We start from the raw sequence: 250,736 nt of genomic DNA on the forward strand, positions 1-250,736 counted from the left end.
ACCTGTATTTTTAAAAATATTTTTCGTATCTTAATTTTCGGGGTAACTTACTTAGAGTAATTACGGTACTTAGTTTCTTATGAAAATTACTGTGCAAGTTTTGCCATCATAAGTACTTAAGTTCTTGTAAAATTACCGTTACATGTTTTTACAATGTAAGTTACTTAAATTCTTGTAAAATAACTGTTCAATTCTTAAAATGATAGTCACTTAGATTCTAGTAAAACGTCTCTGAAAATTTTGTAACAATAGTTACTTAAATTATCGTAAAATTACTATCAAATTTTTTAATGATAATTAGATTCTTGTAAATTTACTGTCCAATTCTTGCCATTATTATTGTTAAGCTTCTTGTAAAATTACTGTCAAATTCTTGCAATCAACGTCACTTAAATTATTGTAAAATAATGTCAATTCTTTCAATAATTGTTACTTACAATGTACGTTCTGGTAAGATTCTTGCAATTTTAATTCTGGTAAATTTACAGTCAAAGTCTTGAAAACTTACCTCAGCCTCACATTCTTGACACAAACGTTAAAACTAGGTGTTTGAAAGCATACTTTATTGACGATGCTGGAACAGCATCGTCCAAGGTTTGATAACCACCTAAAAAAATTCATAATGGCGACCTATGTAATAGACCGAGCCAGTCCGATTGAGATAACTCGATTTTTGAGGTTACTTCCCTTTTGCATGCGCCATTGCGAAGGAGATAGCTCGTCATTGATAACATTCTCCTAGCAGAGTTGTCGTTCGTGTTTCAATATTCAACAATGGCCGCCCCCATGAGAGTCTCGATTCAAAACTTTCTTACTGCATAAATTGGCTTGTTTCGCTATTTAGAAGCTGTCATTTAGGATATATGAATTATTTATTCACTAAATCTCCGCTTATGACAACAATAGTTGGAATTCGAAGGATATATACTCGATGTGAATGAAGGACTTTCTGGATCGTAACAGCTTGACACGGCAAAACTGGCATACTGGTATTTTTAGTTATCAATATAAGTCAAATTGTGCTTTATAAATTGTATTCGAGCATTTTGCGACTTATTGAATGACTATGATACCCGATATCAACATTTCATCGGGGATTTGAAGATCACCAAGTTATCCTGAAATTCAACATTGATTTCAAACTCTTTACTGGTTTGTATACTCTTTCTTAGTGTTACTACTTTTTATCATTTTAAAGTTAAATGAACTGTGTCACAGTAAAAGAGACATTAAGGCGATTGTGGCCAGTTTGGATCTAGATCAGCCTGCAGTCCCTTGAAGTTGTTTGCTTAAAAGCGTTTTTCTGACAATAACAAATAATTTAATTGGATACTGATTTGACTGCGCTTTTCCTGTGACCTGGCTCAAATAATAGAATTGTCATTAATCAAATTATTTATTTCGAACATTAATCAATTGTATTTCTTGTCCCTCGGGATCAATGACTCCAGCACTTTCCTGTTGAGAATTGAATACTGCTTAAGGCGATGCTAGGGGGGCGTGAGAGATGTTGCACCTTCCAGTATCGCTCGATTGTTCATTGTCAGCTCGGGTACTACGTACATGTACCCCGGGTACTCTTAAGTATACTTACATGTATCCCGGGTACGGTAAATATACTAAAATGTACCCGGGAAATTTAACCCTAAATCAGTCGTTGTCGACTATTTTTGTGTAATAATTATATATACACATCAGGGCTTAACACTAATTTTTTTACAACTAGCCCGTTCGGGCTAGTAAATGCAGAACCTACTAGCCCTTACCAATCTTTCATGTGCCCTGACCCAAGTATTATAAAAACCTTTATATTTATCATTCAACTTGTATTTTCTTGTGCTTGGAGATGCGCAATTATGATTAAATCAATCGTATTAGCTTGCCTTACTAATGCTATTGAATTCAATATTCATCTATTTAAGACAACTATTTGTAATCTTCACGCCATTTCTGGAGAAATGTTTTTTTTTTTTATTTCCTCATACTTTCTCTTACTTTCCTCCTTCCCTTTTCTTTTCGTATCCGAGGAACCTCCATGCCCACCCGTAAAGCCAAACTTAAACGACATGAACGTTAAAACCTTTTTTACATAGATTTCCGGGTTACCGTCTTACAAGAAATGGTAAGTGAATCTAAGCAAAATAACGTGTTACGGTAGTTGTAACAATTGTACAGGGTTAACTCTCTACTAAAAGCCGGGATCGACCATTAATATTAGTTTTGCTAATTGAATTGCGTAAAAAATATTGTCAAAACACTTCTAATCTTAATAAAGTCTCTATCTTCCTCTAAATGGATTTATTAATCGTCTAAAGGATGGAATAACTTTTCCATAATGACAACAAATTACAATTATTTAAAATTGATAAATAACTATTAATTTTATAGTTACTTTGTGTTAATGTCGAGTTTTATACCTTCATCATTCCGGACGATCCTGGGCTATCCCGGCTTTTAGTTTCCAACGTATTTTCATTGAGAAAACACGTCACTTCGAGGAAACCAATCAAAAACCGTGTCTAGCGGCATTCCGTTTAAAAATAGGTACTGACGTGTTTTACCAGGAAAACCGCCGGGGATTTTCTGAATTGTCGGCCTCTTTTTGATTGCAATCAGGGGGTTCCGAATCTATTTCGAGATACGACCCGTTTGTTGTCTCCGAACTCACTCTGGGATTTAATTGTCATCTGATTGTACTGTATTAAGATTTTTGCATCTTTGAAAAGCTTATTTAAAACGCAGTTTATTGATATAGAACATATAATCCCGCCCAAAATACACACGACCGGTCGGGCATGTTCCTGAGACATTGGCTAGCCCGGACCAAGGTACAGGCAGTGAATGTCGTTCGGACGTGCCTTTGTGTTAAGCCCTGCACATTTATGTCAATTTTCTGTAGAATGGCCTCTATATTATCGGAACACATACTCAAAAAGCATGTTGATGCAGTGTTTTTTTGAAGAGAAGTGTGTTTAAGAAAATCAGTTGCGCGTTTTATGACATCGGATTTTGGGCGCGAATACAACTCGGGTACAGTCTAATATGGACAGAATACAATTACGTTTATTTACCGTACCTGGGGTACATGAAAGTATACTTTGACACTTTGATTTTGACATGGCCTAGATTTAAATATGTGACTGGACTTTACCAGCACTCTTGTAACAGAGCTAAAGTTTAAATGTACCATTGAATATCACCTAAATCTAGATTTGCTATTATAGACGTGTGGAAAGTTTTAAGGGTGTGACAAGTAAGCAAAAATTGGTCATTACTTAGAGGCCACAACTGATCTATGACTGTATTAAAACAAGAAAAATCAGTGCCTGATATAGATTTCCTTAGATAGTTCAATAAAAAACTAATGTCAGTAAGCCTATTAAAGCTGGTGTACCCCAGGGTTCTGTCCTTGGTCCTCTTTTATTCTTAATCTATATTAATGATATATCTGAAAATCTGGATAGTCTTACTAGACTGTTTGCTGACGACACTTCTCTTGCGTATGCTTCTAAAGATATTTCCGAAATAACCGCAATTATTAACTCTGACCTTGACAAGCTTGACTGTTGGTCCAGGAAATGGCTTGTGTCTTTTAATCCAAATAAAACTGAATTCATTTTTGTGTCAAACACATTATCCGGAGAAGCGTTAAAACTGCAATTTCATAATACCGTGTTATCATCATCAAACACCCATAAACATCTTGGGGTTACATTAAGTTCAAATGCCAAATGGTCTGACCATGTAAATAATGTTTTTGATTCCTGTTCAAAGAAAATAAATGTTCTTCGAAAACTTAAGTATATATTATCGAAAAGTAACATTCTTAAACTCTATCTAACCTTTATTTTTCCAATCTTAGAGTATGATAGTGAAGTTTGGTACGGTTGTACTGAATATGAAAGCAATAGGCTGGAACATTTACAATTGGAAGTTGCTAGAATTGCATGTGGGTTACCCCTCTTTTGTAGTAAAGAGAACTTATATAAAGAATCTGGTCTTGAACCCTTAGCCTCGAGGAGACAAAGAAAAAAACTAGTAACATTTTATAAAATTCACTCTCATTTAACACCCTCTTATTTATCAAATCTACTTCCACAACATGTCGGTAGTATATCACATTACAATCTAAGAAATCAAGGAAATTACTCTTTGCCCCAATCGCGATTAGCTTCATACAGTATATCGTATTTTCCATCTACAATAAAATTGTGGAATGACCTTAATATAGACACAAGAAAAAAACCTACAATATCTTCTTTCAGATCAGCGATAACCCCACAGCCATTTGTGTGCCCAAATACTATAACAAAGGCAAAAGAAAAGTAAATATTGCTCACACAATACTTAGAAATATGTGTAGTAGTTTAAACTACGATATTTATAGATCAAATCTAATCGCTGATCACACTCTGGATCAGCAGACGATTTATTTCATAAATCAATCTCTGGGTTAATAGTCGCCATCTTTCGAACTACTTTCAAAAGTACAACAACAACAATAACAGTAGAAGACAATTTTAATTGCGAAAAGTTGAAAAATTGAGTACATGTGTCACGGTTGTTGAGTGGAATAGTGTTATTTTCAACTGTGTACGAAGCATAACTGGTAGTGGAATAACCGAATTGTTGTTGGAAATGGAATTTAGAAATATATCTAATAATTCATCATTTTTCATGTCATGATCGTGTAGAATTATCATCAGCATCATTTCTGTGGAACATTGCAATATTCAAAATACAAGTGTTTCATAGCTATGGTGCTTTTGACATAGTTCACTAACCATCAAGACTGAAATGATTCATGCACACAGGTAAAGTAAATAATTGAATTTGTGCAGAATGTTTATTTTTTACAAATTATTATTTAATTTAACCAATTTATTTTAGATAGATTGCACTGAAACTCAAAGTCTAAAGCTTAGTAAGACACTTAAGCCAGTTTTCTGAGAAGAAACAATACTTGTTCAGAGTATAGCAGGCTCATGCGGCCTCTGGTTTATTTATTTTGCCTCGGCCTTTAACCTGGGTCGCTTTGATTTCAGGTGTTTAGCCCCCATATCAACAAGGCTTTCTCGACCCTATATGTACTTGTTCATATTGTTTAAAGATTTTGAGAACCCTCGCTCAGTGCCAGTGGGGATAAAACCGGGACCTTCTTATAGCTAGATGAATGCATCAAATATGCCAGCAACACTTTATAATCAATAACTTTATAATTGATGATTCTGTTCTTTTAACTACATTACTTATTTACCAAAACAATGTGAAACACATTTTTATGCTCCCAAAGGAGGGCATATAGTGATCGCACTGTCCGTCTGTCTATCCGTCACACTTTGCATTTAGGTTTCAAAAAAATGCTCATAACTTCTATGTCGCTTCTAAATAAGTATCAACTATTTGCTTCAGGATCTTTATTTCCATCGACAATGATCAAGATCTGAAATTAACAATGATGATAATTATATCTATAAAATGATAATTAGAGAAATGATGCTATACTATCCTGTATCTCCCCCCAAGTCTTTGGGTATGAAATGTTCATATGAAATAATATTACACTTTAACTGAAGTTGAAACAAAGACTGATAACAAAAAGTACTGGGAACATTGGAGCCCACCAGGTCTACTCCCTTATAAAGTAAGAGAAAAAAAAGAAGAACTTTTTAACAACAAGAAAAGGCAAATGTCTTTGATGTGGTCAACTATATGAGTCTTTGTCAACAATCACATGACATAGTCTTTCTGCCACTCTGGGGCAGTTCTAGTTCTTCCTGATCGTCTGACTGGAAGGCACAACAGGTCCGTTGGCGGGGTTGTGCAGTTTGGTGTCTCACGACTTGGTCCTGTGTCCACGGAAACGTCTACTGGTCGACTGTCAGGACTCGGAGGCTCAGTATAGGCTAGCTGACGACGACTCTGCTGCAGGTTACCTCGGCTGGGTGTCTCACTGCTGCTTGGCGTTACCTTACTGGGTGACGCAGTAGGGTGAGGAGCAGAGTGAGTTGGGATCCCGGTGTTGGATGCAGCCGGCGTAGATCTGGTTGCATGTGTTGGGGTCACTGCTGGTGTGATGGAGTGTCCTGTGGGATTTTCAGTTGTTGCTGCAGGTAGCCTGAGTGCTAGGTCACTATCAATGGACAGCCGTCGTGGTTGTAGTTGAACGGGGACATACTTTCGTAGGAACTTCCTATTGCGAAGGGTTACCCGTCTTGAGCCATCAAGTCGTACCACATACTGGTCAAATTGGCGAACTTCAATTACCACGCCAGTCTTGTCCCACTTGCGAGGATAGAGTCCAATCTGGTTTTGCAGGCGAACATTGTCTCCCACAGCTAGAGGTGGTAATCTCTGAGTGTGCTCTGACAGTTTTTCTGCACACCGCATGTGCCTGTTTCGCAAGGCTTCTTCACGGGCCAGTGATGTGCTTAACCAAGTTTCATGAGGTTTATACTTTCCAGGTGGAATTGGTATGAAGTCTCGAATGGGGCGGCCAAATATGCACATGGCTGGAGAGAGTTTGGTATCCCTGTCTGGTGTGTTTCTGTACTGAAGCATGGCACGCTGGAAGGCATCTGTGTTTATGTCACCAGTGGAAGTTGTGTTATCCATAAGGAGACGCTTCACTGTCTTTACACCAATTTCGGCCCTACAGTTGCTGTGTGGGAAGGCTACGGAGGATAGGCGATGGTGTACACCCCAATCACTCAGGAATTGACGTGTGGCTACAGCAGTGAATTCAGGGCCACCATCAGAGGCAAGTTCATCAGGTATTCCATATGTCACAAAGATACGTCTAAGACATGTGATCAGTCCTTGGGCTCCGTTAGCTGACTGCTCTACAATTGGCCAGTTGGAATAACGGTCCACTACAACAAGGAAATGATGCCCTTGGTAGCTGAAATAGTCAGCACATAAGCACTGGAATGGATACTCTGGACTTAATGGAGGTACTGGTGGTGCGCTAGGATTTGATGGTGCACTACGGTTGCATTGTTGGCAACTGGTACGAAGAGCCGTAATGGCAGGTGTGATTCCTGGCCAAAATACTGATGTCTCTGCCCTAGCAACCATGGAGGTGACACCTTGGTGAGCTGCGTGCAAAGCCTCAAGTACTTCGTCTCTCAGTGATGGTGGTATGACAATACGGTCTTTGTATAGGATGACGCCATCGACTGTAGATAGACCTTCACGGTACTGAAAGTAGTCTCTGAGCGATTCTGGCAGCTGGTGACGGTGTTCCGGGATACCAGATTCGATGATGTCGGTCAATGCTAGCATGTCTGTATCGCTAGCTGTGGCTGTGCGAACTCTGTCCCAGGTGACTGATCGAAGGTTGAGAGCATTGAGGGATGACACAACACCTGCAATGACGCATTCATCTATGGAGTCTTCCTGATCTTCCTGCATTCTCAAACCAGTCATGAGAGTACTGCGGCTAGCTGGACACACAGAGGTTGAATTGATATGTGTCTCATCATCTGGCAACATCAGCTTTTCTGCATCACTGATTGGATGACGTGATAGACAGTCAGTGGCGCGATGTTTGACACCTGGGATGTGGACCATACGGAACTTGTAGCGTAGCGTTTTCTCTTTCAAGTTTCTTAGACGAGTATTAGAGATGTCCTCAAGCGATCGGTCTGTGAATATCTTGAGAAGAGGCTTATGGTCAACAGCAATGATGAGGTCTGCGCAGCCTAGGACAAAGTACCTGGCCTTGTCAAGGGAATCTGCGACGGCAAGAGCTTCACCCTCAACCGGCGCATAGCGAGACTCTGCTGGATGAGTGAATCTGCTGCCAACAAGTGTGATCTTCCATCCAGATGGGCAACAGAAGGGTTCCTTCTTTGAGCATGTGCAGTGCTTTTGAAGGAGCCAGAATCCAATACCCACTTTTGACCAGTCGGTCGCCAGACATGTGGGTCTTTTGGGGTCAAAGATACGAACACCTTCTTCTATTTCGCTGGCGATCAGTAGTTTTGACTCATCGAAGACGTTCTGGAGATGTTCATTCCAGTTGAATGGAGTGCCAGGTTTCAAAAGTTCCCTAAAGGGTAGCATTCTTTCGGCCATGCTGAAAGCATATGATACCTGGTTTACTAGACCAAACCAGGAACGCACATCTGTAATGTCTTTTGGCGTGGGGAAGTTAAGGATGGCTTGTAAGTATCTCTGGCAGGGTCTTACATCGTTGCGTGTAATTTCAAATCCTGCAAATTCCACAACATCAGCTCCAAACACAAACTTTTCTGGATTCAGTGTTATGCCATTTCGACCGCAAATGTCTAGCCAGTGTACCGCTTGAAAGAAACTGTCCTCGAGATCATCAGCCCATAGCAATGCATCGTCAATACATTTGGTTTTGTGAGGGATGTCTGCAACAATCTCATCATAGCGTCGGGTGTATCCATCACCTGAAGCAATGTAGCCCTGAGGTGCAGTTTTGTAGCGATATCTTCCCCAGGGAGTGATGAATGTGGTAAGATGGCGGTCTTCCTCACACAGGGGTACACTGTGATAGCCGTTCCATGCATCGAAGACTGTTTTCTTCTTCCCATGGGGGACTGATCGTGCTTGATGAAAAGGTGATGGTGTGTGATGTGTTTCACGTGTGGCATGAGCATTAAGGGCCTGCAGATCAACAGTGCGTCTTGGCTGTCCACTTTTCTTTGCACACACAACCATTCGATGGCACCAAGTGACAGGCTCACCAATAGGGACAGGCTCAATGACGCCAAGTCGTACGTCTTGGTCAAGACCTGCCTTGACTGCATCTCGCCAGTGGATTGGAACTGGTACCGGTGTGTGGTAAGCAACTGGTTTAGCGTTGGGATCTACCAGAAGTTTCATTGGCGGACTCTCCATCAGACGAAGTGTTTGATGTTCACATGTGTTAAAGGTGCTGGCTTTGTAGAACTCAAGGAGGTACTGTTGAAGTTTGACACGATTCTCTTCTGTCGGTGAGCATGGTAATGTACTAGGTGGAGCTGGCGGAAGTTGACGGGCAGGGCATCCACATGGAGCTTTGTCCTCACCATTCAATGCTGCTGCACTGTATTGTTGTGAGGCATGGATTTCCGGAAAGTTGTCTGTGATGATACCAAGATTGATACAGGCTTCTCGACTCAGAAAAAGTTTGTCCGATGAGTCAGTAACATATGTCATCTGCCTGGTTTCAACTACTTGACCACTAGAGTCCTTGCTCGACATCCGCAGTAATAATGCACCGAGAATTTTAATGCCATCGTTGTTCGCTGTGTGCATGCGCATTGTCACAGGGATTAGGTCAGATTCACGTAACCCAAGGTGATGGACAACTTTGAGACCGGCAAGGCAGCTCTGGCATCCGGTATCAGCCATAGCCGGTATCACTGTAGCTAGAGACGGTTTAGGAAGATTGATGCCAAGTGCCAAGTAGTCCTCTGGAAGAGCCTGTATAGACACTCTTACGAATGGTTGAGGCTTAGAGCTTCTGCGAATCCAAGTGTCAGACAGGTTGTCATAGACATGATGATCAAGCGGGATGCTGTGTTTATTATTGTTCACAATGTTCACATCCTGATGGTGTATTTGAGAGGAATCTACAGTACATAATGCGTCAAACAGAACACTTTCCTTGTCAAAGTTTTTGGGCTGAGTGTGTGAAGGGCGCCTTGGATTGTCCAAACTACGGCACACACTCTCAAAGTGGTGTTCACGTCTGCATTGTGCACACCTGTGGCCATAATCTGGGCACTGAGTCTTAAGTTCCTGTGCAGTTCTTTTCGTTCCGTGGCCACGTTTGCCACAGTAGGAGCAAGCTTCTTGGGTGTCTCTGCTGGACTGTTGCTGCTTCTTGTAACTGGTGGCTGCTCCAACAGCATGGGAGTCTAAAAGTCTCGAAGCTGACCATTTTCCTGCTTCCTTGGCTTCCACGAATTGGAACACTTCCTCTAGCGACATGTTCTGGTTTTTATCACCAAGTAGGTCAAGCTGAATGTCAGGGTCTGCAACACCTCTTGTGAGAACATCACGCATGATTGCTTCAGTGTAATTAACTTTGGCGGCACAATTGTTGCAGTCAATCACAAATTTGCAAATGTCAGCCTGTCCTCTCAGACGTGCACCAAAGTTGCGGACAGATTCATCGCGATCTTGTCTCATGTTGTGGAGTGTCACTCTTGCCACCATTGTGTTTTCTTCACGCACTGCTAGCTTACGAATTGCTGCCAATACATTGTCCACCGATTTGTCAGTTAGATTGCCACCTGTTGTTCTCGTTAGGTCTCTCCGAAGAGGTTCATCACAACATTCCAACAACTGGATCACTTTGTCTCGACCATCCAGTTTGGTGGCAGCAACATAATCATTCCAGCGTGAGAGAAAGTAGGCCCAGTCCTCGCTGGATCCAGCGGCGGTAACTGTAGGACGCTTGACTTTCTCTACTCTGGCTGTTTTGGCAGGTGCCAATGTGTGTACGGCGCTGTGGGCAGTTATGAGTGCCGCAACGATGGCCGGATCTAGATCGGCTGTTGTGTAGGCACAGTCAGGGAACGGACACTTTACTGCAGGCATGGTGTCGTCTTCACAGTCTTGATCATAAATAAGTATCAACTATTTGCTTCAGGATCTTTATTTCCATCGACAATGATCAAGATCTGAAATTAACAATGATGATAATTATATCTATAAAATGGTAATTAGAGAAATGATGCTATACTATCCTGTAGCTTCAGATGTAACATTCATATTTGGTATGCATGTGTATATGGACAAGGCCTTCCCATACACACACAAATTTTGACCCATTTGACCTTGAACTTAGGGTCGGCGTTTAGGTTTTGAAAAATGCTCATAACTTCTATTAAAGCGTTTATCGGGGGCGTATGTCATCCTACGGAGACAGCTCTTGTTTTTGCTACTGTCCTCTGCACAAACCATGATATATCTGCATATATGCATCCAACCAAATCAGTAAAACTATTTGTCACTTAATTACATTAAACTTATTGCATGTTAACTTTTCAACAATATATATATATATATATATATATATATATATATATATATATATATATATATATATTTATAATTATATATAACAGATTTTGAAAAAAACACATATCAAACTTCAAATTGTTTTAGTAAATTATAGGCTTTAATTGGTATTGTGACATTGACAACACTCATGCATGCGACTATACAATTATACAACTATGGAAAACATTAGTTATGAGAAATTCCAATACATCAACATAACGTCTCAGATTTAAGGCAAATAATCTAGTGCTTTTTTGCTGCCATTTTTACTATTACACATTTTTTCATTTAATGTTATGATGCATTGATCTTGTTTCTAAATTAACCAAGCAATCATGTTAAATTTTTGAAGAAATATGTTGTCTGATAAATATTGAAAATATAATCACTACAACGTGAACAAAATTCAGTTGAATACTGTGACCAACGAAAATTTGCCAAAGAGCAATTCAGATCATGATTTAAATTAAATACAAGTAATATGAAAGTCTGCAAATTGGATCCCAGTTATGACTTATTTGTCAAATCTGCACATTAATTTGCCCTTGGCCATGTAGAATTGGGGACTAAATACCATCAAGTCATGTAAAAAGGAGCAGGGTATAGCACGCTGCTATTGATCTCTTGAGCTTTCACATGAATTTTACGGGTAATTTTCATACAACAAATGATATTACATAGTGTAATGATAAAGCATTATGAGCATAAATTATATCTCTTACTAGTGGTGCAAAAATCAATTAAGTGTCACATTTCAAAAGAAAATTTATATAAAAAGGTATTATTAATTGTTAAAACGTTATAAAAGGTTATTTCAATTCACTAAAGCATTTAATTACAAGAACAAGTGCATTTTATGTCCATTTCAATACATGTAACAGTATTGGCATTGTATTTATCTGCATTTGATGTGCATTTAATACACTTAAAAATGCAGACCAGACACACTGACTTCTAACAGAAACAAATGTATTTTTTTCTGCATTTTTTCCAGCATTAATACTCTTCAAGTGTATTTTTTATCATCCCAAATACACTTTACCAGGAAAAAGGTATGTTAAAATGCATTTTTAGTTTGTTTTAAGTATATTTTCAAATGCATTAAGACACTCTTTTGCAAAAAATGTTGAACAAAAACTTGAAAATATTCAATATACTAAAGTGAAGTAATAATTAAAGTGTTGTATGAGCATCAAAAACAGTGTCAAATTCATACCAGTGCCTATTTAGTAGCAGTAGGCCTTATATGGTCTACTTGTGGTAGAAATAATGCATTTTGTATAATACAACATACATAAATTAAAAAATATAGCTGCCCATACAGTTCAATACAATGTTCAATTAACTACACTATGCAAAGTTGAAATATGACATCAAGCTTGGAATAATCTTTTCAATAATGTGTAATATGCTGTTTTAATTTATAAGTGAAATAGACACTTGCATATAAAAACTGATTTTACATCAAAACTAAATGTTTAATTTGATTTTTAGCTCCACTGGCCAAAGGTCCTGTGTCCATCGTGCGTCCGTGCATTAACTTTTCCTTAAAACATCTTCTCCTAAACTACTGATCCAATTCTGATGAAATTTCTTAGGAATGTTCCTGGGGTGAACCTCTTTCAAATTTGTTCAAATTATGCCCCTGGGGTCAAATTTGACTCTGCCCCGGGGGTCACAAAATTGAAAATTTTCTTATATAAGGCCTATTTTGTAAAAACTTTCAAAATCTCCCGTCCATAACCATTGGGCCTAGGGCTATCAAATTTGGTATGTAGAGACATCTAATAGTCCTCTACCAAATTTGTTCAAATTATGCCCCTGGGGTCAAATTTGATCCTGTCCCGGGGGTCACAAAATTGAACATATGCTTATATAGGGTATATTTTGTGAAAACTTTACAAATCTTCTCGTACATAACCATTGGGCCTAGGGCTACCAAATTTGGTATGTAGGGGCATCTTATAGTCCTCTACCAAGTTTTTTCAAATTATGCCCCTGGGATCAAGTTTGACCCTGCCCCGAGGGTCACAAAATTGAACATATGCTTATATAAGGCCTATTTTGTGAAAACTTGAAAAATCTTCTTGTCCATAACCATCCGGCCTAGGGCTATCAAATTTGGTATATAGTGACATCTAATAGTCCTCTACCAAATGTGTTCAAATTTAATCCCTAGGGTCAAATTTGACCCTGCCCAGGGGGTCACAAAATTGAACATATGCTTATATAATGCCTATTTTGTGAAAACTTTAAAACAATTCTTGTCCATAACCATTAGGCCTAGGGCTACACAATTTGGTATGTAGTGACATTGTATAGTCCTCTACTTAGTTTGTTCAAATTATGCCCCAGGTGTCAAATTTGACCCTGCCCCGGGGGCCACAAAATCAATTATATGCTTATATAGTGCCTATTTTGTGAAAATTTTAAAACTCTTCTTGTCCTTAACCATAAGGCATAGGGCTACCAAATTTGGTATGTAGTGACATGTAATAGTTCTTTACCAAGTTTGTTCAAATTATGCCCCTTGGGTCAAACTTGACCCTGCCCGGTCAACTGAACATACGCTTAAATGGGGCCTTTTTTGTGAAAACTTTTAAAATCTTGTTGTCCATAACCATTGGGCCTAAGGCTACTAAATTTGGTATGTAGTGACATCTAATAAACCTCTACCAAATTTGTTCAAATAATGCCTCTTGGGTCAATTTTGACCCTGCCCCAGGAGGTCACCAAACTGAATAAATGCTTATAAAGCGCCTATTTTGTGAAATCTTTAAAAATCTTCTTGTCGAAAACCATTCGGACTATGGCTACCAAATTTGGTATGCAATAACATCGTATAGTCCTCTACCAAGTTTGTTCAAATTATGCCCTTTGGGTCAAATTTGATCCTGACCCGCAGGTCACAAAATTGAACATTATATACGCTTATATCTTGCTTATTTTGTGAAAACTTTAAAAATATTCTTGTCCTTAACTCTAGGACCTAGGGCTACCACATTTTGTATGAAGTGAGATATAGTAGTCCTCTACAAAGTTTGCTCAAATTATGCCTCTGGGGTTAAATTTGACCCAGCCCAGAAGGTCACAAAAGTGTACATGTGCTTAAATAGGGCCCATATTTAAGTATTTGCACATGCAGAGAAATTTGTTTCAGCCTTTTTTTCAGCAGTGGAGCGATACAGGGCTATCATGGCCCTCTTGTTTAAATACTCAAAAAATGAAACCGTGTTCATGCTTGCATGAACACAGTTTATAAATGCTGTCAGAATAATAAAATATGCAATTACTATAAATACAAATGCCAGGGAAAAGTGCTTTTTGTACTAAAAAATTCGAATGAATATTACAATAAAACATTCTGAATACTTTGGTATGTAATTAACAGTTTTGTCTGAGAAAATCACTAAATTTTATATATTTATTCAAATTCACATAAATCATATTTCAAAAACACATAATTACTTCAAATCCTTTCACACAATACTGAAAAAAATGCACAGTTTCTGATTGTTATTGATGCTCGATTGGTCATTGTCGGCTCGGGTACTACTTACATGTACCCTGGGTACTCTTAGGTATACTTACATGTACCCCGGGTGCGGTAAATATACTTAATCGTACCCGGGAAATTTAACGCTAAATCGGTCGTTGTCGGCTATTTTTTGGAATTAATTATATTTACATATATGTCAATTTTCTGTAAAATGGCATCTATATTATCGAAACTCATACTCAAAAAGCATGTTAATGCAGATTTTTTAAAAAGAGAAGCTTTTTTAAGATAATCGGTAGCGCGTTTTACGACATCGGATTTTGGGCGGAAATACTTGGGTACAGTCTAATATCGACCGGGTACGATTAAGTATATTTACCGTACCCGGGGTACATGTAAGTAGTACCCGAGCCGACAATGACCAATCGAGTGTTATTGATTCTTTATTAATTTATACATATACCATTTTTTAATCTTGATGCATCCTCAATTGTATTATGCACATCTTAATCTGTTTTAACAGTTATAATATAAAGATTAAGGCTGACTCAGTAAAATAATAATCCATGATTTCTGCAGTACTTGCAGACAAACTAGGAATACTGCTGTGATATTATCTATCTATCTAATGGGATATTAATTTGGCTTCAATAGATATATATTACATATATATATATTAGTTAAACTTAAATTGATTGACCATCGATAAAAAGATATAATAATATATGTGTATATATATATATATATATATATATATATATATATATATATATATATATACTTGTAAAACTAAAAACTAAATATGTATGTTTCTATTACATCATTTAGGACTTTTATTTTCAGACAAAGTAGAGTGAAGCTTAAAACAGTATCCAATTGTAACAGTCAATTTTGGGGAAATCAACCTTATAATTATTTTCTGTGTTGGTCAATGTCATAATTGTCAGCCATAATTGTCACAATCAAGTGGTCTTTTTACACTGTAGTTTTCTCACTGACTATGGGTTTGTTCTGAGAATGAACCACACAAAGTATTGTTGGGGAGATGAGTTGTCAATTTTATGTTGATCAGTCTTTCTTAATCCAGTATACCTGTAAAAAGTGAATTTGTAACTAATAATCACACAATATACACAATTAAAATTGTATGCATTTAGATTTATTTAGTACTGCATATTAATCATTTTCCAAAAAAATGTGGCAACATTATATTATATAATGCTGCAATACTAAAGTAATTTACTTATTAAAGGTCGCTGATGTGTAATGGATGTGGTGTCCACCTAATGATCTGGAGGTCACTGGTTTGATCCCCAGTGTGGGAGCATTCTTAAGAAATCTCCAAGAGATACCCAAGTACTGGTTCTAGGCCCAGGAAACGAACTCAAGAGCATTTCACATACATGTATGTAGTTAGTACTTTAAATTTAATCGAACTAAAAATTGGATAAAAATTAAAAACTGAAACCCTTATTAATACATTTTATTTTGAATCAAGCAAATGTGGAAATTCATTAAAAATAATGAAAAAAAAATAATAATTCTACTTTAAAGTAATCATGATAATTTAGATTATTTTCAGAATATTTATTGATGATAATGATGCAATTATATATTACCTAAATGATTAAAATAAAACATGTAATGTTAATTTATGAAAAAAAACGTTTTAATTTTATCAATATCATGGTAATTACAACTAGATACAGGCAATTAGATCAGAAACGTGCATTAATTATATTAATTATCAACCCAGACATTTGTAGTGATTTATGGTCACTATTTCGGTTTGGTTGGTTTTGTAAACACCGTAATTTCATCTTAAAAATTGGATGATAGGGTGATAAAATAATAATGGAAAAGTAAATCACTTGGATAATAGGTCAAAATGCAACACAAATGAACGTTAATAGTGCTCTTAATATCAAAGTTTCGGTAAAAAGTTTGGCGCTAGTTCAACGCGCATCGTATACAGCCTCATAACAATAGACTGACAACCTTTTGGGTAGTAAAGTAGTAATACAAGGCAATATGGCGACCGTTAGCCACGAGGCCTATCTTACGGAGGAATCCGAGATAGCCGATGTATCACGATTGCGCTGATCAATCTTGTTCTTGCGGAGCTCCTTGTGAAAATGCGCGGCATTACTTTTTTGAATGTTTAAACTTCGTACACATAAGATGACTAACTATAAGCAGATTGAACCATAACTTTAATGTTAAATTGTTGCTATGTGGTGAACCCAAAATGTCTTTGGATTTTAATGAAATGGTGTTCAGAACAGTACAGACATTCATAGCAGGCTCAAAAAGGTTTAAATTTTGTATAAAATTGTCAATGACATGCATACAATGGGAGATAACTATTCTCAACAACTTTACAATTGTTAACCTACTTTCATGTCTATTTATCTGTGTATAATCTGTGTTAAACTAAGTGATTATATTGTTGAACTATTAATAATGTATTTTAGTAAATTATGTTATATAATTATCTGGGAGAGGATCCAGATAATGTTGCAAAAACTTGTAATCCAATCCCATGCATATTTGATGCAATAAATACGTTTAAACTAACTAAAAAACTAATTTCATAAGCCTGGTAACAGTTTAACGGTTATGCTACCAATGTGTCACACCAGGGCCTTGAATTTGAAATCTAGGACATGCATGGTCCTTTCTTTATGAAATCAGGACACAAAATTGTATTTTAAGTCCTTATTTGACCTGGCTATAGTTCTCAGATTATTATAAGCTCAATCAGTATATTTATATCATTATTTATGCTTTGTGTTTTGTAAACATATACACAATCATGCAGTTACATGATAGCAAAAAGGTCATTGACAAAGCCTATGGTCAAAATGTGAACACATTGAGTGTAATCGCCCTCTCGTGCCAGCAAAAACAACACGTTGACAGGTTGTCATTTTTGACAGTTCTACTTTCACTTTCATTTTGTGATATCAAGCTATTAACAATTATGTGGATGAGAAAAATATCGCCATTGCTTTTTATGCCCCCGGTAGGGTGGCCTATATCAGTTGAACTGTCAGTCAGTCAGTGTGTCAGTCTGTCCGTCCGTCCGAAAACTTTAATGGCCATAACTTTTTTAATATTGAACATAACAACTTGATATTTGGCATACACGTGCATCTCATGGAGCTGCACATTTTCAGTTGTGAAAGGTGAAGATGAAGGTCATCATTCAAGGTCAAATGTCAAATACAAAGCGTCTGTCTGTCTGTCCGAAAACTTTAACATTGGCCATAACTTTTTCAATATTGGCGTGCATGCGTATCTCATAGAGCTGCACATATTGATTAGTGAAAGGTCAAGGTCATCCGTCAAGGTCAAAGGTCAAATTTTGCAATATTGAAGATAGCAACTTCATATTCGGCATGCATGTGTATGTCATGGAACTGCACATTTTGAGTGGTGAAAGGTCAAGGTCATCCTTCAAGGTCAAAGGTAAAATATATGGCTTCAAAGCTGCGCAGCAGGGGGCATTGTGTTTCACAAACACAGCTCTTGTTTAATATATTTTCTGCACATTTCTTCAAAAAACTTACATCAATACACGATTTTCTTCGTTAATTCAATCATTCCTGACAGATTTGTGTACACATTTCGCTACATTTTGACGTGCGTAGGTAGGACCGCATTACCGCTTCCGAAATGTGTTTTCATACTATTGCCTTCGAGGAACTTATCTGATGTTTGACGGAAAGGGCCGAAAATGTGCGAGTGTGGGTCAAGTTCCCCACAGGAACTACTTTCCCGTTCCCCCAATTTTTTTTCCGTACCTAAAATCGTACCTAATTTTTTTTTCGTACCCAATTTTTTTTCACCCCCAATTTTTTTTTTGGTCCAAATTTTTTTTTTCCCAAATATTTTTTCGTATCCAAATTTGTTTTCATACCCATATTTTTTTCGCAAAATTTTTGTACCCAATTTTTTTTTCGTACCAACATACACAATTGTGGTGATTGTGGTGATGTAGATAAACCTAACTTGATGCTTTTATATCCATCCTCTCAAAAGCATCGTCACACCAGTACTGTCAGTACTTTGATTTTTAATATGTCATTCATTATAAATAACTACGTTCCTTTACCATTCACGTGTATAAGTAAATCAGCTTCTTTACCAGTGTGTGTCCATTGAGGTTTTTCACTATAAAATATACCGGTAAGCAATATTTTTAACAAACTTTACACCACAGATGTACCTTTTGCGCAAATAAAGGTTTACAGCGAGATTATACGATTTTCTATATGTGTTAAATTGTAATATATTGATACAATATGTTACTATAACACAAAATAGGCAAGAAAAATTATACATTGAAGACGAATTTCATAAAATGCAGCAAAGACAAATTAGCGCCCCGAGCCGATTGTGACGAAGATATTTCGTACGTATTTTCCTACAATAACCGAAGCATTAACCTTTTCAGTTAGTGCAATAAGTGCATACAGCATACACACAAACTTTACCGTGAGATTTGTCTAATGCATATCAGTAAATCTTAAACAACACTAATTTTTTAATTTATAACGATAAATGACGATTGCTCTTGCTCGAAATCAGAAGTGATAATGGTGAAAAGTTCCTTCTAGCTCAATTGTTTATTAACTTCGTCCTTAGGGTCGCAAAGCCATGAGAATAAGCGTTAGTGCCAATTTCATAGAAACACAGCATACTATCTTATAACACATTTTCCCATATATTTTTCTCAGTCAAACATAAAATATCTTGCATCTAGATTGCGCAAGATCGTGCCTACGCTTCGGGTTTGCGTTCTCGCCCTCGTAAGCAAACAGTCGATTGTACGAAATCGAGACGCGGGGTCATACGATAACGATGCGAAAATGCGATTACACGATGCGAGATGTATCAAAAAAGCGGTGCAATATTGCGATATTAAAATCGCGAGATATAATCGTGTTTGCGTTATTTCGCATTTTATTTATACAAAGGACGAGAGCGGAAAAAAATCGATGCGTGAACACATTATTGAAATGCGAGATCGTATTGTGTTTTCGTCCTCGGAACGGTCGACAATAAGAAACAACAAATAGCTTTAACTGAACATCCTTTACATGCATCCGAGTTCCGTATCTAGGATAACCGGAAGAAGAAAAGCGATATCGGCACACCTTTGTGCCTTCCCAACATTTTCAAATCCAATTTGCAGAAAACAATATACACGTATTAGCTGTCGAAATTCCACTTTAATTGGAAACTGACTTAATTCTACTCGACAAGCGGTCTTGTCACATAAAATCAGAACTCGTTATCTGGGTGACACCTCAGAGATTCGCACTAGCGGTAGTTAAACGACACTAGTGGATTATTTAGTGGACACAGGTAATAGATAAGGTTCAGTAACTTGTACTTAGTCTTGATATTTTGACAGTATGTGAGTGCAGTGGAATAGTGAATAAAATACAACACCGGTGTAAATTGTAATGTTAAAACGACACTCGAGCTCGGTGTTTGTTATGGGTCTAATGAAGTAATTCATGCACATGGACATTGATTAATTAAACAGTGTATTAAACATCGACGATTTGGGCAACAATAAAAGTCCACATTTTGTTTTAACGAGAAGTAAAGTTGTAAGGATTTCTCAACGTGTGCTTATGTTCAAAGTAACAATTGGTTTAATAATTTTATACGTTTTAAAATACCTCAAAAACTGTAACTGAGACCATGACAAACTGAAACTGAGACCATGACAAGACAGAGATGGGGAAGGCGAATCGAATTCTTTTTGACAACGATTGGATTTTCTGTCGGCGTCGGAGATTTATGGCGTTTTCCGTTTTTGGTGATGAAAAATGGCGGAGGTGAGCTTACTTTTTTCTAGTTCGTCGTTAATCAGTGGATTCGCGTTCTGGGGAAACTGGGCATAATGTATGTGCGTAAAGTGTCGTCCCAGATTAGGCTGTGCAGCCCGCACAGGCTAATCAGGGACGACACTTTCCGCTTTTATGACATTTTTCGTTTAAATAAGTCTCTTCTTAGCAAAAATCCAATTTAGGCGGAAAGTGTCGTCCCCGATTAGCATGTGCGAACTGCACAGGCTAATCTGGGACGACACTTTACGCACATACATTACACCCAGTTTTCTCAGAACGCGACTCAATGAATTGAACAGTTTCGCAATTCAAGTTTATCTTATTAAACGTAATAAATAGGAAGGGAAGATGATGTTATTATATGTTGTTGTTTTTGTCAATGCATCAAAAAATGAATCTGTAAGGAAATACATTAAAACTTTAATGACCTTTAAACAGATCGAAACATTCTGGATTCTGTTAAAGAGATATGCTTGAATTATTATTGAAGACTATTGTACTCCAAATATACCTCAGATAAACATACCATATTCTATGCGTGTGAATTCTGTAGTTCATGAACGCATTTAATGTCGTTTAAGCATGTTTAATGTATGCACTGTCACAACATGAATATTTAATTCAATTACAAAGTCACATAGGATAAGTTAATTATCATCAACGGCTCTTTATGATAATCTATAATTTCATATAAACGATCGTTGAAATCCGTGCAAACGAGATGCTCATTTTGTCATATGCCATTATAATTATTATCAATACACAAGCTTAAAAAAATCATAAAATGTGTATTCCTTAGTATCATTCCTAAAGAAAAGTCCCCTTTGTGGAAAATGGAGAGTAAATTGCAATGAGACCTGTATTGCGCATACGGCGAAAGAACTGTTTGAATTTTAAAATGGTTGTTACACAAGTAGGAAAGTTTTATACTATTATTATGTTTTGGCCTTATATTGGACACTTCCATTATAAAACTTTAAAATGTTGAAAAACAAAACAAAAAGCATCACGGGAGAGGTTTTGAGAAATTGACAATTACAAATGGCCATCACAAGCTTGACAATCAGCTTGACGGTTAGCTTGAATATCATCTTTATCTCCACCATTACTATCATCACCATAAACAACAACAACAACATCATCACCATCGTCGTCATCATGATCATAAACGGGCTTGGTATTATACGTGCTTCCACTAATTTCTATATCATTATAAACAGGTGCGTTCCTCATCCCGATCGTTATATTCAATGTACTGGGTGCAATGCCTATCGTATATCTAGAGATGTTAATGGGACAGTACTCGCAGAGTGGAGCCGTGTCCGTGTGGAGAGTCTGTCCTATCTTTAAAGGTATAAAACACTTAATTGTTTAGGCGTATTGTCCTGTATACCCTGTTGCTTTTAAGTTACACACATTTATAGCTAGTAATATACATTAAACCAATGTAACGATTAAAGAACGCATGCCTGCCAAATGTTTGGATATAGTTCATGGCCATTTTGAACGATGCCAACTGCACAATACCATTTATAGTGTCAACTGTTTCATCGCGTGTTTTATTTGTATGTTATGTTGCTTAATGAAGCGCTTTAACAATCGTTACTTTAGTGTTATTAAAGACCTTCTTTCGTTCCCACACTCCAGGCGTCGGATACGGTACCGTGATAGCCACGTTCCTTTTCTCCATCTACTACGCTGTCATTATTGGCTGGATGCTGTTGTACTTCGTCTATTCCCTCTTCCCGAAACTCCCCTGGGCGTCCTGTGACAACGAGTGGAACATCCGGGAGACGTGCATCGTTGACCGCGTGGCGGCTGCGACGAGTAACGTCACCGCTACGACGTCGCCCGCGAACGTTACGTCAGTGCTTACGACGTTAGCGCCGACATTATCCACCGTGTTGAATAATGCGACGTTCAGTTATGATGTGGGAAAGAGCGAAACAGCGGCTGAACAGTTCTTTAAGTAAGTTGTTGAAACAAATTGTAATTGTAATCTAACATAACGTGGTTGAAATTTGAACGAACGCAATAGAATACATGTACTTCGTTATCTCATTAGCGTGTTTAAATGAAGCGCTGTCTACATCACGTGATTAAATAATACCGTACCTCACAAAATGTTATTATATACACCATATTTAACCGAATATGAGTAAATACTATTGAATGTCACCGAATTTAGGTTAAGTGTCCTCGATTCTGGCAGATACATTGATTTTATGCTCACGTTTCTAACAGAGAAAGTGATTGCATGCTAACATTCAACACAAAATATGATTGAATGTTAGTACAAAGCACATAACGTGACTTAATTCTAAACATATATTACAGAAAAAGTGCTTGAAGGTCACCGAATACCAGAAAACATGATTTCATGTAACTGTATTTCAAAGAAGAGGTGATTGAATGTTATAATTGCTTACAGAACGGGATTGAATGTTATAATTCCTTACAGCTCGGGATTGAATGTTACCCACGCAATGGACCATGCATTGTTCGTCCAATTGATACGAACTATAATGTACCGACAACTGTAAGTTTGAAGTACCATAATCAAATGCCTTCGCTTCAACCAACTGTTGCTTCCTTTATACACACTGACATGTTTTAAGGACAGGCAATCATGCAATTTTATTAACAGACATGCGTGGACTTCAACACGGTTAAGATCATTAGACAATTAGCGTACAAGTTCACGTTCGTGATCTGTTTGAAGACAAAAGCGAAATGTAATCTTCGGTATGAGGCCTATCAACGATCTTCATTTTATACAAAATATGAGCACGTGTTAGTTATTTGGTATGTATTTGAGAACTAAATTATGCGTACAAATCGTAAAATGCTTATTTCGCCGACTTGTCCAATACATTCCCAGATCCTACACGTGCACGTTATTTACTTTTCATAATTATTTTGTTGTTTTTATTCTATACACATGTTATTATACACTTAAATAAAGGATGTACAGAGACAAATAGTTTCCACAACTGTTTCTCTATGTGGATGGGTGAGCGGAAACAAACACCTTCTTAAAAAATATTGTTCAGTCATACACTCTCAAACAATCTAATTTATTTCGTCAACAATGATTCAACGGAGCTGGATCTTAATGGAGCCTTTCCACAAATTTGTGCATGTATTGAAGTTTGTTATTAAATGCTTTATATTGATATATGTAAACAGTGGATCTAAAAAGCTCCAGGAAAAATACAATAATAAAATAAAAGAAAGAAAAACAAGAAAGCGATATACTTTTACTCCATGAGTCGGTGGTTCGAGCCCAGTAGAGACTGGCTCGAACCACTGACCCCTGAAGTAAAAGTCTATCGCTCAGATCACTCGGCCACCCGGCTCATGCAATGAGTTATGTTTTTTATACATTATATAAGCGGTCTTCGTATTATCGCAAAATATAACGACAACAACAGAACTCTCCAAATTATTCAATAGTTTCGCGTTGCAACGCTTTATAATTTTCAGGATTTTAAATCGTCAGCAAATCAATATAATGGATACTTTAGAGCATGGTAAATGTTCAGTAAAACTGTTTCCTTACAAAAATCATAACGACAACGAAAATGTTCAAATCTGAAACCATTTTTTTTAAATATTGTCAATTTACCAAAACGTGAAAAAGCCCATTTAATGGACAGTGTGGTAATAAGTAAAAATATAAATGAATTCATTTTTGGTTACTGATCCGCTTGTAGATCAACTGGGAGTTTTTATCTATGTCAATATGGTTTGAGACTGGCATACGCTAACTGAACTTACCCGTTAACAAAGCAAATTAAACAACATATTTACCCTGATGCTGGTTTCTAAAAGTGTTATGTTGTTATTTAAGGTACAAGGCTTTGAGGTTGTCCGAGGGTCTCGAAGTGTTGGGTGGAGTCAACTGGCCTATGTTTGGTTGTCTCGTCGCCATAGAAGCACTGTGCTTTTTATGTATTTTCAAGGGCGTCAAATTGTCCGGCAAGGTGTGTTCATGTTTGAATATGTGGTATGCGTGCACCTATCAATGTTTCCCTGTGATAAAGGTATAGTCGTCATGCAATTTGAGCAAATATAATTTGTTTTTTGTCTACATCAGAGTTAATGGTTATTTGTTTTAATCCTCATTGTAGGAGATGCTATCAATGTATCAAGTGGTTAGATTCATACCTTTCAGTCACCACTTCCCGATTTTTGCTGCCGATTATAGGTCGAAAGTCTCTCAAATCATATACCATGTATATCCCAAAAAGTTGAGAGATGATTCGAGGCGCGAATTTCAATCAATCATCAATAACTAATTATACCGACAGCGTCATGAAATCTTCCCGTCAGTATTTCGGCAAAGCCTTTTTTGTTTTTATCTACGGATATTACCATGTAAATGTATCATCATGAAATAGTCTGTTAAGATCCTACACCATGATAAAGCAATGTGTTGCTGATGTTTTGTAGAAAAAAAACCCGTCTGACAGAATTGTTTTCAATGCATGGTCTTTTAATCTAAATTAAATGATCATGTTATGTGTTTTTTAGGTTGTGTACTTTACGGTACTCGGACCTTTCGTGATGCTGTTTATATTTCTGGTCCGGGGCGCGATTCTCCCAGGAGCGGTGGACGGCATGAAATACTACATAACGCCCGACCTAAGCAAACTCAAAGATACAAAAGTAAGGTTCCCACATACATAATACGATGAATTCGAATTTAAAAAGTCAGATAAATTAGAAGGAGACAACTCTGATGAGGAAGAGGAGGAGGAGGCTTAGCAGGTGGAGCAGGTGGAGCAGGAGGAGGAAGACAATGAAGAGGATATGAAGGGAGATGACTCAGTGTTAATGTAAAATGTGAATGAACTAGGCATATAATGTGTGTTTAACCCATTTAAGCCTAGTAGATTCTCCAATCCTTCTAAATTCGATCAATATATTTCCAAAAATTACGGATGTCTAGTATATTAATTTCTATATTTAAGGAAACAGGCAGACCCTGATGAGACGCCGCATCATGCGGCGTCTCATCTGGGTCTACGCTGTTTGCCAAGGTCTTTTTTCTAGACGCAAGGCATAAATGTGTTGCCGTTTGGGCGTTTAGGGTTCTTTCGTCGAACAACACGTTTGGGTTTCTAAATATATTATATTTATGATTTAATATCATAAACATACAGGTTGACAGCATGAATGATATGCAAAGAAATCATCTCTTATAATAAGTATACATTACAATTATATATAAAAAGATAGGTTCCGACGGTAATATACCAACAGAATTAATACACAAATACAACTATTAAAACAAAATAAATACAATAATACAACCGACAGACATGAATATAAAAGATGTATAAAATGCATATTTACCTAAATATATTATATTTATGATTTAATATCATAAACATACAGGTTGACAGCATGAATGATATGCAAAGAATGACATTCGAAATAGTCATTCATGCACAAGGATGTGGTTAAGTGAATAAACTCATGCTTGACAAGCCAATTAACGTATTAAAATGTTAGTAAAAACAGTTCACCTTTCTACCCAGTCTCTACATACTGAAAACTAATCAACTACTACAAAAGAAAGCTACTAATCCTATTTACAGTTAAAATCTACTCTGTCCAACCATTGAACAATCAGAGCAATGTTCCTTTAAAAATATTTTACTTCAATATCATTCAGAATAAATATACTTATGAACTAAATATATTTACAACAACGACAATTTAAAGGGATCTTTTCACGCTTTGGTAAATTGACAAAATTGAAAAAAGTTGTTTCAGATTCGCACATTTTCGTTTTAGTTATGATATTTGTGAGGAAACAGTAATACTGAACATTTACCATGGTCTAATATAGCCATTATATGCATCTTTTGACGATTTTAAAACCTAAAAATGATAAAGCGTTGCAACGCGAAACGATTGAATAATTTGGAGAGTTCTGTTTTTGTCGTTAAATTTTGTGAAACTACGAAGATTGCTTATATAATGTATAAAATACGTCATGTATGTGTACTCGGCGGAATAGCTCAGTAGGCTAAAGCGCTTTTACTTCAGGACTCTGGCAGGACTCCAGGGGTCACTGGTTCGAAACCTGCTTCGGGCAATGTTCTTTTCCTTTTTTCTATTTTATTCTTGACTTTTTACTGGAGCTTTTACGATCCAATGTTTACATTTATCAATATAAAGCATTTAATGAAGAAGTTTAAAAAATGCCAAAATCTGTGAAAAGGCCCCTTTAAATACGTATAACAAAGTGGTACCTTTAAAAGCTTGAAATTCCATCACCGGTCGATATGATTTTTGTATGTTCGTTGCCCGTTTTGGTCAAAGTAACAAGTAACAACCATGTTGTTTGCGCTTAAACAAAACTAATATCTCTCAAGAGCGTTGTTCTGACGTCTTACAGTCGCAGTTGCTGTGTGATACAGTTTTTTTTTATTCACAAATTGCAAAAGTGAGAATTCTATGTTTTGAAATTGTGTAGACATGTATGTGAATGGCTAAAAGATTTCTATTTCTTAGAACTTTGTCAAAATGGTTCCAGATATAGTCAATGATTCCGAAAACCAGACCGCAGAAGAACAAAATATGCGGTTAACTAATGAAGCAAATGTGTGATATTTTGTTATATTTTTCAGATCTGGGCGGAGGCATGTATGCAAGTGTTCGTGTCGATAGGGCCTGGATTCGGAGGGATGATCACGTTTGCAAGCTATAACAAATTAAACAACAACTGTGTCAGGTATGATTTCAAATACTTTTTAATCACATGTTTGCGAACACGATTTTTGTGTGTTGTTAATTCAAATTAAAACGGTCGAAACACAAAACGTTCCTTCAATCAAATTGGCTTCCATTTAATCAGATCTTCCATAATTCGGTTGAATCAATGACAGTCAAGCAAATCAATTACATGTAGCTAGAACAGCCAAACCAAATCGGTTCCATTTTTAAACCGATCTTAAACCTTCCGGTTAGACTTCAAAACAGTAATCTTTAATAAAGCACAACAGTCCAAAGATAAAAAAATGAAAAAAAAAAAATAACCAAGTACGATTGTTTTAATTTCAAATTTGACCTTAAACATATTGGGTACAAAAGAAACAGTCCTTAATTTATCGGTGTGCACTCATGCATTAAGCAGTTTACAACAAACAAGTTTTGCTTTAAATTGGAACTCAGCTGTTCGTTTTAAACGCTCCAAAATATACCCTTATCAGAATTTTAAAATAAGAAAACGACGCAAAACCAAACAGTATTTGAATAGGTCCATTTTGTTTTGATCATCCCATTGAAATCGGGCTGCTAAGTGAGGAATTATTAATATGCCATTAAAAGGTCGCAATGGGAAAAAATGTAATGCTTTGCTGTGAAAAACAGTATGTTCTCAGTTGTTTTCTGTAAAAAAGATAATAACTTGTGTGACGGGTATATGTGGAATTTATAACGGAATTAAATATTTCTTCCTTAAGATCATCCTTTCGACGTCCAAGTGCACACACAAATCCTATTTGCTTTTAACCACACAAATGAGCGATAAAAACAGCGAATTTATTGTACAACTCGATTACGGAACAGCTTTAGGTTTATACACCTGTCACATCGGATTGTATTCTGGTTCCCGTCGCACTATAATATTTAAATACAAAGTGACAAGGGCAGGTAATCCAGACTAATCCGATTGGCGTTATCTCTACGACCAAAGCGGTCAGGGTTTTTTTTATAGGCGCCGATAATCGATAGTAGTAAGAACAACAATCTTCTCCTCAAAGACATCCAAAAACACTCACATCGAGCGTCAAGTTCTCTGTTTTCTATGCATGTACGCGGCGCTCCAACCATACTCCTAGTGATTTCACCGCGTTCATAGGACAATCCATCTGCGTTCAAGCGGCGACCACCGGCGATGTAACGGCGTCCGAATTTCGTTATTGACATGTCTTATGCGACTTTACTGCGACCATGGCGTTTTCCCCGCGACTGCATAATAAACGTACAGCGACTGCGTAACGTGCATGATAAAGATGGTTTTTTTATTAAGGTTTACGCTTTTAATGCGAAGACGTTACCGACTCGGCGTTATGCCCAAGTTTAAGGGTAGTGGGCGAGGAAGTCAAGAAACCGACGCCTTCTCCTAGGAGAGACTCAGAGTCGTACTCGCAGTCTGAAAAGCTAACCTCCTAAACTGAAAAGGAAAGTAAAGATATTATCTGGGCCAAGAAGGCTGTCGCTTTACTATGGGTTTGGTAATAGTCGACCTTCACATTTTGCATCTGCATGTTTCTATTCCACAGGAACGTGTGCTCACGGGAGACTGTTTGAAATTCACTGGGATGAATTGCTTGTGCCCACGAGTCTGTTTTTAAAATGGACTCGGTGTTTGTGCTTACTAGACTAGTTTCTATTCCACAGGGACGCGGTACTGGTGTGTCTGATGGACTTGCTCACGGGCTTTACGGGAGGTTTCGTTATCTTCTCTGTTCTCGGCCATGTGGCTTATAGGTCGGGGCTGAAAATATCGGACTTCCAACAATCAGGTATAGAAGCGCTCTGGCGCTATATATTCGTCATATAGCTAAAGCAGAATGACGGAGGGTTCTCTTTCAATTTTTCTACCACAAATTTCAACAAGTGTTCCGCGGTCGGAGACATATGCACCCCAAACGTGGCATTGACCGTGACCGTGACCTTTGACCTAGTGACCTGAAAATCAATAGGGGTCATCTGCCAGTCATGATCAATGTACCTATGAAGTTTCATGATCATAGGCCTAAGCGTTCTTGAGTTATCATCCGGAAACCGTTTGGTGGACGGACCGACCGACCGACGGACAGACCGACATGTGCAAAACAATATTCTCCCTCTTCTTCGAAGGGGGGCATAAATATATGAACCTCTTTCATTGTATGCGCCATCCTTTAAATATATGTCCGACTCCTTTTCATGTGTGAATGTTCTCGTAAATACAGTCACACTCGACGTATTTTTTTGCTATTGACTATTTTATACAACAACAAACAGTATACACTTATTTCATGGATGCGCGGTGAACAGTCAAAACTGTTTCAGGCCGAGGGCAACAGTTCCAAATGTCAGCCCTGATACCGAGGGACAACAGTTTAGACTGTTCACCAAGCATCCATGAAATAAGTGTTTTATTACCTGATCAAATTTCCAACATAGAAATAACAGCAAACTTAATTTTTATTAACACACAACAGTAATCGATAAAATAAATATTTTTGACTGTTTAACTGTAAAATGACGTCATTTTTCGACGAAATGACGTCATTATTTCAGCGGGCAACAGTTCAAACTGTTGACCGGTCAACAGTTCGATATTCACCGGTAACAGTTTAAAACATTGCAAATTTCTTTTTCGATGAGGAAATAGCAAAAAATAATTAATTATCATTTATATAAGACATCAGGTTATCATATGACTTGATATTTTCATTCCGTTTAGGGGAACATCTACAATGCCCAACAGTATATTTTTTCACAATTGTATAACCACGGTTAATAAATGGGATCTTTGTACAAATATGAAATCTTAATCAATTTCATTAATGGTTTGGTTTTTTCACGAACAAGTGTCACTGAAAAAAATGGGCGAAACTAATCGCAAGATGGGCTTGCACAGTAAGCTCAACACTCCATGTTTCTTTCTTGGTATCTATAACGATTAAATGAGTCGTGTTCTGAGAAAACTGGGCATTATGCATTTGCGTAAAGTGTCGTCCCAGATTAGCCTGTGCAGTTCGCACAGGCTAATCAGGGACGACACTTTCCGCTTTTATGGTATTTTTAGTTTCAAGGAAGTCCACCTACCGAAAATCAAGTTTAGGCGGAAATTGTCGTCCCTGAATAGCCTGTGCGGACTGCACAGGCTAATCTGGGACGACACTTTACGCACATGCATTAAACCAAGTTTTCTCAGAACAAGGCTCAAATAATCTGCAAAACAAAGAGGCTGTCTTTTTATCGCAGTGGTTGGTACACTCGCTTCTCACCTCGTTTACCCGGGCCCAATCCCGCTCCAGCGCATGTGAGTTTGGTTGATGGTCTCCATACTGAACAGTTGGGTTGCCTCCTGGCTCTCTGGCCACCCACCACTATAAACACAGCACAGGGTCGTATCAAAATTGTTTATCATACAGTAAATACTTAATACGTGAAATTACAGATATTATTCGAAATTCATCTAAAAATTACTGTCTTTAGTTAGTTAAATAGTTAGGAACTTTGGGACACACTCTGAGTTTCCACATAATGCTGCACCAGCCTCGCGCACCTTCGTAAACTTCGAAATAAACGCACATGCAAAAAAGGAAACTATCTTTTAAAAGCATGGTAAACAATATGTTAAATTGATAAAATATTTCAGTAATGTATGTCAATAAACACGTCCTCAATAACTAACATAGTTCGGTTGCGTATGTTTTAAGGAGTGCTTGCTATGCGCATAGTGCGGTAAGGCAAGTACGTTGGTCACGAGGTTGAGAAGAAGGGACATAAAGGCTGGGACGTCGGTTTTTGGCGTTTGGGAGATTAATGAATCTATCTCCTTATCGTTATTCTCGGTTGTTGTACAATAAGATAATGCTGAAATGCCAGTTAGTAACATTGTTAGTGGCAACGCGACTATTTATTATCATCTGCACTGATCATGCGTTAGTTTAAGACTTTAATTTGCACGCAAATGGGGACACTAGATCCGGTTCAAACCACTTCTACTTGAAATAGGTCACGATTTATTGTCAACTATTATTTGCACAAAATATCCTAGTTATTTGAACAACCGAACTTGGGTTAAGTCCTTATAAATAAATCGGAATGAGTAATCACATTGTGAAGGCAATAACTTTAAAGAAGATTGTTCTCATTTTGGCAAAAAGACGGTTAAAAAAATCAACAAATAAATTTACATAATTTACAAAAAAAAAGAAATACAACACATGATATCGTTTTATTAGAAATTGTGTTTCTTCGTGTAAATATTGTTTTTGCCCCAGATAGTTTCAGAACTATATAAAGGGTGTAATTCATCTGATGCGACAGATTCTATGTCGCTGCAGGGTTTAGCGTGGGATTCGTTGTCCTCGCCAAAGCGTCATTTTTTGGCTGCCCTCACAACTTTGTTAGCCGAGTTCTTTGATGTATATATGTATAAAACAATTGACTTTGTGGATTTCTGCAAGGTTTGGTCTGTGTTCACTTGCCTCTAATGTGTCGGTCAACTATCTGACGCCCGACAGCTAGATGTTAAGCCCAGGTCTTTAAACCACGATTAGTTTCATGACTTTTCTCCAAGGTTTGGTCTCGGATTCCATCGCCTACCGCGAGTCTGCCGATTTTCTTTCCTAGCCTCAATATTGTTATGGCAAGTTCATTAATGTACATGTATACAACCATTACATTTCACGATTTCTCTCCAGGATTTCGTCTGGGGTTCATCTCCTAACCCGAGAATGAAAGCATTGGGTTTATACCTCAACTCTGATGCGCCAAGTTATTTTAATGTAAATGTATACACAGCCACTTTTTTCTGACTCCACTTCAGGGCTTGGTGTACAATTCATCGCTTATCCAGAGGCTGCAAACTATCCTCCTCCACTCCTTCACTCTGATTCGTCCATTATTAAATGTATATGCGCCCCTGTCTGGAAAACTGGGTCTAATGCATGTGCGTAAAGTGTCGTCCTAGATTAGCATGTGTAGTTCGCACAGGCTAATCAGGGGCGAAACTTTCCGCCTAAATTAGATTTTCGGTTAGACGAGACTTCCTTTAAACGAACAATACCATAAATTCGGAAAATGTCGTACCTTGTTATCCTGTGCGGACTCCACATGCTAATCTGGGACGACACTTAACGCACATATAGAGAATACTAGGTTAGCGTTGAATACAGAGAAGTTTATGTTGCGAAGCTTAGAACGCCGGGAGCGCGAGCCTTGGCGAGCGCTTTCGGTGTTCGAGCCGAGCAACATAAACTTCTCTGTATTCAACGCTAATCCTAGTATTCTGTTTATCCCATTTGATTTTTTTCAACTCGACATTTAACATAAATAGATCTTATAACCGTAACAATAATTTTAATTCAGTCTTAAAAGCGCTTTAAATCTAACGAATGTAACTATGCGTAGTGATATAAATGTATTTGTTCTGGTTCGCAAAATAGTCTTAAAAAAATTAACACACAAACTGTAAAACAAGTAAAAATATCACCATATGCCTCGATTCAATTTTACGCAGTATGCAAATTATAACACATTACGACCGCGAAAAGAAGATTTTACTTTACTATAATTCATTTTGTTTTCAAAAGAAAATGATCAAAATCCAATATGGCGGCGATTGCTCCTGACAAAATGATATCGATGTCAACATACATACACACCATCGACGACCTTGGCAATTTCGACGAGTAAACAGACAATTGCAGCGACTGACACTTTATTTGACTTAATATATAGGGTAGGCAATACGTTTTCCGATTTCGGACGACGAATTTGAGGACGCACAGAACGTGTTTTTTAATATAATGTTATGGGTATCCCGTGTGTGATCCGATGCATCAATGGCGCCCATGTTAAAATCATTTCCCCGAGAACAGGGAACGACAAAAGTACAAACAAAAACCAAAACGCGTTGAACTAGTATCTTACCTTTAATTATCCTTTAAAATCCATCTAATAATCCATTTAACTCAATAATTGACGATTTTGCATCTAGGGTCTTTAATAATTATTTTAGCATAGTTAAATAAAGACCCTTATGCCATCCTATCACTATATTCAAATGAGTTAACGAACTCAATAAACTTTCTTCTTCGTCACACGCTACGTCATGTACTCTACATTACTGCTGTTAAAATGAACCGGAGCAGTTTATCAAATAATAGACGTTGGTAAACTCGGTTGCATTTGCAGATTTCTGCATACATACATACTTATGTTTAAACTTGCACAATGTTTTATTTATTTATGGTAAATGCCCTTATTGTACAAGAAAAATAATTATATAAATGCACAAAGAATGGAAAACATTCCATTACACAACCGATAAATGAGTGGATGATACCCGTGTACAAAATGGGACGTTCCGAATTCCAGTGTGGTGCTATTTTTACCATCTTATACTTTACACATCTCTATGCCTAACGTGAATTAAATCGGAAAGCAAATATTGCAGATTATTTATGAATTGTGCGATATTTGTATGGCTTTTGTACATTCTTAAATGTCAAAAGTATATGCATGGATTATAAACAATGCACATTACACGAAAAAAGGAAAATGTGATAAATTGACAATTCAAATATATCGATATACAGTACATGTACATGTCGCGTTTATAATAAATCGTAAAAAAAAATGGGGAAAATGACGCAATAAGTATGTCATTTTATGACGCCATCAATCAGCTGATTCATTATACGGATGGCGAAAAAATTATGTCATATGACTAGATTTAAAGGTTGAAGGTCGTATAATTTTGAAGCTAAAATGTTCTATCCTTTATTTCTTATGAAAAATCATTCAGTGGTAAAGTAAAAAAAGTAGTCCGTGCACGCGACAGGTATATCCCACAAGGTTGAATACAGGCTAGTATATTCCATAAGGTGTTATACCGTCAATGTCGCGTTGAAAATGGGATAAATATTAATCCCAGTTTTCCAAGAACGATGCTCATATACATATATAAACTTACGCTTATTTCTTGTCTCCTCTGCAGGTTACGGTCTAGGGTTCATCGCCTATCCCGAGGCTGCCAATTATCTACCTCCACCTCAACTGTGGTGCGCACTGTTTTTCTTCATGTCTATCTTCCTCGGAATCGATTCGCAGGTGAGATCGGCAAATACAAAGAAAAAATAGCATATGCAAATTAAGTTAAATTTTCTTCGCATTGACCATTAACTAAATTTTCTTGTTTAATCAGTCTACCCTTATATGTTTGCTCATATGTGTAACCTAAGGGAAATAATTTTCAATGCTGACCAATCACTTCATAAGTTCTGTTGTTTTTCCTAAAAACCGATTAACATATCAGTACATTGACACCAAACGCGAGGGCCAGACTTTGCTACGTTTCAAAAGCCATATTCTGTCGCTATACTAGTATTATGATAAGTACTGGTATATCCTTTCTCATTCATAAAGTACAAAGAAAACTATTCAAATGATATAGAACACATTTAAGAAAAGAGGTTCATCTCAATAATTCACCATAATACAAAAGTTTAATCTATTTCGACAGCCCTGTTCAATCATCTATGTCAAATATGTAAAACGTTATCATAAAAGCAAGTTAATACTTAACACAATAAACTTTTCAGTTTCCCAACTACGAGATTGTAGTCACGGCACTGAAGGACGAGTTCCCAAGGCTATTTCAGGGCAAGTCTACCGTTATGACACTAGGCGTGATCATGGTCGCGTTCCTCCTAGCTATACCTATGGTTACAGAGGTAGGCGAGGTCTGACACTTGTATTGCACGTGTCATTGTTCTGTTCTAAACACACGATCTGTAACATCCATATAACATTGGAACTCATTTTAATCCGATGATTCGAGATTTGCATTTTGGTACCATTTCTACTGTCAATACAAAGTATGCTTACATTTACATTTACATTTACAGAGATGGGACATGGTTCAGCGTCAAATGTGTACTTTATGCCTTCGGTCATAGAAGAAACCTATGTTTTGCTAGCATGATGATTATGCGACTAAGATGCAATAATGTATTTACATAATTGGAGAATGTTTTATCCTTTCTGCTTTCCTAACCTTTGATTACCGAGGAGGCTATGCTTTGCTATCCTTTCTGTTTTGACATTCGCTCATCGAGTTTGCTATGATTTTGGTACCATCACTATTTTTTAACCTCCGCTCACCAAGTTGGCTTTGTTTTGGTATCATTTCTGCTTATTCAACCTTTGTTCACCAAATTTGCTTTGCCTTTGGTATTTGCTTTCATGATATTTGTTCGTCGTGTTGGAAATTTGGTATCATTTTGTGCTTTTTCAACCTGATCTCAACCAAATTGTTTTGTTTTGGTATCATTACTGATTTCTGTACCTGCGCTCAACGAATTGGCTATGCTTTTTCTATCATTTCTGCTCTGATTTTAAACCTTCGCTCCCAAGTTTGCTTTGACTTCGGTATCGTTTCTACTAACTGTCATCTTCGCTCACCGTTGTCGCACTATTTTACTGTCATTCCCTCCTTGTTAACCTTCAATCAGCGAGTTTGCTTTATTTTGAAATCAGTTTTCTTAACTTTTGCTTCACGAGTTTGCTACGATTTTTGAATAATTTCTGCTTGTTCAAACTTCGATAACTGAGATGGCTATGTTTCGCTATAGTTTCTGCTTTCTTAACATTGCCTCACCGAGTTAGCTATGATTATTGTATTACGTGTATTTCTTCTATCTAAACCTTCGCTTACCGAATTGGAATTGTTTTATGTATCAGCTCTGCTTTTTTTAACAATAGCTCACCGAATTTGGTACGATTTATGTATCGTACCTGCTTTCTTAACTTCTTAACATTAGCTTAGTGGTTTGGTTTTACATGTTTTTTTAGCTATTACATGTATTTCTGCTTTCTTAACCCTCGCTCACCTAGTTGGTTATGTTTTGGTATCACTTGTGATTTCAAAACACTTGCTCACCAAGTTTGCTACGTTTTGGTATCATTCCTGCTTTATAAACCTTTGTAATTCGGGTTTGCTATGTTTGGTGCAATTTCTGATCTCTTTTCCTGCTCTCCTCTCTTATACCTTGACTATGTTTCTTCATTTTACAACAACACATGCTTTGTTATATAAGGGTATTTTTTCATATTATCGTCTTGCAGAGTGAAATGTACCGGCTAACCAGCCACTTTATTTGTGCCGCTAATTATGATTTTTATACGCTAATGGTGATTTTTTTTCAGGGTGGATTTTACCTACTGACGCTAGTAGACTGGTACGCGGCCACTTTCTCCGTGACGATATTCGCGCTTATTGAGCTGCTTGTCATGACCTATATATACGGTAAACGACTGTAAACATTGAGACAAGAATGTGTTATGTTATATACTAGTTGGCCGATAGCTTCAAAATATAAATGATTTACTAATATTATTTGCGTTTTGTTTCGTGAAAATAACAATGGTTTGAGGATCTTTATCTCTAAGAATCGGTTTTACTCTGGAAACAGAATTGAAAATGTCATACTTTGTTCAAGGTACTTGCTGTTAATTGTATTTATTGTTTATATATGATAACACATTGTGTTTTATATGTGTTTTATATTTCTGAAATTTTTAATTTCATTACTTGTTTCAAAATTATAACAAATTTTGTTTTATTTTATTCTTACATTTCAACGCAGGTGTACGAAACATTGATCAAAATGTGTTCGAGATGACCGGGCAACGCGTACCGATTATTTTCAAGTTCTGCTGGTACTGCCTCACACCACTTCTTCTCCTGGTCAATACTCATTTTAACTTTTCTTATTGAAAACGCTTAAAGGGGCCGTCCAACAGATTTTGGCATGTATTGAAGCTTGTCATTAAATGCTTTAAATGCTTTATATTGATAAATTTAAACATTTGAACTAAAAATCTCTTGTAAAAACAAGAATACAATTTTTTTTAAAGGAAAAAAAAGTAAACCTCAACAGGGCTCGAACCACTGACCCCTGGATTCCTGGAGTAAAAAGCCTGCCGCCTGGAACACTCGACCATCCACGCTATTTTATAGCTATATAAGCAATCTTCGTAGTTTCCCAAAATATCGTTTCGCGTCGATACGACGCTTTATCTGTTGGACGGCCCCTTAAATGTAAATGATATGTTTCGGTTATTGATAGACGCGTACGCCTATGTTTTTCTCTTCACCTTACAAAAACTGATTACGGGTCGAATAAGTCCGTCGTCATTTCGAGCATTAAGCAACCACGACCCATTGACTTTCGTGTCTAAACCATTTACAACCTAATGGTCTCGACGGGTTTCAAACCAGGGACCCCACGATAAAAATTGTCCGCGTCCGCTGGAAAACATTTTCGGGTATTTATGTCATACGCCTGCTTTTTATGTGTTGTCTTTTGTAAATAAAGGTAAATCAATAAATCCGAGTAATATCTTGAAGTTTCGAACGTAACAGTGCTTAGACTTTCCAGGATAACCATTTTACTGGTCATGAAAAAACAACGTAAAAACACAACCTATCCGACAAGAACGTGTGTTAATCCGTTCTGACACGTTAATTTTGAGTATAAAAATTAAAAAGAAACATTTTAAAAAGATAATGGGATATATTTTGAATAGCATGAATGCAACGCAATTAACGAACTGCCTAGTGATTTTGTTATTTGTTTATCAAAATATAAATCAACAAACATGAGTTTTACCGTAGTTCACTGAGCAGTGGCTCTGAGACAACAAAACTAGTCAAGCGCCGTGAGTATCAATAGTAGATGTGGCATAAACAATACAAGATCATTCAGTGCATAAGGTATACTGTCAGTGTGTCTGTAAATATTTGGGCATCGTAAGTGGACTTCATATAAATGTCCATTCACGTCTGATACTCTTACCTCAATACAGGTGACCCTGGGATTTACAGTGTACACATACGCCCCACCGGCTTACAAAGGTTACGTCTACAAGCCCTGGGCGGTCGGGTTGGGCTGGGTCATAGCGGCCACCTCGCTGGTTCCAATACCAGTGTACGCAATATACGCGTTGTACAGAACTCCCGGGACACTACTGGAGGTACGCTATTACAGTATGAAAGAGCTGCTTAAATGAAGGGGTATATCGACGGATAGATAATACGGGATATCATTTTCAAAAAAAAACACAAGATCATCTATTGAAAATCTACAATAAATTGTTGGATAACATATCTCTCTTTTTTAACCGCGTTTAAAAAGATATAAAAGGTTGTCCATGGGGACACTTGGCGGTTGCGGGAAAATCAGTAGTTGTAAAGTTGTAGCTGTAAATTCGATATGCGCGAAATGCACACCCGGCATCGAAAAAAGTCAAAACATAGTATGTGAATGATTACAAATACGCCGTTCAAATTGTTTAATACGTTTTCAGAGGCTAAAAGTAAACCTACGACCAAACGAACTGTGGGGACCTCCGGCCGACGTGCGCGAGACGGAATCAAAGCATGCGCAGGATCGACTTCCGGCGAATGAAAAATCAACAATAACAACGTCTGGAACGCAATACATAGAAGCCACAAACGGAGTCTTAATGTCGAAATCTGACTACGAAAATCACTTTCATGATAACCCTGCGTTCAATACTCGTTTGTAAATACTATTGACCAGTAGCTATTACCTTATATTAGGCTAAGGTGAAATGTTCTGGGGAGAGTCAATCTACACCAAACGGTTCACACTAAAAATGTTTCAGATTTGCTGTTGCTCATTGAATATGAACAATTTAATCGGAAGGAATGTCACTTTTTAGTTACCTCAGATAACTTCAGGTCAGTCATCTCTTGTTGACAGATTTTAAACACTCGTGCATTTATTTTTACATTCCTTGTTGTAAATCATATATTCAGCGCTGGATATTACAGTTACATCTCGATATATGCTAGATATTGCCAGTGTAGTAATAGAAGTGTAGTCTATGTTGATGTAATTCTTACTCTATTCGAAGCTTAACAGGCTCGTTAATTTTGTCCGAGAGCCTCACAAGATGTACGGAGTTTCTAGACAACTCGCCTCAGATACGAACCTTCGTTTTCTATTTTGCAAGCAATATAAAAACTTGGCTATAAGTGTTTGTACACAACCAAAAATCGCAAAATGTTGATTAACAGTTCATCGATCTGTAAAGAAATCAAATGAGAGAGTAAGGGACAAATGCCAGTGAAATATCCTTATACAGCTAAGGTTAATCCCAAGGGCCGCTTGCGGGTCCGATTTCCGTACCTAACGGAACGCATTGATAAAACATTAACCAAACACTTAATGTTTTATATGATCATTCACATAAACAGGCTGTATCACTTTTACGCAACATCTTTCAACGAAATCGGCCGTAAACATGATGTCTAAATCACATTCATGTTGTAGAAGGGATCTCAAATTATGGAACTCATCTAAACCCAGTTATGCCGAGTGGACTCTTCCATCCTTCTAAATTGGATCAATTTATTTCCAAAATTAGGGCTGTCTAGTCTACTTTTTTCTATATTTAGAATATTTCTTACAGAAATTCCTTTAAGCAAACAGCGCAGACCCTGATGAGACGCCGCTGTTTGCAAAGGCATTTTTTCTAGACGCTAGGCATAAATGGGTTAACATTTTTTACACCATTTGTAAAAGATTTACATTACCTCTTGATAGTTCTTTGCTGAAAATAGCCATTCAATGTTAATCCATTGTTTATTTTTAAGGACATTTCAAAATGGGAACATTCGTATTGTTCTGTACAAACATTTGAGTTGTTGAGTTTCGAATACGGCTGTATTGTAGCGAAAGGTTTCAGATCGGGATAAAACTACATGCAACTTTTAACGCAAAATTGATATGCACATTGTTAGTGCCAGTTTTAATAACAAAGGAAGCCACACAATATCGTTAATAAACATCAGGAACAAGAGGTTCGCTCCGTTGTTTTATGTGCATTCAAAGTGCAGTGTAAACGGACATGTACATTAAGGTAAATACTCGTAAACTAAACCTTATCGGGTTTTTTTACCATTTCTTAGCCTTAATTAAAATCCATAAATCACATATCATCTGAAACGACCTAATTATGCGATCGTATCTGTAATATATGTGCGTTTTAATAAGAAGGCCAAGCAGTTTTTAAACAATTTACTATAATTTACATGTGCAAGTCGTAAAATAGACACGGGCACATGAAATTCTTACAGAATTATCATAATTGATCGACCTTGTCCTATTCGAAACGACCGTTTATTAGAATATTGTTCTTAAAATGAATGTCATTACCTAGAAGTAGAACAAACAGTTTCGGTCAATGTCAACTTTGCGATATGGAAGTTGTAAATTATACATGGCTCAATCAAAGTCCTGCAGCGAGTTCAAAGACAGTAAATACTTACACATTTTGGTCTGGTTAAACTATTGCAGTAAGCTTCATCCAGTACAGAGTACAGAACATGAAACTCGCATTGTGTATAAGTTTGGACATAATAAACAATGTGAAATACTAATCTTGTACTGCCTTTGTTTTTATTAAAAATCATAAACAACAGAACAACATCTCAACTTAGGATAAAAGAACACACAAATTATATCACTAAACCACTTAAACTATTGCGACAATCATCTATCAATGAACATATTTCATAAAAGATAAAGTGCGCAAAAATAAAAAATAGTTTGTGTCAGTGACTTAATAAGACCAGCGATGTGTTTGTGAAACACTATATCCCAAAATGTTTGACCTTAAACCTTGAAGGATGACCTTGACCTTTCACCACTCAAAATGTGCAGCTCCATGCATGCCAAATATGAAGTTGCTATCTTCAATATTGCAAAAGTTATGGCAAATGTTAAAGTTTGCACAAACAAACAAAGCAACAAACTAACAGACAGGGAAAAAACAATATTTCCCCCACTATAGTTGTGTGGGACATAAAAATAAGATTTTCAATTTGAGCTATGTTTGAATAAATTGGTCATCAATAGTCAGAGACATTGCAGTTTCAGTAACTTTGTAAAATTCCAGTTTTCCATACTGATCTAAACGTCTCGTTTATCTAAACGATAAATATCGTATACCAACTTTGTCATGCCAATCATTTGTGAAAGTTTGAGAAAAATCTGACCAGAAGAGGGGTAAAGTACACAAACTTTTATTTACTATATTTTCTATATTCTTTGGTGAGCAAACCGACATAAAGCCATAATTCTGCCAAGTAATAATTCCTGGTGCAGGAAAAATTATTTCCCTTATTATCATCTACACAACACTCACATTGGAAAATACATTCGGATTGACAAGGGTAATGCAGGGATGCCTCATTCTTTTTAGGGGCATATAACTCCATATAAAATTATCTGTTCTTCCAATTTCATAATCAAATTCCGTTAAGATCTATATTTATTGGCATGACAAAGTCGTGCATCGCATGCTTCCAAGTCCACAGGCGTGCAATTCGATCGAATTCCTCCTTGTTGTTCCTGTACGATCGTCCAATCACTGGCTCCATGCACACGTCGCAATATGGATCGGTGAGCAGTGACTGAATGCTTATCAACACCTTAGAGATTGTCAACGCCAGACTCCAGTTGTAGTGGATGGAGTCGAGACCCACGTATCCATGACGACTGGTGTTTGGGTGAAATATCTTTGTGATGAATTGCACTCTTGGTGGTCGCATTGGGTAGCTGAATGAAAGAAAATACCAAAATACCAAGAAGTTTAACGAGCTTCTCAGCCCATGTGACCCAGTCTTCCGAGATATCATCCAGACAAATGTTCACAACAAGTCTCAGGAAGTTTGGGCAATAAATGTGGCCTCTATAGTGTTCATAAAATGTTAATTCAATTTAACCATTGACCTAGTTTTTGACCCTACATCATCAAGTTTCGAAATTCCATCAAGATATAATTGGTATAAATAATCTGACCAAGTTTCATGAAGATTGGACAATAAACATTGCCTCTTGGAGTGATCAAAATCTTTTTCTTTTATTTGACCTAGTGTTTAATATAAAGAAGTGAAACTCCAGCTGCTGGAGCAGTATTGAATTTTCATTAAAAACAATTAGTTGGTCCTTTATTTAAGGCAAGTGACCGATTGCCCAAACAGTACAAAACAGCACAATACAGCACAATACAAACCAACATAAACACAAAATATGAATAAAGCTGGGGTCACCGCCTTGGAACGGTCAATGCAAAGCATTGGGGGTTTAAACCTGGTTATAGAGCGCTCAACCTCACACTTGGCCCAGCAATATTCATAATACATTCAAGTGTAAATAAAATTTAACGTCATAGCATTGTAACTCAAATTAGACAATAATAAAAGGGAATTAAAACGCATTCAATTTAATTACTATTTAATTACTCAATTGCATTGAAGATACAAGAGTAACAGAATTACAACTTTTTGACGAACGATCAAATAAAACTATTAACAATTGTCAACTACATTCCTTCTTTATAGAAAAGATTTGAGAATGTAGAATCATAGAGTTAATATCTCAGATAATCATCGCGCAAATACAGGAAGAAGCAGCAATAATGGGTGTAAAAATTCCATATTACATAGCTTGGTTGTTTATGTGACTGCTAAACAAATTAAAAATAATTAAATCAAACAAGAAACGCCTATCAGAGAGAAAATATAAATAAAATGGAACGTTATAAACCCAATGACCTATGCATGTAGATTACAACTGGGAAAGTCGGTCGTATGACGTCACAAAAATCCATAATGACATAATGACGTGAACAAATTCCAAGGGCAGTACTAAATAAAAATATTAATCGGGCTGTGCTTCTAATAAAACAAGTTTACGTGATTTAATATTAAGAAGCAAATGAATACAAATGGTAATTCCATTAAAGCGACATTATTGGAATCAAACAGTATATAGGTGTTTTGACAACTGAAGACAGAAATGATTTGATGTACGATTTGAGTCCAAATGTAGTTTACATGCAGATTTGTTCATACGACACAATGACACAATTTTATTCAACAGTGAAAAATGCCTATAATGTAGTATTCATGCAGATTTGTCCATACGACACAATGACACAATTTTATTCAACAGTGAAAAATGCCTATAATATCACTAATGATTCCAAATTTTAAGGGAAGAAAGATATAGTGAATCGAAAACCATCAAACACGTGTTTTTAAGTACATAAGCATTGTATCCTTTTGATAAAAACAAGTTAATTAAATTGAAAAGTTTAATATGAACATTTGGTTTAACATATTTTAATTTGCGGACACGCTTCAAAACATCTCCGTAAAAAAAATGCCATAAAACCCAGTTTTAAACACAGCTGAGATAGCATTGGGGCAAATGTTCTGACAAAGTTTTATGAACATTGGTAATAAATGATGACAAGGGAAAACAGACAAAAGTAAAACACAAAAGCTAACCATGAACATGTTTTTGCTAAGCACAGCTAAAAACAGCAATTAAAAAGAGAGAAACAAGAGCTGTTCCAAAACAGCGTGCTTGATTATTCTTCTGCTTTGATAATATAATGTACATTATATGTCAGTCATCTGATATAATGACCAAAGAGATGTGTTTGTCAGAAACACAATGCTCCCTACTGCACCGCTTTGAAGCCATATGTTTGACCTTTGACCTTGAAGGATGACCTTGACCTTTAACCACTCAAAATGTGCAGCTCCATGAGATACACATGCATGCCAAATATCAAAGTTGCTATTTTCAAAATTGCAAAAGTTATGACCAATGTTAAAGTTTTTGGGACAGAATGACAGAGTGACAGAATGACAGACAGACAGGCCAAAAACAATATACCCCGGATTATTCGATCAGGGGCATACAAAGACATTATAAACATTGAATAAACAATATATGTTGTAGTTATATAGTGCATATAAAATTTAAGCTGAAAATAAAAATTAAAACAAGAATCATATCAAGAAAATCAATTTAGTTGATTCAAATTAACAATAAAATCAAGGACTGCATATAAGCTATCTACAGAGAAAAATATACAGCACAACACCTCCATCTAAACTCAATTTGAATTGAAACCATTTTTCTATTTTTAGTAAAAATGACATTGACCAGACTGTCTTGAAATGCAAATCCTCCCTAAATGAGCCTATAATTTACCTAAGAACCAAAATTACAGCTCAATACCTCCATCAAACTTAAGAAAGGGAGTGCAAACTATTTTACCAATAAAGAACCTTGACCTTAACCCAACTTGCCAAAAATTAAAGCTTAAACTAGGTCTGCATGTCAGCTACAGACAGAAGTTATTGTAAGTAAGCGTTTACCTGAATTACCTATGTACCGAAAGTACAATATGCGGCATAATTCTGCTAAATTGTAGGTTAGAGTTATGGAACTTGACCAAAGACCTCGCACAATGACCCATAACATGAGTAAAGTTTTAAATGAACACCTGTCGTAGAAACAGTAACACGGAGTTGTTGCACATATACATTAACCACAGCATTATGCAGACAGTTACACCAACATTTGGTGTTTCCCTGAATAGTTGAGCTAAAACAGATATTAAACTCCATGAATTTGTATCAAAGGAACAGAACTGTGTCTTTTTTAATTGATGGCTTTTTTCAACTTTATGTAATGAAACAATTATTGGCATTTATTGATATTAAACCTCAATAATCAATTAGCTGCACTTAAAAAAGCATGCCCACTGTCATGTAAGCAGACAAATACCAGGGTTGAAAAGACCGACCTGTCTTGAATCTGCAGATACAGTATGAACAGGCCCCCCCCCCGCTCAAATGGGCTGCCCCTGGGCCCTGTTATTGATGCCTGCCAATGACAGCAGTGTCTGTCTAGGGGCTCGGCGCGAATCCCCTCAGGTGGGTCGGAGCGTAACGTCTTCAGCTCGCTTCGAAGTCGCCTGTGTCGCCAGGAGTTCTCCTCTATTGGAGGGGTACTCTGCAGATAAAGTAAAACAAATAAATGTATAGAAATAACAAATATTTGCTATATCCAAGACAAAAAACTATTAAATAATGGTATGTTCAATTCTCTTATACGCGTCGCTCTGGAGAGCGGCGACTAGTATGTAATGCATTTTTTTCGCTTATGGGAGGAGAAGTTATTTTACGGATCAATGTATATATTTTTGTTTTAAGAAAATCTTGCATAGTGGTGATTTTTTCGTGTAAATTAGTGTAAATAAGTACTGCATTTGTGCCTATTACATTTATTACAACATGTATTGCCAATAATGCAAAGCTAATTGTTTTAATTAATAACTGATCCACAACTGATCACAGGGGAAAGATCACAGGGATTGGGCAAATACGCAAAACTTTCTGGTTTTGTATAAAAACAAAACATAATCAAAATATATTTATTTTGTGGTTTTTCTAAATTGCTTATTTAGTGGTGAATCAATGTAGTACGATATTTGACGACCTATCGCGCAAGCAAGTTTATTGGAAAACGTACAATGTATTAGTTTATTAATAGACATATAATAACGATCGCTATACACGACTTCACCAAATAGCAGTACATATATGATGTCAGCCGGAATAGCTCAGTTGGGAGAGCGTTAGACTGAAGTTGTTTACGCAACAATCATCTAAAGGCCCCCGGTTCAATCCCGGGTTCCGGCACGAACGGAACTGTTCGGCGGCTGACAATTTTGTTCAGTCAGGTTAATAAATATAATAAAGCTTTATTTTATGTAGACATTTTAAAATCCATTTTACTACAATTGGACATTTTTATTAAAATTAATGGATTCCGCGTGGTAACAACGTTAATTAAAATTTCTAATGTCACTTTTTCTTACATCACTTAAATATCTTATAAAAAATACACGTGTTTTTATATTAACAAATAAATGCAAACAACACATCTATTATCCATGTATTTTTATGGTTGTCTATCATAGGCCCTAAGTACTATCTCTACCACATAAAGAGCACGAAGCGCGACACGTATTATTGATTGTAACAAAGAGTTGCGATAAAGGAAGCAGCCGCTTATCAAGGAGGAGATGTGTCCCAGCAACCCGTTTCCCTAGAGTCAAGCACTCCTCGGAGTTTTTTTGAAGAACCACATATAGAGCGCGAAGCGCGACACGTATTACTATCCAGGTGGTATGGGCCCTTTAGCATTATCCGACCATTTCGTCCATAGTTATCTTCCTTAGAAGTTGAGAAATTTTGAAATCGTTGTTCGAAGTCCAAAATTTTCATCCGATTGTTCCCAAACTTGCTAAGGATTTTTTATCAATGAGGACCCAACCCAAACTCTATATGAGCAATATCGGACCATAAGTCCAGAATTATGTCTCTTTGAATTTAAAAATAAAAGTGAAAAACTGCTTGGTTAGGTGATTATGTCAACATTTTCAACAGATTCTTTCCAAACCTACAGTGTCTTCATATCAATGAGCATTTTTACCTCATTTAAAATGAGAAACATCGGGACAATAAGTCCAGAATTTTTTCTATTAAATTTGACAAAATAAACAATTTCCACTTGTTTAAAAGATTTCACAACTTTCGTCTGAATCTTTCCAAACTTGTTAAGTGTTTTTATATCAGTATTACTCGAACCCTATTTAAAATGATGAATATCGGAATAATAAATCTATTATGATCTTTTACTGAATTTCAAAGTATTGTAAAATGCAGCTTCTTTATGCCATTTACAGTTTTCATTCAATTTTTTATAAACTTTTACAGTGTTTTCATATCAATGAGTACTCAACCACTATCGTAAATGAGGAACGTAACGATAAGTTCAGAATCATCTCCCCTTGAAGTTGAAAAAAATATGAAATTACGCTTACAAGATGAAACAGATTTTTTAAAACCTACACAGTTATGTTCCATTAATGAAAACTGCACACGGATGCCAGTAAAAAAAGGGATCCCTGATTGCTATGTCGTCACCATAGTCTCAATGGTAAAGCTCATTCATGTGCAGAAGATATGGGAGTGGCCTTACATTATGAAGTGATGCTGTATGGCCAGACAGACAATATTATTCTTGAGGAAAGTTCACCACGAAGCAAACCGAGCAACTATCCAGCATTGTGAAGTACGTTAATGGCCCATTAACTTATATGTAATCTGTGAAGCAGAGTGTGGCTTCATGCCAGCTTACAAAAGGTTTTTTATAGGAAATTGTATCCAATATCAACTGTATTTTTGTCATCACGGCTGTCAATAACCTTCTCACACTTTTCCAGGGTAAACTGGTTTACCAGTAGTCACAGCACACTCTTATACCAGTAACCGACAACTACCCGACTTAAATCAGAGGTAAGGGAAGAATGGCCATAGAAAGGATATCTTGAACAATACCCGGTAGGCTGATAATCAAACCCGCAAACCTCCGATTTGTAGTAAATCACGCTACCAACTGAGCAAGACCGGACTGCAAATGCCCTGTTACCTGTAGTCTCATATTTTCCAGACAGTATCGACATGGTGAGCTCTCCAGTCTGTAATGAGCAAACATAATGGCTTTCAGCATGGTTATATATCAAAAACTAATTCCAGCATATACATGTATATATTGCATTTGTGAAATCCATATATTTTAAACAAAATACGTTTATGATAAATTCCTAGATTAAGAAAGGGGTACAGGTAAATATTACCAATACATGTAATACTTTCTTTGCAATTAAGTATACAGTCATGATTGCAATTATACAGTCATGACATATATCAATGCACAAACCTGTGCAAGAACAGTGAGTAATAAAGTTATCATAAATTAAGTACAGAAACACAAATAAAAGAACATGAACAACTTTTAACACAAAATCTGCATAATTTATTTTGAACAGTTAATAAAATGACACTTTTCTGGAAAAACAGGATTTGCTGCATGTGTTGTCAAAAATGAGTGTGGGCAGTGTGCACAGGCTAATCAAGAACGACACTTTCCACCCTGAGAGGATATTCGTTTAAGAAGAGACTAACTTTAAACAAAAAATTCCATATAAGCAAAAAGTGTGGTCCCTGAATAGCCTGTGCGGACTGCAAAGTCTAATCTAAGATGCAACTTTACACTCATGCATTAAGCCCTGTTTTCCCAGAGTGAGGCTCAAATGCATCATTGAAACAATCTAAGAAATCTCAACAACTATCTGCTCACAGTTTTGAGTAGATCATTTTCCACTTCTTCACTTTGTACTTGGGGTTGAAGAGCGGCCATCTCAGCATGACAAACTCGTGCCAGCGCGTCTCCCCGCACAGCAGGTGCTGCCAGCGCTGACACACCATGCCCGCCGTCCACAGCGAGATGTCGTCAACGTAACTGAACACCAGTAGAAACACCGCAGGGTAGACAATTGGAGACTTTTAAGGTCAAGGAAAAAATAAATAATAACTGATCACCAGTAGCAACACTGCATCAAGGACTTTTAAACATAATTAAATGTATTTCTTATAAACAAAATAATTTTCAGTGAAATAAATACTATTTGCTTTAATTAAAAAAAGTGCTGGACGGGGCCTTTAGCTTGAACGCATAACTAATTGCTAAGAGACATACTAGTAAAACCACAATGGTATAACAGGGCATTACAAGTTTCTCCATTTGACCATTCTAATATGCAATTTTGCGCGTCTGAAGTCCCTAAATCTAATTGTGTTTTAAACATCTCTTACTAGATTCAGTTTTTAAGGATTCTAGTCCAACCCTAATGTACTGATGAGAAGTAAACCGCATAAAACCTGAACAGACTGCGGGTTGCTTATAGCCTCGTTCAATTTGTTTTAATAAAATAATTGATAATTTAACAACATAATTGCTGACATTACACACTTCCAGTTCAGTATGCCTTATTATGAGAATAAATAGAATCATTTTCTAGACCTTAATAAATGCATAAGCAAAGTGTTTGATTGATATTTTCACTGTCTTTAATATTAATATTTAATATTTATTTATTCGTTTGTATCTGTGAATATATAGTGGATATCTACCCAGTTCGCCGTACACTGCAGCAGAACACGCATTACTTCTTACTCTAAGTAATCTTTTACAAAATTTAAGATTGATTCTTTCTAGTTCTTTTGAGTTCGTGTATCCCCAAACTTCGCAAGAATAGTTAAGTATTGGTGTAACAAATGCATCGAATAGTTGACACAAAGTTTTTGGCGAGAAATCAAAGTCGCGGCATTTGCAGAAAAGAACATTTAAAGCTTTTAAGGCCTTTCCATTTAGATATTCAATGTTTTTACAAAAGCTTCCTCAGTAATTAAAACCCGTCCCTAGATAGTTAAAATCATCAACAACTTCGATTGGTTGGCTATTATATGTCCAATTTTCGTTTGCTAATAAACTCCGCGTTTTCTGAAAACAATTATTTTAGTATTTGTGATATTTACAGTTAGACCCCATGTGCAACAATATGAAAACAAAAGATCTAAATGCCTCTGAGTTTCTTCGATGTTTATCCTATAATAGCCATATCATCAGCGAACAATAACAAAATCACAATAATATCATCAATACTTAAGCCTGCGTCAATGTCACACTGCAAATAAAGCTCTAAATCTTCAACAAAAAATGAAAACAAAAGAGGTGACATCACCTCCTCTTGTCGTTAACCAACAGCGTAGTTGAAATATTCAGAATAAAGTGAACAAACCTTCACACAAGATTTTACTTTTTGGTACATGTCTTTAACAATTCTAAGTAGTTTACCATCAATACCTGTTTTATATTTTTAAGCCAAACTGCATTTCTATAAATATAATACAAAAGTTTCATCACTTCAACGTAACTTACATAAGCCCTCATATTTTCATTTCGGTATTTTTTAATAAGAGAATGTAAAATAAAAACTGGGTCTAATGTTGAACGCCCTTTGCGAAATCCGAATTGAGCATCCGAACCACTATTATTGTCCGTACAAAAATTGTAAATTCGTTGATTAAGTAAAGTAGTAAATAGCTTGGACAAACAACTTACAAGCGTAATACCACGATAATTATTAAGGTAGAGCCACTGTAATGATTTCCTGCGATTTCTCTGAAGATTGAAGAGCCTTTGTGAAGTTGTCGTAGCCGAGTGGTTAAGGCCATAGACTAGAAATCTTTTGGGATCTTCCCGCGCAGGTTCGAATCCTGCCGACAACGCATACTTTTTGCGATGCGTTTTATTTCTTTTCTAACGTATTTTGATCAAATATAGTATATAAGCTATGTTTTTGTTAAATAGAAGTCCGGTTTTCCAGCATTAACACAAAAATTGCAATAAATACCTGTATAAACCATACTTTGGGTGATTTCGGCTGAAAAAACGAATCATGCATGTTGCATTTTTATTTTTATTTCAAAAAGTAAACGGTAAATCTGTCTATTTCTTGGTATTTTGAGGTATATAGTGTATCTATAAAAACTATGTATAAATTATTACTTAAATGATACTATTTTGAATTTTATAACACTTTGTTTTTAACCAACCCAATTTCTACTTGTTTGAAAACACTTACATTTCATGGCGCTCTTCCATATATAACAAGTTATAAAAAATAAATGTCTGTAAAAGAATTCTTATTTCATCTTGTTTAAACTTTAAACACCTTTACTGCATCCATACACACTAACTGCATGCCTATATTTGGAAATCTGGATGAATTATGGAACTTTCATATACCCCAGGGGTGAAAATAAACTGGAAAAAAGCCGAGCGTGGGAGTGGTTTTGAAAAAATCAGTATATTTTTTTTTAAAGCACGGAAAGCCTACCTAAAAATGAGCATGTAGTTCAGTGAAATGATGCTGATTAAGAAAATAATACATTAGATGATATTGGGAAAGGTGGCCATTACAGTATTAGATATATATATATATTATAACCCTGTGTTTGCTATAGTTACTTTAATTAATTAATACATTCCGCTTCCGCATGTCTTCATAAATAAATTGGACGAAACCGTGTAAAGTTGTAAACATCCTGAACATCAATCTAATTCAAGGTCCAACAACATCCGCATTCGGAAAAAAAATTACATTTCATTGTAAATGCCACACTTGTCACTCACCTAAGGATTACTACGAAATACCGTTATGGTCATCGTGGTTACACATGAAAATCCAGAGGGCGTCAATGCGATAGTGCTGTAGTACGATGACGACAATGCGATAGAACGTTGGCGACATTGCGAGAGTACGATGGCAATAACGCGATAGTACGATGGCGACAATGCGATAGTACGATGGCGACAATGCGACAACGCGATAGTACGATGGCGACAATGCGATAGTCATATCGTACTGTCGCCATCGAATCATCACATTGTCGCCAACGTACTATCGCATTGTCGCCATCGTACTATCGCGTTGTCGTACTGTCATCATCATATCATCGCATTGTCGCCATCTTACTATCGCACTGTCGCCAGCGTATTGTCGTACTGTCGTTATCGTATTATCGCACTATCGCATTGCCGCCATCGAACGATCGCATTGTCGCCATCGTATTGTCGCACTGTCGTCATCGTATTATCGCATTGTCGCCATCGTACTATCGCACTGTCGCCATCGTATTGTCGCACTGTCGCCATCGCACTATCGCACTATCGCATTGTCGCCATCGCACTATCGCGTTGTCGCAATCGTAATATCGCGTTGTCGCCATCGTACTATCGCATTGTCGCCATCTTACTATCGCACTATCGCATTGTCGCCCTCTGGATTTAAATGTGTAACCACGTTGGCACTAACGGTATTCCGTAAATAACTGGTCTTTGCTGCCTGGAGCTTTATTGACGTTGCCTGGAGCTTTATTATACGCTTGAGCGATTTAACTGCACTGTGAATTTCCCTGACACAGAAGTAAAGTTGTTTGGAAGTTCTCTACGTGTGCTTATGCTCAGAGTAACAAATGGTACATTTTGTTTAATCATTTTATAAATTTTTTAAATACCTTAAAAACTGAAACTGAGGCCATGGCAAGGCAGAGGTGGGGGAGACGAATAGAATTCTTTTTGACAACGATTGGATTTTCTGTCGGTGTCGGAGATTTATGGCGTTTTCCATTTTTGGTGATGAAAAATGGTGGAGGTGAGCTTAATTATTTGCTTGTTTAGCGTTTACTAGTATCAGTGAATGGATCAGTTTCGCAATACAAGTTCATCTCAGTAATCGTACAAAATAGCGTTATTTATGAGCACATGTATCTTTTGTTGACGTATTTGCAATTAAACGTAGTCTAAAAAGGTCGATAATCCTGACATCTGACGATAGCGCCACTAAAGAATTTACAAAATACATTTAAAGGCAAAGATTGAGGGGGAAGATGTAATTATATGTGGTTGTAATGCGTCGAAAAATGACTCTGTAAGGAAATCTATTAATACTCTTTTTTTCTTTGCGGTTCTGTTAAAGATAAATTATTGAATGATTATTTAAGATTGTTATAGTACAAATATAGCTCAGATAAACATGCCAAATTTCTTTGATGCATGTGAATTCTGTAGTTTCATAAACTCATTTAATGTCGTTTAAGCATGTTTAATTTAATTATCATCACCGGTTCTTAATGATAATCTATCATTTCATATAAACGATCGTTGACATCGATGCAAACGAGATGCTAATTTTGTCATCTGCCATTATATCAATACACAAGTTTAAAAAATAATAAAATGTGTATTCCTTAGTATCATTCCTATAGCAAATTTCCATTTGTAGAATATGGAGAGTAAATTGCAATGAGATCTGTATTGCGCATACGGGGAAAGAACTGTGTGAAATTTTAAAATGATTGTTACACCAGCTGGAAAGTTTTATACAATTATTTTTTGTTGGCTTTTTACTGTACACTTCCATTATTAGACTCTAAAATGGTGAAAAAACAAAACAAACGCATCATGGGATAGAGGTTTTAAGAAAATGACAATTACAAATGACCATCGCAAACTTGAAAATCAGCTTGACGGTTAGCTTGAATATCATCTCTCCACCATTACTATAATCACCATAGACAACAACAACAACATCATCATCATCATCATCATAATCGGGCTTGGTATTATACGTGCTTCCACTAATTTTCTATTTAATTATCAACAGGTGCGTTCCTCATCCCAATCGTTATATTCAATATACTGGGTGCAATGCCTGTCGTATATCTAGAGATGATAATGGGGCAGTACTCGCAGAGTGGAGCCGTGTCCGTGTGGAGAGTCTGTCCTATATTTAAAGGTATAAAACACTTAATTGTTTCGGCGTATTACACTGTTGCTTTTAAGTTACACACATTCATAGCTAGTTTTACATTAAACCAATGTAACAATTAAAGAACGCATGCCTGCCAAATGTTTGGATATAGTTCATGGCCATTTTGAACGATGCCAACTGCACAAAACCATCGATAGTGTCCACTGTTCCATCGCGTCTTTTATTTGTATGCCATGTTGCTTAATGAAGCGCTTTAAAAATCGTTACTGAGTGTTATTAAAGGCCTTCTTTCGATCCCACACTCTAGACGTCGGATACGGTACCGTGATAGCAACGTTCCTTTTCTCCATCTACTACGCCGTTATCATTGGGTGGATGCTGTTGTACTTCGTCTATTCCCTCTTCCCGAAGCTCCCCTGGGCGTCCTGCGACAACGAGTGGAACATCCGGGAGACGTGCATCGTTGATCGCGTGGCTGCTGCGACAAGTAACGTCACCGCCAATACGTCGCCCGCGAATGTTACGTCAGTGCTAACGACGTTAGCGCCGACATTTTCCACCGTGTTGAATAATGCGACATTCAGTTATGATGTGACATTGGGAAAGAGCGAAACAGCGGCTGAACAGTTCTTTAAGTAAGTTGTTGAAACAAATACTAGTAGTAATTGTAATCTAACATAACGTGATTGAAATGCGAATGAACGCAATAGAATACTTCGCTATTTCATTAACCATTGTTATTAAATGTAGCGCTGTCTACATCCCGTGATTAAATTTCCCGTATCTCAAAAAAGTTATCATATACACCATACCTAACCGAATATGAGTAAATACCATTGTAAGTCACCGAATGTAGGTTAAGTGACCTCGATTGTCGCAGACACATTGACTTTATGTTCACGTTTCTAACAGAAAACGGGATTGAATGCTAACATATATCACGCAATGTGATTGAATGTAAGTAGAAAGCACGTGATTTAATTGTAGCCATATCTTACAGAAAAAGTGATTGAAGGTAACCGAATAACAGAAAAAATTATTTCGTGTAACCGTATTTCACATAAGAGGTGATTGAGTGTTATAGCTTTTTACAGAACGGGATTGAATGTTACCCACGCAATGAACCAAGCATTGTTCGTCCGACTGATACAAACTATAATGTACCGGTAACAGTAAGTTTAAAGTATCATAATCAAATGCCTTCGCTTCAACCAACTGTTGCTTCCTTTATACACACTGACATGGTTTCAAGACAAACAATCATGCAATTTTATTCACAGACAGGCGTCGACTTGAACACGTTTAAGATCATTATACTACTAGCTTACAAGTTCACGTACGTGATCTGTTTGAAAACAAAAGCGAAATATTATCGTCGGTACGGGAACTATCAACGATCAACGATCTTCATTGTGTACAAAATATGCGCACGTGTTACTTATTTGTTATGTATTTGATAACAAAAGCGTAAAATATGCTGATTTCCTCGACTTTTTCTATACATACCCAGATTCTACACGTAAATGTTATTTACTTTCCTGATTTTTGTTGTTATTATATACACAAGTCATTATACACTTAAATAAAGGATGTACAGAGACAAATAGTTTCCACAACTGTTTCTTTATATGGATGGGTGGGCGGAAACAAACACCTTTCTAAGACTTATTGCTCAGTCATACAGTCTCAAACAATCTTATTTACTTCGTATAATCTGATTCAACGCAGTTGGACATGCACATTAATAGACAGTGTGGTTTTAAGTAAATAAATAAATGAATACATCTTAGTTACTAATCCGCTTGGAGATCAACTGGGAGTTTTAATATATGTGAATACGGCTTGAGACTAGCATACACTTACTGAACTTACGTGTTAACAAAGCAAAAAAATACATTTACCCTGCTGCTGGTTTTTAATAGTGTTATGTGGTTATTAAAAGGTACAAGGCTCTGATGTTGTCTGAGGGTCTCGAAGTGTTGGGTGGAGTCAACTGGCCTATGTTTGGTTGTCTCGTCGCCATAGAAGCACTGTGCTTCTTCTGTATTTTCAAGGGCGTCAAATTGTCCGGCAAGGTGTGTTCATGTCTGAATATGAAGTATAATGTAGTATACGTGCACATATCAATGTTTTCCTGTGATAAAGGTATACTCGTCATGCAATTTGAGCAAATATAATTTGTTAGGGTCTATATCAGAGTCAATGATTGTTTGTTTTAATCCCCATTGTATGAGATGCTATAATTGTATCCAGTGATTAGTTTCATACCTTTCAGTCACCACTTCCCGATTTTTGCTGCCGTTTTAGAATCGAAAGCCTCCCAAATGAAATATATGCCCGAAAGTTGAGAGATGATTAGTGGCTCGAATTTGAATTAATCATCAACATCTAACTATACCGACAGCGTCATGAAATCGTCCCGTCAGTAATTCGGCAATGCCTTTTCTTTACGGATATTACCATTTACATTTATCATCATGAAATGGTTCGTTAAGATCCTACACCGTGATACATCAATGTGTTTCTGAGGTTTTGTTAAAAAAATATAAGCGTCTGACAGTATTTTTTTCAGTAAAGTGACTTTTAATCTTAATAAAATGATCATGTTATATGTTTTTAGGTTGTGTACTTTACGGTACTCGGACCTTTCGTGATGCTGTTTATATTTTTGGTCCGTGGCTCGATCCTACCAGGAGCGGTAGACGGCATAAAATACTACATAACGCCCGACCTGAGAAAACTCAAAGATACAAAAGTAAGGTTCCCACATACATAATACGATGATTTCGAATTAAAAAAGTTAGATAAATTAGAAGGAAAAAACTCCGAGGAAGAGGAGGAGGAGGCTTAGCAGGTGGAGCGAGAGGAGGAAGACAATGAAGAGGATATGAAGGGAGATAACTCAGTGTTAATGTGAAATGTTAATGTACAAAGCATAGAATTGCTGTGTGATACAGTTTTTTTCGATTCACAAATTGCAAAATGGAGAATTCCATTTTTTGAAGTTGTGAAGACCTGTATGTGAATGGCTTAAATATTTATATTTCTTAGAACTACGTCCAAATGGTTCCAGATATATTCAATCATTCCGAAAATCAGACAAAAGAAGAACAAAATCTTTCGGTTTACAAATGAAACAAATGTTTGAAAAATTGTTGTATTTTTCAGATCTGGGCGGAGGCATGTATGCAAGTATTCAGGTCGATAGGGCCTGGATTTGGAGCGATGATCACGTTTGCAAGCTATAACAAATTAAACAACAACTGTGCCAGGTATGATTTCAAATACTTTTAAATTACAAGTATGCGAATACGATTTTTGTGTGTTGTTGATTAAAATTAAACCGGTCGAAATACCAAACGTTCCTTAAATCAAATCGGCTTCCATTAAATCAGACCTTCCATAATTCGGTTGAATCCAAGACAGTGAAGCAAATCAATTACATGTAGTTAGAACAGCCAAACCAAATCGGTTTCATGTTAAAACCGATCTTAAACCTTCTGGTTACACTTCAAAACAGTAATCTTTAATAAAGCACAACAGTCCAAAGATAAAAAAATGAAAATAAATAACCAAGTACGATTGTTTTAATTTTAAATTTGACCTAAAACATATTCGGTACAAAAGAAACAGCACTTTTACTAATCGATGTGCACTCATGCATTCAGCAGGTTACAACAAACAAGTTTTGCTTTAAATTGGAACTCAGCTGTTCGTTTAAACGCTCCGAAACATACTCTTATCAGAATTTTAAAATAAGAAAACGACGCAAAACCAAACAGTATTTGAATCGGTCCATTATGTTTTGATCATCCCATTAAAATCTGGTTGCTAAACGAGCAATTATTAATATGCCATTAAAAGGTCGCAATGGGAAAAAAACGTAATGCTGTGCTGTGAAAAACAGTATATCCTCAGTTGTTTTTTGTAAAAAAGATAATAACTTGTGTGACGGGTATATGTGGAATTTATAACGGAATTAAATATTTCTTCGTTAAGATCACCCTTTTTACTTACATACAAATCCTATTTGGTTTTAACCACACAAATGACCGATAAAAACAGCGAATTAATTGTACAAATCGATTACGGAACAGCATTAAGTTTATACACCTGTCACATCGGATTGGCGTTATCTCTACGACCGAAGCGGTCAGGGTTTTTTAAGGGCCGATAGTCGATAGTAGTAAGAACAACAATTTTCTTCTCAAATAAATCCAAAAACAATCACGTCGGGGGTCCTGTTCTCTGTTTTCTATGCATGTACGCGGCGCTCCCACTATGCTCCCAGTGTTTTCACCGCGTTCATACGAATATCCATCTGCGTTCAAGCGGCGACCACCGGCGATGTAACGGCGTCCGAATTACGTTATGTAATGTCTTATGCGACTTTACTGCCACCATGGCGTTTTCCCCGCGACTGCATAATAAACGTACAGCGACTGCGTTACGTGCATGAAAAAGATGTTTTGGTTATTAAGGTTTTCGCTTACAAATGCGAAAACGTCATCGACTCAGCGTTATGTCCATGTTTAAGGGTAGTGGGCGAGGAAGTCAAGAAACCGACGCCTTCTCCTAGGACAGACTCTGAGTCTAAAGAGACTCACAGTCTAAAAAGCTATCCTCCTAAACTGAGAAGGAAAATAAAGATACCATCTGGGCCAAAAAGACTGTCGCTTAACTACCTGTTTGGTAATTGTCGACCTTCACAATTTGCATCTGCATCTGTTTCTATTCCACAGGACGTGTGCTCACGAGAGACAGTTTAAAATTCACTGGGATGAATTGCTTGTGCCCACGAGTCTGTTTTTAATTTCTCGGTGCTCGTGCTTACTAGACTGGTTTCTATTCCACAGGGACGCGGTACTGGTGTGTCTGATGGACTTGCTCACGGGCTTTACGGGAGGTTTCGTTATCTTCTCTGTTCTCGGTCACGTGGCTTATAGGTCGGGGCTGAAAATATCGGACTTTCAACAATCAGGTATAAAAGCGCTCTGACGCTATATATTCGCCATATAGCTATAGCAGAATGACAGAGGGCCCTCCTTCATATCTTCTACCACATCCATTTCAAATATGTGAACCTCTTCCATTGTATGCGCCATCCTTTAAAAAAAAGTCCGACTCCTTTTCATGTGTCAATGTTCTCGTAAATACAGACAAACTCGACGTGTTTCTATTTGCTATTGACTGTTTTATACAACAACATACAGTATGACTTGACATCAAAATATTTGTAATAAATAACACACCTCATACTCGACCGATGCATGAATTCAAGTAGATTGTGGAAACATCACAATTAAGTCATTTACAATGGACAACATTTATCACCTGACGAATTTTCATAAAAGACACCCGCCTGTTCTTTTTCAGGCCTCTGACATTTTTTATTTTGACTGAATCCAGATAGGTGCAGTAAAGGTTGCAAATATATTATGGAAATGGTGGCCTAATTTAATAACGTTAAATTAAACTTGATAACACATTATTGCTCAGTATTATCAACATAAATTCCAATATTCCGAGCGGTCAGTGTTTTTGCCTCATGTTCGTGCCGTTTATTGGAACATTCACAAAGCAAAAAAGCATTTTTTTCACAATATTATAACCAACGCTATTAAATGGGAGCATAGTAAAAATATGAAATCTTAATCAATTTCATTAACGGTGTAATTGTTGCACGAAAAAATGTCACAGAAAAAACTGGGCGATACTATTCGCACGATGGGCTTGCACATTAAGCTCAACACACCAGTTTATTTACTGATATCTAGAGCGATTGAATAATCTGCAAAACAAAGAGGTTGTCTTGTCATCGCAGTGGTTGGTACACTCGCTTCTCACCTCGTTGATCCGGGTACAATCCCGCTCCCGCGCATGTGAGTTTGGTTGATGGCCTCCATACTGAACAGTTGGGTTGCCTCCAGTATCTCTGGTCCCCACCACTATACACACAGCACAAGACCGTCTCAAACAAAAATTATCATTCAGTGCATACATGTAATTAAATATATATTTGAAAGTCGTCTAAATATTTATTACTTCTGTTAGTTAAATACTTAAGAACTTTGAGACACACTCTGAGTTCCCCCATAATGCAGCCTCAGTCTCACGCACTTCGTAAACTTCGGAATACACGCACATGCAAAAAGGGAAACTCTCTTTTAAAAGCATGGTAAACAATATTTTAAATAGATAAAATAGTTCAGTAATGTGTGGTAATAAACTCTTCCTCCACAGGCTAATCTGGGACGACACTTAACGCACGTCCATTAATCTCAGTTTTCCAAGAACGCGGCTCATATATATATATACTTACATATATATACTCATATATATGTATACTTACGCTTTTTTCTTGTCTCCTCTGCAGGGTTCAGTCTAGGGTTCATCGCCTATCCCGAGGCTGCCAATTATCTGCCTCCCCCTCAACTGTGGTCCGCACTGTTCTTCTTCATGTCTGTCTTCCTCGGAATTGATTCGCAGGTGTGACCGGGAAGATACAAAGAAAACTAGTAAATAGCACATGAAAATTAAGTAACATTTTCTTCAATTTGACCTTTTACTAAATGTTCTTGTTTAACCAGTCTACCCTTAATTTTTTGCTCATATGTGTAACCTAAGGAAAATACTTTTCACGCCTGACCAATCACTTAATCAGTTCTGTTGATTTTCCTAAAAAAAACTATTAACATATCAGTACATTGATACTATACGAGTCAGCCAGACTGCGATACGTTTGAAATGTAATATTCTGTCGCTATACTAGTATTATGATAGGTATATCCTTTCTCATTAATAAATTACAAAGAAAACTGTTCAAATGATATAGGACACATACTAAATAATTCACCATAATACAGATTGTTTATGATTTCGACAGCCCTGTTCAAACATTTATGTAAAATATTAAAAACATTATCATAACAGCAAGTAAATACTAAGCACAATAAACTTTTCAGTTTCCCAACTACGAGATTGTGGTAACAGCACTGAAGGACGAGTTCCCAAGGCTTTTCCAGGGCAAGTCCACCGTGATGACACTAGGTGTGATCATGTGCGCGTTCCTCCTCGCTATACCTATGGTAACAGAGGTAGGTGAGGTCTTGCAACGGTATATCACGTGTCAGTGGTCATTTCTAGACACACGATCTCTAACATCCACATAACATTAGAACTCAGTTAACTCCGATGGTTCGAGATTTGCATTTTGGTACCATTTCTGCTATCAATACTGCCCGCGACAGACTTTAGCAATATCATATGAACGTGACACTAGTCCAGTCGTACCTACCACTTCTACCAAAGTATGCTTACATTCACAGCGATGGAACATGGTTCGGCGTCAAATGTGTACTATATGACTTCGGTCATAGAAGAAACCGCTGTTTTGCTAGAATGATGATAATGCGACTAAGATTAATAATTCATTTACATAATTCTTCTTTCCTAACCTTCGCTCGCCGAGTGGGCTATGTTTTGTTATCATTTCTGTGTTTTAACCTCCGCTCACCAAGTTGGCTTTGTTTTGGTATAAAATTCTTCTTTTTCAACCTTCGTTCACCAAATTGGCTATGACTTTTTTTTTTGCTTTCATGATATTCGCTCGTCGTGTCGGTTATGATTTTGGTATCATTTGTGCTTTTTCAACCTGATCTCAGCCAAATTGTTTTGTTTTGGTATCATAACTGATTTCTTAATCTGCGCTCAACGAGTTTGGTATGATTCTATCATTTCTGCTTTTAAACCTTCGCTACCAGAGTTGGCTTTGACTTCGGTATCGTTTTAACTTACTTAATCTCGCTCACCGATTTGGCACTGTTTTACTGTCATTTCTGCTTTCTTAACCTTCGCCCAGCCAGTTTGCTTTATTTTGATATCAGTTTTTTCTTAACCTTTGCTTCGCGAGTTTGCAACGATTTCAGAATAAGGTCTGCTTGATAAACCTCGCTAACCGAGTTTGCTATGTTTTGCTATAGTTTCTGCTTTCTTAACATTGCCTCACCGAGTTAACGATGATTATTGTATTATATGTACAGTATTTCTTCTTTCTAAACCTTCGCTTACCGAATTGGTTTTGATTTATGTATCATTTCTGCTTTATTAAACAAAAGCTCACCGAGTTTGCTACGATTTTTGTATCGTATCTGCTTTCTTAACTTATAAACATAAGCTTAGTGGTTCGGCTTTACATGTTTAGGTATTATTTCTGCTTTCTTAAGCCTCGCTCACCGAGTTGGTTATATTTTGGTATCATTTCTGCTCTCAAAACATTTGCTCATCAAGTTTGCTACGTTTTTGGTATCATTCCTGCTTTCTAAGCATTTGATATTCGGATTTGCTATGTTTGGTGCCATTTCTGGTCTCTTTTCCTGCTCTTTTCTTTTTTGCCTTGTCTATATTTCTTAATTTTATAACAGCACATGCGTTGTTATATAAGGTAATTTTTCATATTTTCGTCTCGCAGAGTGAAATGTACCGGCTAACTAGCCCCTTTATTTGTGCCGCTAATTATGATTTTTTTAATACACTTTCGGCGATTTGATTTTTTTTCCTTTTACAGGGTGGATTTTACCTACTGACGCTAGTAGACTGGTACGCGGCCACTTTCTCCGTGACGATATTCGCTCTCATTGAAGTGCTTGTCATGTCCTTTATATACGGTAAACGACTGTAAACATTGGGACAAAAATGTGCTATGTTATATACTAGTATGCCTATAGCTTCAAAATCTACATGATTTACTGATATAAATCGCGTTTGGTCTGGAGAAAACAAACCTGGTTTGAGGATCATTATCTCTAAGAACCGGTTTTACACTCGAAACAGACTTGAAAATGCCATATTTGTTCAAGGCATTCGCTGTCAATTTCATTACTTATTTCTAAATGATAACACATTGCTTTTAAAATGTATAACATTTTTTATTGTATTACTTGTTTCTAAATTATAACCAATTGTGTTTCATATGTCTTACATTTCAACGCAGGTGTTCGCAACATTGATCAAAATGTGTTTGAGATGACCGGGCAACGCGTACCGATTATTTTCAAGTTCTGCTGGTATTGCCTGACACCTCTCCTTCTTCTGGTCAGTACTCGTTCTCAAGTTTCTTTGAACAAATGTAAATGTGAATGATATGTGTCGGATATGATAGACACCTACGTCTATATTTTTCTCTTCACCTTGCATATACCGATTACGGGTCATACGTCCGTAATCACTTATTTTTATTATGCAACCACGACCCATTGACTTTCGTTTCTAAACCATTAACAACCTTATGGTCTGGACGGGTTTCAAACCAGGCATCCCACGATAAAAAAAATGTCCGCGTCCGCTGGAAAACAGCTTCGGAAAGTTATGTTATACACCTTCCTCTCATTTGTTGTATTTTCTCTTTAAGTTTCGAACGTAACAGGGCTTTGACTTTCCAGGACAACCAATTTACTGGTCAAGACATAAAACCGTAACAAGAGGGCCTGAAAGGCCCAAAGACGCTCACCTGAGATAAAAAGAAATGACATGTTCTTTGCGCAGGTTAATGTAAGATAGCTTTGTTCCCAATAGTTAAAGTACACATAGAAACTGATCCCGATTGAAACTGTTCCAACAATTACTAAGTTCAGTAGTAAGTTGAGAATCATCAAACTTATAAAAAATGGAATCATCTTCATCTATGTTCTTTAATAAACTATCTCAGATGTTGGTAAATTTCCCAAATGTCCATTTCTAGAAACTATCTTGATTAATTACCAGTGACGCAGATTCTTTAAGCAGTAAAAATTTAGTTCTAGGGATGCTGATAAGCCCTGTGCAGCATGTTTTATACACCCTCGGGCAAGAAGGGCATTGGCCAATAGTCAACATCCAATAATATACTTCAATACATCTTTTCTGGGCTTATCTCAATTTTAATTGGCTTTTGCATAGTCTTAGAGGAGTGTTGAGATTTTGATTGACAGATAAGGATCTAAGACAAGGCATTTCAGCCCCTCCCTCTGTGACTCATGAGCTTAGAAAAAGGAAACATGACAATTAACTAAAATTCATTCATGAACTTAAGAGTCAAAATAATACAAAACAACAAAATAGCATATTCATGTTCCTCTAACAAAATGCTTCATTTTGAGTATAAACATGACATTTATTGGTTATCAGATGACAGACTTGTGTCATTAATTAGTTACTGGCTGTTGAGACATTAAACATCATCTAAACACTGCTCAGAAAGAAATGAATTGCAGTATGTACACAATCAAAGTATATACACATGTAAATGCAAAATAATGACACCCTATAGTGAAAAAGATGCATGAAAATGATCAGCATTTTGTCTCCTTTATTGATGGTCATTATCTACTGCACTAAATATGTACAGGTAAGCCAGTGCATTTTACTGGAGTCAAGGTTGCCATGGAAACAGTTTCATCGCACAGTAGTCTGCTGAGATAATTGATTTTCCCAATCCAATTGACCTTAGAAGATGTTCAATCAATACACCAAAACACAGTAGGTTAACTTGGCTTATCAGTAAAGATCAAAGATAAGGCTCTACAGTGCATTAGTACATGTACAGTTATTTTATGACATAGAAACAATAGGTTTATTAAATTGAATGCAAACTACTGTCTTTATGTACACCACATTTTAAGAAATAAGTCCCAGTTTTATACAAGGGAGTTTACTATTAGAAAGTATGTACAGGTTATCTTTCTTTAACAGTATAGCTTATAAGAACTAGAGTGTTCACATGTTTTCACTATATACATACAAATGTATAGAGAAAACTGCCCCACCCCCTGGCGGCCATGTTTTTCCACCAATCATGACCATTTTCGAACTCGTCCGAGATATCTATAAAATTGATGTTTAGAAAAAAAAATGATGATTAGGCAAAAAATGTGACTTCAAGAGTGTTTACAAGCTTTTTTTTACTATATAACTATAAGGAAAATGAACCCCGCCCCTGGCGGCCATGCTTTTTTACCGATCCGAACCATTTTCGAACTCAACCGTCATATCCAGAAAACACATGTTCTGACCAAATTTCATGAAGATTGGGCCAAAAATGTGACTTCTAGAGTGTTCACATGTTTACACTAAATACATATAGAGAAAACTGCCCCGCCCCCTGGCGGCCATGTTTTTTCACCGATCTGGACCATTTTCGAACTCGTCCGAGATATCAATGAAACCAATGTTTTGACCAAGTTTCATGATGATTGGGCAAAATTGTGACTTCTAGAGTGTGTACAAGGTTTCTCTATAGCATTATAAGGAATGCTGCCCCGCCCCCTGGCGGCCATGTTTTTCAAGGGACCGGAACCATTTTTGAACTCAACCAACATATCATTTAGACAAACATTTTGACAAAGTTACATGAGCTTGGGCATCAAATGTGACTTCTACAGTGTTCACAAGGTTTTTCTTTTTTTGACCTAGTTACCTAGTTTTTGACCCAGCATGACCCAGTTTCGAACTCAGTCGAGTTATCAATGGGACAAATGTTCTAACCAAGTTTCGTGAAGATCAGACAATAAATGTGGCCTCTGTAGTGTTCACAAGGCAAATGTTGACGGCGCACGACGCACGACGGACGACGGACAAAAAGCGATCACAAAAGCTCACCATGAGCATGTTGTGCTCAGGTGAGCTAAAAACACAACTTATCCGACAAGAAAGTTAATTAATCCGTTCTTACCGGTTCATTTTGAGTATAAAAATATAAACATTAAAAAAAAAGATCACGGGCTATCTTTTAAATAGCCTGACTGCAACGAAATGTACTAAATGCCTAGTGATTTTGTTTTTTGTTTATCAAAATAACAAAGATGAGTTTTACCGTAGTTCACTAAGAAGTGGCTCTGAAACAAGAAAACTCATCAAGCGCCGTAAGTACCAATAGTAGATGTGGCATAAACAATTCATTGCCATAGGTACACTGTCAGCGCGTCTCCAAATATTTGGTCATCGTGTTTTGGCATATTTTCAAATATGTTCGGACACGAAATCCAAAAAAAAAATCAGAGTCCGAAAACTTAGAGTTATTACGGTGAAATTGTAACTGTGTAACGTCTGTACTGAATGATGTGATTGCCAGCTCAAGACTACTTACAGGTACAGTGAAACATTTCTGAGTGGACAAGTGGACTTGTATGTAAATGTTCATTCACGTCTGATACTCTTACATAAATACAGGTGACCCTGGGATTTACAGTGTACACATACACCCCTCCGGCTTACAAAGGTTATGTCTACAAGCCCTGGGCGGTCGGGTTGGGATGGGTCATAGCGGCCACCTCGCTGGTTCCAATACCAGTGTGCGCAATATACGCGTTGTACACGACACCCGGGACACTACTGGAGGTACGCCTTTACCTTATGAGATGCTTTAAATAAAGGGGTATATCGACGGATAGATAATACGGGATATCATTTTCAAAAATAAGATCATCTATTAACAATATACAATTAATTGTTGCTTAATACCTATAAAGTTTGCTTTTTTTAAAGACGTGTATCGAAAAATAGCTGGCATTGATATAATATTTAATACTTTTATACAAGATAAATTTGTTTCTAAGTATCTGCTTAAAAAGGGGAACGTTTAATTGTGTAGTACATACCTATATCATCATATACAGGGGAAACTACTACTATCGGTATGCCCCTTTAACGGCAATAATTAAATGGTAAAATCGGTAATCAATGTTGGAATTGATTAATTCTTCGTCAAAATTACGTTTTTATGGATGTATTACAAGGAAGGCAATCAGTAGCTGGATTGGTATCACGGTGCTAAACGGAACGGTCTCCTTTACGTGCGGACTACGAAAGACTATCACTTAATTCCTACCACACCAACGGATGCCAGGGATATAAACCACTTGTACAATATGTTGTTTTGGTATGGACACGAAAAAAATCAAAACTTAGTATGCGAAAGATTTTAAATACGCCGTACCCATTGTTTAATACGTTTTCAGAAGCTACAAGTAAACCTACGACCAAACGAACTGTGGGGACCTCCAGCTGACGTGCGCGAGGCGGAATCCAAGCATGCGCAGGATCGACTTCCGGCGAATGAAAAATCAACAATAACAACGCCTGCATTCAATACTCGTTTATAAATACTATTGACCAGTATCTATTACCTTATATTAGGCTACGGTGAAATGTTCTGGGAAGAGTCAATCTACATCAAACGGTTCACACGTTTTATATTTGCTGTTGCTCATAAGAAATGAATAATTTAATTGGAAGATATGTAACTTTTTAGTCACCTCTGATAACTTCAGGTCAGTCATCTCTTGTTGATAGATTGTAAGCAGTCGTGATTTTATTTTTACATTCCTCGTTGTAAATCATATATTCAGCGCCGGGTAATACAGTTACATCTCGATATATGCTAGATAGTGCCAGTGTAGTGATAGTAGTGTAGTTTATGTCGACGTTGTTCTTACTCTGTTCAAGGCTTAACCACCTCGTTAATTTTGTGCAAGAGCCTCACACAATTTACGGAGTCTCCAAACAACTCTGCGCGCCTTAGATACGAACATTCGTTGTTATTTTGCAAAGCATTATAACAACTTGGTTATTAGTGCTTGTACACAACTGAAAATCGAAAAATGTTGATGAACAGTCCATAGAGAAATCAAACGAGAGAGTAAGGGACAAATGACAGTGTAATATCCTAATTAACTCTTTCAGTGCTGGAACCGAATTTTGAAGGCTTTTGCAAACAGTTTGGATCCAGATGAGACGCCTTTTTTTAAAGACATCCAAAAACATGCATATTGTTAGAGCTTGTTTTTAATAACAAGGGGAGCCACACAATATCGTTAATAAACATCAGGAACAAGAGGTTCGCCCCGTTGATTTACGTGCTTTCCAGGAGCAGAGTAAAGAGACAGGTACATTAAGGCAAATACTCGTGAAGAAAACTAAACCTCACCGTATTTTCAATTTATTAGCCTTAATTAAAATTAATAAATCATATATCATCTGAAACTACTTAATTATGCGATAGAACCTGTAATATATGCGATTGTTTATAATATGTTCAAGCAGTTTTTGGACAATGTACTGTACTTGACATATGTTAGTCGTAAAAAAGACATGGACACATTAAATTCTTCAGATTTATCAAAATTGATCAACCCTGTCCTTTTCGAAACGACCGTTTATTAAAATATCGTTCCTATAATGAATGTCATTACCTAGAAGTAGTACAAACAGTGCTGGCCAATGTACTTTGCGGTATTTTAGTTGTAAATTATACATGGCCAAATAAACGTCCTGCAGCGAGTTCACAGACGGTAAATACTTACAAATTGTTTTATGGCTAAACTTTTGCAGTGAGCTTCATCGAGGACAGAGTACAGTACTGGGATCTCAACATTATATTATAGTAATCCTGTTTGCTTTTATTTTAATTAAAAATCATTAACAACAGAACAAAATACCAACTGGTGATAAGAGAACACAAAAATTATATCACTAAACCACTTAAACTATTGCGCCAATCATCTATCAATCAACATTTTAATTGATTGATCTTTGGATGCACAAAAAGGAAAAAATGTTTGTGTCAGTGACAATACAAAATTTAGATTTTCCATTTGAGCTATTTTTTAATAAAGTGGTCAACAATATCCACCCATTGTAGTGCCGCTTACTTTGTACAATACCAAATTGCCATACTGATCTAAACGTCTCGCAAACAGAGCACATCTTGAAACAATATTAACTTCTAAAGTATGCTTCAATTTTAGTCTATCATCATTTGCATAATACTTTCATATGTAACACCATGGCAGTTTAACAATAAAATATGATGAAATCATTTGTATATATATATATTAACTTCTTGTTTTAAAAAATACAAAATGGCCTTATTCCACAAAATAACCATAAATGTGTCTATGATTCCTTCCTATACAATAAGCTTTACATTCAGGTAATAAACCTGGGAGAGCCCAAACCGACAAGAATATAAAGAGGAGTTCACTGCAAAACAATTCTGAGACTAAATAAATCAAAGTGGAAAAACAACAAATGCTATAATTCTGCTAAAATGTTTTATCATTCATCATTACATTTTGCTCATTCAACTGTGAAATTTTGAGTGAAATCGGCCAAGCAGTTAAAAACAAGAGGGCCTAAAAGGCCCAAAGTTGCTCACCTGAGATTCAAAGGAAATGACCTGTTCTTTGAAGCCCTAGATGTCATTAGAACAAATGTTCTTACCAACTTTCATGACTAGTGAACACCCTGGCAGCCACGTTTTTCAAAAGACCAGAACCATTTTCATACACATCCAAGATATCATTTAAACAAATATTCTAACAAAGTTTCATGAAGATTCAAGGAAAAATGCCCCGCACCCTTGGCGGCCATGTTTTTCCTTCAACTGAAACCTATTTTCGAACTCATCCAAGATATCATTGGATTGAATCTTCTTAAGTTTCATGAAGATCGGACAATAAATGTGGCCTCTAGAGTGTTAACAAGATTTTACTATAGCCATATAAGGAAAAATGCCCCGCCCCTTGGCAGCCATGTTTTTCAAGCAGATCATCCAAGATATCATTGAGACCAATCTTCTGACCAAATTTCATGAAGATTGGACAATAAATGTGGCCTCTAGAGTGTTTACAAGGTTTTATTAAAGCCTTATATAGCCATATAAGGAAAAATGCCCCACCCCCTGGTGGCAATGTTTTTAAAGCAACCGAAACCATTTTTAAACTCATCCAAGATATCATTCATTGTGCTCAGGTGAGCTAAAAATAGTTGAGAGCACACAATTATGGGGACTACATATGTTATAATGAGAACAAAGTCAAAGTGCCATAATTCTGCCACAATGTGTTTCAGCCTAAATTTCTTAATAAACGATTACCTATTTAGTCATGCCAATCATCTGTAAAAGTTTGAGAAAAATCTCACCATCAATTAAAGAGGAGTAAAGTACGCAAACTTTTATTGACTATATTCTTTAGTGGGCAAACTGACATAAAGCCATAATTCTGCCAAAACTGGTGCAGCGAAAATTCCTTCCCTTATTATCATCTACAAAATACCGTCAATCGGTGGTGAAGGTTTGAGCTAAATCCACCCAGAAGTTTATGAGGAGCTGAGTACACTCACATTGGAAAATACATTCAGATTGACAAGTGTAATGCAGGGATGCCTGAATCTTTTTGGGGACATATAACTCCATATAAAATAAGATGATAGATGATCTTCTGATTTCATAATCAAATTCCGTTAAGATCTATATTTATTGGCATGACAAAGTCATGCATCGCATGCTTCCAAGTCCACAGGCGTGCAATTCGATCGAATTCCTCCTTGTTGTTCCTGTACAATCGTCCAATCACTGGCTCCATGCACACGTCGCAATACGGATCAGTGAGCAGCGACTGAATGCTGATCAACACTTTAGAGATTGTCAACGCCAGACTCCAGTTGTAGTGAATGGAGTCAAGACCCACGTCTCCGTGACGACTGATGTTTGGGTGAAATATCTTTGTGATAAATTGCACTCTTGGTGGTCGCATTGGGTAGCTGAATGTAAGAAAATATCAAATTTCTGAATCAAACATTTATGTGATAAATTGCACTCTTGGTGGTCGCATTGGGTAGCTGTATGTATGAAAATAAAGTAGATATCAAATTACCCGTACTTAAGTCTGAAGTAATAGCAATTAAAACATTTATTCACACAAACAAAGTTTTGGTAGAAATTTTTCAAACATTAAACATTTTACGTAGAAAGATCAGATTTTAGTAAACAGTCCTAGCAATTTTCAATATTGTATGTTGAAAAGTGAAGAATGTTTGTGAACAAATGTGTGTCTTAGAGCAGACAGACTGACAGACAGACAAATGAGCGTGACATATACCATTCCTACAAAGAAACACCCATGGGTTCAAGGTTTTCATGAAACAAGAGGGCAAAGATGGCCCTAGTTTGCTCACCGGAGAGGAGTCGGTTCATTTAATCTTTACCAAACGTAAAACTTGACCTAGATATTGTCCACACAAACATCCTGGTCAAGTTTCATCATTATTGAACCAAAACTCTGGCCTATGGAGTGTTTTTGTTTTTGTAAGATTTTACCTGGTGACCTTTATTTTGAGTTGACCCCCCTTACCAAACATCAAACTTTGCTTACAAAAATAAATATTTTGACCAAGATTCATAAAATCTGAATAAAATTGTGACCTCATGAGTGTTTACAAGGATTTTGTATAATATAATGAAAATCTGGAAAATCTAAGGGCAATAATTATGGCATTAATTATGTGATTTTGCTCATTATCAAACTTGACTGAGATCTTTCAGCAACTTTCATAAAGAATGCTTGAGAAGTGTGAATGCCAGAGTGTTTACAAACCAAATGTGGACAAACGGACGGCGGACAAAGACCAATTCTAAAACCTCACCTGAGCAATCAGGTGAGCTAAAAAGTGTGTTTCACCGATCTGAGCCATTTTCCAACTTGTCCGAGAAATCAATAAAACCAATGTATTGACTAAGTTTCATGATGATTAGGCAAAAAATGAGACTTCTATAGTGTTTGATCACAAGGTTTCTCTCTCGTCACATAAGGAAAACTGCCCCCCCCCCTGGCGGCCATGTTTTTTTACCGATCGGGACCTTTTGCGAACTCATCTGAGATATATATAAAACCAATCATTTCACCAAGTTTCATGATCATTGGGCAAAAAATGTGCGTTCACAAGCCTTTGTTACTATATAAATATAAGAAAACTGCCCCCCCTCCTCCCCCCCCCCCCCGGCAGCCATGTTATTCAACTTACCGGAACCATTTTTTAACTCAACTCTCGTATCAAGGAAACAAATGTTCTGACCAAATTTCATGAAAATTGGGCCAAAAATGTGACTTCTAGAGTGTTCACATGTTTTCACTATATACATATAGAGAAAAATGCCCCGCCCTCTGGCGGCCATGTTTTTCACCGATCTGGACCATTTTCGAACTCGTCTGAGATATCAATAAAACCAATGTTTTGTCCAACTTTCATGATGATTGGGTAAAAATGACTTCTAGTGTGTTTACAAGGTTTCTCTATAGCAAATTAAGGAAAACTGCCCCGCCCACTGGCGGCCATGTTTTTCAACGGACCAGAACCACTTTTGAACTCAACCAACATATCATTAAGACAAACATTTTGACAAAGTTTCATGAAGCTTGGGCATGAAATGTGACTTCTACAGTGTTTACAAGGTTTTTCTTTTTTTTGACATAGTGACCTAGTTTTTGACCCGGCATGACCCAGTTTCGAACTCAACAGTGATATCATTGGGACAAAGCTTCTAACCAAGTTTCATGAAGATCGTAAAAGAAATGTGCCCTCTAGAAAATACACTGTATTATTATGAAAACATTAATAGTCAAAGGGGAGTAACTACTGTAAACTTAAATGCAATATTTAGAAGAGTTGTCTCGCATGTTACATGACCTTAATTCATGATTGTTTACAAGCCTTTTTACTATATAAATATAAGAAAAACTGCCCGTCCCCCTGGCAACCATGTTTTTCCACGGATCAGAACCATTTTCGAACTCAACTCTCATATCAAGGAAACAAATGTTCTGACCAAATTTCATGAAAATTGGGCCAAAAATGTGACTTCTATAGTGTTCATATGTTTTCACTATATACATATAGAGAAAAATGCCCCACACACTGGCAGCCATGTTTTTTCACCGATCTGGACCATTTTCGAACTCGTCCGAGAAATCAATAAAACCAATGTTTTGACCAACTTTCATGATGATTGGGCAAAAACTGTGACTTCTAGAGTGTTTACAAGGTTTCTCTATAGCCAAATAAGGAAAACTGCCCCGCCCACTGGCGGCCATGTTTTTCAACGGACTGGAACCAACATATCATTAAGACAAACATTTTGACAAAGTTACATGAAGATTGGGCATGAAATGTGACTTCTACAGTGTTTACAAGTTTTTTCCATTTTTTGACCTAGTGACCTAGTTTTTGACCCGGAACGACCCAGTTTTGAAATCGACCGAGATTTCATTTTGATGAAGCTTCTGACCAAGTTTCATGAAGATCGGACAATAAATGTGGCTTCTAGAGTGTTTTCGAACAAATGTGGAAGGACGGACAGACACAGACCGGTCACAAAAGCTCACCTGAGCAATCAGGTGAGCTAAAAAATTATTGCCAGACAGGCAAAGCTTGTTCAAGCAGTTTATTTCATTTAAAGGAGGAAAGAAGCTGAAAGAAACAAGAGAGCCAAACGCCCAAAAGCGCTTACCTTAGACCCAATAGAACTAACCTGTTCTGAGCAGGTAGTGTTCACAAGGTTTAGCAAAAGACTTGTATGAAAAAATTGTCCAAACAAATTGGAAGCCGTGTTTTAAGAAAATCACAATCTTTTCAGACATAGCCATGGTGATATTTTTTATGTTCTAAGCAATTTTCAGTCTGTCAAAAATGTGACTTCCAGAGTGTTCAATTGGCTTTACTATAAATACATAAAGCAAACAGCCCCGTCAAATGGGCTTTACTATAACTACATAAAGCAAACAGCACCATCCAATGGCAGCCGTGTTTTTCAATTGACTGGAACAGTGCCTCATTTGTCAAAGAAATCAATAAAATTATCTGACCAAGTTTCATGAAAATTGGGAAATAAATGTTGCCTCTTTGAGTGTTCACTACCTTAATCTCTTTTTTGACCTAGTGACCGAAATTTTGATCCCACATGACCCTTCAGCTGCACCCATTAAACCATGCCCACTATCATGTAGGCATAAAATACCGACCTGTCTGGAATCTGCAGGTAAAGCAGGAACAGTCCCCCCTCAAAGGGGCTGCCCCTGGGCCCTGTTATTGATGCCTGCCAGTGACAGCAGTGTCTGTCTAGGGGCTCGGCGCGAATCCCTTCCGGCGGGTCGGAGCGTAAGGTCTTCAGCTCGCTGCGTAATCGCCTGTGTCGCCAGGAGTTCTCCTCTATTGGGGGAGTACTCTGCAGGGGAAGTGAAATAAATATAGAATTTACAAATATTTGCTAAATCTAAGACTTAGAACTATCAAATAATTGTATGTTCAATTCTCTTACTATACTCATTTTATTGATGTTTTGTGTTGCACCTTTATCAAAATTACAGAAATTAACTAATTAGAAATCAATTTGATATTGATTACCATGCAGAAGGCCTTATCATAAATTGCAATTCACCCATGCTACTAACATGTATATTGTAAAATATTTCAAGTCTTTAATACTTGATTTCTTAACTAATCCCACAAACGCTGCAATTTGGAATGAATATAACTTTATGTAAAACCTTGACAACAGACTTTGAATAGCACCTCAATGAGGAAAATTCTCATTTGTTGAAATCAATTTTTTTGTTTTTCTTGATTTCATTGAAAAAAGCCTAAAGGGGTTTTAGACGGGTATGAAAATATTTCTGTAATGTTTTAAATGCTCCTTGGGTCGTATTCCAGAAGCATCTTGAGTTAAATTTTATTCTTATCCTTAGATTGGGAAATTTTCTTAAGTGTTTCATTTCATATTGCAATTGATTGGCATCAATATATACATTTAAATAACATCATTATGCCAATGTTATTTTAGTAATACCAAAAAAACATGTGTTTCCTTATTTAGTAAAGAAATACAAAACATTGTTATTTTGAACTGAAGTGAAATTATTTAAGAAATGACTTAAGATGTTTCTGGAATACCACCCCAGGAATACAGATCAAAAGGTATCCCCGATTGCTATGTGGCTACCATAGTCTCAATGGCAAAGCTCATTCATGTGCAGAAGGTATTAGAGTGGCCTTACATTACTAAGTGATGCTGTATGGGAAGACAATATTATTCTGGAGGAAAATTGACAACAAAGCATACAGAGCAACTATCCAGCATTGTGAAGTACGTTCATGGCCCATTATTTATAGGTGATCGGTGAAGCAGAGTGTGGCTTCATGCCAGCTTACAAAAGGTTTTTTATAGGAATTTTTCACCGACTTCAACTCTATTTTTGTCATCTGGGCTGTCAATAACCTTCTTCCACTTTTCCAGCATAAGCTTGTTTACCAGTACTCACATTACATTCTTATGCCTGTAACTGACAACTTCTCTACTTGAATTAAAGGTAGGGGAAGAACAGCCATAGAAATGAGTGGCGTTCTGAGAAAACTGGGCATAATGCATGTGCGTAAAGTGTCGTCCCCAGATTAGCCTGTGCAGTCTGCATAAGATAATCAGGGACGACACTTTCCGCCTAAACAAGATTTTCCGTAAGAAGGGACTTCCTTTAAACCAAACATACCATAAAAGTGGAAAGTGTTGTCCCTGATTAGCCTGTGCATACTGCACAGGCTAATCTGGGATGACATTTTACGCACATGCATTATGCCCAGTTTTCTCAGAATACAACTCATTTAATGAACAATCCCCAGACAGGTTATCAGGCTGGGCCAATAATCAAACCCGCAAACCTCCGATTTGTAGTACATCATTCTACAAACTGAGCAAGACGAGACTGTATAGCAACAATTACCTGTAGTCTCATACTTTCCAGACAGTATCGACATGGTGAGCTCTCCAATCTGAAATGACCAAACAAGTTGTTTTCAGCATGATTATTGATCAAAACCTAATTCCAGTACAATGTATATACATGTGAAATCCATATATTTTAAACAAGTTAAAGTTTATGATGAAATCCTAGATTAAGAAAGGGGAACATGTAAATATACCAATGCGTGTAATACTTTCTTTGCAATTAAACAGTCATGACATGAATCAATGCACAAACTTGTGCAAGAACTGTAAATAATATACTTATCATAAATTTAGGACCGAAACACAAATATATGAACATGAACAACTTTTAACACAAAATCCACATATTTTTTTGTACAGTTTATAAAATGAGTCTCGCTCTCTCAAAACATGGTTTGCTGCGTGTGCGTAAACTGTTGTCAAAGGTTAGCCTGTGTAGTCCGCACAGGCTAATCAGGAACTACACTTTCCACCTTGAGAGGATTTTCTTTTAAGAAGAGACTTAGTTTAAACAAGAAATTCAATAAAAGCAAAAAGTGTGGTCCCTGAATAGCCTGTGCGGACTGCAAAGTCTAATCTAAGATGCAACTTTACCCTCATGCATTAAGCCCCATTTTCCCAGAATGAGGTTCAAATGCATTATTGACTAAGAAATCTCAACAACTATCTGCTCACAGTTTTGAGTAGATCATTTTCCACTTCTTCACTTTGTACTTTGGGTTGAAGAGCGGCCATCGCAGCATGACAAACTCGTGCCAGCGAGTCTCCCCGCACAGCAGGTGCTGCCAGCGCTGACACACCATGCCCGCCGTCCACAGCGAGATGTCATCAAGGTAACTGAACACCAGTAGCAGTACTGCCGGGTAGACAAACATAGACTGAAGGTCAAGTCCAACTAGGCATATGCGTTCTTGAGTTATCATCCAAAAACCATTTTACTATTTCGGGTCACCGTGACCTTGACCTTTGACCTAGTGACCTCAAAATCAATAGGGGTCATCTGCGAGTCATGATTGATCTACCTATGAAGTTTCATGATCCTAGGCATATGCATTCTTGAGTTATCATCCGCAAACTATTTTACTATTTTGGGTCACCGTGACCTTGACCTTTGACCTAGTGACCTCAAAATCAATAGGGGTCATCTGCGAGTCATGATCAATCTACCCATGAAGTTTCATGATCCTAGGCGTATGCGTTCTTGAGTTATCATTCAAAAACCATTTTACTATTTCGGGTCACCGTGACCTTGACCTTTGACCTAGTGACCTCAAAATCAATAGGGGTCATCTGCGAGTCATGATCAATGTACCTATAAAGTTTCATGATCCTAGGCCCAAGCGTTCTTGAGTTATCGTCTGACAACCACCTGGTGGACGGACCGACAGACCGACCGACATGAGCAAAGCAATATACCCCCTCTTCTTCGAAGGGGGGCATAAAAATGTATTATAACTGAACACCAGTAGCAGCACTGCAGGGTAGACAATTGTAGACAATTGACGGCATTCAAACATAATTAAATGTATTTCTTATAAATAAAATGGTTTCCAGTGCAAAATATTACTATTTGCTTTTATAAAAAAAAACAAGAGATGTGTTTGTCAGAGACATAATGCCCCCTACTGCGCCGCTTTGATACATTTTTTTTTACCTTTGACCTTGAAGGATGACCTTGACCTTTCACCACTCAAAATGTTCAGCTCCATGAGATACACATGAATGCCAAATATCAAGTTGCTATGTGAAGGGACATAGAAGTTATGAGCATTTTTCGAAACCTAAATGTGAAACCTAAATGCAAAGTGTGACCACAGGATAGACGGACGGACAGTCCGATCACTATATGCGCTCCTTCAGGGGCATAAATATGTGTTGGACAGGGTCTTTAACGTGAACTGATCACTAATTGCTAAGACTAAGAGACATACTAGTGAAACCACAATGGTATAACAGGGCATTACAAGTTTCTCCATTTGACCATTCTAATATGCAATTTGGTGCGACTGAAGTCCCTAAATCTAATTGTATTTTAGACATCTCTTACTAGATTCAGTTTTTAAGGATTCATGTCCAACCTTAATTTACTGATGAGCAGTGTACAGCATAAAACCTGAACAGACTGCGGGTCGCATATAGCCTCGTTCACTTTGCTTCTGAGTGGGAAAGGGTTGACCATATATGCCCTATGTTGAACATCTTTTTTTAACCCTTTCCCACGTCAAAGTGAAGTGAAAATAGCTATGTGCAAACAGCATAAAACCTGAACAGCCTGTGAGTTACTTGCAGGCTGTTCAGGTTTTATGCTGTTTGCTGCTCATCAGGATCTACTGGATGGGAAAGAAGCCTTTTTAACTTAAATCTAGTAAAAAACATCTTAAATACAATTTAACTTTCTAAGACTTAATAATCGTAAAAATACGTATCTAAGTGGTAAAGGGTTAAGCATAATTAACAATTTACTTGTCTATGAACAAGTTCATCACTGAAATAATCATGTTTGCAAGCAACTGTGGACAGTCCCAATACAAATGTTCTTTACTTGCATTCCTTCCTGATTACTGGTAATGTTCTAGTTTTTTCTAAAAATAATAAATTAAAACAAATTTATTATTCAACTATTAATAAACAATAAAATCTAACTTTATTTTACTATTCAACTGGTAAACATAAAACTAAACTAAAAGTAAAACAGCGATTTAAATATTCCCAAAGTAAAGAAAAACAAGAGCTGTCACCATAGGATGACTTATGCTCCCTATAAATGCCTGATAGAAGTTAAGAGCTTTTTTAAAAACCTAAACGCAGATTTCAAAACCTAAACGCGGACCCTAAGTTCAAGGCCAATGTCACAGGGGGCAAAATGTGTGCATATGGAAAGGCCTTGTCCATATACACATGCATGCCAAATATGAAATTGCTGAAGGGACATAGAAGTTATGAGCATTTTTCGAAACCTAAACGCAAAGTGTGACGGACAGACAGTCCGATCACTATATGCCCTCCTGCAGGGGCATAAAAATGAGTTTGTATGTTTGAGAGCCAGAGAGACTTCATTGATGCATTTTCTTATTTGTATACCAGTATAGTATCTTGACTCTCACATGTTTATACAGAGTAGTCTTTTTTTATATATAAAGGGTTATAATTTGAGTAAAAGGAAAACCCTACTGAGTACAACATGAGCTATGTTATGAAATACAATAGTAATGGAAACTAACTTTTTATAATTAGTTGCTCGCTGAAACTGTTTTTAGTATTTTGGTTGCCCAGATAAACAAAACCAAGCTAAAAACCATGTACATGTCATGTGCATCTAATACTTTCCTTTTAATAAAATACTTGATAATTAAACAACACAAATGCTAACATTACACAATTTTAAGGTAAGTATGCCTTGTTATCAGAATAAAATTAATCATTTCCTAGACCTAAATAAATGCACATTATTTCATTGATAATTGATCCACAGTGCTCATTATTATTTTTAGTTTAATTGCACTGAATTTGTTTACGCATTAAAAAAAAAAGTTGCCAAGTCAGACTACCAACATTCGACCAGGCAAAAACCTTATCGCCCCAGGCTTACAGGCAACCACTAATATTATATCCATTCCTGCATTCCTGACAACTTTTGGAGTCCCTCAGCAACTGCTCACCTTCGGGGGGCAAGGAGTCCACCAGCCCCTCTGGGATGTTGTCCCAGTCCCTGGGGACAGTCAGCATGCCGATCCGCTCAGCCAGGCGGTCCATCTTGTGAGAAACCGGGGCCACGCGGGGCACCTGCAGGGTCGGGGCCGCTACCCGGGGCTGGGCGCAGAAATCCTGGGCCATGTCAGGCTCCTCTGTACCGCTATCGCCCGAGTCTGCTTTCTGTATGCAGGAGATGGAACATCATAAAATAATTACATGATAAATGTACTTTATGAAACTTACTCTGGAAAAACAAAGCTTAAACACTTGTGTGTAAAGTGTCCTCCCAGATTAGCCTGTGGCTCATCAAGGACGACATTGTCCGCCTAAACTGTATTTTCATTTAGAAGAGACCCCCTTTAAACTAAAAATTCCACAAAATTTGAAAGTGTCTTTTTTACTGTGCTTTTTAAAGACAGCAGCAGCATCAACATAGATTGTAAAAATCTTTTTCAGAAATAAATGTCAATCAAAATGAAAACTGGAATAAAAATCTGATGTGAGACATTATTGTGAGTACATGGCCAGTTTTTGCAACATGCCTCAAATATTTTCAGACATGACTTGAAACTCTAAGTTATCTCCTCAAGCCTCACCTCTGGAAAGACCTCCTCCTCCCCCTCCTCCTTGTTGATGTCTGCGGAGAAGAGGAACATGTGACACGTGCCACACACGGGCTCCCCGAAACTGTTGCCATAGAAACCATTGCAGTACATGCAGCTGTTGTACTGGGAAGAAAAAATATAAAATATACTACATGTACATGTACAAAGTTTTAATATTATCTCAAGAATTTTGCAAACAACAAACGTTTTAAAGATCCTGAGACATAATTTCCCGGTTCACATTCGTCCCCTTTCTTAAAGATGCAAGTTACATAAATGATAAATTTATTTCCACTAGCTGGGAAGTGAACGAGTAGAAATTGAGTTCTGAAATAGTTCACTGAGGGGTTTATAAAGTTCCTCTGCACATTTTTTCAAGAAACAAACGATGTGTTTGTTGAACACTATGTCCCCATATGTATGACCTTTGACCTTGAAGGATGACCTTGACCTTTCACCACTCAAAATGTGCAGCTCCATGAGATACACGTGCATGTCAAATATCAAGTTGCTAGCTTCAATATTGCAAAAGTGACATTAAATGAGCGATTTTGATCCATATATTTGACCTTTGACCTTGAAGGATGACCTTGACTTTTCACCACTCAAAATGTGCAGCTCCATGAGATACACATGCATGCCAAATATCAAGTTGCTATCTTTAATATTGCAAAAGTTATGGCAAATGTTAAAGTTGGGGCAAACAAACAAACCAACAAACAAACCAACAGACAGGGCAAAAACAATATGTCCCCCACTATAGTGGTGGGGGACATTAAAAGGGTTGCAGTCATCAGGACCACAGGCTTTCTAAGTTTTTAAGGCTCTCAAATGTTTAAGGACAGAATCCTGAGAAATTATATTGTCTGACAAGAAATTTGGCAAGTCCAATTTTCCTGGAAAGGACGGCGATTCAGATTATCTTCATGTGTAAACACAGACGCCAAAATGTCATAATACTTGCCTTATTCCTGGTTCTATTATTCCCGTCTGTATCCCTTAAATTGCAAATCCCACTCTTGCTTTGTGTTTTCCCTTTCAAGAAATACTACCGGTACTTTATCATTGAAAATCAAATGGCTTGGGTTGAACTATTTCTAAGCTTACAGTAGTTTTGATAGTCACCAGCACTACGGCTGAAGGCCCTGTACGTAAACCGTTTTCAGGCTTTATACTTTTCCTTTACCTTTTAAACACAATCAAAATCCATCCGCTTAGGTTTTTTAATAACCTTCTTTTTGCCAAATTTACATATGAAGTTTTCCACACAATATTTAACATGCTGTTGAAAAAACGTTCATGGATCCTCGACATTTATCTCGACCATTTCACTCCAATCAACACCGCTCAAATAACTTTATTTAAAAATAGTCCCCTTTGAAGTATTTGCACTGCTTATTTGATTTTTTTTCTCAATGAAAGGAATCTAAAAAAAATATTGAAACATGGTCACTGGCACCTTATTTGCTATTTAAAGATACATTTTCAATCTCTATTTGATTGTCAGATAGTAATACAAAATCCAAGCAGTTAGGGTCTTGACCCTGTCTATATCTTGTAAAGTCACTTATATGTTGGCTTAGATAATTGTCTCTTACATATTCAAAGAATTAAAATGATGGATGTGTTATTTTTATTTACTGTACATGTTTTCCAATTTTTATGATCGAAATCCATATGAAAAGCTTGTGATACATGTGTATTAAACTGTTCAAATTCTTGTGATTCTATAGATTGATAGGAGATTTGTATATTCCACCCAATAATATGTTTGCATTCTCAATTCTCAGTGTGCACCAAACAGATTCACAAAATTCAGTGTCATTTAATTCTTCACTATAATCAGCTTAAATAGTGTCTTTAACATCTGTACTAGTCTATGCTCCAGAAGTCCAATCTTGAGATAAAACACTAGAACCCTTTCAATGCTTATTCCTTAGCTGTTGGGGTGAACATTTTAAGTCTTGATTCTTACAAAACACTTTGGTTACAATCCCAATGTCTATATCCTTCAATAACATCACAATTTCTAGTTCATCAATCTTGTTTGATAAATCATCAGCATTTGTGTACTGTTTAATATAAAATGTCTGCTTATTTACTACATCAGGCTTCAACAGAAAAGCATTTTCAGAAAAAACGTCTGTATTACTTGTAAAAAAAAACAGACAGACGGACGGACGGTCCGATCACTATATGCCCTCCTTCGGGGGCATAAAAATAGACGGCGCATTGCAACTCTCAGTCATCCTTTGGCTTATAAAGCTGAGGATTGAATTATTGCAACTAAGCTTTATGGGGATTGATAGATGATGGTGAGGATTACATACCACCAGGATTAAGCACATTGGAGATTTGTAAAGATCGTTTTCAGCCATTCAAAACCTACGAAAATTTCTGATATCTTAACTTTCAACTAACTATCATGTTAATCCAAATTTCAAGTATGTGAATAAAATGTTGGCAACTGTCGAACTGACACTAGTACTGTCACTGATAAATCTGTCACTGAAGTGAGTTGCAACCCGGATGGTCAATAGCTCGGAGTTGCAACTGATAATCGCTTTTTTCTGTATGTGTTTACTCAAAAAAGCTCAGAGCATTCAACATTAAAGAAGAACCTATCACTTATGACTTAGTCATTTTAGTGTCAGATATCCATGATGAAAACGGTCGCATTATACGTCCTTATGTTAAAAAGATCACCTTCCTCTACGTCTGCTGCATTAAATTCTATGAATATACAACTGATTTAAAACTGTCTTTAGAAATAATGAGGTTTTACCCGTTGACTCAAAAATTCCTTCAAAATGTTGTCACTTGCAGTCGCCATGTTTGTTATTAATTGATTCAGAAGTTACCTCCCTTACTTTCATATCTCCACTACTACGGTTACAAACAACTATAAACCATTATCAAAATTGTTATAGGAGATGAATACTATTGGTATTATGGTTACAATACACTAAATGAACGCTTCATGTAGGGCCGTACTCTCTAAAAAAATATCATCTGGATCTGGATCTGGATCTGGATATGTACGTCGCAGGACCTTTCGGTGTAGGCGCGACGGAAGAGAGGGTGGTTTAGTCCCACTGTAGGACAGTTGACCTGAATATGTCAACTGTGTCCGCGCGAACAACACTTTCTTCAAGATTGTTCCACTCTATTAATGTCTTAGGGAAAAATGAGTTTTTGTATAATTGGGTCTTGCACTGGATTGGTGTGAAACACTTAGAGTTATTAACTGAATATTGTTCAACGATATTGTTTACTTTGAAGTCTTTGAAATGTTTAGGGGTAATTCTACGCTTTGATTGCCGGACTGGGGTAAGGAAGTCTTGGCTAGGCATTGCTGGCACCAGCCCCTCAACCACCTTGAAGAAGAAGATAAGTCTATTGGCCTTCCTTCTTTCCTGGAGAGGTGGGATCTTCATACTCTTCAGCATGTTTGTCACGCAGCCTGGTGTTTTGGTGTAGTAGTCGCCGGTTATGAACCTCGCCGATTGTTTTTGGATCTTTTCAATTTTATCGATGTCTTTTTGAAGGAGTGGGTCCCAGACAATGGAGCTATATTCTAGAGTAGTTCTAATTAAGGCGAAGTATGCTGTTTTACGGCAGGATTCGGGGCAGTGTTTCAGGTTGCGTCTTAGGAAGCCGAGTGTAGAGTTTGCTTTTTTGGTGATTTTATTTATGTGTGAGCTCCAAGTTAGGTCTTCTGATATTGTCACTCCGAGGTAAGGGTTTTCTGGGACTTGTTGAAGGATGTGGTTTTCGAGTTGGTAAAATTTTGAGGTTTTCTGGTTTATGGTTAGGATGTAGCATTTTTTGGCGTTGAATCGCATGCCCCATGTGTTAGCCCAGGTTTCTAGTTTGTTCAGGTCTTGTTGTAAAATTTCATGGTCATGGCGACTTCTGATGGGTCGATAAAGTAGGCAGTCGTCTGCAAATAGGCGGACCGATGACTTAACTGAATCGGGTAGGTCATTAATGTGGCAGAGGAAAAGCAGAGGGCCAAGGACTGTGCCCTGTGGAACACCGGAGTCGACAGTTACCGGGTTTGATTTCTCTCCCTCCACAACAACATTCATGCTCCTGTCTGTAAGGAAGTCCTCGAGCCAGTGATTTATGCTACCAGTGACGCCATACTGCTTCAGTTTATGCAGGAGCTTTTTATGTGGAACCGTATCGAAGGCCTTGCTGAAATCCAGGATAGCCATATCTATCTGCGTGCCAGAGTCATAGTTGGAGAGAAGGTCATGGACAGTGGTCAGTAGTTGTGTTTCACAGGAAAATCCGGTTCGGAAGCCATGGTTAAGGTTAGTTAAGATGTTGTTATTTTCCAGATGGTTTAGGATATGTTTGCATATGATATGTTCTAGAAGCTTGCATGTAACACAGGTTAGGGAGACGGGTCTATAATTTTCAGCTAGGTGGACGTCGCCTTTCTTGAAAACGGGTGAGACAAAAGCATCTTTCCAATCTCGAGGGAGTTTACCGGAGTCTATAGATATTTGGAATATTGTTGATAAAGCAGGTGCTAACTGGCTGGCGCAGGTCTTCAATACTAAGTTCGGTATCATGTCTGGCCCTTGAGCTTTGGCAGGGTTGATGTTACGGAGGAGCTTCTCAACGCCTATTGTGGTGATACTGAGTGGGGGTATTTGTGTACGACATCTCTTTGTGGTGTCTGGAAGATGTGTATCTCCTGTATCCTTGGTGAAAGCAGATTTGAACTGGTCGATAAGCAGCTGGGCTTTCTCCTTACTGTCGCTCACAAGTCCACCCATCTTTTTCAGGGGAGCAACGCCGGAGCCATCTTGTCTGCGTGATTTTACGTAACTCCAGAAGGGTTTGGTGTTCTTTTCATCGAGGCCTTTTTGTATTGTGTTGTTGATGTGATTGATTTCGGCTTTCTTAAATGCCTTTTTACATTCTTTTTGGAAGGATTTGAAGGTGTTCCATTGTTTACTTTTTTTAGCGTGTTTGTAGAGTCTTGATTTACGTCTGATCATTCTTTTCAGGTTTTTGTTAAGCCATGGTAGGGACTTGAGCTTCTTGCTCATTTTAGATGGTACGTGTTTATTAATTGACTTTTCAATGCCTGCTTTTAGAGTGTCCCATAGTGACTGAATGGTTGAATCTTTGCTTTCTGCTTCAGTAACGACTGTGGCTGAGAGATGCTGCATGTCCTCGTTGATGCTATCCCAGTTTGCTTTGGAGAAAATGAAAATCTTTCGAGGCTTTTGTTTAATCTTCTGGGGGATGATATCTATGTCAGTAACCACCATGGCATGGTCGCTTATACCAGGGACTGATGATGAAGTTTTAACTAGAGAAGGGTTGTTAGTGAATACGAGATCGAGAATGTTGTTGTTTCTAGTAGGTTGGTCGTGGACTTGGGTTAGGCGATGTTCTATGGATAGGTCTACCAAGGCTTGTTGGACATCTCTATCAGTGGCTCCTTTTTTCACAATCAGGTTGGGCCAGTCAATATCTGGGCAGTTAAAGTCGCCGGCTAAGATGATGTACTTTTCTTTAGCAGTTGATGTTAGATGGCGGATAGATTCGTCTAGTTTATGGATGATGTTGATGTTGCGTTGAGGCATATAGAAGGAACATAAGTATAAGTCCTTTCCCTTCCAGGTTTGTACTTTGGACCAGACTATTTCACAATCAGTGGTGAGATGTGGTTGGGCGTCCATCATGATGTTGGCACTCGCAGCAGTAAATACTCCTCCACCCACGGTTGATGTTCTGTCGTTCCGGTGTACAGTCAGGTTTGGCGGGAACACTTCGCTCGACAGGATGGCATTTTTATCCGGATCAGCACCTGGTTTTATTCCGCGCAGCCAGGACTCTGTGCCACATATTAGGTCTGGTCATAGTTGACAGGAAGGCATGTTTTACACTTTTTACCATTATTCAGGTGTTATCTTGCGGAGATAATGGTAGGGCATGAATAGGTGTTCACTACTGAATCCCTGAAATATGATACACTTGAAGACTATAGTAAACCATTGCACTAGAAAAGGTTACATTCCACTAAGAAACGGCCGAAAAAAAAAGTTGCAAAAACAGTCGATTTTGATTTGTGTCAAGTTCTTTCTTGCATTGTACATGACATATCTTTTTTATTGCATAAATCGATTCCGCTTAGAATGGCCTTTAAGAAAAGGTATGGTTATGGGGGTCTCTATGTGCAAAATGTTGCATTTATTTTCGCTCAAAGTTGTCGCTTTTACATTGAATTATATAGGGAAACTATTTGGTGTATTATGACCTTATTTGTTTCGAAATTGTTAGCAGCATGCATTAACCCGTAAACCCGTCAAAACTATCATAATCTGAAGTAGCAACAGCAGTTATAGAATCACTACCGCAACACTTTCACTAACTGAAATTATATATACCGGTATATATATATATCTTTTCACAAAACAATTATATATATATATGTTTGAAGATGACAACATGTGGGTGATTTTCAATCAAGAAAAAACACGAACGTAATATCTTTTCATGTATTGTCACATAACAATAAATATATAACTACATGTACCTAAACAAACATACACACAATTTGAATCAAGTTCATATTGCACCATGCATATCATACGTTATAAGTATTTGGCAACAAATAAATTGATAAGATGAAAGTTGGATGTGCCACAACAAGTTTCGTAAAACGAAATTAATATTAAATTAACTGCGCAATCATGGTCAATTTTGCTCCCTATCAGATTTTTTGTTCAAGCACAGCTGTTGTTTTTCACATTCATGTTGGTTAAGCCAACATACTTAACAATATATAATGCTTATTTTTTTTAACGAGTTAAAAGTACAAAGTGATAGTATGTAATAAGGTGAAACGAGTTTGAAAGAGATGTTTATCAATTATGTAAAAAATAACTGGTATTATTATTTCTCTCAACCCTGATTATAAAAAAATATTTTCCTAGATCAGTCTGGCTCGCACTAGATTCTGAGTACACATTTAGTCAAACAACTGATCAGTTAGGTGTGGCCTTATATAAACCAACATAAAGTAAGACATGTAACAGTGGTACAAAAAAAAACCTGATGTCTCTTGCAGCATTATGTAGCAATAAAAAATTGGCCCTTGTGCTTGGCAATTTTTTACAACAGGGGCATTTTTTGACAAAAATTGCAGAGAACCAGAAGAAAATACCAAATATGAAATATTTGGCTTTTGCGATATTAGAGTAATCTGAAGTTATGTTGCTATATTATTTAAGACTATAAAAACAAGTTGACCACATGAATGTGGCAAGTCATGAACCCAGGGTCACTAGATGTCAGTATACAATGTAACAAACCATATATAACACATGTGGATGTTTTTGTTTCAAAGATGTATGATAATTGATATATTGTGGCTCATTAAGTCTATAGTAAAACTAATATAGTAAGAGAAATTCTTGATTGAGAAAAAATGCATTTCTTTATAATTATTAATGCAGGTCAATGCAAATTGAGCAGGCACAACTTCATATCATAAGAAACAATGTCTATAAATTTGAAAATTGTAAAATGAAAACTCTATGAGAAATTCTGCAAACAAGTTTGTGTTGATTCTTAGTTGAAAGAGGCATAACTTTTTGTAATTTTCAACCCATGATGGTAAAAATTTCACATGTTCAAATTCATGCAATAAGGAACAATGTCTGCACGTTTGAAAGTTGATAATTTTAAAAGTGTAGTAGAATGTCTGCAGCTAAATTTGTAATAACCAACAGACAGACGTACAGACGTCCATCCATTGTGATCCCTTTACTTTGTAACAGGGAGTATACCGGTAATAAGGTCAAGGTATATAATTAATACAGCTATATTAAGTTCAAAACAAATAAATGGAAGCATTTCATTATTGACAATCGTGATGGCCCACGTATTTTGCACACATTTAATATTTAAATTCGGTGAAGCAAATTAAGTGCACATTTCCCACCATAACAAGGTATGGGCAATTACCATGTTAACTTAGCATGTCCTTTTCCATTTGTTCTATCCTATATCTGCTATTTCCGCATGTTTTCATGCCTCATAAATATAAGTGAATAAAGGCTTACTTCACATGGAAACAAAATGATATAAATCCCACTGTCAAAACACAGCTACAGTAACTATGAAAACAGAAACACATATTTGGAAATAACAATGATTTAAAGCATTTAAACCATACACAAGCCAAGTAAACTACAGTGTATCTAAAAGCAGTTAACAATAATTTATTATGACAATTCTGAGATTTAATTAATAGGGCCAAACATAAAAATATGTTTGTTTCTATGTTAGACCAAGGTCTAATAGTGCTTGGTAGGAAGGTATGGAAATTGATTTTGTTAACTATTAACATATATTTTGTACTTGTAGATTAAAATGGACGAGATTGTAAAATATATAACTAGACAAATCTCACAATTATTGAGTTTTCATAAAATAATTCAAAAATAATAAATCACATACTGTTGAAATGAATATATATTTGTTTTTTAACAAAAACAAGTAAGTAAACCAACTGTTTACTTTTGACAAAATGTTCTCTAGTCTTAAAAGCACTTGGTGTTATCTTCCATGATGGTTACAGTGTTTTTTGCGCTGTTGATTTACTGTGTTGTAAACACGAGCAGATCGAGAACCACAGTAAGGTAGATAAGTAAACATTGCATTTTTACATAATTTCTCAATATAATCAGTAGAAATATTTTACCACAAATTAAAAAAGAACATCTGGTCGTTGCAATTCCAGTGTGTTGGTTGGGATGGGGAAACAAACATATTTCTATTTTTGGCCAATTCAAAGATCAAGTGTTTGAACATAGGAATAATAATCAATTTTTTTATGCAAAAATGCTGAGAAATATTACACAAGAGATGTGTTTGTCAGAAACACAAAGCCCCTTTCTGTCCCGCTTTGAAGCCATATATTTGACCTTTGACCTTGAAGGATGATCTTGACCTTTCATCACTCAAAATGTGCAGATCCGTGAGATACACATGCATCCCAAATATCAAGTTGCTATCTTCAATATTGCAAAGTTATGACCAATTTTAAAGTTTTCAAACGGACAGACAGACTGACGGATGGACTGATGGACAGTTAAAAAACTATATGCCATCCTTCGGGGGCATAAAAATAAGTAGGGAGAAACTGAACTACTATTTTTTATATTGCTGTTGATTCTGAACTAAAATGTTTAAACAAGAGGGCCAAAATGGCCCTAGTTCGCTCACCTGAGAGGAGTTGGTTCATTCAATCTTTACCAAATGTCAAACTTGACCTAGATATTGTCCAGACAAACATCCTTGTCAAGTTTCATCATTATTTCATCTGCGAGTCATGATCAATGTACCTATAAAGTTTCATGATCCTAGGCGTAAGCATTCTTGAGTTATCATCCAGAAACCATTTTTCTAAGTTGAGTCACCGTGACCTTGACAGCCATTGTAAGAATACGTTTTTTGGCACTGTGACCTTGACCTTTGACCTAGTGACCTGATAATCAATAGGAGTCATCTGTGAGTTAGATCAATATACCTATGACGTTTCATGAACCTAGGCATAAGCGTTCTTGAGTTATCATCCAGAAACCATTTTACTATTTCAGGTCACCATGACCTTGACCTAGTGACCTGATAATCAATAGGGGTCATCTGCCAGTCATGATCATTGTACCTATGAAGTTTCATGATCCTAGGCATAAGCGTTCTTGAGTTATCATCCAGAAACCATTTTACTATTTCAGGTCACCGTGACCTTAACCTTTGACGTAGTGACCTGAAAGTCAATAGGGGTCATCTTCGAGTCATGATCAATGTACCTATGAAGTTTCATGATCCTAGGCATAAGCGTTCATGAGTTATCATCTGGAAACGATTCTACTATTTCGGGTCACCTTGACCTTTGACCTAGTGACCTGAAAATCAGTAGGGGTCATCTACGAGTCATGATTAATGTACCTATGAAGTTTCATGATCCTAGGCCCAAGCGTTCTTGAGTTATCATCCGGAAACCATTTTACTATTTCGGGTCATCGTGACCTCTGACCTAGTGACCTGAAAATCAATAGGGGTTATCTGCGAGTCATGATCAATGTATCTATGAAGTTTCATGATCCTAGGCATAAGCGTTCTTGAGTTATCATCCGGAAACCATTTTACTGCTTTGGGTCACCGTGACCTTTGACCTAGTGACCTGAAAATCAATAGGGGTCATCTGCAAGTCATGATCAATGTATCTATGAAGTTTCATGATCTTAGGCAAAAGTGTTCTTGAGTTATCATCTGGAAACCATTTTACTATTTCGGGTCATCGTGACCTTGACCTTTGACCTAGTGACCTGAAAATCAATAGGGGTCATCTGCGAATCATGATCAATGTACATATGAAATTTCATGATCCTTGGCATAAGCACTCATGAGTTATCATCCAGAAACCATCTGGTGGACGGACGGACTGACATGAGCAAAACAATATACATGCTCTTCTGTGAAGGGGGGGGGGGGGGGCATAATGAGAAAACTGCCCCCCCCCCCTCCGAGCAGCCATGTTATTCAATTGACCGGAACCATTTTTTAACTCAACTCTTGTATCAAGGAAACAAATGTTCTGAGCAATTTTCATGAAAAATGGGCCAAACATGTGACTTCTACTGTGTTCACATGTTTTCACTATATACATATAGAGAAAAATGCCCGGCCCACTGACGGCCATGTTTTTTCACCGATCCCGACCATTTTTGAACTCGTCCGAGATATCAATAAAATCAATACTTAGACCAACTTTCATGATGATTGGGCAAAAATTGTGACTTCTAGAATGTTTACAGGGTTTCTCCATAGCCAAATAGGGAAAACTGCCACTATATACATATAGAGAAAAATGCCCCGTCCACTGGCGACCATGTTTTTTCACCGATCTCAACCATTTTTGAACTCGTCGGACACATCAATTGAACCAATGTTTTGACCAACTTTCATGATGATTGGGCAAAAATTGTGACTTCTTGAGTGTTTAAAAGGTTTCTCTTTAGCCAAATAAGGAAAACTGCCCCGCCCACTGGCGGCCATGTTTTTCAACGGATCGGAAACACTTTTGAACTCAACCAACATATCATTAAGACAAACATTTTGACAAAGTTACATAAAGATTGGGCATGAAATGTGACTTCTAAAGTGTTTACAAGGTTTTTCTTTTTTTTGACCTAGTGACCTAGTTCTTGACCCGGCACAACCCAGTTTCGAACTCGGCCGAGATTTCATTGAGACAAAGCGTCTGACCAAGTTTCATGAAGATGGGACATGAAATGTGACCTCTAGAGTGTTTACAAGCAAATGTTTACGGACGGACGGACATACGATGGACAAAGACTGGTCACAAAAGTTCACCTGAGCAATCAGGTGAGCTAAAAATAGGTATTCAAGCAATAGCCTAAGAAAGATTCTTTAAAACCTTAAATATTCCAACAATACTGTTTTAACTGCAACAGTTTTCATATAACATCCAGGAAAAAAGTATTTATAATATTCTGCTAAATTTCATCTTGACAAAGTACAACCTCTCTTAAATGATTACACAATATATAACATATGTGTAAAGCTATGAAGGCAGTTGACATGTTTCATTCGACAGTCGTAGCATTGCTGGCACCCTTGGCCTTTCGGCTGGGCAGGAAACCAGTTTTATCTGTGAGAAAAAAGGGAGCACAGTTTAAATACACGTACAAGCAGGGCTACAGATAATTTTTCGGGCAGGGGGTATTTCACCCCGTTTTTTAAAGCTGGGGGTATTTTACCCCTCAAGAATTTGTTGTGGGGGTATTTAAAAATTTGAAAGTGTAATGAGAGGTACCGGCTTAAAAACAACTCCAAACACAAGCTTTCTTACTAAAATCAATGCAATTAACAATAAATTTACCCAAAATAAAACGGCAGAATAGCGATAAAGCAATGAATTCATCTCTTTTAACTTAAGTCACACTACTAGGAGCTGAGACAATGAGTATTTTTCCCAATTTGTTGTCCATTTTGGCTTCAGTTTTGATGCCATATTTGTTTATGAATGGTACTGATCGGAACATTCTACAAGATCCGTGTTATTGCGTGACACATTTTAATAGAGTTAAATGCGTAACTGATATTTTCAAGGCTTATTGGTATGCTCTGGAAATATTTTGTAAGCATTTTTCAGGAAAACTGATGCGTATTTACACAAATACGCCCCTAATATGGAGCCCTGCGTACCAGCCTCCCTCTGGAAAGAATGGAGCTTAATGAATGTGCATACAGTGTGCTCCAATATTAGCCTGTGAAATTTGCACAGACTTATCAGGGACTTTAGTGGTTACTTAGACTTTAGGGGCTGCAGGTTAAGCTTTAGAGATTACTTAGACTAAATTGGATGCAGGTTAAGCTTTAGAGATTACTTAGACTAAATAGGATGCAGGTAAAGCTTTAGAGATTACTTAGACTAAATAGGATGCAGGTAAAGCTTTAGAGGTTACAGAGACTCAAGAGGCTGCAGGTAAAGCTTTAGAGATTACTTAGACTAAATAGGATGCAGGTAAAGCTTTAGAGGTTACAGAGACTCAAGAGGCTGCAGGTAAAGCTTTAGAGATTACTTAGACTAAATAGGATGCAGGTAAAGCTTTAGAGGTTACAGAGACTCAAGAGGCTGCAGATAAAGCTTTAGAGATTACTTAGACTAAATAGGATGCAGGTAAAGCTTTAGAGATTACTTAGACTAAATGGGATGCAGGTAAAGCTTTAGAGATTACTTAGACTAAATTGGATGCAGGTAAAGCTTTAGAGAATACTTAGACTAAATTGGATGCAGGTAAAGCTTTAGAGGTTACAGAGACTCAAGAGGCTGCAGGTAAAGATTCAGAGATAACTTAGTTTTAAGGGGCTGCAGGTAAAGCTTATAAGATTACAGAGACTTAAGGGACAGGCTGCCTCTTAAGTCTAAGTAACATCTAAAGCTTTAACTGATGGCCCTCGAGTCTCTGTAACCTCATAAGTTTGGGGCTGCAGGTAAAGCTTTATTATGTGAAGCTGTGAAGGTAGTTGACACATTACATTTGACAGTATTAATTTACACTTTGAGGATGCAGATGTATTAATTTACACTTTGAGGATGCAGATACATTTTAGAGGCGAGTGGTTACAAGAAAGACTTTAAAGCAGGTAAAGCATAAGAGGTAATAAGAAATACTTAAGATACAAGTAAATTTTTAGAGGTTACATCAACCTTAAGAGGTTACAATAAATGCTTTAGAGGTAACAAAGAAAGCCTTTTAGTTCACTAGGACGGCTTTTGTGTTTAAAATTATGTTGTTGTTTTTTTAAAGATACATTAATATGTTTAAAAAATATTAATGAGAAAATGAAAGCTTACAGTGAAGAGAAAACTTAAATTGTTATGCGGATTTCTTGGTTTAAAATGAAGGATTTATAATTTACAGGAAAGGTTTTTGTATTGAAAGGGATTTTGAGGTTGAAGATAAGACTTGAGATGTTTCAGAAAGTTCTTACTAGGTGGCTGAGTAATTCTTGATGTAAGCCATACAAAAGGCTCCACTAGTGACTGCCTATTTGTCACATTTGCCTCCCAAAGTCGAACTGAAATAAAAAATGGCTTTGGAAAATGCACAAGAATGCTTGGGTTTAAGGTTGCAAACATCATTTAGACATACATTGAAGATTTGATAATCTTTTGTTATTAATATTTGTACACCCATACTGGGTATATATACATAACAAGAGGGCCTGAAAGGCCCAAAGTCGCTCACCTGAGATTCAAAGGAACTGACCTGTTCTGTGCAGCCCAAGATGTCATTAGAACAAAATGTTCTTACCAACTTTCATGACTAGTGAACACCCTGGCAGCCACGTTTTTTAAACAGACCAGAACCATTTTCATACACATCTAAGATATCATTTAAACAAATATACTGACAAAGTTTCATGAAGATTCATAAGTTCATATAAGGAAAAATGCCCCACCCACTGGTGGCCATGTTTTTCAAGCAACTGGAACCGATTTTGAACTTGTCCAAAATATCATTTGGACAAATCTTCTGACAAAGTTTCATGATGATTGTACAATAAATATGGTTTCTAGAGTGTTAATAAGGTTTAACTATAGCTATATAAGGAAAAATGCCACGCCCCCTTGGCAGCAATGTTTTTCCACCAACTGGCACCATTTTCGAACTCATCCAAGATATCATTGGGACAAATCATCTGACAAAGTTTTATGATGATCGGACAATAAATGTGGCCTCTAGAGTGTTAACAAGGATTTACTAAAGCATGTTATATAGCCATATTAGGAAAAATGCCCCGTCCCCTGGTGGCCATGTTTTTTAAGCAACTGAAACCATTTTTGAACTCACCCTAGATATCATTGGAACAAGTCTTCTGACCAAGTTTCATTAAGATCGAATAATAAATGTGGCCACTAAATTAACAAGGTTTTACTATAGCAATTTAAGGAAAAATGCCCCGCCCCCTGGCGGCCATGTTTTTCAACCAACCAGCATCATTTTTGAACTCGTCCACAATATTATTGGGATGAATCTTCTGACCAAGTTTCATGAGTATCGGACAATAAATGTGGCCTCTAAAGTGTTCACAAGGTTTAACTATAGCCATATATAGCCATATAAGGAAAAATGCCCCGCCCCTTGGCACCCATGTTTTTCAAGCAAATGTAACCATTTTCAAACTCATCCAAGATATCATTGAGACCAATCTTCTGACCAAATTTCATGAAGATTGGACAATAAATGTGACCTCTAGAGTGTTCACAAGCTTTTACTATAGCCATATATAGCCATTTAAGGAAAAATGCCACGCCCCTTGGCAGCCATGTGTTTAAAGCAAACGTAACCATTTTCAAACTCATTCAAGATATCATTGAGACCAATCTTCTGACCAAATTTCATGAAGATTGGACAATAAATGTGGCCTCTAGAGTGTTAACAAGGTTTTACTATAGCCATAGAAGGAAAACTGCCCCGCCCCATAGCGGCCTTGTTTTTTCACCGATCTGGACCATTTTCGAACTCGTCCGAGATATCAATGATACCAATGTTTTGACCAAGTTTCATGATGATTGGGCAAAAGTGACTTCTAGAGTGTTCACAAGGTTTCTCCTTAGCAATATAAGGAATACTGCTCCGCCCCCTGGCGGCCATGTTTTTCTTGAACTCAACCAACATATCATTTAGACAAACATTTTGACAAAGTTACATGAAGATTGGGCATCAAATGTGACTTCTACAGTGTTCACAAGGTTTTTCTTTTTTTTGACCTAGTGACCTAGTTTTTGACCCAGCATGACCCAGTTTCGAACTCAGTCGAGGTATCAATGAGACAAATGTTCTGACCAAATTTCATGAAAATCAGACAACAAGTGTGTTCACAAGGCAAAATGTTGACGACAAACGACGCACGAAAGGCGATCACAAAAGCTCACCATCAGCACAACGTGCTCAGGTGAGCTAAAAAGAATACATTAATCGCCTTCGATCATGATATCATCAGTTCTGTCCATTCCAAGAAAGTTATTGTACATTTTTATTGCCAGTAATTAAAAAACATCTGTAAGTTCATTAGAGGAAATGGACTCTAAAGTGCTCAAATTTCTTTGGACACAATCAAGCTTAACATAGCTCAAGCTTAACACAGTAATGATAAATACCCCCTGATGCAAGTTTGAAAGTTGTCTCTTGAAAAGCATATCAGAACTTAAGTCTTGCAAGTTAGTGCCTGTAGACAGTAGGACAGACTAACCTCCATGATGAACTCAGTATACCTAACAAACTTTGTTAAGGGGGGGGGGAGTATAGAAATAAATATTTTTACCAAATGATTAAATGTGAACTTAATTCAAGGTAGTTATATTTGACAACTGCAGGTGCCAGTAACCCTTCCTATAAAGTTGATGATACTGATCCAGCCCCTACCTGATGACACTGATCCAGCCCCTACCTTTTTGCTGGGCTGCCCAGGACTGTGCAGTGTTGAAGTCCACCTGCCTGGCATCCTGCATCTCGCTGCGATTGTTGCCGATTGCGATTATGTGAACCTTGAACAGACAAATACTTGTATTTAATTGCCTAACTGCATGCTGGATTACCCAGACTGTTACCAATGCCAATTTAACTGATATGAATACCAAGTAAATGGATTTTTTTTTATTCAAAGCTGTTTTAGCAATTTAAAAAAATGCTTGCTAATGTTTTAATGGAGTTATTCACTTAATATGTTAACAACTGTCACATGTTTTAATCACATGCTATAGCCTGTTTCCCATGTAATACAACCATTACATATCATATTTGTTTTATATTACACATGTGTAATACAACATTTTTAAGCGTTTTCATTGGCTTAGTTTTTCTTTATTGACCAATCGCACTTTGTTATTTTGCTAAAATGACGTTGCAACATCAAATGACGTCACAAAATGTAAACAACATTCAGGATTTATCATTTTGTTTGCGTAAATATTTATTTAATTTGGTCCATTAAAAGCATGTGATAACAAAGATCTGACACTCGTTGTCATATCATACCATATTTTATTAAACTCGTGTAGGAAATAGGTTAGTAAGCTCGCCAAAGGCTGGCTTACTAACAAAATTCCTGAACTCGTTTAATAAAATATGGTATGATATGACAACTCGTGCCAGATCCTATATATAGAGAATAATAGGTTGGTGACGTGGATGGAGAATGGTTATCTGGCAAGTCGGAGGAATTTATTGCGTGAGCCGAAGGCAAACCCGATAAGATCCTCCGACGAGCCAGATAACCATTCTCCATCTACGTCACCACCCCATTATTCTATTTATCCTGTCACATTTACAACATTCGTTGAAATGTTTTTAAAATATCTAGTTTTCGAGTATTTTGTGTTTAAATATGTAATATGGTAAACATCACGCGCGAAAAAAACATTGTGACGTCACGTCAAGCAAAGCACTTAGGCTAGCTTCCATCTTGTTAAAACACACAGAAATCGAGTTACTTGTAATTAATTCAATACACAAAGATGAAATTATGCTGTTTAAATAATAATGTTTTTTACATGTATTTGGTATTTTATTAATAGAAAAAAAGTATATTATATTGATAGAAAATAATAAATGCATGCGCATGCGCGGATAGCAACTGACGGATATTCGAGGTCACGTGGTCATCTAGCCTAATATCTTTTGGGATATTAGGTTACCTGGTTATAGGGCTGGTTTAAAGGCATGTGACAGGATAAATATATTTAAAGTTGAAACTGATTTATGTTTTTTTTTAATAAATTGCATCATAGAAAACCATTAATGATGACCTGATTACTGCACACATATAACGCCTTGCATTTAGCTTTCTTCATTTAAATAGTCCTTTAAGTGTTTAGTTATTTATCAAATTAAAACCAATGGTTTGCCATTAATCACAATGCACCTCTTTTTTATCCCGATTTTTGTCAATGTCTTTCTTGAGCTTATCCAGTTTTTGAAAGGAATCCCAGCTGGTGACATCATACACTAAAATGAAGCCCTGAAAAACATGGAATAAGTATTATTTTTTAAATTAAAAATGTTTCTTCACATAAATGATTATTAGAAACACCATCTACCAGGACAAAAGAGAAATCGGAAAATGTTCTATTACAATTGTAAAGATATCCCAAATGGGTTGCAACATGTGATATCTGATTTACCGACACATTTCTGTTATCAAATTTAAGGTTATTAATTCTGCAGGACACAATATTGATAATTTAGTCCAACATACTGTTTATTTAAATTTTTACATGGAAATAGATTTATTAAATTAACAATATCACATTAGCATTATGTGAAGTTATATCAACATTATAGAGTACAGTTGTTTTTTACCATTCAAAGGTCTTTGCTTGAGTCACATGTTTATATTAATACAACAGCACATTAATTAAATACAACTTTGTAAAAAAACATTATAAAATGTATGCCCGAATATTTTTTTGTTTTATAAAAAGCCAATAAATAAAACATTTGGTCTGTTTTTTGTAGTTGTTATTGTTCACTTTTCAAACAGACCCGCATGCCCACCCCCTTTTCAATTTTCCAATTTTCGAGACTATGTGTTTAATTAAAGTACCAGACGTCGCTTTTGAATACCTATTGGAGGCACAATGGTGTAAGAATAATTTAATGTCAAGGTTGTATTTTAAGGTCAAATGTTTAACATATGATACAGGCTTATCAGAGCTATAACTTTTATATGTATTGAAGGATTTCAAAATAACTAGGCAAAACGTTAACCTATATCAGACAATATGTTACACAAACAGATTTTTGTAAGATCAAGGTTATACTACAAGGTTAGAGTTCAAAAATAGCATTTATAAGCTAAAATATGTCCATTTATAGCTATATATTTCTCATGTATTAAACAATTTCAAAATAACTTGAAACGTTTTCAAAATAACTTCATACTATTGTTACCCTATATCAGTTGATGTTAAAAACACAAAATATTGGCATATATATTTTAAAAGTCAAGCTCATGCTTCATGGTCAAATACAAAAAAATCATAATACACAATATATGCAGGTTTTGCCAATATATATATATATAAATTGTATCAAAGCAAAACACCCAACTGTTGACACTTTATGGACAACAAATTAATTCAAAGATCAAACTCATTAAAAATATTAATTTACAAAATATTCAACACCAACTGTGCAGCCAACCATTGAAATAATAAGTAAACATGTAAATGTTACAAACATAAAGATTACATAGCCTGTAAAATCATTGGTAAGCATATTACTTTCAGAAAAACAATTCAAAACAAGGTATAATATATCAACACACAAACACACTCAACTGTTCATGATTTACAGATAATTAATTTATTTTTAAATTAAACAAGAGATGTGTTTGTCAGAAACACAATGCCCTCTATTGCGTCGCTTTGATTTTTTTTTTAAGATTTTTTTTACCTTTGACCTTGAAGGATGACCTTGAACTTTCACCACTCAAAATGCGCAGCTCCATGAGATACACATATCAAATATCAAGTTGCTATCATCAATATTGCAAAAGTTATTACCATGGTTAAAGTTTTGTGACACATACAATGACAGACAGACAGGCCAAAAACAATATACCCCCTATCATTCGATCTGGGGGCATAACAAGTTTGTAATTAAAAAAAATAACCAGCTGAGCATGTACTTTGCTGCCAACCTGCAAAATACTTCATACAAATTTGGCTTGCAGAAAAACATGTCCTATAAATTACACTTAGGAAAGGGGGTGGGGGAGCAAAGACCCTACCACTATCCAGCGATCTAATGCAATTGATTAATTCACATAATTCTGTATCAATTTTGGTTGGTAACAAAATGTACTACTTACATCAGGGAAAGTTAGATAGTGTTTTGGCATGTCAGTCTTAGTCCCATCCTGGAAAAAAGATCCAGTATTTTTTATGAAACGTGTCTTACAAATGAAAACAAAAGGTGATGATGATTCATCTTTTTTTAAACCAATACATGATTCAAAATTACAATGCTCAGTTCTTTTAATGTTAGAAAGTTTATCAAATCTTGTAACAAATACAACAGATCCCGTTGTGATTGATCACACCAGTCACTGAGACAAGGTTGTTTTGAGATTTCTTAGAAATTATTGAAACATTAAGACATTTTAATATTGTATTATTACTGGTATGTATCATTTGAAACAATAAACTACTCGCACTAACCAGTCCACCGGTATCAAAGATTCTGACTTTCTCTTTAACCCCTCTGTCAGTCTCAATCATTGCTGTGTAGATATCTTCAATTGTGGAATGCATCGGCTGAAAGAGAATACTGACTTGTTCTTCTTCAATGTTTGAACAGTGGGAAACATCTTTTTAATTTGTGAATCAATTCATAATATGTTATGCCTGTTGTTTACCATGAAATCATATTTAAGAAAATGCAAATTTATTTTTTTGGTCAAAAATGTTATCTGCACTGTTTTCTGTATCTTGCAATTGTAAAAGGCAACTTTTTATTTCAGCATTGTAAATGTTCTGGTCTTCCCAAGTCTTAGTGTTAATTTAAGAGCAAAGACAAGGGCAATGTCAAATAATCATTATTGAAAATTTGTATAGAATTTAACAATTTTACTAATGGATAATACACCTGACTGGTTGAATTAGCAGTGCCCAAAATAATTCTTTGGGCAATAGGGTTTTCAACTTTTCACCCATTGATTTTGAAAAATAGGGTGATTTCATTCTTGAAATAGGGTGAAATGTGTTATACAAATGTCAGGCCTTTTTCTGTCTATTTTGGGAAAAAGTACCAAGCAAAATTGGGATTTTTCGAGTTGTGAAATCTTCCAAATTGGGAAGAATTTTCATCAACAAAAGCATTATTTGGACAGGGGGTTTTCCAGTCATTTTGAATAAAAATCATATGATGAATTATGGTTATATAATTTGTAGGTTGTTCAAAAAATAAAATTTAGATATAGAGTCTAATAATTATAAGTCATAAGACTTCTTTCTAAAAAAAAAATATTTTTTTTAAATTGGGATTTTTTTATGATAATTGGGAAAAAATATGCATATTTGGCATTGGGAATGGGTCCAACTATCCGAACCGTTAGATAAGCAGAAAAAGGCCTGAATGTATACCGTAAAATAATTGCTGCTTTAATTCTGTTGAAGCTGCACACTGGTATTGATTCAATAAAACTGTAAACTATCATAATTAACTTTAATAAACTTTAATAAAATGATGTTTCATAACATCTTTAATCCTTAAAACTGTCCATAATATAAACTTTAAACTTTAATTTATAAAAAAACAGATGTTAACTGACATCTTTGGCTCAACAATCGTGACCGTCTTTAGACCTTTCTTAGACATTTCTAATTCGAATCTTAATAGAAACTGAAAGTACAGACACTTTTCAAATACATGCAATGAGCGACATATTAAGTCAGATTGAGAATGCATGTCGTCATAAATAATTTGGTCAGACACTTTAATGAAATGTAGTCCACAGAGCGTTTGAATAACTTTGACTGTTTTCCTGCACCGTCATCCAGGTGCATGCTGAATGAAAGCGTCCCCACGTTACGATAATAATTCCAAAAAAAAATACCAAAATTGAGCAAAGCATTTTCAATCCACACTATTGTATCGTACACACCAAATTTGATGAATCTGCAGAGTAAAAGTCAAATTGGTTGCGTTTACAATACATATGATAGTGCATTTTTTTGCGTTTTTAAACATTTTAATAGGGTGAAAGACACAGATCACAGCTTATCTGGGGCATTGACATGCATTTAAAAATCAAGCTTGCTGCATGGCATTGATCCCATGATGTTGCAAACAGGCGAGAGGAGTTTTACACCCTTGCAGTAAAGTCACTAAAGAGAATATATACAGTGAAAACTCGCTATTAAGACCACTTGTGGGACTTTTCAAAAGTGGTCTTAATAGCGAGGTGGTCTTAATTCTGAGTTTTCATGAATTTGATGGACATATAATTACAACAACGTAAATATTCACTGAACTTTTATCTGTTTGCATACAATATAACAGTCATCCGTTTATACATTGTATTTATACATTGTACAAAGGTAGTATTTCAAGTTGTTCATTAAAGAAGTGTAAATACATGTATATGTACTTTTCATCAAGATCCTTGATGTTTACTTAACGAATGAGTCAATTGTCGTCTGCTTAGCATTTTGTCGAATAAAAGTCGAGATTTTCTTTTTAGAATAGCTTGAACCCGAGTCTTTCCAATGCCGAATAAATCGTCGTTGAGATTTCCCATCACTTGCGTCGATCAAATCAATCTTTTCTTTTAAACACAACTCTTTCCGTTTTCGCTTATCCATTTTGATTAACGATATGGTATAAAAGTCGGTTTTTATATCCATCACGAACAAAACCGTGTTACTCAAATATCCTAACTGTTAAATTATTCGCCGTAATAAATCTTTAAAGTGTGTACCAAACAACTACCAATTTACCCATCAAAGACTCAATAATAATAATAGCTAATTGTCAATCAAGGGTTAAAATTATAACAAGTGCCGAAAATCTAACACCTGTGTCGCAAATCGATGCCAAAAACCGTTGTCGTTAATTGTGGTTAATTGGGTCAGAATGGCTTCGTACACAAGCCCGATAGTACCACAACATCAGATCAAGTAAGGTGTGAAAATTACTGGTCGCTTGGCGGGTGTCAATTAAGAACAATATCGATAATTGGTACTGATTAAAGTGGTCGTAATAGCGGATTAGCGGGTTGGTCGGATTAGTGAGTGTAACGACCATTGAAATATAGAAGGAACAAATCGGGACTGAAAAATGGTGGTCGACTTAGCGAGTTGGTCGGAATACCGAGGTGGTCGTAAAGAGAGTTTTCACTGTATATATATATATATATATATATAAACTCTAATGCTGCTAGAAAACTTAGAATGTTTTTATTTTATTTAATCATGATCACTTTAAGATAATTGAATATGATCTTTTGTACTGTTGACAGCATGCAACACAACATAAATATGATCATAGTGCAATTGATTACTTACGGTGCCAATAATATGGTTTCCATACATAAGCTGCTCAATTATGGCAGTCTTTCCAACACCTGCATGGCCACACACCAATATCTTGCTGATTTTACCCATCACGAATATGACAGCTGTCACTAAACTTGCTAGAGAAAAACAAAATAAACCGTGACATTTTATGTATGCAGAAAACATAGCTTCTAAGCATAATTTATAGATGTGTCATCCGAATCCAGTAATCCGAAAACATATACAATGGCCGGTATTACAAATGCTCAAACGGTTATGCTTCGATTCTAAGCAACTTATTTTAGTGTTTAGAAAATGAGTATAAATTCAATTCTCATTTTTAAATACAATATTACAATATCAAATGTTTGATTTGTTTGTTCAAAATGACGTTTATGTAAAGTCTACCCTTTTCCCTTGTTGTTGTTGTCAATTCATGAGGTTACATTACACCATACAAATGACATCTGCTGTCACTATGGACCAGCAGACGATTTATTGCATAAATCAGCTATTGCGGAGAATTCCGATGATAGTCGATGTATCACAATTGATCTGCTGTCATCGTTTTCTAATATATTTCAGTCTACACTTTATTTAACATCCAGGTTGCGGTAGTGTACCAGGTCGCTGTGGTGTAGTGGAGAGGTGTCCGCCTAGCGATCAGAAGTTTGTGGGTTCGCTCCCTACTCGGGGAGTGTTCTCATTATCTCCTCCATAGACAAAAAGTACTGATTTTTCTCAGGAAACGGACTCGACAGTGTCCATATCTGCCTATAATAGGCATTCCTGTAATAGTCAGCAATTGACGGTAGGAAGTACGAAGTAGAAGAAGTTACTCTTAAAAGGAATTTATCCAAACGAAGTAAACTAGGTTCAAATTGATTGCAGTTTTACAGTGATCAGATTGCTCAATTTTCAACAATTAATTAAATCCTCTTCAAAATATGCGCCTCATAAGTTTGCAGGATATCGATGTTCCTTTTGGTTGCATGATACCAATTTAACGAATTATTAGTATGATACAGATGCTGAAACTTATTACATGTACATGATACCAAAGATCATACTTGCTACGAGATACCAAAGATCATACTTGCTACGAGATACCAATGCTCAAACTGGTAACATGGCAGTGATGCTCAAACTTGCTCCAAGATACCGATGCTCAAACTGGCTACAGGATACCAATGCTCAAACTGGGAACATTGCAGTGATGCTCAAACTGGCTCCAAGATACCGATGCTAAAACTGGCTACTGGATACCAATTCTCAAACTGGTAACATGGCAGTGATGCTCAAACTGGCTCCAAGATACCAATGCTCAAACTGGCTACTGGATACCAATGCTCAAACTAGTAACATGGCAGTGATGCTCAAACTGGCTCCAGGATACCGATGCTCAAACTGGCTACTGGATACCAATGCTCAAACTGGGAACATTGCAGTGATGCTCAAACTGGCTCCAAGATACCGATGCTAAAACTGGCTTCTGGATACCAATTCTCAAACTGGTAACATGGCAGTGATGCTCAAACTGGCTCCAAGATACCAATGCTCAAACTGGCTACTGGATACCAATGCTCAAACTGGTAACATGGCAGTGATGCTCAAACAGGCTACTGGATACCAATGCTCAAACTGGTAACATGGCAGTGATGCTCAAACTGGCTCCGGGATACCGATGCTCAAACTGGCTACTGGATACCTATGCTCAAACTGGCTACAGGATACTGATGCTCAAACTTGCTACAGGATACCAATGCTCAAACTGGCAGCATAATACTAATGCTCAAACTCGCTACTGATGCTCAAACTGTCAACCTGATACGGATGCTCAAACTGGCAACATGATTCTAATGCTCAAACTGGCTGCATAGCAGTGATGCTCAAACTGACTACTGAATATCGATCCTGAAACTGGCTACAGGATATTGATGCTCAAACTTGCTACAGGATACCAATGCTCAAACTGGCAGCATAATACTAATGCTCAAACTAGCTACTGGATACTGATGCTCACGCTGTCTACATGATACTGATGCTCAAACTTGCTAAAGGATAGCAATTCTCAAACTAGCAGCATGATAATGATGCTCAAACTGGCTTCATGGCAGTGATGCTAAAACTGGCTGCATGATACTCATGCTCAAACTGGCAACAGGATACCGATGCTCAAACTAGCAACAGGATACTGATGCTCAAACTGGCTACATGACACCCATTCTCAAACTGACTACACAATACTGATGCTCAAACTGACTACATGGCAGTGATGCTTAAACTGGCTACTGGATACCAATGCTCTAACTTGCTACAAGATAACAATGCTTAAACTGGCTTCAGGATACTGATGCTCAAACTGGCTTCAGGATACTGATGCTCAACTGACTACACGATACCGATGCTCAAACTGAATACTTAGTACATGGCTAAAACTTGCTTCTGGATACTGGTGCTCACACTGGCTACTGGATACCAATGCTCAAACTGGCTCCAGGATACCAATGCTCAAACTGGCTACAGGATACCAATGCTCAAACTGGCTACAGAACACCAAATACTCAAACTGGCTACTGGATACCAATGCTCAAACTGGCTACTGGATACCGATGCTCAAACTGGCTACAGGATACCAATGCTCAAACTGGCTACTGGATACCAATGCTCAAACTGGCTAAAAGGATACCAATGCTCAAACTGGCTACTGGATACCGATGCTCAAACTGGCTATTGGATACCAATGCTCAAACTGGCTACAGAACACCAATTCTCAAACTAGCTACAAGATACTGATTCTCAAACTGGCTACATGAAAGCCATTCTCAATCTGGCCACATACTGATGATCAAACTGGCTACATGATACAGATGCTCAAACTGACCACATGAAACTGATTCTTAAATTGGCTACTGGCTAATGATACTCAAACTGACAACATGATACTGATGCTCAAACTGGCTACAGGGTACCGTTGCTCAACTGACAACTTGATACTGATGCTCAAACTGGCTACAGGGTAGTGATGCTCTACTGACTACATGATAATCATATGCAAACTTGCTGTATGATACTAATGCTCATACTGGCTACAGGATGCTGATGCTCATACTGCTACTGGACACCGATGCTCAAACTGGCTACAGGATACCGATGCTCATACTTGCTACTGGTTACATATGCTCAAACTTGCTACAAGATACTGATGCTCAAACTGGCTACAAGATACTAATGCTCATACTGGCTACAGGATACTGATGCTCAAACTTGCTAAAGGATAGCAATTCTCAAACTAGCAGCATGATAATGATGCTCATACTGGCTACAGGATGCTGATGCTCAAACTGGCTACAGGATACTGATGCTCAAACTGGCTACATGAAAGTGATGCACAAACTGGCTCCATGCTTAAACTGAATAAAGTATACTAATGTTCAAATTGGTTGCAGAATAACATTAATAAATAATGATAGTTTCAATAGTTGCTGCATAATAACTACTGCATTGTTTGCAGAATATTGATTTTCTAATTAGATGATAATTAGTAACTGATGCTCAAATAAGGTTTAATGCATTTACGCTAAAATTAGTTTCAACATACTAATGCTCAAATTGGTTGCAACACAGAGAAACTCAATTGTTTGTTGCATTATCACGGTGCCTAACCAATGTGGATGATACTGGAAACTTGTGTGCGTTTACAGCTTATACGCAAACAGCACCGGATCATAGCAGAAAATAAACAAGACGAAATGCAGTATGAGCCTAGTATTTGAAGTGAAAATGGCAACAAAACTGCGTAAGTATGCCAAATACTATTGCTCAAAGAACAGTATGGTATTTCAGCTAATGGTTTAACTCAACATTCGTTATTAAAATAACATAATTAATCAAAACGAACGAAAACAAATGAACCTTACCTAAATCATAGTCATAAAATAGTTTGAAATACTTGCTTTATTTGTAACTGGAGAAAAAAACATATACTGCTACTAGTTTGCAATGTTGTAGGAATCATTCAGATATATAATAAAATAGAAGGAATTTACAGGCAACATTAAAGAAAGTGAGCATTTGCGTTTTAATACTCTGCCTGAAAAATACAATATCTGTAATAGTTGCAGTACTACCTAGAAATAATATCAAATTAAATATAGGGGGACAAATCAAACACTAATGCACACCCAGTTTTTACAATTTATTACATCCCATTGCGATTTTGCTCTTAATATAATGCATGTACACAACAGGAAAAATCATAAATATAATAATTAATAATAGAAGTACATAAGTAAAACAGTTTTAATGCAATTTATTTGATATTTTTATCATTGGAGCATGCAAATTGAAGCACTATACAAACAACACATATGCAGTCAGGTTAACATGGATGGATACAACACAGTACAGATAATCAATTATATACCCCATTGAATATTGTATGCCATTTAATAGCAATAATAACAAAACATGTCTCAAAAAACTAAGACATATGGTATGGGGAAAAAAATCAAAGACTTGCATTTAGAATCAATTTGAATAGGTGTAGAAAACTGATTTTTTATAAAAGACAATTGCTAGTTACTCAAATGCAGTAATAACGTGACCAAACAAGATGGCGATGTCCATGCCAATACAGGTATTTTTCACCCTTATTTACTTGTACTGATTGTTTAAATGCAGCTTACTTTCCAGCCATATCAGCAAGAAAGTGATTAGTGTCTATTTGGTATTCAAATTCCCATTATATCTCAACTTAACTCTCTGCAAATTGTTTTAGTGGAGCTGTAATTAGGTCTACCCCACTAAGATATTTCAAAGAGAGTACAGTCGAACTATAGAGCGAATATTAATATGAAATAAAAGCAAACAACTTTCTTGCTGATATGACTCAAAAGTGAGCGGCATTAAAAAAAAATATTAAAGAAATGAATGGTATAAAACATTGAAAAAACAAACATACCTGTCTCTGCATGAACATCCCCACCTTGTCTGTCATGTGATTACCCCCTCTGTTACTGTTGAAAACTAGTCATGTGTCTCCGTCACTAATGCCCCAACAACACATGTTTGAACACAGACAGAGCCACTATGTATTCTTCATAATTAACTCTTTCAGAGCTGGAACCGAATTTTGAACGCCTTTGCAAACAGTTTGGATCCAGATGAGACGCCACAGAACGTGGCGTCTCATCAGGATCCACACTGTTTGCTATTCTAATAGTGTATTTGAAAAAAATCGAAGAAAATGCTAATTTTAGAAATTCAGCAGACGACATTTTAGCATACAACAAATTTCCCAGCATGCAAAGGGTTAAGAGACAATGGGCCATAAATCAGCCAAAACTGGTCACAGTCACTATTTCATTCTTCACAATAATCTACACATTAAGGTCATTCACTTGTGCAAGTTTGAGCAAAGTTTAAACTGGTAGTTAAAGAGGATTGAAAAACAAACTTTTTTAACAATATAATATTTAATAGAAAGAGACAGAGCACCCTAATCCTGCCATAACTCATCTCAACATTCCTTTCTTTATGATAATCTGCACCTCATTCAATTGTGAAATTTGAGCAAAATTAACACAGTATTTATGGAGGAGTTGTAAACTCTAACTTTTGAAACTATTTATTCTATTGATGAAAAACAGACAGAGCCATAATTCTGCTTAAAATCAACACATCCAACATTACTTTCTTCATTATCATCTACATATTAAGATTAATCAGCTTGAAAAGTTTGAGAGTACCCTATAGCACTATTATTTTGACGCATGTGTGGTCCCTAAGAAACTTAAATTAAATTAAAAACCTTTCTTACTTAGTAAGAATGAAGTTTTAAAGGCTTCGTTTCCAACCCTTAGATACTGATCAGCAGCAAAAGGCATAAAACCTGAACAGACTTCAAGTTACTCGCAGACTGTTCTGGTTTTTATGATGTTTGCATAGAGCCATTTTCACTTTGCTTCTGAGTGGGAAATGGTTAAAACTCCAGTTTTGGGGCATATGTACCGACAGACTTGTACAATTCTTAATGCCTCTTTCTCTGTTGGGGCACAAACAAATTCATACTTGGAATGTGTTTTATTCTATGCTTTGCATATTTTAATGAAGTGACCAACTGATTGGCAGATTGAAGATATTGACACTTGCTGATTGTGCCCCTCAAATCTAGACAATTGCCTTTTGCAGTAACATTTATAACAAATTGTTTACACAAGTAATTTGTTAATATTCAGAAGAGTACTCAAAATGTAATGTTGCATGAAAGACATTAAGATTTAGTATAAGTTAAAGTATTCTCGCGTTACTTTTATTCCACATTCCACAACCTAATAATAGTTTTAACAAAAAGTCTTCTGTATTTCACGACACAATATACATGTTAAGTCAACTTCACATCTTACACACATTCCAAATTATTTTGGATAATCAGAGGGATATACTGTACAAATATAAACTTAAATAGAACAAGAAGATGTATATGTATCTATAACTTAAAAAAACTATGTAATGCTTTGATGATCAAGATAACACTTGAACAGTAGTTTCAGTGTTTTGTTTCAAGTAATGACATAAAACTTGCCATTTTAACTATCATAAACATTCTAATATCTTGACCAATTCTTAGCATTCTAATACCTTAAACAATTATCTTTAACTATCTACCAGTGCTGTTCATATCAGGTACATTGTACAAATTCATCAGGTATACAATGTCATTTAGATACGTTCCATACACAACACATTAACCCATTTATGCCTAGTGGATCTCCTATCCTTCTAAATTGGATCAATTTATTTCCAAAATTAGGGATGTCTAGTATATTTATTTCTATATTTAGAATATTTCTTCAGAAATTCCTTTAAGCAAACAGCGCAGACCCAGATGAGACACCGCATCATGCGGCGTCTCATCTGGGTCTACGCTGTTTGTCAAGGCCTTTTTTCTAGACGCTAGACATAACTGGGTTGACAATCCTCACATTTCATCATATCATTTTCACTAGTATTAAAATCATACAAAATTAAATATCTGCAGAGCTCAGCATGCAGATGAATGATTTCATTGCCTCAATTGTTATAATTTGAGAATTATATTCTATGAAGGGTATGACATCCCAGGATTAAAGAACTATAGCAACTTGAGAACTTTTGCGAATATAGTTCCAATCAAAGAAGATAGATTTCACTTAATATTTAGGTATTAAATGTTTAAGCTCAGAAAACTTGTGTTCAAACAGTTATGATCCAATGCGGCAGTTTTGTTAGGAAATATTAGGAGTAGAACGTTTGAGTCAAATTAGAGTTTGTTCCTCAGAAATGCAGGTTGCAACTTCCAGATTTTAAGAATAACACTTTATTTAAACATTGTATTCCATATATTATTATATTATATTATGTGTGAGAAATTCGCTCAGATTCTGTGCATTTAATTTAATCTTGAAACATGCAGTTTTAAGCATAACTTTAAATTTAACAAAAGTATAAACATTTATACCTTAGCTCTTAAGGACTCTTAAAACTAGCCCCCCCCCCCCCCAAAAAAAAAGTGGAATACCAATATTCATCATTTTAAGCCATCGCAAGTACTGCATTTATACTTTCTTAACATAGCGCTCATAGATTTTACTATCCTACCTGTAATATATGAATGAGGAAATTGCACTTAAGACATAAAATGCATAATTTCAATACACATCTACAGCACAGCTAAAATGAATAAATGGAATGCCTGACGAATAGAACAATCACACTTTTCTTGTGAAGCACTTTCAAAATAGGGAGTGTATACACACTTTAAGTTAGTTACGTTATTCAACAAATAAATACTTAATTATTTGAAATAATTAATAAAACAAGAGACACTTTTCACATACTGAATGACATAACTTTGTGCTCAAGTGACTTAACTTTGTACTTAAGTGACTTTTTCTTTGTACTTAAGTGACTAAACCTTGTCCTAAATTGACTTTACTTTGTTCTATAGTGACTTGATTTTGATCTTAAGTGATTTAACCTTGTACTCAAGTGACTTAACTTTGTACTTAAGGGTACAAACTGTGTACTGAAGAGACTTAACTTGGAAATACATAAATACATTTGTTTCCATGTCTTATCAATATTTCTTACACAAAATAGTAAGATATGAAACATTATAGCAAAATTTAGTAGTATAAAACAAATATGTGAAATTACAGCTGTACATCAAACGAATTGTTCACAGTTTCGAAAAATGACATAAAAAAACTGTCATAGATTCAACAAAGAATAATGCATTTTATTCAAGAAAACACAATAACATTTCTTACTAAGAAAAAATGTTAGTCTCTTTATTGATAATCAACGAATGGAAAGGACAAAAAAATGGAAAGCATTTGGAATGCTTTTCATTGTTAATTTAGCAAAAAGATGTATTTCTGAAAAAGCATCAAGAATATCAACTAAATTCCAAACCTGCCTGGTGAAAAGTAGTAGAGCGTTGTGATATGCTTATAGAAGTCCCTGATTCGTATCTCTGGTCACCCACATTTTTCTATTTTATTGTTTTCAGTTTTACAATTATTATTCTAAACTATTCAAAGTAAGAAGAGTTCAAGTAGTTAATACTTTATTAAATCAATTGCATTTTTTAAAAGGAAAATCTGTGAACAAGTCCCTTTAAACATATTAGAAATTAACGCACTTAACTCCTTCAGGGGCTTGGGGTATGGGCATAGATGTTTGAAGGAACAAACACAATGAATTTATTACAATTTGCTACAAACACTAGTTAAATAAGATAACAATATAAACCTAATGATTGAGACCAAGAAAAGAATAAAAGAGAATGTGTTACAAAAACAAAGGCCAGGTTATGTCATATCAAAGATTTGTTAACAAATAAGGCTAAACTGTGATAGTTGATGTATTGCCTTTGACAAAAAGTGGCATAATACCCCAAAAAAGGTCAAACTAATTGGTAATTGTGCAAACATAACAATCTTGGGCTGAATAGTTCAAATGTAAAGTTCTGATAACAGAAACGTTTTAAAATTGGCAGTTCAATATTTAACACTAAATAACTTATGACTCATGCTATCTATGTACAAACTTTCAGTTAACTTCAACAAAACCATTGATATTAACATATTTTTATTCCGACATCATTCAAGAACATTTTTCTGGATTAACATTTAACAACAACAAACCTGACTTAACATTATTATAATTCTCTCATTTATAATTTATGCAAATAGTACATTGATGCGCATTTCATTGATTACAAACTTTGGTTTTACCAGAAAAACAAAACATTTCTGTTCTAATTCAATTAACAGGAAAATGACATAACAACAACACTCAAGCACAGAATTTCACAGAAGGCAGCTTTGCATTTTTCTTCCATACTCGAAGCTGCAACTTGGCCACCAAGATGAACAATTCTCTGATACACCACATTGATAGCTGGGGTTTTCTTTGTTTATCTTTTCACAATATAAATTGGCTAAAGGAAACTAGGCAGGGCTTTGTATTATTTCCATAACTCCTGCGGGAATGAATTCACCTCACCCATTTCGGTCACTGTGTTCCCATTTTGAGAATAAGACAATTTTAAACGCATCCGTATTGGTTGCTAAAAAGAAAGTAGATTTATTAACAATAATCAAATGTAGTTTTAAGAACAGTGTTACAATTAACAGACACATGATAGACCAAAATATTTTGCAAATCAATGTACAAAGCTAAATAAAAGTTTTTTAATTTCTACTTTTATAAATTCAAAAATATTTGTGCATTGATGTTTATTTGTTTATCCCTTCACCACTTAGATACGTATTCAACCCTTTCCCACTTAGATACGTATTCAACCCTTTACCACTTAGAAACGTATTTAACCCTTCACCCTTAGATACATATTTAACCCTTAACCACTTAGATACGTATTTAACCCTTAACCACTTAGATACGTATTCAACCCTTTACCACTTAGAAACGTATTCAACCCTTTACCACTTAGAAACGTATTTAACCCTTCACCCTTAGATACATATTTAACCCTTAACCACTTAGATACATATTAAACCCTTTACCACTTAGATACATATTTAACCCTTTACCACTTAGATGCATATTTAACCCTTTACCACTTAGATGCATATTTAACCCTTTACCACTTCGATATGTATTTAACCCTTTACCACTTCGATATGTATTTAACCCTTTACCACTTTTATACATATTTAACCCTTTAACATTGAGATACATATTTAACCCTTTACCACTTTTGTAGTCCCTTAGAAAGTTAAATTAAATTAAAGACCTTTCTTATCAGATTCAAGTTTTTAAGGCTTCAAATCCAAACCTAAAATACTGATAAACAGCATACAACCTGAACAGACTGCAAGTTACTCGCAGGCTGCTCTGGTTTTATGCTGTTTGCACATAACCATTTTCACTTTGCTTCTAAGTAAGAAAGGGTTATTTCTGTATGACAATGACTTATATCAGCATAGGAATGCAATGATATTTTAAAGATCACTTTTGCATAATCAATATGTAAATTGTCTATTTTTACAGTGATTAAACTTTTGAGTTTTTCCACACATTAAAACCCACAGATAGTCCTTAAACTTACTGCTCTCTGATAATTATTTGTCAGTGTCCAAAAACATATAATAAATAGGGTATGTAAGTACCTTTTGTGCATTATTGATCTTGATAACCTGCGTGACTGTGCCACTGTTGAGGGGCGGTAGACTGGTACCACTAGGAGGCTGCAATTGCAGCTGGAATGACTGGAAAAATAGGGAAACCAGTCAATTAACATAGCTCTGGGAAAACGGGGTTTAATGCATGTTCCTACAGTTCAGTTGTAGTTTTACATGTAAAGGAAGTCTCTTCTTTGCGAAAATCTAATTTAAGTAAAAAATGTTGTTCCATGATAAGCCTGTGCGGACTGCGCAGGCTAATCTGGGACAACACTTAACACATGCAAGCCTGGTTTTACCAGAACAAGGCTGATTTACAGCAGGAACTTGACACAGAAACACAAAGTAGTCTAACTGAAATGTTACAGGCATGATTCAGTGACAGTTACAAGCAGAGAGTGAGACTCAATGGCTCCTTAACCCTTTGCATGCTGGGATATTTGTCTTCTGCTAAATTGGTGTCTGCTGAATTTCTAAAATCATCAATTTCTTCACTTTTTTCAAAGACCACTATCAGAATAGCAAACAGTTTGGATCATGATCAGACGCCACGTTTTGTGGCGTCTGATCTTGATCCAAACTGTTTGCAAAGGACTTTAAAATTCGGTTCCAGCACTATAAGGGTTAAATTTGAATTTACCCTATATATTTTCATGATGAAACTCATTAAATTTATGTACAACAAGCTTCAGAAAAAAGACGATTGGTGACCCAGAATACATATTAAGGTGTATAATATTTAGAAATTCATGAAATTATGACCCAAAATCAATTTTAGCTCCATTGATATTTTCCAATGAAAGAACAAATGTATTGAATCCGATGTACCTATTGAAAGAAAACACATATATATAATATGTTCTTCTTTAAATCTATTTCTATGTTTATTTAATGTATTTATTACATGTAGCTTACAAAAATACAAAATGAAGATGTCTAGGTATTATAATTATTTTGGAAGGTAGTAAGCTATAACTTGTTTATACTGCAGTGGCAAGTATTTAAAAATGAAGAATTATTGTTAAGTTTCTTATGGCAGTTCATAAGCACTTTTTTTATCACAAAAAAAAATTATAACAAATTTGCTTTTAATCATCAAATCTATGAGGCAAAAGCCATGATTATATCGGTGTGCCTACCTATGGTTAAGATGCCTGGGACACAAAGTTGTTAATCTGTTAGGTAATTAATTGAGCAACATGTTGGGAAAACTGCTCTTAATTCATGTGTGTAAAGTCTCATATAGTGCTGCATGCACAGGCAAATCATTGGCAACACTTTTGCTTTTCGTTTAAAGGAGTTATCTTCTAAATGAAAATCAAGTGCATGGTAAAACTGTTGTCCCAGATAAGCCTGTGAAGACTGAGCAGGCTATTCTGGTACAACTTTGTATGCACATGCATTAAGCCCAGTTTTCCCAGAAGGCATCTTAATTAATCTAAATATACAACTAAACAAGGAACAAAATTGTCACAAAACCAGATTTTCAATTTGAAAAAAAGTCTGATAAAGGGATACAACTCAAACTGAACTGATTGTTTATAATTAACCCCTTTTGTTTCAAAATAAATCTATTTTTAGTCGTGGTGACCTTGACCTTGGAGATATTGACGTAATTCTTTCGCGCAACACACCGTCTAATGATGGTGAACAAATGTGCCAAATGATTTTAAATTCTCACAATGAATGACAAAGTTATGGCCCGGACAAGCTTGTTCCGCCCGCCCGCCTGCCAGCCCGCCGACATTCGGAAATCTAATAACCAGTTTTTTCCTTCGGAAAACCTGGTAAATAATGTATTTTGTAAATATGCAACTAAATAACTTAATTATATCTAAAAGTAAATGGTTATATTAAATAATAAGCAATAAGTAGATAATTGCAGCTGTAACTGTGCATACTTTTGGCACAGCTGCCTGGAACACAAAGTCTTCCATCTGCGATGGCGAGGCGTTTGAAGCCTTCACGTTGATCAGGCTGGATGTCGGAGAGTTGTTGTCCCGCTCACAGCGGAACTCTATCATCAAACCATTCTTGTTGAATGCCATCATAGGCGCAGATACTGGAAGACACACAAAAAGAATTAAACCTTTTTTGTTCATTTTTCATTGTCATTTATTGATGAGAGGTGGAGTATTAACTGAAAATAACATAATAACAAGAGCACTGCATAAAGGGTGCAAACGCTCGGCTGCGGGTGCACTTTTAAACAAGAAACTGTCGGAGACGGGTGATGCTCCCTAAAGGTTTTTTTGTAACAATATTTCACTATATATTCAGATAAAAGGAAATGTCTTGAGGGCACAGTAGTTGGGGGAACAAAAAAAAATTATAGAAAATTATAGAAAATTTCAAAGGGCCATAACTCTGTGAAAAATCATCCGACCAGAACCCGCTGATAATATGCACATCTCTTCTTGGTAGTGAAGCTTCCCATAAAGTTTCATTGAATTCCGGTCATTAGTTGCTGAGAAACAGCCCGGACAAGAATTGCACTATATGTACAGTTTATGAAAAATTTCAAAGGGCCATAACTCTGTGAAAAATCATCCGACCAGAACCGGCTGATAATATGCACATCTCCTCTTGGTAGTGAAGCTTCCCATCAAGTTTCATTGAATTCCTGTCATTAATTGCTGAAAAATAGCCCGGACAAAAATTGTGCACGGACGGACAGACGAAGCAGCGACTATATGCTCCCCCCCCCCAAATTTTTGGGGGGAGCATAATAAATGAAAGCTTGTCAGATTTTTTTTTAAATTTTTTTGAGGTCACAGTGACCTTGACCTTTGACCTAGTGGGTGTGGCATGTAGAACTCATCAAGGTGCAGCTACATATGAAGTTTCAATGTTGTAGGTGGAAGCACTTTCATTTTAGAACCAACGTTCAAAAGGTTAACAAAATGTTAAGGTTTCAGCACAACGCGGACGGCAGACGACATGACGAGCTGGCTATGACAATACCTCGGGTTTTCTCCAAAAACAGCCGAGCTTATAATAACAAGAAACCGTCGGAGATGGGTGATGCTCCCCAAAGTTTTTTTTTGTCACAATATTGCACTATATATTCAGATAAAAGGAAACGTCTTGAGGGCACAGTAGTTGGGAGGACAATAATTTTTTTATAGAATATTTCAATGGGCCATAACTCTGTGAAAAATCATCCGACCAGAACCCGCTGATAAAATGCACATGTCCTTTTGGTAGTGAAGCTCCCATAAAGATTCATTGAATTCCGGTCATTAGTTGCTGAGAAATAGCCAGGACAAGAATTACACTATATGTACAGTTAATGGAAATTTCAAAGAAAGGGCCATTACTCTGTGAAAAATCATCCGACCAGAACCCGCTGATAATATGCACCTCTCCTCTTGGTAGTGAAGCTTCCCATAAAGTTTCATTGAATTCCGGTCATTAGTTGCTGAGAAATAGCCCGGACATGGTTCAAACAAAAATCTCAAACCTAAATTCAAGCACTTTTCAAGGACTTTTTAAGGCCAAATTTTCATTTTCAAGGCCGAGAACCGTATGTTAGTTTCCTTTAAAAAATGCATTTTCAAGCCAGATTAACACAGTATATATCATTAATTTGCTCTAACACATTAAAATAATTTCACAATAAATCATTTGTGTTATTTCTAATTATTACATACACATAAATGTTATCCATCCTTAACTCAATAAGTCTCACATATGTATTTACTTTTTAAAGTTATTACAAACAAACACACTGTCTCTTTATATGCTCACATCAAACAGACTAGTTCATTTCATTTAAACAGAAGTCAGTTACTATAACATTTTGTATTTCACAGGGCTGTTGTTGTTAATGTCTGTTTTAGATTGCACAGTTTTAACAATAGCACCTTCCTGTTTCACCAAAAAGCACAATGCAGGACCCCTGTTTGCTTCTCAATTTCATGTTTTCTTTGTGGGTTTCCCCTTTATCGTGGCTTTTCAAAGCGCTTTCACCCATTCCCCCCGACACCAATGGTCTTTATATAGACCCAACAATGTGCTTTTCAAATGTCATTTGTTTTCTGTTCCGAGGAACATTCATAAGTTTCGCGCAAAACATAACGATAAACGTCATTTCGACAACTTCTTTATGACCAGAAAATAGCGCCATGAATATTCATGTTTAAGGAATGTTGACGTATCGTATAAGTTGAAATTATTTAAGCATTTTTCTGCATATCATCGGTGTTTATGACCAGAAAGTAGCGCCAGGAATATTCAGTTAACCACTCTGGTTTGAAACGACACTTCCCCATCGCTGAATTTTTACTCGCGAAAATTGATCACAATGGCGAACCTCTGACGTAGTACACATAATCTGTGACGTGTACACTTAATGTTTCGTACCCAATAGTGTACGAAACTTATATTTTGGTACACATTTTTTGCGCGAAGGAATTTATGATAAATGTTCGTAATATTTTCCATAAGAACGATTTAAGTTTATGGCGATGATAAAAGTAATTTTGAACAAAATAAAAATTTTCAAGGCTTTTTTACATGAAATAAGTACTTTTCTAGCACTTTTTCAAGGCCAACCTTTGTTCAAGGGCTTTTCAAGCCTAGGACTCGTTTTCAAGCACTTTTCAAGCCCTGTGCGAACCCTGCCGGACAAAAATTGTGCACGGACGGACGGAGGACGGACAGAGAAAGCGGCGACTATATGCTCCCCCCCAAACTAAATTTTGGGGAAGCATAAAAACATTTGAGTGTCAATGCTAATAAAACAGGTTTAAATGTTGGAGATGAGATAATTCAGTACTTGCTTAACATAGGAAGAGTCTTTATTTCCTGTCTGTAAATACAATACATTAGGGTTTTATCAATCATAAGATTTGTTTACTCTTCCACATTCAGGGCCTGCTCTGTCATTCACCACACAAGCAAATGGCTACAAATGAGAAAAATTGGCTAAATTAATTTCAATTTGGCTATAATTTCCTTCTTCATAATACCCCATAAAACTGATAAAATGTGAAAAATTTATGTATTCTTCCCTAAATTTGGCTTAAGAAAATTTTCAGCAAAGGCGTAGCCCTGCAAATTGATAATGATACTAATTTGTATTTCTTACTTACTGCACAAACACTAAACGAATGTAATCTTCACAAAGACAGTTTTGCATTAACATTTCATTGGTGTTTCACTCAGCAGTTTACTTTCTCAATGAATGGCCATTTTACATATATCACACACCTGATATCACTTTCTGCGTTACCTAAGAATACCTTTCGTAAAATTTAAACAAAAAGTCAATGCACATTTACACTTCAGCGCAATGTCATATTTGAAGTTGCAATTTGAAACCCTTGAAAAATATAGAGTTAATTTGCTTCACAAACTGATCACATTTTATGCGGACTCATCGACTGACCAACCTACTGAGCGACAGAGTGATATTTAACCCCCTTTTAACCCTCTACCACTTAGATACGTATTTTTACACAATTGTTGTCCCATAGAAAGTAACATTTAATTAAATACCTTTTTTTTTAAACTAAATTCAAGTTTTGAAGGCTCTTTTCCAGTACTGAAGAGCAGCAAACAGCATAAAACCTGAGCAGACTGAAAGTTACTCGCAGGCTGTTCTGGTTTTATGCTGTTTGCAAAAGCCATTTTCACTTTGCTTGTTATGGAAAAAAGGATTAAAAATTCTTATTAAAGATAAAAAAAATGAAGTCTCTAACTAATTCCTCACCGTTTGAGTTGCCATTCATGATGGAGGTGGAGGATCCAAGCAATCCTCCCAGCAGATCCCCACTCCCTACAGGCACAGGGGGCTTAGAGATACCTACAATGAGTGAGTTTACATATGACCAGCACTCTGGCAAAATGGGGTTCAATACATATGCCTAAAGTGCCGTCCCAGATAAGCCTGTGCAGTTTGCACAAGCTAATCAGCGATGACTTTTCACCTAGACAGGATTTCCGCTAAGAAAAGACTGTCTTTAAATGAAAAATACCATAAAAGCAGAAAGTGTTATCCCTGTACACCTTGCACAGGCTAATCTTGGACGACGATTTACATCCATGTATCAAGTCCTGTTTTCCCAGAAAGGGGTGTATATTTTTATATTGAATAGAGTAAGATACAGGCATGTTGGACTGGTTTCAATTTCTATACATCAGAACTACAAATTGATATAATAATTTTAAAACAAGGATATCAGTAAAACTGATGGATGCTCCCCAATGATGCTTTGTCAATATATGGTTTAATTGTGTGGAAAAAAGTGTGACCTTGAGAAAATCTATTATTAGCCTCAGTGACCTTGACCCCAGTGACCTCAAACCTCATCAAAAAAGTAGAGGTCCATGCAAGGTACCTACATCCCAAATATATAAGAGATCGATCAAATATTGAAGGCGCTATGAGAAACTGTAACCAAAGTGTGACCTTGAGAAAATCTATTATTAGCCTCAGTGACCTTGACCCCAGTGACCTCAAACCTCATCAAAAGGTAAAGGTCCATGCAAGGTACCTACATGCCAAATATGTAAGAGATCGGTTAAATATTGAAGGCGCTATGAGAAACTGTAACAAAATTGTGACGGAAAAATATATTTTTAGCCTCGATGACCTTGACCTTGACCCCAGTGACCTTAAACCTCATCAAAAGGTAGAGGTCCATGCAAGGTACCTGCATGCCAAATATGTAAGAGATCAGCAAAATATTGAAGGCGCTATGAGAAACTGTAACAAAAGTTTATATATATATACATGGGGAGCATTAAGATGTAGCTTGATAAGTACTTCTTTAATATCAATGTTAGTACATACAACTTTTAAAGCAGCCATGTAATTTGTTCAGCATAAAATAGGATGATCTTGTCCTTTGTAATAACTTCAGAGTTTTTATAGATTGATAACTATATACTGTAAAATTTATTTTAACATAAAACAGAACCAAAATGCTTGATAATCCACAAACTTACATATAACACAATAGTACCAGACTATCCAGGTTTGAACACAATAAGCCCTCATAAATACGTAGTCATGTTGTAAAAGCAGTTAGTCTCACCAGTGTTATTTAAGACTGCAACATCATCTAAAAGAGATAGAAGGTCTACAGGCTCGTTCTTGGCTGGTGCTATAGGAGTCTGGTTTGGTATAACAGTAAGACCTCCCATGTCCCCTAGGAGGTCTAATATGTTCTGGCTCTGCAAGGAGAATAGATTATTATACTAACACTATAACATAGGGGGGGGGGGGGGGGGGGGATGGGGGGGGAATTTTGGGATTACGGCTGTTTTTTTAACTATAAGTTCACTAATTTGGAAAAACTAATATAAGATAACTCTTAACAATAATTTAAATCATATGAAAACAAGAGATGTGTTTGTCAGAAACATAATGCCCCCTATTGCACGCTTTGAAGCCATATATTTAACCTTTGACCTTGAAGGATGACCTTGACCTTTCACCACTCAAAATGTGCATCTCCATGAGATACACATGCATGCCAAGTTTCAAGTTGCTATCTTCAATATTGCAAAAGTTATCGCAAAACTTTTAGACAGACAGGCCAAAAACAATATACCCCCAATCATTCGATCCGTGGGCATAAAAATCATATAAACCAGACGCCGACGCCAAGGTGATGACAATAGCTCATAACTTTTTTTTCAAATGACCTGGACCTTTGACCTAGTGACCTGAAAATCAATAGGGGTCATCTGCGAGTCATGATCAATGTACCTATGAAGTTTCATGATCCAAGGCATAAGCGTTCTTGAGTTATCATCCGGAAACCATTTTACTATTTCGGGTCACCGTGACCTTGACCTTTGACCTAGTGACCTCAAAATCAATAGGGGTCATCTGCGAGTCATGATCAATGTACCTATGAAGTTTCATGATCCTAGGCATAACCATTCTTGAGTTATCATCCTGAAACCATTTTACTATTTCGGGTCACCATGACCTTGACCTTTGACCTAGTGATCTGAAAATCAATAGGGGTCATCTGCGAGTCATGATCAATGTACCTATGAAGTTTCATGATCCTAGGCATAAGCGTTCTTGAGTTATCATCCGGAACCCATTTTACTATTTCGGGTCACCGTGACCTTGACCTTTGACCTAGTGACCTCAAAATCAATAGGGGTCATATGCGAGTCATGATCAATGTACCTATGAAGTTTATTGATCCTAGGATTAAGCGTTCTTGAGTTATCATCCGGAAACCATCTGGTGGACGGACCGACCGACATGAGCAAAACAATATACCCCCTCTTCTTCAAAGGGGGGCATAACAATAGTTATGTACTTTGTTAGATGACAAATTAAGATATAACAAGAGCACTGCATAAAGGCTGCCACGCTCGGCTATGGGTTCAGTTTTGAATAAATGAAAGCTTGTCAGAATTTTTTTTTTTTTTTAGGTCACAGTGACCTTGACCTTTGACCTAGTGACCCCAAAATGGGTGTGGCGTGTAGAACTCATTAAGGTGCATCTACATATGAAGTTTCAAAGTTGTAGGTGGAAGTACTTTGGTTTTAGAGCCAATGTTAAGGTTTTAGAACGACAAAGACAGCGGTTGCAGACGGCGGACGACGAGCTGACTATGACAATACCTCGGGTTTTCTCCGAAAACGCCGAGTTAATAAACATTAGAATAAGACTTTTCTTTTATGGGATTTGTTCACAGATTTTTGTATTTATGAAAAGTGGCCTTAAATATGTTAATTTACAAATCTGTAGCATTTATAATAGTCTTAATTTATTATAATAGCAAAAATAAGTAAAAACAAGCAAATTCATTGAATTGATATCCCTCGCAAAATAAATTTTATTTATGGATGGGTGCAAATCCCTTGATATATGGTAACCCTAAATAATAATTGAGTGTAGGGTAATTGTTTTTACGAATTGCAATCATCCTCATTGATATCAACACCCCCATGAAGTTTTATGTTGAAATCTTATAGCCTATTTGTATACAGCCCTGAAAAGTTACATCATACTATAACAACAAAGGGCAGTAACTCCTATTTAAGAAATTGTAGGATTATGGTTCTTTAGCATTGCACTTCTTCCCATTAATTTCTACCCACCCATGAAGTTAAATGTTGAAATCTGGTATCGTGTCTAAGATATAGCCATGAAAAGCTACATCAAACAAAAACAACAAAGGGGAATAACTCTTATTTAAGAAGGTGAAAGAATATGGTTCTTAAGCATTGCACTTCGCCTCCTTAATATCAATACACCCTTGAAGTTACATGCTGAAGTTTTGTATGGTATCGGAGATATAGCCCTGAAAAGTAACATCATACACACACAAAATAAGTGAAGGGTTAAGGCTCTTGTGCATGGCACTTCTCCTGATTGATATCTATACACCAAAATGAAGTTTCATATTGATATCTTATATAGTTTCTGAAATGAAATGTTTTGTAAAGAATGTAGATACAAAAAAAGCCATCCTGGGGATTAGAACCCGGGTCCTGTGGCAGCTATAGCCAATATGATACCACCGCTCCATGCAGCCTAACATGTTGTTCAGCAAAACATAACCGCTATAATAATACTCCATGTATTTCAATATGTTTTACCGATTTTTAATGATAAGTATCCATAAATGAACCAAGAGCGTTATTTGGCTTGCTTAAACATAATGCTTTCTTTTTTAATATATGACAATTATTATGAAAATCGTCAATTTACCAAAATATGAAAAAAGTCACTTAAAATTTGTCTTTCAAATTAAGATTATTTTTTTTCGCTTTGGGAATGGGTTGGTTTAATGACTCAGATATGGGTGACACACGTAAGATGAACATTTGTGTCAAATTATTAAACAAGAGATGTGTTTGTCAGAAACACAATGCCCCGTATTACGCCGCTTTCAAATAATATTTCAATATATCATTTGACAGATTTAGAAAATATCTTCCTTTTAAAGCTTATTACTTCCCTTGGATTGTATTTTTTTACTTTTGACCTTGAAGGATGTCCTTGACCTTTCACCACTCAAAATGTGGAGCTTCATGAGATACACATGCATGCCAAATATCAAGTTGCTATCTTTAATATTGCAAAAGTTATCGCAAAACTTTTACCAACTTTAACCAAGTTTAAAGTTTTGGGACAGAATGACAGACAGACAGGCCAAAAACAATATGCCTGCAATCATTCGATCCGGTGGCTTAAAAACTTCATGATAAACAAAGAAGTTATAGTTCTGACAGGCTGTTTTATGGCAAAATCTGACTTATGACCTTTAAGTGTAGCCTTGACCTTTGATATAAAGACAAACGTTTAACGGAAGTCGATCTGAACGTGTATTAACCATAATTTTGAACGATTCTAACTCTAGCAGCGTTTCAGGCACGTTTCATCCCTATTTACTTTTTGTTTTCTTAAAGACATACATTACTAGTTCTATCCAAAAGGATGACTCCAAAGCAATCCAGCAATTCGTTAGTTTTTGGCACAAACTCTAGAGACCCACCTCTGTTTGAGTGCTTGTGGGAGACTTGATGTTTTCTGTGTTGAGTTTTTCCACAGTGTCCAGCAGCTCAGTGGTGCCATTAGCTGACTCCTCCAGAACTGCCGTGGAGCGACTCTTCTGCATCAGTGGCATTGGCTCCAGTAGCGCTGACCTGTAACCATGGCAACACACATTTTCTATTTTTAGTAAAGCACAAGGATCACCCAAACCGTCCTGCAGTGTCATCAAGATGGAGTGATAAATATGAGATCTAGGTCATGGTCACATGTTTTTTTCTAAAATTTTAACACTTGTTAAAACCTGAGCTTAGATACTGTAAAGATAAACATTCTGAACATGCTTTATCAAGATTGAGCCGTAAATGTGCCTCTAAAGTGAAAACAAGATTTTTCTACAATTTTACATATTGACCTAGATTTTTGACATGCATGTACCAACATTATATTAAAGATTGAGTCATAAATGTGGCCTCTAGAGTGCTAAAAAAGATGTTAAATGTTGACCTAGCTTTTTTAGACACACTTGATCTAATTTCTAAATTAAACTTAGACATTTTAAATATACATATTCTGACCAAGCTTCATAAAGATTTATTCATAAATGTTGCATCTAAAGTGGTAACACAGTTTTAACAAGAGCACCGCCATGCGGGTGCAGACAGCTCATCTATTTTTCTTTTTTAAGGTGTAGGGACCTATTTCAATTTCAATCACAAAGGAGGGAGGGGTGGAGTGGAGAGGGGTGTATAGTGTGGGGGTGTGGTCATTTATTACATTATCTTCCAAAAATGCAAATAAAAATATAAAAAAACATATATTTTTTTGGGGGAGGGGGGGATTCTTGGGTGATATGGTTGGACGGTATTTTAAACATAAAATTATAAAAATAAATATTTTGCGTTTTTTAACCATGTTTGAAAAAAAAAACAAGAGATGTGTTTGTCAGAAACACAATGCCCCCTATTGCGCCCCTTTGAATTTTTTTTTTTTTTACCTTTGACCTTAAAGGATGACCTTGACCTTGAATTTCCACCACTCAAAATGTGCAGCTTTATGAGAAGGCCGCTTTGAAATATTTATTTTTTGACCTTTGACCTTGAAGGATGACCTTGACCTTGAAGAATGACCTTGACCTTGAACTTCCACCATTCAAAATGTGCAGCTTCACGAGAACGCCGGTTTGAATTTTTATTAAAAAAAATGACCTTTGACCTTGAAGGATGACCTTGACCTTGAATGATGACCTTGACCTTGAACTTCCACCACTCAAAATGTGCAGCTTCATGAGTACGCCGCTTTGAAATTATTAAAAAAAAAAAATTTGACCTTGAAGGATGACCTTAACCTTAAACTTCCACCACTCAAAATGTGCAGTTTCATGATAACGCCGCTTTGAATTTTTTAAATATTTTGTTCGACCTTGAAGGATGACCTTGACCTTGAAGGATGACCTTGACCTTGAACCTACACCACTTAAAATGTGCAGCTTCATGATAATGCCGCTTTGAATTATTTTTTACCTTTGACCTTGAAGGATGACCTTAACCTTGAAGAATGACCTTGACCTTGAACTTCCACCACTCAAAATGTGCAGCTTATTGATAATGCCGCTTTGAAATTTTTTATTTGTTTTTTTACCTTTGACCTTGACGGATGACCTTGACTTTGAAGGATGACCTTGAACTTCCACCACTCAAAATGTACAGCTTCATGAGAATGCCGCTTTGAATTTATTAATTTTTTACCTTGAAGGATGACCTTGACCTTGAACTTCCACCACTCAAAATGTGCAGCTTCATGAGAAACACATGCATGCCAAATATCAAGTTGCTCTCTTCAATATTAAAAAAATTATGGCCAATGTTAAAGTTTTCGGACGGACAGACGCCATATATTTGACATTTGACCTTGAAGGATAACCTTGACCTTGACCTTTCACCACTCTAAATGTGCAGCCCCATGAGATACACATGCATGCAAAATATCAAGTTGCTATCTTAAAAAGTGAATTAGTAATGGCCAATGTTAAAGTTTTTTTCGGACGGACAGACACACTGACTGACACTGATGGACAGTTCAACTGCTAAATGCCACCCTACTGGGGGCATAAAACTTTTTTATTTGGGGTGGGGGTGGGGGGTATAGTGTGAGGGTGTGCTGGTCATTTATTAGATGATCTTTAATTAAAAAAAAATAATAATGGGGGGTCATGGGGGATGGTTTGAACGGAGTCAATTGTGGTATGTCAGGTAAGAGTTGTTTTGTCAAAGTATCAATCGAATCTAATCAAAAATAAAGAAGTAATGGCAATTTAAGCAAAATTTAATAACTTGACCTTGAGAGTCAAGGTCATTCAAAGGTCAAGGTAAAATTCAACTTGCCAGGTACAGTACCCTCATGATAGCATGATAGAATTTAAAGTTTAAAAGCAAAAGCCTTGATATTTTAGAAGTAAAGTGGATCTGAACACAAAATGTAACCATATATTCAAAGTTACTAAGTCAAAAAAGAGCCATAATTCCATACAAATGACAACCAGATTTATGCAACTTGTCCTTTACTGTCAACTTGTGATAGTTTGCGAGTGTTCCAAGTATGAAAGCAATATCTATGATACTTTAGGGGTAAAGTGGACCAAAACACAAAACTTAACCAAATTTTCAAGTATAAAGGGCCCATAATTCCGTCATAATGCCAGTCAGAGTTACATAACTTTGCCTGCACATTCCCCTTACGATACTTAGTAAGTGTTGCAAGTATGAAAGCAATGGCTTTGATACTTTAGGAAAAAAGTGGACCTAAACACAAAACTTAACAAAATTTTAAATTTTCTAAGTATAAAAAGGGCACATAATTCCGTCAAAATGCCAGTCAGAGTTACATAACTTTGCCTGCACAGTCCCCTTATGATAGTTAGTAAGTGTTGCAAGTATGAAAGCAATGGCTTTGATACTTTAGGAAAAAATTGGACCTAAACACAAAACTTAACCAAATTTTCAATTTTCTAAGTATAAAAAGGGCACATAATTCTGGCAAAATGCCAGTCAAAGTTACATATCTTTGCCTGCACAGTCCCCTTATGATAGTTAGTAAATGTTGCAAGTATGAAAGCAATAGCTTTGGTACTTAAGGAATAAAATGGACCTAAACACAAAACTTAACCAAAATTTTCAATTTTCTAAGTATAAAAAGGGCATATAATTCTGTCAAAATGCAAGCCAGAATTATCTTACTTTTCCTGCCCAGTCCCCTCATGATAGTAAGTAAGTGTACCAAGTTTGAATGCAATAGCATTGATACTTTATGAGAAAAGTGTACCTAAACGCAAAACTTAACCGGACACCGACGCCAACGCTGACGCCGATACCAAGGTGATAACAATAGCTCATTATTTTTTTTTCAAAAAATAGATGAGCTAATAAAATCTGACATGGTGAAATTGTTATTGGACACACATAACCCACATTTGAACTTGACCAATTGTCATCAATATTGGATCAAACATGTGGCCTTAAGTGTAGTAATGAGCTTAAACTTGATGAAGCTCACAGTACAAAGCTGGCCATAGGGTGATCACAACAGCTCACCTTGACCATTGCAAGCTAAGGTGAGCTAAACACCAAATAAGTGCTACATTCATTGTTTTTTACCATCTCTACAATAGTATCTTGAAAGATATATGTACAAATCATTTCTACTTAATGTTTAATACACATAATACATTTCTCTTTTTTCCTCAAAAATTAGAACAGCAGAAAACATTGTAACTAAAAACTATTTTCCATGATCCACATGACTTTAAAATAGCGGTATAAACTGCATGGTTAATATTTAACTTGCATATGCATGTGTGCCCTACCTCATGTGGTCATATTTTCTGAATATAGTGGTGTACTCCACTGCTCTCTGCTGCAACTCAGTCTGTGTACTGCTACTGTAGCGTGAGGTCACAGTGAGAATGGCACTGAAATGGCATAGTCAAACTTTATCAAATGATAGTGTTTTGTTACTTACCAGGGCTTTGTTTTCTTCTTTAGCAAGGGCCTTAAATAGGCCACTTCCCCAAAGAGAAAGGCCCCTTTCCTTACAAGAATTTCTTTAAACGTTCACAAAATTTCAAGCTTACTTTGGAAACAAATTTCCCTTTTAAGTTTTGTCGATTATTTTGTCACCCAAAATGGAAGGCTAGGCTCTTTCCACAAATCAGGGAAAAATGACCTGTTAACAATCTTAAAGGGGCATTTTTTACTCCATTTTCAAGGGGCCGAATTTCTTTTCAACCCCCCTCCCCCTCAGTAAATAGTATATTATAAAAGCTTTGTAAAAAGCATTAATAATGTTTTATGAAATGTGCTTTGTTTTTAATCTGGTAAGGGCAGATGAACAACAAACACACAGGTGAATCACATAAGCATAAGAATGTCCTGCCAAGTATATACCATCACTAGATGCCTCGCACATAAGCATAGGAAAGTTTTAACATCTTTTTCTAGCAAAAAAATCAGAAGAAAAAAAAGAAGTAATTTTTATTTTATGAGACCAAATCTCATGGCTGAATGAACAAACTCATGTTAATCATGCTTATTAGTAGTAGGATGTTTACATTGTGTCTGCAGTATACGGAGCCTCAAATCTTCTCCAATGAAAGGAAGTAGCCACATGGTTTCATCACATTGACTTCTCACTGTCATCTACTTACTCTTTAGTGTGTGTGAATCTCGTGCTGAGTTTCATGAGGGCCGTTATGCAGTACTCCTTGGTAACTGACGTGGAGTTGTTGTTCTCCAGACACTTCTGTAAAACTCGCACCACGTCCTCTTCAGTCACCTGCAGTAAACACGATACTTGGGCCCGTAGAAGAAGAAAGAACTTTTTTTTTAAAGGAATACTAGACAATTGCATTCATTTTCCTTAGAATTTGGCATCAATGATCTCTATCTAAATCATTCTTTATGTGGAATATTTTGTTAAGGCCATTATCACCAGTGGTAGCCTATTTAAATGCTGACTATATTTTACTTGGTTCTCAGTCGATTCTTCATTCTAAACTCTAAGAATGGGTTGGTAAATACAGTACTGGTAAGTGCATCCGGACAGTAGGGACTGCCACAAAGTGTCATCCTTTCAGATGCTGGACATGTCACACAAACTGATGCCCAAAAGGACACAGGTTTGGACAGAGACAAATTAACAAGTCAGTTTTATGGTCATCAGCTGTAAAAAAAATGTTTGAGAAAAATCCACCAAAAAGTGCAAGTCACTAAGCATGAAAAAAAGATCACTTGCGTTATTCACACTTCATGCTGTCATGAAATATTTCAATTTTCATTTTAAAATCTTGAGAAACGTACCAGTTGAAACACTCAACAAATATCAATCAAGCCTCATTCTGAGAAAACTGGGCTAAATGCCTGTGTGTAAAGTGTCATCCCAGATTAGCATGTGCAGGGCTCAACATTCACCTAAAAACCAACTTGCCCTGTTGGGCAAGTATTAAGAAAATCTACTTGCCCTGAACGTAAAGCCACTTGCCCAAACATTAAATATCACATTAACTGTAAACCTCATATTTTAATAAAGATCAAAAAGATACCCCACAAAACCTTTTTTATGTTTGCACATTTAACAAAATGATTACAGGAATTAAAGTCTCATTAAGTCTAAATGTAGATTTGTGCCAATGTTTGCTTATTAATGAAATAATTAGTCGTTCTCCTCCACGTCTTAGTCAGCAACTTAGACTTAAAAGTTACTTATAAAGACAAAGCTAAATAAACTAGACATTTCTCGTCTGCTAACAGTACTGTGAACAACACGTGAACCGTAACAAAAATGTGAATTGACGTAAAGCAAAAGAAAATGTATGTAGCAAAATATAATATATACAGTCAATCTTGTATTAAGAGACCACTCAAGGGAGTAATCAAAAGTGGTCTCTAAATAAAATGGTCTTTAAATAAAAAATGCCATTCTGGAAGAATGCTTACCCTCAATTTTAATCTATATGAAGGATAATCTCTTTTGTCAACAATGATTTTAACTTTTATAATAAAATGAATATAAACACAATACATAAACAATATTTTACTTATAATGTGTTTTATTTTTTCACTTATTATAAATTATCATATATTATAAATGCATTGTGTGTACATATTTATTTGCAAAAACAACATAGACAAGGAAATATTTTTCGCGTTTTTTTTTCACCTGACACATAATTTTCCACGTCTTCAAGCACCTCGGCTTTACGCTTAAGAATGTTCTGAATTTGGGTTTTACCGACTACAAACTCATCTGCAATTTTACGTGCACTTTTATTCTTTGACAATTCCAAAACCCGAATTTTCTCGTTCAACGTTAACACTTTTCGTTTTGACATTTTAATTTCTGCATGTACGCTTAAGGAAATCTTACTTGATTATGATACATAATGAGCTGAAAAAAATAAAACACGTCAATTGAAAACAAACAAACAGACCTGATTGGAAAATTTATTAAGTAAATAACAATGTGATTGGCTAACAAATAGCTACTAATTAGCATAATTACAAATTGGTAATGTACGGATTTCGACAGATGTTGCCGATTAATAGTTTATTTTCCGCACTTCTCAGGAAATGTTTGTCGCGTACAGTGCATCGTTTCTGCACCTGTTATCTATACTCGAGAAAAATCGGCGTTGTCTCTAAACGTTTCACATAGTAAACTTTTTAAGCTGTAGACTGTGCGTAAAACGTTCCTCTATTATTGAACTCAATAAATTGATATGCCGTCTACAACAATACCGGTCAGAACCGGTCAACGAGACAAAGCATAATCATAATGGTTGGTGTGAAAACAAAGCAGAGGTGTAACAGTACATCTTATTGGCTTTGATAAACAATTAACACGGATTTGTCCCTGAAAGATCAATACATTAACCACTTTTACCTCCTAGTGGTCGCTTAATTCAAGATTTGGACATCAAAATACATAGAAATCAGCGGTCGCTGGTCGCGTAAGACAAATATCGCTGAATTCAATATCATTATATAGCGAAAAAGCTCTGTGGTATTTCAAAATGGTCGCATAAGACAAAGGTCGCTTAATAAAAGTGGTCGCATCCACAAGATTGACTGTATATATATACCGAAGCTATTTATTGTTGTTTCTATATAGTTATATAATTTAAGTAGTTTTCTTCATGACTGAAAACACCAACGATGTTATGTGTAACTGAATATTAATGAAAAAGATAAACACAATAGCATTTGAAACCTATGTTTGGAATCCCAAGCCATTTACGGCGTTTCTAAAAATAAATTTGGAAATGCATGCGCACCATGCGTAGTTAGTTCGGACTTCCGCAAACAACAATCGCCGAGGTAAATTCGTGCATAAGGCAAATCGTTTGTGATTATTTGTACTATTTAAGTTTTAACCACAAAAACACATGTTTTTCTTTGTTCTTTTTTGCACTTGCCCGGGCAGACAACTAGATTCTAAAACAAGAGCACCGCCTTGCGGGTGCAGACCGCTCATCTATTTTCTTTTTAAAGGTGAAGGGACTCTCATTTTCAATCACAAAGGAGGGAGGAGTGGAGTGAAGAGGGGTGTATAGTGTGGGGTTGTGGACATTTATTACATTATCTTCCAAAAGAGCGAAAAAAAAAAAAAAAAAAAAATCGGGGGGGGGGGGGGGGGGGGGGGGGGGGGGGGGGGGGGGGGGGGGGGGGGGGGGGGGGGGGGGGGGTGGGGGGGGTGGTTTGGTGCGATGGTTGACGGTTATTTCAAACATAACCGTTTTTTAAAAAAAATGGGGGGTGGGTGGGGTGGGGGGGGTGTATAGTGTGAGGGTGTGGTGGTCATTTGTGAGATGATCTTAAAAAAAAAAAAAAAAAAAAAAAATTAGGGGGGGGGGGGGAAAGGGGGGGAGGGCACGGGGATGGTTTGGGTGAAGTCTATTGTGGTATGTCAGGTAAGAGTAGTTTCATCAAAGTATCAATCAAATCTAATCATAAATAAAGAAGTTATGGCAATTTTAGCAAAATTTAATAATTTGACCTTGAGAGTCAAGGTCATTCAAAGGTCAAAGTAAAATTCAAGTTGCCAGGTACAGTAACCTCATGATAGCATGTAAGTATTTGAAGTTTGAAAGCAATAGCCTTGATACTTCGAGTGGATCGAAACACAAAATTTAACCATATATTAAAAGTTACTAAGTCAAAAAAGGGCCATAATTCCGTAACAATGACAACCAGAGTTATGCAACTTGTCCTTTTACCGTACCCTTATGATAGTTTGTGAGTGTTCCAAGTATGAAAGCAATATCTATGATACTTTAGGGGTAAAGTGGACCAAAACATAAATCTTAACCAAATTTTCAATTTTCTAAGTATAAAGGGCCCATAATTCCGTCCAAATGCCAGTCAGAGTTACATAACTTTGCCTGCACCGTCCCCTTATGATAGTTCATAAATCTTGCAAGTATGAAAGCAATAGCTTTGATACTGTAGGAATAAAGTGGACCTAAACACAAAACTTAATCAAATTTTCAATTTTCTAAGTATAAAAAGGGCACATAATTCTGTCAAAATGCAAGTCAGAGTTACATTACTTTGCCTGCACAGTCCCCTTATGATAGTTAGTTAGTGTTGCAAGTATGAAAGCAATAGCTTTGATGCTTAAGGAATAAAATGAACCTAAACACAAAACTTAACCAAAATTGTCAATTTTCTAAGTATAAAAAGGGCACATAATTCTGTCAAAATGCATGCCAGAGTTATCTAACTTTGCCTGCCCAGTCCCCTCATGATAGTAAGTAAGTGTACCAAGTTTGAATGCAATAGCATTGATACTTACTGAGAAAAGTGGAACTAAACGCAAAACTTAACCAAAATTTTCAATTTTTTAAGTATAAAAAGGGCACATAATTCTGTCAAAATGCACGCCAGAGTTATCTCACTTTGCCTGCCCAGTCCCCTCATGATAGTAAGTAAGTGTACCAAGTTTGAATGCAATAGCATTGATACTTTCTGAGAAAAGTGGACCTAAACGCAAAACTTAACCGGACGCCGACGCCAACGCCAACGCCGACGCCGACGCCAAGGTGATGACAATAGCTCATAATTTTTTTTCAAAAAATAGATGAGCTAATAACTTGCCTGAACCCAACTTTTACTTGCCAGGGGCAATCGGACAACCGTTAATGTTTAGCCCTGATGTGTAGTTTGCACAGGCTAAACAGGAAGAAAACATCCTGCTTTTCTGTCATGTTTCGTTTGTAGGAGGTCTAATTTCAACAAAAATCCACTTTAGTCAGAACATTTTCTCCCTGATTAGCCTGTGCTTACTATACAGGCAAATCTTGGAGTATACTTAAAGCACATGAATTAAACCCAGTTTTCCCAGAGAGAGGCTCTTGTAAGGGGCTTTAACAAAACCAGGCCCTATAGGTTTAAACTAACTGGCACCAAAGGCACCAAAAACATAGTTTGTGTGTCTATACTAAAACTGGGCCAAATCCTTACCGGTCCCAACTCGTCCTCCTCGTTAGTGGGAACCAGCAGCTGCTCACCATACTCTCCGATGCACCAGGCCGCCACCTGCAGTGGTTTTTGTCATTCAAATTTAATGGAAAAAAGTATATTTTTTTCCAAATACCCCATTGAAGTTTATAAAAATAAATATACTTTTTTTTATAAATCTTAACATTTAGTTCTTCTCTCATCCAGCTCTATAAGCTTCTTTTCGCTGAACTTCAGTAAATAAATATAATAGTGAAAAAAAATTATTTTCAATTTTAAGTATTTGTTATAAAAAAAACAACAACAGTAATTTCCAAATTTTAGTAAAAACGTTGAGATTTTCACAATCCAAAGGGACCCAGGCCCATTCCCAATATAGCGACATAACACTGACCTGGCTTAGAGGCTGCTGGGAGTTGTCCTCCTTCAGTGAGAAGAACAGCTGTCGCACGGTGTAGGAGTGCAGCTGACCTGTGCTGGCTATCAGCTGGATCACGATGGACACGATGTCATTGTGCACGTAGTTGCCTGCCTGTATGGGAGGTAGTCAGTTGGGGATTTGATATATTTTTAATATTGAAATATATGAAATACATTTCATTTGGGTACATTTTAATGAAGTAAAGGTAGATCAGTTTTATCTATATGAAGTCATAGTGACTGTAGTTGCCTGCCTATAGGGGTTGAAGGAACTTTGTTAATAAACAAGAGATGTGTTTGTCCGAAACACAATGCACCCTATTGCGCCGCTTTGAAGCCATATATTTCACCTTTGACCTTGAAGGATGACCTTGACTTTTCACCACTCAAAATGTGCAGCTCCATGAGATACACATGCATGCCAAATATCAAGTTGCTATCTTCAATATTGCAAAAGTTATGGCAAATGTTAAAGTTTGCACAAACAAACAAAGCCAACAAACCAACAGATAGTGCAAAAACAATATGTCCTCCACTATAGTGGTGGGGGACATAAAAAATAATTGTGTCTCGTTCTGGGAAAACAGGGCTTAATACATGCGCTAAGTGTTGTCCCAGATTTACCTGCGCATAATGCACTCGCAAATCAAGGAAGACACTTTCTGCTTTTATTGTATTTGTCATTAAGCGAAAATCCTGTCAAGGGTGAAAGTGTGGATCCCAAATTAGCCTGTGTTTACTGTACAGGCTTATCTGGGATAAGAAGCAGAAAAGTTACTTACAATTCTCATTACTCGCATCACAGTGTCAACATGCCAACGTTTATTGGGAGAGTATCTGCAATAGAATTAAATAGTTACAAATCCAGAAGAAACAAGAGATTGCCAAGCAATATTGTCCCCTACCAATGAAACTCCACCATTGTCAGTAAAAAAAAATAAAAAAATTATTTGTTGCCATAGCAACCAAAATTCTTGACGTAGAAACGAAATGAAATGACATGCATACTCTCCATATTACCATCTATCCATGTTTCAAGTTCAAATATGAAGAACTTTTAAAGTTATCGCAGGATCCAGATAAGTGTGACGGACTGACAGACTGACAGACAGACTGACTGACACACGGAGCACAAACCATAAGTCCCCTCCGGTTTCACTGGTAGGGGACAACAAAGTATGGCCTTAAGCATTTTAAGAGTCCAATTCCTTTATAGGTTAAAGAGATTACCAGGCCGCATTTTATTTAAATGATCTTCAGTAACTTTTACCAAGATAAGCAAATGCTCACTATTTCCATATTGCAATGACGCTTGAATGTATTATGTTTACTTGACATTTTTAATGCCAAATTGCCTGACATTTATTCATGAAGGATATAATGTGTTATAACATTTATTTAAAGTGATATTTTTTATTTTAAAAATTAGAGACCTTAATTGATTGTCTTTAAGTTCAGAAATGGGGAATTGTATCAGTTGTTTTTGAGTCAAATGTGGGGCCAAAATTCAGCTCTATTCCATATCTCTAAAAGTATATATTTTTCCCAAATGACTATCTGAAATTCCCAATGGAAAGTTAAAAATAAATAAATAAATAAATTAAAACATTTCATTAATTTTACTATCATGTCCTTTTAAGTTGATTATTACAAAATATATAAATATAGAAAACACTTTTATTCTTAATTTTATGGTATTTGTGACCAAAACAACCCACATAAATTTCCCAATTTAAGTCAAAACCAGGAGATTTTTCCCAATCCAAAGGGGCCCCGGCCCCAGTCCCAAAATGTTAAAAAAAATGTGTGAACATACAATATTTCCAAGATTACAAGAATCATAACATAGGTTGGATAAGCACCAAAGAAGTATCAATAAACATGCCATTGGATAACATTCAATACATCTGTCCTTACTTTTCAGTTGCCATGACGATTTTGGAGCAGGTGTCAGACTTGAATTCTGGGTCACAGTTCTCGAGGAATGTGAGAAGTTCCTTCATCATCGCTCGGATGTTGTTTGTGTTCACAAGCGCAAATGAAAGCTCCATCGCACGTCTGAAAATTTATGCTAAGGATAATTTGTTTGTTGAATGAAACCAGCAGTTTGCTAAGCAAGCTTGACTTTTTGTGTCATGGCCTGATAACAAGAACATATAAAAAGCCTTTCAATATTTACATTATAATCTGAGCTATTTTGATTGAACCGAGATCTGCGTTTGTGAAACACAATGCCTCCTACTGTGCTTTGAAGCCACATCGCAGCTATTTTAGAGTCCACACCCATAACTTTTCCAAAAATAAATGGACAAAAACTAAACTCAAACTCCATCTGAAAGTCATGTAGATAGACTCACATACCAAAACTAAGCTCAATCAGCAGAATGCGGGATATACTGAAGGACAAAAAATCTGACTGCTATATGCCACTCTACTGGGGGCATCAAAATAAATGAATACTATTTTTTATAACTGTTCATAAATAACCTTGATTAGGAAAGGCTAAAACTTGGGTTTGATTATTCCTTCTGTCTGTTTATAACCAACAAGCTAATTATAACAACAATGAGATGGCACAGACATCCTTGGTAAAGGCAAAATATGTCTAGTTTCAAGATTTCCGCAGAAATACACCCTCTGCTTTAGTAATAATATCAATGCTCCTATGGTTTTGTGAGTGTTGGGGGTAGAAGAGGGTTGTCTTAATATAAAATCTTTTATCCCATCATCAGACGTGCATTGTCGAAATAAACCACTCTGGAATAAATTTTCCTCTATTTGGGCAGTGCTGAAATATTGCTATAAGATGTAATTTATTTTTAACACATAATGCAACTCATAAAGCAAAAAAACTTTATTTACAAATATTAAGTGCTCGTACTCGTGGCGTCATTATTAACACATCCTACGACACAATGCATGTTCTTTCACGCTAAAGCTGCAGTTGTCTAGTGTTTTTTTTTCATTATTTCTTAAAAATCAGGGATGTAGAGGTATGATAAATAGAAAAACAGGTTAGTTACTGATCTTTTTGTAATGCATTAGGCTCGGCACGATTAAAAATTTTTTAACAATATTTGCTTAAAATAACTTTGGGATTTTCCGTGTAGTTCGATTTTCCTATTCATTTTTTTTTTAAAGAAATAATTTACGACTATGAAAATTGATGGGATGAATCGAATACTAGGTCAGTGCCGAATAAAGCAAAGTTTATTTTGTTCGGCTCATGGTTCAGATTTGCTAAGCCTCGCAGAATAAACTTTGCTTTATTCGGCACCGACCTAGTATTCCATATTTATTTAATTTTGGCTATTTCAAATCGTACTTCAGAAAGTCAAATAACCTTGTCACACTTTTTGGGATTATCGGGTTTACAAGTACAAAGTGCACAGACCATTACCCAACTTGAATCATGGCATAGCAGGGAGAATGGCAATAGAAATAATTGTAAGACCAATCATCACACCAATTATGTGTCTGGGCAGGGAATAAACCTGTTAGCCACTGATTTGTGGTCATGCCCTCTACCAATTGAGATAGTCAGCCACATAACATAATGACATAGAATAAAACATCTAGTAATAATACTACAAAATTATTATATGAGTCGCTTTCTGAGAAAACTAGACTAATAGGGTGGGTATCAAGTATTGACCGAGATAAGCCTGTCTAAACAGGAACGGCTAATCAGGGATGATACTTTCTGCTTTTAATGAATTTTCTTTTGAAGGGAGTCTCTTCTAAACGAAAATCAAATATAGGCAAGAGTCGTTCCTGATTAGCCTGTACAGACTGGCACTTTGGGAAGAAACTTCACGCTAATTCACTCTCAAATAACACTGCATGCCTACCTTCTGATAGATATGTCTGTATCTTTGAGGCAGTCCACAATCGTTGTACGGTGGCGCTGTACTGCATTGTAGTCCGCATTCACAACTCGTAGCAGGGTGTTTAAAGCTACATACCTGCATAGAAAACAGTGTAAAGTATATTTAAAACTTCAACTTTCCTGAATCTAAATTAGTCATTATTATTAAGGAAGTAACCAAAAGTGGTCTCTTAATAAAATGGTCTTTATATAAAAAAAGGCAATTTGGGAAGAATATGCGGACCTTCCATTTTAAATCAAGATGTAGGATTATCACCTTTGGACACAATTATTTCCACTTTTGTAATCAAATAAATCTAAATAAAAATAAAATAAATAAATAATGTTTTATTAAAATGTGTTTTGTTTTCTCTTATTCTAAAATTTATTAAATTGGGTTTTTCTGACTCCAAACTCATTCGCGATGTTAGGTGCACTTTTACTCTTAGACAATTCCAATACCCGAATTTTCTCATCAAACCTTATAACTTTCTGTTTTGACATTTTAATTTCTGCATGTAAGCTTTTGGAAATCTGACTCGATTATGGTGCAAAGGGAAATAAACAAAACACGTCGATAGAAAACTAAATAAACAGGTCTGATTGGAAAAATTTGCTAACACAAACTAATTAGCATAATAACAATTAATTTTTTTAGAGAACGGATATCGACACATGTTACAGATTAATAGTTTATTTTTTACACCTCGCGAACACTGTGAAAATGTTTGTCGCATCGGCGCATTGTTTCTGCAATTAAATCAGCGATTAAGTTTGTCACTTAACATCCCAAATTATAAACTCTTTAAACCGTAGACTATGCGTCAATACCTCACTGTATTATTCAACACAAAAAAATGATACGCAGTCTGCATCAACACCGGTCAGAACTGATCATCAATACAAAGGAAAATTGCTGGTGTGAACACAAAACAAAGGTGCAATCTTACATCTTATCGGCTTAGATAAACAATTAACACGGATTTGTACCTGAACGGTCAACAGATTTACCACTTAAACCTCAAAGTGGTCGCTTAATTAAATATTTTAACATCAAAATACACGAAAATCAGCGGTCATTGGTCGCGTAAGACAAAAGTTGCTTAATACAATATGAATATTTAGTGAAAACTCTTTCGGGGAAATTCAAAGTGGTCGCATAAGACAAAAGTCGCTTAATGCAAGTGGTCGCAAGCACAAGATTGACTGTATATGTAATTTTATGACAATGAAATACAGGTACATACAGTGGGTTCAACAATAGACCTTTAATATACCAAATAGCTTATTATGCAGAACAATAGGCAATCAAAGCCGCAAAATCATCTTAAACCTTGTACAAACATATGCAGTTTGTAGAATGACTACATTCATTTAAAAGGCCAGTCCAACATTAAAATAATTCAATGTCTTTTAATAGTGATTAGTTCTTATTAGAGCTGTAACGATTTAGTTTCATGCATCTAAAAACCGGTTCAACGACGCCGATTTGATTTCGATTCCAATACGGCCAATTTCGATTTGATTCACTGCAATCCCAATTGATCCACATTTTAAACCTTACTTTCCAAATCCGTCGTCTAAACTTTCTTGCCATTTGTAATACGTCATGTGATTGATCAATAAAAGACAATAGCCAATAAAGAATCCAATGAATGAAAAAATAACATGCTGAGCATTACATCAGCCGGCAAAATGGCTTCTTCAACCACACTGAAAGACACACCGTAAAAATTAAAATAAAAAGTATAGGAACATTTTGGATTAAGCGAAGGTTCTGATGCAAAGTCAACTTGCAAAACATGTTTTGTTCAGTTAAGTTACCCTAAATCTGGAAGCACTACGAATTTGAGGCAACATTTAAAGAGAAAACATATGGTTTGTTTACTAAATTGTGTGCATTCTGTTAAAAAGTCAACAGGAAGTTGTTAATATACTTGCATGTTTTTTTTTGTTTTTTTTTTTCTGTTAAACACATGTGATACGTTGTGCATTTTATGTTATTTAAGAATAACACAACAGGAAGTTTTGATCAATAAATTTGTTACTTATAACCACAATGTTGCATTGTTAATTTTATTTCACACATTAAACACTTTAATAAAATGTATACATAATAAGTTAATAACAAATACCAAACATATTAATTCATACACTGGACTAACCAAACATGAAATTGTTTGCAAAATAAGCAGCAAATAGTTTAATTTGAATTGAATCGAAAATAATCGAATCAGACCATATGGTATCGAAATCGAATTGAATGATCGGTGAATCGTTACAGCTCTATTTCTAGTGAAATAAAATGAAATTTGTTTTAAATAAAACTATTTTTTTACATTGAAAATTGCTCAATTCAAACAAAAAGTAATGAATGGAATATAATTCTTTTAAATGAACTGACTGGTACTAAATTTAATCAAAAGGCATTTACTGCTATTAGATTTGCTAAAACTTTCTAATAAAGAATTACTTTATCTTTTGTCTTCTTTTTAATAATGAGTAAAATGTTTACTAGACATTATATTGGATAAGGAAGTCTTACCTTATATTTTTATCGTTATTCAACAGAAATCGCCCCAATATATTTACAGCTAGTACCTGGAATTTCAGAGAGAAACAATTAAACATCAGTATGTCAACAACAAAACTGAAATAATGCATTTGTAAAAAAAAAACACTTACAAATGGTAATTAACAAAATTCACAATGCAAAAAAATGTAAAAATTATATTTTGCAGTTAAGGTCAAGTTATATTCATACTCACTCTAAGCCCTGATTCAGATTTTATTCCCATGATGGTCAATACAATCTCATAGAGAATGGAATGTCCAACGTTTTTACTGGTATCTGTATTTGTTGCCACCTGCAAAACACAATGTTCAAAATGTACATGACATTTATTTTATAAATCAATCTGGCAATACACAATAAATATCTTAATACCATAAATAGGTAGTGCTTATCAATTCAATTCAGCTTATATTTGTTACACAACTTTGCAAGTATATAAGCAAGCTGCATTGTTGTTGCAACAAGCAAATTCATTGAATTGATATCCCCGGCCAATAAATATAGTTTACGGATGGGTGTAAATCCCTTGATGTTCGATATAATAGAACAACATGAAGAGTAGGTTAATAAATTTAATGCAAGGCAACACTCCTCATTGATATCTATACATCCATGAAGTTTCATATTGAAATCTTGTAGCATATTTGAGATATAGCCCTGAAATGTTACATCATACAAAATCAACAATGGGCAATAACTCTTATTTAAGAAAATATAGGGTTATGGTTCCTGTGCATTGCACTTTTTTTCATTGATCTCTAGACACCCATGAAGTTTCATGTTAACATAGTGTATTATATATGAAATATAGCCTTGAAAATTTAAACATTACACAAAATAAGGACAATAACTCTTATCTAAGAAATTGTAGGATTATGGTTCTTTAGCATGGCCATTCTCCTTGTTGATTTCAATACACCCATGAAGTGACTTGTTGAAATCTTGTATGGTATCTGAGATAAAGCTCTGAAAAGTTACATCATACAAAAAAAAACAAAGTAAATAACTCTTGTTTAAGAAAGTGTAAAGGTGTGGTTCTTGTGCATAGCACTTATTCTTGTGATTTCTATACACCCAAGAAGTTTCATGATGATATCTTGTATAATTTCTGAGAAAACGCCATCAAAAGTTTGTAACAGACCACGGACGGATGAACTGTCGGACTGATAGACAAACAATGCCAATTCTATATCCATCCGCCTTTGGTAGGGATAATATAAAAGAGAAGTGTTTAAAATAAATAACTTCGCAAGTAATGCAACCTAAGAGAAAAATATACAAACTTCTTATTTTCAATATTTATATGTTGAGAAATTTAAACAAATTATTCTGCCATTCTCAATATTCTGACACTCAATTTATTTAAATAAATGTATAATTGCCCCAAGACTTAAAGTGAATTCATTTGATACAATGACAACCAAGGATTCAAATGGAGAGCAATAAGCTTGTGTCTTACCTGGGCAAGAATGTCGTTCATCGTCTCACTGGACTCCGCATCGTTCTTACCCAGAATCCTCAGCAGTCGCAAGATCTTCACCTACGAGGTGAATATGATTGTGTTAATGCATTTTGTACATGAGCCTCTCTTTTTGAAAATGGAGTTTACTGCTACTTACGTTAAGTCTCGTCCCAGATAAGCCTTGCAGTTTGCACCGGCTAATCAGAGATGGCACTTTCCACTATTATTGTAATTTTGTTGAAAGTTAAGTCTCATTTTTTAGTAAAAATCCAGTTTCAGCGGAAAAAGCCGTCCATGATTAGCCTGTGCATACTGAACAGGCTAATCTGGGATGACACTTTAGGCACATGCATTTAGCCAGAGTTTCCCAGAAAGAAGCTCGTATAATAAACTGTACAATAAAAGTACATGAAGCGCAAAGAACTAAATAACAAGTGTAAGTGTGATTTAATGGCCATCTGCAACATGAACTTTTGCTTTTTACTGAATAAATGCAACCAGCTTAAACTGTTATTGCAGAGCATGACCTAAGGCCTGGTAAGACTAACATTTTTAGGTTGTTTTTTATTTTTAGTATGAATTTGATGATCATGCTCAATTTGGTGTTCACAGATGTTCTATTAGTTTTGAGTATGACGTAACCTGGAGTTTAAGGAGTAAGATGTACTTAACAGACTGTTACTTTAACAGGTGGTTACAATTTTGAGCAACCAGGGTCCATATTAACCAACCTATTCTTAGACTTAAGAATAAAGAATAGACTAATAACCAAGAAGAATACCTCCAGCATGTGAATATTTACAGGCTTTCACTGGTGATAATTGTTATTTACAAAATACTCTACATAAAGCATTATGTAGATAGAGGATAATACCAAGTTTGGCTAAAATTAAAGCAATTTTTTAATATTCCAATTTAAAGAATTGTCCTTATTCTTTGACTTAAGTCATTGATTTTTTTTTGGTGAATACAGGCACCAATAACAACCAAACATAGGCATCTGCTCGTCACAATACACAGTTTGTACCTACCTGTAGGAATGGGTCGCTGACTCCAGACACGTCGTGTTCAGGCGAGTAGCCAGACATGATCAGGTTCTTTAGTATTCTCACCAGCTGGGGAACAGTCTGAAAATATAGTGAAGACATACAATGTATTGCTTGCCAAGAATGATAGCCCATGGTCATGCAGGCCTAAGATGCATACAGAACCTTTACTTACACAGAACTTAATTATTATTGTTAATCAAACAGACATCAAAAATGCAAAACAAAGTTTTGTTAACACAAATGCACAAGAATGAAGCATGGCCATGGTTTGAATGCCTCCATAAAAAGGTAAGTAATTCTGGTCAAATTGCAGGTACATGTAGAGATTTACACCTTTGTTGGTGACCTCATATGATGATCCTGAAGACAAGTGCAGAGTTGCAATTAAATTCTGTAGTAGACTTGAAGATATGGGCCGGCTCTGTCAAAAGGGGGCTTAATGCATGTGCGTAAAGTGTCGTCCCAGATTAGCCTGTGTAGTCGGCACAAGCTAATCAAGGTTGTCACTTTCAGCCAAAACTGGATTTTGCTGAGTAGAGACTTTCAATAAACCAATAATATCATAAAAGCCGAAGGCCACAGGCTAATCTGGAACGACTCTTTACGCACGTACATTTAACCCTTTTTCACAGAGCATGGCCCATATGAAGTTGTTGCCCCAAAAAGTTAATCTGATTTGGTTTATTACAAAAAGGGGAATATTCCTATTACTTTACAGGTAATAAGTATGGAACTTAATATGTGACTGCAAAATATGTCCAAAAACACTTGCGAGATGTTTCAATCAAATACCTGTCGTAGAAATATTGATATGGAGATATTGCATGGTTACCTTAACCAGAATACTAAGCAGACGACCACAGCAAAAAATGGTTCAGTACAATAGATTATTCTATGAATTGTCAAGCATAAAAACTGTTCTTAAAATAACATTTAAAATGACAAAACAAACTTAATTATCAATTTGACACTTATAAATTGATTTTAAGTGTTTAAGAAATGGATTAAAATTGTGACTTTGTAGAATTATTTCTGATTTATTTGTTTTGAAGTTGAACAGACTGTAAGTTGTCACAGAGGCCTGAACTATTAAGACGCTATGCACGTTTCTGCATGAACATTAGGTTAGCAAAAAATAACATTAATATGGGCCCTGCTCTGTGAAAAGGGGATTTTATTATGCATGTGCTTAAAGTAAAGTGTAGTCCCAGATTAGCCTGTGCACAGGCCAATCTGGCATGAAACTTTCCGCTTTTATGATATTTTCTGTTTAAAGAAAGTCTCTTCTTAGCAAACATCCAGTTTAGGCCAAAAGTGTTGTCCCTGATTAGCCTTTGCTGACTGCACAGGCTAATCTAGGACAACACTTAACATAAATAAATTAAAACCCCTTTTTCACAGAGCACGGCCAATTTACATTATGGATACCACCCTAGCAATATCAAAGGCTAAAATGAAATTAACCAAACCTAAAACAAACCAGCGGTAAAATCTATAAACTTCATGCTTCTGTCTTGATTCTGTTGCAATATTGCTAAATCTGTACTACATTGCAATCCATAGCTGCATTGCATATATAGAGAATAATAGGTTGGTGACGTGGATGGAGAATGGTTATCTGGCAAGTCGGAGGAAGTTATCAGGTGAGCAGAAGGCAAACCCGATAAGATCCTCCGACGAGCCAGATAACTATTCTCCATCCACGTCACCAACCTATTATTCTATTTATCCTGTCACATTTACAACATTCGTTGAAATGTTTCTAAAATATATAGTTTTCCAGTATTTTGTGTTTAAATATTTAATATGGAAAAAAACACGCCGCAGCAAAAACATTGTGACGTCACGTCATGCAAAACGCTTAGGCTAGCTTCCGTCTTGTTAAACAACACAGAAATCGAGTCAATCATTATTAATTCAATACACAAAGACGAAATTATGCTGTTAAAATAATAATTTTTAAACTAACAGTACTTTACACGTATATTGTTTTTTTTAAATTGAAAACAAGTATATTTTATAAATAGAAAATAGTACAGGTGTGCGCATGCGCGGACAGCAACTGACTGATATTCGAGGTCACGTGGTCATCTAGCCTAATATCTTTTGGGATATTAGGTTACCTGGTTATCGGACTGATTTAAAGGCTTGTGACAGGATAAACTACAGTACATGTATATCAGTTTTGCAAACAAAATATATTCTATTTATAAGTATTGATACATTCAAAGCAAGAAAATCATCTGCAATGACACAGTATTATTAAGGCCACAACAAATAGATAAACTGATGTCTGATTTGCTGCACTTAAAATCATAAAAATTTAGTTTTGATTGTGCCTGAACCTGTCCATTTCGCCTTGCAGCCAACTTTCAGTTTCTTGGTTTATCTATTTCAATTTGCTTGAGTCCATTTGTTTAAGGACATACCTGTACTATATTTTTTCATCTTTCAACAAGAACAAACAATGTTCAAGTACAAAAAATGAGACAAACCAAATTAAGTGTTGACAAAAAATGTTAAATTCATACACACAAAATATTTTTTATATAGAAAATGGAATAATACATATTTATTTTAATATGGCTTAAATTTTTTGAAGCCAAATTTTTCAAACAACGTATAAATTTGTTGTGACCAAAGTTATAAAAGTAACATGCAATACATTGATAATTAAAGGAGAAGAACTAAATTGGCTATTTCAGAAATGCAAACAGCTAGAGCTCTGTAACATAAATGATCAATACCCCACACAACTCTGTCAACAATTTTTAAGGGAAAATCACTCACGGTCCTGAGCCCTTAATATTGTTCACACGCTTTTTCTTTAATTTGATATCGTGACCTTGTTTTTAAACCCAATTTGGAACTTGGATGAGAATTTTTGGGACAAATATTCCAAGTTTCATGAAGATAGTCAGTAAAGCTTAAGGCTCGTAAAAGCTGACAAATCCAATTATTGTGCATATGAACTGGTCTAATTTTTACTGGATTTCAGTTACTCTTGCATAAAAAATGATAATAACACAGCTAAACTGCAAGTTTGTCAAAAATTATGGAAGATATACCCGTTTCATAATTTGAAGAAATGTTTAAAACTTTGCAATTTCCGTACATTTTCGCTATAGCCACTGTTCCTTGACTTCTTTCGTAAAGTACGCATTCAATGATGACGTAGTACAACCAACTTAATATCCATGTAAACAAAGAAAGAGAACATGAGTTTGGTAAGATATTTTTGTGTTGTACAACATTTTGTTTTACATGGAATTCCATCATGCATACTTGTTTTAATATACGTTTCATTTTCTTGATTTCACTTTTGCCTTGATTGTAATTGCGACTTTGCACGTGTCGATACACAATATCTTGTGCCGACCCACCAAAGTTTGTTATCGGAAAACCGGCTCGGAATGGCTCTGCATGATTGAGTAAACAGCGATGTAAATACAATTGACTTGGAGGACACTGTATTTTGAGCTCAAACAAGTTGTATTGCTCATTTTTTATGTAATGTTCAATAGCATATATATATATTATTTTTTGATAACCTTTATAAATAAAATATGCAAAAAGTATAAAAAATTGGTAATAATTATGGATTGTCACCTTTTAGGGGCCTTTAATTTGTTTACAAGCTATTTTATTTACTTGTAGTTTTCCTCCGATGTTTTCACCCCACATAACCTATTGACCTCTGCAAAGATAACATTTTGCCAATGTTCAGACCAAGTTTCTTGAACACTGGACAAGAGCTGCGGCTATGACCTAGTTCCCACTTTTTGACTTCAAATCACAGACAAAAACTGACTACAAAAGCTCACCATGAGCAGGTGGTGCTTCAAATAGCAAATTTGCTCAGGTAAGCTAAAAATGGGGGGATCACTGGTGATGAAAAGTGAACTGAAAAGTTCCTTGTACAGGTGATGAGGTATTTAAATTAGATTAAAATGACTTGAACAAATGTGGAAGTAATTTTATCCACAAACTACATGTTAAGAAGACAAACCAAATGACCCACAAACTGACAAACTGACAGACAGAGTGACTCCTTCATACCACCTATGGGGTATAATATATCGTAAAGAGTGTTTTTTCATTATTATGTTACAGTGAATGTACACTTCAAACATATAATTGTTATGGGAAAGGATGAACTAAACAACAGATAAAGAGCCTTACAACAGAAAGAGAGCCTATGTTGTTACTTAGCATTGTTACATTTAAGAAAGCCCATGAGAAAAAAGATGAAATGCCTCTCAGAAAGATTACACTCCAAGCATTACACACTACAGTTCATGTTAGTAAATTATTTAAGTTCTTTAGGCAATTTAAGCTATCACTTCATAAATAAGTTTGAAACAAAAATTAATAGGAAGATTTTCCAAATATGTCAAAGGTATTTTTTTACCACCTATAAATAGTAATAATGTAAAAAAAAACAATCTCTTTAGCTTAGTTAATTACTGTAGATTTGCTGACATTTAACTGGAAATCTTTGTCAACATCACAAACCCACCATAGCTCTTACAAAATGCATACTAAATAAAGAAGCCGGGGTCCAAAATTAGATAACAAATGATCACAGAACTAAAGACATGTTGTTTACCTTAAAATGATTGTCAGAACCGGGTGGGACAGTCTAAACAAAAAAAAAAACATGTTTACTGGTATATGTAAAACATGCAAACATTCAAAATCAAACTAAACCTACTCATTAAAGTAATATCAGACCAAAAATCCAAGGCTTATAGTTCCTTCAAAGTCTGTTCGTGAGAAAATTTTGTAATGGTTGTTATCAAATATGTGAAATACATAAATTCATTTATAATCACAAAAATAAATAAATAAATACAGTTACTATTTTGAGTTTTTATAATTTTTCAACACCATCATCCTACCCCCACCCTCACCCCCCAAAAAAAAAAATTTTCATGAATTAATGTATTAAGCCCTATAGAATAACTTTAACTTTTAACAATGATGTCTTACTAACAAATTTTTAAATATTTCCAGCATTATTTACACATTACATTAACTTGACAAAATGATAAGTTCAAATTAAAAACATCAAAATGCCAAATATGCAGACAGAAAGGTAAAATGCAAAAGTTCCGTGCAAATGTCAAGTTGCATAACAAATGTTCAGTAGAATACATTCACATGTTAATTGCATTCCAATTTATTTCAAACTTATACCTTAACGTTTGTTAATGATAATAATAAAAATAAAAACTTTCATTTTAAACACCAACATTTATACATTTGACAATTACTCAATCAAACAAACATGACACACACAATGCACAAGATAAAAGTGCTAACAGATGATAACAATTAGGCATCAGTTTAGTTCAAAAGGTCAGACCCTAAGCCAATGCAAGCCTCAAAGTAAAGCTCAACTAACTTGGTGTCATATTGTAAACAAAAAAGTAAACCACTTATACAATTTGTAACCACTTCTACTCACTGACAACATAATTTTGCATTTCAAACATGTATGTATAAAGTAGTTTTGCCCAACCACATATACTATTATAAAGCAAAAATTGGTGAAGTTCACATTCTAAGAATTTTCTGACATGAAAATAGTCTGTCGGGAACAATTATTAGATTGCTGGCTCCTGTGCTATTAAACAACTAGGGTAAAGTACTGTTTAGCATGATAGGTAAATCTTATAAGTGGCCAATAAAATATGGGCAGGGATAATAATAATCATAGATATATCCGACCACATGGTAAGTAATGCCTTTTGCTTCAAATGATTTGAAAGTTGGCAATTACTACTGCGGACAGTTCTTTGCAACTTATCAAATGGGTATAAAACATAATGAATTCAATGAAATGACATTTTTACTCAAATTACAGAGCACCATTAAAATGTGTGCTACTTACCTTCCTAAAGTGGGTGAGAGTATCTGGGCTCTTCTCACACATCTCTGTGATCAGACACACCGCAGTCAGCAAGACACCTGCATGGCATAGTGTCTATGTTTAACCCTTTACCACTGATATAAGTATTTTAAAGCATTTGTAGTCACTTAGAAAGTTATAGTAAATTTAAGACCTTTCTTACGAGATTCAAGCTTTAAAGGCTTCATTTTCAACCCTTAGATTAACGGATGAGCAGCAACCAGCATAAAACCTGAACAGACTGCGAGTTACTCCAAATTGATACTGAACATCTCTTATGACAATACAGTCAATCTCAACTATGCGTGGCCCCATTACCAACCCTGGGGCGCCGCTTAGTCAAACATGGGGCGTGGGGATACGCATCGGCCTCTTCTAGTTTATGTTCTTATTAATGTCAATATTCAGTAAAATGGCCTCTATATTATTGAAACTCCAACTCAAAAAGCATGTTGAGGAAGGTTTGTGTTAAAGAGAATTGTGTTTTTATACTCTGAAGCGTGTTTTACAACATCAGATTTTAGGCGGAAATAAAACTCGGGTACAGTCTACATTGGCCAGGTACGCATTAGTATATTTTCCGTACTCAGGGGTCGTTTAAGTATACATAAAGAGTACCCGGAGTACATTTAAGTAGTATCCGAACCGACAATTACAATCTAGCCAAATTAAGTTGTGCACGATCACTTCAGGATTGTCATTATTAACTGATTGCCGATCGAATTCATCAGTTAAAATCGCCAGAAAATCAGTTGTTTTTCCCGAATCTTTAACATTGCGATCGGAAGTTCTTATCACACAAACCGACAATAAATAACGAGGAATAACCGTAGCATAGCAGAGTGACGCCCAGTCATTCAGTCAGTCCGTTAACTCTGCCTAAGAGATACTGTTTTCAATGAATTTCTCAGCGAGTGGCCAGAATTAATTTTTCCAGCTGTCAATCAAATTCTTCTTGGTAAGCACGTTAACAAATCAGCACTCAGGCAGCCGAATACACGCCGACCCCACGTGAAACTGTATCAAATAGCTGTACATTTCACAGATTATTACTGACCGTATCTCAACGAATGTAGCACTGTAGAGCTTATTTAACTAGTTTTTTTAGTTAGAGAAAAAGTTTCCACATATTAAAAAATGCTCTTTGATTTTCTACCAAAAATAAAATATATTTAAGCGACCTCTGTGCTACAAAGTTGTAATTTAGCATCTAAATATTTAAGTCCACGCTTTCCCCGAGGAAGAATGACGTGATGTTATACATGAAGTCTAATTTTGGCATGACTTTCATCTGTAGATGAAAAACACGAGAAATGTGTCTCTGTTGCTAGAATTTTCTTAATTTTCCATGAATAATGTTATCTGAAAATGATTTTGGATAACACATTCAATTATACGCATTTTTGGGACACATTTGAAAATACTTCAATCAAATAATGCATTTTGTTATACAAATGTTCATAACACATAATGTAATAAGTAGGTAAATAACGTGTTTTGAGATTGCCAAGCTATGCATACATATAGGTCTACATGCATTCATGAATGACCTGACAAGTTATTTCATGATCCGGAATGAAAAGTACTCGGTAAAATGTAAAGAAAGACGCGTTTTTATCCTCAGAAATTCACTTTTACTTTCGCAAACTTTTCTGAAAGGAGGTACATGTAGCAGTTAAGATTGAGCCGTTGATTTGTCGTAATTACTAAATATCAACGGTTCTCAATGCTCTCAAATCGCGTCACATGATTGGATAGAATTGGAACATGCAAAGATCTATCATTATAATATGTTTTTACATTGTACAGTATACTAAAAATGTGAAAATCTTAAAATGTACTATTCTTTTTAGACCTCATTTTAACTTGTTATGCTCTGAAAATAGCAGCATTTTGTCTCTAAAATATCAAGAATTCCTTTTCCGTCGGGGCTTCGCCCCCCTGACCCCTCTACCAGGGCCTTACCCTGGACCTACACGGGCGCCTAGGCGGCCCCCTTGAACCCCTGCCGAATCTGTTACTATTCCAAAATAATTCTTTGTTTACAATCATAATGACAACCCTGCACTTCATTATTTATTTAAACAAGAGGACCTGAAAGGCCCAAAGTATCTCACCTGAGATAACAAGATATTATTGGGACAAATCTTCAGACAAAGTTTCATGAAGATCTGAAAATAAATGTGGCCTCTAGAGTGTTAACAAGGTTTTACTATAGCCATGTAAGGAAAAATGCCCCGCCCCCTGGCAGCCATGTTTTTCAACCAACCGGCATCATTTATGAACTCGTCCAAGATATTATCGGGATGAATCTTCTGACCAAGTTTCATGAAGTTTGGAAGTAAATGTGGCCTCTAGAGTGTTAACACCATTTTACGATAGCCATATAAGGAAAAATGCCCCGCCCCTTGGAAGCCATGTTTTTCAAGCAAACATAATTATTTTCAAATTCATCCAAGATATCATTGAGACCAATCTTCTGACCAAATTTCATGAAGATTGGACAATAAATGTGGCCTCTAGAGTGTTTACAAGGTTTTACTATAGCCATATACAGCCATATAAGGAAAAATGACCCGCCCTGATGGCAATGTTTTTAAAGCAACGAAAACCATTTTCAAACTCATCCAAAATATCATTGGGACAAATCTTCTGACCAAGTTTCATGATGATCGGAAAATAAATGTGACCTCTAGAGTGTTAACAAGATTTTACTATAGCCATATAAGGAAAAATACCAAGCCCCCATGGTGGCATGTTTTTCAACCAACCGGCATCATTTTTGAACTCGTCCAAGATATTATTAAGATGAATCTTCTGACCGAGTTTCATGAAGATCGGACTATAAATGTGGCCTCTAGAGTGTTAACAAGATTTTACTACAGTCATATAAAGCCATATAAGGTAAAATGCCCGCCCATTGGCAGCCATGTTTTTCAAGCAAACGCTACCATTTTCTAACTCATCCAAGATATCATTGGGACAAATCTTCTGACCAAGTTTCATGAAGATCGAATAATAAATGTGGCCTGTAGAGTGTTAACAAGGTTTTACTATAGCCATATCAGGAAAAATGCCCCGCCCCCCTGGCGGCCATGTTTTTCAACCAACCGGCATCATTTTTGTTCTTTTCCAAGATATTATTGGGATGAATCTTCTGACCAAGTTTCATGAAGATAGGACAATAAATGTGGCCTCTAGAGAGTTAACAAGATTTTACTACAGCCATATAAGGAAAAATGCCCTGCCCCTTGGCAGCCATGTTTTTTAAGCAAAGGTTACCATTTTTGAACTCATCATAGATATCATTGGGACAAATCTTCTGACCAAATTTCATGAAGATTGGACAATAAATGTGGCCTCTAGAGAGTTAACAAGGCAAATGTTGATGCCGCACAACGGAGGACGCACGACGGACAAAAGGCGATCACAAAAGCTCACCATGAGCACCTTGTGCTCAGGTGAGCTAAAAAACCCATTTCATATGCATTTTGATAAATGGGAGAGTTCTTTGCATGAAAACAAATTATTTTTAGGCCGATATCAATGATTTTAATATCATTTTAACGCTGGTTACCATGGTTTTTCTCATTGAGCAGAGCCCGTGTGGAAGGAATGTACATCTCCATGAGGTCAGGTACCTTCTTTATGATTCGATACGCACACAGTATTGCCTGTAAAAGAGAAAGTCATCAAAAGTCATGTTCGCTTTCAAAAGGATGAATTTGATATCTTCCTGTTTTATTGTATAATTTACAATTAAGTCAGTGTCATTTTTCCACTAAAAATATATATATATATCAGATATTTAACCAGGTTTTCCGAAGGAAAAAACTGGTTATTAGATTGGCGAATGCGGGCGGGCTAGCTGGCTGGCGGAATGAGCTTGTCCGGGCCATAACTATGTCGTTCATTGTCAGATTTTAAAATCATTTGGCACATTTGTTCACCATCATTGGGCGGTGTGTCGCGCGAAATAATTACGTCGATATCTCCAAGGTCAAGGTCACACTTTGAGTTCAAAGGTCAAAAATGGCCATAAATGAGCTTGTCCGAGCCATAACTATGTCGTTCATCGTCAGATTTTAAAATCATTTGGCACATTTGTTCACCATCATTGGACGGTGTGTCGCGCGAAATAATTACGTCGATATCTCCAAGGTCAAGGTCACACTTTGAGTTCAAAGGTCAAAAATGGCCATAAATGAGCTTGTCCTGGCCATAACTATGTCATTCATTGTGAGATTTTAAAATCATTTGGCACATTTGTTCACCATCATGGGACGGTGTGTCCCACGAAAGAATCACGTCAATATCTCCAATGTCAAGGTCGCCACGACTAAAAATAGATTTAAAAAAAAAAAAAAAAACTTACAAAGGGGGTTAATTTTTTTTGGTCATTTCAAAAGTTCAGTTTGAGTTTTCTCCCTTTATCAGATTTTTTTTTCACAATGAAAACCTGGTTTTGTGACAATTTTGTCCCTTGTTAAGTTTTGTTTTAATGAACTAGCAAAATATTATTTTCTTTATGTCAAGTCCTTAACAACAAGCAACCCATTAACATGGTCATATAATTATATTCTAGATCCACAATAACAAATCAGATTTCCCATTAATATACTGTACTGATAATATATTTATATATACACATATTATAAAACCAGGCAAACAACAAAGCACTATTATTGCTCTACATTATTCACAATAATGTGATAATACAATTTCTGGCAAAAAGTTCAGCACAGGTGGCTGACATTTGTGTTTGATCTTCTTTTAAGCATATTCATTTGAAACTTAAGACATTATCTGACATTCTTAAACATGTCAGGCGAGATTTCAATCAGATGCAAATTGTAGACATTAGATAATTCTGTCTGAAAAAATATCCAGCAAACAATTTGGATCTGTGAGGCATATTAACATTTTGAGGCGTCTGAATTAGGTCCCCTTCCTGCTCAGTAGTAAAGTGAAAATAGCTTTTGCAACTAGAATAACGCCAGATCAGCCTGGGAGTGACTTTCAGGCTCTACAGGTTTTATGCTGTTTGCTGCTCATCAGTATCATAGGGTTGAAAATGAAGGTTTTCAACTTGAATCTAGTAATTAAGGTTTTTAATTTAACTAGATTACATGTATTTGAAGGACTAAAAACTAGTCAAAATGCGTATCTAACTGAAACAGGTTAACAGTGAGGGATATTTCAGTGTATTGCCTTCTTTTGAACATATGAATACATGATCAGCTTGACTAATATTGTTGCGAGCTAACTGTTCCGTATTCTTGCCAGGAATAGTTCAATAATAGTTCAATAATAATAAAGTGGTTTTTACGCTTATTTACTAAAACGAGGAAAACAAGTCATTTTAAAACTTCATTAACCTTTTATTCTTTAACGTCGAAATTCATAGAAGTTATATTTTCATTAACACAACGTAAACATTAACAGTGCAAATTTCTTTACGGTTCAAATACACCACACAATACGATGATTTCTCAGAAATAAGTCAAATATTTAAAACAATTCTCTCACACCAGTGTCCAATACTCATTCACCACAAGAGTATACGTTTTAAATAAATAAACAATCTTTAATATATTTATATAAGATATCTGTGTTGGGTTAAAGTCTATTAGGATCTATATGAATTCAGTTTATATTAAGTTTTTCTTACAAGTTTCTGAATATTTAATAAAAGATGTTATGCCCTTGATGTTATGGCCCGACTGAATTCCTTAATAAAGTTCCTGAAACCTTAAATACTCGAGCGACCCAAAAGGTTGGTCAATGCCCAGTTTTTATGGCCCGACCAAGAATTCTTGGTCGCCTGCCCCAAAATTACTGGTCATGTACCCAAAATAAATGGTCATTGACCCAAAAAATGGGTCAATGACGTCGATTGACCACAAAAAGTGGTCATGAACGCTCGAAATGCATTGAAATGGCATCACGCCAAAAGACACCGCCATATTGGATTTTGAACAAAAATTTATGTAAAACAATCTATGGGCGCTTAGAAAGATGGATACACCACTTTAAACAAGTATTTAACAGAGATTACATCATATCTAAAAATAACCTGTTTCATGCTTAGTTCACTGCAGACAATAGTTCAAACCTGACCATAATGCAACGCGACAAATGGCTGCGACCAGATCAGAAATGAGAATGGTCTGACAATAACCTACGAAAATGTACTCATTTATGCATGTTAAAATAGATATACGACGAAGATAACAAGGTATGATCACTTAACATTATGTTAGTGTAATACGTGTGAACACACTTATATATAATGACATAAAATCGAAGATCAAATGCAGTAACAACAACAACAACAGTGGACTTTGCATTAAACGGATGAAATGATTTTAAACAGCTATGTCTTTTGTTTGTATGGTGCTCTGTGAAATGAACCAGTTCACATGCAAATTAAATTATGGCTGCTCAAATATTCAACACATGAGTTGTACAGCAATGGGTAAGTTAAGTTATATTTATAATATGTATAAACAAATGTTAGGTACATTTGATGTTCCTATATGCAGGGCATATCATTACCCCCCTGTTTTTTTTGGCAAAACTCCTGTTGCCACAGTCCACAGGTAATTGTAACAAATACTAAAACAGTTTAGTGATAAACATATTATTATGCCCCCCTTCGAAGAGGATGAGGTATATTGCTTTGTACATGTCAGTCGGTCCGTCGGTCTGTCGGTCGGTCGGTCCGTTCACCAGATGGTTTCCGGATGGTAACTCAAGAATGCCAACGCCTAGGCTCATGAAACTTTATAGGTACAAGGTCACAGTGACTCGAAACAGTAAAAATGATTTAAGATAAACTATCAATAATGAAACACACTTTAAACAGCAAACAACAATACATTCCTTTTGAAATGTTACATGGCTACGGCTTAGAATGCCGCTTCGACACCTGTTCCCTATCCTTCTCCAGCTTCCCAACAGTGGATCGCCTTACCAGATCTGAGTTAAATCTTAATGACTTAATGTCCTCACTCATTGGACCTAGTTTGTTTTTTATTGCACGCAACTCCGCCGTGTTCTCTGGACTCAACGTTACCATTTCATCAACCGGCGCTTTAATACCATCGCGTATCACACTATACATTTTAGCTATATAAGGGTCATCACTCTGCATGGCTGCCATTGTTACGCTTGTGAATTCGGTTGCCCATGTGTGCGGAGTAGAACTTCCCCTGTCATCCGATGGACCTGGCTTTGGTACCTCACACTCGCTACTTTTAACACTCTTGATCACAGGCGCGTTTTCGGTTAAAACGACAGGCGTTACGCAATCGTCTTCAGGTGACCCCGCATTCACTTCACCTTCTTCCTTTTCGTTTGGTTTCAACAGCATTAGTTCAGCTCTCCTTCGGCATTTATTGCATGGGCCGCACTTCAACGGTTCGCTTGTATCTACGTCGCTGCACGTACAGAACCGGGGACTTTCACAGCGCGATAAAGCGTCACAGTGGACTTGCTTATTACCTGCTCTATATTCGATGGAAAAGTCATACACGGCCAGAATCTCAATCCATCTCGCGATTTTCCCACTCGGTTCCTTTAAACTAAAGAGCCATATCAACGATTGGTGATCTGTTCTTACAATAAAATGCCGCCCCAGCAAATACTGCCTGAAATACTGGATGAAGTATACTGCCGCTAAAAGCTCTTGCTCAGTTATGCAGTAATTCTTCTCGGCTTTATTCAGCCCCCTGCTGGCGTAGGCAATAACTCGCTCGCGACTCTGCTGTTCTTGGCTCAACACCGCGCCGATCCCCGTGCCGGACGCATCGACGTCGAGGTAAAATGTCCCACCCTCATTCAGTGGATGTCCCATGACGTTTTCGCTAATAAGAGCATCCTTGATTCGTTTAAACGCCATATCACACGCATCGTTCCATTCGAATTTGGCCTCCTTTCTCGTCAGATCAATCAAAGGTCGCGCGATTTTAGCGTAATCTTTTACAAATCGACGATAGTACGAACCAGTAGCCACAAACTGTTTAACCTGCTTCGCGTTTCCGGGCTTTGGCCAATTGACAATTTTTTCAATGTTTGTCGGATCGGGACTTATCCCCTCTCCTGAGACTATGTGACCCAGAAAAATGACTTTTGACTGGAGAAGGCGGCACTTATCTGACTTAAGCTTCAAACCTGCGGTTTGGAAACGAAGTAAAACCTCATCAGTTCTCAAAAGGTTTTCCAGCCACGTGGATCCGAACACCACAATGTCATCAATGTAAACTAAACACGTTAGCCAAGTTAAACCTTGTAACGCCAGTTCCATTGTACGCTGGAAGGTGCTTGCAGCGTTATTTAAACCGAAAGGCATTGTTTTCATCTCGTATTGACCATACTTACAGCAAAAAGCGCTCTTAGGAATGTCATCCTTCTTTAACGGTATTTGAAAATACCCTGACGTAAGGTCAAAACAGCTGAAGAAGCTTGACCCGGCCACAGCGTCTAAACAATCTTGGATTCGTGGTAGCGGAAACCCGTCTGGCTTCACCAATGCATTGACCCTTCTATAATCGACGCAAGGTCGTATAGCGCCTGATTTCTTCTTTACCAAAACGATTGGGCTGGCCCAAGGGGATGTACTTTTCTGAATAACGCCTTTCTTAAGCAAATCTTCAAGTGCTTTCTTTTCTTCTTCTGCGTACGCTAATGGAACCCGCCTTGGTCGCTGTTTAACGGGAGCTGCGGTACCTGTGTTTATGGCATGCTCAGATAGATGTGTAAGTCCCAAGTCCCATTCGTCTTTTGAGAACGTGTCTGCGTATTTAACTAACAACCCAGCTATAACGGATTGTTGCTCTTCCGTTTTTCCGACGACTGATTCTTCAAACAGTGATTTCAGGTGTGGGGGCACGTCCATTGCATTGGCAACCGGTAAGTCTGAAATACGGCTGTCCTTTTCAACTGTCATCAACTGTACTCTTCTCACCGTTGTGATGTTATCTCGCTCACCTTCGTTTTCTTCATTTGCTATAACCCCTGTGCAACAATCTATCCTCTCTGCCTCTCCGATTTCTGCATGGTGCCGCAACGTTACGCTCGTTGAGAAAGGGTTCAAAACTTTTACCTTACAGGTGACTGCTCTGTTTATGTTCACTAAGGTTGCAGCCATTACCAATGGGTAACGCTGAACGAAACCCTCTGTGGGTTCAATGATAAAATTTTCTTCTTTGTCTTTATCGTCAGCCTCATCGCGTTCAACATAAACATCAACCACCACTTCTGAGAGCCCCGGGATGGCAACATCTTCTGCAACGGTGACTTTCCGTAGCCTCCTTGTAGCGGGTATCAATGGGATTTCTTTCCCTTTTAGCTTGATTATATTCTTGCTTAGGAAGATGTCCGCCTGTCCGTCCTTCTCCCCAGCCAACACATCCAACCCTAGTAGCACTTCGTCCTCAATGTCGGCCACAACTGCTTGACAGATCACCTTTACTGGGCCTAATATAAGATTAAATTCTCCCGCCCCCTTCTCACGTATTGGTGAACCACCTGCCCCACGCAGCTTGACTGACCCCTTTAGGACCGGCTTGTCCTTAGTGCTCAGCTGGTCATACACGCGACTGGATACTACCGACCTCGAAGCACCTGTGTCGGCGGTGAAGGTCACTGGTGTCTCCCCTATCCACCCTCGGATATAAACGCCAGTGGTCAGCTCTGCTCCCCCCTTCACTCCAGCACAGGGTACTTCGCTCTCCGCCTCGCTTACCCCCGTGTGTTGTTGCTCGCCCTTTAAATCACCGTTGTCTTCGTTTCCTAACAGGACCTCCCTCTGGGCACGAGAGAAGCCCCTCTCTCGTTTAAATGTTCCCGAGATGGCGTTGCACCGTTAGACTTCGTGGGAAATGACGTATCCCTTGTTTGGTTTAGTGGACAGTCTCTTGCGTAGTGGCCGGTTTGATGACACCTGAAGCACTCTACGTCTCTTCTTGGTGGCCGCCTCTGCAAATGTTTCTTTTCCTCTTCCAGTTTCTCTATCCTACTTATAAGAGTTTTCAATAACTCTTGGTCAGTAGGCTGCTTAACAATGTCGCTTCCCGTGTTCTCGGACATTATAGGCGTACTTCTCTTCTGGTCTGTGACTACTCTGCATGCTGCCCTTTCAGTTTCACATTCTTCTGAGAATTCGTCGTCATGCTCGTCAGTGGTATAAGCTCGTCTGGTTGCATGCTTGTACTCTCGATCGGATTTAATCCCGATTCTCGTTTGAATAAAATTCACCACATGGAACACCGCCTCGTCGATATTCCTTGGTTCCTTGTGGTACTCGACCTCGAACTTCACCTCCTGGTCAACCAGCCCATCGAGGAATCTTCTCACTAGGTCCTCATCTCGTGTGCTTCGATCCCGTTGTTTATGCGCTTTATCGTACAGACGCTTGAGTTCGGCAGCGTAGTCTTCCGCTTTTTCCCCATGTTTCTGGTTGCGCCTACTAAACTTGGCTGCGAAAGACCTGCTTGTCTCGATTACGCGGTATCGCCTTGTCAACTCTGAAGTCAGTTCATGATAGTCAGACAACACTTCCGTAGGCAGCTGTGCAAACACGAATTCGCTAGCCTGACCTTCTATCATCGGCAGCAGATTGTCAAGCTTATCATCGTCGTCCCAACCATATCTCCTAGCAATCGCGTCGAACTTCGCTGACCATACCGCCCAATCTTCTTTTCCAGTAAATGGTGGTATCTTTGGCACCGGACGAGTATTCCGCCTTATTGCGGGCCTTCTATAAATGCCATCAGCCCTTGGTGCGTGACGTGCAGGCGCTCGCTGCCTATAATCGTGAACACTTTCGTTTTCGTTGTCTCCCTCCCCGTAGCCGTCTTTGTCCTCATGGCAGTTGTTGCGATTGCCCATCGACTGACGTTGGTAGATGCCATCGAGCTCCCGTTCCATTAACGGGTTTCCCGAATCGCGCCTATACGCGTCGTCACGTCGCTGCCGATAACCGTTCCTCGCCTCGCGCTGGCCGCCAAACCCGTGCTGTACGATGTCACGGCCATTGCCAAAATACGCGATATCCCGCTCATGTGCATATTGAGCGCCGACAGGTACATCGCCGTTGAACGCACCCCGGTTGTTGTAGTGACTTTGGCCCTTAAGAACGCGCAGCTCGGATACAACTTCCTTGAGCGCTCCGGCTACCTCGCGCATGAACCCATTGGTGGCGGCCATGCCACCGTCGCCTTCGTTGTCGCTATTTCCGTCCGTGTCGACTTCGATTCGCGCCGCGTCACCTTGTACGCTCGATGCGTCCGGCGAGACTTCCGTGCGCGCCTCGTCCCTTTGAGCGCACGTTGCGTGTGGAAATCGTGTTCCCCTATCGAGCCCCGCTCCGATAGTTACTTCCGTGTCACTGTCATTTAGATCACTCATGTTAACTTATTTAATCGTCACAATATTCGTGGAAAGTATCTTGTTGGGTTTTTATTAAAGATATACTGCTTAAAAATGTTAACTTGTCATTTAATAATAATACGCGCAGACGTGAGTCCAATCACTGGATCCCTTGATTGTTGATTGAAAGGATCCCACTTCTGACACCATAAAATGTTGCGAGCTAACTGTTCCGTATTCTTGCCAGGAATAGTTCAATAATAGTTCAATAATAATAAAGTGGTTTTTACGCTTATTTACTAAAACGAGGAAAACAAGTCATTTTAAAACTTCATTAACCTTTTATTCTTTAACGTCGAAATTCATAGAAGTTATATTTTCATTAACACAACGTAAACATTAACAGTGCAAATTTCTTTACGGTTCAAATACACCACACAATACGATGATTTCTCAGAAATAAGTCAAATATTTAAAACAATTCTCTCACACCAGTGTCCAATACTCATTCACCACAAGAGTATACGTTTTAAATAAATAAACAATCTTTAATATATTTATATAAGATATCTGTGTTGGGTTAAAGTCTATTAGGATCTATATGAATTCAGTTTATATTAAGTTTTTCTTACAAGTTTCTGAATATTTAATAAAAGATGTTATGCCCTTGATGTTATGGCCCGACTGAATTCCTTAATAAAGTTCCTGAAACCTTAAATACTCGAGCGACCCAAAAGGTTGGTCAATGCCCAGTTTTTATGGCCCGACCAAGAATTCTTGGTCGCCTGCCCCAAAATTACTGGTCATGTACCCAAAATAAATGGTCATTGACCCAAAAAATGGGTCAATGACGTCGATTGACCACAAAAAGTGGTCATGAACGCTCGAAATGCATTGAAATGGCATCACGCCAAAAGACACCGCCATATTGGATTTTGAACAAAAATTTATGTAAAACAATCTATGGGCGCTTAGAAAGATGGATACACCACTTTAAACAAGTATTTAACAGAGATTACATCATATCTAAAAATAACCTGTTTCATGCTTAGTTCACTGCAGACAATAGTTCAAACCTGACCATAATGCAACGCGACAAATGGCTGCGACCAGATCAGAAATGAGAATGGTCTGACAATAACCTACGAAAATGTACTCATTTATGCATGTTAAAATAGATATACGACGAAGATAACAAGGTATGATCACTTAACATTATGTTAGTGTAATACGTGTGAACACACTTATATATAATGACATAAAATCGAAGATCAAATGCAGTAACAACAACAACAACAGTGGACTTTGCATTAAACGGATGAAATGATTTTAAACAGCTATGTCTTTTGTTTGTATGGTGCTCTGTGAAATGAACCAGTTCACATGCAAATTAAATTATGGCTGCTCAAATATTCAACACATGAGTTGTACAGCAATGGGTAAGTTAAGTTATATTTATAATATGTATAAACAAATGTTAGGTACATTTGATGTTCCTATATGCAGGGCATATCAATATTTCACTGTATTGACCTTCTTTTTAACATATGCAATTGAAGAGTTGATACAATTGGCCGATATTGCAGTGTATTTACCTCCTTTATCAGGTAGGTATTTGAAGACTTGATACACTTGACTGATATATCTGTGTATTTACCTTCTTTTTAATGTAGGCATTTGAAGACTTGATACACTTCTCCACCTCGCCCGCCAAGTCTCGACTCATCTCGGCCGAACATATTGAGCCAAGGGTGCACAGGGCCAGGCTCACGATGTACTGCGTCTGATGACCCAGATCACTGGAAAATACAAATGGGCCTTGCTCTGAGCATAACAGGACTTTATGCATGTGCTTTAAGTGTCATGCCAGATTAACTTCCCTCAAACATTTTCCAAAGATATTTCATGGCAATAATAGTAATATCACTTGGTACCATGATCTTTGAAGAGTTGTTCAGATTTTCATTCCGAAAAAAATATTTTTTGGTTCCGCACAGTGTGACTTACAAAGCAATGAATGTCTTGAATATTCCCAAAATTTCTCTCATTTTCTAGCTTTATAATAAATATTAAGCAGGGACATTGGCTAAAAACATACAAATGCCAGACCACAATGCCCCCTACTGTGCCGCTTTGAAGCTGTATATTTGACCTTTGACCTTGAAGGATGACCTTGAAGGATGACCTTGAAATTTCACCACTCAAAATGTGCAGCTCCATGAGATACACATGCATGCCAAATAGCAAGTTGCTATAATATTGCAAAAGTTATGGGCAATGTTAAAGTTTTCGGACGGACGAACAGACTGACGGACAGTTCAACTGCTGCTATATGCCAGCTTACCGGGGGCATAAAAACAACATTATATGGCACAATAAACATTTATAACAGAAACACATCAATTTTAAAAAGAAACTAGATTTATACCATGGTGTTAAACTATGACATTGAATGTCTGACTATGTGAAAAAGAGCTATAACAAGAGGGCCTGAAAGGCCCAAGGTATCCCCTACAACATATGCTTTGTTTGAGGATGGGTGCAAATTGGACGGATGAACATAATGATAGATGGACGGACGGAGGACAATAACACAAAACTAAGACAAAGGAAGGTTCTTAAGCCTTCACAATTTATTTAGGTGAATTAATAAGTCGTCCGTTTTCCACAAAAACATTCAATGTTTATATACACTCAATTTTCAGAGTGTTGCAGAGTGAACACAACATCTGTTATGTTAAAAAAGATATGGCTCCGGACACAAAAGTGCTTATAGTAAAAAGCATTTTTTCAAGATACAAAGGGCCATAACTCTGGCTTTAACAGATGGTGTACAATGCCATTTGGCGTGAATCATCCTCTTATGCTTATATATACTGATACGAAGTTTCAATGAAATATGCCAAAGCACTTCCAAGATATGGCTCCAGACACAAAAGTGACGGACGGACGGACAGCCGGACGGACAGCCGGACAACGCCAAAACAATATCCCTCCGCCTCTGGCAGGGCTTATATACTCATACCAAGTTTCAAAGAAATCCGCCAAAGCACTTCCAAGATATGGCTCCGGACACAAAAGTGCCTATAGTAAAAAGCATTTTTTCAAGATACAAAGGGTCATCACTCTGTTTTTAACAGATGGTGTACAATGCCATTTGGCGTGCATCATCCTCTTATGCATATATATACTCATACCAAGTTTCAATGAAATCCGCCAAAGCACTTCCAAGATATGGCTCCGGATACAAAAGAACCTATAGTAAAAAGCATTTTTTCAAGATACAAAGGGCCATAACTCTGTTTTTAACAGATGGTGTACAATGCCATTTGGTGAGCATCATCCTCTTATGCATATATATACTCATCGAAGTTTCAATGAAATACGCCAAAGCACTTCCAAGATATGGCTCCGGACACAAAAGTGCCTGACGGACGGACAACGCCAAAACAATATCCCTCCGCCTCTGGCGGGGGATAACAACTGCGAAATGGCTCAATTAAATTTTTATCATTGGTGCATCAAAAGAGTTTTTGCAGATCTAATACAGTATGTGTCTGAATGTACTGTTTTCTTTTACCATTCATGCTCATATTCATTCATAGTCAATTATACACACAGAAGCAAGAGATGTGTTTGTCAGAAACACAATGCCCCCTACTGCATCGCTTTGAAGGCATATATTTGACCTTTGACCTTGATGGATGACCTTGACCTTTCACCACTCAAAATGTGCAGCTCCATGAGATACACGTGCATGCCAAATATCAAGTTGCTATCTTAAATATTGCAAAAGTTATTGCAAAACTTTAACCAAGGTTAAAGTTTGGTGACAGACCCTTACAATGACAGACAGGCCAAAAACAATATACCCCCGATCTTTCAATCCAAGGGCATAAAAAACAATAGAGTGAGCCAATATTGACTAATTCTCCCTCAAAGAACTAGTAGAAAGCAATTCAACCTACTTTTTCAGAGAGTTGGTCACCAGAAGATGAATATCTTGTCGTTCATCCAGCAACAACATAGCTCCTAGGTAACCGATCCTCTTGTCTGTGAACTTTGGTGCCGCTATCAACTTGAGACATTCCAACTGAAAATGCATACAATACAATGAACATACATGCTAACTTTAAATTAACTTGGGATACCCTGTACAATAAACTTTCTTATGAAGTCTCATGAAACAAAAAACTGTGCTTGTTAACATAAAAACAAGAGGGCCATAATGGCCCTGAATCGCTCACCTGACTAACCAAATACAATCCCAACCCAGATTTCATCAAGATAAACATTCTGACCAAATTTCATAAAGATTAGATGAAAACTGTGACCTCTATTGTCTACACAAGGTTTTTCTATTATTTGACCTAGTGACCTAGTTTTTAACCCCAGGTGACCGAATACAATCCCAACCCAGACTTCATCAAGATAAACATTCTGATCAAATTTTATAAAGATTGGATGAAAACTGTTTCCTCTATTGTCTACACAAGGTTTTTCTATTATTTGACCTAGTGACCTAGATTTTGACCCCAGATGACCCAAATACAATCCCAACCCAGATTTCATCAAGATAAACATTCTGACCAAAATCATCAAGATTGGATGAAAACTGTGACCTCTATTGTCTATACAAGGTTTTTCTATTATTTGACCTAGTGACCTAGTTTTTGACCTAGTGACCTAGTTTTTGACCTCAGATGACCCAAATTCAATCCCAACCCAGAATTCATCAAGATATACATTCTGACCAAATTTCATAAAGATTGGATGAAAACTGTGACCTCTACTGTCAACACAAACAAATTGTTGATGGTTTTTCTATTATTTGATCTAGTGACCTAGTTTTTGTCCTCAGATGACCCAAATACAATCCCAACCCAGATTTCATCAAGATAAACATTCTGACCAAATTTCATAAAGATTGGATGAAAACTGCGACCTCTATTGTCTACACAAGGTTTTTCTATTATTTGACCTAGTTTTTGACCTAGTGACCTAGTTTCTGACCCCCAGATGACCCAAATACAAACCCAACCCAGATTTATTCAAGAAAAACAGTCTGACCAAATTTCATAAAGACTGGATGAAAACTGTTACCTCTACTGTCTACACAATGTTGTTCTACTATTTGACCTAGTTTTTGACCTAGTGACCTAGTTTTTACCCCAGATGACCCAAATACAATCCCAACCCAGATTTCATCAAGACAAACATTCTGACCAAATTTCATAAAGATTGGATGAAAACTGTTACCTCTACTGTCTACACAATGTTTTTCTACTATTTGACCTAGTTTTTGACCTAGTTTTTGACCCCAGATGACCCAAATACAATCCCAACCCAGATTTCATCAAGACAAACATTCTTACCAAATTTCATAAAGATTGCATGAAAACTGTGACCTCTACTGTCTACACAAGGTTTTTCTATTATTTGACCTAGTTTTTTACCTTGTGACCTAGTTTTTGTACTAAGATGACCCAAATACATTCCCAATCCAGATTTTATCAAGATAAACATTCTGACCAAATTTCATAAAGATTGGATGAAAACTGCGACCTCTATTGTCTACACAAGGTTTTTCTATTATTTGACCTATTATGTGACCTAGTTTTTGACCTAGTTACCTGGTTTTTGACCCCAGATGACCCAAATACAATCCCAGCCCAGATTTTATCAAGATAAACATTCTGACCAAATTTCATAAAGATTTGATGAAAACTGTGACCTCTACTGTCTACACAAACAATTTGTTGACGGACACACGCACGCACACACGCACATACAGACGCCGGACATCAAACGGTCACATAAGCTGACCATATCACTTCGTGACAGGTAAGCTAATAAAAAGAAGTTCAGATAACTGTTATATTTAAATTCAAAGTTATCTTATTTAATAAATTATAGTAAGTTAATGCAGCATTTTTTTGCAATGTATGATATTTCAACAAAAAGAGCAATAGAAATTATAATTTGACAGCATTTATAATAAAACATTGAAGTCAAAACTCTCCAGTACTTACAAATAAAGAAATACTCAAATACACCATAGAAATGCATTACCATGTTAAAACAGCCAACGAATTTCATCACTACATATCGTCTTGTCACTTAAAAATTTACCTGTCCAAAATGAGCAGGATAGCCAAGCATGTGAATGTATAGCAACTTTGCGACATTTCTGCACCGGTATGTGTTGTCAGTCTCTCGAAAGCTGTCTCGGATCTGTGCACACTCCTTCTGCACCACGGCCCTCTCCTCCGCCTGCGTCCTTGCTGACCTGATCTCTCGTATCAGGTCACGCAGACGCTTAGGCGTCGGCATTATTGACGACTGGAAAACAGTCAACTTGTGTTAATTATATGATAATGATATAAATATTGTTCATAATTTGTGCTAAGAATATTCAATGTAAGTGTCAAAGAATCTTTATTAATGTTTGTGTGAACTGTGATAATCACTGATTAATAAACGGCTCTTTTTGCTTGCTGCTACTTTCCATCTGGACGATTTTCACTCCTCCTTTTAACACATGCCCTTGTCCTTCAATGTGTGAAATAAAGATTGCAAGGGCTTATATAATGATATTACTTTAAAAGTTTCTGAAAGTCAATGCACTACAGTTCCGTCATATCGCGAAAAAAGCATGCCAAAATTATACTTCATGTACAACACATCATAGTTGCTGGAGAAAATGATGGGCTTAAATATTTTATTGCTGAAAAAAACTTTCAAAGTTGCGCAGAGAACCCTGAGAACTTTACTTTTTATAAAAAAATGGTAATGCATTATTTTTTAATGTGGAAATTTGTTCTCTACAGCGCTACAGTAGTTGAGATAGGACAGTATATAATGTCACATTGTATTTCAGGGGTCTAGCTAGGCTCAAAATTAAGGGAGAAGTCACTTCTCCCTACAGCCAAAATAGGGAGAATTGGTAACATCTTTGGGAGAAATGGTATATTTGCGTCATAGATCTTAGTTTTATGTATATTTTGCAGCAACTTAACGGGTAAGTGGTTTCTGTTCAGCTTGCAATCAACTCTTCACTTGTTTTATACAATAAGACATGTTAAGTGTATAAAACCAACATTTTTCTTATTTTATTAATTTTTGATTATGATTGTACTTTTAATTATTTTTTCCTGAACAGGTGTATCAAATAAACTTCAATTGTAACAAGCCAGTAATGTTCAGAATATTTTTACTTCCTTGTTAATTTTAATCAATTCAACATTAAATCAAATGTATATTTTGTTACAAATATTTGTTTTAAATTTAAAATTCATTTACAATCTCATTTTACAGCAGAGATTCCAAATCTGACCTGTAAATGAGCCCCATATGTATTGCCAGTGCAAGGTTACATCTTCTCATTTGATCATTTCTTAGTATTGTTTTAATGGGCCATTTAACATTGCTGAATCATAGTTATTGGTAGCCAGCACAATGCAATTAACCAAGGCATCATCTATTAACAATTTCAAGAAGTGTACCGGTAATAGCTCCAGACTGTTCTTTTGAATGTTCAACTTTGCATGACCTCTAAATGGGGCAACTTATGGCTGAGAATCCTCCTTTGTCCCATTCTCCACATCAAATTGATTTTAATCAGTCAATTTCTGGCACAAAGTAAATCATTAAAAGGAGGAGAAGTCACTTCGCCTTCAAGAAATTAATGTGCGAAGTTAAGATTAATTTGGCGTAAAAATCGCCCACTTCGCCCACTCGTGAGACCCCTGGTATTCGGCTGTCTGTGAGCTGATTGGCTGATGATTAAGAAAGAAAGTGATTGACATCTTGCATGTCTTTGATGTTGGGCAAGTTGTTATTCATACTACACAAGCTTGACTGTGATGTACAATGAAGGCATAAATGGGATTTAGTTATGAATTCCTGATTATACAGAAAATTTAAGTTCGTGAAAACAAAACTAGATGTTGAGCTGTGCATACTGAATTGCTTTTCCATATTTCAATATTTGCATATTGATTTATAAATAGCCTTAAAACTGACATTGCAGGGGAGGTTAATTTCAGGTGAAAAAAATCAACAGACTATATAGTATGAAAAGTACTCATAAATAAACAATTTTGTGTTATTTAGGAACAATAAGTCAATATTTCAACAAATCATAAAGAGACAAGGGACAAAATTGTCACAAAACCAGGTTTTCATTGTGAAAAAAAAATCTGATAAAGGGAGAAAACTCAAACTGAACTTTTGAAATGACCAAAAAAAATTAACCCCCTTTGTAAGATTTTTTTTTTTTTAAATCTATTTTTAGTCGTGGCGACCTTGACATTGGAGATATTGACGTGATTCTTTCGTGGGACACACCGTCCCATGATGGTGAACAAATGTGCCAAATGATTTTAAAATCTCACAATGAATGACATAGTTATGGCCAGGACAAGCTCATTTATGGCCATTTTTGACCTTTGAACTCAAAGTGTGACCTTGACCTTGGAGATATCGACGTAATTATTTCGCGCGACACACCGTCCAATGATGGTGAACAAATGTGCCAAATGATTTTAAAATCTGACGATGAACGACATAGTTATGGCTCGGACAAGCTCATTTATGGCCATTTTTGACCTTTGAACTCAAAGTGTGACCTTGACCTTGGAGATATCGACGTAATTATTTCGCGCGACACACCGTCCAATGATGGTGAACAAATGCGCCAAATGATTTTAAAATCTGACAATGAACGACATAGTTATGGCCCGGACAAGCTTATTCCGCCAGCCCGCCAGCCAGCCAGCCAGCCCGCCCTCATTCGCCAATCTAATAACCAGTTTTTTCCTTCGGAAAACCTGGTTAAAAACCTGGTTAAAAATATAAGATAAATTACAATATATTGATCAGTTTTGTCCCATTTTTGATCAGCAAAACTATGGTCACTGTGAATGAACAAAAACTGTCACATGACCACAAAAGTCAACATCAGTAGTCATTTTATGACAACAAACAGCCGCGCAAGGTAGGTTTTTTTCCAATATCTTTGCTGATCATCCTCTGACTTTCATACGACCTAGTGCATGCAATATGGCATGCATATACAATGTAGCTTTCGATCGGTATATCACACGTTTTGTGTGTTGCTCTGGTTTTCGAGAACACTTCGGTGCAAATTTCCATTTAAAAAGCAAACGTCAGTAGTAAAATTACAAAGAGTCAGTGTTCTGGAAAATTAACGATCACAGAACTGTCTATGCTATATCGGACGAACATATAGTACATATGTCTATGCATAAACAAACAAAAATATCTACCAGATATTAAATAAACGTTTAAAGAGTGAAAACAAATATGGCAAACGTCAGTAGTACATTGAGGAATGGCAAAAGTCAGTAGCAAAAATATGCAAAAGGCAGTAGCCGAATAAATGCAAGCGTTTAATGAAAAACATGTGAAACAATATAATTAATGCTAATTTAGATTTAAATTAGATATAACAAGTTAAGATTGAAGTCATAAATTAATGCATGGCATATATAAATTCTGCAACAACAAAAATGAACTAATGTTTAAGTGATATTATGTGCATCTAATAGTTTATATGTGTCTATCGCAACCGTTGTTTATTTTTGGTGTTTTCACTTCATATACACGTATATTCGTTAATGCAGCATCAACATATTGAAAAAATATCCCGGAAAGAGAAATATAATGCTTTTGAATATCAACCGTACTTTTGTTTTGACAACTGACGACAGGAATGATTCGATTTACAATGTGAATCTAAATTGAGTTTTATGCAGATTCGTTCATACAACACAAAGACACTTATTTTGTTTCACGGATCATTTTGTTATGCTCAAACAAGTAAAATGGTAAAAGTCACAAATCAATAAGACTGCATATTCAGAGATTTCAATAGACGCAGAATCCTGCGTTTTGACGCGAGCAAATTAAAAATGACTCATTTTTGACGCAACCCTTTTTTCTGCTGTGCGTCATTTTGACGCGTCGAAAATTTGACCCGTGCGTCAGTCAGTTAACATCTCGAGTTCCATGGTAATAAATCCCGCTGTGCTCCTAATTGAAATTAATGTTTCAGTATTTGAAACTCGGTCTATAATCGAGGGAATACCCCGGGCGTTGTTTATCTTATCTCATCTCTTCCAATACACATGTCACCGTCTCAATAGCGTGTGCCCACTAACTGGGTAATTAGCAGCAGTGATTACGTGATAATTGATTGACCATCCGATAATTGCAGGTTTTTTGCAGACTTTTCAGACGGCACGGTTAAAGAAAGTCGACAAAATTAATTAAAGTTAAAACTATATTGATCAAAGGTCTATTAATTACGTAGATCCAATAGTAGATCTAAGTCCAGCGAGTTTTGTCAGTTGTTAATCCACCGATAATTACGAGTAACACCCATCTTATATAAACTGGAATCACAGTTCATTTTTTATACTAACAAGTAATAATACTACACATAAACATTGAGAAAACACATTTTCTCGATAAGATATTAATTATCCGAGGAGCATTAAATTGCTGCGTCAACATTGTAAATGGCGGACTTAACATTCAACCCGCGTTCAATTCAAAGCTGGCGATTCAAATTGCAAGTTATGGCAATTCAATAATGGTGAAAGCATTAACTGGATTTAACAAACATTTGATAAGGTTTGTTAAACCCGATAACAACAAGAAAAATTTGGATTATTAAAGTAAAACTACTACAGGTAAGGCATTCCAAAGTGTACATATTTCGGACATGTATAGTATTCGGATAAACAGTAATAAATATACTAGATGTTCCATGCATTTATATTGTGTTTTGTTAGAAAAGCTATCATAGGGATGGTGATAATATAATGACGATAAATATGTGATGAAAAGGTGCTACCGGTACATATCTTAAATTATTTTAATGTGTTAAAAGACTTAAATGTGTTATAACTATAAGGAAGTATATTTAATGTACCAATTCATTAAAATATGTAGTGTTATGTATCATGGTATTGTTATTTAATAAAGCAGTATAACTTTTTAAGATATTGTGTTACTCTTAGAGCATATTTTTATCTAAAAAATTGAATAATACAGAGAAAAACACAACGCGCTTCAAAATTGACCCCACCATTTTTCAATTTGACTCCTCAAAATTTCAGTCCAGGGGTCATTGACTCCTGGTTTTTAAAATCTATTGAAATCCCTGAATATTATTTTATTAAAGTGATATATTGAATTGAGCTGAAAAAATTAACAGGTCAAAAGAGTTAGTTAAAATGTGGTTAATGACCAATTACCTGCAACGCATCTTGCTACCAGTTGTTTATAAAAAATATATATATTATATTCGATATTTTACGTGACTGGTGAGTCCTCTTAGTCAAAATGATCCGTAAAACAAAATAGTGTCTTTGTGTCATATGAACGAATCTGCATAAAACTCAATTTAGATTCACATTGTAAATCGAATCATTCCTGTCGTCAGTTGTCAAAACGAAAGCACGGTTGATATTCAAAAGCATTATATTTCTCTTTCCGGGATATTTTTTCAATATGTTGATGCTGCATTAACGAATATACGTGTATATAAAGTGAAAACACCAAAACTAAACAACGGTTGCGATAGACACCTATAAACTGTAAGATGCACATAATATCACTTAAATATTAGTTCATTTTTGTTGTTGCAGAATTTATATATGCCGTGCATTAATTTATGACATCAATCTTAACTTGTTATATCTAATTTAAATCTAAATTAGCATAATTATATTGTTTCACATGTTTTTCATTAAAGTGATATTATGGGCATTTTTCACTGTTGAATTAAGCTGAAAAGAATTAACAGGTCAAAAGAGTTAGTTAAAATGTGGTTACTGACCAATTATCTGCAACTCATCTTGCTACCAGTTGTTTATAAAAATATATTCTATATTCAATATCTTACGTGACCCACCCAGCCCTCTAAGCCGAAATGATCCGTAAAACAAAATTGTGTCTTTGTGTCGTATGAACGAATCTGCACTAAAACTAAATTTAGGTTCACATTGTACATGCATGACCAGCTGTCAAACGAAAGTACGGTTGATATTCAAATGCATTATTTTTCTCTTTCCGGTATATTGTTTTAGTATGTGGATGCTGCATTAACAAATATAAGTGTATATGAAGTGAAAACACCAAAAATAAACAACGGTTGCGATAGACACCTATGAACTGTTAGATGCCCATAATATCACTTTAAATTAAACGCTTGCATTTATTCGGCTACTGCCGTTTGCATATTTTTGCTACTGACTTTTGCCATTCCTAAACATACTACTAACGTTTGCCATATTTGTTTTCACTCTTTAAACGTTTATTCAATATCTGGTAGATATTTTTGTTTGTTTATGCATAGACATACACTGTAACTCCAATATAGCGCGGTCAATGGGGTCCAAGCCGCGAAACAGCGTTATAACGGATCCGCGTTATAGGTTTTGAGCTCATTTACTGCAGGGCGCTATAAAAAAAAACAGGTATAGAATAGCCTATAATATAGGTCATGTATATTGCCATGCTGTGTTGACGCAAATACATGCATATAAACCGAATCGTATCGATAACAGTATACATACCGCTTTTCTTATGTGCACATTTATCCGATAATCCAATAAAATTGCAACATCACTTAAAAAATAATAATCTTGAACATTAAATTATAATGACGATATATGTTTAAGAAATTCGTAAACACAACCGTACGCATATATGCCATTTTCAGAAGTGTTAAGAGTACAGTGCATTATGGGGCAGAGCTTTCATTGGACGAGCGACTTTAAATTTAGATTGAATGCAATACGACTCATGTACAAAAAATTGTTTTATTGCTTCATACACATGCAAAAAACGTGTTTCCCGGGGACTTTCTGATACCGCGCGAAAATGAAAGTGAAACTCTGTTAACAATTGCCGGTACACTGCGTTCGCATGTAAATAAATCGTCTGCATTATTTAATTTCTTATACACGAACTGAAAGATTAAATGACATAATACTAGAATGATAATGAAATGACAGAAAAAGTTGTTTTATACAGTAGGCAGTATATTTCACAGCCACTCATTTAATATAGTCAAACTGCAACCATATCAAAGTAAGAATGTTTCAATCGTTTTGAATTACTTGAATTGTATAACTATCCCGCTTGCACTTAACTTATGGAAATTATCGCACTGAACCGCTCTGATGAGGAATACATGTAATAAACACTGACACGCGAGTTTTTCACACCTTTATTGACATTACACAACATTAACACCAATTAGCTGTTGGTGTTGTTTAACCTCGAGGCGATTATAATCGGTTCAACGGACGGTTGAATAAAGCAATCAACATGACTGTGATTGCCGCCATCTTTGAATTGTCTGAAAATACATGAAGTTGCATAATACGGATTTGAATCAGAAATCAAATGGAAGGTTGGAGAAAAAATGGGAGCCAAGCACCCTCCGCGTTATATTGGATTCAGCGTTATAACGGAGCGCTTTATATTGGAGTGACAGTGTATGTACTATATGTTCGTCCGGTAAAGCATAGACAGTTATGTGATCGTTAATTTTCCAGAACACTGACTCTTTGTAATTTTACTACTGACGTTTGCTTCTTAAATGGAAATTTGCGCCGAAGTGTTTTCGAAAACCAGAGCAACACACAAAACGCGTGATATACTGATCGAAAGCTATATGCATGCCATATTGCATGCACTAGGTCGTATGAAAGTCAGAGGATGATCAGCAAAGATATTGGAAAAAAAACTACCTTGCGCGTCTTTTTGTTGTTATAAAATGACTACTGACGTTGACTTTTGTGATCATGTGACAGTTTTTGTTCATTCACAGTGATGGTGACTTAGTCAAAATATTTTCCATAACTAACTGCATCATATGCCAATGTTTGCTCCCCTTACCCACGACTCAAAAGGAACCTACAAGTCAACAAGAACCAATCATAATTATATTTGTCCGATATATTAAAATGAAAAAATGTCAATCAAAATTGGCAATATTTTTTTTTTAATTTTCGGTATCAAATCAATGAAAAAATTTATATAGAACACAATATATTGCTTTTTAAACAATATGACCGATTAATTTAAGTAATGGCTTTACCCGCATTTCCCACAGTTGAAATTATGTACAACAAAACAAGAATAAATGTAAAAAAAACTTACTTGGTTAGTATTAAAAAAAAACATTATCTAAAACATGTACAACTGCCCCACCCACCCAAAACAAATGTGGTAGATTCTTGTGATGTTAGTTATGGCAATACAGTAGTAGCACAATACCTATAAATGTCAGTAATTAATGCATAAGCTGTGTTTGGTTTATCAACATCTTTGAAGTGGGTGGGGTAGGAAAACAAATGACGTGTCTGCAGAACGTCACTCCCACAAATGCGTCTGCTTTTTTCCAAACATGTGTCAAAAACATTACAGGGCAAATGTTTTGTATGATATATTTAGTAATCATGATACACTAAACATGGTGTCCGTGTAATGTCTAAAGCGAATGTCACCCTAAACTTATTCGCATATTTTAATAATAAAAAATAATTTTAGGAACAGGTGAGTTGGTTGACATGTCAATTGTTGGTGGAAATATTGTTGTGTATGCAACCGAAATGATTAATTTCATTACCAGCACATTCATGATGTACGTTAATCCGTGAACTTTGCTGTCGTCGTAAAAATCGTATCAACCGGCTTTCGAAAACAATTGTCAAACTCACGAAATAATTTAAGATGGCTGCTCATGTGGCGATTTACACAATTAAATAAGACAAAAAGTAGTGCATATTTTACATGTAGTTTTATGAAGTTAGATTAACGTTATTGATGTCAAACACATAAAATTAATATTAAATATCTAAACAGCAAACAATTTGGTTAAAGTATTGTTATCGAAAAAGTACATCAAGTGGCCGTATGAATACTAACAGGTGAATATGAGGTCATTTAGGGCTTTTGTCGATACGATATATTGCACGTGAGAATTATATTTTTTATAACGGATGGAGGAAAAAATCAGATCCAAAAACTTCCGTGTTATAATGTACCACTTCCATGTATATTCATTGTTTAAATCCATTGCACTTAAACGGTGTAAAAATTGATACATGATCTACCTGTATTGACAGGGGTATATTGTGCTTATAATTGAAACCCTAACTAGTTTGTATAGTATTATTTCAGGGAAGTTTGTGTATTGTGTGCTACTTTTAATATGGTTACAATGTAAGATTGCCTTAATAAGTAGCTTAATATTTTCAAGCAGCTTCCTACTAACAGTATTTATGTTTCGCCAGTTCGCGTCAGTGTATTATACAAAATATTATGTAATTGCTAATGGTTTATTGTGAATCTTTCACAGCGCATAATAAATTTTAACAAATCTTTTAACCAAGAAACCTACTATACAAAGTTTAAATTGCATGTAAAATTATACAAAATAATTCAAATGGTGATAGATTGCGTTATCTAGGTTCCAGGTAAGTCAATATTGGCTTACGCCCCATCTAAAATAGTCGCAAAGTGGTTGGTAAAAACTGTGGTGAACGACATCATTACCGTATGAGTAGCATATTATGAACAACCAAATGATCTTTCGAAAATTACATCTACACGAACATTGATCATTTCGTAGTCAGTATGCGACCAAAATGCACCGATTTCACACAGAAAAAAAGTCACTCTACATAACGAATTTTAATCCAAAGCTAGTACACTACCTTATAATTTAATTTAGCTCTCTAAATATTATCACACATAAGTTGAGACGTTATATGTTCACTCGACACTTATATTCACTTGGGGCACAATGCTCACAGAAGAAACACCTGACAGTAACCAAACTAGCATATCCTATTAAGGTGAATTTACCGCCTGATTAATGACAACGTAATGACAACGCACGTATATATGTAGTGTCCAATTATTACGTAAACTTCAAGACTGATCATTATCATATTACAATACTGACCTGTAATAAGGTATACATGTACATCTAAAGTAGTGTATGTAATGAATCGAAGTCGGTTTCTGTAAGAACTAGGATGCATTTTGCTGTGTTATCCTTCGTATAAGAAACATTATAACGGGTTAAAATAATACTATAATAATTAAGCATACCGGTAAAAAATGCGTGTACTTACATAGGATTCATCAATCAATCGAATATCAAAAGAAATCATTGTTAAAAAATAAAGTAAACTGCTTTATATGAAAATTAATTTTGTTCTGATAACAAGTTTACATTAGGTAATTATGTCTTGGTATGCATAGGTAAAGGGTATGCTTACTTGCAAATTAATGAATTCAGAAGAGCGCTGCCCGCGCATTTAATTAACGTCATGTATACAAACAAGCCATAGCGCTCGTGTTCGCAGCAAGAGGTGTACATTAAAAGCATTTTGAAAAAAATCTAGCACATCTGTAATAAATTGTGTTGCATATCCGATACCATTGTAGCAGAACTGAAAGTATATGAAATTAACATATCCTTAATAACAAGAGATGTAATTGGACGTATTCAGTTTCCATCGAGGCCCATAATTTGAATATTCTTTGTTATAGACCAATATCTAAAGTCACATATCAACGCTCACGTATCAAACCTGTGTTTCAGATTTATTTTTTTAATAAAACATTTAACCTTCCTCTCCCCCAAGCATGGCAAATTTTGACTACATGAGTCATGTACATATTACACTAATGGCTTTATTGTAACTGTTTCAGAAGAGATTGTTTATTAACATCATATTTTCGCTAAGTCAATATAAAACATACGCCCCTTATCGTGATTTGTTTAAAACCCAGGGGCACAATTAAAAAACTTTGTAGATGACCACTATTTAAAATATGAAAACCAGATATTTAACCCCCCACAAGTGCGGTTTAAGAGAAGATTTTTACCATATACCTGTACTTACATACACATCATAGGACCACTGGGGCGTGATCATATTTGACTCCACGGGCATGATTTGAACAAACATTATAGAGTACGACTATCTGATGTAACATACAAAATATCACAACTGTGGTTTCTGTTTCAAGATTTTTTTTGGATTGTAACATAATATTAATCATGTTACCCCAGTCGGCGGGCAAATTTAACACAGGGGCGGGGCATGATTTGAAAAAAAAACTTGATAGAGGACCATCATAGGATGTTATATATGCCAAATACCAAACATCTGTGCCTTTTGCAACATCAGAAGAAATTATTTTTTGAAGTTTTCTCTTTATATAAATAAGGAAAACAAGCTAACTTTAGGGCGGGGCCAATGTTTACCCAAGTGGCATGATTTGAATAATTTTGCACCATACGATGCTACATGCAGAATACTTAAAATCTGACCATACAGGTTTCAGGGACAATTTTTTCGGGGTAAATTTTCACAATACATATATGCATATAAAGGAAACAGGAAATTGGTAAAGTTCGACCGAGAAGAATGAATTGAACAATCCTTGTAAAGGACAGCACTATGCTATGGCATAAATGCAGTGCAATTCCTATCATTTAGATCTTTATACGTATTAAATGTACGTTAATACCCCCGATTGCTTGCATTATATTTCTCTTTTATTATGCAATAAATTAACAAGGGATAATAACTCTATAAAATATGGAAGCAAGAGCTAGTATTCTTGCATTGCACATCCCATCACTGAGATCTACCTACCCGATAAGTTTCAAGATCACGCCTCTTCAAAATGTGCTTTATAAGAAAGATAAGTTTAACGCAAACAAACGACACAAACTCTTAGAACTTAAAAACAATACTTATAGTTCTTTGAACTGCATATCCCCATATTCAGATCAAACTACATTTAAAGGGGCCGTCCAACATATTTTGGCATGTATTAAAGCTTGTCATTAACTGCTTTAAATGCTTTATATTGATAAATTTAAAAATTTGAACTAAAAATCTCGAGTAAAAAATAAGAATACAATTTAAAAAACCACTGACCCCTAGAGTCTTGGAAGCTTGGAGTAAAATATCTCCCGACTTTACCACTCGACCATCCACGCTCACGTCAGATGAGGAGGTATTTTTTCGGCGTAAGCTGTATTAAGCCAGCTTTTCACCCTGACTTGACCTTTGTAAGGGTCCAATAATACTCAAATAAAATTTCCCGCGGCTAGGTACGAATGAATACACTTCATTTATTCCATTGGCTGATTTGAGTATAACACCAGAACATTGGAAACATATCCGCGTCTTTGTAACACTGTTTTACTGCATGAAACAATTTTATCTCTAATGAAAATGCTCAATAGATAGAACAGTTTTACAATCAATTTTCGACATAAATACAGTTTGTGCGTTCACCTTTTATTTTCAGAGAATTACCAGCGTAAAAGCGTTTATACTAAAGGCTATGTTGTCATATTTAGTACTTGCATTGCATTTCAACCCGCGAGGTTTCGGGTCAATAAGCGGCTATTTGTGAAAGTCATAGTTTATATACAGTTCATCGTCGGAGTTCGCAGAAGGGGTTGCGATCATTGTGTTACACCGGTCTTACTGACAATAACGTAGTGACTGTAATGCATTGCATTCCAATCCGCAAGGTAACAAGGTCAGTTTGTCAGTTTGCGGTCAGTTGCAGAAATCTTTATATAAACGCCGTCTCGTAAACTTTGTGCACTTGAAGTCTGTTTTGATCAGAAAGATACTAAATAAAGATATTCGGCGATATTATTGTGGTATGTCAATCATCAATTTTTAATATGATTTCAACATTGGCATGATAAGGACCAATTTTGATAAAATTAATTAGAAATATTTATCCATTTAGACCAGTTTATTAAGCATGAGCACAATAATTCACTATACTATAATTATGCAATTAAATAAGGTTCGAGTATTGCCGGCTGACCTATATGCACTCGTTTATTATCATGTTTCTTGTGTTTTTCTATTCTGTAAATATAGATATCTGAGTAATAATATCACATAAAGCATAATAAGCCACGAAATCTGGCGCAACACCCCGTAATTGATTTGCTTATGATGTAGCAAAGAACTGCGCAGAAAAAAGGCATCCGCTACTTTTTATCTCATAGAGATAACTTTTGATCGTTCATAAACATCGACCACAATCAACGCCGTATATCTTTTTTAAAGATATTTCTTGTTAGCTATATAAGTGTAGGATAGGTCACTCTGTGTAACTGTATGTGTCTGTGTCTCATGTATTATGGTTTATGTCCCTTGTCTTGTATGTGTCCATTTGTTTCTCTTGTGAGATTCAGTCCCTTGTCCTGTGTGCGTCCAGCCATGTACTGTGATGTCATACTTGTTTTGTCCAGTAAAAATGTGAATTATCAAAAAAACAAGATTTGCATTGGTCAGTTCTAAAACTCTTGTAAAATTCAGTAAAAAATACTGACCATGCTTTGCTCATATGCTGTCGAAAGACACACTTGTCTTAACACTATTGCTGTGTGCACTTTATCTACCAACCATGCGAGTTTGAAATTATTTGTATTTGCATCTATTTATTTTGTCTGCATTGCAAATGAATCTAATTTACATGAAATATTGTATTTGTGTTTGTAAGGTCGCGGCGTGTTGTAATTCTGTTATTCTGTTTGTACTTGTAGGTTTCTGTATTATATTATATATATTATATATATATTATTCCCGATATACTTTCGGGCTCATAAACATCCGAACCTTGGAAGGGCGTTAGTTGTTTCCAACCCCTACCCCACTACATAAGCAATCCTCGTAGTTTTCAAAAAAAAAAAATCGATTCGCGTCGAACGACGCTTTAATCTGTTGGACAGTCCCTTTTAAGTTTCAAGAAGCAACAACCACAAACATAAGGGGAGCAATACAAATGGTTTGTCTGCTCTCCAAAGCTCCATCAATCAGATCTATGTACCTACCTATGACTTTTCAAGTTGCTATCTGCAATAGTTTTCATGATATGCTCCTGTCAACATTTAGCCCTTTCCCCCATCAGAAGTTAATGGCCTTTGCAACCAGCATAAAACCAGAACAGCCTGCGAGTAACTTGCAGTCTGTTCAGGTTTTATGCTGTTTGCTGCTTATTATTATCTTTGGGTTTGAAATTAAGTCTTTAAAACTTGAATTTAGTAAGAAAGGTTTTTAATTAAATGTAACTTTCTAAGGGGCTACAAATGCGTCGAAATACGTATCTAAGTGGTAAAGGATTAAGTACATACACTAAAAAGGGACAATAACTTTTAAAGTTGAGATCATGAGTTATGTTTCATGTGCAATGCACAAACTCTAATCGATATCTACATACTTATGAGGTTGCACGTTTCTGCCACTAACATTTTTCGAAATATGCAAGAAATCCTACGTCCATACGACGACGGACAGACGGACTAACTGAGACCGGTATACCTGCCCCACATACCTTAAACTTTATTGTGCGGGTAGGTGCATAAAATGCGTTTTGTGATTGTTTTCCCGACAGAAATTGAAAATGTTAAGGGCGATAAATCATGTCTTATAATTTTTGGTACAGGTGATAGGGAGACATAAGCATTTCGTATAGTATGCTGCTTGCTACATAATAAATTTGGGCCGTACTCTGTGAAAAAGGGGTTTAATGCATATGCGTATGGTGTCTTACCAGATTAGCCCGTGCAGTCCACACTGGCTAATCAGGGACGACACTTTCGGCTAGTATGATATTTTTGGTTTCAAGAAAGTCTTTTCTAAGCATAAATCCAGTCAAGGCTGAGAGTGTTGTCCCTGATTAGCCTGTGCGGACTGCACAGGCTAATCTGGGACGACACTTTACGCACATGCCCCTGTTACTGAGCGCGACTCTAATTTATTGAACTTTACAGACATAAATTTGTATTTGATCAGAGCACGACGAAATTAACAGAGTGTGATTTTCTTTCAGAACACGACGATTTCTTCCAAGATTAACAGAGTGTGATTTCCTATCAGAACACGACGATTCCTTGCGAGATTAACATAGTGTGATTCTCTATCAGAGCACAACGATTTCTTGCGAGATTAACCGAGTGTTATTCTCTATCAACACGACGATTCATTGTGAGATTAACAGAGTGTGATTCTCTATTAGAACACGACGATTCCTTCCGAGATTAACAGAGTGGGATTCTCTATCAGAACACGACGATTAATTGCGAGATTAACAGAGTGTGATTCTCTATCAGAACACGACGAGTCCTTCCGAGATTAACATAGTGTGAGTCTCTATTAGAACTCGACGATTCCTTGTGAGATTAACAGAGTGTGATTCTCTATCAGAACACGACGATTCATTGCGAGATTAACAGAGTGTGATTCTCTATTAGAACACGACGATTCCATGCGAGATTAACAGAGTGTGATTCTCTATCAGAACACGACGATTTCTAACGAGATTAACCGAGTGTGATTCAGAACACGACGATTCCTTGTGAGATTATCCGAGTGTGATTCTCTATTAGAACACGACGATTCATTCAGAGATTAACAGAGTGTGATTCTCTATCAGAACACGACGATTCCTTCCGAGATAAATAGAATGTGAGTCTCTATTTGAACACGACGATTCCTTGCGAGATTAACAGAGTGTGATTTCCTATCAGAACACTATGATTTCTTGCGAGATTAACAGAGTGTGATTCTCTATCAGAGCACGACGATTCCTTGCGTGATTAACCAAGTGTTATTCTCTATCAGAACACGACGATTCCTTGCGAGATAAGCCGAGTGTTATTCTCTATCAGAACACGACGATTCCTTCCGAGATTAACATAGTGTGAGTCTCTATCAGAACACGACGATTCCTTGCGAGATTAACAGAGTGTGATTCTCTATCAGAACACGACGATTCATTGCGAGATTAACCAAGTGTGATTCTCTATTAGAACACGACGATTCTTTGCGAGATTAACAGAGTGTTATTCTCTATCAGAACACGACGATTCCTTGCGAGATTAACAGAGTGTGATTCTCTATTAGAACACGACGATTCTTTGCGAGATTAACAGAGTGTGATTCTTTATTAGAACACGACGATTCTTTGCGAGATTAACAGAGTGTGATTCTCTATTAGAACACGACGATTAATTGCGAGATAAACAGAGTGTGATTCTCTATCAAAACACGACGATTCCTTGCGAGATTAACAGAGTGTGATTCTCTATTAGAACACGACGATTTCTTCCGAGATCAATAGAATGTGAGTCTCTATCAGAACACGACGATTCCTTGCGAGATTAACAGAGTGTGATTTTCTATCAGAACACGATGATTCCTTGCGAGATTAACAGAGTGTGATTCTCTATCAGAACACGACGATTCCTCGCGTGATTAACCGAGTGTTATTCTCTATCAGAACACAACGATTTCTTGCGAGATAAGCCGAGTGTTATTCTCTATTAGACCACGACGATTCCTTGCGAGATTAACAGAGTGTGATTCTCTATTAGAACACGACGATTCTTTGCGAGATTAACAGAGTGTGATTCTCTATTAGAACACGACGATTCATTGCGAGATTAACAGAGTGTGATTCTCTATTAGAACACGACGAGTCCTTCCGAGATTAACATAGTGTGATTCTTTATTAGAACACGACGATTCTTTGCGAGATTAACAGAGTGTGATTCTTTATTAGAACACGACGATTCTTTGTGAGATTAACAGAGTGTGATTCTCTATTAGAACACGACGATTCTTTGCGAGATAAACAGAGTGTAATTCTCTATTAGAACACGACGATTCATTGCGAGATTAACAGAGTGTGATTCTCTATTAGAACACGACGAGTCCTTCCGAGATTAACATAGTGTGATTCTTTATTAGAACACGACGATTCTTTGCGAGATTAACAGAGTGTGATTCTTTATTAGAACACGACGAGTTTTTGTGAGATTAACAGAGTGATTCTCTATTAGAACACGACGATTCATTGCGAGATTAACAGAGTGTGATTCAGAACACTACGATTCCTTGTGAGATTAACATTGTGTGATTCTCTATTAGAACACGACGATTCATTCCGAGATTAACAGCGTGTGATTCTCTATCAGAACACGATGATTCCTTCCGAGATTAACAGAGTGTGAGTCTCTATCAGAACACGACGATTATTTGCGAGATTAACAGAGTGTGATTCTCTATCAGAACACGACGATTCCTTAAGATATTTACATAGTGTGATTCTCTATCAGAACACGACGATTCCTTGCGTGATTAACCGAATGTTATTCTCTATCAGAACACGACGATTCCTTGCGAGATTAACCGAGTGTTATTCTCTATCAGAACACGACGATTCCTAGCGAGATTAACATAGTGTGATTCCCTATCAGAACACGACGATTCCTAGCGAGATTAACATAGTGTGATTCCCTATCAGAACACGACGATTCCTTGCGAGATTAACAGAGTGTGATTCTCTATCAGGACACGACGATTCATTGCGATATTAACAGAGTGTGATTCTCTATTAGAACACGACGATTCCTTCCGAGATTAACAGAGTGTGATTCTCTTTTAGAACACGACGATTCATTGCGAGATTAACAGAGTGTGATTCTCTATCAGAACACGACGATTCCTTGCGAGATTAACAGAGTGTGATTCTTTATCAGAACGCGACGATTCCTTGCGAGGTTAACAGAGTGTGATTCTTCCGAGATGAACATAGGGTAATTCTCTATATATTGATCTATAGTGCATTGAAACCATTAATATATGTTATACATTAAATTTGAGTATTTGAAGTCAACTGGTAAAACATGAACACACAAAAGGCTACAATTAGCAATGTTAATGTACATTCTGTTTTCAGATTATTATAAAGTTCATTATTAGCATACATGTAATATGCATCAAGGACTCGCTTGTAATACAAATAACTAACATTCATGCAAAATAATATTTAATTCAATCGCGTACGATTCCATATACGACATTGCTTAATCCCGCTATGTTTAACGTTAAAATGTGAAGTAATCGTTTTACTGTCAATTAAACAGTAGTTGAACTTGCATTTCTGTGTTTACCACATGCAGTAACTGCATATATATTAAGTGAACCAGACATGTTATTAAGGAGATTAAAATGAAATACCATTTAAAAACAAACACTGCATATAAAGTTACCATGTTTAAAGGTTATTCCGTCGTATAAAATTGAAATCGGTATACTTTCCACGGTTTTGAAATGATACACTACAGTTTGTGATAAAGTTCAACCACAAGTGGCACACCAGATGTTATCAACGTGGACGGTGGGCAGTGGGCAGTATAAAATAGTTTGCTATATTTGTACATAAACAAGCACTGGTATAGCACAATGGTGGATTTTTTACGCACGATTAAGTTTAATTTCGTTGAGATTTCTTGCGTAAAAATATTGTTTGCCATTATATTGCCAAAGTCACGCTTCTAAGTAAATTTATGACAAAAGTTGTAAAGGTAAACGGTCACCGTATGATAATTAACCCTTACATACACAATTACAATAATAAGGTACAACATGTCTAGGCTGACATATTGCCTTTAAGAATAAAAATGCCTCAAACTATTTATACAATATAAATAAGCATGACGAGCAGTAACGCAAATGGTTATTAAGTTGGTAAGTTGTATACTGACAACGCCTGCACTATAAATATGCCGAGTTCTGGGAAAACGGGGTTTAATGCAATACGCACATGCTAATCAGGAACGACACGTTCCGTCTACACTGAATTTGCGCTCTCGTTCACACAGGCTAATCAGGGACGACAGTTTCCGCTTTATGACATTTTTCGTTTAAATGATTTTCTTACAGATAAATCTTACCTTGTCAGATATTGTATTCATCGCACTATATCGCTTTGTAAGCTATTATAATGCACGCACATGAGTTGATTATATGTATATCTAGGAATACCAGCAGCAGTGTGGCATTTGCGGAGAAACCGTACCAAATGTCAACAATTATGTGTACATGTCCGTAAGCGAAAACTTGCTGTAACCATCTGTGCTCTGTTGTAAATTCGAGTACATTCGCCAATTCTGCGTTTGCAGAGTCTGATTTAAGAGTGTTGAAGACATATCGATATAATACAATTAATATATTTATATCATATACATGTACATACGGAAAGCCAGAAACGAGTTCAACCTTAATGCATATTCATTTGCTTTTTTTTTTTTTTACTTTTTTCTTTTTTTATTCAATATAAGACGTGCATTTGCATACATGCATATGATCACACAAAAGAAGTTATATCATGTGGCAGCAATAATGTTCAAACATGTTATAAGTTGGTAGAAAGCATACTTGACTTGTTATAAAAGTTTTATGTGTTGCCATTTTTGTTCAAATATATGAAGTTTATCGTTGTTAAGGGCAATTTGTTTTTCAATTTGGATCTTAAGTTTTAAATAGTTTATAAAACAGTTGAAAGTAGGTATTTGTTTTTTGTATTTTTTCTGAATATAAAATATTTCATTAATATGATAATGTGGTTCACAGTGTTATTAATTTCTGGTATTTTAAAAGTATTAACACCGAAACTGATATTTAAGAGAGACAGTTTTAATTGTAATTGTTGTTTCTCTAGAAAAGTTGTTAACTGGTTCCAGAGAATTTGAATATGTTTGCACTCCCAGGAAAGGTGTTCTATTGTTTCAATGTGTTCGCTGCATATATCACATAAATTTGTGTTGGATAGGTTACACTTAAAAAGATATTTATTTGTAGCTATGATTCTATGTACATATTTATATTGAAAATTTCTCAGTGTGCTATCTATAGTTGTTTTATATGGCATGATAAATATTTGTTTCCAATTAAATTCTTGTTCTCAAAGAAGGCTTTGCCATTTATTTTGAATCTTGGAGTTTTCTGCTGGGTATTTAATTTGTAGTTTGTAAAATATTTTGTTTGTTTTGTTTTGTTTTGCAAGTATGTTTTCCGTGAATGATGTTTGAGTACATGGTGTGCTATTTGTATTAATTGTAGATGTATGGGTATGCTTTTCATTAATGTGTAATACATTAGGAAATTGCTTGAAGGTATTCCGTATATATAACATATATTCTCAAAAGAATAGAAGTCTTTTATTCTGTAATCGTACAATTGGTCGACATATTTAATGTTTTGTTCAAACCAGTGTTTATAGAAAAAAGTCTTATTGTTTGAAGATATGTCTTTATTGTTCCATAAAATAGTTTTACTGGTGATTTGGGTTTCTAAATTATGAGTAACATTAGTCCATGTCGATAAAACACTAGATAGAAATATGTTTTCGTTTGCAATTTCACGCAAAATGGTATTGTTGATGTTACATTCAAAAAGAAAGGAGTCATCATATTTTTTTTAGGATTTTCTGGTAGAATAATTTCCATTTACTCGTATTGGTATTATCTAGGTATCTTTTAACCCAGCTGCATTTGATTGCATTCAAGAATGAGTCGATGTCTGTTAATTGGATACCTCCATTTTCTACAGATTGAATTAACTGAGTTCGTTTTATTTTATCAGGCTTATCATCCCATATGAAATTAAATATTGCTGATTTTATATCGTTGATAATATCATTTGGTGGATTTGGGAGAACTGTAAGTGTATAAATAAATTTAGGGAGTGCAAATGTTTTTAAAACGGTGATTTTTCCGATAAGTGTAAGTTTACGGTGTTGCCATGATTTTAAACAATTTTTTAATTTTTGTAGTTAAGGCAATATGTTTTTAAGAATTGTTTCATTTTCATTGTTTGCAAAGGTTATTCCTAACGTTGTTGCTTCATCTGATATCCAGATGAATTTCATTTCTTTTTTAAGATGCATATTACTTTGTTTAAATTTACCTACTCTTAGCACAGTACATTTACTTTTGTTTAACTTAAGACCCGATGCCATTCCAAAAAGGGTTAGCGATTCTATAAGATTATTGAATGAGTCACTACTGTCGTTTAAAAAATAAGTTGCATCGTCAGCAAATAGGGACTGTTTAATTTCTTCGTCGGGTTCTAGCGATATTCCATTTATTTGTACATTGGATTGTATATAGTGTGATAGATATTCGATGCATATAATAAATAGCGAGGATGAAAGTGGACATCCTTGTCTTACCCCTCGTTCGATGTTAAAACTGTTTGAGAAAAAGCCATTGTTAATTATTATACTGTTAATATCGGTATAAAATAGTTTAACCCATTTAATAAGACTTTCACCGAAATTCATATTTTCTAAACAAGAGAACATGAACCAACGGTCTAGTGAACTGAAAGCCTTTTCGAAGTCTGCAATGAAAATGAGGCCAGAATTGTTTGGTTGGTTGAGATAATTTATGCATTCTTGTATTAGACGTACGTTTTCACCAATGTAACGTCCTTTAATGAAACCAGATTGAGATCTTGAAATAATTGATGGTAATAATTTTTTTATTCTGTTTGATATACTTTTAGTTGCAATTATATAATCATTGTTAAGTAAACTAATCGGGCGCCAGTTTGATAAGGATTCTAAGTTTTTTCCAGGTTTTAGAATGAGTGATATTATACCTTGTTTTTGTAGCGTTGTTAAGTTTTCGTTGTTAAATGAATAGTTAAGTGAATTAATTAAATGTATTTTAATATAATTCCAGAATATTTTATAAAATTCGATTGTGATGCCATCAGACCCTGGACTTTTATTATTTTGCATTTCTTTTAGAGGTAATCCACATTCATATTCATTAAGTAATCCGTCGCACAGTATTTTTTCCTCTTCATTTAAAGCATGATGTGTATTTTAAAAAAGGGTGTTATTTTCAACATGTTTTCGTTTATAGAGGGTTTCGAAAAATAAACGTTGTTCTTCTAGTATTTTGGTTCTGTTTGATATATCTTCGCCATTGACTACTAATTTGTGTATAGTTTTTTGTTCACTTCTGCGTTTTTCGATGTTTGCGAAGTATTTTGTATTTTTTCCATTATGTTCAACATGCTGTGCACGTGCTTGTAGTAGTATTCCATTGAGACGTGTATGATAAATTTTGTCTAATTTTTGTTTTATGATGTTATTTCATTTTCAATGTCTTTGGTGTCGTTTGTGTTTGTCTCATGCAATTGTTTTTCAAGTGTTTCAATGATTTTAATGGTTTCAGTTTCAAGTTTGTGTGCTTTTTTTGTTTAAATGATGTGCATCTAATTGTTGTGTTACGTATATTTCCTTTAATTACTTCCCATAAGGTGTTTGGGTTCGCATCTTTATTATTTTGAACTGTATTGAATATTTCTTGTTTTATTTGTGTTTGATATTCTGTATCTAATAAGATGCTGTTGTTTTTCCTTATGGTGCGTGTGCTTCTGTAAACCATCATGGATCGAGCTTACATGTATTTCGGACCAACACGATGTACATTTGGGACGCGTTCTGATTAAACTGGGCTTAATGCATGTGCGTTAAGTGTCAACCCAGATTAGCCTGTGCAGTCCACACAAGCTAATCAGGGACGGAACTTTCCGTCTAAACTTGATTTTCGGTAAGGAGGGACTTCATTGAAACTAAAAATACCATAAAAGCGGAAAGTGTCGTCCCTGATTATCCTGTGCGGACTGCACAGGCTTATCTGGGACGACACTTTACGCACATGCAATATGCCCAGTTTTCTCAAAACACGACTCTTTTAATAAGGTTTATCGGTTCTGAATTATATAAAACAGCAGCCTGCCGGCAATATTTTTATCGAATTGCATTAAACTGCTTTTGCTAAGTTGCTGAAAAACTAACAGTAAACATATATGATAACCAGACAAAGCTCATCATAATTGTTGCTGAATTAAAACCCAAACATATTTAATAGTATATGAAAGGACATGATTCTCTTAACCTCCCAAAGGGAGACAAATGCGTCCGTCCTTCTGCGCGGCGACTGATGAAAATTATTCTTCGAACACATTTAATTGTCTGATTTAGTCGCAATAATTGTGTGTTTCTCATTCAGAACTGAACTACCTTTACTGGAATGTAATTAATTACCACCAGTGAGCGTAAATTCATCATTATGTCTTTATTCGTCGTTATACACGGATGATTTTTGTTTGATTAGATGTAAGTTTGAGTTTCTTTTATTTGCCCATGTCGCGCCTTAGACCGATAAAGAATTGATTTTGTATTGTCGAGGTCCATGATTAGCTCGGTTCGTGTCTTGATTTTTACGACTCTCTCTTGGTGTCGAAGACAAATATGGGCCCCGAGGTCCAATAACTTTACATGAAATTACATAGTTATTTCAGCTAACACCATAAAATGTTTATTTCCAGGTAACCAGGTTCTCGAGAGGCTTTTCATTAAGTTTATGTAGACAGTATGCTTGACGTTCAAGCGGGACAAGTATTTGATTGGATGCACTATATCTAATTCACCTCAAATACCAATTTGAATACTTGTACTTGTTTTATTTATTTATTCCAAGTGATTATGTTGTTGTACGGTTACTCACGCTATATATTGTTTATGAATTCAACTGCTGAATACTCATTAAACAAAACGTTTTTTGAATTTGTTTTTAAATTTATTTTTTCTCTCGCCAATTTATATGCATTTTTCTATTATTTTGTATTCTGTGACTAAACATTTTAACATCAAGTCGGATTCGTTAAGGTCCCTTTAACCAGTTTTTTGTGTTCTCTCTTTATTTTATGTTGAAACCTTATGTTGTGGGCAAGTTTTGATACCATAATAATATAACTATTATGTAAATTGAACAGGTAACGAACCAATCAACTTTATGCTTTATTTTTTATACAATGTATGACACGATTGGTGAATGTATACACGTTTCAAGGTTTTGATTCGTTTTGTTAAAGTTAATTTAAATTTAACATATGTCAGTTATATAAAATTCCGCCTTTTTGTTATTTGTTTTATTTGTTACAAGCCTTTTTTCAACACATTCAAATCATTAATACACAAATGATGAAAAGGCTCAGTACTCTTTAAAAGCTTCAGTGTTCTTGTTTTACAATTATTTTAGCCTTGCCCTGTGACATTGGGGTTTAATGCATGTGCGTTAAGTGTCGTCCAGATTAGCCTGTGCAGTCCGCACAGGTTAATCAGGGACGACACTTTCCGCTTTCATTATATTTTTCGTTTAAAGAAAGTCTCTCCTTAGCAAAAATTTAGTTTAGGCTGAAAGTGTCACCCCTGATTAGCCTGTGCGGACGACACTTTACGCACTTGCATTAAATCCCCTTTTCACAAAGCACGGCATGCATTACGTACCGTTTTCCCATAGAGTGACTCATTAAGATTGCAACAACATCTGTTACATAGTTTGCTTATACAATGCTCAAGTTGCGACAGCTGCAACTATTATGTTAACATGTTACGTGAATGTATGGGAACAATTGATTTACTCTAATTATGTACGAGTGTATGAGGATTTTTATGAACGTTGGCGACATTTACTGTGAGAAAACGTAAATATTAATTATACGCGTTAAATTAATTCAAAACGCATTAAGTTTATTATAAATCTACATATGAAACAACAAAACATATATCTCGCAAAGCCTGATAAGATTTTATATTCAAGAAAAGTACATTGTTTATATTTGTATTAAACATAATTACATGTATACACATAAACAAACAAACAACAATATATATATATATATATATATATACTTATTCGGATACAATATTTCTTTAACATTCATTTCAATATGAGCGTATTAAAGCATGCACGTTTGAATGGCGTAGTTAAAGCACATATAACTTCGTAAACGTGTGTATTTATTTTGAAGATATACTTCTATAAACGACTCCACTTGCCAACCTCCTGGTAACAGTTAGGGCAGGTATGAACGACGTCTTTGGTACCGTCAATGAAGAAAGGTATAAGGCAACAGCCTAATGGCAGTCTACAAATAAACATGTAATGCAAACATTCATTACGAATAGGAGTATGTCATAAACTCAAAATCTGATACATAAATACTTTATAATTAATCTTTAAATGACAATCGTGTGTAAGTTATTGTTCCAGGCCAGGTTTTACAACTAGGTGAACTAGGCGACCTTTTAGCTGGGCGGCAAATTTATGCGGCGACAGTGCGTCTACGTTATGCCGCCCTTTAGTAATAAATGGATCGAATATTTTTTAGTGGAGTGACGCTCTTTTCACAGTTGTCGTACCAGAACCAGAACCAATCCGTACCAGACGAAAACGAACCTATTCAGGATCCAAAAGACAAATTCAAAGTAACCTTTTACTTCGCTGTTCTTCGCGTGACGTCATCTAGTAAAGGGACACGATGCATATTTTGGATTGGGCTTGGGCCATTAACGAAGAAATCTACCCAGACGGGGTAATCACGTGATCAAAAGGATGTTAAGATGGCGACCTCCAAGTCGAGACAGGTATTGTTCTACATTTATACCCTTTATTTTTTTGTCATTCTGCTTACTTTCCAGCCATATCAGAAGAAAGTGATTAGCGTTTATTTCGGTTTAATATTCGCTCTTTATCTCGCTCTTCATCGCTACAAAATTTCTTAGTGGGATCACAAAATAACAGCTCTCGCTAAGAAAATTCGTAGCGAGTAAAGTCGAGAAATACAGCGAATAATAACACGAAATAATCGTTAACCACTTTCTTACTCATATGGCTTGAACGTGAGTGGCATTTAAATATTAAACACAAGTAATAAAGGGTATAACAACGGCTAAAAATAACTGTTTCGGCACGTACATCTCCATTTTGATCGTCACGTGATTAGATCCTCTGTTCCTGGGGATGATATTAGCAATATTAACTTCATAATATTTTTCATATTTTCATGGTTATCATTATGAACAATTATTTTTATACAATATGTTCAACGCTTACACAAGCATTATGCCTAAACACGCGAGCCACGTGACGGCACCATTTTCGTGGTGAGTAGCTGTGAACACTTCCGCTTGACAGTACTGGCACTGTATTCGGACAGGAGTATCCCGGAAGATCTGAATGATTATTGGTGGTCCTTGAACGTAGATCGTCTGTTGTTTGCTTTTACCAGGAGAAATAGGACATCTTTCATCTAGTACACAATTTCAAGGTATTTGTAGATTTGTCACATTTGTAATAATAAAAAGAAACACTATACATAGAAACTGACTTGTAGGCATACTATGTATGCCATAGAACACTTTAATTCGTTCGATCATTACAAGATAATATCTATAATGTTAAATAATATAAAGGTACTTAATATTCTATTACTATCGATTTCACTGCTTTCTGAATGATGACGTGTGTGTTCAAATATGCCACATGGTTTACATATTTTTTGCCATTGGCATTTCTGATAAAATCGAACTGTAAACCAAAGCAGCTTTTAGAGACAAACAAAAGGGATATAACCAATCACAATATATTTACTTACAATAATCCCGGGGGGGGGGGGGGGTAACTTCCTATAAACGGGTATATAGGGGTGTGCCAAAAATATGGGGTGTGTTTTTCGACTAAAATTATAGATATGGGTATGGTTTTTAGCATCTAAGTATATATATGCATATAGATTTGAAAGTATCAGTATCAAAATGGGTATGATAAATTTCATTCTTGTATATAAATGGTATTGTGTTGTATGACTACAATATACAGACATATTTTTAAATGGCAAATTTGTATGATACATGTATGAAATTTACAAATAAACCTATGATAGCAAATTCAATAAGTATACTGTATTGATATGATAGAGATTAAAATTCTAGTATGAAATGTGTCCACTTTATCCAATTCTAGTGTTGAAAACGGTCCAGTTTTTCAAAATTCTTGCATTGAAATGGCTCCAGTTTCCAATGGTATGGTATACAAATGGGTATGCTTTTTCAAAAATCTTGTTTCAAAATGGGCCTACTTTATCAGAGTTCCGGAAGTCTCAGTTGGACACTCCTACCTTAACATTTGGGAAGTTACCCCCCGGGACAATAATTTAAGTGGTTCAAAACTTATCTGCATTCTAAATAACATATTTTAGAAAAGAACATCGGTTTTATATGTTTTAAATGGCATCACATTGAGACTTACCTCGTAATTCTGAATATGGTGGAGGGTCCGCCATCATATAGTTCGTATCTGAAATCATAATTTATCATCTCTCTATCAGTTTGTAATAGAAAGTAATTACATGTCTTACAATTGAATGTGATGTGTATAGTTATAAATTCTACTTAAAATGAACATGTGCTTGTTTTTATCATTTCTACAAGTGATCGCTTAATAAAATATGAATTATAAATTAAAATAGCATCATAGCAGTCATCATCATAGCAGTCATCATCATCATTATCATCATCATCATCATCATCATCATCATCATCATCATCATCATCATCATCATCATCATCATCATCATCATCATCATCATCATTAGTATTAGTATATTTTGTAGTAATAGAAGTAGTATCAGTAATAATTAAGGTAATTAAATACAATTTACCGTATTTACCGTAAAACACGCTCATTTGGTATATTTAAACTTATTAAGTACATAACATGTTTCTATCATAACCTTCATCAGCAGTATTAAGGTAAACATAAACACAGGAAGTGACCTCAACGTCATAAGTAACGTAACGCCGTTTGGTGGGAAATATCTTTTAAAACAAATAATATCATACAGTTCACAGATTTATTATAATAGACACAACAACCTTATAGTAGCTATATAATTTAGCTTAAAACACATATAAATAGGCTAACATCACATCTTTGTGTAAACAAGGCTGATGTTTTTAATATCATGAAGCAGTTAATGTTTTGGCAATGGTGGTGGCGGTAGTGGTGGTTGCGATAGCGGCGGTGGTGGTGTTGATGGTGGTTGTGGTGATGGTTGTCTTTGTGGTGATGATTGTGTTGGTGGTGATGACGGTTGGGGCGACAGTGCTGGTGGTGGTGATTTTAAATGTTGCTGGTCGTGGGATGGTGGTTTTGGTGGGATTTTTTTGTTGTTGTTGGTGGAGGTTGTGGTGGTGACGGCGGCGGCGCTGTGATAGTGGTGGTGGTGGCTATGGTGGTGATGGCTATGGTGGTGCTGGTGGTTGCGGTAGTGGCGTTGGTGGTAGTGGCGCTGGTGGTGGTGATATCCGGTGGCGAAGCCCTCGGCGACGACGGAGGTAGTTTCGTTATAGTGTGTATTTATTATAATTGTGAATAATAATAATGAGCATGAACACTATTTAATATAAAATCCTATCGTGTTTTAAGTGTTGTTGATTAGTGATTACCCCGCGAACTCCGTATTCTACTCTAACACACGATATTGTCAACTCATACATTTCACCATATGTCACATAAGCATGGCACACACTGCGATATCGGCCTATAATCGAGAAATAGAATACAATTGTTGTTTATTCCATTTTTTTGCTGTTTGCCTTGCTTTTTTCATTTGTTTTCCGAATTTGTTAGAAAGACGGTGCATTATTTACGTCTTTATATGCGTATAAAACTTTTAACTTAAAATCACACACAAATAATCATTTATAGCGTATTTTTTAAACCGTTAAAGATCATGATACCCATGTTCATACACTTTTCTGAAAAATCGCGACGCACTTTGAATACATCAACTAACTTTTCTTAAAAATATGTGTATGAATTTCATCATCAAGTATTATAAATATAAAGGAAATAATTTTTAATGAAATATTTTCACATTTAAAAACCATAAAGGATGAAATAACATTTGCATGCAGAAGTTAATGAAAATCAACGGAAAAAATACGCAACTTATAGAAAATATGTTATATTTCTATGCACTTACATATTATAAGAAATACATTGTTTAATACAAATATATAACAAATAGAACCTGTATGTTAACAATTGTTATGCATTAATCCAAACATAGACTATCACAACATAATCAAAATAAACATATTTCGTACTGTCATGTGATAACGGATATATGTGACATCTGCGCACAGCACCGTGGGTCTATCTACATCAAAGCCGATATTGTAGATACGTAATCGTGATGATTCACATCGCATTTTAATCAAAGCGCTGAAGGCACTGAAGATGTTCGCTATTGCATAATTTAACACGCAATTCATTTTTCAAAATCAATCGCAAGTTTGAAATGAACACACGCCATTCAACTTTATTAAGTGTGTGTCATAACGCACGGGTCGAGTTTTGTGTGCACTTTTTATCATCCTTTTTATTTCATAGAAATAACTTAGACAAAATAAAAACAACATGCTTTTTGGACGTTCTCAAAGCATAGAAAGTATGATGAAAATGGTAATGAGAACTTAATATAAAATATAAATATAAATTCATAATGAAAGTTCCGTGTACAAAACTTTTTATTTTTAACACCATATACAAATTCAAAATATACAATAATCTCCGTATCTTGTATATGGAGGAATACAAGTATATAAACATTGCTGTTTATCCTTTACTTGCTACCCGAGCAGTTCACACGGTGTCAACAACGCTGACATAAACATAGGTATAGAGCACTAATGCGCTTTTAGGCTTAGCTGTTTTACTCAGTTTTAATCTAAGTGACTTTTACATAACGCCAACAGACACGCATGAATATTTTTTGAATATTTAATAAGCTGATTCGAGATACAACCTCTGAATTTTTGCTACATCACTGCGTATGTGCTCAATTCAAAGGATGTAGCACTGTTCAGTGTAAGGAATTCCGGACTACTCTCTGTAAGCTCAAACAACACAAATTGTGGCCCTGTTACAATTACGCGTTACAATCCATCTCGCAGAATTTCCATTTCGCCTCCAAGATGAGAAAACAATCATTAGCGAAATAGTATAGTGTCACGATAAGAGAAAATCGTTTAATTATCATACCAGAATGTTTGCCGTACTTGTTCAGCACGTCTGGAAATCATTCCTTAATGTGTGGATAGGCTGCCATTATTAACAAGTTTGCTATTTTGAATTCAATTTTGTATCAAAAAGCATTGTTCTTAAATGTGGCATTTTCAATTCGCAATGAGATTTGTAATGACCCTCGTCATGCGAAAATGGGTCTTATTCCATATTCGCCATTCATATAAATAGCCCACTCAGCTATCTCTCCTTTTGGTAAGGAAAAACATAACATATTGAGTGATTATATAGCGAACAACATCGCCTATGGCCTGACTGCGCAAAAGCACATGTTGGGTTTAACAAACGCTTGCCGAAACGCATAAGACCCATTTTCGCATGACGGCGCTATTGACGTGTGATTTAAATGTGTCGAAAGAAAACTGCGTTTAAATCAAATATCAACATACGATATATTTCGATAGTGAAGAAAGATACTCATAATAAGGCATCTGAGGACACATATGAAGTGCTCTCCCGTAGTATATTTTTTATCTACTCACACTAATGTGTGGTTTGACAATTCTAACACACATTTCATGCGGTGAATATGCAACTTACAAGTGAAAAACACAACACAATAGTTTATCTTGTGTTTAATTGTATTTATTTATTTAGAAAAGTAAATTGCAAACTTTATTTCAAAGTCAGGTATACGCCGACTACTTTGTAAAAGATATTTATTGTTATAAATATATTTAATATAATATATTTAGTTGTTTTCGGTTTTAGCGATTATAAAGCATTTTCGAGGTTGCCTATAGTATGCCTGTAGTAATTGATGAACTCATATCCAACTGTCTATGTATTGAGAACTGTGAATATAAACAAGCTAAACCTTCTATAAACCTTCTACTATTGCGTTGCTAGCACCCGTAAATACAAAAGATCGCCGCTATCTGTTGAGAACCAAAGAACGTTTTCCAGAAATACCCGCTGTAGTAGCATGAACGAGGTTACGAAACAGGTCATTCGTATTATTATTATAAATTGTTTGTTATATTCGGGTTTAGCGATTTTGAAACATTTTTTTGTTTTCGTCTATCGTATCGCTGAAGTTATTGTTGAACTTATGTTCAAAGTTTTATAAATTGAGAATACTAATAAGCGTTAACTTTTTCCCGAATCTATTAATAGCCTCAATTTACGACCTAAACTACGTCATTGAGGTGTATATGAGAGCGTTACCTATTGCGTTGTTATCGCCCGTGGACTTTCCTTTGTTTATCGACAGGCGCATCTATTTATAGCCTCATATTATGAATGGACTGAGCAAAAATACTACGTCATGAAGACGCTGCAGAAAGTGGACTATTTTATTCATTCATAAACAATCTCCTCCGCGACACGTACAATACGATCATTGTTTATTGATTCTTTTCTATAAAAGCACCGTTCGAAACTATTGCATTTAACACAATATTAATATCATGTTCCCATTTGTGAATGAATATAATATGAGAACTCAAACCATAATGTTATGCATAAATTATACAACTCTTTCTCGCGCGGATACGCGTAGTAAGCGGGTATTGGGCTCCTAGTAGCTAAGCCGTATCGACCTGAATTTTAGACTAACCACCTTAGACGGTCGCTAAGCGACCCTCTAATAAATGGGCCGAGCTTTGTGAAAAGGGGATTTAATGCATGTGCTTTAAAGGGATCTTTTCACGTTTTGGTAAATTGACAAAATTGAAAAAAGTTGTTTCAGATTCGCAAATTTTCGTTTTTGTTATGATATTTGTGAGGAAACAGTAATACTGAACATTTACCATGGTCTAATATAGCAATTATATGCATCTTTTGACGATTTAAAAACCTGAAAATTATAAAGCGTTGCAACGCGAAACGATTGAATAATTTGGAGAGTTCTGTTGTTGTCGTTAAATTTTGTGAAACTACGAAGATTGCTTATATAAAGTATAAAATACGTTATCCATATATAATTGGCAGGATGGCCGAGCGGTCTAATTGGTTCTTACTCCAGGATTCCGGGGGTGACTGGTTCGAGATCTGCTGCGCGCTACTTTTTTTCCTTTTTTAAATTTTATTATTGATTTTTTACTGGAGCTTTTTATATCCAATGTTTACATTTATCAATATAAAGCATTTGAATGACAAACTTCAAAACATGCCAAAATCTGTGAAAGGCCCCTTTAAGTGTCGTCCCAAATGGTTAGCCTGTGCAGTCCGCACACGACACTTTACACACATGCATTTAACCCCTTTTCGCAGAGCATGGCTCATATTAATTGCATGCTGACTTAATATTTGAACTATTGTGTTCGTGAGTTAGTGAGTAGAGTTTAAAGATTGCTATGTATGTGTTGAAATCAGAATTCAGCCTTTTGAGTGGTTCAAGTTTCCGTAGCGAGAAAAAAACCTACATGTATTTGGAACTTACCTGGTTTTATATGTATCCCAACGTATTTAATTTTAGACGATAGTTTTAAAATAAACAAATCATCGGCAGAAATAGGAACATGTCCGTGTGACACGGAAGTCCCACTATTCCGCTTTTGTCTGAAAACTCTACTTATTTCGGAATAAAAATTAATCAAAATATGGAGATACGCAATAGTAAACGCTGGTTTTTATTTTTTACGAAGTGTTTGCTTATTAGCAGCATTACTTTTAGAGTTTCGGGCGATACAAGTTAAACATTGCAATCGTGTGCATGTAAAGGGCCATACCGCCTGTTGTGTAGAAAGTAACCTTACACAAACATAGAAGTGGTTAATATTGTCACATGCTGGTAAATACGTTTGCAATGTTTATGCTCTCTACAAGCAATACTTGCTTAAGTGTTAGGCAATATAAGTTAACAAATGTTTTTGCCTAAAAAGGGCCACTACTCCGGTTGTGAAAAAAAATCCGAAGCAAAATATGACGGGTGCACTCCTTAATATGTTTGGTAATATGTTTGTAGAGGTACATGCCCTATTGCAACGATACTCTTTGAATACCCAGCATAAAAAACAACTAAACTAAAAAAGAAAGAATTAATTTAAAAGGGGTTTATGCTGGTTAATTTGACTTTAAAGTTCAGTCCCCTATTTATTTTCCCTTAAATCGGACCATAACTCCGGTTGTGTCCAAAAGATCCGATGCAAAATTTTGAGGTGTGCATGTACACATGCTTGCTATTATGTTAGCAACATTCCCTTTCTGTAGCACCAATATTTTTTGCGCAATGCGCGAAACCAAGACCAGAAGGGCGCATCTACATGCCGCCCCATCCCATTCTCCTCTTGTTTGTGTGTGTGTGTGTGTGTGGGGGGGGGGGGTAATATACATCATTTCAAGGCAAATAAACAAAATTACGTGATTATAGAACAAGTTACATATTTATGACAAAGCATTTTATAATGTTTATAATGTTAAGACGCATTTATTAGTTCTACTGCTCCAGTGACCAATAACGCCCCTTTCTTCATATAACTCGCAGCGGTGACTTCCATTGGTTTGTCTTGTAGAAAGTTACCATCACAATGTCCAATTTGCTTATTTTAATAATATGAAAGAGCATAAAAACGACAAATCCCTGTCTTCATAACCAATCAAGTGATGATTGCCTACCCACATGGTACAACAATTGTACCGTTGTTATTTTTATTTTTTAGAATTTTGGTTATTAATTTATTGTAATGAACCTTAACTTAAACACTTTTTTCAAAATGTAAAAGAAAATGATAGTATGATAACTACTTTTTATAATATAATACTCAAACCAATTAAATAAAATCTTGCCAAATCTGGTAGGATTTTCTTGTGATGGCAGACATTGAATGTGAGAGAAACGAATGATAACTCTGCGTGGAGATTGTAATGAATGTTATATAACCGCGTGCAAGACATTGCTTTGTCGCCCGTTTTTTTCTTTCACTTAATTAAGTTTTATTGAATTAACTCTTCCTTGTCAATTCAGACAAATGCATTGAGCGCGTATTAATTTATAAGTTCGGTTTTTAAAGCTGCATCGTGACTTCCTGTTTGTTTTCAAATGTGGACGAGTACAATTTTACTGTAATATATTAACCTTGAAAACATAAAAACAGTGCGGCGTGAAAATAAAAAGCTTTTAATACAGCAACAAAATCGTTTACTTGGGACTCGTCCGTCGTCAACATTTGCTTCAAAGGATATCTCCCCCTAAACCACTAGACGGAGTTTCACGAAATTTGACTGTCAAAGAAATTGTAATTTGAAGACCCAAAGTCAAAGTTGATAAATTCGCTCTGCTTTTCATATGCTAAAAATCTACGCATCAAAGCTTTTAAAGTTAGATTTTACAAGTAGAAACTCTTATGCTCTGACACTTCAATTCTAAGAAGTTTCACATTTCGGGTGAATTACAGTGTCATGGTCGTCTACAAAGATTGTTCAAATAATGCTCTTTGGGTCAATGACTACGCCCAAGGGTTTACCTGATATTCACAGACATGTAAGGTAAATAACATCTAAAAAAATCTCTTCAGAAACCGCACGGCTCTGAGTTCAAATATTTAGTGTGTGAATCGTGTAGTGGCACTCTTCATCATTGTTCAAATCATGTCCGTGGATTCAAAACATGGAATGTCCAGGGGTCACATATATAGACACATATATGTAGACTTTAATATAAAAATACTTCAAAAAATGCTCTTCTCTGCAATCCTTACACTCAGAGCTTTAATATTTGGTGTACAACATCGTCAAGCGGAGTTTAAACTTGCCACCCCTCAGGATCACATAATTTTTATAGAGTTATATCGTAAATAACTTTTTCACTGACCCCTTTGGCTGAGAGGTTTACATATGTGTTGCGTACAATTTTCTGGTGAACCTTAACAAAGACTGTTCAAATCATGCCCACTGGGTACGAAATGGCCTTGCACCATGGGTTACATGATTGATACAGACACGTGCGGTACACGAGTTTAAAATCTTATTTTCTGAAACTGCAATGGTCAGACGCTTAACAGATTGAATTTTTCTTACTTTGTCCCAAGCATGCCCAAATGGTCAAAACTGGTCAAGCCCCATGGTTTATAGTTTTTAAATAAATAAAAAATATGAAGTCCTTGAGCTTTGAAATTCGGTATCAAACAACCATCAAATAGATGACCTGTACATAGTTTGTTAAAATCTGTTAAAAATCTTCATGGAAACAAAAAAAGCGTAATATTTGGCATGCACATGACATAGCTGTCAAACTTTTTTTTTAATCATACCCCTACGTTCAAATTGGGCATTGTCTTAGGGTGTTTTGTTGAAATGTTTAATTTGAATTTAGTGTTGGTATGTGACATCAGATTGTTTTCCGTTACAAAGATTGTTTACTTAATAGCAGTGTGTTCGAAACTGGCCAACCCAATAACAGAGATGAGAGATATAGGACCATCGTTGCCTTCTTGTTTAAGACATTTTTCCCTGACGCCCTTTTTGCTGATACAGTATCTATAAGTATCAACTGACGCCAGTTATTTTCTCATTTAACTATAACGCGATGTTAACATCCTACAGCGAGTAGAGGAAGAGAACGAATGGCCACGCAGAAAGTAACCACATGAACATGTATACGATTAAGACATAACGATTTTAAAATACAGGTTGATGAATATAATATGTTGTGTATTTATTTTACAAAACAACACTACATACAAAAAACACAAAAACTGAACTAAAAAAACAAATGGTGTACCAAAGCAAATTAAATCAATAATAATGATAAACATTATTCTACAGGATTCAGGCAGATTTGGATACTAAGTTGTATAACTGGTAATTGTTATCAAATGCAAAAGTTTACGTTAGAAAATGTAACATAATAACAAAAAAATCGAAAACATGATGATTGTAGAGTCCAACAAACAAATTATGGTAATGTACATAACATGATTCAGTCTGCTGTATAAATTAATCGATTTCCATAGCTACCCTTTTAAGCTATGGTAGTGTAAATTACATCTTCATATCACATATTTTCATATTTGATATTTAACCCATTTATGCCTAGCGTCTAGAAAAAAAGGCCTTGGCAAACAGCGAAGACCCAGATGAGACGCCGCATGATGCGGCGTCTCATCAGGGTCTGCGCTGTTTGCTTACAGGAATTTCTGTAAGAAATATTCTAAATATAGAAATAAATATACTAGACATCCCTAATTTTGAAAATAAATTGATCCAATGTAGAAGGATGGGAGAGTCCAGTAGGAATAAATGGGTTAAACAATATCATGGAATATAGTGCATTGATTTTTTAGCATCACGTATATTCACGTCGATTCTCTCGCGCTCACATGCGGTTCCACCTGCCGACCTGCTGCTTACAGTTGGGACACCTGTGCACGACGTCCTTCATTGAGTCCATACAAAATGGGATGAGACAGCATCCAAGGGGAAAACTAAAACAAGAAGGAAAAATAAATAAATGTATGTACGAGTTCCACAATATACATCGTAGTTTGACACAAAAAATCCCACCGACAACACAAGTGAATTTTTTGTGTGATGTTCAAACACAATTCTGCATGATGTGCATGATTTTTGCACTACAAACTACAAGTACAGGAATGTGAAATAAACTCATAACATTAAACCATGTCATTGCCATCATATTTGGTGTCTTTTTTATATGAAATTAATCCGGAAGTTAAATCTGGAACTGATTTACAGTTTAAATATGAACACATACAAAACAAAGTTGGTTAGCTTTGTATCCAACACATTTCACTCGATGGAATTAAACAATTCCTTCCTCTGTCGAATAAGTCTCAGCCCATATCAGACATATGTAAAATGTGCAGTAGCGAAATGTTTCGATTCAGTTCTTACAGGTTTCTTCATCATCACAATAATCGTCATCTTTGTTTTGAAAATTATCATCATCTTCTTCTTCTCGTTTTTTTTTCTTCTTTAAAGGGGCCTTTTCAAAGATTTAAGCATGTTTTGAAGTTTGTCATTAAATGCTTTATATTGAAAAAGCTCCAGTAAAAAATCAAGAATAAAATGAGAAAAATAAAAAAGGTAACCCTCAGCAGGGCTCGAACCTCTGACCCCTGGAGTCTTGGAGTTTAAAGTCTACGTCTTAGGCCACTCGGCCATCCTTCCGGATACAATGACAGACGTATTTTATACTTTATATAAGCAATACTCGTAGTTTCACAAATGTAACGACAACAATAGAACTCTCCAAATTATTAATTCGTTTCGCGTTGCAACGCTTTTTAATTTTCGGGTTTTTGAAATCGTCAAAAGATGCATCTTCTTCTTCTTGGCGTTCGCTCTACACGATCACACCAGTTTCAAAAGATGCATATAATGGCTATTTTAGAGAATGGTAAATGTTCAGTATTACTGTTTCCTCACAAATATCATAACTAAAACGAAAATTTGCAAATCTCAAACAACTTTTTTCAATTTTGTCAATTAACCCCTTTAAAATCGTCATTATCATCAGAAGCAGCAACATGATTATTACATAGTAAGTAAGCATCTATTTCGCATGAATAATAACTTACAATAAAAATATGATAAAACATGCTATCCAAGTAAGCGTTCCGTTGTCTGTGTACGTTGACGTCACGATTTCAGCTTGGCAATACTGGCAGTGCATTCGGACGGGCACATTTCGGAAGGCTTGGACGTAAACAGCATGTGGTTGCACGTACACGGCACTGTCGACTTGATGTTGTGGCGGGTAAATGGGGGTCGTCTCGTCTGTTAAAAAAATAGTTGTTACTTTAATAACAATTTAACGCGTGTCATGAATTTTTACATGATTTAAAAAAGACAAACATGTCGAGACTAAGTAAACACAACTTGCAGATAAAACATTCATTACTGCTCTGACGTCATTTCAAGTTTACCACGGCATTTTCATAATAACAAGCGAGTGCAGGATCATGTTTTTGTGGGGGCTTCCCAATTAAACGTTAATGGATATAAACAAACCGGTAAGTGGTGCCTATTTTTCAAATAACGTGTTAACACATTTTGTCTTAAGAATTTCAACTAGTGCATAAAAGACAGATTTGTATGCTGCTTGTGGCATTTTGAAACACATCAGAATCACTTTACTTAATAAGCCTGTGTTCTTGTTCAAAAAGTCAACGTGTACTACACGGTTATGCTTCACGCAACGTAAAATTGTTTCACTGATTTCAGACGTATTCAAGAATTCTTATACCGGCACAAACTGCAAGAAAAACTGTCTTGTATGCACTCAAGACATTTGCAAATGTATTTCAATAACTTGAGATATTTGCAAAAATAAAGTTCTTAATGGTGTGATTACATCCTGTCCAGTCCGTGTGTAAACCCCTGAAAACCCCGTTGATTCTGCACCTTGGACTGGTCGGTCAATTAAAGAAACTAGCCAATAAAAAGAGGACGGTAGAGTTAGGAGTCCACGTTATTCTAATGTCTACAACTAATATTCAGTTATTTCGTATGCGAATGTATTGAATTTAATTGTGTTTCAAGAAGTTAATGAATTGTATTTAACGTAACACATGAAGTTTTTGCAAAAAAAACTATATTGAAAACTAATTCCAATCACATGTTATGCTAAGTGTTAAGTGTTAAATAATCGGTCGTATTTAAATCGAAATGTTGTAGTTGATTTAATTATTCGACCATAAAGCCCTATTTCTTCAAGTTTTATTACGTTTTTGATAAACATTTTTTTCCGAAATAAGAAAAAAAGTTGCAAGCTTTGGCTTGAAAGGCCAAAAACTTGCGACGCCACTGATAAAATAAGAGGAATACATGCTTGCCCTTTATTAGATAAAGCATGAGTTCATGTGCGCGGAAAGTATCAACACTTTCCATAAGGCCCATGAACATATTTTAAAGGTCTTAAGCTATGAGAAAACAATTAGACGGACCTAAATTCACTATTTAAATGATATTTTACTGGTAGACTACTATTTATTACATGAGACCGCTATCCAGTATACATATACTGTATAGTGTTCGGCAGATCTACTATACCTTTGATATATGAATCGTTATGAGTTATAATCTACGAAGATCTAGATAATATACACGTGTTTGTTTATAGATATGACATTGTGTTCTAATTATAACCTCTCATTGCATTGTCTATTACTGTCAAATGAAATAGATCTAAATAAATGAAATAAAACTTACACTGAAGCGTCGTTTTCTCTGAATATGGAGGTGGTGGGGCACTCATGGTTAATTGATCACTAAAGAAAAGAAGTCACGTGATGAACATTGTGTACGTAATGGATGGCGGTGACGTGTCATACATTCAAACTTCTTATAGATTTACTACAAACTTCTGCCTGAAATATTGCTTGATAATTTTGATAACTTAATTGGACCATATCGCAACTGTGGAATGACAAGTTCAATCTTGTCCACGCCTTTTTACATTAAATACTGAGACTGGTCGATAAAACCACAGGTGGTTAGCGTGTAGCTATGATATTTATAAGTGAAAACATCATTTTGAATGATAAATAATCATGTTAAAACGAACATTTTCTGAAAAAAAATTCACTATCAAATATATATAACAATATAACTCAAAATCACCCGAAAACGGGGTACATCGCTTTGAACAGCCATAACTTCATCAATTGTGCAGCGATTTTCACGATCTTGGTCTTATTCAACGCAGAAATGAATTTCTTTTCTAGAAATGTATACATCTTTTATATTTCTTCAAATGCTAGGTCAAATTTTAAGAAATAACACTATACACAACTCTCGTAACCTACTTGACACCGCTCAGACAGAATTAATGAATGAAATCTTCAGTTGTAAAGACACACCTTCGAATTGAACCAATGAAATCACTCGTGTGTTAAAAATATCGGTTAGTTGAAATGTATGTAAACAAAGGTTTCAAACGGCGCTGGACAGTTAGTTTTGATGCATAATGCAACGGCAGGACGGTAAGAATGTTTTTTTCATACGTTTTATTGAATGTAACGGCAAGCACGTTTTATAGGGTGGTGCGGTGGTCGAGTGGTTACACTCTGGTCTACCATTCCAGAGGTTCCCGGTTCGATTCCCGGCCGGGGCACTGGAAATTTCAGAAATGCTTTAAGTGTTTCCCACCCAACTAGAGATGTACTGGTACGAAACCCAGATAATTCTCGCGTGTATCGGTGCTATACACTGAGCACGTAAAAGAACCAAGGGATCTATTCGCAAAGAGCTAGTGTATGGCACCCGGATCCCTTGTATCCAAATACTGCCTCTTCTTCTTGCTGTCTCTTCAGCAAAACCAAAGGACCCAATTGGAAATAAGTGCTTGCACTTTAATGAGTTATCCTTGACTGCAAGGTCCAAAGAAATACATACAATACATGAATTAAGGTATCGAGGTCAGTGAACTTTGCAGGGAAAATGCCCTTTACTCCGGGAAGATTTAATTCATTTAACCTGTCTGATCGATGTAAAGTAGGTCATGCGAGTGGTGTATCGTGTTATTTCTTAAAAGTTGACCCAGTATTTGTAAAAAATATTGCAAGACACGTACATTTACAGAAAGGAAGTTCATTTCTGCGTTGAATAAGACCGAGATCGTGAAAATCGCTGCACAATTGATGAAGTTATGGCTGTTCAAAGCGATGCACCCCTTTTTCGGGTGATTTTGAGTTGGATACCTTGTTATATATATATTTGATTTTTTTTTCTTCAGAAAAGTTGATTTTACGTTATAATATGATTATTTATCAATCAAAATGATAATTTCACTAATTAATATCATAGCCACACGCTAACCACCTGTGGATAAAACTTGACGATTAATCGTCATCGTCATCGTCATCATCATCATCATCAGCAGCAGCAGCGTCATCATCATCATCTTATTCTTTTTCATTACTTTCAGTCGTAGAATCGTCATCAAAAGCAATAGCGATAGCAGCACTGGAATTAGTAGCCGAGACACAAGTAACAACAACAACAATAATAATAATAAACATCATCTCTTTAGGATCACAACGGTAACAACCATAATTATTATTATCTTCGTTTCACTTCTACAACAATATCCTCCTCCTCATCGTCGTCATCGTCATAATCATCACCATCATAATCATCATCGTCGTCGTCGTCATCATCAGTATCATAATCATAATCAACATCATCATAAACAGTCGTAACAACACCAAAAGTATCAACATGGCCCCGACACAAATAGCGCAACTATTGCAATCGACAGCGGTGCAAACAACTAAGCCCAAGCAATGTCGAAATCCTAAATACAATACATGTACATATTTAATCAAATCCAAACCATGGTACGGGCCTCAGTGCAATAACAATGATTAGCCTACAAACGAATGCGTAAACTCTACAATAAAATGCAAGTAAAGATAACAAGCGAATGGTGCATTTCCACTACAAACAATATCAACGCCGTACCGAATCCAAATTACGGACAATGAAAAATAAACAACCCAAGCATTATTGGAATTACCTAAAATCACTTGAAATTCGTTAAGATGATATAATACCTAGCATGGCATGTTTATACATATTTCAAAGACTTAAACAAAACACAACACGAAAACACAAGTGACACACAGCTACATAGCGTTCTACCTAATATAACTGACAACAACACAGAAACTAACCTTAACACGATTATCATCCCTGAGGAAATTTACAACATGATTAAAAACTGTAAAAGTTGCAAAACTTGTAGCTAGGCCGACAACAATTGCAACGAATATATAAAAGCTACGAAAACCCGGGTGTTGCCAATTTATACTAGAATTTTTAACATGATATTTGACAGTGGGATCATACCAGATACCTGGGCGAAATGGTACACCTTTCTTTTATACAAAGGCAAAGGTCCACGCGATAGCCCCGAAGATTATAGACCTATAACAATTTTATCAGATATGTCGAGGCAAATTGTTCACATCCGCCTTGAACGAAAGATTTACTAGGAATAGCAATCTTAATTCCATAATCAACAAAAATCAAACTGGCTGCCGTAAAAACTTTTAAATAACAGAAAATATATTTTGTCGAAATGCTCTTATAAATAACTTAATAACAAATTTAAAGAGTAAACTATTTGTGGGATTTGTAGACTTCACTACATGCTTTGACATCATCCCCAGAGCGGAGCTTTTCCATAAACTTATCAACAACAATGTCCAAGGCTAATGCATTCGTTTTGTCAAAAATATGTACGACAACATTAAATCATGTGTTCAAACAAAATAATGACCATTCAGCTTTCTTTGCCTGCGACCAGGGTGTCCTGCATGGGGACAATATTTCTCCTCTTATATTTTCTTATTACCTTAATGGCCTACTTGAATACCTAAAGAATAGTAACAACAAAGGAATTCAAATTAAGTACTAGAATGGAGAAACAATGGAATTGCTGGCCTTAATTGCATTGATCTTTTGTTTGCCGACGATACCATTCTCTTGGCAGATTCCCCCACAAACTTTTCAAAAATGTTTAGACGATTTTGACCAATATTGTAAACAATAGAAATTAAAGAGTAAATGTAGAGAAAACTAAAGTAATTATATTTAGCACCAATAAAAGATCTTGGAAAAATACTCTATTATAATACTTAAGTCACAGTGGAAGTTTTCTAAAACCATGAACACATATTGAAGAACAGGCAAATAAAGCACTGCATTAGCTATACAAAAGAATAAATAATCTCGATCTACCAATTTAAAGGGGCCTTTTCACGTTTTGGTAAATTGACAAAATTTAAAAAAAAATGTTTCAGATTCGCAAATTTTCGTTTTAGTTCATTCATAATATGCATCTTTTGACGATTTGAAAACCCAAAAATTATAAAGCGTTGCAACGCGAAACGATTGAATGATTTGGAAAGGTACTTGTTGTTTTCGTTATATTTTGGGAAACTAAGAGGATTGCTTATATCATTAAAAAATACATCAGCTTATAGAATGAGCACGGATGGTCGAGTGGTCTCAGCGGGAGTCTTTTTACTCCTGGACTCCTAGGGTCAGTGGTGCGAGTCCAGTTAAGGGTTACTTTTTTCCTTTTTTAATTGTATTCTTGTTTTTTTTTACTGTAGATTTTGAGGTCCAATGTTTAAATTTATCAATATAAAGCATTTAATGACGAGCTTCATTACATGCCAAAATCTGTGACAAGGCCCCTTTAACTGGGTAAACCGACCGACCTAAAAATAGGCTACGTACCATTGAATCTCTTCCCAAACAATTAAACTTAAGTGAAGACAATCTCTCCGGTGTTTTGCTCTTAACTTATCCAACAAACTTACTTCTTATACTTCTATTATATACTACTATTATGGTATATTGTTATACGATTAAATTACAAATTTACTTTACATAATAAAAGCTGTATTCAACACACTTATTACAATGTGTATAGAATATTAACAACATAACTATTGTTTTAGAATAAAGAAACACTGCAGATTTATCTAGTCCAAATAATTAGACGTAAGCTACCCCGCTTACGTCTAAACGGCTACCGTCGTTTTCCTATAGCAAATTGAGTTCACTTTAAACTTCAGTTTTTCTCGTTAAATCTTTGCTAATGCATAAAATTATCATTAATTAGAGATAAATGTGTGCGATTACCTCTTAAATGTGTAAAAATTGTGCTTTTAAACCACTTATGTACATTTTTAAAAATAAACATACACAACACACGAAATGTGTTTGTCGTTTATAGAATTACATTGAATTATCTTGAACGAAATTTTTTTTTGAATAGGTTACACATAACCAATTGTTGTTGTACAACAAACCACATCACTTTTTAGCTTTCTGTACTCTTTAATTAAATGTAACCTATATGTGTGTGTTAAAACTACCAGTTGTATCACGGAGTGTATATTGTTAGGAGATGAATCGAGTATTTGACCCTTACTGTAGTAAATTCAATCTTATGCAAAAATTATTCATCCGATTTTATTGGTTTATACGTTATCTTGTTGCTTATTAATTCCTCTTTCAAAAAATATACGTTTTAGTATATTCCCGTTGTTATTAATGGATTTATAGCGAGATAAACTCAAGAAATACACATTTTATGTTTTACCAACGCGCGTTTTACCGTATTGTGGCTATCGATCTTGTACAATTAGCGTACAGCGAAGCGCCGAGGTTATACATTTTGATGTACCCACTCACGTCTTTTGTTGAATTATAGTTTCATTTCTCAGCCGATTTTGACAAATTATATATCATTAGAAAGCTTACGTTACGTAGTAAACAGATATATAAATATATATTAAGTTTTTCTTCTGATTTCGACAGCCCGGCGAGTTATAACTTTAACTTTTGCAAATATATCGTTTTGGAGTTTTAGAATCTAGATTTACGGTTGACATGTTCGTACTTAATACCAATTTGTAGCGTTCTTCTGATTTCGACAGCCTGGCGAGTTATAACTTTAACTTTTGCAAATATCATACCGTTTTGGAGTTTTAGAATCTAGATTTACGGTTGACATGTTCGTACTTAATACCAATTTGTAGCGTTTATATTTGGAGTTCAGTTTTAAGAATTACATCTTGCTTAGAAGAATAGAATTCTGTATACGATAGAAAAAAAATTGTTTAAAAACGAATGTAACGCGCGTTCCTAACGCACTGAACTGATGCTACGGTCTTGGCGATTATGCTTTTGTTTAGAAACCGGCCATTGAATTTCCTTTGCCATGATTATTATATTTTTTATGGAAGATATTGTAGTATTTTGTTCACGAAACATATCAATAAAGCTTATTATAAATAAATCTTAATAAATTAACGATTTCAGCTCTTGTTTATAACACAGAAAGGGTGTTAAATTTATGATGAAACAGCGTATATAGCGGACCCTCTCGATTTTATTCGGCTTTGCATGCATACTTGAAATAAAATGGGTGTCAAAAACATTCATCGTTTGCTGTTAATTATCAACGAGGGAATTATGTATAATTATATGAAATGTTATTTACCTTAAATTATCAATTTATTAAAGATTCTTGAAAATCACGGTCGGTGTTACGCGGGTCATTTCGTATTTTGACATCAGGGCATCATGTCCAACTATTCAAAATCAGATTTTTTTCACTGGGACGATGACGGCTTAGATTTAGACAGGCAGACAGATAGTTTATTCAGACTTATACAACAGTACATCGTCTTCAACTCAAATATATAAATTATTTTTAGACGAATTGTTAGGTGATTACACATATAGCAGTGATGATTATGAGAATGTTGCCATGTTTCTTATCCGTGTAATCTAGAGTCCGTGGTTTGAACATTTTTATCGCGGTGTTCAATAAAAGATATCTCAATAATCTTGTTTATTGATAGATCTGTGGTTTTATTGCCCCTGTGTTCAGCACAAACCAATTGTCTCGTTATGATCAGATACTGTGCCGACCAATACTAAATAACACTATGGTGTCATACGCCACAGCAGGGACCTATACTTGTGATCATGGAGTCTAAGTGCAAGACTTAAAAAAGTATGTTGTTTCGCTTGCGGTTGTTAAAGCCAAAACGGGGCTTCCCAGCTGGCACAGCTGCTGATATTCAGATCTGAATACTTAAACTAATTTAGACCTTATTCTTAACCGTTGCGCGTTTTACGATATCGGATTTTAGGCGGGAATACAACTTAGTGAAACTATTCAATTTCTTATACAACATTAAGCATATTAACAGTTATTGAAATTAACAATATCAGCGACATATTTTTAAAGACTAAACGCATTTTCAAGTATCGAATTTAACATGTCAATAAAATATATTAATACCAAAAAAGGTTTCATTTAATATTGTTCACATTAAACCTTAAAATGAAAGTGTCGCTTTAACTATTTTCCGTGTCTTATTAAGCCGCGAATCGTTTGCTAAAAACAGTTAACAAAAAGGGCTACACGTTCTCATTCTTAATGAAATACAAAAATAAGTATAACATAATTAATAACGTCCATAAACACACACAGCAAGATCAAAGTTTTAATGGAAAACTACTATGACATTCCACGTAAATTATTATTTTCGTCTAAATCGAATACTATATATTGAAAAACAATGTATTTATAACCGACCAATGAGGTAACATTATGCAACTTTCAATTTACACAGTGCTATATGGCAACAATATGGAATTTGAACAGTGGTAGTGTTTTAAGGACTGGACTATCATTACTTGTAAGTTTGTATAAACATTTTTCTAATGCAATTAGTAAAATAATGTTTATATTTTATGTTTAATAATTTATTGCATGATTATTCTGTGCTGTTATATGAATTTGATGCCGTTAAAGCTTCCGACATGAATTCATGTCGGAACGATGCTATTGCAAAATAACGTTAAACGATATGAGGTCGATGTAAATCGACCTCATATTTATAGGAGTACAGATTTATCATAACGAAGATTAACACTTACCTGAATTACTATAACCTCTTTATATGTGTCGCACTAAACACTAAATTTAACCCACGAATATAATGTTAAACGACTCTGAAAGAAAACAGTTAATAAACTTCTATATTTGTACTTGAGTTAAACTACAAGTTGCCCAATAATTATATTTCGCAATACATGTTTATGTAAACAAGTCACGTGAAAATCAAGTGACATACCTTGTGACGCTTACTAACTTTAGATAGGGGCGGTTATTTCCTACAAGGTGTTCTTCAGTACTTGTAACTGACCTTTCGACAGCGAGAGTGAAGCCACGCCCACCGATTTCAAGGGGGGTCACTCCGCCGAAGTCCGTCATAAAAATGGCTACGCGAATCGGCCGCATAAGTGAACCAAAAAGGCCTCATGGTATACCAGAAAGGCCATACAATAGTTTTTATTATCATTAAATAGTGGTGCTGAATATAATTATCATATCTATTAAATAGTCAAAACTTTTTTATTAGTCTACTTAAAAGCCGTTTAATTTATCATCAAAGTCGGCAAAATTATCGCCAATTATCGCATACAGTATGAATTGTTCGTTAGTCACAATATTTTTCCTTGAGTAATAGATGTTTCAGTTTTTTAATTAAAAGCCGTTAATTTTTGCAACCGATGGCAACATCGCAAATGTGGCACAGGTAAGTAAATTTATTATAATAGAAGACGAAGAACGTTTTTATTGAAATCCGATATAACACATATCTACAATGCGTTTGGTCAAAATGACCCATGCGCATTGTTATAATCGTATAACAAAGTCAAAGTCGTCAAAAAAGTAACATACACAATATATTATTATTTATTATTATTTCCTCGAAAACTATCTTCTGCAATGTTTAAAATATAAAAAGTTGAAAGAATTTTCATGTAAAAAAATCTCGCTAATCAGACCGGGTTTTCAAAGGGTCATTCACAGTTTGCGGCATCTGTTTTGATAACGGATTAGTTGAAAGCCCACATATGGTGTAAAACGACACTTATTGGCCCCTATTGATAATTACTTGCGCATTTGAAAATAGTTTCTTAACTTACATTAAATTTAGAAGACTTAAACCGAAAGAAATAAAAAATGTTTTATTCTATGTGATATTATTAAAAATAATAACTGATTGTCTTTATTATTACGATTTCATTAGCATTAAAAAAAATCTAGCAAAGTTTATAATGTCTTATTTATTTGCCGACTGCATTAGAATGTCAAATTTATTTAACGTTGGCCACCTTTGAAAAATGGTTTTAAATGTTCCTTTCTAATTTGTCTATATAGAGGATAAACAAGTACAAAGTTATACTCTTTTTTATAACGTGTCCGTTGCAAAACTTACATTTTCTATTTTCGCGTAGTATCTTATTATAACGACTGTGTTTTGCTTTCGGGCGATCGCTTAATATGTTGAGATTAAGCTGTTCGTGTGGACGACCACAAAGACGAATCCAACGTTTGAATTTTTCAAGATTAGTACCCGGTTGAGGGAACGGAAAAAAACGTACTTCCATCTTTTAACCGTTCTGGATACCTTGTGTCTGAATAACAAGTGCCATAACAGCTCCTTTCAACCATTTTCTTTGTTTAAAACACAGAATTACGTATAAGCTTATGTGTCGGACAACGGCGAGTTTGACGGACAAAATGGCGGATAGTAACGGGCCTAATATATGCTGTAATCTGATTGGTTAATAAGCCTGTCAATCAATCGGCTGTCGAAAGGTCAGCATTCAGACAAATTCATTAAAGGGATCTTTTCACGTTTTGGTAAATTGACATAATTGAAAAAAGTTGTTTCAGATTCGCAAATTTTCGTTTTAGTTATGATATTTGTGAGGAAACTGTAATACTGAGCATTTACCATGGTCTAATATAGTCATTATAGGCATTTTTTGACGATTTAAAAACCTGAAACTTATAAAGCGTTGCAACGCGAAACGATTGAATAATTTGGAGAGTTCTATTGCTGTCGTTTAATTTTGTGAAACTACGAAGATTGCTTATATAAAGTATAAAATTCATCTTCCATATATAATTGGCAGAATGGCCGAGCGGTCTAATTGATATTGACTCCAGGACTCCAGGGGTCACTGGTTCGAGCCCTGCTGCAGGTTACTTTTTTTTTCCTTTTTCTAATTTTATTCTTGATTTTTTTACTGGAGCTCTTTAGATCCAATGTTTACATTTATCAATATAAATCATTTAATGACAAACTTCAAAACATGCCAAAATCTGTGAAAAGGCCCCTTTAAGATTTATATTGAGTTTTTCATGTATAAATGTTCACTATTTACAAAGCGATGACATATTATTTTATAAACGTTAGTATACTCCGGTATTGATGGTTAAATGTAAAAAACAAGTATTTCGTTTTTAGCTCACCTGAGCGATAGCTCGGGATGAGCTATTGTGATCACTCAGCGTCCGGCGTCCGTCCGTCCGTCCGTCTGTCTGTCTGTAAACAATTTGTAAACATCTTCTTCAACTAAACCATTGAGCCAATTTCAACTAAATTTCATGTGGAGCATCCCTAGGTCATGGGACAAAAGAATTGTTAAACAAAATTTGATCACATAACCAAGATGGCCGCCATGACCATATATGGTAAAAACCTTAAAAAATCTTCTTGTCAGAAACCGCTCATCAGATTTTCAAAAAATTTCACAGGGATGACCTTTGAAGGCTCCCCTGAAAAAGTTGTTCAAAGAAATTTGATTCGTCAAAAAACATGGCCGCAGGAGCTCGTTGAACTTTGAATGTTTATTCGTTTTTGCCTATTTTGTGAAAACTTTCAAAAATCTTTCACATTTTTTGTCCGATCCTTTCCAAATTTGCACAGTGTCTTTATATCAATGAGGACACGAACCCTACAAAAAATGAGCATTATTGGTCCATGAAGTACAGAATTACCTCCCCTTGAATTGAGAAAATGGTGTTTATGCAATAAAGTCCAAATTTTTCATCCAATACTTTCCAAACTTGTAAGGATTTAGCATGGTTCAAACAAGGGAAACAACTACGGTTTATGCATGTTCTTTTTATTACAGATTTGCCTCCCTTTAATTCATTCAAAATCTCATTTTACAGCAGAGATTCCAAATCTGACCTGTAAATGAGCCCCATATTTACTGCCAGTGCTAGGTTACCTTTTCCCATTTGATCATTCTTAAGTATTGGTCTTGTAATGCTGCTACTGCTTCTGCTACTGCTACTGCTACTACTACTACTTCTACTACTACTACTACTACTACTACTACTACTACTACTACTACTACTACTACTACTACTACTACTACTACTACTACTGCTACTTCTACTACTACCACTACTACTTCTACTACTACTACCACTACTACTACTACTACTACTACTACTACTACTACTACTACTACTACTACTACTACTACTACTACTACTACTACTAGTAGTAGTACTACTACTACTAGTACTACTACCACCACCACCACCAGCACCACCACCACCACCACCATCACCACCACCACCACCACCACCATTACTACTTCTACTACTACTGCCACTACTACTACTACTTTTACCACTACTACTACTACTACTACTACTACTACTACTACTACTACCACTACTACTACTACTACTACTACTACTACTACCACTACTTCTTCTTCTACTACTACTACTACTACTACTACTACTACTTCTACTACTACTACTACTACTACTACTACTACTACTACTACTACTACTACTACTACTACTACAACTACTATTACTACTACTACTACTACTACTACTACTACTACTACTACTACTACTACTACTACTACACCACCACCACCACCACCACCACCACCACCACCACCACCACCACCACCCCCATTCACAGTAACAAAAAACGTATTCACACAATGGCTGCTACTACAACTTATAGCCCATATAGGGGGGCATGCATGTTTTACAAACAGCCCTTGTTTCTATGGGATTTTAACCACAACTGTTCATGTTTATCTCCGACACATATTTTTAGGTCACCTGTCATGAAATGACACGATGAGCTTATGTGATCGTGTGATGTCTGGCGTCCGTTGTGCGTGCCTGCGTGTATCCGTGCGTCCGTCCGTCAACAATTTGTTTGTGTAGACAGTAGAGGTCACAGTTTGCATCCAATCTTGATGAAATTTGGTCATAATGTTTATCTTGATGAAATCCGGTTTGGGATTGTATTTGGGTCATCTGGGGTCAAAAACAAGGTCACTAGGTCAAATAATAGAACAACCTTCTGTAGACAATAGAGGTCACAGTTTTCATCCAATCTTTATGAAATTTGGTCAGAATGTTTATCTTGATGAAATCTGGGTTGGGATTTTATTTGGGTCATCTGGGGTCAAAAACTAGGTCACTAGGTCAAATAATAGAAAAACCTTGTGTAGACATTAGAGATCACAGTTTTCATCCAACCTTTATGAAATTTGGTCAGAATTCTTGATGAAGTCTGGGTGGGATTGTATTTGGGCCATCTGGGGTAAAAATCTAGGTCAAATAAATAGAAAAACCTTGTGTTGACAATAGAGGTCACAGTTTTCATCCAATATTTATGAACTGTGATCAGAATGTTTATCTTGATGAAATCTGGATTGGGATTGTATTTGGGTCATCTAGAGTCAGGAACTAGGTCACTAGGTCAAATCATAGAAAAACATTGTGTAGACAATAGAGGTCATAGTTTTCATCTGATCTTAATGAGTCAGGTGAGCGATTCAGGGCCATCATGGCCCTCTTGTTATCGAAATATACCGCTGCAACGAAAACCCTGAATTCTTGCAAATAGGGAACATGGCTTTAAGTCAACTTTTAGGACTAACAAAATAAAAATAATATATTTTGTAATAGGGGGTATGGTATAACATAAAAACTGGATTTTTGCAAAGAATACTTTATATAAACGAAAAATACCATAAAAGCGGGAAGTGTCGTCCCTAATCTGGGACAACACTTTACGCACATTTATTAAACCCCCTTTTCACAATGCGCGGCTCATTTGTTTACAAACAAACCTATTGTCTTAACTAATTATAACAGCAAGTAAAAAAGGTTTAATAAACTTTTTGCTTTCGAACCCGAGTCATCTGAAAGCAAAAGTAAGCGCGCTACCAGTGCGCCACGCAGGTTTGGATATTAACCCATTATGCCTAGTGGACTCTCCCATCCTCTTAAATTGGATCAATTTATTTCCAAAATTAGGGATGTCTAGTATATTTATTTCTATATTTAGAATATTTCTTACAGAAATTCCTTTAAGCAAACAACGCTGTTTGCGAAGGCCTTTTTTCTAGACGCTAGGCAAAAATGGGTTAATCACCGAATTATAAACGATATGTAAGTATTACACTTATTTTCTAATAGCCGAAGGAAAACGTTATAACCGCTTTATTATGTTACCGATTTCGAATGACGATTATACATAAATGAGCTAATATTATTATTATTTTTCCTTAGTCAGGAGACGTATTTCGCTTGTTTAAACTTAATTTATGCAATCTTTTGTAAATCAATTAAATTTATAAAAAAAAAGAAATTAAATTTGTAAATTTTAGACAGTCAATTGCATCACACATATTCAAAATAAACGGCAATATAAACATATGTCTTTACGTTCCAACTCAGGTAGGACACGACAAAAGATTATTTGCAATATATGTGGCTTTGAGAGTGCTCACACGCTAAATGAAGACAACTGCAGCCAATGGACACAGCGGTCAGTAAAGTGTTAACCAAAAATGATGTAACAACTTTTGAAAACTATTATATAATTTTGTATAATTATGAAAAAAGATCTTATTCTGAGAACACTACTGTTCTGTCGTTTGCATTTTTGTTATGTTATTGTTTTGACGCGTGACCATTGTTAGTCCTGTACGGAAATCAATTACTCTGTTATAATAATATAGACACGTTGTAAATCAATTAAAACTCTCTCCTTTCAATAAAAATCTATCGAGTTACAATGACACGCATGCGCATGGTGGTATATAATGTACCTTTCATGTATTACTATTTTACTTATACTACGAACGAAAAGTGCTGCCACCGGGTCAACTGTTTTTATTTATATTTTACATTTACCAATAACCAACTATACAAATATTTATTAGATATAAATGATACACTAGATATATATGAGACATATTTTCATACGATAAAAAATACGAATAAGTGGATCTATATATAAATTACAATTTTATTAAGCATTCGAGTAATAAAATTGTCTTCTATAACTATATCCAATATACATGGGAGATAATTCTCCACAGTAATCATGTTTCCACTATGCGAGTTAGATGTACTTTGAATACATTTGTTGCTCATCGTATCTATTTTAAAAATTATGTTTGTGATTCATAACGAATTACGAAGTATTTACTTGGTATTTTGAACAATTTTCATTTAGAAAATAAACAGTGTTCCAAAATAATATAGCCTCAGACATGTAGTAGATCCACAGTCATCTTTAATTAACCTAAAATAAGGCGATTGTTTTACTGTTTATAATTAACGCATACGTTTTTATATTTACCGGCATATACAATAAAATTGTTCGTTGAATTAAGTTATTACATAAAGATTAAACATTTATTAAGAGCATTTATAATACTACTTAGTATCGTTGATCTTCTTGAAAATGTGAAAACTGTAATGTAACGTCAACCCAAAATGAAACTGTAGAATAGAAATGACACGGGGGGGGGGGGGGGGGGCCACAAAACGTAGTTGAAATCTCAAAGTTGACACTTAAAAGACATACAACGTACTATATGCAATGTGAATGGAACGAGTCGATGCTGTTTGCGTTGTCGTATACCGTTCAGTATAAGCAAGGAAATTGAACGCAAATGTACAAATACCAATGGATGCGGTCCCGGTGTAGCGGTCCATTTTTTCCCCCGGCCAGTTTTTCCCCGGGGAAAATTTGGCCTAGGCCTTTTTTTCCCCGGAGAAAGATTGGCCTAGGCCGTTTTTTCCCCCGGGGAAAAAATGGCCCAGGCCAATCTTTCCCCCCCTTGGCCAAATTTTCCCCCCCCCTACTTAAAGAATTAATTGCAACATGACTCTCGGCCATTTTTTCTCCCCTCAGCAAATCTTCCCCCCCCCCCTCCCTTATTAAGAATTTATTGCAAAATGACTTCAATTTTTTCTTCCCTGAGCCAATTTTTCCCCCCTACTAAAAGAATTAATTGCAACATGACTCTTGACCATTTTTTCTCCCCTCGGCCAATTTCCCCCCCCCCCCCCCCTACATAAGAATTTATTTCACATGACTCTCAGCTGTTTTTTCCCCCTCGCCCAATTTCCCCCCCACCTTCATTATTGATTTTTTAACATGATCTCGACTGTCAGCCATTTTTCTCCCCTTGAGCAATTCGCCCCCTCTGTACAGATGTGCTTGATAGAATAATACAAGTATCAAGTTAATAAAAGGGCAATCAAGGTCAAATGTCAAATCGGGTTAAAAATATGCTCCAGACAAAGGAGTGGCGGTCGTGACAGACAGACAGACAGACAGAGAAGTGACCTAGTGACCTCAAAATCAATAGGGGTCATCTGCGAGTCATGATCAATGTACCTATGAAGTTTCATGATCCTAGGCATAAGCGTTGTTGAGTTATCATCCGGAAACCATTTTACTATTTCGGGTCACCGTGACCTTGACCTTTGACCTAGTGACCTCAAAATCAATAGGGGTCATCTGCGAATCATGATCAATGTACCTATGAAGTTTCATGATCCTAGACCCAAGCGTTCTTGAGTTATCATCCGGAAACCACCTGGTGGACGGACCAACTGACCGACCGACATGAGCAAAGCAATATACCCCCTTTTCTTCGAAGGGGGGCATAATTAAATATTCAGCTCTCTCTTAGTTTGTGTTGTTCTAAAATACTTGTTATAGTATTAATTTATTTTGCATACGTATTTCTAAAAGATAATAATCTTTATATATTCACAGAAATCTAAAACAAAAATGGGATGTATTTAAAAATATATAGTGATTTAAATTAAATCCAGAATCATTATTCAATAATGTACAGTATTGTCAAGACTATAAGCATAATTATTTGATGGTTAAAATGATAATGCTTTGATGATGCCAATAATCTGACTTATTTTAGAATGATATGGAAAAAATATTGTTTTGAAATCCATTTGAGTAAAAATGTATTCCCATGCTATTCACCCACTTACGATTATAGTTTTCAAACATCAACAGAACTGCACTATTTCCAGTATGAAAAAACAATCTGACATTTCTTATTGTTATAACTTGCTTACAAGTTTTGATTAGATTGAACTAAATTTTTGATGGATTGGAATAAGTGAAATCGAAAGTGACAGCATTATAATAAATTACCAGAGACAGTAATTTAATCAATTACAAATATCAAAGTTATCAAATGGCCAGTTTACAGCTGTATATGAAGAGACTATTACCCTACTCATGAAGCAGAAGTAGAAAAAATTAATTTTATTGTGACATATTATGATAAAGAGACCTTTTTCACATAAGAAAGTTGCACACTCAATAAAATACAAATGTAATGCAGTAATATACGGCCAAAACTACAAATATTTATGTTTCTGTTTCCCTTTCCCTACCTACTTAACAAAAAATGAGTGTATATCATTATCATCATTACCATCAGCAACTCTCAATCAAGTTCTCTTGTTAAAACTACTTTTACATGGTAGGGGGGAAAAACTGGCCAGGAGGGAAAAACTGGACGAAAAGTGAAGAATAAATGTAAAACAGAAGTAAAGGTAGTTTTAGCAACTCTAAATCAAATTCTGTTATTAAAACTACTTTTACATGGTAGGGGGAAAAAACTGGCCAGGGGGGAAAACTGGCAGAAAAGTGAAGAATAAATGTAAAAGATAAGTAATATAAAAGATAAGAGTGTGGAGGCAGTTTAAGACACTATCAATCAAATGCTGTTGTAAAAACTACTTTTACAAGGTAGGGGGAAAAAAAAGATAAGGGGATAGAGGTAGATTTAGCAACTCTATCAACTTCTGTTGTAAAAAATACTTTTACAAGGTGGAGGGGGGGGGGGGGAGGAGGAAAAACTGGTCAAAAGGTGAATAATAAATGTAAAAGATAATAAAAATAAGCAAATTCGTTGAATTGATATCCTCCGCCAAAATGCTTCTGGACACAAAAGTGTTATATTTGACACTCAAAAAAGCATTATTTCAAGATACAAAGGGACATAACTCCGTTATTAACAGATGATGTACAATGCCATTTGGCTAGCATCATCCCCTTATCCATATATATATATATATATATATATATATATATATATATATATATATATATATATATATATATATATATATATATACTCATACCAAGTTCCAATGAAATCCGCCAAAGCACTTCCAAGATATGGCTCCGGACGGACGGAAAGACGGACGGACAACGGCAAAACAATATCCCTCCGCCTATCCCATGAGATAATAAAAGATAAGGGGGTGGAGGCAGTTTTAGCAACTCTCAATCAAATTCTGTTGTTAAAACTACTTTTACATGGTAGGGGGGAAAAAAATGGCAAGGGGGGAAATACTGGCCGAAAAGTGAAGAATAAATGTAAAAGATAAGTAAAATAAAAGATAAGAGTGTGTAGGCAGTTTTCGCAACTCTCAATCAAATTCTATTGTTAAAACTTTTACAAGGTAGGGGGGGAAAAACTGGCCAGGGGGGAAAAACTGGCCGAAATGTGTAGACAGAAAGATATATTAAATAAAAATTAAGGGGGGAAGAATTTGACTAGGGGGGGGAAGAATTGGCCTAGGCAACTTTTTCCCCGGGGAAAAAATGGACTAGTCCATTTTTTCCCCGGGGAAAAATTGGCCAGGGGGGAAGAAATGGCCTGTTACACCGGGACGATATCCATGTGGCTTCGTTTAGTTTAAACCTATTAGTTTTAGCTCTGAAGCCGAAAGTTTATTGAAACGCTTTCGAGTACTTTTCCAGTACTTGGTGTATTTTGGGGAGATCCCACACAATGGGGTGGACATTACGTCACGGCGACCAAACTTGGCTTCGTTTGCCATACCATTGGAGAAGAGATACGGAATATCAACGCAAACGAAAGCATCGAAACTATAGCAATACTAGTAGTTTAATGAAATAAAGGGTATCTAAATGCTTCTTTTGGCATGCCACTTCAGAATAAGAATAGCACGTAAAAGTGTCCCGCATGAATTTTTGTTATTTTTTTGAAAATTAATATCCGCTAATACATTAAGTGATATTACAGTTCAATTAACAATTATGCGTATAATAAAAGCAACAGAGAGGGGATAAAATATTAAAACGATGACAATCCTTTGGCCTCATAGGGAAGAGAGTATCCATGGGGCGGAGACCTCTCGTAGGAGACTGGTCTAAGCACATGGCGCGCCTTCATTAACATCAGGCGTGTAAATTATGACGTTTACGAGCGTTTTACAGCGTAGCGTGCTCTAACGAAGACGGCAGATGAAAGCAACGGCTTCCTTAGACGGAACCGCTGAGCGAGCAAAGAGCTGTAAAATGCGGAATCAAGGGCTTACAACTTGAAAATTATTGGCTCATAAAACATAGATCTGCGTCCCGCGGATTCCAATGATCGTCGCCGCGTGAGATTTAAAGAGATGGCTGTTGAGATGAGCGGAATTTCGGACAGCTTCGGTCTTTGACCTGGCCAGTGTTGTTTCCCATCAGTGTACAACCGTTATTTGTGCGTTTTGTTCATTTTTTGCTATTGTACTACGGCCACGACTGACCGAACATTGTAAAGAATTTTCACGGCGTCGTTTGACACACCGGTGTTCTGCATTTTCTTACATTAATTGTTCGATACATTTATTGATTTTATTAAACGCATTTTGTGTTTGAAGATTTTGCCAACGATTGATTTTATGTTTCCTTTTTAATAGAGATCCTACCATGGTATAGAGTAATATAAAATATATTGCTGAACTGATATGCAAATGTATGTATAACTACTCTTGTGTAATATTATTCGTCTTTGTAATTGAATTGACAAACAAATTGCTACGTAGCAAATGTTTTTTGAATGTTGTTTGTGCTTATACGAATACAATGGTATTGATGCTATTGGCGAAAAAAAGTATAATGATGTCAATAAAATTGCATGCAAAGAAGCTTGCTGTAATAGTAGAACGGTAAGTTGTTGTAGAGGTAGAACGTGAAGTTGTTGTAGAGGTAGAACGTGAAGTTGTTGTAGAGGTAGAACGTGAAGTTGCTGTAGAGGTAGAACGTTAAGTTCTTGTAGAGGAAAGACGTTAACTTTTTCAAATACTATTAGTAGATCATTAATGTAAAAGAAAAACGTTAGGTTGCTGTTTAAGTAGAACGTTAAGTTGTTATAAAGGTAGAACGTGAAGTTGTTGTAAAAGAAGAACGTAAAGTTGTTATAGAGGAAGAACGTTAAGTTATTGCGGAGGAAGAACGTTAAGTTGTTGTAGAGATATAACGTTGTAGAGATAGAACGTTATGTAGTTGTAGAGATAGAACGTTAAGAGGTTGTAGAGAAAGAACGTTGTAGAGATAAAACGTTAAGTACTTGTAGACATAGAACGTTAAGCTGTTGTCGAGATAGAACGTTGTAGAGATAGAACGTTAAGTAGTTGTAGAAATAAAACGTTAAGCTGTTATAGAGATAGAACGTTGTAGAGATAAAACATTAAGAAGTTTTAGAGAAAGAACGTTAAGTGGTTGTAAAGATAGGTAAAACGTTAAATTGTTGTAGAGATAGAACGTTTAGTAGTTGTAGAGATAGGAAGTTAAGTGGTTGTAGAGATAGAACGTTTAGTGGATGCAGAGATAGAACGTTAACTTGTTGTTGAGATAGAACGTTAGGCTGTTGTAGAGATAGAAAGTTAAGTGGTTGTAGAGATAGAACGTTAAGTTGTTTTTGTGATAGACATCAAGTTGTTGAAAATGTAAAACGTAAAGTTGTTGTAGAAGTAGAACATCAAGTTGCAATGAAGGTCGAACGTAAAAATGTTGTAGAAGTAGGTCGTTAAGTGGTTGTATAGAAAGATCGTTAAGTTGGTGTGGAAATAGAACGTAAAGTTGTTGAAGAAGTAGAAAGTTTTTGAAGAAGTAGAACTTAGAACTTTAAGTTGTTGTAGGAGTACACAGTTAAGTTGTTCTAAAAATAGAACGAACAGTTGGTGTTGATGTAGAACGTTAAGTTTTTGTATAGGTAGAAAGTTAAGTTGTTGTCGAGGAAGAACGTTAAGTTCTTTTAAAGGAATACCTACCTTAAAATATATTGAAGAAGTAGAGTGTTAAGTTGATGTAGAAGGCGAGCGTTAAGTTGTTTTAGAGGTAAAACGTTAAGATGTTATATGAGTAGAACTTTAAGTTGTTGTAGAGGTAGAACGTTAAGTTATTGAAGACGTAGAGGTGGAACGTTATGTTCTTGTAGAGGTAGAAAGTTAACTTGTTGTAGAAGTAGAACGTTAAGTTGTTGTGAAGCAAGACGGTACGTTCTTGTCAATGTAGAACATATCGTTGTCGTGGTAGCAGATGATTAAAGTGTTTTATAGGTTGAACTTTATGTTGTTGTATAGTTAAAACATTTAGTTGTTGTAGAAGTAGAACGTTAAGCTGTTAAAGATATAAAACGTGAAGTTGTTGTAGATGTAGAACGTTAAGTTGTTGTAGACGAAGAACGTTAAGTTGTTGTGGAGATAGAACGTAAAGTTTTTCTCAATGTAGAACATACTTGTTGTCTAAAGGTAGAACGTTTAGTTGTTGTAGAAGTAGAACAGTATGTTCTTGTAAAGATAAGACGTTAACTTTTTATATAAGTAGAACGTTAAGTTGTTTTAGATGTTGACCTTGAGTTGTTGTAGAGGCAAAACTTTAAGTAGTAGAAGCAGAACGTTAAGTTACTGAAGAAGCAGTACGTTTAGTTGTTGTTGGGGTAGAACGTTTAAGTTATTGTAGAGTCAGAACGTTTAGTTGTTGTATGGGTAAAACGTTTAAGTTACTGAAGTGGCAGAACGTTTAGTTATTGTAGTGGCAGAACGTTTACTTGTTGTATTGGTAAAACGTTTAAGTTATTGTAGAGGCAGAGCGTTTAGTTACTGTAGAGGCAAAACGTTTAAGTTACTGTAGAGGCAGAACGTTTAGTTATTGTAGAGGCAGATCGTTTAGTTATTGTAGAGGCAGATCGTTTAGTTATTGTAGAGGCTAAACGTTTAAGTTAGTGTAGAGGCTGAACGTTAAGTTATTGTAGAGGCTGAACGTTTAGTTATTGTAGAGGCTGAACGTTTAGTTATTGTAGAGGCTGAACGTTTAGTTATTGTAGAGGCTGAACGTTTAGATATTGTAGCGGCTGAACGTTTAGTTATTGTAGAGGCTGAACGTTTAGTTATTGTAGAGGCTGAACGTTTAGTTATTGTAGAGGCTGAACGTTTAGTTATTGTAGAGGCTGAACGTTAAGTTATTTTAGAGGTAGGACGATAACTTCCTGCTAGGTAGAACGTTAAGATCCTCTGCCGATTAACATAGCATAAAAAATAATTATATACTCGTATCTTTTAGAGAAATATGTATTAAATTTGGCCAAATCTGCTTTTATAATAACAATAAGCACAATCTACCTAAGAAGATAGTCCGTTCAGCTGAGATTGGAGTGATATCGTTGCAAGATAATTGATGAAACACGAATCCTTATACATCCGCCGAAAAACAGGTCCATATCTCGATGGTAACGTTTCAATGTAAAAGAAAACTGGTTAAGATATTAAAGTGTGCATCTGTTGTACTAATTGAAAATATTATTATTTAACCAGACATTCTTGTTATTAATATATCACATGGGTTGTTCTCATTAGAAAAATGTTTCGTTTCTGTTAAGAAATATCAACAATGGTGATATTTCAACTAATACAAAGTAACGTATAGTCAATTTGAAAACAATGGGGTTGATTTATTGAAAACCTCTGGAACATTTTATGTATCAGGTTGTAAATATCCCCTGCATGATAATGTCATATTATCACAGTATTATTAATTTCTAAGCAACTATTCAAAAAAATACTGGTCTTCTCTCATATAAACAGATACGAATGTAAAAAAGCACGTTTTTTATGTTTGTAATGACATATGCATCCCTTACTGATTCAATCGTCAAGGTGCTAGTCTGGTTCTCGAACAAAATAATTGTTTCACTTTTCTTGCCTCAAATTTTTTTATTACCAGTGTGCGTGTTTTTAGATGTCACTTAACATTTTTAAAAAGTGGTCCTTATTTTTTCTCACAACGGACATATAATTATTTGTTTTTATAAAATGAGCCTGTAATTACAATGTTCCATAAAGAATTCTTTACTTAATGAATATACTATGATTAAATGCTCCAACCGAAAACTTATGTTTTCTCTTTGCAAAATTATATTTTATTAACCATTAACACGGTGCCTATACCATGTGACTTTTTAAGATCTGTATTGGGAGAATAAAGCGCGACCCAGTTAACATTTTTAATGATGTCTTTTTTAATATTTCACCATTTTGGATAAAGTGGAGAGCCCGCTAATTCGTGAGAGTTTTCTATAGGTATCACGATCTTTTAAAACAAATACAGTAAGTCTTTTTTCAGTAAAGTGCAACCGCGCGTTTGTAATATGAAGTCCCCCACACTGATCCGACATTTTCTAACCGTTCAAACGCGTGGTTGCACTTTACTGAAAAAAATACTTATTTGTTTAAAAAGATCATGATACCTATAGAAAACTCTTACGAATTAGCGGGCTCTCCACTTTATCCCATTAAAAATGGGGAAATATTTAAAAAGACATCATTAAAAATGTTAACTGGGTCGCGCTTTATTCTTCCAACACAGGTCCGAAAAAGACACGTGGTAAAGGCACCGTGATTAACGCAATTTTGTGCTTCTAACGACATTTAAACGGAAATAAAACATAAACTTCAGAGAGCCAAATGCGGGCCTGGATGCATTCATTTATAATATTTTTATGTACCTTTTATAAGAGTAAATAGCCTATTGAGTTTGTTCATAATTGCGCATGATCAAACGCAAAATGAACGAAATAAAATAACCCTTACGTTTCAATACGATAAATCCCATATTAACTACTTAATCAGTAGAATCAATATCTTGCGCATACTTACAGTCAGAAATCGTCAGCCAGAAATCATTGGTCAGATAAAATGGCGGTCATTTTTAATTACAGACATGCGCCCAAGTGACACAGGCGCCTTGTTTTCGTCATCGGAATCTTCTGATATCTTCGTTGTACATCTAATGACCGCGCTGATACTTTGAGACTGACAAACCGTATAAAATCAGCGCAGAAACGCCGGTGCTTGCTGGAAAACTTCGTAGACATATGTAGACATTAATTACTCTACAAGCTGGATTGATGTTAACATGATCTGATAGAGGAGGCATAGCGTTTGCTGATGGACATGTGGTATTGTTTCCAACTCTCGGACAACAGGTTCGAGATCTCGCGATAGGCAGCATTGCTAGAATACCGCACCACACGGTTTGAGCTGTGTCAAAAAATATAGTTTAGAAAACCAAACACCGACAGAGCGATGTTGGAATCGAACACGAAAGCATACTTTTGAAGATGTTTTAATAATAAAAATGAAAACGTTTATCGTTAATCACGTAATATTTTGCTTGTTTAAGTCGAAGGTTTTAGTAATGTCCAACCGATGGCATGCACCAGTGCTTCGGTGTATTTACAACTTTAATATTTAATAGAGTGAAATTGAATATTTCGCAGAAAAAAAGCTTTGAAGACAATCATGGTGATTCCAGTGGAAGTTATTTGTAAAGTAAATATCATGTGAAAAAAACAACATATTTCCCATTTCTTTTCCTTTCTTCTCGACAAAGTCATAAAAATGGCATTAAGCCCTATCAATCAAATCTTGATTGTCCTCATAGAATCTTTACTACCGTAATGGAGGCCATGTTTGAACGCCACGTCCGTGTAAACCAATATGTAACCCCCGTGTTAAGGTTGTCAACAAGGCTGCAGTACAGGTGTCAAGAAGGGTGAAATTCTTGCATGGACACCGGTAACACAATATCCGGCGAATAATTCAGCACAATTCCTCCTTGTCGCGCGGGCGATTGGGTGATTGATTAAAGCGCCTAAAATGATCAACGGGACCAGTCAAGTTAAGCAGTTGGATGGTGTACGGCCAATAACGACTGTCACGACAAACACGATTAAAGCTTCAAATTCGAGAAAATCAGGATTTGAAGACTGAATATGGATGACAGATAATGATATTGAAAGTGAAACAATAATTGAATTGCAAGAGATAATAGAGTGTTTGTGAGAACGCAGCGTTGACATTACTCTCATGGCTGAGGGCGTTTATATGATTATTAAGCTCTATTTTGTATTCAAGAGAGCGACGCATTCATAAATGGTGCTTGCTAAATATTAGATCAACTTGATCCCCTTAAACACGGCAAACCTTAAATTAATCGAGTTCACAATAGCCATGAATTCAGAATTAGTTTTTGTTTGCAGGAGAATAAAAATGTTTACTAATACCCATCTTTTGACGACCTCCATTATGACCAAGCCTTAGTTCGAAACAAACACAAAACGTTTGTTTTTAAAAACATGATTTGGCTCTTAGAACCGTTTTTTTAACCCTCTAGATAGACGTTTTTATATTTTTATTTCAAAATAGATTATTTTATTACTTTAAATTTAAAACAAATGTCGTGACCTTTGGTTATTTGTATTAAATTTCGCTTTTACGACGTTTATTGTGTGGATCGCTTTCTGGTGTGTCCTTAGTTCTCAAATGCGGGCAACATGCAGGTGAATCAATTTTTAAGCCGTAGGTCAGAAATCAACCGTCGCATACAACACCTTCAGCCTGGATACCTTATGGAAAGCCTCGGGTGCCTTCGAGTCAAGTAGTTTGAGGTGCCAAAGAGCTGGTTGATGAATACCCGCCTATAAATTTGTTTTGTTTCGAGATGACAGGCAATAACATGGGCTGCGATTTTACTAACCCTTGGAGTTATGCATGTCTTTACGTATTTTCCTCCAATTACAATACTTAATGTGACATCATTTCCACAAGGTATGGTGTTTGGTCGGGGTTTATGCTTTTACGATACATTTGTTTTTATGTCGACTGATGTAGTAACAGTCTTGAAACGTACATACTGCTCATGTAAATAAATACACGAAGATATATCAATGCCCGGAACACAAATTCTCGTGCGAAGCTCATAAATGAGTTTATTAATGCAGAGAACACACGGTAATTTTTGGTGACCGTACTAAAGGCCAATGTCCCGTTGCAAAATCGTGATTGGTAATACGTGATTGCTTTTTTCGTAAATAACCCTTCACCAGCGGTCCGTCTCTATCTGTGATCGGATCAAGTAGCAATAAATTACAATTACAAAATAAAAAGAGCATTATTTGTTAAATCCCCGTCCGCCTTTACACACCAGTCTGCGTAGACATTTGATGTTTGGTTATTTAAATTCTGCCTAAATTAACATTTTCAACAGCGGACATCTTGTTTCATTCACTTGAATGCAATTTCATTAGCCCCGCCGGCTGGCCGGTCAGATGACCACTGACCCTTTAGGGGTAATAATCCCCTATTGCTCTTACCCGTCAGGACTTTCGAGGGAAGGTGTAATGTAACCACAAAGGGCCGCTGTCTCAATTAGGGAGCCCGGGGTGGGGTGTAATACCGGGGCTGATCCAACATCAAACCAAGGGGCAAATCGCAGAGGTCGCAAAGGTCACAAACGTCACGCGGTCTTTGCATACTTTTATCAAGTTTCCTAAGATGGTGGAACACCGAAAGTACAAACGCGAAACATGAACAAAAGTAGGCTTGGTCTTTTTTTCATTAAGTTCGGATTATGTTTTTTAACGTGAGATTCTCGCCGTTTGAAGATCAGAATTCCAAGACTGAAGTACTTAGTTTGACAATGCAGACGCGTGCATTTTGTTTGTAATATCCTGTTTTGTTGCTGTCAGTTATTGTGTCTGCAATTTGTTGGTCAAAATGCTTAATATAACCACAACATCAAACTTCGAATTGTAAAATTGTTCTGAATATTTATAGTATTGACCATACATTAGTGCTTATAAATAAACTCTTAGATTTTTTAGAGTATCGTGTTTGTCTTGTATTAGCAGAATACCATTACGTCATTATACGTGCCAAACTGTTTAAGTTAAATTAGTTAACGGTTGTATTTGATTTATGTACTTAATGGTATAAAGGTTTGTTCACACCTGACCATCACAAATGCTTGTAATGTTACTGAAAAGTACGGTTTCAATAACAAATGCATTATCATAACTAATGTCTAAGAACTATTTCCGAACCGCTGTTACATCTTTTGTTCTCTAGCATCGTGAATTATCTCAAACGCATATATTTTTTTTTTAATAATTCATTGCATAGAGCAAGTGCGTTAAAAATCCGCAACTTGTCGTCGAGCAAGGATATGTCACGTGTAAAGAAACAACTAAGTGCGCATGTCTGAGAGAAGACTTCCGGCGCAGAAGAGTTCACATACGTAAGTTGTCATCTCCGCCGATTGAACGTTCATTAATGGTTAATTATAATAATCGCGTTTAGTTGTACACTGTCGGTAAACTTAATATATGGCCCATAGATACAAGTGTTTAACATTATTGCCGGGGCTTTTTACATGCAATCTAGACATCTTAAAGGCAAATTCACATTGTCCTAAGCGTTCGCTTCATTAGCAAATAGCAGTAAATGTTTAATTAACGCGTTTTGTTCTTTAGAGTTAATTGTAACCTTTTGCTGTCACGAATTGACGGTGTTAATTTATTAATCATTCTTTGATATTGTTATTGCCCGCAAATCCAAATGGCGTGATTGATAGGGTTATAAACTACTAATTATTTTTTCTTTTGTTATGATTTGTTGAGACGCATATCAATATTACATGAAAGGCAAAATTAACTCTTTTTCCTTTAATAAGGTGAAGAAGAACGGTATCGGAAGTAGCCGCAGTATCGGAATCAACTAAGATGTTATTGGTGTAATATGCAAAAGCACCATTCTTGAGCAACCACAGAAAACAGCTACACGTTTTTGGTGTGACTATTTGGACAGTAAAAGCGGTACAACTGGATTTTGTCAAACGTTTGTAGAAAAAAAGGTGTTGCATTTGTTTCTCTAATAAAACAATAAAAAATGTTTCGTTAATTTTCACGAATGGGAAGTTTTTTGTCATGCCTTTGCAAGTTTTGGCACTGTTTTTAATAAATATGTGATTGCAATTGTTGTATGATACAACTGCTTTAATAGAAATAATAATTATATCCTTCAGTTGATCACTCCAAATAGAAATAGTATTTCATGTTCTGACGTAATATTAGCTTAAAATAATCAAAAGTGTGAATTTTGAAGTTATTATGTTTCCATGGAGACAATATTTGTTTTGTTAAAAAAATGGAATACTCCTGCAATAAAGAACTTAATAACCAAGCGAAAAGACCACTTCGTAAATTTATATACTTAGTAGTCAAATTCATCAAACACGGACGACGGGAAATTTGTGCAAAAACGTTCAAACTGAACATCAAACAATGAAGTGTATAACAATTTAAAATATGTATATAAGGCTAATAGCAGATTGTGTACCTCTTAATAATCGATACAACATTGAAAAGCGCAACTTCGGAAAAGTCCTTCGATTGTTTTCGTTCTTCAAACCGCCAATGTTTACACTATAAATCAGCTTTATGATGCTGCATTTACAAGTATAGTCATGATTAAGTTCCTCTAATACCATTTTACGACGTCATGATACGGACAGAACGTTAACGCGTTCACGCTGGGATTACACTACAGAATATATGTTACCAAAATGAAAGCATTCCGGCCAGCTTCAATGTTAATTAAATCCGAAGTCGCTACACTGGCATTCCTAATTACCCCTTATTATCGATCTATCAGGCAGATAATTCCTGGCAAAGTCTGGGCAGTTGAAAGCCAGTGGCTTATCAGCCAGATTGATGTCAAGGGTCTGCAGGATAGTGCGAGGCGGACAGGCACGTTAACTCAGTCAATTTACCGTTACAACTCACATCACCGCTGTTTTCCGGCCCGCCCATTCGTACCCTTCGCGCTCGTAACATCAGTTTCTTCGGGGGGTTGTAAAAGTGCTTTAAAATGACTGGAGAGAAATAAATTACACCCAGCCATTAATTCGTCAACATCAATATATAACGCATTTACACATGTCAAACAAAATTCATACGCTGATAAATCGCGTATTAAGTCGTAAAGTACATCATGTCGAGTCTCTCCGCACGGGATACAAAACAGACGAGGTGTAAAATGCGGCAACAGACGGAAATAGGATTCCCGCCATAATCCGGGCACTTAATCTTTCTTAAAGCAAAAAGAGCATTGTAATACCGCCACGTTTTCTTGATCCATCAACATGTTCCAAGAATCGTGCGATGTCGCGCTAGCAGATTATTGCCAGTAATTACACAGAAATAACGGTGTAAGTGAACACAATAAATCGGCACAGAATCCATCCCTGTTCCGCAAATAATCTTGTGTTCATGATAATCTTGCATGGCGATCGTCGCATCGTTTCGTGAGATTTTATGACGAGTTGTTAATTTATTGGCATGCATTGTAAATCCATTTGCAAAATTGCTAACAAGAACACCAAAGTTCAACATTATAACATATGTTACTAATGAAACATGTATTCAAGATTAAATAAGTATTTATATTACTATAAAATAGTAATAGTAATAACAATAATAATTGTTATCATAACAATAATTTTGCAACCACACAAAGCGAATTAAAAAAAAAATGTATGTATTTGTATTATTATTGATTTAAAAAAATATATTGACAAGGATTTACATTATGAATTTAAATACGTTATATATTGTCGTTTTTGTATAAATGCCGGCATCGCTTTTATGGAATCTTAAAGCATATGTCAAAATTACTAAAAACATTAATCGCATTTGTACGGCTATTTAAACAGCCTCATTACGTTGTTTGAATGAAATTCAAATGCCATTCAGCGTTATGAAAATTTATTCGTCTTTAATGTATGAGAATTATATCAACCACATATGATTACTTTATATGTCATTATGTATAGCAAAAACTAAGACTTTCGTTACATATGTTTAAAATTGAATCTGGTAGACATATAAATATTCCTAGAAACGAACGTAAATGTAATATATGTAGCTCATATGATATCGAGGACGAATATCACTTTGTAATCGTATGTCCTCTTTATACTAGTATTAGAAAACTGTATATAGACAAATTCTATTTTAACCGACCTAGTATGCATACATTTATACTTTTGTTAACAAATACTAACACTAAAGTTGTAACAAATCTCGCGAAATATTGCAAAAATGCTTTTAAAATGAGAACTGATACATTGAATGCAAAAGTTTAGTAAAATAATCGCCTAATCCGCATAATTTAACACATTTTATGTACTATTTTTGTCACTTCCACACTGCTATGCATGTGCTTCTTGCTTATATCTTGTCAGTTTTGTATCTATAACGATGAACTAGACTTGTTTAAGTTATACGAATAAACTTTCTGTTATGTTCTGTTCTGATATTGCTTTTAAGACATAGCCTCAAAGCCATATAAAAAATTTAGCGGAAGTACACGTTTTAAAATAGAACACACAAATAAATGTTATGTAATGTTAAGATGTAATACACATAAGATATTATCTTTTTCTATTAAAATCGTCTAATCAGTCGTTTTATTCATAATAAACAACTAGCCTTTTTTAAATAATATTTGTGTCAAAGTCATTAAACTTAGTTAACTTGCAACAACTAGTATGTCATCATTGACGTCGTTGGTGGTATTACGTTCCGTACCAAAATACATTTTCAGATACCTCCTGATCATATCTCAAAGAAATTGGACAGTACTGCTTGTCAGAAGACGTTTCTATTTCCGGTCGTGATCAAACGCCTATATGACCCGATCTGCGCCATCTTGATCATTGATAAGTTTCCAGACGATTATGGGAACCATTTAGCGACACTGCAACGTCCACTGATAAGGTTTCAAACTATCATTCTCACTACTGGTCATTTCGTGAAATGTTGACAATTTCGACAGATTCTGATTGGTTTGGGGTAATTTAATTCCTTAGCGCTCATTTAATTTTCTTGCCGCTCAACGAACACGATTTCATTAATGGCCGATGATTGTTTTGCGTTGTTCAATAAAGAACGTTTTAAGATAAAAAATGACAATTTGGTAAACGAATAGAATCTTTAGTGGGAAGAGATTCTCTTTATTTCAGTTGCTTAAAAACTTATGGAAAGTATTGCGCTTATGGAAAAGGGTTCCAATAAAAAGATTAATATGTATATGCTCAGACTTTTGTAACATCCTTTTTTCTGAAAACTGTACTTTGCCACAGGGCAAATCGTCGGCTGTTATTCTTCGTTTTTAAAGCTCATCTGACACTGTGTCGATATGTAACTTATTTGCTTCGAATATCTACCTTCACGAGCATATTATTCTATAAGAATAGAGCTCATGTGATTTACAGTTGTCAACTGTACGAACCCGATAGCGCACAGCCCCGATGCTCAGAACAAACAGGTAACTACACCACTTTCAAAAAGTTTATTAAATAAGGTTTGACGCTATTTTAAATGTTGTATCTCTTATTAATTGATATTAATTATTGTGGTAATGGTAATTGTCATTCAATGTATTCCATTTACATGACTGTATTTCTTTGCGCTATAGAAATGCTAATTATTCAGGCAAGCGATTTTAAAATCCTAAAATAAGGTTTTGCTCGTAAAAAGTATATACTGTTTATATTTTACTGCGAATAGTAAATGCATTTATCGTTTGGATTCGAGGATAAAACAGTCAACAGACAGGATATTCTGGCATTTCGATATTTATAAAGAATATAGAAGTATTAAGAATATCTTAAGCACGCGTATGAAGTAAACATAGCGCATTTTGTCCACATCGAACTATTCCATGTGTAGAAATTACCAAGCAGTACAAAAAAAAATACTCGAAAATCATTTTAAATTATATAACATACCGAAGCAATTGTTTTTTATAACATTTATTTTTTGACTGTTATGCTGACGTTGAGAAATTTAACAAATTATAAGCGACCTTACACAAAATCTTGGTTTTTGTTGTTGTTTTTTGCTTAATTATATATTGGATGCACGTAAAAGGCATGTGGGTTTTGTATATTAAGTAAAACTCCGCGTGTACGACAAGAGTCCGTCTCCAATAACCATATCCGACACTTATGAATAATAAAATGTAATCACATAACTGTTATTTTATATGAATGTTATTATAATTGTGTCTCAATGGCATTAAACTCATTAATTAACCCGGGGCACCATTCGGGGTTTTTTTATTATTGAATAATGGAAATAAATCCTGTGTAAATTTAAAACTAGTTTTTTTTTCTTGTGTCTATAATTAAACCATTTATGCCTAGCGTCTAGAAAGGCCAAGGCAAACAGCGTAGACCCAGATGAGACGCCGCATAATGAACAATATACCCCCGATCTTTCGATCCGGGGGCATAAAAATTCTAAATATAGAAATAAATATACTAGACATCCCTAATTTTTGGAAATAAATTGATCCAATTTAGAAGGATGGAAGCTTCCACTTGGCTTAAATGGGTTAAGGATAGGTTGTGGACACCGAATTGTAAAATCGATGCGTCTCAAGCAAAATAAAAGGCAATAAAACACGAGTTCAAACTAATTAACAGTACAAAGAAACAAAACATTTACATAATACAGATTGAAATAAATTAAAGATATTCCCTCGCGGGTTGGCATTATAGCGATTCAACACGAACACATACATGGCCGCTGAAAATACGCCGTCCTCTTTAAAATATTTCTAAATCAATGTTTTATTAAATTTACGTTAGTTTGGGGAAGGAAACAATTCATTAAGCATCACTTGAGTGTATTTTATCTTAAAAACTTCACTCAACGGCTTGTTCGCGGGCAATCAAAGAAATTGAAACCCATTTAAAATGTCATGATAAATCTAATAAGCCCCGCCTCTGGGGAATTCTGCAACTCGTTTCAGGGAGATTTGTTGAAAATGGGCAACATACTTCTGTCATGCAGTATTCATTAAGGTTCTGTTCAAGGAAATTAAACACCCGGCCGCACACGATATTTTCCAGAGAATTATTCTAACTAAGGTTAATTTATGGTAAAAGTGATGACTTTGAAAGATTTAGAACTTGTTTGCTGTTTTGTTGGACTTTGAAAAAAAAATACTTATAATTTTATTAAGATTTTTTTTAATTATTATATTATGTTTATTTTTTATTATTACTATTATTATTTTTATGATTTGTATCATCATTTTAAACAGATGTAGTAGAAAAAAGTAGTAATTGTAGTCGTAGTAGTGAAAGTATTAGTAGTAGAAGTAGAAGAAATTAAATAAGTAGTGGAAGTTTTGATGAACAACACAAAAACAACATCATACACTACAACAACAACAATAACAAGAACAAATACACTTTCATTCTTTTTTATCTAAGAGCTTGATAAAAGTATTGTTTCTTTTACGTTATTGTATTACGTTATGCTTGTCAATTTTAATAAAGTACCGCCCTCTAAGCTTACCGCTCTCTTGTCTTCATGTACAATGACCCACAGTTTGCAAAGATCGGCATGCTTAGTTCGTATCACACTATTAGCTATTAAGATTAGATAGATTAGACGAATCCTTATCAAAAGAATTTTAAGAAATTGTTGTATTTACCCTCCACAATAAACAAAACCACGTCTTTGTTAAACAATTAGCCTCATAAGGCGCGTATTTTGATCGAGCAGAGACAGCCGACATTTTAGGGCGCCCGGAAGTAGCTGGCGGGTGGAGATATTTGCGGTAATGGTACGACTTCGTGGTACGATAAAATGATTATCGTGTGTCGGCTTGTTATAAGAATAACAAATGCATTCAAATAGGATAGAAATTACGTGAATAAATGTGAAATATTTGTTTCCTTCAAAGTTTACACAGATGTTTGATTATTAGCATGGGCATTATCTAAAACCGTTGAACATCATGGACCGTTTTACTATAAACATATTCCTTAATATATTTTTTTAAACTTTTTATTTCAAGTATGGAATCGAAATATAGCCGATAATTTTAAAAGTGCCTAGCTCTAAGAAAACTTGACTGTATGCAATGTGTCTTCCCAGATTAGCCTGTGCAGTCCACACAGGCTTATCAGGGACGACACTTATCTGCCTAAATTGGATTGTCGCTAAGAAGAAACATCATTCAAATGAAGTAAACCATAGAAGCAGAAAGTGTCGTCCCTGCTAAGCATGTGCGGACTGCACATTCGACAATACTTACTTTACGCACATGCATTAAGCCACGTTTTCTCAGGAAGTAGCTTAAAACATTGCATGCTTATTAACTACGCCCTGTATTTCAGGTATAACAGGAACCCTGAGTAAGTTGAAAGTGGGAAAATAGTTCAAAATTACCTTTATGACTTCAAGACACCATATTCATTAGACTGTATTCACTATTTTAGCTGTTTTGATAATTTATTGGTTGTTGTTTTTTGTGTGTTTGAGTTCTGTTCTGTGTTTTTGGAATATTTCAATAATTACACGTAATATTGTTCAGTCCTTAATTAAATGGACTGGCAACCACGACGACGAAGAAAAGACAAGTTGTAAAATACCGTATTTGTGTACACTTATTAGTTTATATTTATTAAAATATCACGACTGGTATATAACATTACTTGAAAAAGGTTCATATTTTCAGTATATTCGGTAATACAATTTCGCGATGTGAAATCGAAAGTACATCGCGAAAATAGGTGGCATAACGATATACACACTATAAACAACGCAAGTAGATTGATCATTTTATATATAAAATATATACAATGCACTAAGCATGTACAATATGCATTCCTGGGTTTACCACGTGACGATGATGATCAATCTACTGGCGTTATTTATTGTTATCTGGTAGTTAGTTGCCTGGTAGACATACCCAGTAAAATTAATTACCAAATATACTGAAAATATGAAAACTTAACAACTTTTTTCAAGTAATGTTATATACCAGTCGTGATATTTAAATCAATATAAAACTAATAGTTGTAAAAACATACGGTATTTTACAACTTTTCTTTTCTTAGTTTTCTTTTCTTTGTTGTGGTTGACAGTCCCTTGATTTATAATTCGCTACAGCTACAGGAAATTTGCCGTATATGTCCGTAGTATCATTAGGATAATCACGTGACAAAACGAAAATCATAATTTTGCGCCCCCCCCCCCCCTCCCCCCTCCTCCGCTACACAAACACGGCTCCGAAATACACACATATAAAAAGATTGAACGGAGTACGGCTAGTTTCCTTTTCCGAAGAGGATATAACCTTTTATCATACCGACCAAAAACATATGAGTCGTGCTCTGTGAAAATGGGGTTTCATGAATGTGTTTAAAGTGTCGACCCAGATTAGCCGGTGCAGTCCGCACAGGCTAATCAGAGATGACACTTTCCGCTTTTATGATATTTTTTGTTTCAAGAAAGTATCTTCTTAGCAAAAATCAAGTTAAGGCGGAAAGTGTCGTCCTTGATTAGCCTGTGCGAATTGCACAGGCTAACCTGAGACGACACTTAACGCACATTCAATTAACCCCCTTTTCACATGACACGGCAAAATTATATTAAGTGGGTATGCTTGCAAGCATTTTCTTCGTTAAATGTATTTTACTTATGATTGCAGTTGGCTTATTTGTATTAAGCACCAGTAGCAAATAATGTTATTTCACAACAGAGCTTAAAAAGAACATCATATTATAAACATTTTATTTCTCCATCGCAAAATAATACAAATGTTTTAGACCGTCATGGATGAATGATTTCAATGAAACGATGCAGAAAATGATCTAAAGTGAAAAAGCAACATAAGAAAAGTTGTCTCTGATATCTTGCGTCTTTTTCGAGAACTTAAAATGTATACAAGTGTTGCGTAACACATTCGATTGATTGAATATAAATCAATAAAAAAATGAAACAAAACTTTATCATATCTACAAAAGTGAGTCAACCCGTTACTGATACCCAACAACCACTATATTTAATTTTCCGCAATAATAATTTTCCCTCTTGAAATATTCAAAGCGTCGTTGGCTCCCCCGTGGTTGATGTTTGGATGGCTGCTCGGGTCGCATGATAGACTCACAGAGTAGCACCAGACAGACAGAATGCTTTAATGACGTAAACTTTACAGTTTTTTTGTCATTTGTCATTAGTGTCAACGTAGTTACAATTAAGAAAATTTAAATATCATATTGATCGCGTAAAGATTATATACATACATAATATGTTATACACAATAAAGATTTGTTTTACACATATTAATAAGAAACCTTTTTTTTTTTTTATAGTTTTCGTGTTTTGCTAGATTAACATATACAGATGATGAAAACAATAATTTTGTTATAAACTTTCATAAAAATATTGGAGGATGAAAACCATAAACATTGTTCAATTATTTAAACGTTATACAAGACAAGTTGATATGAAAAAAAAAGAAGAAAACTTAGTTAGTTAATATTCTAACAACTTTGTTCAAATTAAGTAAAATTGGAATATGCGTTAAGGCTATACGTGAATTATTTTAAATATACTAAACTATACAACATAGATAATTTAAAAACAAAAAGTAATTATACAAAAATTGAGTATGAACATAGTACGGTCATTAAACATTAAAAAAGACGAGTTTATTTACCCAACTATTAGATGAAGGGAAATTAATTCGTTAATATTTGAATATCCAGGGTTAGTTAGCTAGGTGGGGCTGCATTAAGGCTCTACATTTGAACTTGCTCTGGTTCCTTACTTGTGTTTTGTTTGAAGTACCCATTAGTTCAACAAATGTTTACATACTCGGTCTTTTATAATAGTAGGTTTTGATTAGTTCTCTTCTCAGTGAATTGAAGCACCGTATTGACTTTAAAATACATTATCGAAGGTGTGAGATAAGTTTGGCACTCTTTCTTCTTTAATGTCATAAAAACAGTCAGTATATGAAAACCAAGAACGGTAAGTAAATGTGCCTGTATATTTAATTATATTGATTTATTTAGATTGGCACCAAGAAATCTGGATTATAAGTCAAATTTGGTTAAGAAACAATTACATAGAAATGTAAAAATTTAACTTTACTCTAAACCTTTAGCCGAAACAAAAAGCCACTAAGAGATTTTAGTAGCTATTGGCTATTTTGTCTTCTGTAAACGCTATCATAAAGAATGTTTTTTTAATAGAAATGTGTGCATCATATTATTTTCGAAGAACAAGAGCGCGATTATTGTTTTTTTACAAACTAATTCCAATTTCAAAACCTCGATAACTCTCGCATTTTAAGAACAATGATGGTTTGCACGTTTAATGTCCGACCATTCCTCGGAACTAAATATAGTTTGCTCTAACGGAATGTTTTCAAGATAGTTATACTTATAAGGAACACTGTTATCCATCACCATTTGGCGGCCATTTTTTCCAATGGAACGGAGCGCATTTTACGTACCCGTATATTTGGACAAGTTTGTTTACCAACGGCACCGAGGTGTTTTATATTTGCTGTCTGCGTGTCTTTAAGTCGGGCTCATCAATCATCCGGGTCCTTTGCACAAGTGCAGTCTAAACAAACAACGAAGCCGTCCCTAGAGCACTAATATTCAATCATAGACCCATAATTGTGTCCAACGACACTAATTAAACGTCAAGCGCGGGCAATTTGTGCTTCGAGGGTTTTATGCATGTACTTCTGTCTTGTTGATGTCAAATCGCTAATGAGTGTGTTTGCTCGATAGCAAAAAAACGAGACAGTTATTCGTATATTTTAGCTGTCGATTTGCTGTCGAATATGCAATACTTTAGCGGTTTGTTTATATCAAGATATCACTCGAGCATATCAGTGTATAAATAATCGATCATTTAATTGCCTTTTAACGCCCACCCCCAACATGGTTGGCGATTTTTATACGACAGTTATAATAGTTATCATGAGGTATCATTCAAAAGCTGTCAATGAAACGAACGCTATGGTCAGAAATTCGCTAAAAAATGAATTTTAACATTATACTATTTTTAACTAGTCGGACGCATTTTGGTCTTACATTTAAGGAAAATAAAGTAAAAATTTGGTGAATGTGAACTGATTTTGTAATGCTTATTATGAACCATAAAACAGTATTAGCATTAATAGTGCTGTGAAACTTAATATTAATACTGCTGTGAAACTTTGTATTAATAGTTCTGAACAACTATGTGTTTCAAAACTTACTCCATATAATTTTTAAGACCATTACTTTTATCTATGTTGGCTAAGTGACTTGTAAGACAATTCTTCTTTGGGTAATTCTTTTTTTGCAAACGTTTATATTTTTAGGAGTGTGTTACAATTGTGACGAATACTATTAAATGCATGAACTATTTGATTACATAAATTAAATATGAAACTTTTATGCACAGGTCTCGATTAAGTCACTTGCTTACAACTCGCATGATTTTTAATCGAAAGACTGCCACCCTGGCCACGTGTATATTATCACATTTCTTGCACATTATGTATTTTATGCAGTCCGGTTATAAAATAAAATTATCTACCACAAGTGAACGGCGTGGTTTATACTTCAAAGCAAATTCCAAAAGATTCATATACGTAAGTTTTCTTTTCGAATGTTATCTACGCCTCTGCTAACAACATTACTGACTGCATTATAACTTGTTCATAGACAAATCAACATATTTCAACTTAAAAACCGTGTTGAAGTATGCAACTGATGGAGAGAAAACTTTTCAAAATTATTTATTCCATTGTATCAGTAAACGAAAATTTCATACAATAAATCATCTTATTCAATTATCTGTAATCATATCATGATGCAACCAAGGCGACACACTGTCTCAACCTTCGGTAAAAGCCGTCAATTTCCGCCGAAGCCCGTTATGACAAATGCAAACGCTAATTGTTACGGACAAGCGTAAATTTCCAAGGTGCAAAAATAGCGGTGATATATTGTTATGCACGTTTATTTCCCTGTCGCCAATTGTCTGTACTGCCTTCACAGAACAAACAAGATACTAGACCTAAATGTAAACGAAAATAACGATGATTAGCTCTGCAGTAAATTGAAATCGCGCATGCGTGATTAGATATTTTCCACTCAGCGTTTTTATTGGTGGATCCTTGTCGCAAAAGGTCAGTTTCGATGAGTATATTATGAGTAATAAGGTATATAAAGAGAAAAATATTAAAACGCTGGTACGATCTGACTCATCGATAATGAGTCAAAGCCGACCGAATGTGTATGGTTTAGAATTGGTCAGTTTAAGTGTGAAGTGTACTGGCATTGTATTTTTTTTTAGTTTTTGCGACGTCTCAGCTTTCAACAAATATTGTGCGGGAGTAGTCTACTTGACAATTAATTGTTAGACATCATAAAATAGTTATAGTGAAATATAGTTATTTTCTGCAAAACGGGCGTTGGAATAAATAAATAAAAACATTTAAAATACACTTACTTTTATTATTGACGTGTTGAATTTACAAAAAGATAAATAAATAAATAAAAATAGTATTTATTAGAACCAATAACATGAAAATCTGGATGCCAAAAGTTTAGTGTAACCAAAATACATTTTTTAGGAACAAAGATGGTATTTAAAAAATTAGATTGTCCGAATCTAGATAGAAAAAGGAGCTTAAAATCAGCTCATAATTTAAACGCATTACAATTAAAATTGATCTATCATCGTCATTGACTACGCACGAATCTGTGATGATTGATTTGTCATTACTCAATCGCACAGATGACCCCGGACCCGGGGCTATTGGGCCTATTTGGGCGAATTGGACGATTACTGGGCGTTAAATGATAGTTCGAGTGACCATATGGACTAATAATGGCATGATAACGAGTGTCACTCATTACGGACAGTGGTCAACTACTGACCAAGAGCGAGGCCAAGCATAGCAATATAAACGGTTCCAGGTTATTATTTGTTTCTTCGAACCATAACACGAATCGTTTCAAGTAACTTTAAGCGTGTTTGTGGAAGCGCATACTACAATTTTTGCAGAGGATTTTACGGACATGTGGTTTCTTTCAAAAATAAGCCATTATTATAGTCATGGACATAAGTAGAGCATTATTTTCAGTCAGCGCTTAACCCATTAATGCCTAGCGTCTAGAAAAAAGGTCTTGGCAAACAGCGTAGACCCAGATGAGACGCCGCATGATGCGGCGTCTCATCAGGGTCTGCGCTGTTTGCTTAAAGGAATTTCTGTAAGAAATATTCTAAATATAGAAATAAATACACTAGACATCCCTAATGTTGGAAATAAATTGATCCAATTTAGCAGGATGGGAGAGTCCACTAGGCATAAATGGGTGAAAGTGTAGCTCATTCAGAAGCTATATTAATGATCTCTGTAACGCTTTTAGGTTAAAATCTCGGGGCATAGTGTATGGTTTTACTTATGATAGGATCCAGCAGTCAATTGCTATGAAACGTTATAATCTACATGCACGAAAATATTGATAATCATATATGACAATGTATTTTGGCATTAAACTGTATTTCATCTATTTGAATATTTTCTAAATCACAAAAAGTGAAAATAATTATTCTTTGCAACGTTTGCTCATCTCCTGTTTGTGAGTATTTAAATAAATTTTACCTTTGATTTGGAGTAATACTTGTAAGTATTTATACTAAGATTTCAAAAAAAGTCTGAAGAATTAAATGTTGTTCATGCATCAGTGTACTCAACAAGTAACAGCACTCGATGGTTCGTTTTTATCTTTTGTACATATAAATTACAAGTAGATCTAGATCACTGAAAAGCGCACTTAAAACCAAAATTGCTTTTCAATTAAAGTTGTTGGCCTTTCTTCGTAGAAGGTCTTTATTGCGACTTTTCGGAAAATAAACTGGTGATTTTGGGTGAACCGGTCAGTTTTATCGTCCTGTCGTGTGCTCACTAGACCCCGCAGAGATACCCGCAGATACCAAAATATTTGGTAATGGCATCTTGTTGAAATTTAATGGATTGTTTAGACGATCTATCACATATCGCTGCAGGATACCTGTTTCTGTAAGGCCGCTGTACATTAAAGTAACTGAAAAACAATTTTTCATAAACAAATCCACGCGCGCCCTCGAAGAAAGTATTGGGGCGATCACAAGCATTTCTGTACGAGAACTGGCAATAACCATATGCAGTGTTCGCGTGTACCTTTAGAACGTTAACGGAAAGTATAACGCAATGTTTTGCAAAGGGCGAAATAAACATTTTTGCCCGTTGCGTCCCTAGATCGCAATCACAAGTTCAGACAACAAATAACTTAAAATAAAATAAGAAGTATTTCTGTATAAGAATAAAAAATCGACTAATATTAGTGATTTCAATATCTTAAATTACTATTATATCTTAAAGTTGAGTTAAGACGTTTTGCCATTGAGCTTGTCATGTTGTTAAAGTTTTGACATACAATAAAGGTCTTTACTTTAGAAAATTGTGGCATATTATCTTCTTAATGCGTCATTCAATGATAGGACGTATATGAGATAGAAGTTGTTTAAATTACAGTAACGCACATAATAGAAGTCTTTATGTGGATCTAAATATTGGGACTAAACAAAATCTGGATGGGACGCAAACGCATAATAATAATAATAATAATAATAATAATAATAATAATAATAATAATAATAATAATAATAATAATAATAATAATAACAATAATTATAAAAGGCTATTCAATAATATAAGCCTATTCAACACTGCTTTGTGCAATAGGGTGATATTTTCAGACGTAGCTGACATTGCATACCGAAAGGCGCGTCCAGTCAAAGTAGGGCAGCAATATACGAGTTGAATTATATAGAGTATTGTTTTGTTAAATACTTTTTATCATTTTCCTATGATATTATTTCGGTATTTGAATAATTATCGTTTAATATATACAACAACATCGAGTCCACAAAAGAGCGCGAGAGTTGACGTCAGAAAATAACTTTGCAAGTTTTTCTCGATTTTCTAAAGACGTAAGTCATCGGAGATCATACAGAAATTTTTTGTAATGATATTTTAAATGTTCAACTAACTATCTAACCATAATGTAGTTTGATCAGTTTTTTATGAAGGATGCTTTCGGAGTAGACTCATAAATCTTCGGTTAAAGTCAGACCGTTTTATATGGAATATATTGGAAGCACGCGCGTCCAATAGTTATGTAGAATATTATTGGACGGTCACGATGTAAGAATGACGAGTCTGCCGACAATAATAAATATACAGGTATATAATAAAAAGAAAAGCTGAAAGTAACGAGTTAAAATCTGTAAATTTTCTTACATTACTGAGAAAACAATTTACGGTATAACACCTTAAGCAAAAACACGTCTTCTATATATGAAAACATGCGGTAAAATGACGAAAATTATAATTAAGAATATAATTATATTTAGTCGTCTCCGAATGAACGTGAGTTAACTATATATTCAAGGCGGTGAATATGATTCACGGGGTCAGTTTTTTCAAATATTAACTTACACTGATTTTCGACATCTTGAACGTGAATACGCAAGCAATTTGTAAAATTGATAGCATATCAGAAAAATGCGGTATTTTGGGTGGGATGTTTGCCATATGACGGTTTTATAAACACCTCCTGTTCATTTATTGAAATTTTAATATTATAATAGCGTTCAATAGCGCTTGCAACCTATTAAATGTAAAGATGATGGACACATCAATCTGTTTACGGATCTGATGTAAAATGATGATATTTCATTATTATCGACAAGATATCATTCGTAATTATTGGGTATCATTTGCTGTTGACGACGCAAATATGAAAACGGATAGTAACAAAAGAGCATGTGCATTAAAAAGTCATCCGTTTTCGCAACTTTGTTGACATAAGGTAATGCAAAAAGTGCGACAAAAATATTTGCGAGGTATTAAGCGAAATCGAACTGCTGAGTTACAGTAAACTGGGGCGATTTGTTTGCATTAATTGTAATCTTGCTTTCAGTTCTCATTATTCTCATAATCGATGTTTCTGCATTTCAAACATAATGTACGACACAACCCGAGACGGCCGGAGCATAGCCACCTGAACGCGCTTTTCTGGGCAGTTGAAATGGGAACTTGATCCGGTAATTAAGTGAAAAATTATACGACATAACGAGGTCTTGATTGTTTGTACGTATTAACCTGATTACGAAATTTGATTTTTGTAAAAAAAAACGTTTTGAATCAAAATCCTGAAAAATTACTCGCACCAAGAACCTGAAACACCAACAACTTAACCAAGCAAGCGACCAAGCAAGTAACCACTCAACTTAGCAAGCAACACAATCAACCAAGCAAGTAACCAATCAACTTAGCAAGCAACACAAGCAACCAAGCAAGTAACCACTCAACTTAGCAAGCAACACAATCAACCAAGCAAGTAACCACTCAACTTAACAAGCAACACAATCAACCAAGCAAGTAACCACTCAACTTAGCAAGCAACACAATCAACCAAGCAAGTAACCACTCAACTTAACAAGCAACACAATCAACTAAGCAAGTTACCAATCAACTAAGCAAGAAACAAGAAAGCGATCAAGATAGCAACAATACGAACAAGCAAGCAATCATAGAGAACAACAACTCAAATAACCAAACGAGCAAACCAGTAACTACCCCACAAAACAAACACTGAACAATGCGACCAAGCAAGAAACTAATCAAACAAGCAAGTACCCCATCCGACAAGCAAGCAAAGCAAGTAAATAACCGACCGACCCACTGAGTGACTCAACACACAAACTTAATTTAGCTAGCAATACTCACAATGTTCTTTTTTTCATTTGAAGAAATTTACCTGGATTAAAATATCCACATTTTCGTGAAATACCATTTAAAGAATAAACTCACGTAAACATGTAACTTGTTAACGTACATCGATTCGGAAATATATTTTTAACACAATATAATTTGTCAAAATAATATAGAAATAAATATACTAGACATCCCTAACTTTGGAAATAAATTGATACAATTTAGAAGGATGGAAGAGTCCACTAAGCATAAATGGGTTAAACGCACTATTTCCAAATGTTTACACACTCATACTATTTAAACACTCGTAGACATTTTATGCTCAAGTCGCAAGATCAGGTATTTGTACTTAAAACTAAAACAGCAGATTCATTACTTAAACATATTATATTGAAAGAAATTTTAAACACATAGGACTCAAACGTTTAATCTTTGTTCGCGTTATTTTAATAACAATTATAAATGTGGTTCTTTGCGTATTGAAACACAAATCGACTGCACAGCTTATGGAATTAAATCGGCTTAAGATCCAAGCAAAATAACCGAGCTTGATACCGAGTCATTTTTATAACCAAAGGGTTCGGTGTGAAACTGTCGTCTTTGATAAATATTTGTATATAAACAAGTTTCAGATTTAGCCATCCTTGAAACAGCATCTTAGTATACGATATGTTTAATTAATATTTTCTACACTCAAAACGCTATCTGGTTTTACATTTTAGAAAGCCAGATCATATTTCTTGTAAATTTAATGAATCTCATTTCAACATGTGGCTAATGTTAAAATATTCTTCACTAATGCGGGAAAACTGATATTTTTGAAAAATACATGACCGGTTATTTCATTTGCACATCCGGTAGATTGTTAAAATATTTTCAGCCATTAGACTTTCTAAATCATCACTTTCCGATGTTGGGACATCTATCTTGAACGTTCCGAAAATCACGTTTTTATCAAGTATTCTACACTACGTGTTGCACTTACCAGACGTTTGGGCAGCTGTATTTTAAACCATTTATGCCCAGTGGACTCTCCAATCCTTCTAAAGTGGATCAATTTATTTCCAAAATTAGGGATTTCTAGTATTTTTTATTTATATATTTAGAATATTTCTTACAGAAATTCCTTTGCCCAAACAGCGCAGACCCAGATGAGACGCCGCATCATGCGGCGTCTCATCAGGGTCTACGCTGTTTGCAAAGGCCTTTTTTCTAGACGCTAGGCATAAATGGGTTAATAGGTCATGGCAAGACAACGTCCAACACGTAGATTAATTCAGTCGTGTTCTGAGAAAAATGGGCATAATGCATGTGCGTAAAGTGTCGTCCTAGATTAGCGGCTCTAAGCCTGTGCAGTCCGCTAAGGCTAATCAGGGACGACACTTTCCGCGTGTATGACAATTTTCGTTTCAATGAAGTCTCTTCTTAGCAAAAGTCCAATTTCTGCGGAAAGTGTCGTCCCTGATTAGCCTGTGCGGACTGCACAGGCTAATCTGGGACGACACTTTACGCACATGCATTATGCCCAGTTTTCTCAGAACGCGACACAATTGGTGCTCATACGTAAGATCGCATTATTTATTGAGGCCCTTGATCAATCAATCGGTTGTGGAGCTGAAACGTTTAATTGTATTTATAGCTTAACCCATTTATGCCTAGTGGACTCTCCCATCCTTCTAAATTGGATCAATTTATTTCCAAAATTAGGGATGTCTAGTATATTTAGTTCTATATTTAGAATATTTCTTACAGAAATTCCTTTCAGCAAACAGCGTAGACCCTGATGAGACGCCGCATCAAGGCCTTTTTTCTAGACGCTAGGTATAAATGGGTTAAGAAAGGTTAACATTTTCAGGGCGATCCACTATGAGAAAAATATATAACCATATTATAAATGCATCTTGCAAATAAAAGGTTATTGACGTTAACAAATCGACCGCAAAATAAACAGGCAGAAAATTAATGTGCAATCTTCAAAATGGAAATTCTATTGTGCATCAAAGATATATTTAATCAATGTATCCAAAGCAATCAATTATTTCTAAATATGTGTCTTGTTCTGAGAAAACTGGGCTTAATTCATGTGCGTTAAGTGTCGTCCCAGATTAGCCTGTGCAGTCCGAACAGGCTAATCAGGGACGACACTTTCCGCCTAAACTTGATTTTCGGTAAGGAGGGACTTCCTTGAAACTAAAAATACCATTAAAGCGGAAAGTGTCGTCCCTGATTAGCCTGTGCGGACTGCACATGCTAATCTGGGACGACACTTTACGCACATGAATTACGCCCAGCTTTCACAGAACAAGACACATATGTTGACCAGTAGCCGGATGTCTGGGAGCATGTGTGTGGATCGGACCATTCTTTGTAACAGGACAATCAAGGGACTATGAGCATGCGAAATAAACGTTTGAAAATGGGTATCGTGTAACTATTGGGAATCGAATTGATATTCATTGTATATAAAACGAAAATATCTACACTGATACTACTAATATTTGAACGGTGCACGAACAAGCTGTTGTAGACTGTAACAAGTGATTTAAAACTTGAGTTGATGACGATAAGTCGATCACTAATTTTTCTTATGTTTTTGGAGATACTGTTACTATTAATGTACATACTTTCTTTAAACAACGCATACTAATTAAATTTGTCCAGACATGATTAAAGAATATCAACACCAATAATGTTCTTACTTGCTATGCTCTTTTTAAAAACATATTCTAGTACGGAACATAACTCACTGTATTACCAATCTTTTGTCTGAAGACTTCATTGTCGGTGCATACACAAAGGATGCAAGCTTGTAGATATGGTAAAATAAAATCGCTTTAGAAAAACGGTGAATACCGTATTGTATATAATATAATACATTGTATATTCTCTATAATATAATAGAAGATATACAGGAAAAAGTGAATACCATTTCATGACAATTTGTCCATGTTTTTGTGAGATATACTTTATTTTATTACCAAGACCATACATGTTCTGGAATGGCTGCTTGTTATTAACAGGAATTTTTTATCAAAACGTCCCTGTTTATTCAAACGCATAAAATAAAAGAAACAATATGTTAAATGTGAAATTTAATATTTCACTACCATAACTTCATCCTCAAATAATACAATTTCTTATCACCTGTGTGACAAAGGTTTTATCAGCTATTTTTAGAATACTCGTATATAATTATATTCAATATGCATAAATATGGTGTGCAATATGTATACATCTTCTTATCATAATGTATAACATTGTGCTAGAGTGTTATATAATGTTCTCTTTAAATTTCTATGCTCTGTTCTAGGTTGATCTTACGTTTTGTTCTTATTGTATATTTTACGACGTACATTATGAAAGTTGTAATAAAACGTATGATCTGTCCTGTTCGATAAAACGCTGAAATAATTTGACATAACGAAATACTGAGGGGACGGAATATAAAATAGGCGCCCGATTATAGCCCCGTCATACCGGACGGGCGTCCTTACGGCGACCTAAGACTGAGTTTCTGGAAATTTCTGATTGTCTTAGTAAGGACGCCAATGACTTTTTCGGTAAAAATGCTGTTTTTCGCCTTCCCGTCACACCAGCGTCCTGGTTTATGGCGTTTTGCGCGTCCTTACGGCGTCCTTAATACGCCCCTAAAGACGCACTGGGGTCGCAGTAGGAACGCCATAGTCGTAGTATGGTCGCAATAGACGCCTTAAGGACGCAATTAAGTCGCAGTAAGGACGCCATAGTCGTTCTGAGGACGCAATGGCCGTACAAAAGACGTACTTAAGTCGCAATAAGGTCGCCGTACGGTCGCCTTGCAGTAAATTATCATTTTCTGTGGGTTTGAGCGGCGACCACACGACGTCCATGGCGACCTTACAGCGACCCTACCACGTCCCTAATACGACTATTGCGTCCTTAACAGAGCGCCGTAAAAACGCCGGACTTCGGCGACCACTTTGAACATGTTCAAAGTAGTCGCCGTGGGCTCGCGTCCTGAGCAATTTTCGGCGTCTTCACTGCGTCCTCTTGCGTCCTTACTGCGTTCCTCCGGCGTCTATGGCGTCCTCACTGCGACCTTGGTCGCCGTAAGAACGCAGTAAGGAAGCCAGTCCGGTGTGACGGTGATATTAGACACATACGAGCCACTTTACATTGTCCAGTAAATAGCATCAATATTTCTAGTCATGAAGCTGTCAGCCATTTTGATACGTGATCGGATATCAACTGTCCTTTTAAAAACCAATTACGGAACAAATTTACCCCAGAACAATACTTTTTTCTTCGCAAATCAG

General features: G+C 35.9%; 8 protein-coding genes and 2 non-coding genes across 14 annotated transcripts; 4 read left to right on the forward strand and 6 right to left on the reverse strand.

Annotated features, from left to right (window-relative positions):
- The first annotated feature begins 19,697 nt into the window (after positions 1-19,697).
- Positions 19,698-40,609, forward strand: LOC127843765 (sodium- and chloride-dependent glycine transporter 1-like). The gene is made up of 13 exons (XM_052373515.1): positions 19,698-20,379; positions 21,612-21,743; positions 22,039-22,360; positions 24,245-24,377; positions 24,928-25,062; positions 27,036-27,139; positions 28,810-28,934; positions 34,136-34,248; positions 34,740-34,871; positions 36,346-36,445; positions 36,786-36,886; positions 38,008-38,175; positions 38,509-40,609. The coding sequence occupies exons 1-13, from the start codon at positions 20,265-20,267 to the stop codon at positions 38,728-38,730; spliced, it is 1,902 nt and encodes a 633-aa protein (XP_052229475.1). The 5' UTR covers positions 19,698-20,264; the 3' UTR covers positions 38,731-40,609.
- A 577-nt stretch (positions 40,610-41,186) lies between these two features.
- On the reverse strand, positions 41,187-49,108 carry LOC127846319 (ubiquitin-conjugating enzyme E2 D4-like). The gene is made up of 5 exons (XM_052377486.1): positions 49,076-49,108; positions 48,243-48,445; positions 47,532-47,580; positions 44,839-45,047; positions 41,187-41,789 (listed from the first exon to the last, which is right to left on the reverse strand). The coding sequence occupies exons 1-5, from the start codon at positions 49,106-49,108 to the stop codon at positions 41,480-41,482; spliced, it is 804 nt and encodes a 267-aa protein (XP_052233446.1). The 3' UTR covers positions 41,187-41,479.
- Positions 45,647-45,736, forward strand: Trnaf-gaa (transfer RNA phenylalanine (anticodon GAA)). Its single transcript is given in 2 exon segments — positions 45,647-45,683; positions 45,701-45,736. It is a non-coding gene; the product is annotated as a tRNA-Phe (tRNA).
- A 1,043-nt stretch (positions 49,109-50,151) lies between the features above and the next one.
- Positions 50,152-50,233, forward strand: Trnas-aga (transfer RNA serine (anticodon AGA)). Its single transcript has one exon. It is a non-coding gene; the product is annotated as a tRNA-Ser (tRNA).
- A 1,711-nt stretch (positions 50,234-51,944) lies between these two features.
- On the forward strand, positions 51,945-67,465 carry LOC127843766 (sodium- and chloride-dependent glycine transporter 1-like). The gene is made up of 13 exons (XM_052373516.1): positions 51,945-52,161; positions 53,173-53,304; positions 53,588-53,915; positions 55,223-55,355; positions 55,901-56,035; positions 56,449-56,552; positions 58,137-58,261; positions 59,657-59,769; positions 60,246-60,377; positions 61,847-61,946; positions 62,273-62,373; positions 65,485-65,652; positions 66,273-67,465. The coding sequence occupies exons 1-13, from the start codon at positions 52,047-52,049 to the stop codon at positions 66,414-66,416; spliced, it is 1,830 nt and encodes a 609-aa protein (XP_052229476.1). The 5' UTR covers positions 51,945-52,046; the 3' UTR covers positions 66,417-67,465.
- Positions 67,466-68,352: 887 nt separating this feature from the next.
- Positions 68,353-82,042, reverse strand: LOC127843767 (uncharacterized). Of its 2 annotated transcripts, none has more exons than XM_052373517.1 (7): positions 81,953-82,042; positions 79,159-79,290; positions 78,529-78,742; positions 75,545-75,725; positions 74,865-74,913; positions 73,113-73,315; positions 68,353-69,858 (listed from the first exon to the last, which is right to left on the reverse strand). In XM_052373517.1, exons 1-7 carry the CDS (start codon positions 81,998-82,000, stop codon positions 69,549-69,551), a joined length of 1,137 nt encoding a protein of 378 aa, XP_052229477.1. In that variant the 5' UTR covers positions 82,001-82,042; the 3' UTR covers positions 68,353-69,548. The 2 variants fall into 2 exon arrangements, with proteins under 2 accessions (XP_052229477.1, XP_052229478.1); XM_052373518.1 differs by lacking the exon at positions 81,953-82,042 and adding an exon at positions 80,132-81,287.
- Positions 82,043-85,677: 3,635 nt separating this feature from the next.
- LOC127843768 (NF-kappa-B inhibitor-interacting Ras-like protein 1) lies at positions 85,678-102,239 on the reverse strand. Its single transcript, XM_052373520.1, has 8 exons — positions 102,206-102,239; positions 101,807-101,934; positions 98,960-99,055; positions 98,611-98,658; positions 96,661-96,756; positions 95,188-95,284; positions 92,725-92,811; positions 85,678-90,877 (listed from the first exon to the last, which is right to left on the reverse strand). Exons 2-8 carry the CDS (start codon positions 101,903-101,905, stop codon positions 90,813-90,815), a joined length of 588 nt encoding a protein of 195 aa, XP_052229480.1. The 5' UTR covers positions 101,906-101,934; positions 102,206-102,239; the 3' UTR covers positions 85,678-90,812.
- A 3,743-nt stretch (positions 102,240-105,982) lies between these two features.
- Positions 105,983-173,946, reverse strand: LOC127843939 (AP-1 complex subunit gamma-1-like). 2 transcript variants are annotated; one of them, XM_052373843.1, is made up of 24 exons: positions 173,808-173,946; positions 165,269-165,478; positions 163,105-163,229; positions 160,794-160,935; positions 151,341-151,437; positions 147,746-147,822; positions 146,459-146,491; positions 141,832-141,927; positions 140,798-140,878; positions 139,532-139,630; positions 139,309-139,364; positions 136,747-136,860; positions 134,813-134,953; positions 133,678-133,732; positions 132,870-133,007; positions 132,479-132,553; positions 127,666-127,793; positions 126,826-126,930; positions 122,968-123,118; positions 119,532-119,670; positions 118,205-118,297; positions 114,390-114,550; positions 112,477-112,575; positions 105,983-111,413 (listed from the first exon to the last, which is right to left on the reverse strand). In XM_052373843.1, the coding sequence occupies exons 1-24, from the start codon at positions 173,817-173,819 to the stop codon at positions 111,312-111,314; spliced, it is 2,529 nt and encodes an 842-aa protein (XP_052229803.1). In that variant the 5' UTR covers positions 173,820-173,946; the 3' UTR covers positions 105,983-111,311. The 2 variants fall into 2 exon arrangements, with proteins under 2 accessions (XP_052229803.1, XP_052229804.1); XM_052373844.1 differs by lacking the exon at positions 146,459-146,491.
- Positions 173,947-188,889: 14,943 nt separating this feature from the next.
- LOC127845287 (LITAF domain-containing protein-like) lies at positions 188,890-192,722 on the reverse strand. 3 transcript variants are annotated; one of them, XM_052376116.1, is made up of 4 exons: positions 192,616-192,722; positions 192,195-192,242; positions 191,001-191,196; positions 188,890-190,032 (listed from the first exon to the last, which is right to left on the reverse strand). In XM_052376116.1, exons 1-4 carry the CDS (start codon positions 192,629-192,631, stop codon positions 189,924-189,926), a joined length of 369 nt encoding a protein of 122 aa, XP_052232076.1. In that variant the 5' UTR covers positions 192,632-192,722; the 3' UTR covers positions 188,890-189,923. The 3 variants fall into 3 exon arrangements, with proteins under 3 accessions (XP_052232076.1, XP_052232075.1, XP_052232077.1); XM_052376115.1 differs by having other exon boundaries at positions 192,607-192,721; XM_052376117.1 differs by having other exon boundaries at positions 191,001-191,165; positions 192,616-192,710.
- A 7,894-nt stretch (positions 192,723-200,616) lies between these two features.
- On the reverse strand, positions 200,617-211,764 carry LOC127845286 (lipopolysaccharide-induced tumor necrosis factor-alpha factor homolog). Its single transcript, XM_052376113.1, has 4 exons — positions 211,610-211,764; positions 204,150-204,208; positions 202,517-202,715; positions 200,617-201,400 (listed from the first exon to the last, which is right to left on the reverse strand). The coding sequence occupies exons 1-4, from the start codon at positions 211,747-211,749 to the stop codon at positions 201,292-201,294; spliced, it is 507 nt and encodes a 168-aa protein (XP_052232073.1). The 5' UTR covers positions 211,750-211,764; the 3' UTR covers positions 200,617-201,291.
- Positions 211,765-250,736: the final 38,972 nt, after the last annotated feature.

This window comes from Dreissena polymorpha, chromosome 9 (genome assembly GCF_020536995.1).
Source record: "Dreissena polymorpha isolate Duluth1 chromosome 9, UMN_Dpol_1.0, whole genome shotgun sequence".
Taxonomy (NCBI): domain Eukaryota; kingdom Metazoa; phylum Mollusca; class Bivalvia; order Myida; family Dreissenidae; genus Dreissena; species Dreissena polymorpha.

Bases quoted from the DNA above. Each gene is read 5' to 3' on its own strand.
- LOC127843767 (XM_052373517.1), bottom strand. From the start codon at position 82,000: ATGGCGACTGCAAGTGACAACATTTTGAAGGAATTTTTGAGTCAACGG. The intron at 75,726-78,528 runs GTGAGCAGTTGC...TCTACCCGGCAG, and splicing joins GGACTCCTTGCCCCCCGAAG to TACTGCTACTGGTGTTCAGT. The intron at 74,914-75,544 runs GTGAGCAGATAG...TGGTCATTTCAG, and splicing joins AAAATGATCTACTCAAAACT to ATTGGAGAGCTCACCATGTC.
- LOC127843766 (XM_052373516.1), top strand. From the start codon at position 52,047: ATGGCAAGGCAGAGGTGGGGGAGACGAATAGAATTCTTTTTGACAACG. The intron at 56,553-58,136 runs GTATGATTTCAA...TCTATTCCACAG, and splicing joins TTAAACAACAACTGTGCCAG to GGACGCGGTACTGGTGTGTC. The intron at 62,374-65,484 runs GTCAGTACTCGT...ACATAAATACAG, and splicing joins TGACACCTCTCCTTCTTCTG to GTGACCCTGGGATTTACAGT.
- LOC127843765 (XM_052373515.1), top strand. From the start codon at position 20,265: ATGACAAGACAGAGATGGGGAAGGCGAATCGAATTCTTTTTGACAACG. The intron at 24,378-24,927 runs GTGTGTTCATGT...TGTGTTTTTTAG, and splicing joins GCGTCAAATTGTCCGGCAAG to GTTGTGTACTTTACGGTACT. The intron at 27,140-28,809 runs GTATGATTTCAA...TCTATTCCACAG, and splicing joins TTAAACAACAACTGTGTCAG to GGACGCGGTACTGGTGTGTC.
- LOC127843939 (XM_052373843.1), bottom strand. The intron at 160,936-163,104 runs GTAGGTTGAATT...TGTATTTTCCAG, and splicing joins GTGACCAACTCTCTGAAAAA to TGATCTGGGTCATCAGACGC. The intron at 111,414-112,476 runs GTACTTACATAC...CTTTCTTTTTAG, and splicing joins AGATCAATAATGCACAAAAG to CAACCAATACGGATGCGTTT.
- LOC127845286 (XM_052376113.1), bottom strand. From the start codon at position 211,749: ATGACGGACTTCGGCGGAGTGACCCCCCTTGAAATCGGTGGGCGTGGC. The intron at 204,209-211,609 runs GTATGTCACTTG...TCTTTTCTTTAG, and splicing joins AAGTTAGTAAGCGTCACAAG to TGATCAATTAACCATGAGTG. The intron at 201,401-202,516 runs GTAAGTTATTAT...TTCTTGTTTTAG, and splicing joins TGTTTTATCATATTTTTATT to TTTTCCCCTTGGATGCTGTC.
- LOC127845287 (XM_052376115.1), bottom strand. From the start codon at position 192,631: ATGAGCGTGTTTTACGGTAAATACG. The intron at 192,243-192,606 runs GTAAATTGTATT...TTATGATTTCAG, and splicing joins CGTGTTTTACGGTAAATACG to ATACGAACTATATGATGGCG. The intron at 190,033-191,000 runs GTAAGCGTTGAA...GTTTATTTGTAG, and splicing joins TGTTTAGGCATAATGCTTGT to ACTGCCATTAGGCTGTTGCC.
- LOC127846319 (XM_052377486.1), bottom strand. From the start codon at position 49,108: ATGCGTGTTCTGCTGCAGTGTACGGCGAACTGG. The intron at 48,446-49,075 runs GTAGATATCCAC...TGACCTTAAAAG, and splicing joins TGCAGTGTACGGCGAACTGG to TCTCCAATTGTCTACCCTGC. The intron at 47,581-48,242 runs GTGAGCAGATAG...TGCTCATTACAG, and splicing joins AAAATGATCTACTCAAAACT to ACTGGAGAGCTCACCATGTC.
- LOC127843768 (XM_052373520.1), bottom strand. From the start codon at position 101,905: ATGGGTAAAATCAGCAAGATATTGGTGTGTGGCCATGCAGGTGTTGGA. The intron at 98,659-98,959 runs GTTAGTGCGAGT...TCTTTTTTCCAG, and splicing joins TCTTTGATACCGGTGGACTG to GATGGGACTAAGACTGACAT. The intron at 90,878-92,724 runs GTAAGAACTTTC...TTTTTCTCACAG, and splicing joins AAGAATTACTCAGCCACCTA to ATAAAACTGGTTTCCTGCCC.